Raw genomic sequence first — 288,358 nt, 5'->3', positions numbered from 1 at the left:
CTCTTGATTAAAGTAAACAATTATACAAAAGTAGGATTTTTTTAAAAAGATTTTGTTTATTTATTCATGAAAGACACAGGGAGAAAGGCAGAGACACAGGCAGAGGGAGAAGCTCCCTCCATGCAGGAAGCCCGATGTGGGACTCGATCCCAGGTCTCCAGGATCACGCCCTGGGCTGAAGGTGGCGCTAAACTGCTGAGCCACCCCGGGCTGCCACCAAAAGTAGGATTTTTAGCATCATCATTTTTAATGACTGGTTCAAATAGCAAAATTTTGACATTTTGAAAATAAAATTTACATATAAAAATACGTTTAAAAGTTTACTTCTAGTGTGTCTCTCCCAGAGATCTCTCATACATTATAACCATACAACCCTACCAATCTGAAAATCCACACTGATACAGGACTACCATTAAATTCACAGACCCTATTCACATTCAAATCTTCCAGCTTTCCCAACAACGGATCTTTCTTACACCATGCAGGAATCTATCCAGAAACATGTGTTGCTTTAGATTGTCATGTTGCATCAGTAAGTATAAGACGCACACCAAATTTTAAAGTCTTAGAATGAAACCAAGAGTGAAAAATATCTCACTAATAAATTTTATATTGGGTTAAATAAAACACAGTATTAAAATTTAAATAACTTCTAATTATTTTTTAATAATAATCATATTCAAATTTATTAAACAGATACACATATATATCAGAAGAAGAAAAAATATATATATGTCAAAAAATTTTCATTGGTTGTGTCCTAAACCGGTATGTACTTAAACTGCATCACATACAATTTAAATTCTGAGATAGATCAGATTATTCTTCATTAACATGCATTCCCACTTCCTATCTTTTTGGGGAAGTAATACTTCAAAGCCATTTTAGTTAGGCTTTGGCTAAAAAGTGAGCAGATTGTTTATCCTGAGAGCTTGCCTATGGGCTAGACTATATGACTTGCTTTGACAAATGAGATATTATCCAGTGTGATAAATGCAGATGTTTCTATTGTGCTTTGATGGTTAAACTCATCCACATGTGCTTCTCCTGTCACTGAAAATAGGTTTTCTTGGGTAGCTGCTGTTCCTCCAGCCTGGGTCCCTATTGTTCCACACTGATAACTAGCCTGGAATAAAGAATCAAACTGGGCCCCTGGCTAGAAGCAGAGTCCCCAAACAGCTTTATTTAGATTAATTCATCTGAAGTAGATCTGAAGATTCATGAGTATGAGAAGAAAGAAGTTATTTTTGAAAGCCATTTCCTTTAGTTCAGTCGTTGATCAGCACTTTTTCCTCTCAATGCCTATTGATGTAAGATGCCCTGACTATTTGTGCATCTGTAGTAATCCATTATCTTACAATAGTTTTAGATATAGAAAATAATGACAAGTTAGTTCCGGCTATGAATATGAACTGTGGACTTGCCTCTGTATGGCCTGTCCTCTAAATCAATACGAAACACATTGAACAATACAGGATATAGACCACAAATTTTATCAGCTACTTTATCTAAACATCCTTAAATAGACTACATAAAAACTATCCTGGATGTCGACATTTATTTTGTCTTTATTTTATTTTTTTTTAATTCTTTTTTTTTTTTTATTGGTGTTCAATTTACTAACATACAGAATAACCCCCAGTGCCCGTCACCCATTCACTCCCACCCCCCGCCCTCCTCCCCTTCCAACACCCCTAGTTCGTTTCCCAGAGTTAGCAGTCTTTACGTTCTGTCTCCCTTTCTGATATTTCCCACACATATTTTGCCTTTATAATAAAATCTGTAATTTGTAAAAATAAAAACAAAAAAGAACAAACAAAAAGAACAAGCCCCACTATCACTAATTCTTTAAAACTTGGGATAAGAAACTTATGTGATAATTTGACCTGACTCATGCCAACATGATGGCATGGCATGATAACAAAGAAACTACATAATAGGCAGAGACTACAGAAAGTAAATTGGCTCTCACTGTGTAATTTGAGAACTTCTGGTAAATTCTTCAGTGGGATAGATTAGCCCATAATTAGTCATATCTTGAGGACTCTGCTTATCTACACAAAAACATTGTAATAGAACAAATTAAAGTAAGATACTGTACAAATTTACTGACCATGGGAGATGTAGTTTGAAAAGTCTGCATTTCCATCCTCATCTGCTTAAATAATTAAAGGTCTTACTAAAAAGCAATGCCCCACATAGTGCAAAAAGGCTGGCTCTCTCAACTAATTATTAGAAGGATATAGAAATAAGTCAGAGAAAGACAAATACCATGTGATTTTACTCGTATGTGGAATTTAAGAAACAAGACAAATAGAAGAAAGGGGAAAAAAAGGAGGGAGGGAGGCAAACCTTAAGAGACTCTAATATCCAGAACAAACTGAGAGTAGCTGGCTGGAGTGGAGGGGAAGGGGGAATGGGCCAGATGGTGGTGGGTATTAAGGAGAGCACTGGTTGTGTTGAGCACTGAGTGCTATATGTGAATAATGACTCACTAAATTCTACTCTTGAAACTAATATTACACTAATTATGTTAACTAAAATTTAAGCAAAAACTTGAAACAAAAAAGATAAAAAGAAGTGCACAGCAAATTAGAGGAGGGAGATGGAATTGCTTAAATTTGGAAGGTCAATGCTTCCAATCTCCTCTGACTTCTGTCCAAATGAATTGTCCTCTTAACCTTTGGATATACCCATTGTTTGCAAATATAACTAGCAAATAAAGCATTTACTTAGTTAACCAGCAAAACAGAAGCAATAGGAAAGAGAATGAGAATAAGATTGAGATAAAGTTAGGACGTTTTTAAATGTGAAAGAGAAAGGAGCTATTTTATTTTAGCATATATGTAAATTTCAAATACTAAAAAATAAAAAGACATATTTTGAATGATTAGTAGTAAATTGTTCCTTACATAATATTTTTAGCACATAGAAAAAAATGAAATACAGGAATCAGAAGCTACAGTTCTAAAAAATGAATTTTTGTGTGAATACGGTCCTTCTAAGAATATATGGAGGTATGTACATCTGTGTGTGTGCCAAATTTAGAGGTGCTATTATAATCCTGAGGTAGGTTGTTAAGCCAACACAGAGATATTGCCTCCTTCAAAACTAGATTGTTTAATTTGTAAGGTCAGTATTTAAGATGGAGCTCAGGGGATATGTCCAAGGACTAGAAATAAAACTGCTCTGTAATCATTCCAATCACCTCTTAGATGTGAGCATGGCTTTCTAAGAAGAGCAGACAGCTAAGGGGAACATGTTTCCTGAAGATCCATCTGTGTTTCAGTCTTCGCCTTGGCTTTGGGTATAATTTTTTTTTATATTTTGTTTATTCATGAGAGACACAGAGAGAGAGAGAGAGAGAGAGAGGCAGAGACACAGGCAGAGGGAGAAGCAGGCTCCATGCAGGGAGCCGGACGCAGGACTCGATCCTGGGTCTCCAGGATCATGCACTGGGCTGAAGGCGGCACTAAAATGCTGAGCCACCCGGGCTGCCCTGGGTACAAATTTTAGCTCAAGATATCAACACCTCGGGTATAGAGTATATTGTCTTATTTTTAGAAAAAAGTAGCTCTTCAGTAATATGAAGAGAAGATTTGCTTTCTCTCAGAACCATCGGTATTCTTTAGGAATATTGTACAAATGGTTTTTGTGTTTAATTGGGCATTACATGTATTGCATTTATGTATGTGTATGTTTAATTTAAAAATATCTGTTTGATGAAGTGCCTGGGTGGTGCAGTTGGTTGTGTTGGACTCTTGGTTTTGGCTCAGGTCATGATCTCAGGGTCCTGGGATCCAGTCCTGTGTCAGACTCCCCACTCAGTGTGGAGTCTGCTTGAGATTCTCTCTCCCTCTGCCCTTTCCACTTATGCTCTCTCTTTCTCTAAAATAAATAAATAAATCTTAAAAATATATATCTGCTTGATGGTAGGAATTAATAAGAACTTTGATCTTCATTTTACACCAAAGTCCAGATACCAGATTATGGGTTGCTGAAGCCCCATATTAGCTGCTTTCTGAAGGCTTCTGGGATATTATATAGCTGTTTCCTTTCTGTCACCCTTGTTTCTTCAACCTTGGGGTTAGAACTGTACTGTTGTGAAGAGCCCAGTGGTTCTGTGCTCTCCTTTGTGGCTTCCTGCCCCAGCCCACATGACTGTGTGGAATTGATTTGTTAAGCTTTCCTGAAATTACCTAATTAAAATGTGGACCTAGATTGATAAAGAATTCCACCTGGAATGAGTATTTAGTGTGTTTTTACTTCTTTTATATATGAAGCTCAGATATCATTTAAACCAAAGCAAAAAAAAAAAGAGCTTTGTGTAGTTATAGACATCTCAAAAGTTTGAAAAGGATTTAAATATTCACTAAGAAAAACACTTTAATTTTTTATATAAATAAATAAGTAAAATATATAGTTACTTATTGTATGTATATATATTTTACATTTGTTAAATATGTTCAAATATGTTAAATTTTATATATAATACAAGTTAAATTTATATATGTGTATATATATATGTATATATGTATATATCTGTAGTGATGAAATTGTTTTATACCTATACTTCCCAGTATGATAGCTGCTAGCCACATAAAGCTATTGAGCACATGAAATGTGGCTAGTATGATATAGGAAACTGAAGTTTTACTTAATCCAATATTAACTTAAATTTAAACTAAAAAAATGTGTCTCATAGCTAATGGCTACTTTTTTGGACAGTGAAGCTTTAAAATCTTTCTGACTTAACAGTGTTTTCTGGATGGGTACCTAAAAAACTCCACCCTTTTTAACAGTTGATATTATTGGAGTTGTTGTGCTAGGTGGATTTTCTTGTATTATTAATTGAATAATACCATTTCATAATCTGTATAACAAATCAGCATGGCAAAGTGCATCATGAGTGTTAAATACATATGTATATAAATAAATGCATGCATACATATATATGTATAGACATATATAATATATATAGCTATATAAATTTTTTTAAAATTATCAGAAAATACCATTTTTACAAGTAGAAATCTATACATGAAAATGATTAAAAATATATAAATCAGCACAAATAGCTTTCTAATTATTTTTTGTAATTGAGATACACTTGCCTACAACATTAAATTAGTTTCAATTGTATAATATTACGATTTTACATTTGTATATATTGCACAATGAACACCAGAATAAGTCTAGTTAACATCCATCACCACACAGGTTCATTTTGTTTTCTTGTGATGAGAACTTTTAAGGTCTATTCCCTTAGCAACTCTCAAAAATGTGAGATGATATTGTCATCTGTAGTCATCATGTTGTACATTATTATCCCAAACTTATTTATTTTACAACTATAAATTTGTACCTTTAGATCACCTTCACCTGTTTTGTCTCCCACCCCCAACCACTTTTAAAAATTAAAAACATAGAAAATATCATTACTGGGGAAGAATTAATATATTCTTTCATGAAAGTATACAATATGTATCATAGAATTTTTAAACATTATTTATTTTAGAGAGAGAGAGCATGAACAAGAGGGGCAGAGGTAGAGGAAGAGAGAATCTTATGCAGACTCTACACTGAGCATGAGCCCTCTGCAGGCTCAGTCTCACTACCCTGAGATCACGACCTGAGCTGAAAGTAAGAGTCAGACATTTAACAGACTGTGCCACATAGGTATCTGTATTAGAGTTTTAGAATGGCTATGGGATAATATAGAATATATCTATAATTTAATAATAAATAAAAGAAAGACAAAATAAAACCACCATCTTAAACAAATGTACTTAGAAAATGCCAAAATGCTATTACTCAATTCATGCATGCATGCACCAATTCATTCATTCTTTGACTCATCTAACAAATATCTATTTACTGCCTACTATACATCAAGAAGATGAGTTAGAATTTTGCAATTCAGGGGGAAAAGATCACCTTAGTTTAAAATTCTGAGGTAAATACAAGGTATAATACTGAAATATACACATATATGCACATATAAATATATAATTTAGTGATACGATGGAGACTCTATAATAGCCGGTTATTCACAGGAGGTAGTAAAAGTATGAAAAAAACAGATATGATAGATTTTACTGTTGTTCATTAGTGTTTATTATTATTCAGACATTTTCTTCCTTCTGTACTGGGCTGGGCAAACAGGCATCTGGCTGAATTTGATGACCCTTGTGATAAATAAATAAACTTCTATCTTATTTAAGTTGCTGTGATGATTTTTCCCTTATTTTTAAGGAAAGCCTTAGTATATATGCTATTTGATAAAACATACAGTAAAGATAGGAATGAGGGGAAAAAGGAAAGTGAGGTCAAAGGCAGCCAGTGGTTTTAGGGGAAAAAAGTAAATATGAAATAATATTTTCATAAGACCAATAACAAATGTAGAAGAAGCATGCACATGGAAAGCTAGGTTTATTGAAAATGCACTCATGGTTCATTATTACTGATTACAACATTTGATTTAAAGACTTTAGTAGGCCAGTTAGTGTTTTAACAAGGTTTATACTAAGACTATTGCTATAAATATTTGACTTTTATGAAAAAGTCGGAGTTGTGAAGGAAGTGAATGTATTTAATGATTCAGAATTAATTCATATATACATTAAATCTAGAGTGTTGAAAAACCAAGAATGGAGAATAAGACTGCGAGCAACATAACGTCACTTGATGATGTAGGGGGAAAATTATATGACAACAGAAAAATATTATTTGGGAAAGTTTCTGCATTCTTAGAAAATGTATTATCTCCCATTTTAATGAAATGGTTCATTGGATTGTACAATACAGAAATTCTCTGCTGGGATAGCCTCAGAGGAAGTTGAGTCCTCAGGGAACCTATGTGAGCATTCATGATAATTATCAAGTTTTTCCCTTGAGCAAAGGAGAGAATTGTACCATGAACAAAGAGAGAAAGATAATAGGAGAAACAGAATTGTGGTCAACGGATATCATGAGTTCTTCATTAGCCATACTAATTTTGAGATACTTTTTGGTATTCAAATAAACTCATCAATTAGTGAAATATATGGTTTAAAAGAAGCAAACTGGTATTCATTCAGCCATAGGCAGGATGTCAGGAATTCTACAAAAAAAAAAAAAAAAAAAAAAAAAAAAAGAAGGAAAGAAAAAATAAATAAATAAAATGATGGTTATATGTTAAATGAAACATATAACCATTTGCTTGATATCTGTTGACAATATGATGTCCATGATTTTTGGGGGGAGAGGGGCTTGGAACTCAGGACCCTGAGATCAAGACCTAAGCTGAGATTAAGAGTGGGACACTTAATCAACTGAACCATGCAGGCACCCTGCCTGGTTTTTCTTTAAAATGCTCGAGTGGAGAAAGGAAGGTGGAGATACAGAATATTGACAGTTTGGGCAGACCCGGGTGGCTCAGCGGTTTAGTGCCGCCTTCAGCTCAGTGCATGATCCTGGAGACCCAGGATCCAGTCCCATGTCCGGCTCCCTGCATGGAGCCTGCTTCTCCCTCTGTCTGTGTCTCTGCCTCTGTGTGTGTGTGTCTCTCATGAATAAAAAAAAAAAAAAAAAATCTATTAAAATATTGACGGTTTATATAAAGATGTGTTACGGAACCATATAGGTTTCTTATATTGTTCTCTCTACCTTTGTGTACACCTAAAATGTTTCAAATGAAGTTAAAATTTATGTGCAAATAAATATTTCTAATAATGAGAATCTTTAAATGGTTTCACAGGACCTATTTCTATTATATTTGCTCATGATGTTATATACTACACTGACACATCAAATGCTTAAAATTTCCTGAATGATAATACTCTTCTGATCAAAATCAGACGTATAAATACTTTTGTTGTTAATGTTGTTCCAATATGAGCCTAACTTCCCAAAACTTTCTTCTGGATTGCTTGATCTCTAAAATTACATGATTGATTAAAACAGCACAAATATACTTCAAAACTGGATAAACAGCTATTAAACATAAAAGGGTTTTAAAATGAAGTTCTTAATGAGCTAAGATTGTATTTTTCATAATTAATACACATTTGGATAAATTCCATGTGTTGCGATGAGAGAATTTAGCAACAATTGTATTTCTACTTTTTTAAATGTTTCTATCGATCTAAAAGCTTAGTGATTTTGTTAACTTAAATAAGGACACAGGGAGTATCCTTTAGATATTGGAATTACTCATAAGTAAAAAAAAAAATACAGTGTTCTTTTATCTACAACTATTTATAACGATCCATTAGCTGACAATGGATTTGATTTGTTCTTTAAATGTGTAGAAAACAAAGAATAGAAATCTAACTAAAAAGTTGAATTGCGATGGAGTCTTTAGGATTATTTTAACATCATAGGACCAGGATCAATCTCAGTCTCCTCCTAGAATAGTTAGTTATCCTAGAGGGGATCAGGTCGGTTTTGTTTGTTTTGATTGAATCCCAGGACCCTGTATGATAACAGCATTAAGGATTTGTGAGAGGTTTGCCTTTTTTATGTAAAACTAGAATGTGATCGTTTTGAAAGGAAAAAATGGGAATGGAAAATCTGCATCTTCTCAAAAAGACCATCTCATGCAGATTGATTTTAAGAGAAGCTTTCATTTCTGAAGTTGAAGTTATTAAAACTGCCCACACCCAGATTCCTCTTGAAGGCTTTTTGAATAAGCCGCATGAGCCATTTGACTTGTTTTGAAACCACTTCTCCAAAAGGTCTAGGGAATAGACATGAGAGGCAGTATACTCCATGCAGCAGCCCTGGAATTCTTTAATACCCCTCGTTGTCTATCATCACCTCGATTCTGTTCCACACACTTACTCATCTATCCTAATTCTCTACCTTCCCCAACCTCTAAGACCTTCTGTTGTGTTGTGTGCTGCCTATAACTGACAAGCTGTTATCAGCAATGCCCCTTCATATATTCTCACCTGTTCCCTGGACATTCCTCCTTCCCACCTCCTCTAACTGAAATCTGACAGTTCCCCGAGGACACCGTCTTCAGGGCAGATTTCCCAATGGGAAGCTGTTTATATTCTCTCACACTTCACCTGTGTTATGGGCTCTGTTAAAGTGTGGTAGATGCTCTCCTTTCTTCCTATTTTAGTGTCCAAACAGTTCCCCACTATTTTGTTAAAAAGTCTAACTCTCGTATCTTGTACCAACTATTCATTGCCTCGCTCTATGGTTTTTGTATTAGCATGTGGCATGTGTCAGGAAAATCACCTCTAGAGTGGAAATTCTGGCTGGGTTTTGTGCAATCAGGAGCTCTGCCATAGACTTTGCTTAAAGGCAGCAGGAGATATTGGCAGGCACCACAGCTCCAACCTCCAGCATACTCTCTTCTCTCCCAAAATTGTAAGCCAATCTCTGGCCTTGCCTCTGTGGCTTGGAATAGAAAAAGGTACTAGTCATACAACTTTTATAAAACTAGCTCCACTGATGGCTTCCTGGAGCTGATCAAACTGACCTTGGCTTCCACATCACTAGCAGTGGTCTTTTTCCTGATTTGAATATGGAGATCCATGTCTTAATCCAAAACATGGTTTATGCAAATATGCCTCAAGCCACTTTTGGCCTGAGTTGCCTCAGAAATTTTGCTTCCTTCTTTCAAATATATATAATCTGACATGAGTTATAAGCTCCCGCCTACAAACATTCTCCCTCACATAAAACACTAGTCTGTCATTTAACAAATTAAAACATATATATTAATGATAGCTATTACTAAGAAGGAGAGAGGTAACAACAAAGTTTTTAGCTCCTATAAATGTAGGTAAAATATCCCACCTAAAGAAGATTGCAGACCATTGGGTGGGAAGTACCTAAATTTAGGAGATTATTGCCGGTTTAGTATGCTGTGCTTACGACATAGAAAGGAATTGTGGGAGGAGTTATGGGAACCTATAGCAAGGGAATTTTACCTAGTTTAAGAAATCAAGGATCATTGAAATGATTTATAAAATTAGGTGTGAAAAATGAATGGGAGAAAGATTAGGGGATGAAAGGAAGTGGTTCTGAGCAAAGAACAATATATAAAAACATTCTGAATTGATTGACAGCTTGGCAGTTCACTGACCTTTAAAAAATTTCTATATTCTGGGAAAGCTAGTGACAGAAATTTCTTTGGGAGACTTTATGTATCTAATAATGCATTTTATAGAACTAATAAATATGAGAAATTGATAAAATAAAGGTTTTTTTTTTTAATTTATTTATTCTTAGAGACACAGAGAGAGAGAGGCAGAGACACAGGCAGAGGGAGAAGCAGGCCCCATGCAGAGAGCCTCATGTTGGACTTGACCCAGGTCTTCAGGATCATGCCCTGGGCTGCAGGCAGCGCTAAACCACTGTGCCACCAGGGCTACCCCAATAAAGGTTATTTTAATCATTAGCAACAGTTAGGCATTCTTTTTTTTTTTTTTTTTTTTTTTTAACATGTGTTGATTCATTTGAGAGAGAGAGAGAGAGAATGAGGAGAAGGAGAGGGAAACAAGCAGACTCCCTACTGAGTGGGGAGTCCAACATGGGACTTGATCTCAAGACCCTGAGATCACGACCTGAACCTAAATCAAGGGCTGGATGCTTAACCAACTGAGCCACCCAAGCACCCCAACAGTTAAACATTCTTAAAGATGGCTTTTTATCTCAGGGCACCTGGGTGGCTCAGTCGGTTAAACATCTGCCTTCAGCTCAGGTCATGATCCCAGGGTCCTGCGATGCAGCCCCATAGAGGGCTCTCTGCTTGATGGGGAGTCGACTTCTCCTCTGCCCATCTCCCTGATAGTGCTCTCCCTCACTGATGCGCTCTCTCTCTCAAATAAATAAATAAAAATCTATTTAAAAATGGCTTTTTATCTCAAAACTAAGCACATAGGAGTCCAGAACAGTGAACGTAAACAAAACAGAGGGCAAGATCCGCATCCTGGTAAACAACTGGAAGCAACAACTCTATTGATTATATTGTTGAAGTCATCTTCTTTAATCATGACTTTTAAGAATCTTACTCAGTTTCTACTTGAATATGAACACATAAGCATAATGTTATGAGGGTAAATTATAAATTGTGAAAATTACTGCATTCTTATTCTGGAACAGAAAGGCAAAAAATGCACTTAGTGAAGAGAAAATTAAACAAAAGAAACTTGTCTTTCAAAACATAGGCAAAATTCAAATGCACAAGTGCAAAGAAATAGTCCTGAGTTATCAGAAACAGGATGAATAGAGAGGGAAAAGTTCCATCAAAACACATTTCGAAGTGATATTCCTTTTTTTGTAAGATTTTCTACAAAATTGGCAATTAGCAACCCTTGTTTATTGTGCAACTGCAAGTCTATTTTAGTCTTGTTTGGAAGCCAGCCCAAAACTGGAATTGCATAGTTAAGATCCTTTAAAAGAAAAGTAAGATATTTTGATAACCTTGGAAAAGCATATGTTATGCTTCAGATGACTAGATTAAATGGCTTTTTATTTAAAGGGTTTATGAAAACAAAAATAAATGTTCCACAAAGTAACAGCCAAAAGGCAGATAGGGAACATTGGCATCTCGAGAAAGGATAGGCAAAATTATGGAGCACGTTTACATCTTGCAGTCGGCATGGAGCATTTTCTTAGTTTTCACATGCAAACTCAATGTTTCCCCAAACAGTGAGAGCACATCTAAATGAATAATACGTGAATGAATGTTTCTTAATTGCTAAAAGACTTTTTTGTTGTTGTTGTTCTCTAAAGTACAGGCTTAAGTTGAATAACACTTAGGCCCTTTCATGCTTGTTTTGCCTTCCCAGGTTGTTCTTCCAAAATTTCCCTACTCTTAAAATCTACTAGAGTCAGAAAAAAAGATAATCTCAAATGTATGTACTTTTAATTTTGGTAAAGGAAAACTGTTTCGTAACTTATGATCACATTTGCCTTCAGCCCGGTCTTCTTCATATTGCTTTTGAAATATTTTTATTGGGGATCCCTGGGTGGCGCAGCAGTTTGGCGCCTGCCTTTGGCCCAGGGCGCGATCCTGGAGACCCGGGATCGAATCCCACATCGGGCTCCCGGTGCATGGAGCTTGCTTCTCCCTCTGCCTATGTCTCTGCCCCTCTCTCTCTCTCTCTCTCTGTGACTATCATAAATAAATAAAAATTAAAAAAAATATTTTTATTGTCATTAAACCTAAATAAATAAATAAATAAATAAATAAATAAATAAATAAATAAATAAATAAAGTAACTTGGGACCATAGAATATATACATGACTCTGTCTGGTATTTTTAGTCATGTCTGGAGGAACCAATTATATTTGTTCCTCAAATTAAAAAATGTAAATGGTGCTGAAGACAATATTACCAAAATATAGTAGGCTGCACTTTGCTTAAGCCTAAAAGCAAGGAGAAAATGGTTTTAAAAGTAACTGCATATGGGACGCTTGGGTGACTCAGTGGTTGAGCATCTGCCTTTGGCTCAGGGCATGACCTCGGGGTCCCGGGGTCAAGTCCCACGTCAGGCTCCCTGCAGGGAGCCTGCTTCTCCCTCTGCCTCTGTCTCTGCCTCTCTCTCTCTCTCTGTCTCTAATGAATAAATATTTTTTAAAAAAGTAACTGCATATGTATGTTTTTAGCTAGTATTATGATTTGGGGACATAGCCAGCTTTATTTCACATGTGGTCATTGAAGTAGATGTCCTTTTACTCTAGCAACATCTATGCTGTTCTTCCTCTGCTTCACCTCATTTTTGTTTCTCATGCTCCAGTTTCATTATTAAGTATAAAGTTTTAATTTCAAAGTAATAATAACTCATTCTCTTCATTGAAATTTTGAAAAAATCCAAAAACTATTAAAAGGGGAAAAAAAGTGAGGTACTTCACTGATAGATAAATATACATCCTAATTTTGGTAGACTTTTTTCAAATTAAGAAAAGAATGTGAACAAATCTTAAATGTACAGCTCCATGAAGTTTTCCAAAGTAAACTTGTCCTTGAAATCACATCTTCATTAAGACACACATTACCAACATTCACATCCTCACTTGAGACTGTTCTAATCATTACTGCATCTGAGAAGAGCCAATATTTTTACTTTGAAATCTAAATTTTCCTACTTTTGAACTTTATTTAAATGGAATCATGCTCCAGGTTCATTTCTGTGCCTGGCATCTGGCTTCTTTCAATATCATTATCTTTATTGTTATTATTATCTGAATGCCATGCAATCAATAAATATTCAAGTCACTTTACCATTTGCCTTTTATAAATTATGCTACTCTAAACATGCTTGAGTAAGTTGGTAATGTGTACTCATTTCTTTTGGAGAAATATGTGGATGAATCATAGCTATTTCCATGTTTGTTTTTTAAAATACTGCCAAATGATTTTCCAAAGCAGATGTCCCAACTCAGACTCTAACCACCTGTGAAAGGAGGATTTCAGTGGCTTTATACCTTGATCAGTACTCGGTAATACCTATTGTCGATATGTCAGTATTTGCCTCTTCCAATTTAGCCATTTTGGTAGTATGGTAATTATGTGTAGTATGTAAGTTTTCAACCCTATATAGTTTTGTTTTTTTGAGGACTAATTATGTAACTATGTTGTTACATGGTATTTACCCAGTACCATTTATTAAAAATGTCTTAATCTACCCAGTGTCCTGTAAAGTCGCTTTGTCAAATTCAGAGTCCTTAGACCTGTTTTGAATTTAATATATCATTTTTTTGTTCTATAGTCAGTCTTGAACCACTACCAAAATGTCTTAATTATTGGAGCTTTATAGTAATTTTTGGCATCTTGTAGTTTAGGTCCTAAACTACTGAAAATTGTTTCAACTACATTTTGGTCCTTTGCATTTCTATGAATTTTTAATAAGTTGCTCGATTGTTTTTAAAGAAAAAAAAATAAACTTCTGTTTTTTAACTGGATGCCAGACATTTTGTATGAAAAAAATTTGGAAGCTATAAATGCTGTTACACCATACAGGAAGTATTCACTTCATCTCTGATAATCAGCATGGGAACAGATCACTTATAAATAATCAGCATCTGTACCTAATCAAGGCAGATTTGTAGACTAAAGACACATTACTTAATCTGGTTTACTCCAGTCTTTAGATGTAGCTGTCATCTCAACTTGGAGCCTTGTTTTGACTTTCTAGCTTATCCTTGACTGACACAGAACTTAGATTTTGCATTACCTTGGTGCTAGAATACTTAAAAAAAAAAAAAATCACTGAGTTAAAACCATTAATTGGAAAAAGAGAGTGTTCTGTGGAGGTCTCTGTATGTCATGTCCTTTCTCTCTGGCACTTTGGTCCCTAATATTCTGACTGTTTTTATAATCCTAAAATGCAGTTTTTGTGGCCACAAGTCCATGAGATAGTCTAAAGCACTTGTTCACCCTTATGCCACACTTCTTAGACTTTTTGCCCTGAGCCAAGCACCACCAAATACTCCGGTAGGAAAGCAGGTGCAGAAAGTTGAACTTGACTAACATAAATGAATAATCCTTTCCACATCTAGTTCTTCAAATCCTGGCTGGCTCAGCAGATCTCATGTATCTTCAAATAGGAGACTGTTGTTTGCTCTTGTTGTTCATGTTTAATCTGCTTTTGTAATTCTCATTGGTACTATTTTTTGGCTACAAGCTATTTGATAACAGTGAAAATGACAAATGTCTCATCTTTTCAAACGGAATATATAATTTGCAAAATTTGGAGGACAGTATAATATATGGCAAGTGAGTTTTGCAGATTTCACCAATAAAAATTCAGCCTGTATGATACTGAACTTCTTAGATATTTCCTTCACTCTTAAATTTTTTTAAAGTACAATATATATTTTTGAATCCTACTCTGCTCTAAGAATATACATCTTCCAGACTTGTTTTCTGATTTGTTTTAGGTTTAAGAATCCTGGTTTTATTTTACCAATATTTTTACTGCTTCATTTGTAGCTCTTCACTTCTGGGGTTCTGGTTATTTGTAAATTCGTGTCTGCTCTGAATTATGTGTGCTTATCACTGTCTCTCATACCATCTTTATCCTTTTCTTTTCTCTACATTTTAAAAGTATATTTCTCATTTGGTTTATACATTAGCTATATCTAATTTTTCCAAGATGGAAATTTTGTCATTGATTGTACCTAGTCAGTGTCATTTTTATAACATTTTAGATGTTCATGTGTATGTGTATTTTTCTCATGACTCACTAGTTTTTCTTTCTCAAAACACACTAGTTGTGTTTTGTTTTTTAGGATACATTTAATTTTCAAAACAGATCCCTTTTTAACAAGTTCTTCAAATTTCTGCAATACATATGTCCTGTAGATTTTCCTTGTATGTTTATGTCACTATTTTTTATGATACTGAACGTTCAAATGACATGATATTTAAGGTTTATTTTCTATTTACTATTCTTGTAACACAAGTATATGCATATATATTTTTCTTTGATTTTTTTTACTGTCAATCTGAGTGCACGCAGTCTTTTGACATTTTAAACTGAAGTAGATGCATATAATCCAAAATTATTTTCTAGCCATTGTAAAACTCTATGTGTGTGTGAGAGAGAGAATGATCTAAACATGTTAAAATTCATCAATAGATGGATAGTGCAGAAACAACCACAATAATTTAATTTTTAAACCACTTTATTGAGATGTTTGACATGTAAAAACCATGTATTTAATGTGTACAGCTAGATGAGTTAGATCGACAGAATTATTTATCTCACATTACTGTAACTGTATCCTTTGACCATCAGCTCCCCATTTCCCATTTGGCAACATCTTTCTACTCTTTACTTCTATGAGTTTGATTATATTAGATTACACACATAAGTGGAATATATTATTTTGTCGTTCTGTGTCTGGCTTATTTCACTTGGCATAATGACCTCCAGATGTATCCATATGATTGCAATGACAGGATTTCCTTCTTTTTTGAAGCTGAATAATATTCCATTGTATTTATACACTGTATTTTATTTATATATTCATCTGTCAAGGTACATTTAGATTGTTTCCATAGCTTAGATATTGTGAATAAAGCTGAAATGAATCTGAGAGTGTAGGTATATCTTTGAGATCCTGATTTTAATTGCTGTGTGATTATTAATATGTTGAAATATAAGAAAATATAACTGGTAAAATTGTACATTTTTTCTCTTTTTATAGTTCAATAGCATTATGTTAGTACTATGGTTATTTTAGCTATACATTTTTTTTAGCTATAGTAAATATCTTTAAAAATATGGAGTTAAATCAACTGCAAATATTATTTAATGAGGGACCTCTGTATATTATTATACATATACTTTTAATATTTAGAATATTTAAATTTAAAAAAATTATAGTCACTGCAAAGTGTACTTCCATTTTCCTATGATTAGATGATTGTTTAAATTAGTCATATAAATTTCAAAACTAAGGTGATACAGTGAAATTATATCTTTTTACTACCAGATAAAATTCCAGCATTTATAGAACAAATATTTGGAAGAAATGGAAATAAATAGCACATCTGTAAACATGTAATTTTTATTTTATTTTAAAAATTACAAGGATAATATTAGACTACTTAAATGCCAGTGAAAGATAAATGTTGAGGAAAGTGGCTAAGGTCCTGGAGCAAAATGCTGGTCAGCCTTAAATTACAACATTAGCTCTTACTAAATCAAGACTACCTGCCTCAACTCCTTTAATTCCTCTTTTTTTTTTGTTCCTTCTTCATTACAGGCATTCATTCCTCTTTCATACTCTGTAAGCCTACATCCAAAGATCCTAGATTACAGATAAGCCTTCAAGAACTGAAGACTTATCTTGTCACCCTAATGGTGCCTAGTTTACTCTGAACAGTGGTGTGTCTCATTTATAAATTCAACTTATCAGACTCCTTTAGCCCCCAAAACATACATTGTTGATTGGAAACATGGTAATAATTGATGATTTAATTGTTTTATATTCGGTATACAGAATAGCAGCAGTTCTAAGAAATAATTTACTTCTCTATCTCTGGAGATTAAAAAAAATCATTTAGAAGCTATTAGCTTAAATTGAGAGAGACTGAGAGAAAGAGAGAGAGAAAGGAAAAGAAGGGGAATATAGGCAATAAGTGCAGAATAAAGAAAGGAGAAAAGCAGAAGGAAATTGAAAGACAGACAAGTCTCAAATGAAAATATAGTGGTACAAGCAGAAATTTAAGATTGAATCTTGAGTCTCTTGAAGAATGAAAAGAGGAAGTATTTTCATATATCTTTATGTTAATTTTATAAAGTATTTTTAATTTTTAGCTCTCTTATCAGTGAAGGCTATTTAGAAAAATATGTCATTCCCATGGCCAACCTCAGCGTAGCATGTAAGAGCATTACCAAAGGTCCAGTATATAAAGAAAGGAATGACTTCTGGCCATATTTGCATTTTACCAAACCCGCTCTATCTTACTTGGAAGTCCTTCATGTCCCCACAGCCCTTAATTTGAACAAAAATGTGTTCCTCCAGGAGGGCATCTGAGTCTGCTTTCCAAAATTTTACTCAGGTTCTGACCAACAATGACATCAATCTTAGATTATACTTAACCTCTCCAAATAGTGGTCATGTGTAATACTAAATGTGAAGGAACATACAATTTACCATATTTGTTTTTTTTTAATTTTTAAAGATTTTATTTATTTATTCATGAGAGATGCAGAGAGAGAGGCAGAGACACAGGCAGGGGGAGAAGCAGGTTCCATGCAGGGAGCCCGATGTGGGACTCGATCCCTGGACCCCAGGATCATGCCCCGGAGTCAAAGGCAGACGCTCAACCGCTGAGCCACCCAGGCGTCCCATTACTATATTTATTATACAGTATTTCAAACTGATTAAAGTCACTGGGAATATTGTAGTTATTGTTGTTTAATTTTTTTTTTTTCATTTAAGACAGGAAATACTTTATTCAAAGCCCCCAGGGAAATGGACAGCTTGGGTCTGTAACAAAGTGGTGTGTTTTAAAGCACAGGATAGTGACTGTATATGAGCATGTATATACACTGCTACATACAAATTAACTGATCAGAACATAATTTTTCAATGTTTAACACAGAATAAGCTTCCTTGTAAAAGCAGGACCTTTGTGGCGTTTTTAACTTTAGCATACCTCTTCTTCTTCACCCGCTCCTTTGACAGAATCCACATTAACTTCCTCATAATCCTCAAGGGCGGCCATTTCCTCACGGGCCTCAGAAACCTTTCCTCCTCCATGACTTCACCCACATACCAGTGAGCAAAGGCATGCTTGGCGTGCATCAGGGCAAACTTGTGGTTCAGGCAAGCCCAGGCCTCAGCAGTGGCAGCAGTGTTGCTCACCATGCACACAACTGTACTTTGCCCAGGTCTCCACCAGATACCACGGTGGGAGGTTGGTAATTAACGCCAATTTCGAAGCCTGTAGAGCACCAGTCCACAAACTATATGGCCTTGATGGTAGCCACAGCAGCACTGACATCTTTGGGAACCACATCACCACAGCACAAGCAGCAAGCCATGTGTTTGCCATGTTGAGGGTCACATTTCACCATCTGATTGGCTTGCTTAAAGCATCCATTGGTGATCTCTGCTACAGAGAGCTATTCATGGTAGGCTTTCTCAGCAGAGATAACAGGTGCATATGTGGCCAGAGGGAAGGATAGGCCACCAGGTTGGTCTGGAGTTCTGTCAGACAAATATTCATGGCTCCATCAAATCTGAGGAAAGCAGTGATGGAGGACATAATCTGACCTATCAACCTATTTAGGTTAGGGTAGGTTGGGCATTCAATATTGTGGTTCCTATGACAGATGTCATAGATGACCTCATTGTTTACCAAGAAGGCACAATAACAGTGCTCCAGGGTGGTGTGAGTAGTAAGGATGGAGTTGTAGAGCTCAACTACAGATGTGGGAACCCGGGGGCCTGGGTAAATGAAGAATTCCAGTCTGGACTTGCTCCATGATTGACAGGGGGGTGAACCCAGAACTAGTTCCCCCTGTAAAGTTATGGAAAACCAAGAAGCCCTGAAAACCCGTGCACTGGTTGGCTAGTTTCTGAATTCAGTCCAAGACAAAGTCAAAGATCTCCTTGTTGATTGTGTAGTGCCCTCTGGCATAGTTATTGGCAGTATCTTCCTTGCCCATGATGAGCTGCCCAGGGTGGAAAAGCTGGGGGTAGGTGTCAGTGCGAACTTCATCAGTGACCGTGGATTCCAGATCTATAAACACTGCCCTGGGCACGTGTGTGCCAGCACCTGTCTCACTGAAGAGGATATTGAAGGAGTGTTCTCCTTCCCCAGTGGTCTTGTCACTTGACATCTGACCATTAATTAGGCTGAATGCCATGTTCCAGGCACTAAAGCTTCCAACTGGCATTGCCAATCTGGACACCAGCCTGGAGATGGAGATGCATTCACACATGGTTGTTGTTTTGCCCCTGCCAAGGAGTTGGTGGTGAGGAAAAGGAGAGGTTGTTGCTTCTTACAGCATGACTCTCAGACAGTCGATGTAAGAGAACCTGCTAGAGAATATTTCCATGGAAAACTATCTTTCTTCTAGCTTAAGGAATAAATATTACAAATAAAATAAATCTCTTTGTCTTGATGGACACATTTCTTCCCTATGAAGATATATGATCACTATACTGATTTTGAGATTTATCATTCCCATACAAGTTTTATATAGTTCATATATATCCTATCTTTGTATTTTTACTGACACAAAATTGTTCTGTCAATATATATTAATTGCAAAACACTCTAAGTATATTTTTACAGGTCTCTTTATTCCCTAACCTCTGTGATTGTTGTGTTAATCCATATTGATAATGTATATGTGGTGCATTGATCACTAGATGATTGCTATCGTATTCTATTTTATATGAATACACCATGCTTTGCGGAATGCTCTGTGGATGGATATTGTTGTGCAATGATTATACATGGTGTGTATCTATAATTTTAAAAACAAATGAACAGTTTATACTTGTTGAATTAATTAGAACTAGATAATCTGTTATTGTTAATGTGTTAGGCATCATCTTTTCAAATAAAACCTGCCTCTTATATAACCATAGATTAGGATAATGAATACATATCTAGAAACTCATTGCAAAACCCAAGGTCACACAGATTTTCTCCAGATATTTTATAGTTTTACATTTTATTTTAAAGTTTATGATCTATTTTGAATTAATTTTCATTTTTTAAAATTCATTTTTGTATAAGGTGTGAGATGAGGCCTGAAACATTTTGCATTCAGAAAACCACTACCATTCCACTACCATTAGTTGAGAGATTCAGATTCTTCATTGAATTACCTTTGCATTTTTATAATGAATCAAGTCACTCTGTTGGTGTGGATTATTTTGGGTCTTATTCTGTTCCATTGATCTATGTATTTATTCTTTCACTAATACAGCCCTGTCTTCATAGAGTAGTTTATAGTAAACATAGTAAAATATGGTAGTATGGGTTTTCCAACTTTGTTCTTTTTCAGAATTGTTTGGAGGTATTATAGTTCCTTTTTCTTCTGAATAAAATTTGAATCCACCTTGCAATGTCTTTGATTTTTCCGGGGGTATTTCTCCTTCAGGAGCAACAATTACCTTCTCATAGCATCTTTACATAGTCTTTATGTACATATCCTGTCTCTCCTTTTAAGATCTGAAGTCCCGTTGAATTAGGACACCACTTTTATTACCTCATCTACCTTTCTACTTAAAGACCCTGTTCCCAAATGTAATCATATTAGAGGTTAGGGTTTCAATGTATGAATTTTGGGGAGACATAGTTTAGTCCATAATAGTGAGAGACTATTCAGTCTCCCACCAATAAGTAAGAAGTTAGCTATACATTTTTAAGAAATCCACTTTATTAGGTAGAACAAGGAAAACATTCTTATTTTCCTAAGAGACTTTTATCAGGAGTGGTTGCTGAATATAGTTGAATAACTTTTCTTCATCTATTGGAATGATCAAACAGTGTTTCTTATTTTTCTGTTAATGTGATGAATTTTACAGGTTGATTTTTGCATGTTGAACAACTTTTGTATTTCTAGGATGAACTCTATTCAGAATGTATTATCATTTTATAAATTACTGGATTCAATTGGATAATATATCTTGAGGATACTTACAGCTTTGTTCATGAAGGATGTTGGTCCTCAGATTCCCTTTTTCCAATGTTTTTATTTGGTTTTGATGTTTCATACTCCCCTTGTACAGTAGTTCTAAGAATCTCCACGTAATAGTATCCAATGACTAGAGCAGACCTCTCTCTTAGTAACTTGCTGCTAACTAAGAGAACAGATCAGCACTGAAGGATGCCATCTGTGTTTGGGTTACAGAAGATTATGGCGTCCATGATGCTAATAGACTCACTTATTCCTTATTTGGTGAAGCAGACTGTCATGTGGAAGAGTCACATTTCACAAGCACTAAGAGTGGCCTCTAATAATTCTTCTTTTTTTTTTTTTTTGGCCTCTAATAATTCTAATGAAAATCTTATTGTCAATTTTACAAGTTGACAATAAAGGGGAAAATAAATAGGGAAGGAAAAGTTAATAAAATCCCGAAGAATCATGATGGGGTGCCTGGGTGACTCTGTGAGTTAAGCAGGCCGACTCTTGATTTCAGCTTAGATCATGATCTCAGGGTCCTGGGATCAGCAGGCCCTGTGCTCAGTGGGAAGTCTACTTGAGGATTCTCTCTCTCCCTCACCCTCTGCCCCTTCCACCACTTTCGCACACGTACATGCACACTCGCTCTCTCTCTAAAATAAATAAATCTTTAAAAATATATATTCATGGCAGTCACATTTTGAAAAATATGAGAGATACACATTTATGAATATATAAATTTAACATATAATAAATTTAGCTTTTTGAATCACTCATTGGACAGTAGCGATAAGCAGTGCTTTTTATTTAACCCATTGCCTAAACAATTTAAGCAATTTCAAAAGCTTCATATAACAGTAACATACTTATAGACCAAACCTAAAAAATGTATTAAAAAGAGGAATGGTGGTGTCTTGGGAAAGTTTTCTTGGTGTGACACCAAGCAAAAATTGTCAGATTATAAACTCTCACTAGAGAATAGTTTCCATTTAAAAAGAAAGAAGAAGATGAAGAAGAAGAAGAAGAAGAAGAAGAAGAAGAAGAAGAAGAAGAAGAAAAAGAAGAAGGAGCTACATGTCAAATTTACTTGATTATTTTCATACGTTAAAAGAAAATAATGTTCATAGCCAACAAATCAATAACAAAAAGCAGAATATGTCTGCAAAGATATGAAAAGGCAATTTAAAGCAGAAGAAAAAATGGTAAATAAACATGGGTAAAGAAGTGAACTGTGATGAAAAATAGAGACATTAAAATGATAGCATTCATTTTATATATGTTTGAGTATCATTTAGAAAATATTAAAAAATATATTGCTAAATATCAATAATGAGTGGAAAATACACTAACAAACTACACTAACAAATGATGAGATTTCTCATTGCTATCATATGCTTTATGGGGAATTTGGCAATATCTATCTATTTATGGAATGCACATAAACTGCAATTTCATGATTAAAATGTGTCCTATGTAAGTACAAGTATTTCTCCTGAGTCACACAGATTAATATAGATCATACTCTGAATGAATAATTAATGTCATAATTTTTAATAATAAACTCTAATAATCTAGTTGATTTAATTAATTGTATTTTCACATATTGGAATACTATGTAGTAAAAATACTAGTTGTAAAATCACATGCCCTTGCATGTGTGTGTATATAATAGGAAATATTGTAGAAACATACCATGAACGTTATTGAGAACTTATTTTGGGAGTAGTGTTTTTGCTGGGGAATTCCACTTTATATTATACCTTTTATATTTTATTAAATATTGGTAAAATTTTTTAAAGTTTTATTTTGTGGTAATTGTGTTTTATATCTTATATTATGAGAATATGGAAAGTGTTTATGATGCAGTATTTACTGACTATAGAGAGGTGGCCATATTTCCACTGTGGGTTTGTAAAATACGTATATCGTGTATAAGTATAAAAACAGTTAGTTTAATCTTACACGTTGCCCTAATTCCGTAGATCACTAAAGCAGGTACTTCTAATATATAGAAGTGTCTATTTCTGAAAATAGCAATTTAACCCAGTTCCTTTCATATATAGTATCCCCTTCTTTCTTTCTTTCTATTCAATTCCTTTTGGGTCCCATTGAATTCTCAGAATATTTATGCAAATATAACTCCATTTATTACCACATCTTTTATCTAAAATTACTGGATGTTCCTTTGGAAGCCATCACTTACACATTTGCTCAATTACCCATAGTACCAGGGCCACTATTATGTAATGAATACTTGCCTAATATTTGCTTAAAACAACTTTTATTTTCTAGTGGCTTAATTAGTGATTTCTTGTAAACCCTACTGATGGTTATCCAGCTAAGCACTAAAAATACAATAAAGTTGGTTAATGCACAGAATTATTGGAGAAAAATAATCAAATTCAGGGTTAGGAATTTAGATAAAGTATAAAAGTCAGATCTCTACTTTATCAATTACTAATTAATAAGTAAGCTTATTAATAATTAATAAGTAAGGAAAATACAAGTCACAATCTATCAGAATAATTCACAGAAATGTGACTATGTATATACAAAATATTACTATATTAAAAATTTTTTGTAGAAAAGGACAAAGCTAAATTTACAGTTATTTTCATAACAGAACTTTTCCTTTGAGTCCTCTCATCAATTAGGACAAACATATATTGTTAAACCAGTTTTATAAACCAATGGCTTAGAGTTCATGTAGTTTTAATTTCCAGCTCCTTCATTTATTTCTGAAATAATTCTCTTTTTCCTATCTTAATCCTCTTCTCTCTTACATCTATTTTCTATGGCCTCTTATACTAACTATTATAAATAAAGAGAAGGAGACTGAAACAGTTATGTGCCTTATCGAAGGTCATAGACTTCAGTATGTGACAGAAATAAAGTGTAAATCCAAGGATGGCTAACTATGAAATTAGCAACTCATCTGATATTCAGGAAAGACTGATTATGGACAATATTCATCTACTTATTTGGTAAATAATTAGGCCATTGGAGAAATATTAGGCTATTTTTCATGCAAAATTTTTATATTTACTGTTTGTTTGAAATAATTGGAATATAGCAGTGGCTACACAGATCCAAAAATACATACATTTGATATGTTTTTAGTTCTCATATTTAGGAATTATTTCATCACATTATGTTTAACATATTAGAAGCACTGTTGTTAAATGTCTCAAATAGGAATCTTAAAAAAAAATGTTATAATACCTGGAGTATCTAAGATACTTGCTAGTAACACTTTGTAAATTATTGCACTTATTCATTAAGTAGTTTTAAAGTGCTTTTCCTTTTTTTCCTATAAAGCCCATTTACAAATCCATTTTATAAAAATAAGGTTTTATGACTATTAAATCACTCTACTCTTATAACAGATTTAAAGGGTAGTCAGTAAAAGCATTATTTTCTAATAAAATTATCATTTAGTGCTCTTAAATTTCCATTTTTAATACCTGTTGGTCCTGGCACCAAAATGCCAGTCATTGGATGCCCCATCCTCTTCTTTAACATCCCTGCTACAACTGTTAGCCAATCAGAACTTAAAAGAGTACCCAAGACAAAAGAAAGAAACACACAAAGCCTTTACATCTCACAAACAATGATTCAAATCTTTATTTCATAGATTCTGTGGCTCATAATTTCTTTTTGATTTCTGAAATTATCCAGGGGCAATAGTGTAGGTAGATGTATTTCCAACTTGCACGAGATGTGGTCTCTTATTCTAACTTTGGCCTGTTGATGATTTGCAAGATTGTTTTATGCTGTATGCTATTAATAAACAAATAAAATTATAGTTGTATGAAGGGCTATGATGAAAGTAAAAAAAAATTGCATTATATTTTTAGGTATTTGAAAACATTCCCTGGGAGTAATTCTCTGTTTAGTCAAGCTGGAAAGATCTTTTTCACTCCACAGTATTTTTTACCATAAGATACTGTGTGGCCAGGAATCATTTCCCTAATACCTATCTTACTAAAAATCAAATGCATAGGCAAACCTTAAAGGAAGATGCATATTATAAATAAAAAATAATAATAATAAAACAAAAATAGAACATTTCTAGGGTGTTTAAAATACCAGAAGTAAAATGATATACCTGTCTAGTTAACTTAATTCTACTCCATATCTTTAGATAGCATTTTCAAACTATTTCTAGGTTTATGTTTTGCACCTGCATGTAAATCACACTGTTATTCACCTGAACAGCTTCTTTTGGATGGCTTCCCAGATTGGAGCCATTTATACACAAAATGTTTGTTTGGCAGGAGAAGTTCTACGTGAAGTAAATAGTCTTGATTGGTCGGTACATAAAACCCACAAATATACAGTTAGAAGGGAAGAGTTGGTACTGTAATTGTCCAAAAAGCAGTGCTTGGCATTTGCAGAATGAAGTATTTTTATTGGATCTCTCTATACTAAGAAGAAGACAACATTGTAGTTTTCATTTGGTAAATGGAATAAATCCAACCTTGTAATTTTCCATTCACTTGGAGATTCTTGCTGCCATTAGAGTGATACTCCAAATTGATTTGTATGACTACAGCTGAACCTTACCAGGCTTTAGAAAAAAAAAAAAAAAAGTACTTATCGGTTCTGCTCTATATTTATATATTTATGAATATACTGAGGGTTTTGTTTTTTTCAGTATAAGTTAGAAAGGTCATAGAAATGATTAAGCTACTAATAAAGAATCTTCATATATGTTACACATTACAGTTAAGGATAAAGATTTCAAACCGCATGCATTTAAATTCTTGCTCAAAAGGTAGAGTTTGGTGTTCAAGAGCAACTTATATGATCTCAATAGAATTCATATTCATCCTTTGTAACAAGCAAAAATACAGAACATGCCTAAATGTATGTATGAGAAGAAAATGAGGCAATTAATGGAAAGTCCTAATAAATTATCAACAATGTGTGTTGCTGATTGTAGTAGTAGTTGCATGTTAAAATTATTTTTTAATATTTTTATATTCACATAAATCTTTTGAAGTTATCTTTATAATTTTATATATTTAATTGTATAGATAAAGAAACTACAATTCAGGAACATTTAGTGACTCCTTACTTGTCAAGTAGAAGAAGCAAACCCAAAAAACTACAAGTTCTTTTTTCTCCTATACCTTAGGATATGGATAAATGTTCAACATTTCATCCATTGCCCATCTTTCTTCAAAAAACCCCCCCCCCCAAAAAAAAAAAACAGTAACAGAAAAACAAAACCCCCAAACCCACCACACATTTTTTCAGGATCTTGCCATTCCTTAGTTTATCACTGTGAGCATCAGTTATGATTCTTTAGTCTTACAGTAGGACTGAACTTTTTTATGTGTCCTATATTTTGTTGGTATGTTTTTCAAGTTTCATGTCATATAATATGCTTAAGCTTAAATATGTTATTTAATCACATCTTTTCCATGAATTTAACATTTGTATATTTTATTTATATAAGAATTTATTTTAATAACCAACAAATTTGTGGTTATTTGAACTGGACAGAGTAATAGGTAAAGGTGAGAAACTTGGACAAGTTTAACTTATTGAGACATTGATAGTATACAATACTGAAAAGAAAGGAGTCTCTCATATAGTAAGTCACAAATAAAGAAAATAATACTAAAATTGGCTTTTTTCTACAAACATATCTATTAGTTTTTATCATAAAAAGCAAGTTAGTAAGCCTTAAGAAAATGGAGACATATTGTCAGTAGAAAGATTTTTTGAATATTAATTTGAAAGGAATTTTTCTAAAACCTATTTGTGCCCACTGAAAATTTTGCTCACTAAAAGTAAGCTTATTTTCAATATTTTCCAGTATTGGATATATATTATTAAGTTGCCAAGCTTAATTTAAACTACTCATTTACTTATTCAACACATATTTAAGTTCATGCTATGGTTATGACAAAATAAACACAGCTGTGGCCAAGAGCTTACAGTTTACTTGAGAAGATATCTATCATGATGGTTATTACTGTGTGTGTTAACATGATTGAGCTGAAAGATGCCCAGATAGCTGGTAAACAAGTTATTTCTGGGCATATTTGTGAGGGTATCTCTAGAAGAGATTAGCATTTGAATCAGTAAACTGAGCAAAGGTTTCCTTCACCAATGCCTATAGGCATCATCCAGTTCATGTAGAGTCTGAATTGAATGAAAAGGTAGAGGAAGGAGAAATGTGCTCCTTGTGCTTGAGCTTAGTATTTAATGAAAAATGCTAAGCTGCAAATACAAGGGGTTCAACAGACCCCAAGTTGGTAAACTCAAAAGACACTCTTAATTAGTCACATTATACTCAAACTATTGAGAGATTAAGGGACATTCTTGAAAATAAGAGAAAGATGATTGATTCCTCAGATTCAAAATATACTCAATAAAATTAAAGGAGACTTACCAGAACTAATGAAGGCCAAAAGTGATAGATGGCATACAATAACTGAAGGAAACAGACTGCCAGTCAAGAATTTTATGTCCAGCAAAATTGTATGTCATACCTGAAGGAGACTTTTAAGTAATTCCTAGATACACTATTGAACAATACGATAAACCTCTTAGACCTAACATGTCTATAGAACACTCTTCCCAGCAATGGCACAAGACACATTTTTTGCAAGTACATATGAAACATTCTCTGGATCATAGTTTAGGCCATGAGACAAGCCTTGGTAAATTAAAAAAAAAAGTGAAAACACAAAATATTTTTTCCAAACATAGCATAATTAAACAAAAATAAATAGCAGAAGTTAAGTTGAGAAATACACAAATATATGGAAATTAGAGAACAAGTTCCTAAATAAGAATGAATCAAGGAAGAAATAACAAGATATTCAGAAAATAGTACTTTTTTTTAGATGAGAAAGAACCGCTTGTGTGCATTCTCTCTCTCTCTCTCTCTCTCTCTGTCTTGTTTTTTTCTTTCAAATAAATTATTTAAAAGAAGAAAATATTTGGGATGCTTGGGTGGTTCACCAGTTCAGTGTCTGCCTTCAGTTCAAGGTGTGATGCCAAGATCTGAGATTAGGTCCAGCATTGGGCTCCTGGCAGGGAGCCTGCTTCTTCCTCTGCCTATGTCTCTGCCTCTCTCTCTCTCTCTCTGTCTCTCATGACTAAATGTAAACTTTAAAAAATATATTTAAGGCTCCCAGTGCTTCCCCACTGAGAATGATATTTGCTGTGGGCTTTTCATAGATGGCTTTTAAGATGTTGAGGAATGTTCCCTCATTCCCTAAACTCTGAAGAGTTTTGATCAGGATTGGAGGCTGTATTTTGTCAAATGCTTTCTCTGCATCTATTGAGAGGATCATATGATTCTTGATTTTTCTCTTGCTGATATGATGAATCACATTGATTATTTTATGAGTGTTGAACCAACCTTGCATCCTGGGAATAAATCCTACTTGGTCATGGAGCCTTTCCCCTAAGATAAGGAACAAGACAGGGATGTCCACTCTCACCACTGCTATTCAACATAGTACTGGAAGTCCTAGCCTCAGCAATCAGACAACAGAAAGACATTAAAGGCATGCAAATTGGCAAAGAAGAAGTCAAACTCTCCCTCTTCGCCAATGACTTGATACTCTACATAGGAAACCCAAAAGACTCCAACCCAAGATTGTTAGAACTCATACAGCAATTTGGCAGTGTGGCAGGATACAATCAATGCCCAGAAGTCAGTGGCATTTCTATACACTAACAATGAGACTGAAGAAAGAGAAATTAAGAGGTCAATCCCATTTACAATTGCACCCAAAAGCATAAGATACCTAGGAATAAACCTCACCAAAGAGGTAAAGGATCTATACCCTCAAAACTATAGAACACTTCTGAAAGAAATTGAGGAAGACACAAAGAGATGGAAAAATATTCCATGCTCATAGATTGGCAGAATTAATATTGTGAAAATGTCAATGTTACCCAGGGCAATTTACATGTTCAATGCAATCCCTATCAAAATACCATGGACTTTCTTCAGAGAGTTAGAACAAATTATTTTAAGATTTGTGTGGAATCAGAAAAGTCTCCGAATAGCCAGGGGAATTTTAAAAAAGAAAACCATAGCTGGGGGCATCACAATGCCAGATTTCAGGTTGTACTACAAAGCTGTGGTCATCAAGACAGTGTGGTACTGGCACAAAAACAGACACATAGATCAATGGAACAGAATAGAGAATCCAGAAGTGGACCCTCAAATTTATGGTCAACTAACATTCGACAAAGGAGGAAAGACTATCCACTGGAAGAAAGACAGTCTCTTCAATAAATGGTGCTGGGAAAATTGGACATCCACATGCAGAAGAATGAAGCTAGACCACTCTCTTTCACCATACACAAAGATAAACTCAAAATGGATGAAAGATCTAAATGTGAGACAAGATTCCATCAAAATCCTAGAGGAGAACACAGGCAACGCCCTTTTTGAACTCGGCCACAGTAACTTCTTGCAAGATACATCCATGAAGGCAAAAGAAACAAAAGCAAAAATAAACTATTGGGACTTCATCAAGATAAGAAGCTTTTGCACAGCAAAAGATACAGTCAAAAAAACTAAAAGACAACCTGCAGAATGGGAGAAGATATTTGCAAATGACCTATCAGATAAAGGGCTAGTTTCCAAGATCTATAAAGAACTTATTAAACTCAGCAGCAAAGAAACAAACAATCCAATCATGAAATGGGCAAAAGACATGAACAGAAATCTCACAGAGGAAGACATAGACATGGCCAACATGCACATGAGAAAATGCTCTGCATCACTTGCCATCAGGGAAATACAAATCAAAACCACAATGAGATACCACCTCACACCAGTGAGAATGGGGAAAATTAACAAGGCAGGAAACCACAAATGTTGGAGAGGATGTGGAGAAAGGGGAACCCTCTTACACTGTTGGTGGGAATGTGAACTGGCGCAGCCACTCTGGAAAATTGTGTGGAGGTTCCTCAAAGAGTTAAAAATAGACCTGCCCTACAACCCAGCAATTGCACTGCTGGGGATTTACCCCAAAGATACAGATGCAATGAATGCCGGGACACCTGCACCCTGATGTTTATAGCAGCAATGTCCATAATAGCCAAACTGTGGAAGAAGCCTCGGTGTCCATCGAATGATGATGGATAAAGAAGATGTGGTTTATGTATACAGTGGAATATTACTCAGCCATTAGAAATGACAAATATCCACCATTTGCTTCGACGTGGATGGAGCTGGAGGGTATTATGCTGAGTGAAATAAGTCAATCGAAGAAGGACAAACATTATATGGTCTCATTCATTTGGGGAATATAAATAATAGTGAAAGGGAATAGAGGGGAAGGGAGAAGAAATTTGTAGGAAATAGCAGAAAGGGAGACAGAACATGGAAGACTCCTAACTCTGGGAAACGAACTAGGGGTGGTGGAAGGGGAGGAGGGTGGGGGGTGGGGGTGACTGGGTGGCAGGCACTGAGGGGGGCACTTGACTGGATGAGTACTGGGTGTTATTCTGTATGTTGGCAAATTGAACACCAATAAAAAATAAATTTATTATTAAAAAAAAATATATATATATATACATTTAAGAATAAGATAATAAAGTCAAGACTTTTTAAAGATGTTATATATTTATTTGTTTGTTTATTTATTATTTATGAGAGAAAGAAAACAAACAGGGAGAAAGAAAGGGCAGAGGGAAAAGGAGAAGTAGACTCCCCACTGACAGGGAGCCTGATGCGGGGCTCAATACCAGGACCCTGGGATCATGACCTGATCCTAAGGAAGACACTTCACCAACTGATCCACTCAGGAGCCCAAAATCAAGATTTTTAAACTAAAAACTATGAAACCTTGTTAAAAAATGAAGGAAGTTCTAAATAGAGCATACCTGGTTTTATTATATTTCATTCTATTTTATTTCACAGATGTTGCTGTTTTTACAAATTGAAGGTTCAACAATTCTATGAAGGAAGGAAGTGCAGATGTAGTGGAAATAGTAGGAAAACTAGAATTAGAAGTGGAGCTTGAAGATGTGAATGTCTTGCTGCAATCTCATGATAAAACTTTAATGGATGAAGAGTTTTTAGTGGTTGAGAAAAGAAAGTGGTTTCTTGAGATGAAATCTATGGTAAAGATGTAATATTGAGATGATGACAAGGCATTTGGAGCACTACACAAACTTACTTGATAAAACAAGGGCAGCATTTGAGAGGATTGTCTCCTATTTTGAGTTTTACTGTGGGTCACAATATTTACCAAACAGCATCACATGCTATAGAGAGATCTTTTGTGCAAGGTAGAGTCAATTATGCAGTGAGGTTTATTGTCTAATTTTAAGAAATTGTCACAAGATGATTCCTAGACACATGTAACCTACCAAAAAAGCAGGAAGAAATAAAAAATTTGAACAGAAAAAGTACCAGCAATGATATTGAATTAATAATTTTAAAACTCCTAAAAATCTGAAGTCCAGGACCAGAGGGCTTCACAGGTGAATTCTTCCAAACATTTAAAGAAGAACTAATACGTATTCTTCTCAAGCCATTCCAAAAAAAAATACAAGAGGAAGGAAAACTTCCAAATTCTTTCTATAAAGCTAGCATTTCCCTGATACCAGAATCAGATAAAAGACACTACAAAAAAAGAGAACTACGGGCCACTATCTGTCATGAATATAGATGCAAAAATCCCCAACAAATTATTAGCAAACCAAATCCAACAACATATTAAAAATATAAAATGCCATGATCAAGTGGGATTTATTCCCAGGATACAAGGGTGGGTTCAATAATAGTAAAACAGTCAAGATGATACGTCACATCAGTAAGAGAGGGTATAATAACCATATGGTCATTTCAACAGATTCAGAAAAAGTATTTGACAAATCACAATATCCATTCATGATAAAAAAAAAAAATCCTCTATAAAGTGGATCTAGAGGGAACGTACCACAATATATGAAGGCCTTTGATGAAAAGCCAACAGTGAACATCATACTCAATGATGAAAAACAGAGCTTTTTGCCTCAGGTAGGAAACAGGACAAGATTTTTCACTCTCACCACTGTCATTCAGCACTGTAGTGAAAGTCCTAGCCATAGCAATAAGACAAGAGAAAGGAATAAAATCATCCAAATTGGTAAAGAAGAAGTCAAGTTTCACTATTGGCAGATGACATGATGCTATATGTAAAATCCCTAAAGACTCCATTTAGTGTTCTCCACTAGAACACATAAATGAGTTCAATAAAGTATCAAGATACAAAATCAATGCACAGAAATCTGTTGCATTCCTCTGTTTCTCTTTCCAGAAGAAAGGGAAATTATGAAATCCCATTTATAGTTGCACCAAAAAAAAATCTAGGAATAAACATAACCAAAGATATGAAAGACTTTTACTCTGAAAACGTAAAAACTCTGATGAAAGAAATAGAAGAGGACAAAAAGAAGTGGAAAAACATCCCATGCTCATGGATTGGAAGAACAAATATTGTTAAAATATCTATACTACCCAAAGCAATCTACACATTTAAAACAATTCTTATCAAAATGCCACAAGTATTATTCACAGAGCTAGAGTAAACGTCCTGAAAATTTGTATGGAACCACAAAAGACCCTGAATAGCCAGAGCAATCCTATATTAAAAATAAGTGTTAGAGGCATCACAATTCTGACTTCAAGTTATATTACAAAGCTGTAGTGATCAAGACAGTAAGGTTTCTGGCACAAAAACAGAAATAAGATCAATGGAGCAGAATAGAAAATGCAGAAATGAATGTACAACTGTATGGTCAATAAATCTTTGACAAAGCAGGAAAGACTATCCAATGGATAAAAGACAGTCTCTTCAATAAATTGTATTAGGAAAACTGGGCAGCCACATGCAAAAGAATGGAACTGGACCACTTTCTAGTGCCATACACAAAACTAAATTCAAAATGGATGAAAGATCTAAATGTGAGACAGGAAACCATCAAAATCCTAGAGGAGAACACAGGCAGGAACCTCTTTGATATAGGCCTTAGCAACTTCTTACTAATTATGTCTCCTGAGGCAAAGGAAACAAAAGGAAAAATAAGATATTGGGACTTCACTGAACTAAAAAGCTTCTGCCCTATAAAGGAAACAATCAGCAAAAGTAAAAGGCAAATTTCAGAAAGGGAGAATATAATTGTAATGATATATCTGATAAAATATTTTTATTCCAAAATATATAAAGAACTCAAACTCAAAACCCAAAAAGAAATAATCCAGTTTAAAAATGGATAAAAGACATGAATAGACATTTTTCCAAAGAAGAGATCCAGATGGCTAACAGACATTTGAACAGTTGCTTCACATCAGTCATCATCAGGGAAAAAGAAATCAAAACTACAATGGGATATCACCTCACATCTGTCAGAATGCCTAAGATCAACAACACAGGAAACAGAGGGTGTTGGCCAGGCTGTGGAGAAAGGGGAACCCTCTTGTACTGTTGGTGGGAATGCAAACTGGTACAGCTACTCTGGAAAAGAGTGTGGAGTTAAGAAGTTCAAAATATGCCAACGTACCCAAAAAATACAAAAATATTAATTCAAAGGCATACATGCACCCTGATGTTTAGAGCAGCATTATCTACAATAGCCAAATTATGGAAAGAGCCCAAATGCCCATTAGCTGATGAATGGATAAGGAAGTGGTATATATATACACAATGGAATATCTTGTCATTTGCAACGACATGGAAGAAACTAGAGTATATTATGCTAAGCAAAATGAGTCAGAGAAAGACAAATGCCATGACTTCACTCATATGTAAAATTTAAGAAAGAAAACAAATGAACATGGGGGGAAAAGAGACATACCAAAAAACAGATTCTTAAACTATAGAGAACACACTGAGAGTTACTGCAGGGGAGATGGGCAGCGGGATGAGTTAAATGGGTGATGGGTATTAAGGAGGGCACTTGTTGTGACGACCACTGGGTGTTGTATATAAGTGATGAATCACTAGGTTCTGCACCTGAAACTAATATTGCAATGTTTATTAACTAACTGGAATTTAAATAAAAACTTGAGGAAAAAAAAGTCCCCATATTGCAGGGTTCCATTTACCTGAAATATCCCAAAGAGGCAAATTCATTGACACAGGGGTAGGTCAGTGGTTACCAGTGGCTGCAGGTAATGGCACTGGAGAGTCCATGATAATGGGCAAGGAGTTTCTTTTGGTCGTGATGAAAACTTTTTAAAATTAGATGCTGGTGGTGGTTGAACAACATTGTGAATATAGTAAAAACTACTGAATTGTACATTTCAAAATTTGAATCTTTGAAATAGGAATTATACCTCACATATTCTTCTCAACTTTTAGTTTGCCAACACAATTTATTAATGAATGTTTTGATGAGTCAGGATTCTTCATATTAATATAATTCAATTTAGTGTTTTTTATCATCATGGTTATTTTACTGTTTTGTGTACCATTTAAGAAACTGTTACCTATAGCATGATCAAATAGAGATGCTCCCATATTTTCTCCTAGAATCTTTAGAGATTCAGATTTTTAATTTAGGTCTACGACCCATTTTGAATTAATTTTATTTGAGACATGATGTAGGGTCAAGATGCCACATTTTTACAGAGACTTCTAATTATTTATTGATAAGATCACTTTTTACCTATAATATCATGTTTGTCACAAATGCAGTGATACATATGTGCAGATCTATTTGAATATTTTTTTTCTATACCACTGATATATTTGTACATTCTCATGTCAATATCATGGTACCTTACTTATAATCACTTTATAGTATTTCTTAAATATAATATTGTAAGTTCTCCAATTCTGCTATTTTCATTCAAGATGATCTCATCTTAAGTATATCACTTAACAAGTTCTTGCCATTTCAAAAAAGTTATGATTCATCTGCTTAAATCCACATTGCTTCTAATCTATAGATTAACTTGAAGAAACTTACATCTTAAAAGTATTGGGCTATCTAATTTTGTCTTCATAAAAGGCCAGAAAAATCCTAGCTTCATGAAATCACTAGGCAGATCTTTCCTATTTTCTGAGTTTTTCTCTTTATATTTGGTGTGAGTGTTGTTTGTTTTAATCTGGTCTGATGCTTTTTATCTTTTATTTCACATTTAGACCGTTTACATAAAAAGAAGTTATCATTTTGATTGGGTGTAAGTCTGCCATTTAGTTATTTATCTTATTTGTTAATTTCATAGTTTTTCTGTTTTCCTACATTCTTTTGATCTAGAGCATTCTTGAAATTCCTTTTTAACTCCTTGATGCCTTATTAACTACACTTCTTTGTTTTAATTTTTAATGATTATTTAAGGTTTTACCATATGTATCTTTAACTTATCATAGCCTACTTTAAATATTAAGCACTTCATGTATGCTATTGCACCACCTAGGCTTTCTACTACTATCTTAAATATACATGGTGAGATTGACCATCCTTGGCTTGTTCTTAACTTCAGTAAGAAATAATTTAATAATTCACTATTGAATATTATATTTAATGTAGATTATTTTTGTATATGTTCTTCATCACAAAATATGTCACTTTAATTTCTAATTTGAGTCATTTTTTTAAATCCAGAAAAAATGTTGAATTTTATCAAACATTTTGATATCCTGCATCAGAATAAATGATTGTATTTTTATCCCCTGTACAGTTTTGTGGAGAGTTATACTCAGTGATTTCTAAGTGTCAAATTAGCCTTGCAATTCACAAATAAACTTCAGTTATGATGTAGTATCCCTTTTTATATATTGATGGGTTTTATTGGTAATGTTGTTACTTAAAATTATTTACTGTATGTTTGCAATTATCCTCTCTTGTAGCACTCTTAAAATTTTGGTGTTCAGTTTATTCTCGATTAATAAAAGCAGTTTGGAAATATTTTCATATTGTGTATTTTTCGAAATTTTTTTTTTAAAGATTTTTATTTATTTATTCATGAGAGGCACACAGAGTGGGGGGGGGACTGGGGGGCAGAGACACAGGCAGAGGGAGAAACAGGCTCCATGCAGGGAGCCCAACACGGGTCTCGATCCTGGGTGTCCAGGATCAGGCCCTGGGCTGAAGGCAGCACTCAACCACTAAGCCACTGGGGCTGACCTTGAAAGGTTTTTTTATGAATTGTTGGTATACAACCTTATTTAAGCAAGACCATCTATAGCTGGGGATTTCTTGTGCACAAGTATTTTAAATTATGAATTCAAGTTTTTTTTAATATTCATAGATCCCTTCCAGTACTGTAGTTCTGTTTCTGATAGTACTTGCAAATTTTATCAGGGAACTTATGATTAATTTAATCTTTAAAATTTAATTAGGATAAACCTTTCAGAATATCCTATTATTATTATTCTGGTATCTGTATTGTGTTAGTGATATCTATTTTTAAAAGAATATTGAAAAAAAAAGAATATTGATATTGGTTACATGGGTTTTGCATTTTTATTTCTTTTAAGGGTTTATCTAATTTATTAATTTATTTGGGGATACAATCTTAGCTTTCTTTGTTTTGTATGGTTTCTAGTTTACTTATTCCTGCTCTTATCTTTACTATTAAATTTCTTATATGTTTTGTGATCTAGTTTAGTGCTCTTCACTTATGTCAATGCTTACATATTTTGAAGATATGTTATTAGTGTAGGGGACATGATATGTTTTCATTAAGTGACTTCAGTCTTGATTTTTTGTAGTATCTCTTGTTTTTAAATATACTTGCTTGCTATTAATATAGTTAAGCTATCCTTCTTTGGTTAGTTGTTTTTTTTTTTATTAAAGATTTTATTTATTTACTCATGAGAGACACAGAGAGAGAGAGAGAAGCAGAGACACAGGCAGAGGGAGAAGCAGGCTCCATGCAGGGAGCTCGTCGTGGGACTCGATCCTGGGTCTCCAGGATTACATCCTGGGCTAAAGGTGGCACTAAACCTCTGAGCCACCCAGGCTGCCCTAGTTTTTAGATGGCATATCTATCTTTTCCATATTCTCTTTTCATCTTGTCTATGATTGGTTGATTATTTCTTTAAATTTTAGAGTTGTCTTGTAAGCAGCACTGAATTGAGTCCTTCATCCAGTCTTTTAATCTCGGTCTTTTAACTAGACTATTTATTTTGATGCAATTATTATCATAATTAGGTTTAAGTCCAACAGTTTTCTTTTGGTTTTCTCTTTGTTGAATCTGTAATTTTTTAATTTAATCTATCTCTTGGCATTTTTACATTAATCAACAATTTTTATTTCCCATTTTAGCATCTTATTATCATCTAAGAGAGAGTAATGGCAAAAAGATGAAATTTATAGAGAGATACAGTGTCTTATGATCTCCAAGTGACCAGAGTATACCATCGACAATAAAATTAAATTTGCTCTATGGTTAAAAGTACATAGTGTCACTTTCAACAAGTTTAACAATTAGTTATTAAGTGTAATCTGTGTTTCCATATTCTACTTGAATTGCATTATCTCTGCATATTGGAATCAAATAAATGGTTAAATATAATGATAAAGAATTATAAATATTTTAAATTATGATCCTTATAAGAAAGCCATTTGTCATGATAAGCACAAAAACACACAAAGATTTAGCATTTGGCTATTTAAATGTCAAAATTTGAGCTTGGAAAGCTAAGTTATAGTTAAATATAGCACCACATTTTTAGTATTGACATACATTTTATAGATGATCTAGTTAAATCTGTAACATTTGTAGAGAAATTTGAGATCTGTGGGGGAACTTTTTTTTTGTTTCCAAGGATACATAGTTAGAAGCAAACTTTGGCCTAAAATTCAAATCTTGTATTGGCCTAATTTTAGCCCATAGAAAATTTTCAGGTGGCATAACTCAGATATTGCTTTAAAAATATTTTGTTTTTTAATACACAAACTTCTGATCCAGGACAAAGTTACACAGTTTTTAAAAAATGTCTTTTGAATCTTTCATGAAGTGCTGGGGATAGTTTTATATAAAAGCAAAACTTTAAAAATTTATTTTCATGATTCTTTGTTATGAGAAAATTAAAATATACCATATTTGTACTTCTAACTTTATACAAACATCAGAATACAGGCTAATTTTAAAGTTAAGAGGATCTGTTTTTAAGTTATTTGTTTTAAATTTAGTTATTAAAAAAGAAATTGAAGTATATTTCTGGTTATTTCCTAGGAGGTGTAGGAATTATCATATCTTTAAAAGATTATAAGGATTTTTTTTTCATTCTTGAAATTCACATTTGCATTAGGTAAAAATGAAAAGTATGTTTGAGGGACACTTAGGTGGCTCAGTGGTTTGGTGTCTGCCTTAAGCTCAGGGCATGATCCCAGGGTCTTGGGATCGAGTCCCACATCAGACTCCTTACATGGAAACTGCTTCTCCTTCTGCCTAAGTCTCTGCCTCTCCGTCTGTGTCTCTCATGAATAAATAAATAAAATCTTTAAAAAAAAGTATATTTGGGAATGTAGTGGGGAAAGATTCTATAAAAAATGTCTAATTTGTTTTGTGGTGAATATAAAACTCTAAATAAAACCAATGCATATGGTGACTTGGACAAGAAAATTCCTTGTGATTTTTATTGCTGTGGTGATTACTAAAACTTGACCAGTTTTTTTTTTTTTTAAGATTTTATTTATTTATTCATCACACACACACACACACACACACACACACACACACACACACAGAGGCAGAGAAACAGGCAGAGGGAGAAGCAGACTCCATGCAGGGAGCCTGATGTGGGACCCGATCCCGGGACTCCAGGATCACGCCCTGGGCCGAAGGCAGGCACTAAACCACTGAGCCACCCAAGGATCCCTTTGACCAGTCAATATTAATTAATACTATCCTAAATCTAAACTGATCTATCCATAGGTTGGATTTTTCTATTAATATTATTGTGATACTATTTATGCTCTTTGATTACATTCTGTTTTCTTTTTTTTTTTTTTCTTTTCTGTTTTCTTATCTAGGGGAAAAATACATAACATAAGCATATAGTGCTCTAAATGGTTATTTCTAAATTAACATATTTTATTACACTTATGAAAATTTTTAACTTGTGGATTTAAAGAATTTTATGAAATTACTGCAAACAACGATATTCTTCAAAAATTTACATATTTTTTTTAAATAACATATAGATCTAAGCTTAATAATGTGCTGAGTTTGTGTTTTGCTTCTACACGCCTCCCAATTACAAACTGTTATATATGGATATAGGCATAAATATAGATGTAAATGTAGACAAAGTTGATAATATAGACTTAAATAGAGTTGTATGTATAAGTATAGATTTATATGAGATGGAAAATGTAAATAGAATTTGTTGGGTATTGATAGTTTACATGCCATTTGCTAAGAACTTCATATTCTTTTCTTCTTCTTTTTTTTCTTTTTAGAGAGAGAGAGCATGAGCAGAGGGGCAGGGACAGAAGGAGATGGAGAGAGATAATCTTAAGCAGACTCCATGCCCAGCACAGAGCCAGGTGGGGGTTTGATCTCATGACCCTGTGGTCATGACCTTAGCCAAAATCAATAGTCAGATGCTTAACCAGCTGAGCCACTCAGGCACCCCTAATTTTTAAATATTTCTGAGAGGTATGTAGTATTATTCTTATTTCCTCTAAGCAGACACTGAGTATCTCCAAGGGTTTAGAATGTCCAGTTCTAGCAAGAAAATGCTGGATCCAAGATTTATTTATTTATTTTTTTAAAGATTTTATTTATTCATGAGAGACAGAGAGAGAGGCAGAGACACAGGCAGAGGGAGAAGCAGGCTCCACATTTTAATGTTCTTAATATTTTAACATTAAGAACTAATATATGATTTTTTATATTCATAAAGAGTAGGAATGTATATATATATATAATTATACAAATATAATGGCATATATGGTATAAAGATGGTAAACCTCAAAATTATGGTGAAGACTCAAAGGGCAAATACCTCCATCTTCTAATATTTGAAGAGTTTAAAAGAAAGCCATATTCATGTAATTTGTTATGTCAGAAGCAAAATTTGGACTAAGAAGTAGAATTTTAGGATCATTACATAGAAATTTTTCTAAAATTAAGGTATATCCAAAAATGGAATAAAATATCTTGGAAATAAATAAGCCTTCAAAAGTGAAATAATATGGGCAGCCCGGGTGGCTCAGCGGTTTAGTGCCGCCTTCAGCCCAGGGCGTGATCCTGACACCCGGGATTGAGTCCCATGTGGGGCTTCCTGCAGGGAGCCTGCTTCTCCCTCTACCTGTGTCTCTGTCTCTGTCTCTGTCTCTCTCTCTCTCTCTCTCTGTGTCTCTCATGAATAAATAAATAAAATCTTTTTTAAAAAGTGGAATAATATAATTATAGATTAAATATACAATATTTAGGGATATTATGTAGCAGTTTAATATAGCAGTAAGGAGATTAGATTAGATGATCTATAAAGAATGTATTTAAAGATTTAGCTGCTTGCTTAAAAGATTCTAATTTTTTACAAGTAATATTAAGGTTTTTGTTTAATATGGCATTATTGAGGAAATAAAATATTTTAATTTTTATTATTCATAACATTTGCTTTACTGTTCTTTAAATGTCTTTTGGAGCCAAATACTATGTGCTTTCATGAATTTCATTGTCCAGACAGGACTATAATGTATGTGTGTGTGTGCGTGCATGTGTGTGTGTGTGTGTGTGTGTGTGTCTGTAGAGCCTTGAATCAAAATCTCCTGTAATATTGCTACAGACATTCAACTAAGGAATGAAAAATTTTGTAAACCCTACTCCCTTGATTGAATCAGTTCTTCAAAATTCTCATTACCACTACCTTTCAAAAACACCTCTTTGTACTTTTTTTTTTTAAGATTTATTTAGTTATTTATTTTAGAGAGAGAGCATGTATGAGTTAGTCGGGGGAGGGCTGAGGGAGAGAATCTTTAATTCCCACTGAGCTGGATTCCACAATCCATGAGATCATGACCCCAGCCAAACCCAAGAGTCAGATGCTTAAGTGACTGAGCCACACACTCACACTTACAGATGGAACTAGCCATCTGCCTGGCTGAGATGAATAATGTGTTCACATATGACTTTGAAAAAAATGCTTAAAGGAATTACTTTTTACTGAATAGAGAACACTCTCGTTTTTTTTTGTTTGTTTTTGTTTTGTTTTGTTTTTGTTTTGTTTTCATTTCATAAATAGGTTGACAGCTATGTCACTTTAGGAGCAGTCTTGTATCATGCTTTGGCATTCCCCTTCAATGACATCTTACCACAAATGAGGCACAGAACTGATTGGTTTGATCCTTTTCAGCTTTAAGCAAGGACCCACATGAATAGCTGGAGTTTTATCACCTCTAAACATTTTTAGGCCTGAAATTTTTACTTCCTAACTAAATATAATTGTCTCAGTTTTTATTGTTTTTACTTCATATTATTCTAAGGCTGATAACTTCTTGAACTTCTTACAGTCATTATTATTTGGAAGATAAAATGAGCATTCAGTTTAGTGTATGGTACATAGACCCACTGAGAATGTATGTGATATCAATTGATCCTACTTTCTTCCAAACATATTTGAGAGAGTAAATGGAGTTTCTACTTGACTCCAATAAATTCTAAATAGATGGCACTGTTTTCATTTTTACAGAGTACTTTACATTAACAAAATTATGGGGCAGCATTCTTCCTTCTAACACCCAGTAGTACTTGTATCAATCCCCATTTAGTCTTTTGTGTGGTCTGAAGAGAAAACTATTTACATTCCTGGACTGTTTATTTATTTTTTTTATTTTTTAAAGATTTTATTTATTCATGAGAAACAGAGAGAGGTAGAGACACAGGCAGAGGGAGGGCAGGCTCCATGCAGGGAGCCTAACGTGGGACTCCATCCGGGGTCTCCAGGATCAGCCCTGGGCCAAAGGCAGGCGCTAAACCACAGAGCCACCCAGGCTGCCCTCCTGGACCATTTAGTGAAATACTTTATGTTACTCCTTGGACTCTATAAAGAAGTTATAACAGGTCCAATCTGAGGCTCTTCTGTATAATACTTTTAACCTTAATCTTCCACTTGCAGAACAGTCATTTATTATGGGAAGAAAAAGGCTATAGTATATGAAGGGGCTTGTTTATTGAAGTTCCTCATAGCTGTGCTTTTATTAGTCTCCCAACTGAGGTGAGTGGTGCCGAGAAAGCAAAGATGACTGCCAACTCGCAAAAGAGAAAAGACAGATCTGCAGATTTAGACTCAAGGAAAATGTAAACAACATATCAAGAGACTAGCAAAACTGTAGTAAATCACATACGTGTAAATATGCAATATTCAGGCCTTAGGGAGTGGCTTTAATAATAGGTAAGATAATCCTCCCCTCTCCTGTCTCAATCCCTTTGGGGATTTGTTATCTGGAAAGTGATCTTGTCTAAAACTGAAAGTTCTGTTACACAAGGCAGCGCCAAGAAAATCACATCATAAAACTTTTTTGAGGTGTATTGCCACAAAGGTTAGCACAGGACAAGCTCAGAGTTGTATAGAGAAAAAAATTAATCTTATTTCTGTTCACTGGCCTGTACTGCCTGAGAATACTGATTACATTTGAAAAATAAAATATAATCTTGTAACACAGCGTAAACTGTGCTAAGGACATACACAGATTTGAATTTTTCATATGGATTTTAAAAATAATTTTAATACATTTCAGGCTTTGATCCAGGAATAATCTAATCCTCACATGTGAAGCTTGGCAGTATTTAATATATAAGCACCTGGAAAATTATCTGTTTTCAGAAAAAATTAATTTCTAGCACCTCTAAATGAAAAGATCCTTTGAAGCAGAAAATAGGAAAAGATTGTGTGTGTGTGTGTGTGTGTGTGTGTGTTTAGAGAGGCTAAAAATTAATGTATATAATCATGGGGAGACACTTTATTTTCTAACAAGCTATTACCAAAATTTCTTGAACTAGAGACTAGCTTTATGGAGAAAATCTTTTAAGGATTTCAAACTCTAGAACTTGGTTCCTAACTCAAAAGAAGAATGAAGAAACTGACTAATAGCATGGGGAGAAGAATATGTTGTTTTGGATGATGAGCAAGCAGTTTGCTATGGTGCTCAAGGCACATAATAATTAAGACATCTAATGCTTAATACAACTTAGAATCACTTTCTGGGGATATGTGATGAAATCTATTTTGTTGAAGTCAAGTGCTTTACAAAATCGTATAGTAAACTCAACATTGCACAGTAATGTTGTCTTGCATTGGTCTTTCCATCTAAACTGAAAAAGACCTTCTAATTCTACACATAGATACATCTCGCATAAGTAAAGAGGAAGTGTATTTGGCCAGAGAAAACAGAATTTGAGAAGTCTGCTCATTTTGTCCTTATATAAAATTTATAAAGTTTTCTCCACTTAATGTCTGATTCTGGTATGATAAAACTGTGCTCTAATAATTGTGTTCTCCTGTTCATAATAGAGGCCCAAACAAGGTACCCTCTTTATAAAAATTCTGAGGTAAATAAATAAATAAATATTCTGAGGTATAATTTTATAACCTTTTTACCTGAAAGGGTGGAGGGTGCTTCATCTAAATATAATTATTGGTTTCTCTTTTGTCCAATTGTTATTATTATTTTTTTTATTTTTAAAAATTTATTTATTCATAGAGAGACACACAGAGAGTGGCAGAGACACAGGCAGAGGGAGAAGCAGCTCCCTGCAGGGAGCCTGATGTGGGACTCAATCCCGGGACCCCAGGATCACGCCCTGAGTCAGAGGCAGGCACTCAACCACTGAGCCACCCTGGCGTCCCTGTCCAATTCTTTTTATTATGTATAGGACTTTATCAATATCTTTAAGTGATAAAAATAAAGTTTAATTTGTTTTTCTTTTCTTTTCTTTCTCTTCTTTTCTTTTCTTTTCTTTTCTTTTCTTTTCTTTTCTTTTCTTTTTTTCTTTTCTTTTCTCTTTTCTTTTTTTTTCCTTGAAAGATAGAGTGGGTGGGCAAGGACAGAAGGAGAGGGAGAGAGAAATCCTAAGCAGTCTCCACTCAGCGCCCAGCCACAGTCAGGAGTTAGGACTTGATCTGAGAACCTTGAGGTCATGACCTGAGCTGAAATCAAGAGTAGGGTAGCTTAACCAGGTGAGTCATTAGGCACCCCCAAAATAAAGTTTTATTTTAAATCCCTAAAAAATTAAAATTAAGTTAATCATATGCCTGAACTCTGCTATTGTAGTATGAAGAAAACTATTAACAAGAAAACAAATGCCAATTAATTCCTTTTAAAAAGAACTATTGTAGGGACGCCTGGGTGGCTCAGCAGTTGAGCATCTGCCTTTGGCCCAGGTCGTGATCCCTGGGGGTCCCGGAATCGAGTTCTGCATCGTGCTTCCTTCAAAGAGCCTGTTTCTCCCTCTGTCTGTGTCTCTGCCTCTCTCTGTGTCTCTTATGGATGAATAAATACAATCTTTAAAAAAAATTGTACATGATATTGTTTACTGTACGTGGTTGATTTCAGTGCTAATTCACAAAATTTGATTAAAGTTGTCAGGATAAAATGTCAACAGAAAAGAGTTTCATTTTTATAATGTGAATGTTTTAAAAAAGTGCAAAGTGCACATAATTATTTTCTAATAGAAAATCTAATGATATAATTATCTAAGATAATCCCCTCTTTAAAAATTAGGAATGCTAAATTATACTCAGAGTGTCATATTTAAGTAAAAGATTAACTGAGATTTTTAAACCCTTATTATAACTTATATACTTAATAATTTCAACTTTATTTATTTACATATCTAATAAGGGCCTGAAAAGAAATTGAGTTTTATCAGCAAATGCTTGCTTTTTTACTAATTATGGTCTCATTGCTGTCATTTCACATATTTCTTTTTGTCCAGAAGATGCTGCTGCTGCTGCATAGATGCTGATACAACTTTAGCTACTAACTGTTCTGTAGTCTCACTGTCACATTCATCCTTGACTAAAAAAGAGATTGATGCCTTTTTTTCTTACTGATTTTGTTTTTCATTCCATCCTCTGATTACTGCAATCTTAGAAAACAAGGTATTATAAAATGTAAAGGGGATTCTAAGAAATCTATTTATGCTATCTGATCGAAGAGAAGCAAAAATGAAGATTGGATTAAGATGGGATCAGGCACTAAAGATTTAGGATATGAAGGGTGAAAGTGATAACTGATGTGCATTTGCAAACAGTAGCAAACCTAAAGAAGTCATTTTAACTGAAAAGTTAGTGGTCTACAATAGAATACACTGTAATAAATCAGATTGACTTATTCCAAGAAAGAAAAGAGGGAAGAACGGAAGGGCATATAATGGTTTAATTAGGAATAAATGAAATCAAAAAATAACTTTTCTATTTTTGTTTATGTTAAGGCATGCAAACCTAATAAAAATATGTATCTCTTACCCCAAATTCCACATATATTTTAAAGAGCTACTGCACAATGCTGCTCATGTATATGTTCTATTGTCTTCCAATTACAGAATTAATTAACTTTAAAAAAACTAAAGATGAATTCTAAAACAGTATAGCTATACTCCTGCTCTGGGATGATGAAAGGATCCTTGTAGTATTGCACTTGTTCAATCTCCTGACCTCCTTGTTTGTAAAATTGCTAAACAAATCACAGTGTCTCTAAGTCTCTTCCACAGATACACATACTCGTGCATGTGCACACACACACACACATACACATTTAGGTAGATGTTTTTGATTAGTTGTTATATACTGCATTTTAGGGAAAATTTATATGTATTTATATGTGTTAATAGGATGGGTATTAGAAAAATGTGCAAGTATGGGTTATGAATATTAAAGATGCTGACCTAGCATTTGTGTCTGTATATATATATATATATATATATATACACACACACACACACACACATATGTACATAAGCACAGACACATATTTAGAGATTCTGATATGGCAAAAAGTTTAATAAGTAGTATGAAATCTCTTTCTCATACACATAAGCTTATCTGGAAAATACTCATTTCTTTCAAGCACGTGAACACATGAAGTGGAAGTTGGCTGCGTTCTCTTCTACCAAAAGAAGCCCCAGGAAATGCTAAATAAAAAAAATCATACATGTCTCCTTTTTAGCCATGATAAAAAAAGAATAAGATAGCCAAAATAACATAATTTGGGAACTACACATACTTCAGAAATGTACATATGTAGAGTAATAAATCATTAAGAAAATTTTGATTTATTTAGAACTGAAACAAGAAGAAAAGATAAAAAATACTTTGAATAAGGATGGAAATATTTATCTCAGTATATACACTCCTGTACAGCATATCTAGTATTGAACAACAAGCAAAAAAGCTATAAGGCATAGAAAAAGACAACAAAAAGCAATCAAGAGAACTAGTTTCAGACATATCATCATGTAGCATGGACAGAGTACTTAAATAACTATAAATAATATGATAAAATCTTTAATGGATTAAAATATTTTAAAAAAAAAAGTGACGCCTGGGTGACTTAGTGGTTGAGTGTCTGCCTTCGGCTCAGAGTGTAATCCTGGGATCTGGGATCGAGTTCTGCATGGTTCTCCGTGCAGGGAGCCTGCTTCTCCCTCTGCCTATGTCTTTGCCTTTCTCTGTGTGTCTCTCATGAATAAATAAATACAAGCTTTAAAACAAACAAAAAAACCCTTCAATGAAAAAGATAGATGAAGAGTCAAAAACAGATGGATATTTTCAGCAGTGGAATGGAAATTATAAAAAAGGAATACATGGAAATGATAGATTTAAAACGGTGGAGATGAAGAATGCCATTAATGAGCTCATCAGTAGATTTAGCACAGCTGAGGGAAGAATCAATAACAGGGTGATTAATTTACTGAAAAAGAAATGCAAAGAGAAAGATTCAAAAACAAAACAGAACTAAAATCCAAGATCTGTGGTACAATGTCAAATGTTCAAATATGTGTATAATTGGAATCCCTGAAGAAGAAACGTTTGAAGAAATAATGGCTGATATGTTTCCAAAAATAACATGACAGACAGAAAATCGTTGTTTAGGAAGGTCATATAGCACAACCTAGATAGATAAATACCGAAAACACATGCTTGCATATATGCATGTGCACATGTACACGCATACACCTAAGCATAGTATATAGTCAAATTGCTGAAGAGCACAAACTAAAAGAATACATTTTAGACAGCCTGAGAAAAGGTATTTTACAATCTGAGAAACAATGCTGAAAAATACAACAGACTCATCATCAAAAACAATGCAAACAAGGCAAGAGTGAAATATTTAAATGTGCTAAAGAAAACCTTTTCAACTCTAAATTCAATATTGGCAAAAAATGCCCTTCCAAATTACAAGAAATAAAAAGACTTGGTAAGACAAACACAACCTGAAGGAATTCATTGTTAGCAGAATCTCCTTTACAGAAAATGTTAGAGGAATTTCTGAAGAAGACAAAATATTATACAGTCAGAAACTTGGATGTGCTCAGAGAAAGGAAGAGAATCAGCTTTGGAATAAATGATAATTTACTCATTATAAACCAAAACTGGTAATACACATATGTATTTAAGCATACAGGGCAGTATACGTACATAAAAATAAAATGTGTGACAATAATAGTCTATGGAATGGGAAGACGATCTCAAGACTGTAATTCATACATTACGTGTCAGCGCTGTAATAAATATATTAATATAAGCTCTATTATTTACAAATATGTACTGTAAATCCTTGGGAAACTGCTGGAAAAGTCAAACAAATAACAAAAGATAAATAAATAATTTGAAAATAAAGGAGATGCAAAAGCTATAAAGCCATAAAATGCTGAATTAAAACCAGAGAACAAAGCGGTGAGAAAATAAAGAGCAAAAGAAACAAATAGGATACTGCTAAGAAGATGACAGGTTTTAATCCGAATATATTTATAATCAGCTTAAATAAAAGTGCTCTAAACCCAATTGCTAGAATAAATAGATGGTTGAGTTGAATTTTTCTAAACAGCATATATAAGATATATCCTGCCTTTAAAAACCTCCATAAACAAATAAACAAACAAACAAAAAAAATGGAATCAGACCGATAAATACTGAGAACAGACTGATGGTTGCCAGAGGGGACAGGGGCTTGGGGATGGGAGAGGAGTGAAGGAGAGTGGGAGCCACAAATTTTTAGTTATGGAATAAGTCACAGGAACAAAAGGCACAGCATAAGAAATAGAGCCAATGATATGGGAATAGCATTGTATACCGACAGATGGTAGCTACATTTGTGGTGAGCATAGCATAATGTATAAATTTGTCAAATCACTATGTTGTACATCTGAAACTAGTGTAACATGATGTGTCGACTTACTCAAATTATATATATATATATATATATATATATATATATATATATATGGCTTATAAACCAATGGAAAAAAATTTCCCAATTTAAATATAAATATATAAGCTGATTTTTTAGAAAGATAAAAAAAGATAGACCATGTAAAGACAAAATCAAAATGAAACTAAGCTGCCTATATTGATTTCAGACCAAGTAGACTTCAAAACAAGGACATTAAAACAAAACAAAACAAAACAAGGACATTTATCAGGGACACAGATTGTAAGGGGATCAATATTCTAAGAAGATATACCAAGCCTAAATGAATATGTTTAATGACTTCAGAATATATGAAGTTGAACATGATAAATCTGAAAGAAAAAATAGACATATCCACAATTATAATTTAAGATTTCTTTTTTTTATTTAAAGATTTTATTTATTTATTTGACAGAGAGAGAGAGAGACTCAATCAGGGGAAGCTACACAGGGAGAGAGGGTAGCAGACTCTGCCAAACAGGGAGCCCAACACAGGGCTCCTCAATCCCAGGACCCTGAGATCATGACCTGAGCCAAAGGCAGCTGTTTAACTGACTGAGCCACCCCAGCACCCCATAATTTAAGTTTTCACCCAGTTCTCAGGATACAATAGATCAGAGAAGCAGAAAATAAGTAATAATAAAGCCTGATAAACCAACTTGATCTAATTACCATTTTAGAACATTCTATCCAATAAGAATAGAATACACATTCTTCTCAGGTGGACGTTGACCATTTACCAAGATAGATTACATTTGGGGCCATTACATAAGCCTAATACAAATACAAGAATTGAAATCCTCAGAGTGTGCTCTAAGACCAAAAGGAAAATAAAATACACATGAATAACAGAAAGAGATCTGGAAACCCTAAATGATTGGAGGTTAGACATACTTGTAAATAACACAGAGATCCAAGAGAAAGTCTTAAGAGAAAGACTAAAATATTCAAACTAAATGAAAATTTAAAAAATCAAAAATTTGTAGTTTGAACTGAAACCCACAGCACTCAGTGTTTATATTAGAAAACAGTTTTACTAGCTTTCACGTGAAGAAACAAAAGAAATGAAAATTAACCCAATGCAAGAAGAAGGGAGAAAATCATCGTGATTAGTGCAAAAAACCAACGAATCTAAAATTAGAATAATAAAATCAATTAGCTGAAAGGATGATTTTTTGCTAAATTTAATAGAACTGGTAAACCTTTAATAAAGCCAATGAAGAAACTAATCATCTGCCATGGGTTTCAAAACAGTCCCTCAAAAGATATCCACGTCCTACTCCCTGGAACTGGTAAACATTAATTCATATGGAAACAACGATTTACTTCTGTGATTAAGAGTCTTGAGATGCTGAGCATATCGTAGATGATAAGGGTAGGTCCTCACTGCAATCACATGTATCATGATAGGAGGGAGATTTGAAACAGACAGAAGAGGAGAAGGTGATATGACCTTGGGGAAAGACATTGCAGTGATAGGAACACCGGTCAAGGAATTTGGGGAGCCACCACCACCAGCCAGAAGAGGAGGGAAGACTTCTCTGGAGCCTCCAGAGGGAGGACAGCCCTGCTGACACTGTGACTTTGGCCTGGTGATCCAATTTCAGAGTTTTGACCTCTATTAGAGAATCTCACTAGTTTTTCTCTCATTCTAATTTTTATTTCTTGCCTGTTTAATAAATATGAGAAGACATTTCTATTGCTGTATGTCACCGAGTTTGTGGTAATTTGTTATAGTAACACAAGAAATTAATACATTCCCAATATCGAGAATAGAAGAAGGCACATTCCTACGGTCCCAGTGATATTAAAGGAATAGATAGTTATATGGACAACTACCGTATACCTACAAATATCACAATTTACAAGAAAGAGACTATTTTTTTAAATTGGCACATTACACAAAAATTAAGCTTTAGGTAAAGTAGATATAAATGAAAATATAAGACTGAGATTTAGATATAAATGTTATATGTACAATGTAATATTCTGGAACAAAATCTGGAGCATAAATAAGACAGTAAACACTTGAAATGCAAGTAATATTTGTTACTAAGTTAATGGTATTATACACAATTTAGTTTCTTAGTTTAGACAAATATATCATGTTTATAAGATGCTATTATGAGAGGAAGCCTGGTGACAGATATATAGTTGCTTTCTATACTGTTTAATTTTTTTAGTCTATAACTATTCCAGAAGAAAGTTTATAAGTTTATAAAGTTTATACACATTAGTTATTAGATGGTCAGGAAGTATCTAGCAGGCAGAAGGAGTATATTTACACCCATTTGCCATCACAGATGTGGTAAGAAAATTTAGAACTATTGTCTTTTTAAACAAACATACAAAAAACCTACACAGCTCATCTTTAACTTTTTAAAATGTATTTTTTGCTAGATAAATAGTAGTTCTTTTCTTTTTGTAGCTTCTTTGTAGTTTTTATTTAAATTCCAGTTAGTTGGCATACATATTGCTTCGGGTATAGAATTTAATGATTTAATGATTCGTCACTTACATACAACACCCAGTGCTCATCACAAGTGCTCTCCTTAACACCCGTCACCCATTTAACCCATCAGCCCACCCACCACCCCTCCACCAACCCTCAGCTATAAACTATAAGTGGTTCTTCAAATATAAATATCTACAACTTTTGTTTCATTTTTTTTTACAAAATAAACAGCATCAATAATGGCAGAAAAGAATTCGTAATCTATGGTATTTTCATTTTCTACAATTATTATTATTTTTTTATTGTTGGTACTCCATCCCCCCCTTTTCCCCAATCCTACCGCCCACGTCCCCTCTGGTAAACATCAGTTTATTTTCTATGGTTAACAGTCTGTTTCTTGGTTTGTTTATCTCTCATCTACTTCCCCTTGGCTTGTTTGTTTTCTTTCTTAAATTCCAAATAAGGGTGAGATTATATGGTATTTGTCTTTCTCTAATTTATTTCCCAGAGCATTATACTCTCTAGCTCTATCCATGTTGTAGCAAATGACAAGATTTCATTATTTTTATGGCTGAATAATATTCCATTATGTATATATACCACATCTGCTTTATCAATTCATCACTTGAACAGTTGTGCTGCTTCCATAGTTTGGCTATTGTAAACAATGCTGCAGTAGTCATAGGGGTGCATGTATCCTTTTGTATTAGTATTTTTGAATTTTTACTTTGTATTTTGTATTTTTACACAATTGTGTAATTCTTGGATTATAGGGTCATTATTTTTAATTGTTTGAGGAATCTCCATACTGTTTCCACAGTGACTGCACCAGTTAGCATTTCTACTGAAAGTGCAAAAGGATCCCCTTTTCTTCACCCACACTTGTTTCTTCAGTTTTTTATTTTAGCCATTCTGACAGGTGTGAGGTGACATTTCATTGTGGTTTTGATTTGCCTTTCCCTGATGATGAATGATATTCCCATGTCTGTTGGCCATCTGTGTGTCTTTTTTGGAGAAATGTCTATTTTTGTCTTCTGCCCATTTTCAATTGGATTATTTGGCTTTGGGGTATTGAGTTGTATTAGTTCATTATATATTTTGAATACTAACCCTTTACTGGATATGTCATTTACAAATACCTTTTCTGATTCAGTAGGTTTCCTTTCAGTTCTGTTAATCATTTCCTTCATTGTGCAGAAGCTTTTTATTTTGATGTAGTCCCAATAGTTTATTTTTGCTTTTATTTCTTTTGCTTCAGGAGACATATCTAGAAAAATGTTGCTACAGCCAATGTCAGACAGATTACTGACTGTGTTCTCTTCAAGGATTTTTATGGTTTCAGGTCTCATTTAGGTATTTAATCTATTTTGAGTTTATTTTTGCAATAGTGTGTGAAAGTGGTCCAGTTTTATTCTTTTGCACTTGGCTGTTCAGTTTTGCCAGTTGGTGAAAAGACTGCCTTTTTTCCCATTGTATATTTACTCCTCTTTTGTGAAAGATTAACTGACCATACAATTGTGGGTTTATTTTGGGGGTTTCTGTTCTATTCCATTCATTTATAGGTCTGTACTATACCATAGTTTTAATTACTACTATATTATTACTACAATATTATACCATAATGACTTAAAAGCTGGAATTGTGATACCTCCAGTTTTATTCTTCTTTTTCAAGATTGCTTCGGCTATTCAAGGTCTTTTGTGGTTCCAAACAAATTTTAGGATTGTTTGCTTGTCTTTTTATTTTGTCATTTTGAATTTCTTTCATCAGTGTTTTTTAGTTTTATCTATCTTTCACTTCCTTAGATAAGTTTATTCCTGGATAACTTACTGTTTTGGGTGCAATTATAAATGGGATTATTTTTTCTTAATTTCATGTTCTGCCTATTCATTATTACTATATATTTATTACTATATATATTATATTACAATTTCTGTACATCGATTTTGTATCTTGAGACATTACTGAATTCATTTCTGTTCTAGTTTTTTTTTTTTTTTTTCTGTTCTAGTTTTTTAGTGGGGTCTTTAGGGTTTTTTATATATAGTGTTATGTCATCTGCACATCGAGAGAGTTTTACTTCTTCCTTACCAATCTGGATGCCTTTGTTGCTTTATGTTGTCTAATTGCTGTGGCTAGACCTCCAGTACTTCCAGTACTCTATTTTGAATAAGAGTGGTGGGAATGAACATCCTTGTCTTATTCCTGACCTTAGGGAAAAACTCTCAGTTTTACACCATTTAGTGTGATATCCACCGTTGGCTTTTCATAGAAGAAAAGGCCTTTATTATGAGGTATGGTATGTTCCCTCTAGACCCACATTGTGGAGGGCTCTTATCATGCATGGATATTGTACTTTGTCAGGTGCTTCTTCTGAATCTGTTGAAATGACCATATGGTTTTTATACTCTCTCTTACTGATGTGACATACACACTGATTATTTTACAAACATTGAACCGCCTTGCATCCTGAGAATAAATCCCACTTGATCTAGGTATTTGATATATTTAATATGCTGTTGGACTCGGTTTGCTAATCATTTGTTGGGGATTTTCACATCTTTATTCATGAGAGAGAGTGGCCTGTAGTTCTCTTTTATTGTGGTGTCTTCATGCGATTCTGGTATCAAGGAAATGATAACCTCATAGAATGAATTTGAGAGTTTTCCTTCATAATCCAAACTACAAAAATAGTTTAATTATTTTTATGTTTCAATGTGTTTACTATTTAATCAAATATAATTATTCATAATTTGTGTACATATCAATAAATAATTTCATACAGAAGCATTCATCAGGTATCTTTTTATGCACAATTTTCTAATGGTGCAAAATTAACTGCACAATGAAATTTTCCCAGTAAGCCTTGAAATAGAAAATGTATTCGGTATATTTCTCAGAATTTTCAATCTGATGCATTGTAATACCAAAAATAATCAAAGTACTATATAGGATTATAGCACAACAGCTTATGAAAACATAAAGCCAACTAATGAAAATACTCTCATTTCTCTAGATTTCCTTCAGGAATCTTTCTGATATCACAAATCATGTTTCACCCTGTTTTCTGTTTCATGGAACTTCAAAGTATAACTTCAAAGATTCTGCTTATTTGTCCTTCAGTTCACAGTGATAGATTTCTACTGTGCCCTTGTTCAGGTTGATCTTTGTCATTTTGAACAATAAAAACCCAAAGATAAAAGGAAAATAAAGCTAGGAAATGTAAAATAATCAGTGAGATAGTCTGTGGATCATTTATTGCCACTGAGCATTTGCTAATGGTTATTTGTAAGCTACAGTTACAAAATAATTTGAGTATTGAGGACACTAAATAATTTTACACACAGGTGTAAAATGTAGTAAGTTTTTACAATTGCCTGTAAAAATATTTTAAACCATCATAACATCAACAGTGACATTGATATTTTACGTAAAATATACTAGATCCTTCAAATCTCAAGTGAAAGTGATTGAATTAAATACTTACAGATGAATTTTAATGGGTCAACTTTTCACTAAACATTTTGTGTACTCATCCTATTGAATCGACATGATAATCTTGAGAAGTAAATGCTTTTACCTATACTTTATAGAGAAAGTGTCATAGTGAGATTATTCATATATATAATATATACACATAAGACATGTTTGCATATATACATTAGTTTTGAAGTTTTCTCTTGAAGATAATAAAATTATAAAGAAAAAGTGTCTTAGAGATTCTTTATCATGATATTAGGATAAAAGTTGTATGTGTCCTTCTACATTTAATGACAAAATTTGAGTAGAAATTGTGACAAAGGAAACAAAGAGAAGTAGATTTGAATAGATATTGCATATTGTAAGGATGAAGAGGGAGAAGACAGGATATGGGACATGTCTTCTTCTCTACCTCCTCCTCCTCCTTTTCCTTCTTCTGTTGGTTGCTAGTTGCTACCCTATCATTAGATGAAAGCAAAGGAAGAATGATTAGGTTTGGGGAGAAAATATAAAGAATTCTACTTTTTTAGCATTCAATTGGGATATTTATAAAACATGAATTTGAAAATATTAAAAAGGTATTTGGGGTTTTGAATAATCTGAAACTCAGAGAATATTAGAATACAAAAGCTAACCCAGGGTGTCTACAGTCATTAGATAGGATAAGACTCCCAAGATGAGAAGATAGTGAAAAGTTATTCTTTTGAGAAATTCTAGGAGCTGACTTTTATAAGGGTGAGGAGCCAAATAAGGATAATGAAACATATTAACTTGTAAGAAGCAGCAACGTGGAGACGGTAATAGAAACAGGAATATTAGTGTTATGAGAATGAGATCAAACTGAATAAGATGAAAAAGAAAAATGGAATTGATGGAGAAGTCTGAAAAGTGAAAGTTCCATCAAGTGGTGAGAAGACAGTTAAAATGGTTTGATTATAATGAAAAAATAAGACAGTGTACACATTGCTTTGTAAAGCAGGACATAAAAACAAATTGCTCATTTAGTGGGATAGTGAGGATGGAATGGTATTTAAATACAACTTGGGTTGGTTGGTGTTCATGTTGTTTTCCAGTAATGTGACTTTGTGGAGCATTGCTAATTAATACAGATATGTAAGTCATTTTGAAGTAGGACTATTAGGGTGTCTGTTTTAAGATGTGAGATATCAAAAAAAAAAGATGTGAGATATCAGAAGGTGTGTGGGGAGGGAATGACAAAAAGGTAAACTAATGAAATAGGCAAGAAAATACCTTGGGATTGCAGATAGCTTTGGATTCCAGTCTACAAGAGACTGATCCTAGGCAAGAGAAGTAAAATTCCTTCTAACACAATAGGATTAAACAATAACGAGAGACATGCAGTTAGAATTTCATATTGGTTGTTGGGAAGATTAATTGAATACATTCAAATGGATATTTTCCTGACAAAGTATAAGGCAAGGTATTAGTTAACAACTTCAGGAGTTCCTGAGTGAAATTTGAAACTGGCCCCTGTACATGGAAGACATAGGAAAGACTGTAGAAAGAGGCAGAGCAGTCCAGATTGGTAGGTGACAGTTTTAACCAGGAAGGAGATTTACAAGGAGGATGTTTTGGATGGCCTCAAGACAAGCAGACCTCCATACTGGCCTGCCAGTATCTTAAGAGTTTATTAGAGAACTTAACAGGGTTCAGCCAGATATATAGTACAGATGATCTCAACCACACATAACTTTCTCAAAGCTGCATGCTTCTAGTATGGGAATGAACAGTGGGCAGAAAGTACACTCCGAAAGTAGAGGAGGATGCTAGAAGCCTCCGATTGCCCAGGTCTATTTATTTTATGAGGTCAACCAGTGGTTAGGTTCTTTCAATAACCTCCTCCAACACAGGACCATTTACTGATATGGGAATGGAGAGAAAAGATGCCATGTGGGAATTGTGGAAAAGGATAGAGATGAAGTAATCATTTCAGAATGTAATATATTAACATAATCACTTCATTAGTGTCCATTTGAAGTTTGCAGTCATGAATTTTAAGTGAATGAATTTCAAAATTACTTTGTTTTAAGCATGTATGAATGGGAGCAGGTAACACAGCTATATTTAGTTTTTCTGTATCATTTCTAATAATGTTTTTTAAATTATTTATTTATTCATGAGAGACACAGAGAGAGAGACAGAGGCAGAGACACAGACAGAGGGAGAAGCTGGCTCCCTGTCATGTGCCTGATACAGGACTCAATCCCAGGACCCCAGGATCACAGCCTGAGCCAAAGGCAGACACTCAACCATTGAGCCACCCAGGTGCCCCAATTTCTAATCATTTTTTAAAAGTACACTGGTATCTTAGCTCCAGCAGATATCTTATTATTCTATAATTTTCTATGAAAATATTTATACTTATACATTTAGAAGGAACCATCTCTTTGTTATTAACTTTTTTGCAGGTTTTATCATCAATACCCATTAATAATATTAATTATAATAATAATATCCCACAATGCATCCTTACTATTGGCCAAGCAGTATTATAAATATCTTAGTATCTTAATGTCTTATTTTTTTATTTTTTTATTTTTTATTTATTTGAGAGAGTGAGAGACCATGACTGAGAGAGAGAGAGAGAGAACGAGTAGGTTAGAGGGGTAGAGGGAGAAGCAGACTCCCCATCAAGCAGGGAGCCTGATGTTGGACTGGATCCTTGGATCATGCCCTGAACCAAAGGCAAAATGCTTAACCAACTGAGCCACCAGGCACCCAGTATCTTAATATTTTAATTCTCACTAAATAATAAAAAGTGGAATAATATGAATAAAAGTAATGCTACAAGGATAAGGAAATAATATCAGAAAGATTTAGTGATACAGTGTTGGATTTAAAGAAAGAGGAAATAATGCTTATTTAAGTAATATAAAACTTTAGTTATGGTAAAAAATATAGTGTGAAGTATACCAGTAGAAAACTTATTGGAACAGTTTTCAAAAAATATTGGTGTTTTCCTGATCTGCTTATTCTTGATATCAAATTCGTAGCCAAAATTAGTATTTTTGGATTTTCTAACTGCAGAGTCTTATTAAAGTAGCTAAATGTACTTCCATTAAAATGGATAAAATTACAAAAATATGTTGAGAAATCATACACTACAATGCAAATTATGAAATATATTTAATGTACCTTTAGAATTAAACATATTACATACATAGCAGATACATTCTATTGAACATTTTTCGAATATTGATTTGAACATTTCTTCTCTACAAATGAATGATAGAAAAAAATAAATTCAAAATAGATTAAAGACCTAAATGTGAAAATGAAATCATCAAAATCTTAGAGAAGAACATAGGCAGTAACTTCATTAACATGGACCATAGCAACTTCTTACTAGATATGTCTCCAGAGGCAAGGAAATCAAAACCTAAAATGGACTATTGAGATGTCATCAAAATAAAAAGCTTCTGCTCAGTGAAAGAAACCAGCAACAAAGTCAGAAGGCAACCTTCAGAATGGGAGAAGATATTTGCATATGACATTATCTATCTGATAAAGGGTTAGTATTCAAAATATGTAGTTTATAAAACTGAACAGCCAAAAAACAAATAATCCAGTTGAGAAGTGTTGATAATGGAGGAGATATGCATATGCATGTGTAGGTATCACTGATATATGGGAAACCTCTGTACCTTCCTCTTGAACTTGCTGTGAACCTAAAACTACTCCTAAAAGTCTTTAAAAAAAAAACTAAAAAAAAAAAAAAAATGAGTGATAGAAATGAATAAGGACATTTTCTTTGTTGTGATTATCATTTCCTTTTTGGTTTCAACATTTTACCAGAAGTCTTTTTCCCAGGTCAATGTACTTTTGAGTAGCTTCCCCCTAGAATCAAGGTCTTCACTGACCACCCAATATAATTCCATTTATTTTACTTGGCAATTGCCTGAAATCTTTAGTGGTCTTCAATAAATATATGTAAGCACAAAACCATGTCTTCCATTGCTTCCTACTCAAAAGCAGAGTGTATCTTAGCAAGAGAACAAGGGCAAGAGGCCTGAAGCTGAAACTAAACTATCTGGATAACCTTGGATAATTTGGATAATTTGGATAATTGTTGGATAATTTGTTCCTTCATAAACCTAAGATATTATTATTTGTAAGCTGTGTCCTCCAGAAATTATTAAACTTGGAAAAATGTACATCAGCAAATATAGCTTGTAATATTACCTAATTTTGTCCACTACTAAAAAAAAAAAAAAAAAAAAAAAAGAAAGAAAGAAAGAAAGAAAGAAAGAAAGAAAGAAAGAAAGAAAGAAAAAGATAACTAATGGACCTTACTCTAAGGTTGATTGGGAGGATTTCTGAGTTAAATTTGTAAAGTGCTTAGAAAACTACCTAGCATATAATAAATAATTAGTAACTAATAGTCATTTTATCATTATTAAGATATTTTCGTTAGTGCCATGTTTGGCTCTAAGCTTCTATCCCACTTTCTGCTATAGATCAGTCTTGCAAATCTCTTTAGATGTGTGATAGAAATATTCTTTCCAGTGGTTTACAAAGTCCTGGCAAACGCTATTAACAATAGGCTGAATCTAAATTGAAAAAGGTCAGATTCCATCTCCTAGAAATATAGACTTTGTTAATTCCCACTAAAAAAAAAAAAAAAAAAATTCCCTTTCCTCGGAAGGTTTTATTGCTTATATCATAGCTTCTACATAATTATTTACAAAACAATTGGCTTAGGAAATTACAAGAAAATTATATATTGCTTGAGGATTTTCCTGGAAATTCAATTGTGATTCTGTTAAAATATTTGATTATATCTGTACTGGTTTTAAAAAAAGAATTCTATGAATCAACATGTGTTTTAAAATTAGACAAATTGTTAATACATAATAATATTATGTATTCATAATAATTAAATATTATGTATTTACAACACTTCAATGTTGATATATAGCGGGGCACTTCATGATATTTTTTAATTGAAAAATCTATTCAACTATTCAACTTAGAAAATCAAGCTTAGACTCTATTTTTGTTTACTATCCACTCAAGTTCAGAAATTTTAAATACATACATAATTCTCAAAGTTGTCTAAATTTTATCAAGTTATTTTGAATTTAAGTAATAAATTTGTTTTAATTAATTTACTATTCATTTAAGACGTCTAGACCCACTTTCTTTTTCTTTTTTTTCATCTTTATTTTTTTTATTGGTGTTCAATTTACCAACATACAGAATAACCCCCAGTGCCCGTCACACATTCATTCCCACCCCCCCGCCCTCCTCCCCTTCTACCACCCCTACTTCGTTTCCCAGAGTTAGCAGTCTTTACGTTCTGTCTCCCTTTCTGATATTTCCCACACATTTCTTCTCCCTTCCCTTATATTCCCTTTCACTATTATTTATATTCCCACATGAATCAGAACATATAATGTTTGTCCTTCTCCGACTGACTTACTTCACTCAGCATAATACCCTCCAGTTCCATCCACGTTGAAGCAAATGGTGGGTATTTGTCATTTCTAATAGCTGAGTAATATTCCATTGTATACATAAACCACATCTTCTTTATCCATTCATCTTTCGTTGGACACCGAGGCTCCTTCCACAGTTTGGCTATTGTGGTCATTGCTGCTATAAACATCGGGGTGCAGGTGTCCCGGCGTTTCATTGCATCTGTATCTTTGGGGTAAATCCCCAACAGTGCAATTGCTGGGTCATAGGGCAGGTCTATTTTTAACTCTTTGAGGAACCTCCACACAGTTTTCCAGAGTGGCTGCACCAGGTCACATTCCCACCAACAGTGTAAGAGGGTTCCCTTTTCTCTGCATCCTCTCCAACATTTGTGGTTTCCTGCCTTGTTAATTTTCCCCATTCTCACTGGTGTGAGGTGGTATCTCATTGTGGTTTTGATTTGTATTTCCCTTATGGCAAGTGATGCAGAGCATTTTCTCATATGCATGTTGGCCATGTCTATGTCTTCCTCTGTGAGATTTCTGTTCATGTCTTTTGCCCATTTCATGATTAGATTGTTGTTTTCTTTGGTGTTGAGTGTGGAATCAGAAAAGACCCCGAATAGCCAGGGGAATTTTAAAAAAGAAAACCATAGCTGGGGGCATCACAATGCCAGATTTCAGGTTGTACTACAAAGCTGTGGTCATCAAGACAGTGTGGTACTGGCACAAAAATAGACACATAGATCAATGGAACAGAAGAGAGAACCCAGAAGTGGACCCTGAACTTTATGGTCAACTAATATTCGATAAAGGAGGAAAAACTATCCGTTGGAAGAAAGACAGTCTCTTCAATAAATGGTGCTGGGAAAATTGGACATCCACATGCAGAAGAATGAAACTAGACCACTCTCTTGCACCATACACAAAGATAAACTCAAAATGGATGAAAGATCTAAATGTGAGACAAGATTCCATCAAAATCCTAGAGAAGAACACAGGCAACACCCTTTTTGAACTCGGCCACAGTAACTTCTTGCAAGATACATCCACAAAGGCAAAAGAAATAAAAGCAAAAATGAACTATTGGGACTTCATCAAGATAAGAAGCTTTTGCACAGCAAAGGATACAGTCAACAAAACTAAAAGACAACCTACAGAATGGGAGAAGATATTTGCAAATGACATATCAGATAAGGGCTAGTTTCCAAGATCCACTTTATTTTTCGAAGTTGATTCAATAACACATACACATGAAATGTCACAATTTTATTTTTAAGGACATCATATTTTATATTGAAAATGTGCAATATAAATCAGTTCAACTTGAAATTTGAGTCATGCTTTTAAAAATATCATAGGCTTAAATAAAAGAGGGATTTCTCAATCTTTAGAATATCTATAGCAATTGAATTAAATTGGCCTAACTACAGTTTACATGATGAAATGGTAGACAGTAATATTGCTATTTTACAGTGAATATTGTGGGTCAGAATGAGATAACAATTCAGTTTAATATTTTATCAGTCAAATATTAACCAATACTAAGCAGAAAGCAAAAATTTATCAAATTCTATAGTATGAAATTTAAATTAAATGAGTTGTTATACATCTGATTTAAATGAAGAATTAAGATTCAGGTATCATAAATGCTGTATAATTTGCATATATTTTGAAGAAAATAAAATGAAGCAGATACCAAAAATCAAACTAAAATCAGACATGTGCAAAGTATGTTAGGTGGTGCCAATTTTCATGTAGAATTTTTAAAAGTGTCTTTAAACATTTTGTAATTTAGTTTTTTTGCTTTTTGTATCTTTCATATGTGCAAGAATTTTAATGTAAAGTTAACATTAAGTTTAAGACCCACATACATGAAACGTAGCAGGTGCCTTAGAGAATTGGTTCCTGTTTTATATTCTGTTGAACAATAAACTTATAAAATCAACTTCTTGATTTAATGGTAAAATCATAGCAAATGTAAGACAAAGAAAAATAAACGCAGCAACCCAAACAAAAGCACTGTTTACTCTCACCATGTTTCATAAAAAGGATATTGTAGAAACTGAGCTTTTAAAATAATATCATCTAATGATAAAAGACTATCTTTCAGTCAAAACTCATATTGGAAACTTTACAAGATTTGTAATATAAATGTTTGTTAAAAGCAACAAAGCATAAGCAGCAAAATTTATTTTAACACATTATACTGTTTCATTAATACATTTTTGTTAATTTAGTAGCTATATAATACTTTGCAATAGATTTGAATTTCAAGTTTTTTTGTTTATTTTATAAGATTATTTTTTTAAAAGCCACAATCCCTATAGAAAACCAGGTTTAACTTGGCATATTAGCGAAAATGAAAGCAAATTCAATATCATGTCAAAATTTAATTATTTTTGTAAACCAAATTTAATTGTTTTCATGAAGCAAAAAATTCTGAGAGATAATATCTTCCAAGACTCCATCATCCCATGCCTTTCCTTCATCAGGACCAAAAATAAATTGGCTTTGACAGGTCAGGAGTCTGAAAAAAGTGATGTCAGACAGACGTTCCCCCACTAGACTCTCAACCAATTTATATATTTCAGGATCCCCTCAAAATAAGTTGAACAACAGAGCATGTATTTAAATTCTAAAGGAAGTGCCTCAAACCAATAAAAGCTCTGTGAAAGTTTCCACATAGGCTTATGTTTGGAAAGTATTGTCAGACATATAAAATCAATAGATTTTTAAATAAATTGTAGCCACCTTCTTCTCTCCCTTTGTGTTTGTCTTTAGGATTTCATGCAAGTTTTACATAAGGACTAGTTCAAAGTTGTATGCAGTTAATCCTTCCTAGATCTTTTTTCTAAGCATTACTGCTAGGACTCGATTTAAGTCTGGGATGTTATGCAAAGAAATATATAAATTCTAGTTTCATTCACCAACCCATAGAAAGTGTATCACACTTCCTTAAAAATTGAGGTTTCTCTGAATGTGTGAGACTTGCCAGTTTTGTCGTATTCTGTGAACTAGTGATGTATAAAATCTGACATAAAATATACTGAAAGTTTTAAAAAATGTACACTATATAGAAAATATAGTCACAAAAGGTCTTAGAAAGTGTACTTCCAATATCAAGGATAATAATGTAAATTTGAAAAGAAAAACATTAACCATATTTACCTCTGGATAGATTTTAAGCAAAATTTATTAAACATAATGTTTTTCAAGAATTCTGTTTGGTGCAGTTGGTTAAATATGCGACTCTTGGTTTCAACTCAGGTCATGATCTCAGGGTTGTGAGATATCCCCTGAGTTGCTCCCTTTGTTTCAGTGGGAGTCTGCCTAAGACTCTCTCTACTTCTCCCTCTGTCCTTCCCCACCATGCTCTCTCTTTCTTGCTCTCTCTCTCTCTCTCAAAAAAAAAAAAAAAATTTAAATAATAATCATGTTTTTCATATGATAATACCATACACAAAATATACTAGTATCTAACACCTGTATGAATAAATAATTATCTACTTGATAAATGAGTGACTGAATGAATTGGAAAAGTATATCTTTTATCTCTATAAAAGTAAATTCTCATGGAAAATGGGAAAAAATAATCTATTATAGATCCAATCTTGCTTCTTGGTCCTTCTCTATCTTTGCGCCTAAAATGAATTCCTTTTATTTATTTATTTTTGGTTTAAGCTAATAATTTCAAAGTACATTATATGGAACATTTATTCTTTATTATGCTAAATAATCTTTGTTTGAAAAAAAGTCATTTTTTAAAACATCATTTTTATCAAATAAGTTCGTAGTATTTAGGATTTGATTCTTAAAATATATTGCTTGTGGTGTGCCTGGTTGGGTCAGTCAGAAGAGCAGGTAGCTCTTTATTTCGGGGTTGTAAATTGGAGTCTCATGTTGGGTGTAGAGATCACTTAAATAAATAAACTTTAAAATGTACATATATATATATATACACACACATAGGTACATATGCACAGTTACTGTTTACATTGAAAATAAAATATATGCAGTTTTATAACTACAGAGACATTAAGAAAAGTAATAAAATATCAATAGTCCCCAATTATAATCACTCCTAATAGATTTTATCTTATTGTTTATTCATTCTTTCATTTGTTTGTTCATAATGTACTTAACTTATAAATTATTTAGGGTGATTTCAAGATTAAAGGAAATATTATATGAGAAATAAATATAGAAATTAAAATATTAATTAAGGAAAGGCTAGTACATGGAATGTATACTTGTTTGGCCATGTATAATTAGTAGACTTGTTTTCTAAAGTCGGCTATAAGAATCACTCAGGCAAAGAAAAAAGAAATCAGAATGAGTTACAATAATCACAATATGCAGAGGATAACAATTAACTTGGAGAAACTGTCCCATGACATTGGGAATTGGGAATAAAATTTCTCTTATAAAATCTAATAAAATATATAGAAGACATTGATATTCTATTGATTGTCTCAATAATATTCTTCTAAACTGTGACATAGAAAGCCTAACAAAACTTATGACATATTTTCCAACATATGAATTTAATTTTAATAATTTCAATAGTAAGTTGCATAAAAAGCAAAAAAAAAAAAAATTAAAGTACCCTTCAGATTTATTTTATTTCACTTTATTTTTTGATTTTCTGATGGTTCTATGGTTATTAAATCAGAGTGTTATAATGAAAAACAATAGTCATCACCCTTATGTGTCAACTAGAAATTGATACTAATTTGGTATTAAGAGTAAAAGAATGATAGCTACTGGAGCAGCAACATCCTACACATTGATCTGTGGTCTCCTAAAGACTTTTACATCAGGTCTTGATCAGTAGTTGGCATTTTCAAAGGTCATTCAGTTCTCAGTACTAGCCAATTACTAAAACCAGGCACTGCTGACAAGCACTGCAGAATTAGCAAAGGCACTACAGAGACACCGAGAACTTCCAATAGGAACATTCTACATGGGTTTTGGAACACTTCTCTGGTACTTTCATATTAGCTTATCCTTACTTGGATGTAAACTCTTCCATTTTTGCCTCCTAGGAAATTCTTAAATTATAGGCTCTAGAAAATGGTCAAAATTTCAATCATCATTTCTATTTTGAGAACCTGACTTGAAATTCTCTTTTTTAGTGATTTTTTTTAAAGATTTTATTTACTTATTCATGATAGAGAGACAGAGAGAGGCACAGACATGGGCAGAGGGAGAAGCAGACTCCATGCAGGGAACCTGACATGGGACTCAATCCCGGGTCTCCAGGATCACCTGGAGGTGGTGCAAAACCGCTGAGCCCCCCAGGCTGCCCTTTTGTAGTGGTTTCTTACAATAGTATTAAAACGATCTCTTTACAAACAAGCTAAATCCTATGACAAGAGTATTATGAAAATATATTCATCCTTAAATTCATACTTGTATGCATATACATAAACATGCATGTGCATATATAAGTTAATTTGTATAATGATGGAGCCTACACCAGAATAGTAGCCCATTACTAGATGATGTGCCTGGTTTTGAGCAATACTCAGTAAATAGCCTTTGAAACAAAGAGTGAAAAGCAAAGAGAAAAGTGGCATCAATTAACTTTTCAATATTCTAGTTATTGAGAATCCAGAATAAACATGGAGCAATATACACCTGGATAATTTGTAAGTGATTCTGATGAAATGAATGCAACAAAGAAAACACAAATTATGGGGTAAAAAGAATTTCACATGCTTGTTTGTGACATCTCATGGGAGTATTACTTAAATTTTCTGCATGGTTAAGATTTTGAGCTGTGAAGTAAAGCTGCCTGGATCAGAATCCCAATCCACCTTCAACTTACTGAACAGTCCATGTATAAGATTTATATTTCTAGGCTGTAGGATTTTCATATAAAATGTAGAGCGAATATTAGTACTTACCTCATTGTATTACTCTGAGGATTAAATTAGGTAACTATTGAAAAGTATTTAGCATCTTTATGGGTTGAATTGTGTCTCACGAAAAAATACGTTCAAGTTCTAACCCCCTAGTCCCTGTGAACGTGACCTTATTTTAAATAGGGTCTTGCAGAGTAATTAAGTTGAAATCATTCCAGATGAGGCTGGGCCCTAACTCCAAAGATTTGTCCTTAAAATAAGATGAGAGGACACAGAGACACAGGAAGGAAGGCCATGTGAAGATGGAGGTAGAGATTGGGTATACATCTACAAACCAAGGAATTGGTATAAGATGCTGGGAGCCATCCTTGGCCAGCAAGAGACCAGGAAAGATACAGCTTTACAAGGCAGTGTGGCCCTGCTCATACCCTGATTTTTGACTCTTGGCATCCAGAACTCTGAGAAATCATTTTATCTTGTTTTAAACCACCTATGTTGTAGTAATTTATTATGACAGCCTTAGGAAATTAGCACAACACATTTAATGTTTAATAACTAATATTTTAAAAAAAATATTATCACTCTACGCACAAATTTTCAACAAATTGAATCCAAAAGTACATAAAAAATTCACCATGATCAAGTGGTATTTATTCCTGGGTTGCAAGAGTGGTTCAATATTCACAAATCAATCCATGTGATACACCACACAATAAAATAAAGGATAAGAACCATATCATTGCAGAAAAGCGTTTGACAATGTACAACATCCGTTCATGACAAAAATCTTCAACACAGTAGGGATAGTGGAAACATACCTCAACATCATAAAGGCCATAAGTTAAAAACCTACAGTTAAATCATCCTCAATGGGGAAAAACAGAACTTTTCTTTTATGGTCAGGAATAAGAAGGATGTCCACTCTCACTACTATTATTTAACATAGTACTGGAGTCCTAGCCTCAGAAATCAAACAACAAAAAGAAATAAAAGGCATCCAAATCAGCAAAGAAGAAGTCAAATTTTCACTATTTGCAGATGACATCATATTCCATATAGAAAACCCAAAGGACTCCATCCCAAAATTGCTAGAACTGATACATGAATTCAGTAAAGTCACAGGATACAATATCAATATACAGAAATCTATTGCATTTCTACAATTTCAACAATACAGAGGCAGCAGAAAGACATATCAAGGGATTAATGCCATTTATAATGCACCAAAAACCATAAGATACATAGGAAGAAGTAAAAGGTCCCTACTCTGAAAATTAAAAAACGTGAAAGAAATTGAAGATGACACCAAAAAATGGAAAAACATCCCATGCTCATGGATTGGAAGAACAAATATTATTAAAATGTCTATACTACCCAAAGCAATCTACATATTGAATGCAATCTCTATCAAAACACCAAGAGCATTTTTGACAAAGCTGGAAGAAACAATCCTTAAACTTACGTGGAACCACAAAACATCCTGCATAGCCAAAGAAACCTTGAAAAGGAGAAACAGAGATGGAAGCATCACAATTCTGTACTTCAAATTATTTTACAAAGCTGTAGTCATCAAAACAGCATGGTACTGGCACAAAAACACAATGAGACAGCATAAAAAACCCAGAAATGGACCCACAGCTATATGGCAAACTAATCTTCCACAAAGCAGGAAAGATTATCCAATGGGAGAAAAGTCTCTTCAACAAATGATATTCGGGAAAACTGGACAGCAGCTTGCAAAAGAATGAAACTGGACCACTTTCTTATACCATATACGAAAATAAATTCAAAATGGATGAAAGAGGGATCCCAGGGTGGCACAGCAGTTTGGCGCCTGCCTTTGGCCCAGGGCGCGATCCTGGAGACCCGGGATCGAATCCCACATCGGGCTCCCGGTACATGGAGCCTGCTTCTCCCTCTGCCTATGTCTCTGCCTCTCTCTCTCTCTCTCTCTCTGTGACCATCATAAATAAATAAAAATTTTTAAAAAAATTAAAAAAAATGGATGAAAGAGACCTAAATGTTAAACAAGAAACCATCAAAATGTTAGAAGGAGAACACAGGCAGTAAACTCTTTAACATTGACCATAGCAACTTTTTACTAGGTATATCTCCTGAGGCAAGGGAAACAAAAGCAAAAACAATAAACAAAAACTATTGTGGCTTCATCAAAATAAATGCTCTGTGCAGCAAAGGAAACAATCAACAAAATTAAAAAGAACTTTCAAAATAGGTGAAGACATTTGCAAGTGCAGTTATCTGATAAAGGGTTATTATCCAAAATATGTAAAGCACTTATAAAGCTTAACATCCAAAAACAATCAGTTAAGAAATGGGAAGAAAACATGAACAGACATTTTTCCAAGGAGACATCCAGATGGCTAATGGACACATGAAAACATGCTTAACGTCACTCATTATCAGGGAAATAGAAATCAAAACCATGATGAGATATCACCTCACACCTTTCAGAATGACTAAAATTAAAAACACAAGAAATAACAGGTATCAGGATGTGGAGAAAGGGGACCCCTCTTGCACTGTTGGTAGGAATGCAAACTGGTGCAGCCATTCTGGAAAACAATGTAGAGGTTCCTCAAAAAACTAAAAATAGAACTACCCTACGACATACCAATTGCACTACTAGGTAGTAACCCAAAGTATACAAAAATACTGATTCAAAGGGATACATGCACCCTAATGTTTAGAGCAGCATTATCTACAATAACCAAATTATGGAAAGAGCCCAAATGTCCATGACTGAAGAATGGATAAGAAGAGGTGGTGTATAATTTCACTTATATGTGAAAACAGAACAGATGAGCCTGGAGGGGAAAAAAAGAGGCAAACCAGAAAACAGACTCCAGAGAACAAGCTGATGGTTACTGTTGGGGAGGTACATGGGGGATGGAGTAAATGAGTGATGAGGATTAAGGAGAGCACTTGTGATGAGGACTGGGTGTTGTATGTAAGTGATGAATCGCTAGGTTCTGCCTGAAACTGATATTGCATTGTTTGTTAACTAACTGGAATTTAAATAAAAATATGCTGTGTATAAACCTTAGGAAAAAAAAAAAAAAAAAGACGTGATACACACACATGCACAGGAATGTTACCCAGCCATAAAAAAAAAAAAAAAAAAAAAAAAAAAAAAGAGATCTTGCCATTTGTGATAATATGGATAGACCTAGAGAATATTGTTAAGCAAAATAAATCAGAAAGATAAATACCATATGATTTCATTTATATGCAGAATCCAAACAACATCAACAGTAAAAAACTTAACAGAAACAGATTCATGAATACAGAGAACAAACAAGTGCTTGCCCAGAGGGAGAGAGGATGGGGTTTAAAAAAAATACTATCGCTCTGTTTTGATTTCCTCATGAACAAAAAAAAAAAAAAAAAAAAATGAAGCACAATAATACCCAGATCTCTGTATTACTTTCAGGTTTTTTTCTAAAGCATTTTTAAAAATATGTGTATGTTTGCATGTGAGTATACAGATATAAATTTTATATGTGGGCAGCCTGGGTGGCTCCATGATTTAGCACCGCCTTCAGCCCAGGGCGTGATCCTGGAGCCCAGGGATGGAGTCCCATGTCGGGCTCCCTGCATGGAGCCTGCTTCTCCCTCTGCCTGTGTCTCTGCCTCTGTCTCTCTGTGTCTCTCATGAATAAACAAATAAAATCTTCCCCCCCAAAAATTTATAGGTATTTAAAAAATATCAAATGTTCCTTCAAATTATCTCTGATGCATGTTTTGATGTAAATACCTTTTAGGAGTAGATTTGGGGGAGCATATATCCATGTACAATGGATGAAGGCATTTAGCTAGGTGTAATCAAAAGTATGTATTTTAATCAGCCCTGTAGAATTTGGTGTTCTTTCTATTTTGTGTATGATTCCCTTAATAAATATTTCTTGATATTTCTCACTGATTTCATTGGTACCATTACACTCACACAGAACATTTCTATTTTAATTGATAACTTTTGACACTCATAGAACATGAGAGATTTTGGAAGAAAAACAACTTAAAGCAAATAAAAACATTCAAAATTATGTAAACTTTAAAGTGAAGCATGTAATATATTTTCCTCTCTACTTTTGATATGTAAGAGAAAAAAAAACAAAAACAAAAAAAACCACCCTGAATCATGGAAGGCAATCCAGGTAGATGGCTGTCCGTTTGGCCCCAGACAGCCCTGACACATAACTCATCCCTTCCACTGGCTTCCAGAAGGCATCTAATCACACTGGCATAATTTGTTTTCTGTAATTTTATTCAAGATTTCTGGGGTTATAAGAAGGGTCACATTGCCCAGAGCACTTAATACAGCATTTCATTTCAAAAATTCCTGTCCTACTCATTTCTTGTGTAAGTTCCCCGCTTTTTCTGGCCTCTTTTCTCCTGTATAATAATTAGGCCCCTAGTTTTTCTTTCTTTCTCTCAGGAAACTTCCACTTACTGTGTCTCTTTCTTATGTGCCTATGAATTATCTAGGAATGTCGTTCAAATGAATCAGATTGTTTCAGTAGGTCAGGACAGACCTTAAGGTTCTATATTTCTAACAATCGTACCCATGTTAATAGATGCAGCTGGTCCATGAACCACATTTCACTAGTCAGGACCTCACAGATGAATTCTTGTGCCCCATAAAGATTTCACTCTTCCCGGTACCCCTCTAATTCAGGGCATCAAATTATTCCTCAGTAATAGATCAATCCCATCTCTAAAGAAACCAAATCTAGTCTTTCTTTCATTAAAGATAATACTCCTCCACCAAATTTACAATGTTCTTGGCACATTTGTGCTCTCTTAATTTGTAAACACAAAAAGCTATTTTCTTCCTTGAGGCCTTTATTCATATTGTTGACTACAATCCGAATGATACTCTCTGGCCAACTCCCCATTCTGTCTTTAAATGTCTAATCCTTCTGATTTTTACCTCTCAATTTAAGTGTAACCTCTTCTAAGATTCCTTAAGCATATCTTAAGAAGAACAGTGCAAAATGTCTGATGATGTTCTTTCTCCGGCAACACTATGAATCTTTGCCTTCCTTGGTGGTGTATTGGACTCACTTATCCTATTTTATAGCTTCCATTTATCCACCTTTCAGATTAGTACTTAGCTAAATGAAACATTTTAATCAATTTAAATTAGTATCCTATTGCTGCTTTTAAAACACTACAAACTTACTGTTTTAAAACGAGACAAATTTATCGTACGGTTTTTAATGTCCAAAACCCAAAATGGATTGTGAGAACTCTAGGACTCACCAAACCCACTCTCACTGTCCAGTATTCTTTGGAAAAATGGTGAAGTCTACTTGTTTGTAAAGATGAGCTTTGGAGGGATGAGCTAAGCACCATTCATCGGCCACATTCACTAGTGGTATCTGCATAAGCCAGCACAATGTGGCAGAAATTTCTCTTGTTTTCAGTGTATAAGAGGGGGTGTATCTGTAGATAGACATGGGCAGGGTTATATGAATAAGAAAGATTTCCAGGCTTTAAAGGGATTTAAATGAGATCTTGCTCTGTTAGATTTGTGGGTTTGTTTTGAATTATTTTACTTACATTTTCTAGATCTGCTGTGTATTTTCAAAGCACATTTTAAAAATGTTTCCACCTGTTCCATCAGAGGGTGTGTAATTTTAGGGCATCTGGAGTAAATTTAGTAACATCAGTGTTAACATTTATACAAGGACTTAAGTCACGGAACCCTAATGGGATCCAGAAAGACAGGTTTGAGAAAATATATTTGGCAAAGAGATCCTGAACCAAGACAATCCAGCTCTGATGCCCTTGATTTTTCTCACCCACAGAAATTGTGAGATAAAATACATTTATTGTTTTAAGCCACTAAATTGTGAGGTGATTTTTTATACAGCAATAGGTAATTAAGAACTCTCTTTTCTTATTTTTTCTCTATTTTTTGTTCTTAATCCTAAACTTCAAAATAATATATTTTCTCACCACGATTGACCTGGATCATAATATCCATAACACCTCACACTTGCATTTAAATGATAAGCTCAGTAGAACACCCATATTTTGAAGTACGCATGAGGGAACTTTTGCGATTATAGTTAGGCTTCCATAGGAAAAAAAAATAGAAATAGAAAAAAATAGCTACAAATATGTAATTGGACCTTGAAGATAAACTTTAGCTCAACAGGCTATCTTTTAGTTCTGTTAGCTGCTATTCTTCCTATTTTCTGTTTTTAGCTATGACTTAATGATTTGTTTTCTGTTTTTTTTCTAAAGATTTATTTATTTATTCATGAGACACACACACACACACACACACACAGAGACAGAGAGAGAATGAGAGAGAGAGGCAGAGACATAGGCAGAGGGAGAAGGAGCCTGGAGTCTTGCAGGAGCCTGGTGCGGGACTTGACCCCGGATCCCAGGATCACAACCTGAGCTGACGGCAGCCGCCCAACCGCTGAGCCACCCTGGCATCCCTGTTTTCTGTTTTAGAAACTCAAAATGTTTATAGTAAGAAAGCAATAACTGTATCCAATATATAATTTTATACATAGCTACTGAGGCTTTTCTTTGACTTTTACATTAAGCACTGACATTTTCAGTTTTGACAGTTTATTTACCACATAATTAGGATAAGTTTCCCATTAAGATAAAATGAACAGAAAAATAATACTAAAAACAACAAATGGAAAATAGAATGTGCTATAATATAACCTTAGATGTAACACAAAATGTAGTATATTAAATGTTACTGACAAATTTATGTGAAGTGTTGACATTTTTTTTGAAACATTGAAATCTTCTAAAAAAAGAATCACACCCTTCATTCAAACTCAGTGAAAATAACTTAAAACTCTGGTCTATTTCTTATTTATCTCTTAAGTCTGTGCTGATTTTCAGATTGATATAATAACATTAATTTGCGTCATAAATATTTTGGAAGTTTAGTTTTACTTCATGGCTGTTTGTAAAGTTTCAATTTGTGGTCTATTATTGTTTTATTAATATTACTAATCTTGTTATTAATTATAATGTATGTTTTTGAAACTTCCTTGCTTAGCTGCTCACACTTTGTAAAAAAATAAAATCATCTCTACACACTTTGTAAATAAAGAATCATCTCTTTACCTGGTTATATTTTCATTCCTCTGGTTATATTTTATTTCCTCTGCTTCTAGTGGAACAGAATATTAACAAATTAGTATATTATGAAAGCTTTCTTTTCTTCAAATGTTTTCTAATTTTCAATTACTTATTTATATTTGTTCTGTCTAGAAGTCTTTTGTAGACTGCTTTTTAATAGACTATTCATAAATAGTATATCAAGAAATAATAATGGCAATTTTTGAAGGAATTATTATGGCACTACAAATTTAGATTATCTTTTTAATTCTAGTATATTTTCTTGTTTTATAGGTTTCTTTCTACGTTCCTTTAAAAAGTTCTCTGGAAGTAGATATTAGATTTTGTTTCCTTGAAAATATGTTACTTTTATTTATTTATTATTCATGAAAGACACACCGGGAGGGGGTGGTCAGAGACAGACAGGGAGAAGCAGGCTCCATGCAGGGAGCCCAACGTGGGACTCCATCCCGGGTCTCCAGGATCACACCCTGGGCTGCAGAGGGCGCTAAACCGCTGAGCCACCTGGGCTGCTGGAAAATATGTTTTTTAGATGTGATTTTGTTATTTTGGCTTAGTGGTATGTATGTGTGTATGTATTTATGGTATTTGATGTTTATCGTATTTGCAGTGCGGTCATATGTTTGCTGAGGAGTTTGTGGATAAAATAGCTTGAGAATTTAGAGATTTTTAAAATATTTCATATTTGGTAAGCATATCAACTTCTCATCAGATTCAGATGAATGATGTTAGGAAAGGGGAGTAAGCAAATACCCTTTAAACACTGAGATAATTAAAATGTAGGGAAACTCTTGGAAGGTACCTAATGTGTCCTTTCCTGAGAGTACCTGTTTGCTTTAGAAATTTTGAAATCCTAAATACTAAAGAAAATAAACTTGTTATATGCAGTTACATATTTTAATTGTAAGAACTTTTCCTTGAAATGAGAATATTTTTAATTTAACTAAAATTACATTTATGAATAACTAATATGGATCTTAGAATTAATTATAACCAGTAATTAAAAGCATTGTGGCCCTTAGGTAATAATGATATTGCAAAGCATGCATCCAAAAGATCATTATATGAATTTTAGTTAAAATAAGTTTTCTTAGCAATAAGTATAAAATACTAGTTAAGCTGGGCAAAATACAGAAATAAGGTATATGATGGTTACCAGACAAGGAGGAATGAGGGAATGGCTGAAAGAGGTGATGGGAATTTTTTTCATCGAAATGAAAAAATAATTAACAAGATAAAATAAATAAGGTATAAACTTCCAATTAATTTTTTGTATATACATATATATGTCTGTGGGTTTCCTGGATGATATTTTTTACATGCTAAGAATTAATGCTAAAATTACAGCATTTCCAGCATATGTTAAAAAAATGATGATTCCAAAACTCTTCCCCCAAATTTTATGATTTTAACCAAATCTTCTCTGATAGATGCTTGCATCTCTGACTTGAGTAACCTAGAGGTTTACACATTTTAAAGATGAATCAAGTTAGCTTTAATTTTACATTTGTCAGTTAAAACCCATAGCAATAGCCAAAAAATCATAAAGACTGTATAATATACCAGTGTCCCTGTGGATTTCACATACCTTACAATCTTTTTAGTCTTCTCCAAACCTAACCCTTTAACCATGGCTACCCCTACATCCCTTATTTAGCCAAGTATTCTGTAAATGAAACACAGCATTGCTCAAGACAAAGATGTCATTTTTTGTTTCATGATAGATGAATAGAGACTAGAGTTACCAGGGGCCCGGGTAAGGTAGCTAGCCCCCTCTTTGTCCAAGACTGAAAGGTATAGCATACGTGGGACTTTTGATGCTAAAACTGGTAAGAGTATTAGGCAAACAGGGAAGGTGGGAGAGTTCGTCTTTCTGAAAGTCTTGGTATATGTAACATCAATGAAATAACTTGAGTAAATGTGTGATTGGTCAGTTTGGTAGACAGAATAATTAGTCCTTCCAAAGGTATTCATCTTTTAATTCCCAGAACACATAAGTATGTAACGTCCAATGGAAAAAGGGATTTTGTCAATGAGATTAAGTTAATGATATTGAGATGCAGAGATTATATTGGATTTTCCAGATGGATTCAATGTAATTTCAAGACTCTTCATAAAAAAGGCAGCAGAAAGATCAGAGCTAAGGAAATCAATGTGACAGTGGAAGCAGAGAGAGATTTTTAAATCTTTTTTTTTTTTAATTTTTATTTATTTATGATAGTCACACAGAGAGAGAGAGGCAGAGACATAGGCAGAGGGAGAAGCAGGCTCCATGCACCGGGAGCCCGATGTGGGATTCGATCCCGGGTCTCCAGGATTGCGCCCTGGGCCAAAGGCAGGCGCTAAACCGCTGCGCCACCCAGGGATCCCCCAGAGAGAGATTTTGAAGATGCAACATTGATGGTGGTGGAAAAAGAAATGACAATATAGCCCCTAGAAGCTAGGAAAAAGAGGAAATAGATAGTACTATAGAGACTCTAGGACTAAGTCTGATGATGCAATGCCTTTAGCCCCATGTGACTTTGATTTTGTAGTTTTGACCTCAAAATAATAAGATAAAAAATTTGGTTTGTTTTAAGCCACTCTATATGTAATAATTTGTTATTTCAGCAATAGGAAATTAATAAACAAATTCCTGAGTTGGTGCTTATTTTTCGACAGTTTTTATGGGTTTATTTAATCACTATTTTCATCTTTTATCCATTTGATTAAAAACATATATTTGCTATCAGTTATTAACATCTTACTTTGTGCCAGGAATTGAAGTAAGCTTTTTCTGTCCTTCATTTTGATACTCTTTCTTTTGGACATGGAATCTTGTGTAAATGTGCATTTCCTCTCTTTTTCTCTTTTTATATTTTTAGCTTCCATAAATTATTGGAGCACCTGGGCAGCTCAGTCAGTTAAGTGTCTGACTCTTGATTTTGGCTCAGGTCATGATTTCAGGGTTGTGAGATAGAGCCCCATGTTGAGCTCTACACACTGGGCATGGAGCCTGCTTAAGATTTCTGTCTCTCTCTCTCTCTCTCTCTCTCCTCCTACCCCACCTCTCTCTCCTTCTCTTAAAAAAAAAAAAAAAAAAGGAAAAGAAAAAGAAAAAATGTTTAACTTTCATAAATTACCAACAATATTAACTTAGTATCTTTTAATAATTTATTAATTAGAAAACACTATAAATATGTAGATGCACTGATATATACACACAGTTTCAACCAGAATCCCTTCATGATTAACAAAATGTATCTGTGGAAATTCTAACCATGGTAAAAGAGGTCCCTCATAGATATAGAGCACGATGATGTTTTCTTGGCACAAGTGTAATTCCCAACCTTTTTTTCCTGTTTCCCATTATGTTCTGACTTTTTTATTCAACCTATAAAATACACAAGGAATACTGCTTAGACAACAGTAGCATACAGCACCTTGGATTAAGAGATCTGCATTTAAATTTTAGTTCTAACACTAAAGCTTAGGCAATTTACTTAATGCATCAAATAATAATTTTTCTATCTAAATATAGATATATCTATAGATAGACATTTAAAATGAACACTTTTCATTACTGAAAACAAAATGATAGTGCTAATATTTTCAGTATTTCTACTAAAGCAGTATTAAAACTAATATAAGGGCACACGTTAATGTTAGCATTTTAAAAATATTATCTGATAAGATGATGATAGGTCATCAATGAGAGATTCTTTCTAAAACTTCTTCATCTTATTAAGAGAACCCTTTCACACTGAAATGTGGAGCTTTTGCCTAATGGATATTGAAGTTTAAGATGATTTATGTGTGATATTTGGAAGTTGACTAGGGTCTCTCTAGGGTACAAAAGATGGTAAAGTTTCTTGAGGGGTCCATTCTCTAACACTTTCCCAAAGTATTCATTATATAAGATAAATGGTGTCAATCTAAAAGTTTCAAACCATTCTGAAGTTCCCTATAATGCCTGAGAAGTCTTTTTATACTAATATAAAGAAATAGTGTCTTGACAACTACTGTATTATGATGTGCTAAAGTCTTTTTTTTTAAGCCTTAAATAATTTCATGTTTTCTCAAATTCTATCCAGAGAAGGTTTTTTTTTTTTTTTTTTTTTTTTTTCTCTTCATTTGTAGAAAATAGTTGAAACATCTGGCTACCCATAGTTCTGTAAGTCATTTGCTTCTTCTGATTTGTCCTCAACACAGCAGGATTCTCTAAAAAAATAAGACAAAACTAATTTCAAGCTTATGGTGTAATGATGCTGTGATGCTGTGAATATGATTCCTTTGAAAATCTTGGAAAGCTACTTAAGAAATCAATTCCAAATGGGAAATGCATTAAGACTAGGATGAATAAGACAATTTTCTTTGGTTTCATGGAATTACCAACTGGGAATTTTAGCTTATTTTCTTCAGTTGTGACAAAAATATACCAAAATATCTGTGCATGTAAACTAAATGATCATAAACAGCCATGGCATTTTATAACAGGTAGAAAGTTGTATTAGAAAAATAAATATCAGGGGTGCCTGGGTGGCATAGTGGTTGAGCCTTTGGCTCGGATCATGGTCCCAGGATCCTGGGATCGAGTCCCTCATCAGGCTCCGCACAGGGAGCTTGCTTTTCCCTCTACCTATGTCTCTGTGTCTCTCATGAGTAAATAAATAAAATATTTTTTAAGAAAATAGAAAAATAAGGATATTAAGGATTTTTTAAAATAGTTTTGTTAATGATCTACATATGAAAGAAATGATATTAGAAAGGATAAAATATATAGTGTCATCAAGACCAAATTTACTTTATTCTCATATTTGAATCTTCAGCATGATTCTCTGTTTGCATATATATTGTTTTCTTTTTTTAAAAAAGATTTGATTTATTTATTTTAGAGAGAGAGAGAGAGAGAGAGAGAACTCAAGTGGCAGGAAAAGGAAGTGGGGCAGAGGGAAAGGGAGTGAGAGAATCCCAAGCAGACTTTCATTGAGTGGATTCCAGGACCCTGAGTACATGACCTCAGTCAAGAGTTGGATGCCTAACCCAGTTGAGCCACCTAGGTGCCGCATTACTTTTGTTAACATTCATGTAAAACTCACTCTTTTTTTTTTTTTAAAGCATTTTCCTTGCTTTTTATTTTTATTTTTATTTTTTTTAATTTTTTTAATTTATTTATGATAGTCACACAGAGAGAGAAAGAGAGGCAGAGACAGGCAGAGGGAGAAGCAGGCTCCATGCACCGGGAGCCCGACGTGGGATTCGATCCCGGGTCTCCAGGATCGCGCCCTGGGCCAAAGGCAGGCGCCAAACCGCTGCGCCGCCCAGGGATCCCCAAAACTCACTCTTAAATAACTGAAAATTATATGTTGCCTCGTGTGTTTTAATTCAAATAATGGAGGGGTCATAAATGCATAACCCCAAATTATCATGATAACTGATCATTTTTAAGGCCTTTAATCTATTTAGGTGGTTTGGCTGAAATATAGTATGGTTCATTAAAAAGTCTTAAATGCCAATAAATTGAATAGTAATGGATTTCTGTTTATCTTAATTTCTTAATAATGTTAGCATTTTTCAGAGTCACCTTCTATATTGTTTCCTGGCCCTTCTTTTTGATGACAAGAGTGACTTTCAGCCTCTAGTACAACCAAAATAATGCCCCATCAGAGGAAGAGTAGGGCTAGACTCTACTTAATTCATCCTGTAGTTTATCAGAACTTGTAGAAGCCCCCAGCATATTTCATTTCAGATTCAATTAGCAAGAATAAGGCCTGGTGGCTGACACTAGGTTACAGTAGAAGTGAGGAGTGTAGTCACTGGCCTTCTCAACCTGTAGAGGGGTGGGCTGGGCACTGCAGCAAGGAAGACTCAGTTGGGAATTGTCAATGTTTAGATAACTGAAGGAGTCTGCCATTTGCTTGATACCTGAGGCCACAAGAGAAAGACAAGTGGTGATTAATTTTGATGAGATTAGTGACTAGCAAATGACATTTGCAGTAAACAAAACATAAGCAAATCATGAAAGCCCAAGAAATAAATACAAAAGGAGATATAGCAAAATGTTGCTAAATTTTTCTTGTATAGGATCATAAAAAATGGGCAGTGCTATAAGGTGGACATGATTCCTGCTGTGTACTTTACAAATGTCAGTGCTATTACCTTTTAGTCACATTGAATAATGATGAATACTTGCAGTCAATTTCCCAGAACCTTCAAGGTGTGATGTATGTGATGTATGTGATATATGGGCTAAGGTCAAATTTTATTTCATAAATCAAGAGAATGTACCTTTCAATGACACTAAAGTTTAAAGATTAAATAAGTACTTTGTCTTCTAGATTATCAGGTCATAACTGTATATTTAGAAAGATATCTCTAAATATGTCTCTATTTCCATATTTTATTCCAACTAATAATATCTTATTTCTCTTCAAATCCCTTAAGTATGCAGAATAAATACATATAATAATCAACATACAGTATATGCATCAGATTAGATTTTTGAAATCTGAAATTTCTTAATTTAAATCACATTTGCCCTTATGAGTTTCTAACTACGCACTGTGGACCAGAACCGACTAAATTTCACAGTCTTCTTTATTTTATTTGCAAGTATAATTATGACTTTTAAATTTCTCCTGGTTAATTATCTCTAATGTGGAGGTCAGAGTGAGAGCTAGGTTAATAATACCCTATTTTGAAAAGAAAATGATCTACATCTTAAAATGTAATAGGAGTACAGGTATTAGCCCTTCTTTGCAAATATGGAGGCGGAAAAATTAAAAATGGAATAGTTTGCCTACTGTCATATCACTAGGTCACCACTGAATCAGAGCTCAACACATTCCCCAGTGATCATTTTATTGCTTTCATCTCTGTCTTCTCTCATCCCTGTGGTATTCTGCTTAGACACAGGATTCTTAATCTCAGAAATGAATTCAAGCGGAGATGTTTGCAGGTGACAATGGCTTTTGAAAACATCAATATTTTATCATCAGCTTTCACTTGCCTATGATACAGCAACATGACAAGGCCCAAGGAAGAGATCTATTTTTTTAAAATGTGATTCCAACATTGGCACTTAACAGAAGACCAGCATGAGCCCCAAATGTGATTTGTCTGTCTAGGCAACTCAATGCTAGAGAATTTCACAAAGAACTCTTTACATTTAAAAAGAAAGTGATTAATTGACCAATTACTAAAGAGGAGTCTTGTATTTTTATATTTGTATTTGTCTATTCAGTAAGATTTCCATACAAAAGTATTTTCAACAAGTTGAAGGACTGTGAGTTTAAAGATAATGTCATATCAGTACAAATTAATGGTAAATACAAGTTACAGGGATGATAATTATAACATTATTCACACAAACTTAAGATCAAAGATATTTTCTTGCTTACAACATCACCTGTAAATTTTCAAGTATATTTTAGTCAAATAAAAGAAAAGTGATGAGATACAATATTTAAGCAACTTGTCAAATACTCATGTATTATGTATAGTGAGGTACCATGATCAATGGAAACCTGCCATAGATTGCATAGATATTTCTATTCACATGGTTTGTTGTTGTGTTCTGCATTATTGATGTTTTGGATTGTTCTTTACCGTTCTTTATGTTATAAATATAACGAAATACTATGTTATCTTTTATGTTTCAAATATAACTAAACACAGTCATATTAATCATTTTAAAAATCGGCCATTACAACCACATAAATAAATTTCAAACCGTTATACCAAAAACATTTAAGCTTCATGTTTATCTATAAGAGATAAAAGTATTTTTTAAAAGGTTTATTTATTTATTTTAGAGGAAGAGTGTGTGAGTGAGGGCAGAAGAGAAAGAGAGGGAGAGAAGCAGACTCCATCCTGAGTGTGTGGAGCCTGAACGATAGGACTCAAGGTGGGACTTGATCTCACCACTGTGAGATCATGACCTGAGCTAAAATCAAGGCTCTCCATATTTAAGCGATGGAGCCACCCAAGTGTCCCCAAATAAAATTATTTTTAAGGTGTTTTGTAAAAAAAAAAAAAAGAAAAAAAAAGTGTTTTGTAATTTCTTATGTGGCTTCAATTTATAAAGTGAGCTCATTATTTAAATAGTGTTTTAGATATATGGAAAATAAAGCATCATTCAATATACTTGAATGATTATTTAATAAATGTTTGCTTGTTTTATCATTTGTTTTTATTTGCTTTGTTTTGTTTTTACACAAAGAGATTTAAGACTTTTAATATGTTGAGTTTTAAAAAGCACACAGTTTCCCTAGAGACTGGCTTTGAAGTGACTCCCCAAAAGAAGTGCTTTAAAATGTTCCAGAGGGAGTGCTTTCCCAGTAGGAAAAGAGTTGGAATGCTGGCGGGGCTGCTATTAATACAGTTGGCTTTTGTTTCACAGAAATACCAAGTAGCCCCTGTCATCAAGGTTCAGTTCTGAATAGAGAAACCACACTTCTTAGAATAGAGAATGCCTCCATTCCCAGTGACCAAATGTTCTCAATTGTCCATTTCTCTCTCTTTTTTTTTTAATGTTTTTTGTTTGGACATAATTGATACGCAATGTTGCTTTAGTTTCAGTTGTACAACAGTGATTCACCAAATGTATAGATAATGCTATGCTCCATGAGTATGGCTACCATTTGTCACTATTACAATGTCACTGATATTTTTTTACCCTATGCTTTGTCTGGACCAACAGTTTGTCAGTGTTCTTTCCTGCTTACAGGTCCCAAGCCTAATGCTCCCGAGTTTGAGCAAGAACTAAAAAAGTGGAACATGCCCTCTTATCCACTTATTCTAGGAATCCACTGATTGCAGCAAGACACTCTTCCTGTCAGACTATAATGATCATTTTCCCTTACTTGTCCAACTTTCTCATATAAGTTTTTGCTGATCTTTGTTACTCGTCCTCACCACATAAAGAAAAGCCTTTTTCCTTTTGATTTTGGGACACTTGTAGATTTCTAAGATCGAGGCATTCTCCCTTTATAATAAACTTTGTTCTGAGTAAAGTATTTCCCCATCTAGGTCCAGATTTATATTTATTTGACAGCACCCTGTGGCTTGAATTAGGATGAAAAGAGAGGGGCAGAATAAGGCCAACTGTTTGTTCTGACAAGAAATCCCAGCAGATTTCCACTGATGTGGCCACTTCTGCTTTTATCAAGCACCTATCCTTGATACTTTTTTTTTTGGGGGGGGGGCTACAGAGCTAGGACAGATGGGGAATTGCTTGGATTCCTGTCCATGTTAGCACTCAGAGTAAAGATGTCTGAAGCAGTGAAAAGTTGTGGAAAAGTCTCGCCAAAACTGTGATGTTCTTTTATTGCGGCCTGCCTTATCATGGAGTGAGAGGTAAACATGTCATCTCTGTCTATCTGCCTATTGATCTCCACAAATAGAAGTGTTGAAGAGTAACAGAAAAACCTACCACAACCAAATAGTTTGTATCAAGGCTGAATTTATTAATTTGGCAGGAAAGAGAGATTCATATCACTCTGGAGAGAGTTCAGTAGTTCACTCGGGTAGTGCGAGGGCTAGATTATAGGGCTAAAATGAGCGAAGTTACTTCAAACTATGACAGGCTTTTGAGGACATTTTTGATTGGTTACTAAAGGTAATCTAAAAATCTCTCTTTTGACTGGTCACTTTTCATCATGACAATTTTTGGGTGGATATGAAACTGGGGCTCAGTTCTTAATAAGCTCTGGAATGGTTTAAGGCTCAAGAAAACTGTGAACTTGTGAAAACTTCGAGAATTCCTTTACAGAAGCCAATGATATGCTTCTGAGATACTAATCTTTAACAGTAGGTGAAACATGTAATGCTATCGAATATGTGTCAAATAATGGTAAAATGTGTCTTAGGAAAGTATTATGTTCTTAAAGTCCAGACATTTCAGAATCATACATTGTCAACGTTTCCCACTCGCATGAAAAATTACAGGGAAATGTGTGTTTAGGATAAAACAGGCAAAGTTGTAATAGAAGTTTAAAAACCTAGAATTTTTTTCTCCAGTCCTTAAGCTCAAACCATAGCCTCACTATGTGATTAGTTTGTTAAGGCTACCATAACAAAGGGTTACCGTTTGAACAACAGAGATTACCGTTTCAAGATTCTAGAGGGACAGAATACAAAATCAAGGTGTTGTCAATGTTTCATTCCTTCTGAGAGCTAGAAGTTATTTCGGAAATATAATTAAAAACAAAATTCTGTTCTATCTTAGAGATCTTCCCCATGAATATCATAGAGAAAGAAAATAATTTTATTATTGAATGATCATTAAAGTAGAATGTGATGCTCTAATAGGCAAATCACTAAGAGGTTGCAAAGACAGAAAGGAGTCTCAGCCTTTTATATAGTCAAGCAGATAAGCAGATACTTATTCTCAAGATGAACAATAATCAGTCTTGAAGTCAGAGTAGGTGACAGCACCATTTTTCACATATAGTTTATACCAGATTCACCTGGTAACTGGGGTGACCACCTCTGTTAGCTAATTGGCTTTATGGGAGGAAAAACAAACTTCTCATGTCTTTATGACACAGGAGGGAGTTCAGCAATTTGGAGCAAGTGCTCATAGAAATTGGGCTCCTATCCTTCCACAAACACTGGGAGATGGGGATTCTATCTCTCTTGCTATTTTGATTTCAAAGAAATAACAGATCTTTGAAAAAAAGATATTCGTAGGTCATAAGATAGACAGAAAGCTCATTTATTTTCTAAAAATATTTGTCTACATGTCAAAGAAGCAGAGGGAGACTTTAGTCTCTTAGGTTTTCTAAAGTAAATGATTTAAGAGAAGGGAAGTGGATGAGATGTCTCTAATTTATAAGAGGGAGAATTAAAACTCAATTTTTAAATTTTTATTTATTCTTATAAAGGGAAGGATGTGTTCCAGGCATCTTCCTGGACTGTAGATGACCATCTTCTTGTGTTTCTTCACATCATCTTTATTTATGCTTATCGGTCTCTATGTTCAAATTCCCACTTTTTATAAGGATATCAGTTATATAGGATTAGGGCCCACTCTAAGGCCCTCACTTTAAATATTTGATTACTATTTAAGTACTTAATTACCAATCTCCAAAAAGTTCATAATTTGAGTTCCTGAGTGTTAGTTAGAACTACCATATAAATATTTGTAGGGGGTAGAGTTCATTCCATAACAGCATCATATTACCACCTGCAAGGATAAGAGACTGAAGAAATTGGCAATGCCCAGAGAAAAAGCCACACAGGTGGCTGGCTGGAGGTTCTGATCCAGTAGGAAAAAGATATATTTCTTTAGCTCACTTTAGTCATAGTAAATTCAGGAAGGCAGAAACAGTGAAAAGGAAAAATACCACTGTTTTATAAGGGATTTATCACTTTGCACACTCCTGCTGCTTGAAAGGAGGAAGAAAAAACTTCTTGACCTTTTAATTCATTATGATTCTATCAATCAGTAAAAGTAGCACAATTAGAGAAATTTGAAATTTGCACCTGAAGCCTGGGAAGATTTACGATTCTTTTTATGGATTGTCTCAAAACTATAGACACTTTGCTGGTGAAATGCAGATTGAGAATCTTTTTTTTCACTTTTTTAGAATATATATTTTTTATTGAAGTTTTATTTGCCAACATATATTAAGAATCTTAAAGCAGTTTCCTCCCAGGGTCTATGAAAACCACTCTACCCTGAGGCAAGTAACCACTTATAATGGACGAATCCATTTTTTGTAATCCTCTAAGACAAGGATTTTTACTCATTACAGGAGTATAAATGTCCGCCTTGTTTGATATTAGAAAATTTATCCACTCTTTACCAACCACAAGCCAGAAGTCTCGAATATTTGTGCAGATCTTTATGTGGAGAAATTTGAGAAACATTATTGAAATTTACTATCCTAGCCCAGTCTCTGGTGACTGAAAGAGTACCAGAATGGAAAGTTTTAAACGTACTGGAAGCATATTACATCACCTGAATTTTGAATTAAACCATCACTTACAGACCATTTGAGTCCGAGTTTTGGGCTAGCTGCAGAGAGTGAGAATGGAGAAAAGCCAAGTCTCCATTCTTTGCAGCCAATTGGGTGTTTGCATCAATAAGAACCATGACAAATGGTCGCATTAATTCCCCCTCTTGTGTGGCCTGGGGTCTTTGCTAGCCTTTACATTAGCCCAAAACCTTGAATAGTAAGAATCCCACTGAAAACTGTAGAGGAATGTCAAAATCAGGGATTGCATAAAGCTATGATTACAGTGGTAGACCAAAGTAAGCCAGAAAAATTGGCCAGAAAAATTGATAAATTAGAGGAAACAGAAGCATTAAGTTCAAATGTTGAAATATGAAAACCATTGAATAAGAGCAGAAACTATGGATCAAGGGCAAACCAAAAAATATTCTCAGGTGAAGTTATTTTGGTCTAAGTTCAAATGAAAAGAAATGCATATTCTTGAGGTGTGCATGTATGTATGTATGTGTGCATGTATGTATGTATGTATGTATTTTTAAATCAATATGTGCCAGATGTTCTGTTGTAAATGGGTGGATGACAAAATTTAAAGAATTTATAGTAGAACATTAAAATAAAATATTTTATTTTCGATTGAAATAAATACATTAAAATTATATACTAGTTTTATCGAAAAATACTTTTGTCACCAGTGAGAGAGTCTGTGTTGTGTGAATGGAGGTCTTGGGCTCCCCATGGGAAGACTGACGTGGGGATTCATGCTCGAAGAAACACAGCAAGAAGGAAAGTAGCCAGCACAAAGCAGTTTATTAAAGTAAAAGTACACTCTCAAGGTGGGAGAGGGGGCAGGTTGTCTGGTTGATAGAACCGGCCCTGTTGGTTGTTTTGTGATTGGGTGTTCTCAGGCCTTTCTGAGCTGGGAGGATTTGTGATGTAGGGTGGGGTGGTCTCTAGTAAAGGCTGCTTCCAGTCATTTGCAGGATTCCTCCCACAGGCAAGGAGGGGATGTTTTGGAACCTACAAGATTAGTACTGGAACTATCAAAGCAGCCTTTCTCCATGGGGTGCTGTACCCGAAATGCAAATGAATTAAAATGAGTCTAGGGGTTTCTTAGGGGCAGAGGTGGAAGAGGAGAGCTCATGCTCCGCACCTGTGGCCCTTTGGTCTGTCAGCCTCCAAGGTGTTGGAAGCCGCAAGATCAGGGTGTTGTGCCCCCAGCTTTTAAAGTGTAGCTTATTTATCACCATCCTTGCCTCCTGCTTAGGTCTCTATCATTCCCCTTCAAGGATTTGGAGGGCATTCCTTCCACAGCTCATCTAGCTTCTACCTAACACTTCGAATCTAAATTAATTAACTGTAAGTTTTGTGGTGTCTCACATAGAGAACAGAATTAATATTACCATAACGCAGTGTATATCTTACATATGTTATTGTATAAAAGGTAAATATTATACTAAAGCATCTGTTTGTTCTGTTTCAGATTTTGTATTCTGGTATATACCCCAGGTATAGCTTGGCACAATATATGAGGAAAACACAATTCAGCAAAATGTAATAAATGTCAAGGCATAACAAGTTTCATCATAGTGGTTAATTTTGACAAAATGGTGAATCAGCAGAACTCAGCAATTCCATTACATGTAGTATACAAAAATCTGTTGAATACTAAAATATGTTACTTAATTTTGACTGTTCCAAGTGTGTAAAAAAATTGCATAAAGAATAATTAACTATTTTTAAAAAGAGTAAGTTAGATCATGATTAATATACTTTAATGGGTATCTATGATCCATTTTAAGCTAGCAAAGTTATGTCAGAGGAAAATTTTACTAAGCGATACATGCTCTGATTTAATAAAATAAGAGATGTGTGCGAATGTACAAATATGTGTACATACATATATACACATAACATGTAAATTATTTGTTGCATGCAATTTATTTATTGCAATATAAAATTGATTTATTTTTTAAATCAAAATTTAATTTATAAATAAATCTAATACATTGAAAAATGGAACATGTTCTAGTTTTAAAAAGATGAGATGGTAATTTTTGTTGGCCTTCACTTCCCTGCAGAGAATTTTCTTTTAATGGTCTCTAAGGAAAGATAATGATGCAGTATCCCTGAGTGAGTATCTCATCTTGAGAGAGCACAAGATTATAGTTTTTAAATGATAATGAGTTTGAATTAAAATTTGGCACAGTAATGAGTTTACACCATTTCATTCTTTGTCCTTGCTTCAAACTCTGTTTTGAAAAGGAAGTGTAAGACTGTTAATGGCTGATATTGTCAGAGCAAATAATGGTAATAGAGACCTCTTTTCCAAGGGATTTTGACAGAATCTGTACCATGGAAACAATCTCTCAGCAACAAAATTGTCCAAATTGGGAAATAATCCCCAGATTTTTGCTTATACTTTTGTGATTTTCTTTAAACTAATTTCCCTATCAAAAAAAGCCTCCCAGGATAAAAATCTAGGACTACATTAATACTGTATTCTCTCTGAATTAGAAAATCACACCGTAGAATCACGTCTTTGAATGTTCCTTTAGACATAATCAAGAATAGCACATTCATTTGAGATAGGGAGGGAACGAAATCCAGGATGCCAACCTGCATTGCCCAAGGCCAAGTAGCTAGTGAGTAGCAGAGCCTCTAGGGAGATAGACTTCTTCCTTCCTATTCCTTTTCAGGGACTCTTTTACTTAAGTTGTTAACAAATACAAAATATAAATTGAAGGAGTTATCCATAAAATTAGAAATGAAGTATACTTTTACACAGTTTTATTTATTTATTTATTTATTTATTTATTTATTTATTTAAATTTAACTTTTAAAATTTGAGTTAGTTGACAATGTTACATTAGTTTCAGGTGTACAACATAGTGATTCAACTTCTGTATATATTATGCTGTGCGCACCACAAGTGTAGCTGCCATCTGTCACCTTACAAGGCTATTATAATATCATTGACTATATTCCCTGTGCTGTGCTTTTTATTCCTGTAACTTATTCATTCCATACCTGGAAGCCTGAATCTCCCACTCCCCTTCCTCCATTTGCCTATCCTCTAACCCACCTCCCCTCTGGCATGCATTATTTTTTTAAAAGGACTTGATTCTAGAAAATAATGCCCTTATGAAACTTTCCATTAATGTCATATTTAAAATTCATGTTGATTAGAACTATGATACTTGCTTTTAAAATTCTAGTGAATAAATTTTAATATGGATTAAATTGGGCGCATTAAATCATTTATATATTATTTCTTATAAAACAAAACCCCCAAAATATAAGAAATTCCTCATCTTGTTACCAACTGAAAAAGGAACTCAATTCACATTAGACCAAGAAAATGAAAAATTTGAGTAATGATTTATAAGCAATCATTAGAAGAATAAATGTTTTCTCTACAGGTAGATATATCATCTACCTAAATATGTTTTGTTATTTAACTTTAATTAATTTCTTTTTTTTTACATGTATTTTTTTATATGAGCGACTGCCATCTGTTCAAACCAAGAAACAAAAATGTTTCCAGAATCCTCTTTTAGCTTATGCATTTCTGAACAATTGGTTCCAGAATTGCCTCTGGCACCTTGCTTCTAAAAAGGAAAATACAAAACAAAACAAAACAAAAAAAAACATGATTAAGTTAGTTTAAAACCAGAATGCTTCCAGTAAGCCTATAATGGCTCTATCTTTGGGAAATTATTATATATTCTATGGAGCACTATTGTTCTACATTAGGGTTTCTCTGTATTTTTATTCAGTTTTTCCTTCAACAAGTATTTAATGGGGACATTCTGGGTGCTCAGTTCAAAGAGGACATTAGTGGAATAATTGTGAGCAAAGCACACAGATTCTTAACATTGTAGAGTCTCAATCTAATGAAATAGTTTGTAATCAAGCAAATAATCACAAAAATATACAAATATATGTAAACTACCATAACGCTGGTGAAACTGCACATGTTGTAACCTTGAATAAATATAAAATAAATAACTTTGAAATAGTGTAAGAGGAGGGGTTAATCATTTGATAGACCAGAAAAATCTCTGAAGATGTGATCTTTAAGTTAAAATTGGAAGGAAGAGTACAATTTCACAAAGTGGGAGGATGTATGAGGTAGAGTTAATACTGTCCCAAGCGATGGAAGCAAAAACTGAAAGTGACTTTGAGCAGAAGCATGTCATTTTTGCAGAAATATAAAAAGAATAAAATGGCTATTATCCAAAAAAAGTGGGGAGTGTATTTGAGGCAAAGCTGAAGAGCCAGACTTTTGATGGTGTTAAAGAATTTAAGAGTAGTGGAAGTGCACTGATTATTGTGTTTACATTAATTTCTTTTTAATTTTATTTTTAAGGACAGGGAGTAACATAAATAAAATGTTAACTTCATACAAATATTCCTGAGTACAGCATAAATAGAATGGTTTGTAAGTGCTTAAGGCACTTGAAGTCAAATTAAAAGACTTGCTGACTCCAGGAGGGATATGAAAGTGTCTGGGAGTAAGAAGTAGTTTTGCATGTGGAAAGAAATAGAAACAGTGTTTGCGGTGTTTAGGAGGGGAAAAAATGGACAGGAATATGACAACAGATTAGAGATAATGAAGACTGTGGGAGAGTGTGATACTGTGTTTCCTGGCTTCTATAGCTGGGTGGAATCAGTTGTCATGTAGGCAAAGCTGGAAAATAATCACTTCTGATATTGGAGAGGATGTGCAGAAAGGGGAACCCTCTTGACTGTTGGTGGGAATGTGAATTGGTGCAGCCACTCTGGAAAACTGTTTGGAGGTTCCTCAAAGAGTTAGAAAAAGAGCTGCCCTACGACCCAGCAATTGCACTGCTGGGGATTTACCCCAAAGATACAGATGCAATGAAACGCCGGGACACCTGCACCCCGATTGTTCTAACAGCAATGTCCACAATAGCCCAACTGTGGAAGGAGCCTCGGTGTCCATCTACAGATGATGGATAGAGAAGCTGTGGTCTATGTATACAATGGAATATTCCTCAGCCATTAGAAACGACAAATACCCACTATTTGCTTCAACGTGGATGGAACTGGAGGGGATTATGCTGAGTGAAGTAAGTCAATAGGAGAAAAGACAAACATTATATGGTCTCATTCTTTTGGGGAATATAAAAAATAGTGAAAGGGAATAAAGGGGAAAGGAGAGAAAATGAGTGGGAAATATCAGTGAAGGAGACAGAACATGAGAGACTCCTAACTCTAGGAAACAAAAAAGCGGTAGTGGAAAGGGAGATTGGGGTGACTGGGTGTCGGGCATTGAACAGAGCACTTGGTGGGATGAGCACTAGGTGATATGCTATATGTTGGCAAATTGAACTCCAATAAATTTTTTTTTTAAAAGATAATCACTTCTGAGGGTAGAAAGATCTTGACTTTGGTTCGGTCTTGTTGAGTTTAATTTGCCTTTGAGTCATCCAGGGAGTGATTCAAGCAAGCAAGTGGGTTGTAGGTCTAGAGCTAAGAGTATTTTAGGAGAAAGTGTTTTATATGTGGAAGCAGATCTGCCTAGAAGTAACTTTTATTAAAAAAAAAAAAAGTACTTTTGTCTGATAATATAGAATAGTTATTAAAACTGTGTTCATCCCAAACCAACTTAATGTCATCACATTTGAAATCCACCCTCAAATATGGCTGTTATGCAAATGAGTAAATACCTCTTCTATTCTATTCTGAAATTAATGCTGATCTTTAAATTACTATTTAGGAACATATTGAAATTTTAAGTAAGAATTACAATCTAATTGAAGCAAAACAAATGGTGATATCTGAATGGAATACTCCTATCATGCTTACAGATTCAAATATATGCCAAAATAAAGTTCATCACCCAAGACAAGGACATTTAATTGTTTTATTAGTGAAGATTTAGGTTTCAGAGGCACCAAGACATTTTACTTACTCCGAGTGGACTGTCAAAGACATTGGTGTTTGTACCCTAGATTTCTGGGACCGTGTAAATAGCTCAATTTGAAACATTCCTTAGTTATGAGGGTGTGGGAATTGTATATAAAGCTTATAATGGGGGCTTCAAATTAAATCTCTTAACTAAGACTTCATTGCATGAAATATCATCTGTTCCTTTAATAAAACATATAGTAAGACAATATTATGTAAAAAGCCCTTGGAATGCCCCGAACCATAAGACAAGAGTTCTTACTTTTGTGGCACTTAACAGTCTATCCGAGTGAGACCACTATAAAGCTAAAGTGCCCGAGAATATTATCAGAGAACAGTATTCAGGGTCAAGTAGTAACCCAAAGGGAAGTGTGGTCCATTGTACCCGGAGGTGAGGGTTAGAGTCTTAAAGGGGTGAAAAGGAGTAAGTGCTCTTGCTTCACATAGAATTAAATTTAAGTGCAGTTGATGGCGGAGATGCACTCTCCTAGATGCCTGTGTCACCTTTCTCTCTCTTAAATCACTTAAGACTTCCTTTTCCTGCCTTGATCCAAGAGAACTTTAGCACTCTCTTCACAGAGAAAACAGAAGCAATTAGGAGAGAATGTCTGCATGTATCTACCACCACATTTATCAAATCTACCTGAATCTGTGTTTTTGTCTTTCTTTTCTATCACAGTCGATATGCTGCTTGAATTCCTTTATGTCAGAAATATCCTCCTGTGATTTTCTATGTCTCCCTTTCCCTGTCATCACTTCAGAAATTGTTCCCTCTTTCTACCTCTACCAGCATGTTTTCTTTCTGTTAAATCATTGCACTAACATACATCTTGGCTTTCGTATCTCACAATCTCAAAAACTCTCTTTTGACTCTGAACCCCTTCCAAGTAACATAAACTTTTTAATTTAAATCTTCTGGCTTACTCCTCTCTTTTTCCTTTGGAGACACTTCAGTCATGATTCATTTCTCATGACTCCACTGACACAGCTCTTCTCAGGATAACTAATAGCCGTTGGATGCCAAGTTCAATGGACAGTTTGAAAACTTCATCTTTCTCAACTATCAGCAGCATTTGACAAAACTGATACTTATCTAAGTGAGCTTTTATGCAGTCTCTTAACTTTTTAAATGCTCTTTATATAGATCAGCTGCAAATTCATATCTTGAGCCCACACCTTACTCCTTAACTCCAGAAAAGCATTTGTACTTGGTTGATCTGCAAGGCACTTCAAGCTTAATATATACAAAATGAAACTATAATTCCTCTATCAAACCTACAATTCCAGTCGTACTCCAATCTCAAAAAAGGGATATCTTCACTTTTCTTCTTGCTCAGACCAAAACTATGGAATGATCCTCGAACCTTGTCCCTATTTCATACTCAGTACCTCAACAATGCTATAGACTATTCCACTGACATTTCTCCCTTTTCTGACCAATTCTCACTACCTTACTTCAGCCATTGTTGTCCATGACACCAAATTTGATGATTTTAAAGTCTCACCATATTGCTCAAACTCTTCAGGGTTTTCCTACTCCAATAATCCAAATTCTGAGAGAAGGTCTGGGTCACTGTTTTATCTAAAATCTATCCCTAAAAAATAAAAAATAAAAATAAAAATAAAAATAAATAAAACATATCCCTTACCTCTTTCCTTCATTCACATTCTTATTTTCTCACTCTGATTGTGTTTTTCTATTGTCCCAGAGATTGTGCCAAGGAAATTCCTGTCTTGATGACTTAGTTTTGTGTTTTGTAGTTTTGTTGTTGTTTTCTCTTTCTGCCTGGGAAATGTTCTCCCAGAATTTACAAGCACTTTTGTCCTTTCCTCAAATATTACCATATCAAGGAACCTTTACTAAACACCCTTGCATAAAGCACTACATACCTACTTAAGAATCTTTGTCTTTTAGGGCACCTGGGGTTGCTTAGTCATTTGAGCATCTGACTACGTGTTTCAGCTTAGGTTATGATCTCAGAAGTCATGAGATTGAGACCCACATTGGACTCCACACTCAGTGGGGAGTCTGCTTGAAGAGTCTCTCCCTCTGCCCCTCCCTGCCCCTCTCTCAAATCAATAAATGAGTCTTTTTTTTTTTTTTTTTTTTTAATAAATGAGTCTTTAAAAAAAAGGAAACTTTGTCTTTCTTAAGCTGTTTTGTTTTCTTTCTGCCACTTACTCAGCCTTTACACTCTTATATTTATGTATTTGTTTTGTATATTTTTTCCACCAGAATACAAACTATATCCACCAAAATATGACTACAGTGAAGTCTGTTTTACTCACAACTACATTAATGATGCAGAAGTCTGCATGTAGCACATATTAATTTCATAATAACTTTTGCTAAACAATTGACTGAATAAATAAATAAAAGATACAATGTGAATAATGTTTCAAGTGTTATGGGAAAGTATGCCTAGAAATATAAAATATGACTTTAGAATGCGGTTACATTTTTTGTATGAAAGAAAATTTAACATGGCTAATTATTTTATCAGATAAACAATTATTATTTTCTATGTTAATCTATAAAAACTTATAATTCCATTTCATTTAGGATTTCCTGATATAAACAAATAATTTTGAGTGTCTATCATGTCCTTGGCATCACATTAAATAATTGGTACACAAAATGGATGAAGAAGACTTGATATCATTGACCGAAGAAAAGAACCATCATGCAATTTCTGTACAGAAAAGTAAGTGCTCTCATTGGAAAATACAGTTTTATTGTTTTTTTTTTTTTAATTTATTTATTTATGATAGTCATACAGAGAGAGAGAGAGGCAGAGACACAGGCAGAGGGAGAAGCAGGCTCCATGCACTGGGAGCCTCACGTGGGATTCGATCCCGGGTCTCCAGGATCGTGCCCTGGGCCAAAGGCAGGCACCAAACCGCTGCGCCACCCAGGGATCCCAAGGAAAATACAGTTTTAGAGTATGCTTAGCAGTGGGGTACCTGAGTGGACCCATTGGTTAAGCAGTTGACTCTTGATTTCAACTCAGTTCATGATCTCAGGGTCCTGGGAGCAGTCCTCATGTCAGGCTCCCCTGCTCAGTGGGGAGTCCACTTGTCTCCCTCTCCCTTTGCCCCTCCCCCTACTCACACACACTCTCTCTCCCCCTTTCTCTAAAATAAGTAAATAAATCTTTAAAAAATAAAGTACGCTAAGCAGAAGTATTTCACATGGTCTTTATTCTAGGCTCTACAGATTTAACTGTTAGAAAAATTGAACACTTGCTTGATGCACCAGCTGGACAAAGATGCCACCTAAAAAAAAATAAATGTATTATTTTTTTTGATGCTTAGGCCTTCAAGAAGTTTTAAAAGTGCCTCTATTGTCATGTTTCTCAAAGTGCCACAATCGCAAAAGGCTTTAACCATATTTTTCTAAGGATAACCTTACATCTTTAATTTTATTACCATACATTCAGTATAAGAAAGAGCCTTTTGTTTAATGCTTATGACTACATTTATCTAAAAACTGGAAAGAACAGTACTGAATGCTGATGGGTAGAGACATCTGCCAATGCAGATCTGAGATTATGTTGTACCACTTAAATCTACACATGGTAGGCCATAAAAACTTAAAAGTGAAAGTGTTCTGAATCCATTTCCTACTTTCTCTGACTCTAATGGCTCCTTTGATCTTGCTCAGAAGCTATAATTGGGACACTTTGGAGTGAGATAACCAGAGTTTCATTGACAGGGGGGTAATTTTGTTTCCTGAGGGTATGATCATCCTTTTGGTATTTTGCCAAGAATCATTTTTAAAATTCAAATATGATTAGTGAATCCTTAAGAAAATATATATATATAATGTTCTTACTGTGCAAAAAGAAGTAAAATAGCTATCCTTCAAATGTAAAGTTAAAGGGATCACATTACATGATGGAATATCTATTTCGCACTGATGTTAGTATTACAAGAAGTGAAATGGAGGTGCAAGAAGAGAAGAGACATGATAAGTGGCAAAACAGAATCTTCAAAGAACAAAATAAAAACATTAAAAAACGGGAGGAGCAAAGGATATAGAAAGCTTATAAATTTTCTCAGTTAGTACAATGGAAATTTAATGGAATTAATCCTTTTTACACATTGGATCATTTCAGAGAGAGGCATTGCAGAGAGACTTTCCAGAGCAAACAGAAATGTGGCAAAAGACAACAGAGGAACAGAAGACAATTTGAATGAACATGGGTCAGAAAGAAGAAAGAGATTTAAAAAATTCATCCCTAAAGAGACCCTTACCAAATATCTAGTTTGACACAAAATTGAATGACTACACTTTTAATATATTGCCAGGATAAGCATAGGTTTTGTTTTGTTTGGGGTTTTTTTTTGGTCTTGTGATGAGCACTTTTAAGATCTATACTCTTAACAATTTTCAAATATGAAGCACGATATTATGAAACATAGTCACTAAGTTATACATTACATCCTCATAACTCACTTATTTTGTAACTGGAAGTTTATACTTTTTGACTTCCCAGTCTTTTTTTATTTATACAAAATGCATAATATTTAATGTAATGACTATAAATGTAATTACAATTTTTATCGTAAACTAAGTTCTTTGTTCTACATTTTATGTTGGGTATATGATACAACATATTTTGGTTGGCTTAAAATGAGGAAAATTGTCATGTCAATGGAATTGAGGTAAACTGAGCAAATCACCTTAAATGTTACTATTTCTGCTGCTCATAGTTATCATGGAACCATGATGAATAACAACTTAGCTTGGTGTTTAAAGCATTTTTTGATCCTGGAATTGTTGATTAGTTAGGATGATATGCAATTTTCCTATTCGTCCTATACAATATAAGGTATTATTTTTTATATAATTATTTTATATGCACAAATTTTCAGGTTGGCATCTCGAATGACAAATGTGGAATTTTATTGTAAACTTGTATTTGGAACATAATGAATTGTACAGTATCAATTGATATGTCAAAATGAGAATTTTAAATTATAATACCCAAAGAAATAGATTCACAATCACTTTTGGGAGGATAATTGCCTTAAAATAATTTGTGGGCTTACACAAAAAGGCTGAATTTACATGAGATTGGAAATGATGCTATTAAGTTGACTTTAGGTCAACTTTTGCATCCTTTGGGGAAAAAAAATTTTCTTTCACTTGGTCTTGAAGAATTCCTTTGTCTTCTTAAATGAATACATTAGGAACCTTTACTTCAATAAATAACCATAAAATCCTGTAACCTCAGGGGATCCTACCTTTAGTCCCCTTTTTTCTTACTCTGAAATGTAATGGGCCAATCTTTTCACCATGGGCCTCTGATAAACTAACCTTATGGGAAAATAGTAAATTTATTCCAGTCAGATCCAGGAAAAATATGACTATGAATTTAGTGTTCAGAAGTAAACATCTATCTCCTAGATGCTGGAAAACAAGCTTGCACTTAACATAACCTCTATGTATTTTTCCTTCTTGCCAGTGTGTTCTCACCTAGTGACTCACTAGTCAGTCCACAATCATCCACAGATCCATTCAGCTCAACCATTTTAGGCTTGAGATAATTGCTGTGTTTGATGCTTATATGCATAGAGAAAGAACAAATTGGATGCACATAATCTATTTTTTCTCTTTTTGAGAATGTCATAATAATTACTAGCCCTTAAGAAAATATGTTAAGAAGACTATTTTCTCATGTGGTTTATATAAAATGCTAAGTTCGATGGTATTTAAATAGATACTCAGTTGACGCCTGAACAACACAGGGATTAGGAGTGCTGACCTCCTATGTAGTCAAAAATTCCTGTATAACTTTTTATTCCCCTGAAACTTAACTACTAAGAGCCTACTGTTGGATGCAAACCTTACCAATAACGTAAATAATCGATTAACCACTTTTTGTTACATATTTTATATAACGTATTCTTACAATAAACTAAGCCAAAGAAAATAAAATATTATTAAGAAAGTCATAAAGAAGGGCCAATACATTTACAGTACTGTATGGTAAAAAACAAAACAAAACAAAACAAAAAAAAATGCAGTTCAAATCAATGTCGTTCAAGGATCAACTGTGATCAAAGAAAGTTATAGTTTTAAATGTTTTTGATGAATCACTACATTAAACATTCGGTGACATGTCCCTTCTCAGCACCAAAATCTGGACCCTATTGTATGTTAATGTAGTGTGAGAATGTTCATTGAATATGTAGATAATGCTTTTTACATTTAACCACAGAAATCTTTTTTATAGTGCATTTAGCAAGATAGTTATTCCATGAAATATACTTTGATATATTCTATAGTCAGCTCTTTCAAAGTCTTTCCATTTTCTCCAAATTTCTCATTTTTAAGAAGAATTTATGTATTTATTTATTTGAGACAGAGAGCAGAAGTGAGGAGGAAGGTCAAAGGGAGAGGGAGAAACAGGCTCCTCGCCCATCAGGGAGCCCAAATTGGGGTTTGATCTCAGGACCCTGGCATCCTGACCTGAGCCCAAGGCAGACACTTTACCTACTGAGCGACACAGGTGCCCCAAAAGTTCCCATTTCTTTTTTTTTTAAGATTATTTATTCATGAGAGACACAGAGATATAGACAGAGATATAGGCAGAGGGAGAGCAGGCTCCTCGCGGGGACCCTGATGCAGGACTCCATCCCACGACTTCGGGATCATGTCCAAAGCCAAAGGCAGATGCTCAACCGCTGAGCCACCCAGGCACCCCAAATTTCCCATTTCTAACACTTCCTAATATTCAGTAGAGAACAGATGTCAATAAGTGGAAACTCACCCAAGTTCCTATCAGAAATCCGCAAAATTACTTGTACGTGCATCAATTTATTTCATTCTTCTCCTATCTAAAGAAATACCTCCAACTATGCTGTGAGCTCATTGACTTTCATCTTCTCAGAAATTTCCCCCACTTTAGATTTTTTCCTGTTTTCAGCCTTTCCTTATTTAATTCACAGTGGCATGATTCTATTGACACTATTTTAACTCATATCATACTCATAAAAACAAAGTAAAAATATCTTGCTTCCAGCTCATGTTCCATTGAGTTTTTGTGTTATTAACTATAATGAGTACAGTTGTCACGAGTGACAAAGATAAACACAAGCCACAAACTTATTTTTGGCTAGTTGATGTGTGTTGGGAGAAAATCCAGTTAGTGTTCTACGTCAGGTAGATGATCCATATAGTTTCCAATTTTGCGGTAAACCTAAAATTGCTCTAAAAGTTGTCTTTAATAAAATAAATAGAAAAACCAAAAACTAAAAAAAAAATCTTTATATTCTCAAGAAATAAAGCATATCTACACACAAAAACGTGTATGCCAATGCACATAGCAGGATATTCCTAATAGTCAAAAGTAGAAACAAATTAATTAATGAATGGATGAACACATTTTTATATATCCAAACAATGAAATAATATTTGGCAATAAAAGAAATGAATGCTGATGACATGCTATGGCATGGATAAACCTCGAAAACATTTTGCTAAATGAAGTAAGTCATAAGAGGCCACATATTGTATGGTTTTATTTATGCGGAATATGCAGAATTGGCAAATCTGTAGAGGCAGAATTTTTTTACTGTTTGCCTGGAGCTACTTATTACCTTTGCATCTATGTGCAAGATAGAGGTTTATTTCTTTGTCATATAAAGGTCTTAGCTAGTATATTGGCTCTGCTCCATCTATTTCCTACATCATCATCCCTAGTAATTTACCTTTATACCTATATTTCCACATTTACTACATTAGAGGGTGGAATAGGCAAGGAATATCGTGTTCATGGTTAAACACATGATAAAAGTGTAATGGCTAAGGGGAATGGAGTTTTGGAGAGGATAATAAAATAAATGTCTTATAATTTCTTGGACTTGTGGTAATAGAAGCAAAATGTGGTAATGGATGCACAATCTTGTGAAAATACTAAAAATTGTTAAGTCATACAATAATACTAAAGATTATTTAGTAATTGTTAAGTAAGTAATTACCCATTAAGTAATACTAAATGGTTAAATTTTATGGTTATGAAATATATGTTTGTTTCAAAATGTAAAATAAAATTTTAATTATTTTACAGAGGAAGGGACGCACAAAGGCAAAACTTCCTATGGTTCACAAAAGCTATGATGCAGCCCTGACTCTATGTTAGCAGAGGCTTGGAGTAAGTGTGCATTACAGGCTGCTTTTGCCACTACTTTTTTTTTTTTTTCTTTTCTTTTGAGAGAGAGAAAAAGTGTGTGTATATGGGGGTGGGGAGGCGGGCAGAGGGAGAGAGAGAATCTTAAGTCGGCTCAACCCCCAGCACAGAGCCAAGCATGGGCCTCCAATCTCACAATCCTGAGATCGTGACCTGAGCCAAAATCAAGAGTTGATGCTGAACTGATTGAATCAGCCAGGCACCCCTTTGCCCTTACTTCTATTTCTGACCTTAAAATTTGAAGCAGAAGCAAGCCAGTACTAATAAAGCTTACTTTTCAGATCCTTCAGTCTCATTTTATGTAATATTGAAAACATACCAATAGTTCACGAGATACTTAAGGTTAAAAATACCTTTGGTATTGAAAATTACACAAGATCTGACTGTAGATAGCATGTAGACAACTGAACTCAGCCTTTTTTTTCTGGCATGGCAAATTAACTGAATGACCTCAATCTGGATAAAAAATCAGAACAGAATTAGTGCCCTTTAGTTTTCATAAATGCAGCATGTATTAAGAGAAAAAAATATCCTAAGAAAAATTCAGTAGAAATATAGGCCCCTATTCTGATATTTAAATGAATAATACAGGCTGGGAAATAGCAAAATGAATAGGATACTGAAGCCTTGGCTGGATTTCCAGATAGAATTTACTAAGTATGGGGTGTTTCATCTAAATGGCATTAGGATTCCAGTTCCCCTAAGGATAACATTTGGTAAATGTTCACAAATCTAAAATTGCTCCTATTCTATATTTGGAGAACGGCTAATACATAAGCTAGATTCAGTTTTTTTCTTCCAAATACATGGTTTCTTTGGTAGTTAATTATACCCTTTTATAATGAGAAGACTTGAATTAAATTATTTAATAATCATCTTTTTTTGGTCGTGGTAAAGTTAGGCTGTAATAGAGATACAACAATAATTTAGCTACTTAAAAAGGATAGGGATTTTTTTCTTTTTCACGCACTAAATCACGGTCAGTATTACAGTTGGCAGGCAGCTCTGCTCCATGAAACATGGCTCAGTTCTCCATGATCTCCAGCTCCACAAATTCGGGTTGATATTTGAGGCTGGTTTATCTTCCCATTATAGACTATTTAACTTATTCAGGAACTTTCTTCTTTCATCTTTAGAGTCCATTATTTAATCCATCCTGAAGGGAGGAGACTTTGGGGTTGACTAAAATAAGTGGTTTAGAAGCTGTGAAAGCCCTCTGATGAAATACTCCTGGATTATTATATAATAGTCACATCTGCAGAATCTAGACGCAGACTGCCTGGGGGATATTTTCAGCTTTGTTATTTATTAACTGTGAGAACTTAAGCAAGCTATTTAATGTCTCCTTTTCCGTTTACTCATATAAAAAATGCATGTAATAATAGTCATACCTCAGGGGAGCCTGGGTGGCTCTGCCAGGGAAGGGCCAGACTCTTGGTTTCAGCTTAGGTCATGATCTCAATCGTGAGATTGAGCCCTGTGTAGGACTCCATGCTCAGCACACAGTCTCCTTGAGTTGCCTCTCCCTCTTCCTGCTTGCTCTCTCTCTCAATTTCTCAAATAATAATAATAATAATAATAATAATAATAATAATAAATTTAAAAAATAGTGATACCTCAATGATATATCGAATCAACTAATAGATTTAAGGAGCCTAGATAGTAGCAAAGCCATACTAAATGATCAATAAATAATCCTGAGTACTGTCCACTAAAATGTTAAATGACTTAAGGTAACATGAGATATTGTTGTCTTTTTTGTTTATGGTTTTATATCTAATACCCAAAGGACCTGGTCAATAGTAAGCACTGAAATGTTTGAGTTAATGAATATTGAGGCATTCCACAAAATATTCTTACGTTCATCTATTTGTTAATACAAAGAACCTAATACCCAAAATATGGTCTAATGTAATTGATACAGCGTAATGTTTGTGAACTAACATATTGGGATGGTTCTGATTCAAATGCTAGATCTTCCACACCTTAAAGGTTTATTTAACTTCTGAGTCACATTTGCCTCCTCAATAAAGTAGGATTACTAAATGCATACCTCTCAAAAGTTATTTTAACATCAGGTAATATGATATACCTAAAGTGCTTAAGAGGATAATTAGAAAAGTGATGAATGTATTACTGGTATTATTATTACTACTATTATCACTTCCCATTTGGATAATCATTTAAAGTGTAGGGGTTCTCTTTATGTTGTAATTACATTAACATTCACTAAGCCTACTTTATACCCTTGTTATTTTGTCTTTCATTAACTTTTAAAATGCTTGTTTTCTCAGTAGACATGTTTCATACCATTTTATATTCCATCTGCTCTCACTGGTATATGACTGCAATGAATGCCAACTGGTGATTCATCCCAGTGATTTAGAGAAAGTGTTCTTTAGATATAAAATCCAGTAAGCCAGTTTCTCTGTGATCAATTACTCATGTCTTTCCTTCTGAAAAGAGATATTATTTAACAGGGCTGTCACTCAGTAAACCTCTCAGAGACATGGTTTCCTCTAGATACCGTCTTCATTTAAATGAAGTTTGTTTTTTTTTTTGTTTTGTTTTGTTTTGTTTTGTTTTGCCATCATGTCTCAGAAGAGCAGTGCTTCTCTCCGGCATAGGTTCACTGATCCTAGAGGCCTTGCTGCTAAGAAAGATCTTCACAGATTCTTTGACACTTATTGTCCTTTTGTTATTTTTCTCACTGACAAAGGACAAGAAAATGAGCTCTGACCTTATCATTATTATTCTGTAAGTCTTTTCAGCGGAGACAGTCCCTTTGGAGAAATTGTTGTCACTCATTTAATTTTCTTCCTGTAGTATCATTTTGAATACCCTCTGACTTTTATGAGATAAGGTTCTCCTAGTCTCCTCTCCTCTTTGAAGACAAGGAATATCCATCCCAAATATTTTCATTGAGGTAACCAACAAATACATATATTACCCATTCCATAGTATTGGCATAGGCTATGTGCTAAGGATAAGTAGAATTTACTCCGTTCTCCTGGAGCCACCAAGTAGTATGAAAGATGGCTGAAGATTTAAAAAAAAAAAAAAAAAAAGTAAGGCCTGTAATCTAGTGCATTAAAAGGATCTAATTTTTTAGATTTTTGAAAAACAAAAGAAAAAAAAGAAAATATATATATTCATCCAACATATTGTTTGGGTTGACTTTTAAACTTCGAATGCCCCTTATTTTACTTTCAGTCTGTATTTTAAAAGACAGTCTGTACCAAGAAATAGAAATAATTTATTTTAGACATAAAGGATCCTTCTTTCTCGTATTTTCTACTGAAATAGTGCCAAGATTAATAAAGTACAAAAGCCTGATAGATCATCATTGATCATCATGGTCCTATTTTATGATAATTTATTAACTTTCAGACTTTAGGAATCCAAAAGTCATTACATGTCTACAGGTTTATTAACATTAGGGAGTTAATGTCATAAGGCTAAATTCCCACAATTATCTTCTGTTTTTGGTATAGTACATATTTTTTGGGTTGTGGAATAATTACATAATTGTGGTTTGACCGTCAGAATGTTTTCTAATAATAGACATCTATCCATGTAAGTTAGTTGCTTTCCTACATATGTTTGATTAGTCAGAATGTTCTTATAACTTATGTAGGAGTTCATAACTCCATCCCAGACATTTAGAATTGGGAATATATTAAATTTCCACATTTCTCATGAAAATTGAAATCATAAGAATTTATATAGATTGGCTATTTTGGTAATATCTTCCTGAAATAATTTGAAATAGGGGCACTTGGGTGGCTCAGTCAGTTAAGCTCAGGTCAGCTCAGGTCATGATCCCAGGGTCCTGGGATGAAGCCCTACAGTGGGCTCCCTGCTCAGCCAGGGTTCTGCTTCTCCCTCTTGTTGTACTCCTCCCCCTGCCCGTGCGCTCTCTCTCAAATAAAATCTTTAAGTAAGAATTATTTTATTTTATTTTAAATAAAATACAATAATTTGAAATAGTTTTCTCTTGAAGATATTCTTTGATTTATGGACAATATGGCAATTTCTTTTAAAGTTTTCTGAAGCAAACCATAATCCTATAATATTATCTTCAGGTTGATAAGAGATACTATCTGCCTTGACTTGAAAGAATGCTTACCAGAGTTGGATCCTTCCGAAAGAGTTGACACATACAGTTGTTCATCTTGATCGGAATCCCCTTAGGAGAGACACCTGGGTGGCTCAAGTCAGTTCAGAGTCTTCCTTTGGCTCAGGTCATGACCTCAGGGTCTTGGGCCTGAGCCCTGCATCAGGCTGTCTGCTCATCAGGGAGTCTGCTTCTTCCTCTCCCTCTGTGTGCACTGGATCTCTCTCTCAAATGAAAAAAAGACTCCTCTTAGGAGATTGTTAGGAGACATGCTTAGGTCAATTGAGTGATCTGCTGACCGAACAGCTACAAAGTATATATTAAACAAGTTTTAGTACAAAACGCTGTGTTAGAGTTTGCTTCTGGATATTAGGGGATAATTTGTGTGGGGTAAAGGGGAGTGAGCATGACCATCTCTTCCAATCTGATGGAGCATGTGTGTAAAGTGAGCTCCCAGCTGAGTCTGCTCAATCTGGGAAATGATAGGGAGGCAGTACATGTACCTGTAAAATTTGTGTTCCTTTTGAAAAACGTCATTTAATTTCCACCCATTAATTTCAGTAGTGCTTCTTAGCTCTGTTTCCAGGGCTGTCACTATTACTTAATTCACCAGTAGTTGAACACTTCAGAGAAGTGAGCAAAATCATCTATTCTGAAGCCGGAGTATCTTTTGTTTGGATCTTCCTTTTAGCTGTATGACCTTGGGAAAATAACTCTCTGTGCTTTGGTGTCCTCAACAGGGAAATAGGGACAACACTGCTACTACTAACCTCATACTGTTTTCAAGAGGGATAAGTGCATAAAACACTTCGGTTGATACCTGGCACATAAGTTTGCTCAGGAAACATTAGCTTTATATGTGCAGAGTGTTATGGATGTTGAAAGGGACTTAGACTAAGGTCTCATAATAGACAACCTGATGGTTCATTTCTGTTGCCGCTCCAGATCAATTTGCCAAGCTTTTTTGCTGTGCTTTGTATTGATCTGCTTTGTGCTACACGATGCTAACATCTATATGCCGCATCACTGAGCTTCCTTGTCTTTTAGCTTTTCCATTGGGTTTAGCCAATGGAAAGCACCAGAACTAGATAAGAGAGTAAGAAGACAGGTCAAAATGTTGATGTCCTTCTCTGTTTGCCATGGGTATGGTATCTTAGATTTCTTTACCCACAGGAACTGGATTCCAAACTTTGTTCCTATCACACTACTTGTCTCCTTCTTCTTTTTAAACTATGGGTGAAAAGTCCTATTTTCATCCAGTCCCCCTTTTAGGTTCTCCTGACTCTGTCCTCTCTTTTGCACATAATCCTTTTTCTTGAGTTAAGCACATTGAACATGTTGAATATGACATCTCTCTTTTCTGATGAATTAAATATGAGGACAAAAATGTATCATGAAGAACTTCTTTGAGGCTTGCAAAAAGGCCCTTGAAATATCTCTGCCCTCCAATCACCAAACACCTACTCTTCACCTAATTTTATGTTCTTAACATTACAGGGAAGTGGAGAGATGGTCTTGAGGTGTCAAAAGTACAAGAAATCTTGTTCATGGAAAACTGAACAATTTTGATTCCCTTCCTCAATGTGCAGGGTAGGTAATGATTCTTTCCCAGTGCTTCTGCTACCTGTGGCTATATAACAAGCTACCCCCAAAACTTGTGACTGTAAAACAAAAGCATTTCACGTACCACACTATTCCATGGATTGGCAGTTTGGTCAAGGCTCAGGTCCTTCTCAGATAGGCCTGGCTGTTATTTTCTGGGCTTGATCAGAGTTCCGGGTGATTAGCTAGAGTAACTAGAAACACTTTTTGTACAAGAATTAACTCTTATCCTCCAGGAGGGCAGCTGAGCTTGTTTGTGCCAGGGAGGACTATTTCTTAGAGCAAGGGTAAAACTGCAAGTCTTTTCGAAGGATAAGCTCCGAATTTGTACAAGTCACTCCTGCCATATGCTATTAGATTAAAGTAGAAATGCCAGCAGCCTTAATTCATGGCATGAGGAAATAGATTGCAATTCTTGATGGGAGAAATTATAAGCAATCTATGTGCAATTTTTCAAAGTACCATAGTCATACCTCCCAGAGTCAGGGAAAATATTGCTTCATGAGAATAAAACAAAATTCGCATGAACGGATCAGAGATATATTAGCAAACATACAATCTGGCTCCCTTTCTCTTCTTAACTAGATGTTGACTAAATTCCTGAATAGGAAAGTTACTATATGGTTCTCATCAAAGCAGAACAGAAAGGAGAGAACAGAATGCTTTTGGCGAGGTCTATCATGTGTCTCCTAATTTTGAGTGGTGGGCCAAATTCTGGAAGTCCTTTCCATTACTGATTAGATGCTTAAAGCTTTGGTAATGAAATAGCCCATGATAGGGGGCTAAGGACAAAGTATAGATCAATAGAGTACTTCCAGAAAAGACAGAGGCTATCTCCCAGCAACTCAATTCCGACTCCTTGCTCCACATTCTCCATGACAAATATTTATTTTTATTTATTTAATTTTTATTTTTATTTATGATAGTCACAGAGAGAGAGAGAGAGGCAGAGACATAGGCAGAAGGAGAAGCAGGCTCCATGCACCGGGAGCCCGACGTGGGATTCGATCCCGGGTCTCCAGGATCGCGCCCTGGGCCAAAGGCAGGCGCTAAACCGCTGCGCCACCCAGGGATCCCCTCCATGACAAATAGAGGACAAAGCATATCTTAGAACTTCTGAAATATCATGTGAATGAAGACATAAAGCAAAGAAAATTTGCCTGAAGTAAAAAGATTAATGATATCTAGAAAACTGGAAAATTCTGATTTGTGAGTAAGAAGTCAGTTGGTCAAATCAGTAAACAGTACTATGCAAAAACTGACCCAGTGCCTAAAGGCAAGGAGATAATACTTCCATAGTAAACTAAGTAAACTAGTGATGATGGACACTTGGCAACTCCCAAGTGGAAATGGTAAAAAATATCTATATAATTTATTTATTTTAAAATATTTTTATTTACTTATTCATGAAAGACGCAGAGAGAAAGGCAGAGACAGAAGCAGGCTCCATGCAGGGAGCCTTGATCAGGGACTCTAGGATCATGCCCTGGGCCAAAGGCAGGTGCTAAACCACTGAGCCACCCAGGGTTCTCAAAAAACATAATTTAAATAAGACAGGCAAGATAAACCAGGGAAAGGTGTGTGTTCTTTCTTGTTTACTGTCCCTCTGGCTACTTCTTTTTTCTCCTTCAAGATGCATTGCTAGGTCTTGTATTGATAAAGGACATTTATACAATGAAAGATAATGAATGCTGTAAGAGCACATAAGAACTTTCATATGAGCATATTATTCCTGAAATCGTTGTGATCTTTGTTCTCAGTGAATTAGAACTTAACGCATTTCTATGGTTGATTTTGTTTTAAATTAAGTTTTAATGAGGTAATTTCCTTTTCCTCACAAATTGAAGAATAAGGATGAACTTTCTTCGTGTTTCCTCAGAATAGAATTCTACTTTTAAAACAATCTTGAAAATGCAACTACCCTGTGAGATTTGTAGCACATTTTTTTAGCGTGGGGATTTTCTTTTTGATCACTTATATTTACTGTTTTTCCTCTTGGACCTTCCATAGGAATCTATAAAAAGAACTTTTCTCTCAAAGATTAGCAGAATTTCCCCTTTATCTTAAATTCACTTCCTTGATCCCAATTCACAAAAGTGTTTTTGCTGCATATGCAGAAATTTACCAAAAATATATGCCTAAAATTGTGAAATCCACATTAGTTTTTCTTCTGAAGTATTATTTATAGATTTCTGTTGCCTGGTGACATGTATATTTATTCTTAAAAGGAAGATGAATATACTATTTAGAGAATAAATAAAACATATTTTTGTTATACTGCTGAATATAAAAACAAATCATGTTAATTAATTTGTCATATATGATCTAACAGCAAGCAGTTTAGCTCTATTAGTTTCAACTGAATTAGAGTAGATTTTTAAATAATTTTTTTTAGGAATTCAGATCACTCTTTCATTTAACAGAGAACTGCATTTAAATATCTTTTAACATTGTTTATAAATTGTTATTCAGTGAGTAAAACTGATGGTTATTGCATTAAAGCTTTAATGAATAAAGGTTGGGAATATTTAATATAATTTCATGATAATAAGTAAGTATGAGAGTAGATTAATAATGAAAAAATGCAAAATACGATCTTTCATTATAGCTGGAAGGTTAAGGAATTAATTTTACAGACCATGAAATGGAAATAACTTCCCCAGTATTTTATTAACTGATGCTCAGATCGGTATAATCAACTCTCCTATTCAGAGCATGTCTGTTCTCTGATCTAGTAGCACCAGATCGACATTTCCAGCAGTTCATTAGGTTAACATAATTCAATAAATAAATACCCAAGTAAGAACTACATCATATTACATGATTATTTCTTGATAAGATGCCTTATTTCATTAAGCAAATACATCAACAGTTCTCAAACTGAAACAAGTGTGAATTTGTTATCAACATTTTTGTAAGTCAGGCAATGTATTAGCACGGTGCCATCAATACAGGAATCTACCCTTCAGCAAGAAAACAGGAATGTTTAGAATACTGTCAGCCTCACAAACAGTTCTTTCTCACTGATAGGGTGAGCTGTAATTCAAAGTATGGGATTTTTTCTATAAAAATTCGAGTATGACTGTATAAACACTCTCAGATGACACCTTTGGAAGATATATATATATGTATATATATATACAAATATATAGGTTCTTGAATATATTATAGATATATATTATGTCTGTCTATATGACTATCTCTCTATCTATAGATTATATATATTCTAGTTTTGCCCTTGGGTAATTTAATTTTTTTTTTTTTTTTATGATAGTCACAGAGAGAGAGAGAGAGAGAGAGAGAGAGAGAGGCAGAGACACAGGCAGAGGGAGAAGCAGGCTCCATGCACCGGGAGCCCGACGTGGGATTCGATCCCGGGTCTCCAGGATCGCGCCCTGGGCCAAAGGCAGGCGCCAAACCGCTGCGCCACCCAGGGATCCCAGCCCTTGGGTATATATGACGTTGCTCATCATTGAGGAGATACAAGCTAGTTATGGAATGAAAAAGTCACAGGAATAAAAAGCACAGCACAGATAATGTAGTCGGTGGTATTGTAATAGCATTGTATGGAGTGAACAAGCATAACATATAGAGAAGTTGAATCACTATGTTGTACACCTGAAAAGCATGTAACATTGTATGTGAACTATACTCAAATAACAAAAATATTAAAAATAAAAATAATCATGTTTGGGAAATAGGCGGATATTTGTGTGGAGAGCCATCAAAATGTTTCCCTGGCTCACCTCTGTGATTTGCTTTAATTGAAGACATATGGGAAAAGAAACCATATATTTTATTTAGTGGCCAGAGGAAAAAGTAATGAGATTAGTGTCACCATTGCCCGTTCCTCTGTTCTTTCATTCTAGTAAGATGTTCCTAAATTCCAAATTGGCCTCTTTAGAATGAATGTGGCTAATGATAAGTGTGATGTTCAATGTTCCTTCTTGGAATTAAACTTAATTGCTGCCAGGCACCATTTTTATTTGCTTGCTCTACAGATTAATTTAGAAGTGGTCTTTCAAAGGTTTTAAAGCATAATATCCAAATGCAGGACATAATTCTCACTTCTGATCTGTTTTCTAGTGCTTCCTCTGCCCCAGTCCTATGCAAGAGAACAGGGCAAGTTTCCCAGTATTGCCTGGCTTCACGTATAGGATTGTATTAAAAGTGTGAATACAAATTTACCTATTATTATTAGTGTTAACAGAAGATTAAAAATAAACCCAAATATATTTTAGTTTTTTTTTTAAAGATTGTATTTATTTATTCCCCAGAGAGAGAGAGAGAGAGAGAGAGGCAGAGACACAGGCAGAGGAAGAAGCAGGCTCCATGCAGGGAGCCCGACGTGGGAGTCCTGCAGGACTCCAGGATCACACCCTGGGCCAAAGGCAGGCCCTAAACCGCTGAGCCACCCAGGGATCCCCTATATTTTAGTTTTTAAAGAAAAGTAGACATATCTAATCTACACATACTCCATATGACTTATTTTCCAAGGCATAGTAATAATATACAAAATTCTGTGGGAGTTTCCCCCAATCAAAGGTTTATTTTCTCATCTGAGGAAAAAAAAAATAGAAATCTCTTCTGTACTGTGTCACTTAGGTTTTACTGTTGGTGATATTTTTTCGACACTATCCTAACATTTTGCCATGTTTGTGTAATTAGTAAAACTATTTACTGACTCATTGGATTTTTTTTTTTATAAAGCAGAGATTATTATTCATGTTGTTATTTAATAGTAAGCATTTCAATGACTGAAGTCCCATTGCTTCATTCAGCCTATTTTTGTAGTTCATGTCATTAACGAATAATAATGTAGACTCAGTCCCTCACTCACTATAAGTACACAATAAATCTTGTTGTATGTACTATTTGGAACCACTTATTTAATACTATGATGGAATATCAATTTTATTTTATTTTTATTTTTATTTTATTTTTATTTTTTTATTTATTTATGATAGTCATACACACATAGGGAGAGAGAGAGGCAGAGACACAGGCAGAGGGAGAAGCAGGCTCCATGCACCGGGAGCCCAACGTGGGATTCGATCCCGGGTCTCCAGGATCGCGCCCTGGGCCAAAGGCAGGCGCCAAACCTCTGCGCCACCCAGAGATCCCCGGAATATCAATTTTAATACATTATTTTATATAACTGCAGTTTTGTTAGCTTTTTCTATTATAATTTGATATTCTGTGCCTTCAGATTCAGGTATTATCCTTATCTAGAATTTGCTTTTATAATTTTAGATCCTTTCATTTGCAAAAAAATATTTTAGGGCTACCTGGGTAGCTCAGTCAGTTAAGTGTCTACCTTCAACTCAGATCAGGATCCCAGGGTTTTGGGATCCAGCTCCACATCAGGCTCCCTGCTCGGTGTGGAGTCTGTTTCTCTCTCTCTTCCTCTCTCTCTGCCTCTGTCCCTCTCTCCCTGCTCATATTCTCTCTCTCTGTATCTTAAATAAAATCTTTAAAAAATATTTTAAATTTGTTCTTTATGTTTATTATAGGTTTTAGTTCCCTGTTTTAATATAATGAAGACAAGGGTAATACCTAAATAAAGACATTTGAGAGTAAAGTGAATAGTCATTGTAAAATGCTGAGTACAATGCCTAGCACATAGAAGCATCAATCCATGTTAAGGTAGCTATTCTCCTCCTCTATTTACCACTTCCTTAGTCTATCAATGACCAAATGCACATCACACTATAATTAAAATCGCAAATATGCTCTATACTAAATGATTGAATTTAATAAATGACTACAATGATAATTTGAGCAATGTTATGACATCTCAAAAACGTCATTTTTAGATATCTCCTAGATATTTCTAAACTACCATGAAGATGGGGATAAAAAGGCAGTGATAAATATTTTCTTAAATGTTTATAAAAACACAGTTTGGGGTACCTGGGTGGCTCATCTGGTTAAGTGTTTGACCTTGATTTCAGCTCAGATCATGATCTCAGGGTCATGAGACTGAGCCTCACCTTGGGCTCCATGCTCAGGATGAGTGGGCTTGAGATTCTCTCTCTCTCTCCTGCCCAACCCCCATCCCCGCTCACACTCAAATAAATAAATAAATAAATAAATAAATAAATAAATAATAAAATATTTAAAATTTATGTTTTTAGCCTTACAAAATTACTTTTAGATATCAAAAACTTAATTGTAATTTGTGTATTGTGTTCTCTTGCACAGGTGAATGGACTCCATTCAACATGTAGTTTGGATGTGGAGACCAAAGATGCCATGCACACACCAATGAGGTATGAAAAGCTTTATTATTTATATATTTGACAACTCTGGAGAGAACACCAAAAGCTAAGTCCAATATGGCTAAGTTTTCATTATGGTTAGATAGTAGGGCTGGATAAAAGTTTGCTCCAATGGACAGGATGTATGTGAATTGAATTTCCTGCCTGTGCCCAAGGAAGGGACAGCCAGGCTTTCTTATCAGCTTGTGTAGATGTGGGACTCAAGAAGATGGAAGGGTGAGACTTTAAAACAGTTAGTAGTCAAAAGTCAAAAAAAGGGTGTTAGTGTCTTCATTATGCTGTGACCTTAAATTTCAGTATCAAAATTGACTGAGTTCAATAGAGTCAAAACAGTTTCTCACCACATTCTATTCAGAGATTCCTTTGACTTTTTACTAAATATATGGTAATTCTCATTTACTTATTTTTAAAAGATATAATCGTGAAACACATTTGAAGCCAAAAATTATAATTTTATTCTTTATCTTTATACCATTTCTAAGACCTAATCAGGTACCACTTTACATTTTAGTTACTTGTGTTTATGTTTTGTCTATTGGGTTGAGTTTTAAAGTTTTAAAAGGAATGGGTTCTGCATTGTACTATTTTTGTTTTAATTTCTCATCTAGCCTCACATAATGCTAGCATTTAATAAAGAATTACAAAATTAATAAATTAATTAACTTCTTAATATCTTATCAATGAAGTTTCTTGGTTGATATACCATCCTGCAAAAAAGGAAATTATAATTCTTTCAAATACTTTTTATTAAAAGCATTACTTTTCTCAGTATACTATTCCTATAGTTAATAGAAAAAGGCACCAATATGTTTCCTATGAAAAAAATAAACTTGGAACTAACATATCACATAACTGAGCCATTCTTTAAAAGTTGGTATTAGAGAGAGTTTATAAATGTGATATACTCTGATGATTATAACTTTTAATTCTAATAAATATATAGAGTTGAATGCTTTATTTGGCTGCAATTGCTGTTTATATGCATATTGTTCTAGAGCATGTTGTACTTGATTATTAAGTGAATGTGAGCATACCGAATTTCCAAATATATGAAAGGTTTTAAGTGAATTTTGTAGGATAATATACACTGAAAAGTAGTATTGAATGGGCATATAGACAAAATCAGAGCTGAATCTCTATATTCATCTCAAGAATATAATTATCTAAAATATATGTCCTTGTTATATATATATGTGAGGTTATTATTTATTAGTGTAATGATTATATACTAAATTTATAATAATTAATAAATAAATAATATTTATTCATCACAGCATTCATAAATATTTTAGAATTCTGGTCAATGTTACATAATAGGCATTACAAACTCAAATGCCTAAATCTTATGATAACAGGCAGGCCATAAAAATTTAATGAAGCAGTTGTGTAAATGTCCATTGAGAAATTTCTGGTGACTAAAGAGTTGAAATACTTCCTTCCAACTAGTGTAACTTCAGGGTACCAAATACAGTTAGAACAAAAAAAAACTAGCTTACTAAACAATTTCTGTTTCTCTTGAACCTAATAAAACTCTAATATTAGACACAACTATACAGTACCATCATTGAAGAGAGAAATAGACCAAATTATACTAAACATGACGAGGAGAAGGAACAAGAAAAGCAAACTGAAAGTACTTGACATAGGATATAAGGCTCAAGACTCCGTCTATGTAGGAGAGATCCAGAGACTGCCCAGGTGAATGGCAAGAGGAAGTACCAGGGGGCACGTGGCATGGAAGGCAATTAGTCCCTCTCACTGAGCAGTTCGGTGACTGAGGAAAGATTTCTTCAAGGAGATCACATTAGCTCTCTACCTTTTTGTGCTTCTGAATATGAGAGAAAATTTAGACATTTGACAGAGTTTGGAGCTAAATTAGTAATAAGAATACATAGAAAACCAAGCCAAAACTAGCAGGGAAACCACAAACCATAGTCTATATAATTTTGGTTACATGGAAATGAATTATAGTAACAACACAAACCACATATTTGTGAAAGATATTTATAGTATATGTTGTTGAAAAATGACCAGTGTCGAAATTACATAATTAGGTGTTTAGAAACAATAAGAAAATACCAGTCATGAACAGGCAATTTGTGAAATTTACTGGGTGACATATAAATATAATGGAAACTGCCTAATTTTCACGAGTAGATTCCATAAGAAAATCCAGAGGGAATTATTTATGGATGAAATATCTTGACTTATAAATGCTAGTAATACTGTGGTGATTTTTGCTTCATTTCTTAAGAGTAGTTAGATAACATATTCTGTCAAACAACAACAATGGTAACAAAGATTGCAGGTAAGAGAAGGTCCAATATCTGTACATCGCTAGTTTAAATGTAATGGCTAATCAGCTGGTGTTTCTATTCCATATAAATTGTTATTAAGCAATATTTATTTTTACAAAACACATACTATTACTGAAATCTGTAATGTAACTAAATATATTTAAGTAAGAAAACATTTTCATAGCGTTGTTCAGCTTGCCTTTACTCACAAACCATTACCCAACTGTGAGAAAAGAGGAGCAAGAACAGCCCAATAATTAGGTGATTACAAAGATAATTAAACATGCAGAGAGAAGGCTATGTATTTGATTCCTTCTTTGTGTTGGCTTGTGTTCTGCTTCTGACATTTGGGGTTGATGGCCTGCAATCCTGTAAAATCTCATTACCATATTCGTTTAGAAGCACAGATCTCTGAATACAATTTTAGTGAGGTTTTAGTTTAGTGAGGTTTGTTTGTTTGTTTGTTTTAAACAACTGGAAAAAAATAGTCATGCTCTTCTGTAATTTTGGAAAGATCTTTTTAAATAGTGACCTGATTATGACTAATCAGAATTCCACATACAGTCCTTAAGTTTAGCAGTTTAGGCTCGAATCAATACTGTGTTGAAAGCATTCACGTTGTTATGAATTTGAGTATAATTATTTTACATTTATTTTATTTTAATCTACTATGTGTTCATAATATTTTACCAAATTAAGAAAAGTATAACTAAATTTTGAGCCTGTCACTTAATATTTAACAAATCTTTGCTTCATGTCGACAAGGTATGATTTGGGACCAATCGGTTTCGGAGGAGGTCGTTGAGGGGGTGTGACCTCAGGTTGACTCAAACACTGGACCCCAGGCAATGGGAAGCTCCTCACAGCCCTCTCCTGTCCTTGGAATGCACAGTCTGCCCACCATTCCTGTGCTAGGAGCTGTTTCGGTGACGCAGCCTGGAGACAGTAAGGAGCTGTTGAGACTATCTAGACTGGGTATGACTAAATTCAGTTAAATCCTCTCTATAAACTTTTAAGATTCTGGGAGGCGAGCGCAGCGATCCTCTTGCCCTGTTGCTGCCCAAGACAAGCTTTGTATATAAGTCCCCTGGCTTATCACACCTACCTGCTGGGCTCATCTCCCCTTGCCCTTCCTATAGAGGAGCCAGTGGTGAACCAGCAATCATTCTAGTGGAAGTAGGCAGATGAAAGGGTAAAATGATAAGCACACCGTGTCTCATGCTCCATGGCGATATTCACTGTGGAAATATTTATTTTAAAATAAATTAGGAAAGGAGAAATGGGTTTGAGGAGGTGTAGTTTTAAAAGTGGCATTTAAACTGGACTTGAAGGAAGTTCTGTGGCTAACTTCCTGGATTTCTGGGCAAAAGTAATTGCAAGGATGGTGATCAGTCAGTGCAAAGGGAAAATGCTTAAGGAACAGCAAGGAGCCCAGAATAACTAAAATGGAATGAGTTAAGGAAACAGAGGAGAATAAGATCAAAGAGATAATGGGTACTTGATCTGTGATCTGATAGATCCTTGTGAGGACTGACTTTCACTTTGAAGAACAATAGAGATAAATTTTGAATAGAGAAATGAGATGCTCACACTTAATTGAAAGGAAGTAGAAAAAAAAGAGAAAGAAAAAGAAATGCAATACATTCGGTATTCTGTGTTCAAAATTGGTGGTAGGGCAAAGGTTAGTTAGAACACTTGGAAGCACACTGCAAATAATACAGGTAAGATTTTTAGACCAGGATTTTATCAGGGGATGTGATGAAAAAAAAAATCATTCTATATCAGGCAAATTTTGAAAATTCTATATCTTATAATCAATAAGATTTCCTGATATTTAGGATATGGATTATGGAACAGTAGGAATGAAAGATGACTGCAAGATTTTTGGCCTGGACGAGTAGTAAGATGTTATTGCCTTTTTGTTTGTTTGTTTGTTTGTTTGTTTTTTAATGTCAGTTTGGGCCAAGTTGAGAATAGAACAAATTTAGGGGTGAAAATTGGATGTTAAACTTTGGGCATATCCCACTTAATTAGACATCCAAGTGGAAACTTAGAAGAGTTTGTTGGAAATATTTTTGGACTATAAGAATGAGGCAAAGACCAAGGTCTAAGTTTAAGAATTTCCAGTTTATCTTTGTATTTATATATTTGTATGTCTACATATTGATTCAGATATGCATAGTAACTGAGAGAATGGATAGATCATCAAGAGCCAGAACTTAAATAAAAGAAAGAAGAAAGAAAGAAGAAAGAAAGAAAGAAAGAAAGAAAGAAAGAAAGAAAGAAAGAAAGAAAGAAAGAAAAAGAAAGAAAGAAAGAAAGGAGGGAGGGAGGGAGGGAGGAAGGAAGGAAGGAAGGTAGGTGTGGACCACTCTAAAATATAGAGTTAGAGAGAAGAAACCAGTCAGGGAAAGTGGAGTAAACTCAAAGAATAACCAACATAATATAATAAAGGGTCCTGGAAGCTAGCTCTGGTGCTTGTATACCAAAGTGGAAGGAATCATCAACTGTGGTCAGTTCAACCACTGGCTATGGCAGGGTTAATTTTACTTATTTGTTTGCTTGCTTTTGTTGTTTTTGTTTGTTTGTTTTTTTGCTTTTGTTGTTAATGCTGTTTTGTTTTCTTTACTAACTTGATTTTTAAGTCATTGCAATCTATTTTTTATGCCTGAGAGGAGTATTGAAGGTAATACTATCCAGACCATATATTAAAGTTCAAATAATGTAGATTCCTCTCTCTGAAAAAAATCTTCAGACATAAGTATAGACATATATTATTCTGACATTTTTGAATATACAAAATAAAAAGAGTGATTATGTTTTAATTGTATCTGGAAAATATGGTGACTCAACTAGCTTCAATTCTGTCTTAAGATTAAACAGTCAAAACTAACGGATTTATTTTGTTTGGAAACTAAGCACATTAAGAATTAATCCCCCCCCCAAAAAAGAATTAATTTCCCTCAAATTTTACCAATGACACAGTCCATGAGGAAAAGAAAAAAAAAAAAAAAAAAAAAAGCTGATCAGACTTCTAAATGCATTTTTTCCCACCAGAGGAACTTCATAGATTATTTAGAAGTTATAGAAAGTATTAATATTTCACAGATCTGGTGATTTCTTTGATCAAATTGTACCCTTTGATTTATAGCAAAAACAATCATATACCTACTAAGTATGAAATCTGTTAGTTCTATCCTCATAAACACTTTATCAGTCATTCTCAGATCAATGGAAGGGAGAACTCAAACCAATTTTATTAAAGTGCTGAAAAATGGTAGTCAAATGAACATTTCTTTATAAACAAGCTTAAAAATTTAATGTGTCTTATTCTATGTAGTCTCAATGTATTTTCTCCTAGGAGGTGCAGGTTCATAACTTACAGGTGGCTGGGTTTGTTGTGATGCACTGAGTGTTTAAAGCACGGGTAACAAGACATGTGATGTAACTACCAATTCCCCTCTCCTGACTCAACATAATTTTTCTTTTCTAAGCAGGCATTGCACATGCCATAATTATTGGCTGCTTTTAATTTCCTTATTTATTGCCACTTATTCTTCTAGTGATTATAATGTGATTATAAGAAATATGAATAGATATTTAACTCATTTTTTCTGACTACTTCAAACCACTCAGTGTCATCTTCCTCAAATATTTGATTCATGCTGAAATAGCGCTAGGAACGGAAAAACTAGTTACTTCCTAAACTGAAAACTAAAATGTTCTGAACGAAAATGCAAACTAAAAACTTTGTTTTCTGGGAAATTCCAAAGATTAGAAAAATTTCAAATATTAAGTGCAAAGTATGTGTTATTTTCTCAGCATCAAATTGAATCTTTAATATGTATTAGCTCCTGGTAGTAAATCTGTTGAAATAGTCTTCAAAAATTTTATAATCTAGTAACAGAACATGTAAGTTTGTTCATAACATTCAGTGTTTGCTATTTAAAAAAGTTTGGTAACAGACTAGTCCTGTCAGTGCTAAATTTCTATATAAATTCCACTGTAGGAATCACCCTGGGCATGATATTTACTCCTTACAGGATGAATAATAAAAGAGAAAGAGAAAAGATAAAACATGGCACAGAAAAGGAATCATATGCAATCTTCCTGTGAAGTTTCTATCTTTTGTTTAGGTCTTATTCTCCAGATTAAACCAAGGCAAGTTTTCTGGCAGTTTTACAGATTTGCAAATAATTATTATATACAATTCTCCTTCTCTCTCTTCTCCTTTCCCATGTCTTAAATTGTCTATATTCTGTTTTCTGGACAATCCCCATTGTTAGTAAAACTTTACATTCCCTAAGGGTTCTTATCTCCAGTCTACATGTTTTTAGTTCTTTTAAGATTTCCTCAAGTATACGGTGACTTGCAATCTCCTTGATAAAATTTTCAATGAAAAAAAACCCCAAAACTCCTCTAGTCTATTTGTACACATTTTAAATGTCATCCAGTTTATATTCCATGAGTTAACTGATCATGAAGAAACAGAATCAGAACTATTACCTTTTATTCTGAAAACTATTCTATTCATGAAGGAAGAGTGTTTTAGATTTTCTTGTCATCTACATAGCATTCCTTACATGTATTTCATATATTCTCAAATAAAATTCACTGATTGATTCCATAGAAAAAATTGTACAAAAGACTTAATCATTCACAAGCATATTTATAATAGTTCATATTTCAAAGGTCTCACATCCTATCGATGGGTAGATAACGAGGGTTCAATAACACTTGTCCATATTTAAGTGGCAGAGGCAAAACAGCATAACTTGTACTAAAAGCTCTTTTACAGTCTTGCTGCATTCTAGTTCCAAATTATATGCAGTAACTCAGCTGTTCTTAATTCCCTGAGTGAATCATGTTTTGCCTATAAAGATGTAAAAAATTTGTTATAAGTGAGATCAGAACTGCTTCTAGGAATTAAATAAAATGATATTCATTTTTATAAATACTAGTTTATTTCATAAAAATACAAAAATATAAATATACATTTATAAAAATATGAATGAATTAACACAAAGACATTCTTCAACTAAATAAATATGGCAGTAATAGTCATTCCTATTTCTTTAGGGATATATATATTTTCATATTAATTTACAAAGCCGTTGCACAATGTTTAATAGTAAAGGTGACTGTAAGTCAGTTAAGAAAACATTTATAAAGTCTTTATATTTAAGTAAAGGCACAAAAAGCCTTTTATGTAATTTTTATTGATTATTGATGTGATATACTTTCCTTCAGAGATTGTTAGGCAAAGAGAGTGAACTGGTTATTATTACTTTTTTTTTTTTTAATCTATATCATTCGTATTCATTCACGGAAACTTACTGATTAAGCAAACCCTTACTAAGACAACACCTACGTATTGTTTGTGATTTTGATTTTTTAAAAAATTTCCTCCAAGGAAGAGAATGCAGGCCACTCAATCTAGGAACAGGAGAGTACTTCCAAAAACATGGGTCAACTCATACAATACTCTTAATCTCGGTCACTGTCATCACCCCCATACATATCAGCAAGCTTTTTAAAACGAGGCCCCCAGTCGCTGAGGTAATCATAATCTTGGTTACAATCTGCTGTGAGAGACTCCAAAGAACTGAGTGAATCTGCGATGGAATCATTCCCTTCGTAGGCATATGTTGCCAGTGAATCGTAAGGTGGTGCACTTGGGTCTGAGTCATTTTCTTTTAATCTTCGGTGGATGAAATCTTGTACATCAATATTTTCCCACAGAGGCACAGTCCTCCTTATCTGGAAAATAGTTTCAGGCATTACATCCCTTCTAAGTTTACTGTCTTCTCTTGCTTCTGGATTCCTTAGTGTGCCAATGTCAAAAGCTTGGGTATCTTCTTCCCCTCCACCTTCATCATTGTAGGTCACAATGTTGTCCCGGACATCATCTTTTGAAATAATCAGGGGTTCCTTTTTCCTCTGCCTCTTCAGTGCAGCAAACAGTACAACTAAAACTATTCACAACAACAAAGAGAAAATAGTGAGATTTCATGAATCAGGTGTAAAGTCACTGTAAGAAGACTTTGGCGAGGGGAGTTTGTGTGGTTACGAGAGATGCTAAGATTTGTTTGGACAGAGGAACCATCTTACACAAATACAAAGTGCCTCGGCCAATGAGTGGATGTCCTGTATTGGTAAAGGAGCAGTGACTAGAGTCCATTTATTTACTCTCAAGACTCCACTCTCCTATAGAGCTCTGGCCTTGAAAAAGCCTTACTCAGTTATGGCTAATTCATTTAGCCAACTGTTAATTATGTGATACCTCCTTCCTCTCAACAGTGTGCTTGCTTAAAAATACTAAAATTCTAAAGCTACAGTCATTATTATCCCGAGAGAAATTAAAACCAATTTAAAGTTTTCTTAATGACTCAAGGGAATATATGCAATCATAAATATGCATGTATAATATGTATTATATATGAATGTATTACACTTATGAATATATGTGTGTGCATATATACATAAATACATACGTGCTACTGATCTAATTCCTTCCAGTAGCTCATATTAATTTAAATTCCTTTACGGACGTAGTTTTGAAAGCCTACTTAAATTCTGAAATATAACTATAAACAGCAATATACAATTCAAAGTCTAACTTATCTTTAACTTGTACTTATCTTACAGAGTAGCTCAGACTAATTATCTTGTTACTGAGGACTCCCTGGACTTAGACAGTTGCATTGGAAGCTTCTGGCTAAAATGTTAATTGTAATCTATTTGCTATATTGTTTTTATTATTTACATACCCGTGTTATAAAGTTAACTATGAACCTCCCTACGTAGTACATACTTTCTTGTTTTTCGTTATATTACTAAAATTTAACATATGCATGTATGTGACAATGAATCTCTGCAAAATAAATGTTTTGCAATTTACACATACATTTTTAAAAAGAAAAAAATACATGATTAACAAAATAAAAATTTTCCATTGCAAATGACCGAGTCCCTAATTTTATATATAAGAAAAGTTAAGAGGGACGTCTGGGTGACTCAGTGGTAGAGCATCTGCTTTTGGCTCAGGGCATGATCCTGGGGTCCTGGGATCGAATTCCACATTGGGCTTCCTACATGGAGCCTGCTTCTCCCTCTGCCTATGTCTCTGCCTCTCTCTGTGAGTGTTTCATGAATAAATAAATAAGTAAAATCTAAACTAAAAAAGTCAAGAAATGAAGATAGTCTCCCTAAAGCACACTTTCACATTGTATGGGATAAATAAAAAACAGCTTTCCCTTACTTCAGGTAGCTAAATGTTTTATCAATACCCCTTATGTTTTATTAAAAAACAGGAAAATATTAGCTCAAAAATCTGTCATTTCTTTTCTCAATTATCGTATTGAGATTACACAAAGCAAACTCATTTACATCGAGACCAAATTCACCATGGCCCTTGAGTTCCCTATAACGCCATTAAAAGCCTATTTAATGCTATTTTCATATTTGCCCCACACACATTCCTTTGCTCCTACTAATTGGTAGCAATAATGAAAAAAAATTCATTAGAAGCATCTTCAGTTAACCTCCAAGGGATAGGCTATGGGTCCTGAGCTATATTCAAAATCATCTTGGAGACAATTAAAAAATATATTTTCAGTAAAAATAGATCATATATATCCTCTCCCCTATTAAAGGATGAAAATAAGTTATTTAACGCCAACACAGATCTGAAATCCACCAATCTAGTGAATTGTGCAGTAAAAAGAAGTTTCCTTCTAAATTTAATATTGAATTAATTTATAAATTCTCTACTTTCCTCAACATTTTTATAAATTCTGACTATAAAAGAACAACAATATAGTCAAATTATTTTCAGGGCTTCAGGGCTAATATAATATTTAACTCCCACAAATGAACCTTAGAACCTGTTCTGAGTTTTTTCTCCTCTGTTAGGTCAAAATCATTTGCATCATTTCCCTAGGCTGAGGTTATTAATTGAGTAGAATTCAGAGAGATTAAGATAAGTATCAGAAAAAAGTTTTCATTATCTTTATTAATCTATAACTGGAATTTAGTATTTCTATTTTGAGCATCAGAATATCAGTTACAATAGTCATAGTAAGAGTGTGTATGATTATTAGACCCATAGAAATCACAGATATTTTATATTGCATTTTAGTTATGATATATCTCAAATGATCATTAAACTTGCACTAGAACAAGGCACATATGACAATAATTAAGCACAATTTGCTTTTATTTTTTGTTTAATTTGGACAAATGTATTTCTTTCGTCTAATATATCCTATTTTTATTAATTTAAATTATTATTCTAAATAGTTTCCATAAGCTTCATCTGACTTCCAAGGTGTCTAAGAAACCCAAAAGCTTAAAGGGTCCCTTCTCAGGTTTTAATGCTTGACTTTGCCTTGTAACATAGACAAACTTAAAAGCCACATTTCTTCAAACTGTAACAGATATGTCTAAAATATCATTGTTCTGTATCACTACCTTGCAAAGAGCAGCCTTTCTTTACTATATAAGTTTAGTTAACTGTGTGAACAACAGGTGTTGGAGAGGATGTGGAGAAAAGGGAACCCTCTTGCACTGTTGGTGGGAATGCAAGCGCGTGCAGCTACTCTGGAAAACAGTATGGAAGTTCCTCAAAAAGTTAAAAATAGAGCTACTCTAGGGACCAGCAATTGCACCACTATGTATTTACCTAAAGGATACAAAAATACTAATTCAAAGGGATATATGCACCCAGATGTCTATAGCAGCATTATCAACAATAGCCAAATTATGGAAAGAGCCCTAGTATCCATCAACTGGTGAATGGATAAAGAAGTGGTGTGTGTATATGTATACATGTATTACTCAACCATAAACAAGAATGAAATCTTGCCATTTGCGACAACATGGACAGAGCTAGAGTGTATTATGCTAAGTGAAATAAGTCAGATAAAGACAAATAACATATGATTTCACTCCTGTGTAATTTAAGAAACAAGACAGATGAACATAAGAAAGGAAAAAAGAGCAGGAAACCATAAGACAGATTCTTAACTATAGAGAACAAACAGAGATGCCAGGAGGCGGGTGGGAAGGGGGATGGGTTAAAAGGGTGATGGGTATTAAGCAGTGCAGTTGCTGTGAGGAACACCGGGTGTTGTTTGGAAGTGTTGAATCACTGTGTTGCACACCTGAAACTAATATTACACTGTATGTTAACTGAGATTTAAATAAAAACTTAAAAAAAGATGAAATTACAGCAAAAAAGCTTTATGAGCTTTGATAATGAAACCTTCTAAATTAGAATCAAGTTTAACTAAAATAATAGAAAAGCACCCCATATGTAGGCAACCAGTTGGGAAGGAGGAAAACAAGAAATGTGTGCCTTCTGTATTGCATAGGACAGAAACGTGGCACACTTTTCAAAATAATGAAGCAGCCCTCTAGGATTTCTGTATAGAAAAAAATACTATACAATTTAGTTTCATAATATTATTGATCTAAGCTTATTTGGAGAGTGTTTTTGTTCCCCCACATATGCATGCATGTCTTCATGTCTGTGTGTATCATCTTAATATGGAAATTTTAAAAATAAAATTTGAAATATACACGTCCATGTTGTTCAAAATAAGGAAAGTAGAACTATTTGAGCACATAGAACAATATAATATCAGTAGCACTTAGATGAAAGGTAAGCCAAAATTTATTCTTCGTGAGGATACCAAAATATTTTACAGGAGAGTTGACCTTTCTAGCAGCAATTCTGAGATGTGGCTTGGTGATATGTATGTTCGGAAGCACCCTGAGAAAATGTTTTTCTAAATAGTTGGATCATTTTAGCTGAGACAAGTGTTTTCCCCTCACTTTCATCAATCCCCCACTGAAGTCCTGCAAGGATATCTGGCCAGAGGGATTTCATCCAGATAGCTTGAAAGGATTTGCAGTGAAAAGGAGCCAGCACATATGAGCGTTGGAACATAAATTTGGCTGGCTCTCATGCCCTCAGCATAAGCATTTTGGATGAATATTTGACGGAAACAATTTTGAGGGAAATGTTTTACAGTGGAATGACTGTTTAATTGAATTAAATTGCTGTCCTGTTAGGGCATGTTCCAATAAAAGATTTGCTATTGGAAGCATGACTTTAGAAGACATTGCAGGACTAGGTATGACCACAATGTCATAGTGATATATTTTTTTAATGAACTTAAACTTTTAATTTGCACCTATGTATAACATGCTGTATGAATAAAAAGCTTATGTTATCTTGACAATTTAAATGTACTTGTGAATTAGGTGTCAAATATGTATAACTTAGTATTTGTTAGTAATATTACTTATAAAGATAGTCTTTGGTTTTGAGAATAGTGGTTCAAAGGGGAAATTCTGAAATAAACTTATCTGGGTTTGAATGCTAGTAAAAACTTTCTAAATGAGTGAATCTGTATAGGTTATTTAGTCTTTCTTTTTAAAATATTTTTATGTATTTTTTTATATTTAGTCTTTCTTGAGAAGAATCAAAGTATTTATCTTAATGGAGAGATTAAATCAGTTACAAAATTAAATGTCCTTAGAACAGTGACCATGATTAGTTAGCACTGAGCGGTAATAATATAAAATAGATTTAAAAATATGTCTATACCTATGTGTATAGAGCATTAGCCATTATCTCTGTCATCTCTAGAAAGCTGAACCTAGAGCCAAGTGAATTTGTTTTTTCTAATCGAAAGAACAATTTTAATAAATAGTTAAAAGTTTCAACCTTTAGCTCTAGAGAAGAATGCTCTTCAGTTGCATCATCACTGAACAATATGGGAGAGGCTTATTGAAGTGAAATGAGCATTCGGAGGTACGACTTACCAAGTAGAATGATGACACAAAGAAGGATAGCAATGAGAGCCCCCGTGCTCAGGCCAGCAGATAGGACCAAGGCCTCTGCATTGCAGGACTGCATGTTTCCTTGATTGTCGCAGGCGCACACACGGATAGTGAGCGTGCCAGTGCTGCTCTGAATTGGATAATCATTGTCAAAGATCAAAATCGGCAGTAGATAGGTGCTCATTTTGTTGCGGCTATACCCATCTTTTCGAGTCATGATCCCTGCTGTGTTATCTAGGGAAAAAAAAAAGGTGGGGGAAACAAAATACTTAGGGCAGTTATTCATTTTGCATCTGAAGGTCTCAATTTTAGCTTTAAAAATGTTCTATACCTTTATTGTCTACAATGGTGAAGTTCGGATTGAGAGGAAATTCTGGTACTGGTTCAAAGAAAAATTTGTGGCCTCGGGGAGGATCATCTTTGTCCATGACACTGACAGTCTGAATCAACTGAAACCAAATCAATAAATTAAATAAAGCACAACAAAAAGCAACTCTCCTTGTTATATGACATTTTAAGTCAGTGTTTATGCTTTACATGTGTCATTGACATTAAAGAAACAAAAAACAGGCCATTTTCAGAAATTTTTATAGTTCTGCATAATATAACAATTAGTTAAAGGTAAAAAAAAAAAAAACCTCCATCAGGTATTACTGTGCAAAGTATCACTATGAATATTCAACCACTGGAATATCCAACCTTAAAGAAAAATTTAATCACTCCAACATCTATCCTCTTTTAATATTCATTAGAAAGCACTGGTCTGTTTTATTAGTAATTGGTTACCAATCTGTTGCCCAAACTAAATGATCGTCTCAAAGACAGAGAACATAACAGATGCATTTTTAAAAAACAAAAGTGCTTAGCACAACCACTCCCACAGATCAAGAATGCTCTGAATATAGTTTTGGATAAATAAGCAATATGCCACATACCAGAAAAGCAAAAGATTTTAAAGCTATGGGCCACCCCAACTACAATCAAATTGCATATTTTACTCAAATTACTTGCTTTTCTTTTAATGATATTTGCAAAGTTTAGCAAGATATATAAACAAATGCTTTTATAGTTCCAAAAAAAAAAAAAATCAGTGTCAACGTTGAGAAATCACAACACCTCTTAGCTGTGTTCACTCTAAGTCAGACGTGTGCCATAGTGTGAAGAGGGAGCAACAAATAGCAGGTCAGGCAGAAAAAATTCCATTGAGTGTTTTATAGTGGAAAAAGCACATTGAGGTTTTGTTTTTTTTAGTCATGGGCCTGCCATCTGTATGACTTGAAATCACAGCCATCTAATCACTCTTATTTTCAAATTTCTTTTCCACAAAAAACAAACATTTGCACCACTTCCAGGTATAATAGTCCAGCTCTTGTGATAAACAGTTATTGGACTTTCACAGTAGTTTGACATATCCATTGTTTGGTTGTTGTGTACCTTCTAGAGCTACACTAACCAGTACACTCACTAGTCAGTATTTTTTCCCCTTTAATATTAACTATGATTCCATTCATTATATTGACAGACTGGCATGGAACTATATATATATATATAGTTATAGTTATAGTTATATATGGAACCATATATATATATATATATATATATATATATATATAGTTTTTCTAAAGTGCATAATTATTAATACAAGCTTAATGCATCTTTTCTCCTTAGGAGATCGGATCATGACAAAGTATTTTTAGTACATTAATACTTTTGTTCAACCTCCTGCTCCAGATTGGCAATGATATATCTAATTTTTAGTAATATTTTAAATCATGAACAGCATTGGTCCTCTGGTGATACAGCTGAGTTCTTGAAATGATGAGATGGGCCACTGTTTAAGCATATTTTAACATATGCATAACTTAAAATATATCTTTAACCTTGTTAATTTCAACAAGCAAGTTGTTTTCTGCCAAGCATATGAACAAGACAAATTTTAGTAGTAGTAGTATCTATTAAAATAATTATTAATTAATATCAATTATACTTTATTGTCATCAAACATTACTTTGTAATATGTATCAATTGCTCACATGAATCAATAAAAGCTATTAACAGACAAGTAAAGACTATATATATGCTATTGTCAGTTGTCTCATGTCTCTCCAAAATATATGTTCGAATTCTAATTTCCAGTACCTGCGAATGTGATCTCATTTGGAAATAGGCTCTTTGTAGGTGTAATCAAGTTGAGATGAAGCCATAGTAGAGTAGTGTGGGCCCTAAACCAATGAATGGATTCTCATAAGAAGAGAGAAATGCGGATACAGAGAGATAGAATAAGGATGTCATGGGACAGTGTACACAGAGACTGGAGCTATTCTTATAAACCAAGGAATGCCAGTGATTGCTGGCAATTATACAGAGCATAGGAAATGGCAAGAGTCCTCTCCCGGAGTCTTTACAGAGAAGATGGCCTGCAGACACATTGAGTTCAGACTTCTGGCCTCCAGAACTGCTTGAAAGCACATCCCTATTGTTTTAAGCTCTCTAGTTTGTGATTATTTCTCATGGTAGCCTTAGGAAACTAATACATCCGTGAAGATTATTTTAAAATGGCTTACATTTATGAAAAAATGTTCATATTTTACGCAAATGAGTAATTTGTGAAGGATCCATGTTAAAATTATTATGAAATATACTGTTTGGTGGACATTTAAAATCTAGTATTCCAATAAATAGGCAATCATCCACTAGCTATATGACCTATTTGGGCAGCTGTTTGGAGGCATTGATAAGTATTTATATATAAAATTTATATATAAAATTATGCCCACTTCAAAGGTAGAAAAAGAATACCAGGGAGTGTATAAATACAAATGTACTATAATGCTCACTATAGTGTTGTCTGCTAGAGTTATATTTTGCTTGTAAACCAAATTTCCATTATTAAGTGGATAGTTGACTAAGCTCATTAATATATAGCAATGCTATAAGAATTCAGCATCGAATTAAAAATAATCATTACTAAATTGAGAATATGTCTATTACATGTTACAAAGTAAAAAAAAAAGAAAAACAATTTTTAATCCAGATAACTGCATAATGATTCTTTATTTTGGAAAGTAATAATAATACCTTATTTTTACTTTTGTGTATGTAAGTGGAATATGGTATGTATCTCTGTCTTAGTCTGCTCGTTCGGGCCGCCATAAAAATTACTACAGCCTGGATGGTTTCAGTACCAGAAATTTATTTTCTTCCAGTTCCGAAGAGTGAAAGTCTGAGATCAAGGTACCAGCTTGGTGAGCTTCTGGTGAGAGCTGTCTTTCTGGCTTGCAGACAGCTGCCTTCTCACTACATCCTCAGCTTGCTTTCTTCTGAATGTGTGTATGTAGAGAGAGAGAGAGAGAGAGATCTCTAGTGTCTCTCCTTTAAAGGACACGAATCCTCTCAGATCAGAGCCCCAACCTTACGATCACATTTATTTAATTTTCATTGATTCCTTAGAAGCTCCATCTCCAGATATAGCCAAACTGGGAGTTAGGGCTTTAAATGAACATTCGGTCCATTGCAATCTTTATTGGAATAAAAGGAAGACAGTATTTCACTTTTATTTTCTATATTTAAATAGACATGATGGAATTACATATGATTCTTAACATCTATCTACTTTTTCTTCAAAGAAATGGCTAACTTGTTAACATTTATTTCAGTAAAATTTGTGCAGTCATTTGTAAAATATTATATTAGTGTCAAAAATGAACACATTCTGCATTTGCTTAAAATTACGTTAGAGATCTTTTATATTTTGGAGGACTTTACAAGAGGACTTTGTATGTCTTGTACAATCTTTTTATCTCAATAATATTAAAGTTAAAAAATCACAAAGTATAATTTATCAAACCAAAATATCCTGCCTGGGAGATTAAGAGGAAAATGTAATCAACGAGACAACTACTACTATTCCCTCTATACTAACACAGAACAATTTCATTTTCATACTTCATGTTTTAGTTAGTAATATATTCCATTGTATTCTTTAATATAATTCAGTATAAGCATACTTAGGAATCCAGGTAGGAATTTTCACATAGATATAGTTATAGATATTCATTAGATACCCTGTATATAAATTAAAGCATATCTTATAACTTTTCCTATCACATCATGGGTTCCATAATAAAAACAACTTTAGAAATCATCTGTTTAGATCACTGTGAATGTTTTGGTAAAGGGAGATGAACAGGTGACAAAGAGGATTGACAAGAGTTTGCATCAAAAAATTTTGTGCAAGTGAATTATTTTAATGTTATCTGTCTTTGTGAAGAGGAAATATTTCTTTAAAGTTTATAATAGTTTTATTTACCTGCCCAGGTTTTGCATTTTCACAAACAAATGTTTCATAGTACATGGCAAATTCCGGAGCATGGTCATTTATATCTAGAATTCTGATGAAGACAGGGATGTGGCTACTTTGTTTTGAGTTATCTGCAACGAGAACATGTGTAAGACTTCAGTCTCATTTACAGAGAAGCAGTAATACCACTCACCCCATTTGTAACTTAGCAACAGATCATTTCGGTGGTATGCACTTTCTCAATTGGATGCTGATGAATATCTCAGCTTTCTTACATGGTCCATATGGAAAGCATGATCAAAAAGAGGAGAATATGATTGAGAATGAAGTATTATTTGTAAGACATAATTTTCTTAGACAGATTAATTATTTTTATGAGGTCAGATCCTATTTCTATCCTAGAGTAGGTGTAAAAGAAAATCAAGTTTAAAAAATGGATATTTGGTAATCATTAAAATAATGAAAAAATCCAACACATTCTGATGTTACTAACGATAAGATTATTTCACTCAAGAAATAGAGTCTACTTAATGCTATCATTTTACCACTTTGGTGTTCAAGTGATGTATCTCCCACTCACTTATTTCTGTGGCTGTAATGGTGATGTTGTGCCAAGGAGATGATTCCCGGTCAAGGGGTTTCAGAGTGAAAATAGAGCCATTTTCGGAGTGAATGCTAAAAATCCGGTCCATATCAGTATGTCGATCAATAGAGTATCTGGCAGAAAAGAGATTCATGAATCTAGGCATGAAGATTATTAGCTCATCTACTATTTCATAATGTTATAGGCAGTTCAAGCAATGTTCTCATGAGGCATGACCAGTAAAATGCCAATAACTTTCTTGAATTTTTATTTAATGTAATTGTCATTTAGAAGATTTGATATATTCGGCTTTTTCCATCATTACTGTTCTATAATTATGTGTAGTTTAGAGTTATTATTTATATTCATGAATCCTTGTGTCAGTCTTTAAGAGAGTTTTTAATTGTCACTTGATTTATTTGACCTATCTTAGACCTATGGCAATGCTTGAGACACATTAAGCAGTCATATTAAATTTGATAGAGTCAATTGCATTAGATAAATTGAAATTATGTCAAAAAACATAAGAACATGCATCCACAGAGTCCTTATGACTATAAGTGAATAGAGAGAAGCTGTGGCAAAATGCATTGCTCTTGAATGGCTTTCTATTCAAGGAACATCTCGGCTGAATCAAAGGTTATCCTCCAATCGATTCCTCTGACCTATTCCAGCTAAAATGAAATGACATATTACACAGAGTTCCATGACTCTTTTTTTTTTTTTTTTTCATCAAGGCTGAATATGGAAGATGTCATCATAAACTTTGTGTCAGTCTGTGGTAGAAAATAATGCCTCCCCGCCTCCCCCAAAGATGCCTACCCACCTCCAAATCCCTGAAACCTGTGACTGTATTACTTTACATGGTAAAAGTAACTTTGCCAATGTGATTAAAGTTAAAAGTCATTGAGGAGAGATTATTCTTGATTTTCTAGATAGGCCTACACCAATCATATGAACCATTTAAAGTGGAAGAAGAAGGCAGAGTTGGGCTCTAGAGAACTGAGACAGGAGAAAAAAAAAGATTTAAAGTATGAGAGGGACTTCTCATTACTGGCTTTGAGGCTGGCGGAAAGGGGCCACATGCCAAAGACTGCAGGCAGCCTCTAGAAACTCAGAACGAAATTTGGGCTGACAGCAAGAAAATAAGAATTTCAATCCTACGACTGCAAAGAATCAGAATCTACTAATAAACTAAGTGAGCAAGGAAACCATCTCTCTCCTACAGTCTCCAGACAGGAATGTGGCCCTGTCCAGATGAGCACTTTGACTTTTGTCCAATAAGACTCATCCCAGATCTCTGACCTATGAAACTGTAAGATAAGACACTTGAGTTTCTTTAAGCACTAAGTTTATGGTAATTTGTTATGACAGCAACGGAAGGCTATAATATAAGGGATATCTTTTAAAAGACTAACTTATAATAATAGAATCATTTAGTGATGTCAGGCCATAGTAGGCTACCCAATACTTTACATCTGTTTGAGGTTTCTGCTGCTGAGTATTTAATTAAGCCATATAGGGAAATAAGTATTTCTCAAACATTAATGTTCATATGAATTACATTGGAATCTCATTAAAGACAGATTATGATTCAGTTGATGTGGTGTCGGAGCTGGGATTTTTATTTCTATCAAACATCCTAGGCAAACCACATGTCATAAGTCTATGGACAAGGCTTCATATAGCAAGGTTATATACAATGGAATAAACTGATTAGAATAAAGATAGAAAGGAGGAAAAAGAGAGACAACAAAAAGACTAATCAGCATCTGGTGTAGTTCTCATTTTCCTAGGTATCTTATTAAAGTCACTTAGCAAAAGAACTCCTTTTTGATCTGGTGAATCAAGGAATTACAGCCCCCACTATGAATTTGTAATATATTCGCTATCAGGTACTGACTTTGACAAACATAAGTAATAGATATTGAGCAGCCTATGTTCTAAACATTGTGGAACATTTGTAATTTAAAAAATATTAGATGAAAATCTTATTTACCTAATTCTATGATTTTTTTGTTTGCTTTGGCTGTTTTAGTAAAGAACCCATGATTTAGTCTACTGCTATAAGAACTATATTGAACATAAGAGATTCATTCATAAACTCAGATTTCCAAAATAATTGTTAATACTTTAACATCATGGGGCTTGCCTAATTTATTTTCTGCTAAACTTTATCAAGTGATTTTATTAGAATGACAGACACTATTTCAGAGTATTTGGGCATGTAGAAAAAAATGTATATATATATATATATATATATATATATATATATATATATATAGGATTTCATCTCAAAGATGGAATAAGTAAAAATTTACTTAATTGGGTTCAGGTTCTTTTATGTATCTAGTGTCAAAATATAAAACCAGCCCGGTGGCCTTCTTGTCCTTTAGAAGGTTTGTGTAATGGACATTAGAGCCACATGGAAATGGTAGTATCATCTCACTTTTTCAATAATCATAATTATAACTTTCCTATATGATGTTATGAAAAAAATTAGGGAGATTTAAAGAAACTTTATATGGTATATGGTCACTGCCTAAGAGCTGCACTTCTGGTGGGGGAACTCCTAAAGAGATAGAGGATAACTAGAAACCAGATATAAATATAAATACTTAAAATAAATAATGGTATATACATATATCTTCTAGGAGCAAAAGTTATCAAGTTTTAACTAGCAATTCATTGTCACACAAGTATCTGAGATAGATCTCACTTTTAAAATAATTGCTAATGTACTAAAATTGAGGATGGCAGTCATATTAAATTTTCTTTTTAATCACTATTGCTTAATAAATGCTAAAATGGAAAAAAAAAAGTGTTTCTTATCTCTAGGCTTCAAGACTCCTACAGTTTAGTTCCTAATGTGTAAGCTAAAAAAGTCACTAGAACATTTTTAAAAATGTTCTATTTTACTTAAATATTTACAGCAAATCCTGCTTATGAATAAAACAAACCTAAAATGAACACAAAGAAAGCACAGTAAAAGAATATAACTCAACCACATCTATGTGTATTGAATGGAATTCAATTTATAATATTTGCCTGAATATATTTCTTTCCATTATTGGAAAAATCAATAGCTAGCCATTATCTGCTTATGGCTAAACAGACATTGGATTTCTTCCTACTGTTTGCATTGAAGATCAAAATAAAAAGTTAAAATCCCTTTGTGCTCATTGCTACTTGCCCTAGAGATTAGCATGAGGGTTTCTATGATTGAGGAATAGCTAACAATTCTAACATTATGCAAGTCCAGCTTTGACTCATTTGGAGCTTATGTGGGATCAGAATAAGTTTCTGACTGTCCTACTCATAGATTCTATCTTGAAAGGTACCACTTTTCACTTTAAGAATTCATGGGGGAGAACCACTTTGACAATTTAAAAATAGCTCTCTTTAACACTGCAAAGTTCCAGGTCTATATTCAGAAATTTGCTCTGGTGCAAATGATATCTTACAATTTGTCAAAGCCCAGAGATAATTTTCTATTAATCAACAGCCAATATTCTATTGTCAGTGCAGAATGGGACATGCTGGTTTACCTATTAATAATAAATACACTGGATTACCACAGCTGACCAGAAAGAGCCTGATAAACAACACAGGACAATGCTATCTCTATGTTCCAGCAGATGGCCTATTAAAGCAACACTATTTTATTCATCTCCTTATATTTAATTTTGAGCAATAAGATAAAAAAAAGCCTACTGGTATAATTTTTTAAATGAACACCTTCTGCAGAAACAGGATCTGCACAAACAGCAAATAAGTGAAAAAGAGCACAAGCGATCTGAGCCTGTGGAAGATGAACTCTGCTTCTACCTTGTTTGCTTTTCAAATTTAATGCTTTACCTTTAAGAATCCAACACATATGAGATCCCTGTATTTTCATCTATCACAATAAAACACATAAATTAAATTACAAACACAAGAACAAATGAGTTGTGTGCAGAAATATGTCAAAGGTAGTACTCGTCTTCCTTTACTGAATTCCAGGTACATCTTCCACTAAGTCAATATAATTAGGCTGTATGTTTGCTCTTTCCTTTCCAGCTACTGCATTCCAGAAATGTATTTTCTATCTATGAACTACAAAACTTTCATTGTCCTTTAGAAAGAGAATGTGGCTATACAGTGCTTGGGCAAATAGTTCAAATCTTTTTTCCCCCAAATATTAGTGTCATGATTTTTAAATAATCATAGTTTTAAAATAAACAAACATTATTGTTTTACTCTCTATAATAAAATCAAGTTCTGGGAAGCACTGGCACATGCGTGCACACACACACACACACATCCACTTGTTCACTCATTTCAATTTAGGGTGGACTCATGCACACAGACTAGCTTTTATTAATGCATAACTAAAAAAGCATTTCTTTCCAGCAAGTTTGTTGTGTACTTCCTTCTCAATTTGACCACAGTAGAAAAGATCTCTTCTAAAATTTGTTTAACTTTAAATATGTTGAGCATAAAATAGGTGTGAAATGAGACAACATGTTCTTTCAGAACCTGTAAAGCTATAATCAACCCTATAACTTGGGAAATCCATGATTACTAATGAGGTGAAGCAAAGCTGACAACAGCTGCTAATTGTAATCATAATCTCATGTTGCAAGTGGCAGATGTATTTCAGAAAATATGTTTGATGAACAGATTTGCTGGTGGGTGAGAAATAGTTCCTAAGATTTCCCTGGAAAATATCTCTCCATGATGCTTATCATAGCCCATTGCTGCTCTGGGGATCAGTCATCCTTCTAGATTCTATAGCAGCAAAAATACATATTACAATATTGTCTCCTTGTTGAATTATTGCTAGTTTCTCATGCTGTTAAAAGTTTTTGTGGGAAAAAAAAAAGTTTTTGTGGGTTTTTTGCGTATATCTTTATGCAAACAAGAATCAGCCTATATTCTATATTTCATACATGGCCTTTCATGTTGACAGAGTTGGCAGTATAATTTTAGCACCATAATTTGGGATAAATTTTTTTCTTTCAGTATTTTTATTCTCTTTGTCATAATTTATGAGATTTTATAGGTAAAAACCACTATCCATTGTTTCTTTATTCTTGAGGGCCCTATTAAACACAAATACTTTTTGGAGAACTTAAAAATTTATCAGTCACTTTTATATTCTATGAAGCAAGGTTGCAAAATTTACTATCAGTATTTGACCTAGAAATTTTACTTCTAAAATTGTACCTGAGGAAACTGCAGATAAAGGAAAGGATATATTTATATAGATTGGGTGGATTATGTATCTATATCTATCTCTATATTTGTATCTCTGTCAATCTACATCTATATCTAATCCATGTATATATGGGACATATATAATGATAGACTCTTTGCAACTAAATTTCCAGGAATCATGTATCACCTACATGATAGTGTGTTATTTAAACAACAGAAGTTTATTGAGTTTAATGGCATTATCAAATATTCACAATTAATAAAGATACATAAGCTTATGTGTATATTTTAATGATCTCTACTTACTAAAATTAGGTAATTGATAAATTGAAAATTTCAATACTTGATAAAAGTAGAATAAAATACCACAGAAGTATCTATTGAGAGGACAATTATAGGAGTTTTCTTTACTACAAAATTTCCTGTGCAAGAATGACTAAAAGAGAATTAAAAACATGTTTGTTTGTTTGTTTTTAATTTTCTTTATTTATTCATGAGACAGAGAGAGAGAGGCAGAGACCCAAGCAGAGGGAGAAGCAGGCTCCATGCAGGGAGCCCGACGCGGGACTCCATCCCAGGACTCCAGGATCAGGCCCTGGAGTGAAGGTGGTGCTAAACCGCTGAGCCACCCAAGCTGCCCTAAAAACATGTTTAAAATGATATTTTGAATGTCCTTTTTTAGCAACCTTAGAATAGCAAGGGATGGATTTACCAATCCCCACCACATGTATACACATACATACACACAAACACACAAAACCCCCACTAACACTAAATGAAATATGTGAAACTAAATGAAAATTAGTTTGGAGGATTATACACCAGAGAACAATGACAATAATCCTAGAGCAAAGAGAAAGATATGATATGACCAATAAAATCTCCCTGGTTTCCTGCCAGGGAGAGGTTCCAGACAAGAATACAGGAAGTAGGATCCCAGATGGAGTTTGTCAATTCCCTTAGTTCAAGAGATGATGCTCATAGTCGGTGTCGAGACCAAAGTGTCTAGAATTTGAAAGGCAGAATAATGCATGGGCGAGAGCTTCACAAAGAGGGAACTAATGAAATCTGAAGAAAATATTACTGAAGTTTTCATCTGAGTACCGATCAGAATGTGTTGGGAATAGATAAAGTGTAGCGATAGAAAAAATCAGTCACAAGGATTAGGAGGGAGTGAAACTGAACCGGCATGTTACTGGGACTAGTTCTCACTTCCACTAGGCAAAGAGGAAAAATTCATAACTCATGGGGCTTTTGTAGACTACTCAGGAACGTCTTACTTGATTTATGGGGCAAAATTAAGTCTAGAAAAAGAGCAAATAATAAAGCACAAAAGTAAGGTCCAAAAAAGATTAAGATGTTTTGAGTAATTTAAACACGTATCTGAATGCAGCTCAAAAGTATTTATGGAAATGCAAAGCTAAAAGAAAAAAAAAGAAAGAAAATGCAAAGTTACCTAATACTAAATACAGTAAGAGCATGGTATCTGTCATCCAATAAAAAATTACAGGCATGAAAAAAAAAACAAGAAAATATGACTGCTCTGAAAAAAATTTGCCAATTGAAAACAACACAGAAACACTTCCAGAGAATGAATTATAATCTATGAAATGAAAAATACTCTAAATGGAATTAAAGCAGGTTAGATACTGGGGAAAAATTGATTAGTAAACTTAAAGATGAATATAAACGGGAACTATTTAAAATGGCTAAGACAGAAAAAAAGAACACTAAACAAATAGCATCAGTGCACTGTATTGCACTTTTTTTTTTAAAGATTTATTTATTTATTTATGATAGACATAGAGAGAGAGAGAGAGAGGCAGAGACAAAGGAGGAGGGGGAAGCAGGCTCCATGCCAGGAGCCTGAGGTGGGACTCGATCCCGGGACTCCAGGATCGCGCCCTGGGCCAAAGGCAGGCGCCAAACCGCTGAGCCACCCAGGGATCCCCCTGTATTGCACTTTTAAGAGACCTAATATAATTATAATTAAATGTCCTTAAAGAGAATATAGGGCAATAAAAATATTAAAGAGACTGGCTGAAAATTTCCCCAAGTTTGAGGAAAGCTATAAAGTCATATATTCAGAAAGCATTACAAACATCAAGTAAAAATAAATGAAGCATATTTATAGAAAGGTACATCATAATGTGATTGCTTTCAACTAGTGACACAATTTAGAAGCATCCTAAGGAACAACTTGCAAGGTATGAAGAGAAAAATAAAGACAACATAAAATTTTTACTGTATTGGTAGAAAAAGCAACAACACATCTAAAGATGTACCTAGAGGGAAATTTATTTATCACTAAAATACACATATGAGAATAATAGTACGTCTCGAATCAATGACCTCAGCTTCTGATTCAAGGACATAGACAAGAAGAGCAAATGAAACTTGATTTAAGCAGAAAAAAGGAATGAAGATCAGAGCAAAAGAAAGAAAGAAAGAAAAAACAAAAGAAAAACAATTCAAAAAAATCAATGAGACTCGTCCGTTCTTTGAGAAGATCAATCAACTAAAAAAGTCTAGTTACACTGGTCAAGAAGAAAAGACACTAGATACAAATTAACAATATCATCGGTGGCTATCACTACTAGAGTATCTAACGGACAATATAAATATTATGAACAACTTTTTTCAACTTTTATAAAATTCAAAAACTCCCTGAAAGATGAAAAAAAAGAAAAAAAAAAAAGCCAAACAACTCATGCAAGAATTAAGAAAATCTGAAGAGCCTTACAACTATTAAGGAAATAAAATTTGTGATTATAATTCATATAAAAAAGATTATACAGTCCCTTGCTTTTAAATTCTACCAAACATTTAAGGAAAAATGTCAATTCTACGCAAACTCTTCCAAAAAATTAAAAGAGGATCTTATACTTCTGACTACATTCTATGAGACAGTTTTATCATGATACCAAATGCAAACAGACATTACATGAAAACAAAACTGTAAAATAATGTCCCAATAAAAATAGGTGCAAATTTATTTTTCAACTTTTCTAAATTGAATTTTATATAATAATTATAGCATAATGTGACTAGGTGGTATTTATCCCAATAGTGCAGAGCTTGTTCAGTACTTGAAAAATAAATTTAAAAAATCATCGCTTTACTATATGGCCATTTCAATAGACATAGAAAATACCATTTGGCAAAATCCAAACTCTATGCCTGATAAAAATGCTCAAAACAAAAGGAATAGAACAAAATTTTCCCTGCAGATGGCATAAAACTAAACGATGAAAGACTATATGATTTCATCATAATACAAGAAAGAAGTCAAGGATTTCTGCTCTTATTTCTTCTTTTTAACATTGTTTTGGAGGTTCTTGCAGTGCAATAAAGCAATAAAAAGAAATGTAAAAGATGTTTTTTTGTAGACATAAATACCTGAAAACACAGCTGAAAAATATCCCTATAAAAGCAAAGAAGAATACATTATTTTGGGTTAATAGATTCAGTATCATTATGATGTTCTCAATTCTGTTTATATTAATCTACACACAAAACAATTCAAATCAAAATTCTAACAGACTCTTTTGTAGCAGTTGACATTTGAAAATACAAACGGCCTAGAATTACCAAGCAAATTTAGGAGAGAAAAAAAATTAAATGACAAATAGTATTTAATTTCAAGATTTTTTATAAAAGTACAGAAAATTGTGATTTTGTGAACATGGATAAATACATAACTGGAATAGAAGGGAGAGTCCAGTGTTGGATACATATATACGTGGACAATTGAATTTTGACAATGGTATGAAGGCCATTCAGTGACAAGAATAGTATTTGCAACTTGTGATGTTGGAAAATCAGAGTTCCATCTACCAAAAAGCCATTGATCCATACCTTACACAATATAAAAAATAACTTAAAATGAATCATAGATGTAAATATAATACTAAAAACAATAAATCTTCTAGAAGAAAACATAGAATAAGAATTTTGGGACCAGGAAGATGTTTTCAATATAAGTCACTAAAAGCTCAATCTACAAATTTAAAAGTTAATAAATTAGATTTCATCAAACTTGAAACCCTTTGCCTTTTGAAGGTCATGTTATGGGAATGTACATACAAGCCATTAAGTAGGAGAAATGATTTGTAAATCACAAGTCATAAAGGGCTTGTATCTTCTGTGTGATGTGAGTGTGTGTGTGTGTGTGTGTGTTGTGTATCTCCAAATTAATAATAAAGAGATAACACAGTAAAATCTAAGCAAATATTGTCTAAACACTTCATCAAAGAACAGGTATGGGTGGCACATTAAGCACATGAAAAAGTGCTCAATATCGTTGGCCCTAGGGGCAAGAAGGATACTCTTACACACTTATCAGAATGGCTACAGTTAAAAAAAAAAAAAAGCTGACTGTGCCAAGTATTGGTGAGGTTGTAGAGAAATTGGATCCATCATAAATGCTGTTAAAAATGTGAAATTGTATAGCCACTTTAAAAAATACGGTAATTTCTTAAGCATTAAACACATATCTACCTTATAGTCCAGTCATAACTCTTCTAGGTATTTACTCAAGAAAAGTGAAAACATATAAAAGTGTGTGTGTGTGTGTATACACACAAAGTGTATATATAAAAACTATAACAAATTCTGATGCACAAAGTTTGTGTACATACTTATACACAAATGTGTTTAAAGGTATCACAATATCCAAGTATTTGAAACAACTCACAATGTCAACGGATAAGTGAACAAATAAGCAAATCGTGGTATTTCTGTCTGTTGAAATACTTTTCATCGACTGGAGAGGTAAACTATTAATGCACGTAACAACATTGAAAAATCTCAATATTAAGTAACTCACTGAGTTACTCTTAGTGAAACAAGTTAGACAAAAGAGAACAAACGCTGTATGACTGCATTTGTATGAATTCAAGAAAGCCCAACCTCATCTGATCTGTATTGACAGAAACCTGATCAGTGTTGGCCTGGAGATTGTGCGGCAGGGGGTGGGGAGGTGGTGGCGGGAGGTGGCGGGTGTTAGGTAGTTGGGGAGGGAGGTATTAAAAAGGTATATGAGCAAATTTTTGGGGTAAGATATATATATGTTCATTATCTTGATTTTGATGATGTTTTAGTGGGTGTAGGAATACACAAAAGTTTATCATACAAGTTAAGTTGTACAGTTTATTGTTGGTTAGTAACCTCAATACATTTGTTATAAAGGAAGAGTAAAAAGGCTGTAATTTTCTAAGCTAACATGTCTATATTTGGAGCTTATGAAATTCCCTATTGTGGGCAATGGGAAAATGAAGGGAAACTAGACTAAATACAAGGGACAAAAGCCATATTTCGCCCTTTGCATAATTTTGTCTCTGAGGAATCTGCCTTGTGTAACTGAAATCAATCAAATTAGCCTACAAATGAGGAATATTATATTAATTATCTCTAATTAGTAAACAGGTCATTAGGAAGGCAGGATATGTTTGCTCAAGAACTGGCTGTGCATTCAGATCAACAATAGTTTGGGTCTTTAGTCTGCTAATTATCTGTACTGTGTCCTTTAAAGTCTTTGCATCTCAATTTATTCTTCTATAATTTTTTTAAGGTTTTATTATTTATTCATGAGAGAGAGAGAGAGAGAGAGAGAGAGAGATAGACAGGCAGAGGGAGAAGCAGGCTCCATGCAGGGAGCCCGATGCGGGACTCAATCCCAGGACTCCAGGATCACGCCCTGGGCCCAAGGCAGGCGCTAAACCGCTGAGCCACCCAGGGATCCCCTAGTCTTCTATAAAATTTGGGTGACAACAATTGTACCTGCCTAATAAAGTTGTGGTGAGGCTTAACTGAGCTAATACATATAAATCTCTTTAGACTCTCTGGTTTATAGCAATTGCTCAATAAATGGTAACAATTATTTTACAGAAGAAAGGATAGGCAAAATGTGTGACAGTCTCATGTCATGGAGTTAGGGCCACAGTTGGACATGGCTACCCATCTTTCTCCACCCATCCTACCCATTCACTTATGTCACAACCATATTTGCATTCCCCTTAAGATCCACGTGTAGCCATCACTTAAGGTTCTGGCATATTTGAAAGCTTTGAAAGGGCTAATACAATATTCAAACTTCGGCAAAGTGTTACACCAAACTTCCAAATACCACGTTAATTTAAATACGTTGTCATTCTCAAATGCCATTACTAAGTCTCTGCTATTATTAGAATATAACTGACATACTGTGTTTTCCCCCGAATTTTGATAGATGGTGTGCCGAGTGACTATTTTAAAAGGAAAAAGCAGTATTACACTGTACGGTAACACTTTAAAGAAAAAGTTGAAAAAATAATGTAAAAATGAATAAAAAGTATTTCAACATTTTCAAATTACCTCTTAATAGTATTTCTAGAACAATTTTTTTCTAACTTATTGGTTTAGATCACTTATTATTTGAACCATGATTTCTCCAAGAACGACGGTGAGATAAGATTTCACAGTCTTTAAAGGATTAAGATCGCAGACTCTGAAGCCAGATGGCCTGATTCTCAAATCCAGCTCTGCCACTCACTAATTGGCAAGTTATTTAAACGCTCCGTGCCTTAATCTTATCATCCGCAGACAGGTATAATATAATAGGACCTACCTTGTAAAGTGATGAGTCAAATGCAATGACATATTGAGATCACGTAGAAGGCGGTCCAGCTAAGGGTTTCTGCTATGGAAGTCTTATTACTATACTTGATTATACTTATTACTATACTTGATCATACATAGAACTATGTAAGGTTTTTCACACATGCTTGTAAATAGTGAGAAGACGATCATCTTTCTGCAAATGTAAAGTTTCGTGAACTACTTACTTTATTAAATTGTTCATGGCATCTGGGTCATATGCTGTAACCTGTCCAATGATGCTGCCCTCCTTCACATCTTCATCTACTTCTATCAGGTAAAAAAGTTTACTGAACACAGGAGGCTCATCGACATCTTCCACAGATATTTTGACCACGGCTGTGTCTTTGAAAGGTCCCAGGTGTAAGAATCGTGGGTCAGGGTGAGTGTTACTTGCATCCACTCTTAAAGTGTATAGCATTTTGTTTTCAAAATCTAAATTCTGAAGTTAAATAAGAAAAATTAGTATAATATACCAGGCAGGACAATGGAAGACAAGATTAAAATTTAACAACCAACTCTGTTAATGGTACCGTCGTTGTGGTTGAAAAACTTTCCCAATTATTCCTTTTAGGTATATCAAATAAATTATAAATTATTCATAGAGGGTAACTGGGTATAATGGTATGGACATTAAAATTGATTCCCACTTAGTAATGAATTTCACATTTTGATGGTCACAGGCAAATGTATTATCTAATGGATATATAGATTATTTATTATTATTAAACTTATACAAAGTTAAAATCAAAGAAAATATAGAATAAAGTAAAGATTTCGCTAAAACTACGCATATAAGTTGCTTTCTTAGGCCCAACATTTCTAAAACTGGTAATTTTAAAAAGAATAAAAAAACATTTTTCATTAATCTGAACACTATGGAAAGCAAGATGTGAATGAAAACAAGAATCAGGAAAGCAGAACATAATCCATATTTAGCTAGATTATAGTATGTAAAGTTTCATAATTTTCTCCCACACTGCATTAAAAATCAAGAAATCCAACGTACAAACATGCAGCATCTTCAGGTTTCATCTACTTGAAGAGACTAATTTAAATGTCTTGAAATAAAGTTATGGCTGCATGCCTACCTTTTTGGCCTGAGAAGATATAAAACAAGTACTTTTGAGGCTATCGAATCCTAGTTTGTCTACTCTTAGCACAAGCAGGTAAGGATTTGTATCACTTTTTGTAAGTGTCAGTGGTGAAGATGGTTAACTTATTTGAGATGAAACCGCAACTGTACCCACTTCTGTGAAGGCTGGACAGTGTGTAAAGGATGGGGAATAATAACCCCTTGGCTTTTCTTCCCTCAACTGAAAAGCAAAAATAAACTAGAGGTGCTCAATGAAGAAATGAAGACAGCGTAAAGAAACCTGTTTGACAGTTATAATCCCTTCCTGTGTATTCTTGTCAGTGATGACATCAAACATGTCTGCTCCATCTCCTTCAGCAATGCTGTATTCCATCTCAGCATTTTCCCCCACATCGGGGTCATTGGCTTTTATCCTTCCAAGATGGGTTCCAAGAGGTACAGACTCGGGAGAATGAAATTGATACGTACCTGAAAATTAAATCAGAGCTGTTTTGACAATTCATCTTTAGATAACAATCTTTCGCTTCCTCTGCCTTTGTTACTTCAATAAATCAATTTTAAATTGGGAGAGTTTTTCATCATATTGGATTGTAATTGGAAGCTGTCAAAAATTATAGATTTATTAAGTTGGAAAAATAATTTATAAAGGCAGAACACTCTCATTTTGGAATTATAAATTCCAGGAAGATTAAGCGAATGTTCCAAGGTTATTTAGATAATAGATGGTAGACATGATATTAGAATCTAGAACTTTTACTCAGGAGGGCAAGAAAGGTGATTATTTACTGCGTGTCTGGAGCTTTCAATAATGTCATTATACATTTTTACCTATTTTAAATTATTTCAAAGATATGGATTTATTCTTATATCCTAAGTCAGAGATAGAAAAATAAATCCATACACAGGAACTTTCTCTTCCTTCCCTTCTTTCTTTTCTTTCTTCCCTTCTTGCTTGTTAATTAACGCCTGTAAGTGGAATATGAATGTTTCTATTTCCTACAGTTCCAGCCAGTCATTATATTGCATTGTGCTCCCCTTGAAAGGATTTCAGTTTGTGACTATTCAAGAGACAATAGGAAAAAGTTACAACAAGTTAATGAAAGTTAGGAGTGTTTTTAAACATTTAATATGTGCTGAACTCTGTTTAAGGCCAAAGGCCCTCTATATTATTAATTAATTTAATTCTAACATTAGTCTTCATAAGACTAAGGTAGGTACATGATCTTCAGGGACAGGGCTCAAGGAAATCATCCTATAAAATTGAGAAATGCAGGGTGCATAAGTCTCTCTGACTTCAAAGTCTATATTCTTTCCAATTTGCTTGGTGATTATGAAGGACTTCTATATCCAGCTGCCTGGATTGGGATTCTCATCACTGTGCAAGTTAAATTCTCTAACCCTTGATTTCTACATTATAAGAATAAGGTGATAATGACAGGAATTAACTCATAGTTTTGTTTTGTTTTTAATGAGAATTACATGAAACTATGTCTTTAATATGTTTTCTCCGTGACTAGTTCTTAAACATTTTTATTACTGTTATAATAGTTAAAAACTTTTTAGCTAAGACTATAATAGATCATGGAATTAAAGAGTGGCAGATCATTTGAGAATTCAAGTCATACTCTTTCAGTTTATATTTAAGGAAACTGAATGCAAAGTTTAGATTTATGCTAATTAGGCTTGTTATTCATATTCTCAGCAAACTTTTTAAAAACATTTATCAGATGCATCTGTCAACCACCCAAAATTGAATCATCAAATATTTTAAATTTGACTAGTTTGGCAAATGCTCTATGTATTGGATTCAATATCATAAATTTAATTTTGAGACCTCTTAATTGAACATTTCAAAATAGGGCCCTTTATATATTTATTCACTGCAAAAAGGAAACATTTGCAGCAAAGGATTGGAATCCATTTTTGTAGTAACTCATGGCATGCAAAACATCCATCGTTTAACATACAGGCCTAAGATGGGGATGACTACAAGGTTAGTGAGTGATTTAATCTTTACCAGGAGGTAACAGATACTAGCAAACTTTAACACATCTCAGATGCCATCAGAACTAAGATATACTATAACTCTACAGGCCATTAGGAAAAACAAATGCTATCAGTGAAACCCAACTTGCACGGATTTTGATACAGTATCTGATTTCAGAGACTTCAAAACATCGAGTGTGTTTTAGAACCAGTTAAATAAGAGAGTCTTATTCTTAGATACAGACCAGATAACTAAGGTCAGACAAGTGACAGACATGGATTTGAAACCAGGCAGTCAGAATTGAGAGTCCACACCGTGAACCATGAAAGAGAGAAGAAAAAGAGTGAGATGATCATAGCAAATATTGGGAAATCAATTTGTGGAAATTGTGATGTTTGTCGGGGCGACAGGCTGTGGATTTGCTTTTATTCATAAACTAATAGTGAAAATATTAGTACAAATATTAGCCTCTGTTTGTTGTGTGTTGGAGGAGGCTTTGGACATGAGGTAAATAAAATCTTCCTTACTCTGGGGAAATCGAGGAGGATTGTTGTTGACATCCGTCAGAGTGATGTTTACTGTGGTGGTTCCAGAAAGGCCTCCCATCTGGCCGCCCATGTCTTTGGCTTGTATAACCACTTGGTACTGCTCTCTATTTTCTCTGCTCATGTCTGGTAGTGCAGTTTTTATTATGCCTTTTAGAAAAAGTAGACAAATATTTTACAATTTAATCACTGAGTTTTAAGATTAACCTATGCAAGATCTATTTTACAGAAGTTCATCATAACAAACAGATAAAAAGTTGGTGAACCTAAACATTTAGTGTTTAGTTTAATGATCCATAAACATTAAATTGTAATGGACAGAACAGAAAGAATTTTTCCACTGGCTATTGTACAGGGGATGAGTTTTGCTAAATCAATTTAATTATTAAAAAAATTAATTATCTTTTTGATTAAAAAAAACATTAACTTCATTCAAAAATCTTCAGATTAACAAGCTTACTTGATTTCGATGATTGCCACATTCTTTAGGTTTTGAGTATTTCCTGACACGTGAAGTGCTAAATCTCTGAAATTTTGTATTCTGTGTCATAAATTTAGACTCAATAAGTAATAGTCCCAAAAGATAACAACAGTTCAAGTAATCTATTTAAATACTATGCAATTTGCTTTTATTTCCATGGAATAACTATAGAGGACAAGTGGAACCTTGATGCTGGATAGCTGTTAAAATATAGAAAAATCTATATTTGTGCATTCAGATGTATTACATCTTGAGAAAGAGAGCAGCAAGTCTTAAATGTTATTACCTGATTCTGGATCCACTGAAAAATAGGGCTGTCCTTGCAATATGCTGTAGACCACTTTGGCACTGTTTCCGTAGTTGGCGTCATCTGCATCTGTCGCAGTCACTTGTATAACAGATGTACCTACACGAGTCCCCACCCAAACACAGATGCTTAAATACTTCTAACTTTGAAAACTTTCTGAAAAATTACTGCTGTTCATGTGGTGTGTTAGACAACGGTATATGTTTAAAGAAATTTGTTTAAATGACACTGCTTCAAAAAAAATGGACACCCCTTTTCTTTTTCATTCTTTTTTTTTAATTTAAACATACTTCAATTTTATGGTTTGAGCTATCTGAAAAAAAAAGTGAGCAACTTGTTTTATCACAAAAATTAACATACCGAGACAAATACACTGCCCTTTTATTTGATCAAAAATATTGTAAAGAACAATTTTTCTCTGGATACAGTGCACATGCAATTTTCAATTAATGTGTTTATTGCTAACTGGGAATGTGTATCCAAAGATAAAACCAGTATTGGTAACACCTGGGCTGCTTTTTTTTTACTCTGGTAGATTAGTTGTACATTGTAAATAGAATAAAAAAAAAAAAACAGGTGGACCCTGTTTTTATAAAAAACAAAAACATAAAATTGACCTGTAATGTTGTATCTGGGTGAGATATAAATGATTATTAAGCATCAATGTCTCCTTTTAAATCGTAGTTAACAAAATCACATGATTATTGCTATGCCTCCTATTATTTGCTGCACATAATTAACCAGTAAATATTTCCCCACAAAGTTGAGAAAGTATATAGTTCTGTCACATGCAATACTGAATTATACACGACTCTCGGTTTAATTTTATTTTATAAGACTTGAACCATTTTCTTTTTATTTTATCACAAATTATGATCTTTAAAAGATAAATAGATTTTAAAGTTGCAAATTTCAGGAGCTTAGCATCATGAAATATCTTAGTGGGCTTTTCTGATATTTCACTAATCACTCTAAAGATTCAAAGCATGGTTGTAAAACTACTATTAACTAACACCTACTATGGATCCCTTGGGCAACATGAGTTGGTATGACGTTTTCTAGTACACTACATATGATTTTCCAAAATTTACTTCTGCTTCTTACATAAAGTTTAAAATTACTTAGGACAGCACAAGGTCCATCTGGGCCCTGTCACCTACTTTAACACCCCAAGTAGGTTACATCCTCAGAACTTGTCTCATAGACTTGTAGTGAAAGTTCTTCAAAATTTGCATGTATATGCTTATGCAAATTCTAAAAATTAATTAATTGTACACTCCGATTAGATTAACAGCTCATTTCCTATCAATGTATCTGAATACTAAAGCATGAATTTAGCAGCATGCTTCTTTGTTTTTTCAAAATTAAATAAGAGAAGTTGAGCTCTCCCTCTTGAGGCCACAGAATGGGTAGTCCTGTGAGAGGTCACCCTGTGACTCACTAGGAGGATCCCAGGTTTTCTCCTTTGTCATTTAAAAACACCCACTCACGTCCCAGCCAGACCAATGCAGAGAAAATAAAGTGCTCTCCACCTCCCCACAATAATGTTTAGAAGTTCAACTAAAATGGTTTTCTGATTTATACTGAATTTTTTATGCAAACCTATGTGAACATATATTAGTTAGAATAAGAATTATTTTCATACTTGAGGGTTATTTGAAATATGAATTATTCAGTGTAATCAATATGCTAAATGCAAGTAGTTAATTCATCAATTCCATGACATGTATTTTGCTATGTTTTCATTTTTCTTTTACTGTGGGTGTCATTTCATAGTGAAAAGAGGTAAAAATACTCTTCCTTACCTTTTGACATTTTTAATAATATATTTTGTCGTTAAATTTGTTTTCTGTTGTTTGCTTTTTATTGTGGGTATGTGATCTTTGAACATATTCAAAACACTTGACCCAAAAAAGGCAAATAGTTTAATCTAAAGAATAAAAAATCAATCTTGTAATGTGACTAAAATGTTATAAGCACTCATATAAAGTACTATCCCTTTTCTTAGAATCGTGGTAATGATTAGGAATGCTTTTTAACACTGATGAACACTGACAGCATATTATTATGACATTTATAAGAGTAGAATGAAAACTACTGTGTTGAACTTAAGGGAATGGATAGTTGTATTTTTTTAATAAATGTAATGATTTATTGCACAGTTAATTTTATTTAGTAATAAAATTAGAAAGTAGTTTCTGGGCAGCCTGGGTGGCTCAGTGGTTTAGCGCTGCCTTCAGCCCAGGGCCTGATCCTGGGGACCCGGGATCGAGTCTCACGTCAGGCTCCCTGCATGGGGCCTGCTTCTCTCTCTAGCTGTGTCTCTGCCTTTCTCTCTCTCTCTCTCTGTGTGTGTGTCTCTCATGAATAAATAAATAAAATCTTTTAAAAAAATTAGAAAGTAGTTTCTATGTTTATTGTACTTATTTTATAATTATGTGTTCATAAAGATGGATTAAAAGATTTTGATTTTTATATCCCTGAGAATTTTCTGAAATAATTTATAATTTTCATTTGTTCTCACATACTTTGAAATAAATATTTTACTTCTGTATTAAACAAAGATTGAAAAATTAAATTTAGTGAAGTCTGAATGATAAATTTATCATATTTATTATTTGTAGACTTTGTCCCTTTGTCCTGTGTGATGTAAACTCTCCAAAGGCGGGGGCTAAGTCTGGTTTTATTCAACATTTTATCTTTGAAGCCCAGCAGAGTTCTAGCAGAAAGTCATAATGGGAATGAACATTTACAGAATGCTTAAGATAGGCTTGGCAAATAGCCCTTAATTTATATGATTATTCTTGTGATAAGCATAAGATGAAGGCCTTGAGACATGGAGAGGTTGGTCATGGCCACACATCTAGTAGGTGAGAGAGATGGAATTCAACTGAGCCCGTCTGAGGAAAGAAGCACCATTCTCAACACTTCAATCCATGGCTCGTCAGGGCATCATGGCTTTTATGAAACACATTATTGAATCCACAGGCAGTGAACCAAGAAAAGGCTTGGAATGAGTCATAAATGATTCCTTGGGTGAGTTAAATGTGTGATCTGTGAAAACTACAGAAGAATTTCTTCTTGAGGAGATAGATGGTATGGGAGGGGAACTGGATAAGAGTTTGAGAGACCAGTTGGGGGAAATACCCAGTCCAGGAGAAGGTATGCATCAAACCCTACAAATACACACAGTGGGATTTTGCCTGGATGAAGATGAATGCATGCAAATATAGATAGGAGACAGATAATCTTTAATCAAAGTATAATGATCACAAAAAATGCAAAAAAATAAAAATTGGGATCTGCCATAAAATCACTGCATTCCATTTTCCTTCATTATATATCCTTATACATTATCCAGATGATGTGTTCTGATGAAAAGATGCTAATGCACTTCAGATTTCAACAATTGGAGTCATTTGATTTTAACTTTTGAAAGGGAGAGAAGTGTGTGATTCTGAGAAACACTGTGGAATATGGCATATGGTTTTGACAGAAAGAATCAGAGGCAGGGGGCTAAAGCAAGGAAAGGAGTTGGTGAGAGAGAAAAAGAAGAGACAATTAGGGCAAAAATAAACTGAAAAAGGTGACAGTATGGAGGAGAGCACTGAAGGATATTATTGAGGAGAAGGGTAGGATACTAATAAAGAAATTTCATTTTATTTTATGACTCTATTTACCTCCAAAGTCAATAATAGTAGTTCTTTCTTTTTCTTTTTCTTTTTCTTTTTTTAAGCTCTGGTTTAAGTAAAAATCACTAATATAATGAAACTAATATTAGAATTAAATAATTTATAAAAGCAGTCTATTATTATTTATTATTTATTATTATTTATTTTTTGTCTATGTATGGGCTTTAACTCTTAGTATAGAGATTACACACAGCCTGAAAAAGTTCTTAAGTATCATCCTTTAGTATTTCTTTGCAATTGATTATTTGTATAGGTAAAAATAGTGACAATCACATCTACAAAATTATTCTGAGTTAATATTAATTTTCCCTTAATTACAACAAAAGACAATATAATTTCAAAATATAAAAAGCATTAACTATTAATTTATATATTAATAGATCTAAAATCTTAAGGTACATTGCAGTCCTTCCCCTTCCTCTTATTTGGATTTAACTTTGTTGAGAAGGGCATTTGAATTAAAGAATAAAATAAGAAAAATGCTACTTTTGAAAAGTTACTAAGAATGTAACAAAATTAGAAGTTTTTCAAATTATGTTTTGCATAATAAGCATAACTATCTTACAGTGGGGGAAATACTAAGGCATTAAAATTATACAGCTTTCTCTGCTTTTATTTTTTTTTTCTTTTTGCAAATAGTATAGTAACAAATTGTGTGTTTGGGGGCTAACTCTTTGGGGCTTTTTTTACTTATTTATTAGAAAAGGTATAATGTGATGTCTTCTGTGTGTGTGTGTGTGTGTATAATATCTACATTTATATTTAAAAATAGTCACACATATATTAAAGTCTACCTGTGGGCCAAATATGAAGAAATTAATGCAGTGATATCAAGCTTAGTATTAATAATAAATATCATCCATAAATAAGATAAAGATTTACCTGTAGTGTAATTTTTTTAAAGATTTTATTTATTTATTTATTTATTTATTTATTTATTTGAGAAAGAGAGAGAGAGAAAAAAAAAAAATTATGAGCAGACTCCGAGCTAAATGCAGAGCCAGTCACAGGGCTCCATCCCAGGACCCTGAGGTTCTGACCTGGGCCACAACCAAGAGTCAACACTTAACAAACTAGTCTCCCCAGGTGTCCCAAGATGTAACTGTAGTTTTAAAATCTTCTTATATTAATATGAAAAGCTACAACCAGAGAAATATAGCTACCTGCTATATGGTGGTTGTTGTGGTTTGTTTGTTTGTTTGTTTTCAGTTTTGTTGGAATTGTAGGCACAGAGGCAATGCAATTGACAATGATTTGAATTTTTAATTAAGTTCTGCTATAATCAGAAATTGTACTGCCCACAATTTAAAATATATATAAATGAAATATAGATTGTCTTACAGGGAAGGGCTTTTTTGACAACATAATCTGCAAGCCTTCTTCCATGTATAAACTTATATATTCTGTATTTTATTATGGGTATTAAACAAGTGAAGTATTTTTTTAATAAAATATTCAAGTGCTTATTCTAGACCTGCTCTTATTATATACTTAATAAATATTAATAAAACAGTGATATAGAATATATTTGAATTAGGTAGTTGGGGGTGCCTGAGTGGCTCAGTCGGTTGAGCATCTGTCTTTGGCTCAGGTCATGATCCCAGGGTCCTGGGATTGAGTCCCACATGGGGCTCCCTGCTCAGCAGAAGAGTCTGCTTCTCTCTCTCTTTCTGCCCCTACTCACGTGCTCTCCCTCTCACTCACTCTATCTCTCAAAAGGAAAAAAAAAAAAGGAATTAGGTAGACAATAGGAATACACAGAGTAGAGAGATAATATTCCATTAAACAGCACATAATAATATGGGGAAATATAGGTTAGTTGAGTTTCAATATCAGTAGTCTCTGATAGATAAATATTCTGGTTTTTAAAATGAGGTAATTTGAAAATTTTTAGAGTTATTCAAATATAAATCAGTTATTATCAAAATGTGTCATATTCAAATATCTGTTGTCCAAATTACACACTTTATTCCTGTAGATCAAACTATTTCCAGAAGGATAAATGAATTTTTTTTATTATTAACTGTCAAAATATCTGGAAAAATAGGGGCACCTGAGTGGCTTAGTCAGTTAAGCATCTGACTCTTGGTTTTGGCTCAGGTCATGATCTCAGAGTTGTGAGATCAAGCCCAACCCCAGTGCAGGGTCTGCTTAGGGTTCTTTCCATCATCTTCTCCTTCCCCCTCTGCCTCTCCCCCTGCTCACACTCTCTCTCCTCCTCTCTCTCCAATAAATAAGTAAATAATTTATTTTTTTTTATCTGGCAAAATAACATACATGCAGGATAAACAGTAATATTTTATAAAGGTTAAAGTGTGTTACCCAAAAAACCAAACTACTTTTTTTTTTTTCAAAACTACTTTAGAATACTCATCAATAGGAAGTTGAAATGGAGAGCATAATTTTAGATGTATCTTTAACTCAATAATACGCCTGTAGGAGATCATGATGTTTATCTACATTAGCCCGCTAGTCATTGTATATGGACCAATCAAGTACTTTCCACGAGACTACACTGGGCCAGCAGATATTTTAAAATGTTAAAGAAAACACAACCATTCATATTTCATCCTAGGCTTTCTGGTTTCATAGCACTCCTGTCTAATTTGCTAACCTCCTTTCATATCATTGGAATGGATACCTGAAAAGGCAGTAGAACTGCACTTTTCTCAGAGGTATGAGATTTCAATTGAGGTGAGAAGAAATAACTTCTTTACAAACCTTGGTTCTTCTGGCTAGATGACACACATAGTTAAGAAACATTTTTTTTTTTTAATTTTTATTTATTTATGATAGTCACAGAGAGAGAGAGAGGCAGAGACACAGTCAGAGGGAGAAGCAGGCTCCATGCACCGGGAGCCCGATGTGGGATTCGATCCCGAATCTCCAGGATCGCGCCCTGGGCCAAAGGCAGGCGCCAAACCGCTGCACCACCCAGGGATCCCAAGAAACATTTTATATCATTCAGTCGGTAAAGATGGATAGAAGTTTGTTTTTCCTTGGAAAGAAATCGTTTTAGACTGAAGCATGTATTGATTGTAAGAATTTCAAAGTTAATCACCGAAAAGTGACTTTGAAATAATACTCAACTAATTTAGTATGAAACTTTGAAAATTAGTTGTATATTTTAGATATTACAGTAAGTTTATATCACTTTTTTTAAATATGTTTTATTTAATAATAGCTCTTATCTCATTAACAAATCTTAACTTACACATACAGATAAAAAATTGCATTATAACAGATGGTATTTAAAATTGTGAGCAGCCTTAAAAGTGAAACAATTATTTTCTGTTTGCATAATAAACTATTATTCGGGAGTGAAACACAGCTAAAATAGCATTAAAAGACTTGGAATATTGTTATTATGGTACCAGGTTATTTGATCTTATTTCAGTTGCTTAATCTTTCAGAATCCTGGGTTTCTAATTAACAGAATGAGGATTTAAAGTTCTATTTCCCATGCCTCCACGTGAAGTTGTTTCAGTGATCAAATGAGATGATCAAAAGAAATTTGTCAAATGCAAGCATTAGTTGTTATGCAAAATAATGCAAACAAAACTGTCCAAAACTGTGCAAAACTGCTGACACTCTCTGATATGTCTTTTCTGTTTCAGGCGAAAATACATTCAGCTTGACTGCCATTTGAATAGCAGTTGAGTAGAGGTGAAGATGTTGATTGAAATGCAATGGAATAACTGTTCTCAGTAATCATATTTTTAGATCACATACTTAGATATCATTTTAAGTATAAGTTACAACATAGTAGGATTCATTAAAATATATAAAATTGAAAATAATTAGAAGTGAGATAGTTAAGACTAAATAGTAGTTTTCAGTTATAGTTCTTATCTTGAAAGGGGCCACATATGGTAACTGTATGCCCGTAATAATTATCTTAGCAAGCAAACAAATAAAAATGTTAGTTTACATGGATTAGCATATACCTACCGACTCCAGACATTTCAGGAACACTGGCAGTGTATAAGTCTTTTGTGAATTTTGGTTCATTGTCATTGATATCATGGATTTTAATAATAAATTCAGATTCAGGTTCCACCTGCCGCCCGGTCTTTCTGTCTATAGCCTTGGCACGAAGAATGTATAGGGATTTTTCTTCTCTGTCTAATTTCTTTGCAGCATGAATATCTCCTGTATTTTCATCTATAACGAATAGACTGCCAGCTCCATCTCCTGTTAATATGTATTTTAAATTTCCATCTCCTTTATCTTGGTCAGTGTGAAGCTTCAGAAAGGCAAAAAAGAGAAGTTCTATAAATACATGCATTGCTATTACAGAAAAAAAATAATTTTGGCACATATCAATTCGTCTCCACATAACATCACGGAAACAATGGTTATAACAGCTATCTTAATTTTCACTGTAAGAATACTAAACATTTCAGCTTTATCATTCTCCAAAACTTTAAATAATTATATTTACATATAAGGGACTATATTTAAAGTAAGATAAAAATGAATATATTTTTTGAAACACAGTTTTGAATGATTCAAAGATTTAAACCTGTAGCACATTAACAAATAAAAAAAAGATCAATAAATCTAATTTGGGTGTAAAATATTGACATACTCCTGATTACATTTTAATATCATTCAACTCAAAGAGATGATATAAGACATTTTGAACTTTTGATGATAAGTTTATGATATATTCCATAATTATAAACTGATTTTACATCCCTTCAGTATGATATTGTTTGTATATTCAGAGGCTCTGTCTTCAGAGAGACCAAACAGAGAGAGAGAATTTTAATTTTAGTTTTAACTTCAAAAATTCTTCTCTATATGACTTTGGGAAAGTACACTCTCAACCGTGATGTTCTCTCTCTCTCTCTCTCTCTTTTGAGATTGACATATTTTCTGGGCTTATATAAAATCCAAGTGATATAAAAAAACATAAGGCTTTTCCATTGGTCATATAAATATTTTTTCATAAGTTGCCTTTCTTCTTTTGATATATAACCATCTTAAAAATAAACTACTTAATGTATGAGGCTGTCCAAGGAGTATAAAACAAACAAATAGATCATCTATTCATAGAAATGTAACAATTGGAAAAAATCTTAACATTTTTTTCAATCCAACACTATTCTGAAACTTGAGCCTTAACTAGCCTATTCCTCCCATGTTGTCTTCCGCATATACTCCCATTACATCCTGGCTCCACCTATTTTTTTGGTGTCCCCTTCCAGCTTTGAATTATTTGACTATTTAAATAATGTTTCTATTTTTTATGTTAGCCAAAATAACAAAGTTGGGATTCATATTTTATTCCTCTTTACTTTTAATCCCAATGCTAAACTAATCATATACAGTCTTTTCTTCTCTGAAATCTCTTCACTCATCCATATGTCTCCATCTCTATGGCTATCACCCTGGTTTTGTCCTCCATCAGAACTTTTCCGGACCACTGTAGTAATTTCCTAACTGACCTCTGTCTCCCCTATCGCTCTACTCCAAACAATTTTCCATTCTATAGAAAGTGATTTTTCTATATCAAAAGTATGGTCATGTTATTTCTTAGCTTAAAGATCTTCAGCAAGGTACAGTGCAACAGAAACATGAATATAAATTCTTACAATTGGGTTAGTCTCATGCAAATTTGTGTTACATTGGGCAAATTATGTGTGTGTTTAATCTAAAGCTATTCTATTAAAAGGAAATAGTATTCTTTTAAAAATAGTCTTTATTTTTATTATTGTTCTAATTGTTTGGACTCTATCACTTTACTTATGCATTTTCTGTAATCTCGTCCTTGTCTCCAGATATATCTCTGTCACCTTTACCCACTTTATTATCATTCTGTACAGACCGATAGTATTGTTTTGCCTTGTTCTATTTTCTTCATTTCCAGAGGGCCTGTTCTAATTTCATATTTCATGTTTGTGTATTTTTCTCTTACCCTTTAACATCCTTCCCTTCTCTGCATTGTATCTTAACTAAATATTTATCATAACTCATTTAAAATAAGGATGATTTCTCTGAGTCTCTAGATTAGAATGGATATGCCAGTTATGTAATTAAAAAGCACATTTCAGTGCCCTATCATGATATTCATCACATTTGGTGAAATTGTTTACTGAGCTCACTAAGATGTCAATCTAAAAGAGAAAGCTTTATTTTTCTTTTAAATTGCTAGGATTTCATTGAAGATGACATAAAAATAGAAAGACATTCCATGATCATGGATTAGAAGAACAAATTCTGTTAACATGACTATACTACCCAAAGCAATCTACACATCTAATGTTATCAAAATACCAACAACATTTTTCACAGACCTTAAGCAAACAATTCTAAACTCTGTATAGAACCACAGAAGACCCCAAATAGCTGAAGCACCCTGGAAAAGAAAAGGAGAGCTGGAGGCATCACAATTCCAGACTTCAAGCTTTATTTATTACAAAGCTGTAGTAGTCAGAATGGTATGGTACTGGCACAAAAATAAACACATAGATCAATGGAAGAGAATAGAAAAACCAGAAATGAACCCACAACTACATGGTCCAATTAATCTTCAACTAAGTGGTAAAAGATATTCAATGGGAAAAGAGTCTCCAAAAAATGGTGTTGAGATAATTGGACAACAATATGCAAAATAATTACACTGGACCACTTTCTTAGACAAAACTAAATTTGAAATGGGTGAAAACTCTAAAACCATAAAAATCTTAGAGGAGGTCACAGACAGTAACTCTTATGACACTGGCCAAAGGAACTTATTTGCTAAATAGATCTCCTGAGGCAAGGGAAACAAAAGTAAAAGTAAACTATTGGGACTTCATCAAACTAAAAAGCTTCTGCACAGTGAAGGAAAGAATAAAACTAAAAGGCAACCTTTGGAATGGGAGAAAAGATATTTGCAAATGTCATATCTGATAAAGGGTTAATATCAAAAATACATAAAGAACTTATAAAACTCAACACCCCAAAACCAAATAATCCAATTTGAAAATAGGCAGAAGACATGAATAGACATTTTCCAAAAGATGACATCCAGATGGCTAATAGACACATGAAAAGATGCTTAACCTCACTCACCATCAGGGAAATACAAAGTGACAGTGAAATATCACCTCACACCTGTCAGAATGGATAAAATCAACAACAGGAAACAACAGGTGTTGGGGAGGATGTGAAGAAAGGGGAAAACTCTCGCACTGTTGATGACAATGTAAAGTGGCACAGCCACTGTGGAAAACAGTATGGAGGTCCCTCAAAAAGTTAAAAATAAAACTAACTATGATCTGCCAATTCCACTACTAGGTATTTACCCAAAGGATACAAAAATACTGATTTGAAGGGGCACATGCACCCCAATGTTTATAGCAGTGTCATCACCAATACCAAAATTATGGGAGGAACCTAAAGTCCATTGACTGCTGAATGGATACAGATGATGTGGGGTGTGTGTACATGTGCGCACATGTGTGTGTGATGGAATATTATTCAGCCACAAAAAAAGAATGAAATCTTGTCATTTGCAACAATGTGGGATGGAGCTAAGGAGTATTTATGCTAAGCAGTATAAGTCAGCCTGACTCATATGTGGAATTTAAGGAATAAAACAAAAGAATACAGTGGGGCGGGGGGGGGGGGGGAGAGGAAAGCCAAGAAACAGACTCTTTAACTATAAAGAACTAATTGATGGTCACCAGAGGGGAGGATAGGGTAAAATAGGTGGTGAGTATTAAGGAGGGTGTTTGTTGTGATAAGCATCTGGTGCTGTATGTAAATGTTGAATTGATAAGTTTTAAACCTGAAACTAATTTTAAACTATATGTCAACTAACTCGAATTTAAATAAAAACTTGGGAAAAAAAAAGTCAATAGAAATTTTACATACATACACATAACAAAATTATTTTTAATTTTCTCTATATCCTTCCTCATCAGTTTTCCATGTATTTAGCATAATTATAATATGCTTTAAAAAGCCAGTTATTTTATTAGCAAAATGAATGTATTTGGGAATAGCAGAAGAACTCTAATTCAGGGCAAACAAACTATGGCAAGCCATAGGCACATCTGAGGAGACAAAGGGAAAGTTAGCTTTTATTAAGTTTGAGGGGGAAAATGGAGGAAATTTGTTTTAAACCAAAGTTCATTGAGGAAGAGCAAGACTTTGAGATGTGGCAGTTTCTCATTGGCTGCGAGTGGTGAAGAGTGTGTTGTTGCTGGAGCCGGAAGAGATCTTCCTTCTCCCTGCAGGTTATATAGGCGCAACCAGTGGTATGTGTGGGAGGTATGTTTTTATATTTTACTGAGATGCAAATTCCTATGGAAACCATTCACTTTTCAAGCTTTCTCTCCTTATTTAAAGTATTTTGAAGTCTAGAAGAATATTTAGCCAATATGGTAACCATAATCACTACACTTTTCTCTGAATGATTTTTATATTTGATTTTAAAAATTTCAAGGAAAATTCAAAATTAAAATTTTGCCACTGGGATTGAATATGAGGTCCAGAGAGAAATTAAAATAGTTACAGATTTTCAGAATAAATACATTATGTGAATATATTGGATTTTACAAGATTTTCAAAAGAAGCTTATTGTCTGAAAATACTGAATTTTAATTGAAAAATAAAATATTTGCAACAAAATATTATTTTAGTCATTCATATATTGAAATCATTATAATTTAGATTTATAACTTTGTCCTACCTATTCTAATTCCTGCCATGATATTTTATATACACGCTTTATTCTGGTCATTTAAAATGCCATATTAAAAGAATTATCTTACATAAAAATACATATTTTAAAGCAGTGTCTTTAAATCCACAATTTCATTTGAAAGAATAAAAACTCACAATACTTATTTTCTGGTGCAAGCTAAGGGAAAAAATACTATCTTAAAATATTGGATTTTTTTTTTATCATATATACTATTAATTTTAAATTATACATTTAGAGTTGATAGAAATCAATAGTAAAACCTATTATACTATAACCTAAATATAAATAACAAACATGAATCCAAAACTCAACAATTTCATAGGATCGATGAAAACAAAATAAAGTAGAAATCTTATGAATATTGTTCATCTATTATAGAACAAAGGCCACATAAAATTCCTGAAGAAATATGAGAAACCAAATATAGTTATTTTCTTTAGATCTCAATGTACCAAGTAGTCTTTCCTCCCTGGAAGTAGCTTACTTGCCTCTCTTCTAAATTTGAATAAAACCCTGGTAGCACAATAAAACCTAGATAGAGTTTTGAAATGCTATTATTTTTCAACAGATCATTTTTGTATGGTATCAACTGTATCATAGTTTTGCCAGCTACATTTATTTATTTTTTTAATTTATTCATGAGAGACATGATGAGGAACTCCTTCCCAGGACCCTGGGATCACAACCTGAGCCAAAAGCAGACGCTCAACCACTGAGCCACCCGGTGGGGCCCCTGTTTATTTGTTTTTAAGAAATTTGAAAAAAGTAAATATGTATATGCAAAATAAGCTAAAAATTTTAAATTATGTCTGTTTAAGACATACATACCCACACTGAAAGGGTCCAGAGGATAAACCTTTCACCACTACTAGGAGAAATAAATTTGTGTGGGAGCTCAGCGTCATTTAAGAGCTTTGGGATCACTCCTCTCTGTAGGCTACAGCTTACCACGGAAACTGCAATCACTGAATTGGGGTACCTAAATGCAGTGGGAGTAATTGGATCCCAGAGTGGCTGGGGCCAAGTAGAAGCACTCAACTGCCCAAAGGAAGGTAGCAGGATTACCATAAAGGACAGCAGAGTCAAAGCAGTGGTCAGGATAGTCTGACTCACTCAGACCTAGGACGTTGGCTAGTTGATCATGGTGTTCCTTGAAGGGCAATAGATAAGCAGTCTACTAAATTCTCATTTGATCTGTAAAAGCAGAAAAGTTTAAGGTCAAGAAAACAAAAGACTAACTTGAGCCATAATACAGAGAGTCAGGACTCCTCAGTTCATTCCCAGACTTGAGCCAGTTTGCTGACCCAGATCCTTTGAATGAAGGTAATGTTGAAGCCCCCCTTGAGAACATTCCCTGTACATGCCCAAATATTCATACTGTTAGTCTTTTTCCCAATCTTCCCCAAATGGACCTATGCCTTTGGCCAAAGTAATTGTGCACAGTAAGGGGAGGAGGTAGGAAATAATCAGACATTCGAGGATTAGTGGACACTAGCTCTGAATTCTCATTGATTCCAGGAGACCAAAAACCTCAGTGTGATTTGCCAACCAGGGTAGAGGTATGTGGAGGTCAGGTGATTGACTGGAATTTTACCTGAGGTGTGTCTAGGGGGCCCAGTGGATCCTAAACCCATCCTGTTGTAAAAGATAAATTTTACATCTGTCCCATCCTACAATCAAAAAAGAGGCACAATATATAGTGGTCCTCTTTGGATTCTTGAGGTAGCATATCTTTCGTTTGGATATGTTATTTCCATCCATTTACGGAAACACCTGAAAAGCTGCTAGTTTTGAGTGAGACCCAGGACTTGAGAAGCCTCTGCAATATGTCTGGCCTGCGGTAGGCACTATTCCACCACTTGGGCCATAAAATTTAGCAGATGCAATAGTGCTTGAAGTGTCAGTGGCAGATGGAGATGATGCTCTGAGCCTTTGACAGGCTCTTATAGGTGATCAGCAGTGCAGACCCTTAGGATTCCGGGATGGAGACCTGCTATCCTCTGTGGATACAATCTCCTTTTGAGAAAGAGCTTTGGTCTGCTACTGGGCCTTAGAAACTGGATATTTAACCATGAGCCACCAACTTACCATGAAGCCTGTGCTACCAGTCACGAACTGCATGTTAACTGATCCAACAAGCCATAAAGTTGAGTATGTACACCAGCACTCCATCATCAAATGGCAGTAATACAGATGCCATCAGGTCTGCACATGTCCTGAAAGTGTAAGTTAAGTTACAGGAAAAAGTGGCCCAAATGCCTCTGGTCGCCACTCACGTTACACTGCCTTCTCCTTCCCAGCCTGTACTTATGGCCTCATGAGGAGTTCTTCCAATTGGTTGACACAAAAGGAAAAGTCTGAGCCTGGTTTACAGATAATTCTGCATGATACTCAGGCCTCAAAGAAAAGTGAACAGCTGTAGCACTACAGTCCCTTTCTGGGACATTTTTGAAGGGCAATGGTGAAGAATAAACCTCTCAGTGGTCAGAACTTCAATCAGTGCACCTGGTTGTTCACTTATTTGGAAAGAAAAATGGCCAGATTTGTGATTATATACCAATTCATGAGCTGTCACTAATGGTTTGGCTGGATGTCCCAGAACTTGAAAGAAACGTTATTGGAAAATTGTTGACAAAGCCATTTGGGAAAGAGGGATCTGGGCACACCTCTTCAAATGTGCAAAAAACATGAAAGTATTTACATCCCATGTGAATGTTCACCAATGGGTGACCTCAACAGATTGGAATCTTAATCAAGTGGATGGGATGACTTGTTATGTGTCTCCCGGTCAGCCTCTTTTCCTAGCCAATCCTGACATTTCCTAATGGGTTCATGAACAAAGTGGCCATGGTGACAGGAATGGAAGTTATGCAAAGGCTCAGCAACATGGACATTCACTCACTAAGGACTATCTGGCGATATAGTCACTGCTGCATGCCCAATGTACCAGCAGTAAAAACCAACATTTAGCTTCCAATATGGTATCATTCCCTCAGGTGATCGTCTAGCTTCCTGGTGGCTGGTCCATTACACTGAACTGCTTCCATCCTGGAAGGGACAATGTTTTTATTTTGTTTTTTTTTTATATTATACCTAAAATAGATGCTTACTCTGGATATAAGTTTGCCATCCCTGGACTGTGATTCTGCCAAAATTACCATCGATAGACTTACAGAATGCCTTATCCATCATCACGCCATTCTGCACAGCGTTAGTTCTGATAAAGGAAATCGCTTCACAACAAAACAAGTGTGACAATAAGTAAAAACATGAAATTCACTGGTCTTACCATGATCCACACCATCCTGCAGCAGCTGATTTGACAGAATGATGGAATGACCTTTTGAAGACTCCGTTACAACGGCAGCTAGGTGCTGATACGTTGTAGGAGTGGGGTGAGTTTCTTTTGAAGGCTTCATATGCTCTGAATCAGCATCCAATAAATGGTGCTATTTCAGGATTCACAGGTCCAAGAATTAAGAAGTGGAAATGGGAGAGGTTTCTCTCACTATTACCCCTAGTGACACACCAGCATAACTTGCTCCCTGTTCCTGAGGCCTTATGTTAGGTGGCCTAGAATTCTTAGTTCTACAGGAAAGAATGTTTCCATCAGGAGACACAACGGTAATTTCATTAAGCTGTAAACTGAGATTGTTGGATTCCTCACTCTTCTAAATTAATAGGCAAACAGGAGAGTTTCTATATTGCCTAAGGTGATTGAGTATACAGGTGAAATGGAGGCAAGGAAGAGTATGCTTGGAATCCCTTAGAGTGTCTCTTAGTATTAATATGCCATGTGATTCAGATGAGTGAAAAACTACAACAACCCAGTCCATAAAAGTCGTCCAGACCCTTCAGGAATGAAGGTTTGAGTTGCCTAATGGGTAAAGAACCACAACCAGATTAGATGCTTGCTGAAGGTAAAGGGAAAATAGAATGTGTAGTGGAGGTAAATAATTACAAATATGATCATGTGTTTAGTGATAGAAATGACTCTTTGTCATGAGCATGTTCATGTGTAAACAAAGCAAATATCTTTTTATCCCTCTCTTTTTCCCTTATCATATAACATAAGATACATAAACTTTATAGTATTTAAGTATTATTAATCTTAAATTATTGTATTTAACTCACAGGATATCAAGGAGAAGAATATCCATCATTAAAGGACCTTACCTCTTCTGGGGAAGGGGTTAGCACAATTTCAGTTGTATGCAGAATAGTTGTATCCTGTTAGGCAGAATTATGACCTCATGATTGTCTTTATTTGAGATTACGCATGGTTTAAGGAAATGTTTATGGGTGCCAGGTTAAGAAGGAGTGGACTTATCATGGTTAATTTTATGTGTTAGATTGACTGGGCCATACAGTTTCCAGATCCCTGGTTAAACATTATTCTGGGTGTGTCTGTGAAAATGTTTCTTGATGAGATTAATATTTGAATCAATGGGTCAGGCAAAGCAGATTGCTCTTCCACTGTGGGTATGAATCAGCCAATCCACTGAAAACCTAAATACAAAAAAGGCTGAAAAAGTGAATTTGCTTTCTTTGGCCAACTGTGTTTGAGCTGGGACATTGATCTTCTCCTGCCTCTAGACTCAGATCAAACTGGAATGCAACATTTCCAGCCATTCAGACTCAGTATAAAGCCTATATAATTGGTTCTCCTGAGTCTCTACCTTGCCAACTGCAGGTTTTGGGGCTTCTGCAATCATGCAAAACCAATTTCTCATAAGAAATACATATAAGTAGACATATAAATATGTTCTGTATATCTGTATCTATGGACAACCCAGAGTAATCCAATAATCTTAAAATAATCAAAGGAATAATTATAAGTTTAGGGTAAAAAAAAAAAAAAAAACAAGAAGCTGATTTCATGTAGAAATAAAGGAAACCAGAATCGTTCAGTAAAAATAACTTCCAATAATTAAGAAATAATATTTTGAGAGAAAAAAATGCAGAGAGAATTCACTGTAATAAGACTTTTACTTTAAGCAATACTAAAGAAATGTCTTTAGATTGAAAGGAAATAATCCTAAATTGAATCCTTGATGTAAAGAAAGAAATGAGCCTTCAAAAGGGCAAAAGAGCCAGTAAATGTAAGAGATTGTTTAAAAATATTCCTTAAAGAAAATCAACTCTATAAATCTTGGAAAAAATCAATATATTTTAAGATTTATATAACACAGTAAACATAAAATATATAACAATAATAGAAAAGTGGAATATAAATGGAATTATATTTTTACAAAGTTTTAACATTATGTGGTAATGATATCATATTCCAGTTCAACTTCAGTAAGTTAAGGATGCATATTATCCTTTTCCTTATTATTCTTTTATAATCCTTAGAGCAACTGCTAAATAATACAAGGAGATAAAGCTGAAATGGTAAGGATATCAATAAAATGGAACAGTAATTAGTAGGAAAAAAAAAAGATGAGACAGAGAGAGAGATTTTTTTATAAACAAAGGCAGGAAACAAGAGATAAACAAAGAATAATTAGAACAAATGTAAAACAAGAAGACCAGTAATAGATATAAGCACAAACATATTAGTGATTACATTCATATTAGTGGGCTAAAACCTCAAGTAAGAAGAGGATTATCAGAATCCACTAAAACAAGTACTTCATTATATGTAGATTATGAGTCATGTCTGCAATATGATGATACAAATAAATTTAAAGACATAAAAACTGTAAATATTAACTATAAGGAAGTGTGTGAGGCTATGTTAGTATTTGACAAAATGAACTTTAAGAAATGATACAGAGGAAACTTCATAATGATAAACTTCGTAAATGATGTATCTCATGACGATATAACAATAATTATTGTTCATGGAGCTAATAATAAATTTCAAAGTGAAACGCTTCTCATAAAACTAAGACAAGTAGTAGACAAATCCAAATCACAGTTGGATTTTGTTATGAAAATGATTAGCTTTTAGTTTCTTATAAGAAACTATATATATGTAATTATACATATAATTGAAATTATGAGATTTTCATACAGACGATCATAGTAAGTCATTATACTCTTTTTACATCATTAAAGCAGCAAATGACAATAAACATGCAAACAATAGACATGTTCTTCTAGTGCTATACATATATACTAATCATATTTTTAGAATATTCTTTATTTGTAGAAAAATTACAAAGATAATCAGTTCCCACATACCTCACACCCAGTTTCCCTTCTTAACCTCATCTTACTGTGGTATATTTGTTACACTAATGAACCAACACTGACAAATGATTATTAATTAAAGTCTATATCTTATTCAGAGTCCCTTACTTTTTATCTAATATCTATTGTTACCTGATCCACATTACATGTAGTCTTCGTGCTCCTTTGACTTCTCAGTGCTGTGACCGTTTTTCAGACTTTCTATGTTTTTTGATATGCCCACGGTTTTAATGAGTCTACGGCATGTGTTTAGTAATATGTACCTTTACTGGGATTTATCTCATGGTCTTTCTCATGATTATATTAGGATTATGTGCTTTGGGGAGAAAGACCACAGTAGTAAAGTGCCATTTTTTTTATCCCCTCATATCAAGTGTATGACACATCATTGTCGATGTTCACTTAGTTGACTTGGTGGTTTTCCAGTGTCTCTACCACAAAGTCACTCTATTGCCCCTCTTTCTTACTGTGTTCTTTAGAAGGAAATCATTATGTTTTACCAACATTTAAGGTCTAGGGAGTTACACCCCTTTGAAGGGGAAATGTCTTCATATATCATTTGGAATTGCTCTACAATGGGACACTTATTTATTCTCTCCTTTTTACTTATTTGTGATTATTAATATCAGTCTGGACTCTTGGATTTTTTTAAATTTCGGGTTATGGTCTAATATCGCTGTATTTCTTCGCTCCAATTTTTTCAGTCTTGCCCATTGGGAGCCCTTACAGTTAGTTCTTACGTTCTTTTGACATATCCCTATTTTTGTTGTGTGTTTTTTGCATGTGTGCATTTCCTTAATTTCTGGCAACACAAGATACTCCATGATCATCTTGTGGATTTCTTGGTCTAGTCCTAGAGTCAGCCAATTTTTCAAGAAGCTATGGTTCTTTTTATTGGAAAATGACATTAGAAATCAAGATCTGAACACAAGATATGTTTATTGCTACTGGGGTGTCATTGCTTTTAGAACCTCTCAGTTGATAAAACAATGAAATATACTGAATGCTAATCTCTCTCTCTATATATATATATCTGATACCAGCTGTATCAATATAAAATTCATTCAGATACCTGTGTTTAGATATTTTAACTTGCTAATTTCAGTAATTAGAGACCAAAATGACAAATAGTAAAAAATGGTAAAGATACAGAATATCTGGGCAAAGCTATTAACTAAATCAATCCCAATAATATTTCTATAGCACAAAACCCAACATCTAGATTATATACATTCATTTCAAGTACACATGTAACATTCATCAAATTATACTATATCTTAAACTGGGTTGTCGTTGCTAGCCCTTTCAAAATAACAGCAACTTATTTTTTGTAACAAATTAATAACCTAAAAATAAAATTAACATGCAAATGCAAATGGCCTAGAGAAGCCTAGACAACTTTGAAGAAGAAATAAGTAGGAGAATTTATGTTGTTAAATTTCAAAATTCATTCTATAATTTCAATAATGAAGGCAGTCAAGTATTAGACAAATGAGAACAAAATAGAAAATCTAGAAATAAACTCACAGATACACAGTCATTTGAGTTTGGAAACAGGTGCCAATGCAATTTTGTGGATGAATTCTCAGCAAATTCTTTAGCAACTCAGTTGATCATCAGTATTTAAAAAATGAAGAAACTTCATCCATACCTCACATGACCCACAAAAATGAATTTGAGATGTATTACACTTAAATATAATGGCTGAAACAAGAAAAACATCTTGGAAAAAAACATGACTCTGACTTCACGATACTGCGATCGGTAAATATTTCTTATGCAAAATCAATAGGTGCTAACAATAAAGATAATAAAGACAATATGTTTATTTAATAAAAATTAAAATCTATTCATCAAAAGATAGTGTATTTTGATGCTCTGCTGTTAGGTGCATACACATTAAGGATTGTTGTCTTTTTGGAGGACTGACCTTTTTGCCATTATGTAATGTTTCTATTTATCCCTGATTAGTGGTTCTGTTCTGATATTGGCTGCATCTGATTTTCATATGGCTACTCCAACTTTCTTTACCGTTAGCTTGGGATACATTTCTCCATCTCTTTACTTTTAATCTGTGTCTTTATGTTTAAAAAGATGTTCATTTTAGACAGCATATAGTGGAGTTTAATATTTTTTTTACCCACTCTCTCTACCATTGGTGTATTTAGATCGTTTGCATTTAAAAAGTTTGATTGATATAGCTGATTTGATATCTACCCTATTTGTAATTATTTTATTTTAATAGCTGGTTCTTTATTTCTTTTTTTTGTTTGTTTATTTGTCTGTTCTTTTCTGCCTTTTCTGGTTTATTTAGCATTCCTTATATTCCATTTTCTCTCTACTCTTAGCGAACCATTTAAAAGTCTTTTTAAAAAACACACATGCAGGAACCTTAAATATATATTACTAAGTGAAATAAGCTAATATGAAAAGACTACATACACACTGTATGATTCCAACTTTGTGATTTCTGGAAAAGACAAAACTTTAGAGGTAATAAAGATACCGCCAGTTGCCACGGATTTAGGAGAGTGAGGGAGGGGTGAATAGATAGGACACTGGGGATTTTTAGGGCAAACTACTCTGTAAGACACTATAATGATGGATACAGGTTAACATTCACTTGTCAAAACCCATAGAACTCTACAACACAAAGAGTGAAGTCTACTGTAAATTATGGACATTAGTTATAAGGTAACAATATTGCTAACAACATCAATTATAACAAATGTACCACACTATTCCATGATGTTAATGGAGAGGAAACTCCACTCATACTATATATACTGGAATATCCGTTATTTTTCAGTAAACCCAAAACTGCTTTAAAAACAAAGTCTAAAAAAAGTCTATTAATTCAAAACAAAATGAAAAGTACAAAATCATACAAAAGTCCATGTAAAGATAAAAATCAAGCCATTAGACTGCAGAATATATGATAGCAAAAGACTCATCTCCATGAATATGAAAATACTACGAATCAGTAAACAAAAGACAAAGAATCCAACCAATACAAAGTAGGTCAAAGGAAAACAGTCATTTCATAAAAGCAGGTACTTGAATAGTCAGTAAACATATAGAAATGTTCTCTTTGGCAAATTACTCTTCATCAAAATGCTATTTATAATAGTCTGACATCCAACAGTAGAAATGATAAGCAAATTATGCACATCGATAAAATTCAGTAGCTCAGCATTAAAAAACAAAATGCAGATGCATCCAGCAACATGTATGAATCTCAAGTACTTTAACGTGACTAAAAAAGGTTTTAAATATGAGTTTATTTATGTGAAGCTCAAAAACAAGCAAAATTTAGTTATGGTGATGTAAATCAGAATATTGTACACCAATACATATGATATGTATTTATATCATACATATTGATATGAAGGTCAAAATGACACGTTCAGAAACGATGGATATTCTTTATACTTTGGCCTGAGAAAGAGTCATGTGTATGCGTGAGTGTGTGTGTATGAGTACGCATAAACATGATGTCATCAAGCTCTTAAGAATGGCTTTACTTTTTTTATATGCAAATTATGACTTAAAATTACTGTAAAATGGTGTATCTTAACAATAAAAGCAGATAACAGCTCATAAAGGCAATGGGATGCTATTTGGGTTTATAAGATGAAAGGATATGTTGGGGCTCAGCCAGTCGCTGATGTGCTGGGAGATAACAAATGCCCTTGGCATCCAACGTGCTAATGTGTCTAGAAATCCATCCAATATCAATAGAAAAAAAGTTGCTTGAAATGGCTGTGGCGAAAGTGCCGAAGCACTGGGGCATGACATCATGCATGCCCCACCACCTCTATATGCAGCTCTAGGGAATACAAGTATGTGTAATCTGGCCTGACACTGATTCTTAGTTCAGTTTTGTTAATCATGTAACAGATAAAGCATCAAGGGTTACATTTAAATGATTAGAACAGCAAATTCTGTCAAGGTGGACTACTTGGGTATGTTTCTTCTACTGAAGGTACATGATTTTATATTGTTATTACCATATAGATAGAATCAAGGAAACAGGGATGTCTGGGTGGCTCAGTGGTTGAGTGTCTGCCTTTGGTTCAGGTTTTGATCCTGGGGTGTCGGGGCTAAGTCCTGCATCGCAAGGAGCTTGCTTCTCCCTCTGCCTATATCTCTGCCTCTCTCTCTGTGTGTCTCCCATGTATAAATAAAATCTTTAAAAAAAAATCAAGGAAACAAGTTTTGTAAGCACATCACAGTACTTATTACACACAGAGAAGTGCTCTATTCAATAGACAGTTGAAACACTTGTCATTCAGAACTGGTGACTGAAAAGTCTCTGGGTTGTCTTAATACTCTAAGTGAACATGTGCTTAAGTTTGAGTATGACAGTAAGTAAAGTGAGATCTTCACTTTTGTAGACTCTTGAGATAGGAACGGATGCATGGGGGAATGAGATTACAAAACACTTCATCATCCCATCTAAGAAATTTTTTCTTCCATTTTTCCTTATCAGTGATGCCAGATCTATTTAAAAATTTTGTATATGGAAAGAGGCTTAAGATCTTATTTTAATGTCACTGAATTTGCCAGTGCATATTTTTAAAGTATTTTAAGGTATTTTGGGATTGAGTCATAAAATCAACCCTGTGGCCAAATTGGGCTACCTATAATGCAATTTCATTATCAAGCAGCAGGGGTTGTCCAATATTCTCTACCGATCACATCCCAAATCTGCCTAGAGACGGGGGCCGGGATGGGTGATAGGAGTTAATAAAGCAGCTTTTATTGTCAGCTCTGTAGGTAAATAACATGCCTGCTAAGTTGAAAAGTCAATCTTAGGTGGAAAAGTAATAAATAGAAATGGGAGACATACCAAATTGAAAAGGTATCCGTAAAAAAGATTAATATACCAGAAGTAATATTACTGTGCAATTTCCAAGTGGGCTTTTCAGAGCAAGGGAATAATACTTTTAGTTATCCTTCTCAAAGCAAATGATGGCCATTTGTGGGTGGAGGGGGAAACCTCAGGACTTGTTATTCCCACAGAAGTAATATTGAACTCCTGCTCATTACGCTCTGGCAAAAACACACATGCTGACTTGTAAACACTGGCCCCATTGTTTTAAATGTCCTATGGGTATGTTAGGAGCTCACCTGCACATTCTGAGTAGGATTGAAATAACATTCCTAGAAGGTTGTCAGCATGATGAAAACCTCTTGCGTATCCAAATAGGGTCATTGGAAAATGCTCTTTTCCAGGAGATTGTCAAAGGCTAGGAATTGGTCTTAAGAGAAGACAAAGCTCTAATTATATGGATTAATTTAATAATAACTTTAGCAAAGCTGTCAACAGTGAGAAAGCTTATTCATTACAGAAAACTTATTCATTATAAGAAAAGACTACCAGATATCATCATCTCTGATGCTTTTAAAGGTCAATGACTTTGTGCCTTAAAGAGAGGCAAGCAAAGGAAGTTAAATTGTATGAGTACTATATTAAATCTAAGTAAGTGTTGGGTCATCACAAAGAAATGTGTTTTTTATCATTGTTTTCTAATGGTCTGAATATTACAAAAGAGTCTTCACTATGGTGCAACTCACTGAGTTTGAATAGAGCAGTAAAATTTAATCATCTTTACCGGGTTTGGGGTGGGGGTGGGGGATAGTTGGCATAGTGTACTGTGCTGACAACTGAAAGCCAGTGTCTCAAACTTTTTCCTATGGTAACTGGAATATTTTTATGTCCACAAGTCCAAACGTAACCCAGAATTCACAAAATAATGTTCTTTGGTCACCATCTCAGTCGGTGGGAAGGTATGATACATAGGGAAATTACTAGATTAATCTCTTTGACAAAGCTACATAATGAACACATGATTTAGAGGATTACATTAGAGCCAGACTTGTGTAAATAGTAATTCTCCAAAATATTTTATGTTCTAATTGAAGCCAGCGCTTGATGAAAGGACAGTGAAAATGGTTTTCCAGAAAAGGAAGTAAAGCTGGCTTTATAAAAATTACACATTCAATAAATGCTTACGTCAATGTATAAAAAGTTCAAATGACTGTTGTCACTAGGGAAATAAGAGTAATTACACTGACAAAAGAATATTAAAACCACTCAAAGGGGATATCATCATGTTTAACAAGCTTTGCAAAGGAAATTCTTATTTAAAATTGCATGAGTCAAATCCCATCCATTGTCATGTTGTTAGTAAGATTAATCTTTGTAGAAAATATAGCACAAGCTATAAAACAGATAATAAAAATGTATCTTAGAAATATGGAGATATTGACTGAGGACAGAGACTAGTCTAGGAATTTAAACTGCTTACCTTGATTGTGTCTCCTTTGCATTATTAGAGACCCTCTTCAGGTTGAGAGAAGCCATGTGAACATGACCTAACGTCAGTGTAAATATGCTAAGAATAGATGTCCTAAAAACTAATGGTATTTGGTAGAAGAAGAATACTTCTCTTTTAAATGCTTTAGGAGACCATCTCTGGTTTAGATTTGCCTATATTAAGTCAATAACCAAAAGAAAAAATCCATGATTCTTTCTGGAAAAGGTCACATGTGAGTATCTGTAAGCTATTTGAGTACAAAATGGAGATGCTTATAAACTAAATACACCCAGTTTTCAAAAGCAGGTGACTGTTGATTTCACTTAGGACCAAGTCTTTGACATGGGCTAGAGATGCGTCCTATGGGGATCTGGGGAGCTGCACCAAATCCCCCCACCTGTCTCTCTCCTCCATCTATTTTTATAGACTGCATGTATCCTTGAAATTATTAGTAGGGCTTGATATTGGGTAATATGCCTGACTAATGCAATCTAATCTGAAGATTCCCAATCCTTTGTTTTAGCTCAGAAGGAAAGAACAACTACTTATAATTCCTTAATCAGAGACATCCCAATGCTATTCTCACAGTTATCTTTTTCCTTGGTTCAAAAGTCCTCTCAAAACTTTCATCTTGAACATGTAGGTTCAGTTAAGAATAAAATAAAAGAAAAATCCTAGGAATTTTGTTGTTCTAATTCTCATTGTACTAAACCACAATGTCTCCATTTCCCAAAGAACACACAGATTAAAGAGAGAACGAAGTTGAATAGTGAGGTTTTAAAAACAGTAAGGAAAATTAAAATAAATATGTAGCTAAGAAGCGTGTTATAGAATTGATATTCTATGCAATTTCAGCATGAAGCATACTGGCTGTGGTGGATTCTTCACATTGACCCCAGCGTAATCTCAATGTTTATTGAATTTTATGATTCTGCAATGTATTTCCTCATTTTTATGGAAAGATTAAAGTTCATGCTTATATCAAACATTCTTTTTTTTAGAAAATCTCATAGGTCAGGGCACCTGGGTGGCTGCCTTCAGCTCAGGGTGTGATCCTGGGGTCCCGGGATCAAGTCCCACATCCGGCTCCCTGCATGGAGCCTGCTTCTCCCTCTGCCTGTGTCTCTCCTTTCTCTGTGTCTCTCATGAATAAATAAAATAATATAAAATAAATAAAATAAAATAAAATAAAATAAAATAAAATAAAATAAAATAAAATAAAATAAAATAAAATAAAATAAAAAAGAAAAGAAAACCTCATAGGTTAGTAACTTGACATATATACAGACATTATATAATTTGGGTTAAATTATTACAGAGTAAATTTGAAATTTTCCTATTATTCTATTAAATTTTCTCTATTATACTTCAAAAATTTTATTAAGAGTAAAACATATGCACCAGTGCTGCCAGTGCACCCACAAAGCATTCTTTCCTAGACATTGCCATGGATACCACCTTAATGAATTTATCATTATACAGTAGGAATCCTTATCCCTGTCTTCTATTTATACTTTCTTCCTAAGTAGTTTACTTAGCAAAATGACTTTATTGGCAAATTATATGTGTCTTCCTCCCTAATTTTTCCACTGGCTTTTGAAAAAAAAATATTTATTCGTGAGAGACACACAGAGAGAGAGGCAGAGACACAGGCAGAGGGAGAAGCAGGCTCCATGCAGGAAGCCCAATGCGGGACTTGACCCGGGGACTCCAGGATCATGTCCTGGGCTGAAGGCAGATGCTCAACTGCTGAGCCACCCAGGCATCCCTGGCTTTTCAGATCTAATATTTAAATGCCTGCCTTTTATATCCATCAATGTGTCAGATAAGCCATTTAAACCTTTATCTGGCCGAACAAGATTCTCTATTTCTCCCCGAGCTATCCACTACTCATCCCAACACTTTGCTTTTTCCATGGTGGTGAATAGAGCCACCTTTTGCATAATTCCTCACACTGAGATTATTTTCTCTCTTTCTTATGGTCTCAGCTCTTCTGTTAACATCTTATTTCAACTTAGTTTATCTTTGCCAGGACTGTTGACCACCTTAATTATTTCAATGGCCTCCTACTCAGCCTCCTAGAGTCCCATTTTCCTTTAGAATCCTTTTTTAAGACTGATCCTTTTCAACTAGAGTAAGTTTATATGAATTGCCTGCTTAAAACATATTCATGGCTTTTCATTGTACTAGATCACACACACACACACACACACACAGTAATCAATAAAACAAAACAGAACAAACAAATTAAAAACAGAGAGAAAACCAATGGAACACCATGGCTTTCAGGAACCTACCTCACCTTGCCTCTTTCCACTTCCTCTAAATTTATCTATCTAGTCATTGCTTCCCCCCCTCACTCACTGAATCACACCTGCATTCGCTTTCTTTTTTCACCACAGATTTCAATATAATTGGTCACAAACACTTCAATTTAGAATGACAGATTAATTACCTTGCATAAGGTCATGTTAGAATTTTATTGTGGGAAGATGACTTATGATTGTTCGTTCTTTTCTATAAATACCTAAATTCCAATTAATAGCATTCACACAGCTTCTTTCATTTGTGATTAACTATCAATTATGAATATTAATTTTCTAAATTTCTGGAAAATCTCGAGCTTTATCTTTTGGGTGACCAACGAGTTTTTTCACATTCTTGAAAAACTAAACCATTACTCCTTGGATTTTAAAAAAAAACCCTCCTGTGGCGAAGATAAAAAAAAATGAGTTGTAAAAAAAGAAAAATAAATGACAGTTTTTAAATTATAAAAACAGTGACAAAGCTTCATAAAATCAAATGCTGGCTATATCATGTATGTCATCATAAAATTAGATTTAAATAACAATTCATATTGGACTGTTAGAATATGTTCATAACAAGCTGTAAACTACTCATTGTAAACTAAAACTAAACATCAATAATCTCTCAATCCTCAACTATTCTTTTTCTTTCTAGCTGTTGGCTTCATTAGCTCTCACTATCTGAAATGTCTCCTCATGCCTTTGCAGTATTAATTTCTGATTGCTGTTAAAGGTTCAGGCTAAATGTTACAATAATCAAAAGCCCTTAGATATACGCTGTATTAACTTCCTGTCACTGCTGTAACAATTTACCACAATCTCAATGGTCTAAACTAATACAAATTTATTATCTTTAGCTTTTACAATTCTCCAGGTCAAAAGTCTGACGGGTCTAATCAGGCTCAAATCAAGATATCAGCAGGGTCACATTCCCTTCTGGAAGTTCTAAAGGAGAATCTATTTCCTCACCTTTTTAAGTTTCTAGAGGCTGTCTGGTTTCTAGGCTGATAGACCCCTCCTCTATATCAAAACCAGTGAGAGCAGGTCGAGTGATTTTCACATGGTAGCTCTCTGAAACTTTTGTGCTTCTCTCTCTCTCTCTTTTTCTCTCTCTCTCTCTGTCTCCTTCCATACCTATCCTCTCAACCATCTCAAGATCAGGTCCTTATCAACCTCAATTCTCTTTTGTCACATAAATGTACCAAAGTCACAGATTCTAGGTATTGAAAAACATACTTATACATAAATATTCATAGCAGCACTATTCACAATAGCAAAAAGATGGAACCAAAGATCCATTAATGCATGAAGGATAAACAAAATGTGGTATATTCATACCATGGAATATTACTCAACTATAAAAAGAAAGAAAATAAAGAAACAAAATTCTAATATGTGCTATAGTATAATTGAACCTCAAAAATATTAATAGTGAAAGAATCCAGAGATAAAAAAAATGGCATAATATATTATTACATTTATATGAAATACTCAGAAGAGGTAAATTTCTGGAGATGGAAGTAGGGCATTGGTTGACAGGGGCTGGAGGCAGGCAACTAGTGAGTGCTTAATGGGTATGGGTTTTCTTTTGGGGGTAATGAAAATGTTTTGGGACTAGATAGAAGTAATATTTGCACATTGAAAATGTATGATGTTCCACTGAATTATATACATCAAAATGCTTAATTTCATGCATTAAAGATTATTAATTATAATTAATTATAAATTATAAATTAAAGAAAGACAAATTGATGAAACAATAATTTGGATCCTTTTCAATTTGATTTTCTTTCTCTTCTGTTATCATGAACTTTTACAACAGTACATAAAGAAAAGGCATCCTAAATGCTTCCATTGAGATCGCTTGCCTGGGGATATGCATTATGTAAACAGTAGACTTGTCATGAACGGTCTTGGACACTAAAAGATAAATGAATGATCATTGTTGGGCATGTTTATGTTCATGTTAAATTTATTATTATTATTTTTAAGATTTTATTTATTTATTTGAGAAAGAGAAAGTGAGAGACAAAGCAAGAGCAGAAGGGGAGGGACAGAGGGAGAAGCAGACTCCCCACTGGGCAGGGAGCCCTACATGGGGCTCGATCCCAGGACCCTGAGATCATGACTTGAGCTGAAGGCAGATGCCCAACCGACTGAGCCACCCTGGCACCCGTGTTCAAATTTTTTTGAACCTCAATTCCATGCTCAATAAAATTATTGATTAAATATAAGGATAAAATCAAGATAACTCATGCATAAACACACAGATGTTATCATCCATGTCTCATTCATAAAACAACTGAAAAGTTTAGACATCATATTAGACTTTCAATTAATAATATAATTAATGATACACTTATATTAATACATTACTTCAATGGACATTGTGAAGTTACAGAGACTGGATAACTCAATGAATGTTAATTAAAACATAAAATAAGAATGTGGAAAAATGTGCTTTAACCTTGAACTTAAAGATTATTAGTAAGAAGGAGCACTGATTAGGAGTTTGAAAATCTTTCTAAGTAAATACTAATATGATTTTGGAAAAGACATTTAATCCATCTCACTAAATTGAAGAGCTTTTACCAAATTATATTCTAAGTTTGTGGCAGCATTAATATTATAGTTTTCCATTAAAAGAGAAAAAAATGGAATGAGTACTTATGCTAAATGTAATCAAGAAATTGTGAATAGTCCTTTCACAAGCTTTGTAATAGAGCTGTCATTGTGTTTTGTTTTATTGTTTTGTTCAAGGAAAAATTCTCTTCATAAAACTTATGTTCAATATAAGGCAAGCCTTTATGATGATTCATACCCACAGACATACACACACATTTTGGAACAAGAGGATTGAGAAATATTTTTTAATTCTATATTTTACTAAAGGCAAACTTCCAAGAGCACAAGAAAACAGTTGTTTCTACTCTCTAGGAATTTGGTCTCGAGAGTTATGGCATATCCTTTCTCAATGAATACACTGGAATCAAAGTCATAAAATATATAAAACTATAAATTGTGGGCTTTTTTTTCTTTAGTAATCTTTCTCTCTTCCCAGAAAAAGTGTGTTGACTGAATAAAAGAATTTTGCCTTCATGAATCAAAGAGATTTTCTCAATGCCATTATATTGAGGCCTTGTAATTTTTTGGTAAGAGATAAATAGAACAGCATCTGATCTAGGAAAATTCTAATCACTTATTCCCTTGGCAAGAATTTCCAGCTAATAACTTTAATTCTTATTGGTCTCCTAGTGATTTTACTGGGACAGACAATAAAGAGATTAATCAATTACTAGAGACTGTTCTAATATCCTTTACCCATGATAGTCCTTTTCTAACAGAATAGTTGTAAATCTATCAAAAAATGGAATATCTTATAATTTAAACATCCAGGAAACGTTGACTTTAACTAGTCTATATCAGTAAAATAGTTTTCCTGTTATATCATTTAAAAAAAACTTTCTTTTGTAGTCCGTACAAATGGGAAACAGTAATTGGACAGCAAGAAACGGAATCATTATTTTAGTCTAATTGCATGAACATTTCTGGATTGGTCTCAAAAAATGTGGAATCTGTAGTGACAGAAAGAGCCAGAATACTAGATTTTTTGGTTAGTTTTCTCTCACATTCTATGTAGAACTGATTCAAAAGCATTGCAGCAGCAGTAACAACATAATTAAAGAATTTGACAATAAAAAAAACAAAACATTTTATATTTTCATAAGCATTTAAAGTGTTAAATAACTGTATAAATCATTTTGGTGTGTTTAAACCTGCATGCTCTACTATTAATCATAATACTATATAGTATTTTTGCCAGCTGAGTTTAGTGCTATGAATCTTTACGTTCTAATTAACCTGTTCTCCCCTTCAGAACTAGGGCATCTTCCCAGCTCACTGATGAGGTTCCATTATTCTTGCAAGCGCAGAGAAAGGGACCAGACCTGGGTTAAACCCTTTCCCTGGGGCTCCCCACAGCCAGGGCTTAAGTCACAGTACCAGGTCCTATGTTCATCGTTTCAGTTTGGGGGAGCTCTGAAGGGCAATTCCAGATCCAGAGCTCTTCATGGGGTTGGCTTTTGTACTATGTCCTGGCTTAACTCCTCTGTCCAATCCTGTATCTTTACTTCCTTATGGTTCTAGTTCAGAGCGTTTCCGGAAAGATCTTTATAAAGATCTTCACAAAACTCTGTCTCAGGACCTGCTGTTGTAGGATACCATCTAAGATGCAATCTATAGCACACGTCACCTGATTTCTTCCACTTACCCATCCAAAGAACAAAATTTTTAATTTCTGTAAACCTACCACTTGCTTTTCCTTTTATTTTTTTTTCCTGCAGTAAATGAGAGAGTCTCTACTAACTTTCTCCACTTAACTCTTCTAATATTCCCAAGAGAGTGCTTCACAATTTGGCTTCTTCCCACAAACTTGAAATGTTCTTTTTACGTTTATCACACCCAGGATTTGTTAGTCCAGTTAAATGCATCACTGTGACATCATTTACTAAATGATCATTGCAAATTAACCTTGCTTAAGCTTTGCAATGTTGAATTTTTCTGGTTCTCCCAGAGCCTGTCGTTATCTGTATTTTTCTGACATTTTCTGGCTTTGAAAATATATGCATTCCTTAGTTTCTGTCTTAGAGTCCTCTTTTGTTGTCTTTTTTTGTGTTATTTTCTCCTGTCATCTCTCCCTATACTTGTTGCCCTGCAATTTAAATCTTGTCAGTGTCATCAAACACTATAGTTACCTGAGTCTCTCTAAAGGAGCAGCCTACTCATAAGATTTAAGACCAAATAAAAAATAAATTAAAAAAAAAAAAAGATTCAAGACCACGTCCTGTTGGACTATTTCTCTGGAAATTAAAACTGTATCTCTCCAAATTTAAATTGATTATAAATTAAAATCCTTGAGAAGAATAATTACTTGAATTATGTTTCCTCAGAAAGAGTAATTATGAATGTGCTCATTTATTTTGTATGAAGTATATTCCAGGCACTTTTTTAGGCACTGTGCATATAGCAGTGAACCACATGTGTGCCGATGCCTGCTAAACTCCACTAGGGAGAAACAGCAAGAGGTACACACATCCTATTTTACATTACATCCATACTTTTCAAATGCTATTTTTTAAATTTCATATGGCCTTCATTTTACTTTCCATTGGATACAAATTATAGACCCACTGTGAACCATGAACTAGGCAATACATTATATCTGAGAGATAAAAATAGCATTAATTTAATAGATTTACATTTGAATGGAACGCTGGGAGTTCACACAAAGGAAATACAAAATGATATCATTAGCATATGTACAGAAGTATGTTCAGGAAAGAGAAGAAACCTGGAGAAATTTGAAGGAAATTTTTCTGGAATTGAGGTATGAGGTGAGTTTTGATAGATGAATATGTGTTATATTAAGTACACAACAAATCACAGAGGTAGGAGGTGGTTTAGGACACTTAAAAAAAGGGGCACCTGGGTGGCTCAGTGGTTGAGCGTCTGCTTTGGCTCCAGTTATGATCCTGGGGTCTTGGTGTAGAGTTCCCCATCGGGGTCCTCGCAGGGAGCCTGCTTCTCCCTCTCCTATGTCTCTGCCTCTCTTTTATCTCTCATGAATCATAAATAAAATCTTTAAAAAAAGAGATAACACTTAAAAAAGAATAAACCATTTATAAAATGCCAGGGGTATCAGAACATGACATGATCTGAAGACAGTAACCGTTTCCATGGTCAAGGCCATAACCTTTGGCAGGGGTAGTGGCTAAAATTTAAAGAGAGTGATGGGGCCAAGTCTGGACAGGTTTTCACGCCACGTGAATTAGAAGTGTTAGTACTTTGTCTTACTATAATAGCAAAACATGAAGAAGATAAAGAATTGAGATACTAGACAAGTATGTAAACCAAAGTAAATACAAAGATCACATCTGTCCTCAACTCATTGACCTGAAACACAGTCTAATATGTCAGAGGTATCCATATGCAACTATTAACTGATGTTGTTTATCTTCCTTAAACTTAAAATCTCTTGCACCTAAATATTTTTTTTTTTTTTGCTTACAAATTTATCTCAGATAGCTTCTCTTATCATTATATATAGTTTCATGTTCTCATTTTTCACAGTGAAGGAATTGTTTATTCTCGGTTAAGTAATCTTCAACAGATGGATATTTAGTTTGGTTCCTTTGTTGTTGTCACTGGTTATTATATCAAGTGCTATAATGAATACTCTGGTCCATATATATCTTCATATATCTCTAAGAAGATTATCTCCTGGGCAAATTTGTAGTGGGGCAATTGCTGTATCAACTATTTACTATTATTTTATTTTTATGTTGGTTTTGGATACTTGTAGCTACAACGTACTTCAAAACCCCTTGCCAGGTATCAGGCTTTTTCATTTTTTTAAGGCTCTTTGAAGAAGAACTGCATTTCATTATTTTGATATTATTTCTACTATCGTGGGTGAAGAATCTGTTTTAACGTTATTGGCCAGAAAAAGATTTTCAGAATGACAATTATTTAAAATTTTTGAAATATCATTTTCATGATTCAACATATATTTTCATGTAACAATGCCAATTTTTCATATGCAATTTGACAACTTTGGATATAAAACCTCATCTTTCTTTTTTTTAAATAAATTTATTTTTTATTGGTGTTCAATTTACCAACGTACAGAATAACACCCAGTGCTCATCCCGTCAAGTGCCCCCTCAGTGCCCGTCACCCACTCACCACCACCCCCCGCCCTCCTCCCCTTCCACCACCCCTAGTTCGTTTCCCAGAGTTAGGAGTCTTTATGTTCTGTCTCCCTTTCTGATATTTCCTACCCATTTCTTCTCCCTTCCCTTCTATTCCCTTTCACTATTACTTATATTCCCCAAATGAATGAGAACATATAATGTTTGTCCTTCTCCTATTGACTTACTTCACTCAGCATAATCCCCTCCAGTTCCATCCACGTTGAAGCAAATGGTGAGTATTTGTCATTTCTAATGGCTGAGGAATATTCCATTGTATACGTAGACCACATCTTCTTTATTCATTCATCTTTCGATGGACACCGAGGCTCCTTCCACAGTTGGGCTATTGTGGCCATTGCTGCTAGAAACATCGGGGGGCAGGTGTCCCGGCGTTTCACTGCATTTGTATCTTTGGGGTAAATCCCCAACAGTGCAATTGCTGGGTCGTAGGGCAGGTATATTTTTAACTCTTTGAGGAACCTCCACACAGTTTTCCAGAGTGGCTGCACCAGTTCCCATTCCCACCAACAGTATAAGAGGGTTCTCTTTTCTCCACATCCTAACCTCATCTTTCTAAACCTCCTTTTACTCATGTAACATCAGAGTTGAAGGTGGTTAAAATCTCTTTTCTAAAGTTCTAGAATTTTATTTAAACACCTAAAGAAGATAATGCCATGGGTATCAAGAAACTTTTTTGGAATATATTTTAAGACACAACTGATTTTTGAAAACAAATATGCAAGAGACAATGAACAAAATTGTGTCCTCTTGGGAAACATGTCATGTTCTACAATGAAAATGGTTATAAATTAGCATCAGGTAAAGACAAAGCTAATGAAAACCAATGTCTTTTTGGTCTATTTCACATGCTGTCTTCTTCTTAAGAGAGCTTAAGTAAAATTTTATGCTGAAATATCAGTGTAATAAATTTGTGTGAAAAAATAGCTTTTTCTTTTGTATGTATGTTCCTACTCCCGTGGCTGCTGGACTATGTGATTCTTTTTTTTTATTTATTTATTTATTTATTTATTTATTTATTTATTTATTTTTGGACTATGTGATTCTTGTAAACATTCACTGTAAGCCTGAGATGTCCTAGCATAGTGTCTAAAACTAACAGATATCAATACATAGTTGTAGAGTTCAATCGGGTTGTATTGATACTTTAAAAATTCAAAATCTCCTTTGCTTGATATCTATAGTTATTTCTTTTAATTCTATTTTCCTTGTTTTATTTTTGATATCAAGAACCCTAGACTTTTATTTTTCTCTGTCTGTTGATTTCACTAGTAGATTGAAAAAGAAATTATATACATGTAAGTTGTATGTATGCATGTATATGTATATACTTTTTTCAAAGTATGTCATATGAGTTTCAAAATTTCTTCATAAAAAACAATTTTAAATTATGGAAAATTTCTAATGATACTTTTTGCATTTTTTAATTAAAATAAATTTTAAAATGTAGTAAATTTTGAATTCTAGTAATTCAAGTGATGTTAGGTTTTTGTTTTTGTGCAGAAGTCACAAAGCTAAATAGTCATTGTCTTTTTTCTTTATACTATAAACAGTTTAAATTATAGTTACTGACCATTTAAGTTTTTAATTGATTAATTAAAGGTTTTCAAATAGCTGAGTGAAGAAATGATCGTGAAACACACTGCTTTAACAGTAAAACAAATCCTTATCAATTTATTTATTGTTTTTCTAACAACTCACCTAACCTTATAAATATGTGAAGAGAAATAACCTCAACTACCTTAATATATGTACACACACATGATGTATGTAGTTCCATATTCATATATATTGTTTTCTCAATATTGCATTGCTTGGATATTCATTACCAAGCTTTGTTCTTCAAGTTACATCATACTTACCATGCTTGTTAATCTAACATAAATATAATAAATAACTAAATCATTGTAACAACTCCAAAGAGGTGTGATAGAATAATTGAGTGCATCCTGAAATTTTTTGCATTAGTATCGAGAACCTTCATTTCTTTGCCTTCACTCAATTTTCTTTCCCTTGATTTACATAGACTAGATCTTATTTATTTGAGAAAAAACTCATTTTGCAAATTTGACCTTGTCTTGTATACATGTAAATAAGATGATTTTTCTCATAAATGTTGCAAGTCCCACAGCGATTCAAATGTCTAGTGTGAATATAATAAAAACAGTCCTGAGATCTTTACATATAATTCAAACTGAATACCAACATAAACTTTCATTTCCTTTAAACTTTCTGATCCATAGCGGGGGGGAAAAGAATGTTAGCAGTAAAAGCCTCAGAAATGCTTCTGACATAGAAGAGGCCATTCTTATCACAATTCACACATTTCAGCTACCTTTTATTCTACTGAAGTTCCTTTTGACATAAATGCAAACTCTGCTTCTTTTCAGCTTTATGCAAAGCTAAAATGGGAGCCTCTATTTCTAGCCTTGACCACAAAGTCAGAAAAGAGAATGTGTACTGTATGATTCCGGCATTATTCACCATGAAAATGGTCAAGCTGAAGCACATATTACCAGGAGTGAAATGACATGAGAGAAAATTAGGATTCACTCATTGGTCATATTATATCTCATAGAATACAAATGAAGGTTATTGCCTTGAACACATCATTTTCAAGAGGCAATTATTATACTGTGGGGAGTGCTAACTACAGCAATGCATTATCACTCCCACTATTTCATTCCAACTTCAGAGAAATACCTGTTCAGTAGGAACAACTTTAAATGGTACTTTCCAGTGTGCTCTCAATGTACACAATTTATTAAATATAAGTCAAAAAGAAGGGAGTTTAGAGTGAATCATTTTCATGCAACTTATTATTATTTGTATATGTTGCTAAAATAAACTAATGCCTGAAATACACATTGACAACAGGATTTTCCTTAGGATATTTGCTCAAGAAGTTTAAAGTTTAGTCTCTTTACAGGGAAAGCTGTTCTTATTTCTCCAACTAATGTGTGTGTATGTGCGTGCATGCATGTGCACACGCACACCTGCATGCATCTGCCTAGGCTGAGCCAGGGCATTGGACTGCAATGGATTAAATAATTTTTCTTTTCATAGCCTGCACAAAAATCACTCAGAACATACTCGAGCACAAGCACTCATGTGCACACATGTGTGTGTACGCACACGGGGACACAACTGTGTGATTAGAAGACATAAAAACACTATAAAATATTGTGTAACAGGACAGAGAATAACAACCACTGGCTGGCAGATGGATAAACAGCTCATAAGAATGATCTCAACTGTAAACCTTTTAAATTTGAACAGGATTTTAATATGCAGAGAATAAAATGGAAGGTATATATAAACTGTGGAGATGTGGGGATTAAATGGTAAATATTGATTATGCAATGAAAAATGGCGAATGCCCTATTGTTAACAGTTTTAAAATAACAGTACTCTCAACATATTTGAGTTTTTCCCTAGGCAAGCACCATTAAAAATGTTTGAAGAGGATAACGTGATTTAGAAGAAGTATTCTCATAGAGTATATAAAGGTAATTTGAAAGACAAAATGAAAATCAGAGGAAATAGGACCAGTTAGAGATGTACTATAAGAAAGCTGATGAGAGACACTGAGAGACTACTTGGAGCAGAAACAGATACATCACCACACTTAGGAGTTGGGAAGATAAATTAATAGAACCAGATCAATCACAGAAGAAGAATAAACTCACGGATTTGTTTTTCTTGAATATGTTTTGTATTTTAGATGCTTTTTTGAGGCCGTGGCAGGCTAAATACTAAAAGCATCTTTATCAGGACTTACAACATATGGTCACACATTTAAAAATGTCTCCTGGTTCTGCACTTTTGTTGCAGGTTGTAGGCAGGAGGAAGAAAGTAAGGAGTGAGAATGATGATTCTTAATCTTAGGATTGCTAACTGCAGCAAGGTAATAGTCACCTTATATTTTTATCCAACTTCAAAATGACACCTGGTCATGAGATGGGCTTTAAATTGATTACTGGGGGATCCCTAGGTGGCGCAGAGGTTTAGCGCCTGCCTTTGGCCCAGGGCGCGATCCTGGAGACCCGGGATCGAATCCCTACATCGGGCTCCCGGTGCATGGAGCCTGCTTCTCCCTCTGCCTATGTCTCTGCCTCTCTCTCTCTCTCACTGTGTGGCTATCACTAAGAAAAAAAAAAAAAAATGATTACTGAATGTGCTCTCTATATTAGCTCTACACTGTGGTTTCGGGTAATGGCTTAAGAATTTGGAAAACCTAAGCTACCCATGTTCTGTAACCTATAAAATGTTGTGCTAGGTATCTGATTACATCAATTTATCATTTGCTTTTGTTCTTTAGCTCGCAATCACTTTTTTTTGTTTGTTTCGCAATCACATTTATGGCAACTATTTTATATCATATTCTTTTACTGAAGAAAGTTCCTAAAGATTAGCAGTGCAAGCCATTTTAACTGTTGACATCCAGCTCAGAGTGAATTTAAATTTATCACAAGTATATAATTATAGAGCATTATCCATCAATTTCAACCTCTTCCATAATTGAAGCTTTTCAAGTGACCCTAACAAGAAGTTTCACCAATTTGAGTATCTGTCTCTTTACCCTAATAGGATAGAGGAAACATATGTTAATGAATATTTCTTTGAATGGGTTTTGTTTCATTTTATATTGTGATCTAATTTTTTACTATAATATCATTAATGAATTTAAGGTCCAAAACAATGTTTATAATGCATTTTCACGATTTAAAATATATTGAAAAATCAACCAAATAATATATAATGTTTATATTATTTAATATGGCTCAATTTTACCTCATTACCTTACATAATATATTTTAAAACCTAATTCATTCTCTCTTTTGCTTCATTTTGCTAAGATCATGTCTTCATGTTAAGGTCATATTTAGTGAGCAAAATGATGATTTTTGTACTTAGGAAGACAAATAAATAGGCATGAGTTATAACTTGCCCCTTTTGCAAATTTCCACCAAAAACAGTTCAGTGAGTTTGGAAAATATCTGCCTATTTAGTTTAGTTCTGTCTTGTGCTTAATGAGTGAAATGATAACAATAGTGATAATAATATCATAGTCTTGTGCTCAAAAACCTGGATTAAAATCAACATTGAATCGAGTGTTAATATGTTCCAGGCACTGAACTGTAAAAATAAATAAATAAATAAATAAATAAATAAATAAATAAATAAATAAATCTGTATTTTCAAAGAATTGTCTGAATAGATATAATAGAAGTGTTTTTATAAAATGCAGTAAAAACAAAGGATGATGTTTATTTCACATAATTCCGTTATATATACAGTGGAGTAAAAGATTAGATAGGTCAAAGATAAAGACTAGTTAGTGACAGCTGAGTTCTTGCCTTCACACTCTCACTGATATATTGATGAAATAAGTGGGAATGTTCAACTGCGCCAGGGGGGAAGGGGTACTAATCACTGATTTCACAGGATGTTTGAGATGCTGTAACTGGAAGAGCAGAAGTAAAACAAACTTGCTGGTCCAGACAATAAATGAATAGAAAATGTGTACAAATGGCCACTGCAGTGTTTTATATAAGTGATGAATCACTAAATTCTACTCCTGGAACTAATATTACACTATATGTTAATTAAAATTCAGACAAAAACTTGAAATACATACTAAAAAGAAAAAAAACAAACAAACCCCAAAACCAAAAAAATAATGGCCACTGCAGATGTTCATTTGAAGGTCGGGGTTTTTTTTGGGCAAGAAGCAAATACTGGACCACCGTATTTCTTATTAAGCTAGAAAATCTCCACATACCAATGATTTATCCTTTAGAGTGACGTATCACAGAAAGGAATAAATTCATACTATTACCTATGATAAAACATAATCTGAAAGTTGTACCTAATATTATAAAACAAGAAATAGAAAAAATAGGTATATCTTCTTTTGAATAGACACATTGGGAAAATATTATCTTACAATATTACGAGCCTTAGTGGTACATGAATCCTGCATTCACATTATGGAGTGTTTCTCAAAAGCAATCTTGATATTTAGCGGCATTGGACAAATATGCCCACTAGAATAATCATGAAAACATGATCAAAACAGGTATGCAGGCAGACAGCCAAAAGTGATGACCAATCATAAGAGAAGTACTGCAAAGGATATGACCTTGGGTTACGCTTTTTGTGGCCTATTCCATTATCAGACTCTTCCTCTGACGGTACTTTCCAGTTATGGGGTTTGTGACCATATATTTAGAGCCCAGGCAGAGAAGCAGTATTATTTGGATGAGAAGACAGTGGGCAAAGTTTGGGTTTGCCAGAAGAGCTAAAAATTGGAGAGCACAATCTTACTGAGGGATCAGAGAGTGGAGCCCTAGGTCTCTCTGCTAACATCTCCAATTTGATGTTTAACTTTATAGGCTCAAGATCCAACTCCAAAATACTTAGTAAAACATGTCAGCAAGAGGGCCAAGAAACTGAACAGATCCCATCAGTAGGAAACAGAAATTATCTTTCAGTTATTGCCAACTTACTGTGTGTTTGCAAATACTTGAAACCTTCTGTAGAGCTCATGAAGGGACAAGTCCTGAAAGTAATGACAGTGCTGAAATAGTTCTGCTATACATGAAATCTGTACAAGCAGAAAGTAACAAAACAAAGCGGCAATATTGCTCATTAGGAAATCCTGCTGAATGGTGTATTGAAGTTCTTTGAACAGGGATGCCTGGGTGGCTCAACGGTTGACCATCTGCCTTCAGCTCAGGCCATCATCTCCGGGTCCAGGATTGAGTCCCGCATCGGGGTCCCTGAGAGGAGACTGCTTCTCCCTCTGCCTATGTCTCTGCGTCTTTCTCTGTCTCTCACGAATAAGTAAATAAAATCTTTAAAGTAGGATGCTCTTTGAACAATTTGAGTGACCCTCTGAAAGTTTAAAATTATTTCAAAATAGACTTAAATACACAAGGATGTAGATTGGGATGGTATTTAATCTTTAGATGAATTTTTAGTCTTATAACCCCAAGGCATGTTATATTTTTCCAGGTAAGTCTCCTTCAGTGTTTCTAGCATTCGTAGTTCATCCTCAATCTGTGAGAGTTCCAGTCTGTTCACGTCATCACTTCCCCTTGGGACTTTATTTTTACTCCTAGACATTCTGATGTTTAAGTGGTTTAAATCCGCATTTCCTAGTGACTTGAGCACCTTGTTATACATACACTTATTGGCCACTTCAGTATCAATAGTGAAATAACTATTCAATCTTTATGCTCATTTTTATATTTGCCTACTCATCTTTTCCTTATTGGTTTACATACTTCTATAGGTATATAATATTCATCATACCAATTATGGCATGTGGTATATGTATTAAAATTACCTTTCTTAATATGTAGACATTTTATCAAGTCATACATCCAAATAAATATTTCAGCGTCTATAACCTAAGAACATGACAATTGTCTAAATAATTATAATTATAAAATTAAAGAAATTTAATCATATATTTAACATTAAAATAAATAGTCCCTCTTCAAAAATGCCTATAGTTCTAATAACTAATTTATGATAATAGTGCTACCAATATTCAGCATTCAATCCCAGGTCACACATTTCCTCAAACAGATATGTCATGTTTGTCTCTTAATTCTGAAACAGTTCATGAGTCTAGTGGAAATTGAAAAGCTAAGTTTAAAGGTTTATGAAAATGCAAAGGACCTCTTAAGAGGAACATGGTTTAAATGACTGATTAAAAGATAAAACAGTCATGCTTCATAATTACCATAACCTGGTATTAACATAAGGATAAACAAAAAGATCAACAAACACATGCATATACAAATAGCCACATGAATGACACAATAAGTGGCCATTAGAATTAGATACAGAAATGATCTTTAAAAACACAATGCTGGAGCAAATCTAGGTCTCTATGTGTTCTGTGATCTCTACTTTACATCTAGTCCATAAAGGAATTAAATTGGCTTACATAGTAGATAAAACAATGATGTTTCCAGAAAAAAGCAAAAGATATTATCTTAATGATAGGCAAATGTCTCTTCAATCTCTTCAATAAGACACCAAAACTAACAAACTCAAAGGAAGAAATTGATAAATTGAACCAAATTAAAAGTAAGAAACTTTCTTCATTTGGGGACACCTGGGTGGCTCAGTAGTTGAGCGTCTGCCTCTGGCTCAGGGAGTGATCCTGGAGTCCTGAGATAGAGTCCCATACTGGACTCCCATAGGGAGCCTGCTTTTCTCTCTGCCTGTGTCTCTGCCTCTCTCTCTGTGTGTCTTTCATGAATAAATAAATAAAATCTTAAGGATGAAAGGAACTTTCTTTATTAAAAGACACTATGATGGTAGTGAAGTTAGCTGAAATTAGAAAATAATTTCAGTATCTCCTGAAAAAATGACTTGTATATATACAAACTTTTATAAAGTGGCAAGGCAAAGTTAGATAGCAATAAAAGCATAAGTAAATATATGGAATAAATGGAACATTCACAAATTTCTGAGGAAGTATATGTTCATTCAATATTTTGAAAACATTTTATGAGCATCTACTAAAGATAAATCTATGCCCACTCTGGGATTCAGGAATCTCACTCTTAAAAATATACCCAAAGAAAATGAATCCACATGTAACAATAAAAATGTGTAAAAATCTTTATAGATTCTTATATAGATTCTTATATATATCTATATAAATCACATCTAGTTAGAAGCTCATCAATCATTTATCAATAGAATAAATTAATTTTGGCATATTTAAACAATGGCATACTGTACAGCCATTAAAAGTTAATCCTACATATAATGTCATACTTGAACCTGTCCTGCATAAAGTTGAAATATAGAAGCCAGGCATCCTGTGTAATCCCATACATATAAAATTCAACTACTTGCAAACTTATCAATAGGAATTGGAGTCAGCAAAGCAGTAATCTTTGAGAAAGCATTGATTAGAAAAAAATGAATGAAAAAGTGTCTTCTCACACGCCCCAGATTTTTTTATATTGTGATTTTGGTCATATTAACATATATAAATAGAAATGGTAAATAGGTAAATAAAAATTTCACTGACCTGTATATTTACACACGTTAGTTTGTACCTGTATACTTAAACAAACCAAGTTGGCAACACATACCCATACAAACACACATGCATTCATTAAAATCCTTATCTATTGTTGCAGAATTATTTGTTTACAGTCATTATTTATTACTTGTAACGGGGTTCTTAATAATGTTATTTTCTATTTGACACAATATTACATAGCAATTAAGAACTATTTCTAGAAAATCATTTTAGGACATCAAAATATGCTCACATTTTAATCTTAGGAATGCTCCACTATCTGCATACATTTATCCTCTCCGTGTACACTTTTTGCTTTAGAAAGGAGACCATTTTATCATTGATCAACTCTAGTTTTAAAATTATTCACAATTTTCTAACTACACTTTTTGCACTGTCATTCCAAATCTTAACATTCTGTATTACTGCTTTTTGACTTAGGACTTACAGAGAATAGCAAAGGACATGGTGATAATGGCTGAGTGATCTAAGGCAAAGAAAGTAAAATTAGCAGGCAAGAGCTGGAGAACAAATACGTAACAGCAATTTCCTGGTATCTCTGAGTTATTTTTAAATGTATGTTTAAACCTCACTGACTTTCTTTCAATTTCTCTAAAGCTTCAAATAAGTGGTCAAAAAATAATCTCTATGAAATTAATTCTAAATGTTGTTAGTTTTCATAATCGATCACCCTGTCACTGTTTTCTTGAACTTGATGGAACTGTGAATGTCACAACGTTTCAGTACATTAAAAAATATTATTGAAGTATAGTTAACATACAATGCCATATTAGTTTCAGATGCACAATATGGTGATTTGACAATTCTGCACGTCACTCAGTACTCACCATGATAAGTGTAGTCAGCATCTGTCACCATAAAACTTTATTATGTTATTGACTACATTCCCTATGCTGTATTTGTTATCTCTACGACTTACTTGTTTTGTGACTAGAAAATTGTACTTCAACCATTTTGTTCATTCCTTCCCTCTTCCCCTCTGTATTTAAGAACCTATTGTTTGTTTCTTAGATTTCACATGTAAGTGAAGTCATATAGTATTTGCCTTTCTCTATTTTACTTAACATAATACCACCTAGGTCTATCTTTGTTGTTACAAATGGCAATATTTCATTTTTTATGGCTGAATAATATTTCATTGTGTATATAGACCACATCTTCTTTATCCATTCATCCTTCAGTGGATACTTTTAGAACTAATGAATTCAGTAAAGTTGCAGGACACAGACTTAAAATACAGAAATCTGTTGCATTTCTATATATCAATAACAAAGTAGCAGAGAGAGAAATTAAGAAAATGATCCCATTTACACTTGCACCACAAAAAAAAAAACACAAAAAACAACTACCTAAGAATAAATTTAACCAGGGAGTGAAAACCTATAGTCTGAAAACTAAGACACCAATGAAAGAAATTGAAGATGACACAAATAAATGAGAAGATGTGTGATGCTCATGGATTGAAAGAATTAATATTATTAAGTTGGCCATACTACCCAAAGCAATCTACATATTCAGTGCAATCCCTATCAAAATACCAATAGCATTTTTTTTCACAGAAGTAAAACAAATAATCCTAAAATTTTAAGAAACCACCAAAGACTTTAAGTAGCCAAAGCAGTCTTGAGAAAGAAGGATGAAGCTGGAGGCGTAAGAATCCCAGATTTCAAGATATGCTAAAAAGTTATAGTTATCAGAACAGTATGGAAAAGTACAAAAATATACACATAGATCAGCATAACAGGATAGAGAACCCAGAAATAAATCCATGCTTAACTGGTCAATTAATCCACAACAAAGGAGGCAAGAATATACAATGGGTAAAAGACAAATCTTTTCAATAAATGATGTTGGGAAACTGGACAGCTAAATGCAAAAGAATGAAACTGGGCCATTTTCTTATAGCATACACACACAAAAAAAGCCCTAAAAATGGATTAAAGACCTAAATGTGGGACCTAAAAACATAAGTCTCCTAAAACAAAACCGGGCAGTAATCACTTGACTACTGGCCTTAGATGTTTCTCTTGAAGCAAGGGAAACAAAAGCAAAAATAAACTATTGGGGCATCACTTAAAAAAATAATACTTTTTTGACTAGAGCATTTTTTGTTAGTTCTTCCCAAAACCAGTGACCAGACAAGGTACTTTGTGGACATAAAGGCTAGGCAGTGTCTAGGAGCATATTTACCCTTCTCAGCTGTCTTTCTTCTCTGGGCTGGGGATGGTTGAAGATTTTAACTTCCAATTTGATCTTCCAATTTATCATGAGCAACACAAATTGTTATTTGCTAATATTAGATTAACAGAAGTAGGAAAAAAATGAAAATTTTCTGGTACTTCCAGTCTATAAAATTTGAAGATAGATACTGAAGTTTCTTGACTTAATTCAGAGCTGCCATTATAATGGATTTATGGGAAATACTGACATAACTTTGTATTTATGATTTTTCATTATATTCCTCTTAATGACTTCCCTAATATCATTATATAATAAAATTTCATGATTCCTTTGTTTACATTTTTGAAGCAATACATGTATATTCATTTGTATAAAAATATATTTAGCCCATCGTAAATTAGAATTTTAAATTTATTTTAAAAATTAGTGTTTTTTAGGACAAATGGAGTATAGTTTATCTTATTTTGTTGTATATAAACAAGTTGGGTTTAATGCTCATTGTAGGTAAATGTGTCTGGTAAACTCTGAGATTTCCAATAATGCACCAGAAAAGGATAACTTAGGAGCTAGGATGATATACTAAAATTTAGGGTTACACCACAGGACTAAGAGAATAAACAAAATAGTCTGCCTTGAAAATTCTAAAAGCCTACAGAGAATCAAAGTAGAATCTCATAATTTCACTTCCTGCTGGGACGAAAATCAACAATCTTCAGGGAAGAAAACAAAATCCAGAACATTCACAATGTGTTACCCATAATACCCAGTATGTAATCTAAATTTTATAGAGTTTTAAAAAGCAGAAAAATATAGCAAGACGATAATCAATAGAAATAGATAAAAAATAACTCAGATGTTATATTTAATAGGCAAAGGCTTTAAAGATTACTATCATAAGTATATTAAAGAATTTATAGGGCATACTAAAAAAAATGGTTGCATATATAAGGGATTCCATAAATTATATGAAAAATCTAACATGCAGAAATGGAAACCTAGGACTGGAAATCATAACTTCTATAAAAAATATATATAACAGTGAATTGGACACAGAAACAATAAAAACAATAAATGTGATGACACTAAAAGCAAATTATCCAAATTAAAGCACAGATATAAAGATACAGTGAAAAAATATATAGAAAGTCTCATTGATGTATAAGGTGATTTGTAGTGCCCTAATATATTTGTCTTTGGAGTTCGTCCTCCCGCCAAGAAATAGAGCAGGCCATAAAAATAAAAATGAGTAGACAATTAAAAATTTTGATGCAAAAAGATCAACTAATCTAAAAACGCCCCTGAATTCCAAGCTGGTTAAACAAAGTACATCTAGAGGTATCTGGATAGCTTAATCAGCTAAGTGTCTGACTCTTGGTTGTGGCTCAGGTAATGATCTCAGGGTTGTGAGATCAAGCCCCATATCAGGCTTGTGCTCAGCACGGAGTCTACTTGAGATTCTCTCTCTCTCTTCTCCCTTGCCCTTCCCCCTGCTTACAGTAAATAAATAAATAAAAACATAAATAAATAAATAAATAAATAAATAAATAAATAAATAAATCTTTAAAAACAAAACAAAACCTACATCTATATATCAAAGTACAACTGATGTTGAAATGGACTGTCAGTGAGCAAAAGACACTGACAGAACCATAAAGGCAACCAGAGACAAATACACATGACATAAAGGGCAACGGTGATAAGAATAATGACTGACTTCCTACTAAGAGTAATAAAATCCATAATGTAAAGCAGAAAAAAATTTTAAGTGCGAAGAGATTAAAAAGCAAAACAAAACTCTCAAGTCAATCTATATTCCTGTATCCAATTAAAATATTTTTTTCAAAAATTGAAGTAAAATAATATTTTCTGATAAAAAGAAAAGCTGAAAATATTTGTTTCCATCAGATCCACACTACAGGTTCTGCTAACAGAAGTATTCAGGTTCAAAGGAAATGACAGCAAATAGAAATTCAGATCGATATGAAAGAATAAAAAGCACTGACTAGAAATAGTAATTACATAATAAAACATAAGATTGTATTTTCTTATTAAGTTTTTAATAAATAATGAAATGCTTAATTAAATATTAGCAACACCTGGTGCAGTTTATAATATATACAGAGGTAAAATATATGACAAATATAGAATAAAGGCTGACAGAGCAAATAAAATTGTAAGATTATTGCATTGCATGCTATAGTATATTTATTTCATTTGTATTATAATAAATTAAAGATGAATTATAAAGAACAAATTCAGATACCTAATAAAAACACTCAATTGACCCAAAACCCAGTAGGAAAGGAAAAACCAATAAACCACCTCTGTTTACAAGACTTGTGTTTAAAATAGAATTGCACAAAAAGGCTGAAAGCAAAAGAATGTAAATGATAAAATGTACAAACATACTCCTATATGAAGTGTGCCTAAGTTTGTATCAGGCAAAATAAGACCTCAAGGAAGTAGTATTATCAAAGATCATACATGATGTTTCATAAAAATAGAGCATCAATTGATCAGAAACAAATATAATGGCCATGTCTCTAATAACTGTGTAAAAATAAAGAAAGAAAACTTGATAGGGGTAAAGAGAGAAATTAAAAATGGAGCACTTTAATATTCTTCTCACAGTAAGAATTGGAATAAGGTGAATCAAACCTGTAACCATAGGAAATCGAATAATAACATCATCAAGTTTACATAAGATTGAAAAATACTATAGCTAGTGAGTATGCAAAACACATTTTGCAAAATATTTTTTTAAATTGCATTTTTTCTAAACCCATTAACATGCAATAGCAATGGATCTTATTGTATTTATAGAGTAAAATCAATAAAACATAAAGAATGGGAGAATCTTTTAATTTTTCAAGAAAAGCGTTTGTTGTAGAAACCATTGAAGAAGCTGAAACTTTCACGAAATAGCCACCTACAAATATATCCCTCCCCATTTTAGGGGGAAAAAAGGCCTCTTTTCCTTTAGATTTGCCAAGTCACTTATTCATTGATCTTGAACTCATTTTTGTGCCTCTATTAGCAGAGTTCTCAGTATGATGATTTATTGTAATCACATCCCTAAAAAATTCTGACTTTAAAATAAGTTATTTACTGAAGGAATTCCTCGAAGTGTGTATTCAATAGCATATCCAGAATGACCTCAATTACTGTACGAAATCAGTGTAAAAAAGCTTGAACATCCTTTAGAATATTGTCCTAAGTCCTTTTCCATTAACAATACCAGCATAGCTATAAAACAATTAATATGAGTTATTAGAGTTTACTGTGGACAAATTACAAAATGTTTGTGTGATCCTAGTGCTAAATTAGGCTAAATAGAATTTAGATATCAGGAATTCAGTCTGTTGGGTAACAAAAAAGTATCATCCTTCATCTAAATTGAGACTTCTATCAGGTCCTTCTCCAGCAGGTCAGCAATAATAGCGTTTTGCTTCTTATAGATAGAGACTTTTCTGCCTACAATAAGTTATTTTTATCTATTTCTAAGATAGAGACCAGTTCATCTTATATATTCTTATTTTTAAGACTCAGCCTTGGTGTCCCACATTGTAGTTGTTCAATTTTTAAAATTAATTGAATAATAATACATAGGGCTAAAATCCACATAACATAGTCATAATTTTACAAATAAATATCCAATTTACTAATAGTGTCCTATATTGGCATATTTTGAAAGATAAGTGTTACAAATTTTCTGAAATGCAATTGGCTAATGCATACCCAGACCTTTAAAATCATTCATAGGGATCCCTGGGTAGCGCAGCGGTTTGGCGCCTGCCTTTGGCCCAGGGCGTGATCCTGGAGACCCGGAATCGAATCCCACATCGCGCTCACGGTGCATGGAGCCTGCTTCTCCCTCTGCCTGTGTCTCTGCCTCTCTCTCTCTCTCTGTGACTATCATAAATAATAAAATAAAATCATTCATATTTTTGAATTTTGTAATTCCTCTTCTAGTAACAAAATAGTCTAGGAAGTGTAATTTAAAAGACACTGAAAGTTAGCAGGTACCAGTTTTTCATCACAAAAGGGTGTGTGTGTGTGTGTGTGTGTGTGTGTGCATAAAACCAGAAATTTTGGAAAAGATATAAAATTAATTTAATTAAAAATTATATATATGAGAGAAGCCTGGTGGCTCAGCGGTTGAGCATCAGCCTTTGGCTCAGGTCATGACCCTAGGGTCCGGGGATCAAGTCCCACATTGGACTCCTGCTTCTCCCTCTGCCTATGTCTTGCCTCTCTCTGTCTCTCTTCCTGTGTCTCTCATGAATAAATAAAATCTTATTAAAAATTATATATATATATATATAATACTATATGGCTAATACTGAAATTTCAACATGTACAGAAACAGAATTAAATGAGAAAGACAAATTAAAAATTATATAATTAATGTAAAATTAGCAATATTAAAATATATAATGAGGAAATAAACAGAAATATGTAAGCATTTTAACCTTATGTTGGTAGTGTAATAGTTATCTTTGATTTTTTTCCAATTAATTTAAATTTTTTGGACCAAATTTTTTTGTAAGGAGTACAAATTACTTTTACAATAATAATAGTAATAATAATAATAATAATAATAATAGATGATGCTTATGCTTAATATTTTTCACAATCCAAAAAAAAATATTTTTCACAATCCTCTCTCTAGACCCTCCTGGAGATTTCATTCTTTTTAAATTTCTTTCTTTTTTTTTTCTTCAAAAACTGATGAATATGTAAGTATGGATATGATCTTCTGCAAGTTTGGAAGGAGAAGAAATAAGTTGATAAGTGGTATAATTTTGATAGGAAATTCTAGCTGGGGAGACTGACAATGGGCTTTTTTTTTTTTTTTTTTTTTTTTTGGTATGAGGACGCACTTGAGATAGGAATGAAAGGAAGAAGAGGTGAAATGATGGGAAAGGGTTTAGAAATACTTTCTGAAAAAGCCCCATGACCCTGATAAAATAGAATTCAAGTATATGGAAAAGAAAAGCTTGCTTAGAGCTAAAGCTACATAGTTGTGGGGACACAGAAGACAGGCTGGAACAGGCAACGAATGATATTGAACACTTAGAAAATTCTACTTAAGAGAATCTGGGTTATTTTTCTAGAGATATTTTGTCCAAGAGGTTGAGATCATTCAAGAAACAGCGCGTAATACTTTTTTTAAGAATTAAAAAAATAACGAAGTCAAGTAAAAAGTCTATTTAGTGCGCTAATGCCGTGGCGCAGTGAAGTGGTGACATAGTGCTAGCAACGGAGGAATTGGCAGTCAGAATTAAATGATAGCACTCTATTATAAAAGCGGAGTTTTAGAGCTCTCAGTGTGAAATAAGCCTTTGTAGACTGTCCAGAGAACCTAGCCTTAACGCTTAATATTTTTCTCATGTGTTTTTAGTTTTAAACAACTAACCTATAAAGAGAATTTTGGGATACAATGTGCCCATAAATCTGAAACAGCTGCCACATGTACTGCAGCACAAGTAAAGCTTTATAAAGATAATTTATTTAGATTCTGAAATACACTATAATATACTATAAAAATCTATCAAACATCCTTCAGGAACTTTGAGACTTTATTTCTGTTTCTGTACACATCAAACTGCCATTTTCTGAAAGCCTAAGAGAACATTGCCTATCCGAGTACATTATTTTATGTATGCTTTGGGGAAATATCAATATTTAGTGCATATGTCAATATCCGTAAGTACAAAAGAGTCATCAGACAGTTTCATCACTCAATCCGATATAAACCAGACTCCTATTCGATTTCCAGTTGGTACCTGTGCTTCCCATTGTTTTAGTTAACACCTAAATCAGTTTTACAACCGTTGTAACCGAGAGTTTGATAAATGCTAAAAATCCTCTTCCATTCTGGGATTCTATAATTATACTCATGATGATTTCAGCTATGGAATAGTAAAAGTTTTTGAATTAAAACTGTAAAAAATTTAGAGCTAACCCTGTAAAAAATACATTGTATTTAAATGGTGCCTAGTTATAGGCAGTTCCACAGTGAGGTGTTGATGGCTCTGAGCAAAGCAAATGCTTTGAATTAAAATATAAGGATCCCTGGGTGGCTCAGCGGTTTAGCGCCTGCCTTTGGCCCAGGGCATGATCCTGAAGTCCTGGGATCAAGTCCAAAGTCAGGCTACCTGCATGGAGCTGGCTTCTACCTCTGTCTGTGTCTCTGCCTCTCTCTCTGTGTCTCTCATGAATAAATAAATAAAATCTTCAAAAAAAATAAAATATAATGGTCAATTATGTTGATAGTTCAAATTATTTTATGGATACTAATGTTTTCCTTCTGAAGGAGTAAATGCTATACCTGTAAGTTTGGTATTTCTCTGTGTAATAAATATATTTTAATCATTCTATATTAAGTATCAATTCTCAGTAATAGGCACACAAACAATTAATTCTTAATCCACAACACCTCTGGATTGTCCTTAGGACAATTCCTCAGTATCTAGATCTAATGTGTAAGAAATCAAATGCAAAACAAAAAAAAAAAAAAAAAAAGAAATCAAATGCATATGAAGTTTCTCTAATAGAATAGTTGGAGCCTTTGCTATGCTTCTTGTTAAATTTATTTAAATTCTACTCTTAAGCAGTTTTACTCTTTTGCCTAAGTAATTCAGCCATATATGTCTATTCAAATTACAGGCAAACTACATGGCAATTGTCATAACCTTGTAATCCTCTTAAATAAGATCCAAAGACTTCCCTCAGTACAGGAAACAGAATGAATAAATCTCTGATAGCTTCCATCAAAAACGAGCAACCAAACTTCAGATGTCATTATTGTGGAAAACAAAAATTACTTTTAATTTTTTAAAACATTTAAATCCAGTATAAAATACAGAAATCACTCTTAATTTTGGCATTCCTCACTTTCCTGTCCTGTATTGCAAAAGTCTGAAGTGACATACAAAAATATTTTCTAGTTTTCGCTTATAAAAACATTATCATAATTCATTTTATTGCTCCTCTAGTCCATCCTGACAATGAAAGCAAACTGATCATCCCACACTTGTGCAACATTGATAATGAATTAGTACAAAATCTTTCAACAGGATTCACTTTCCTTGCTGTATGTAAAAACAGCTCATCATGGAATTCTGGGCCTTTTACAGTAGTGGCCTAACTTCATCCTATTAGGCTAGTCTGTGTGTGTGTGTGTGTGTGTGTGTGTGTGTTTTATATGCATAGGGCGCCATATGCAATCCCACTTCCTTAGATTTATCCACATGCAAATTTTATTAAATTCTTACTAGCTCTTCTTACCCACAAATGCAGCCCCATCGACAATCCTATAGAATACATCAGAATTTTGGAGTTAAAGAAATCTTAGTGACAATTTAACCTAACAAGAATTTGAGATTTGGAAAGTTTAATTAACTTGTAAGTTCTGCACAACCAGGAGTGACCCTTGTAAGTTTCATGTTTATGTGCACGTACAAGTATATTTAATTAAATTTTTGCTACTACTTTATTTGTTTTAAAACCACTTACTTTAAATTCAGAATCAAACTCTAAATTTTACATCAAGGATTATATATTCTTAAAACTTTATACAATTTTACATCACCTATGAATTAAAAGAGGACTTAAAATTGCCTGCCATCCCAACCTCCTGTAAAACTAAGAAAAAATATGAAAATCCTTTTATATTAGATGCTACCTAATCTCTTTGAATCATGGTGCATGGTAAATATGGTAGGTCTTTACATCACATGAAGGTCGCCAAGGGAGTGGCTCCGACAAGACTAGGCAAACAGAACAATGTGGTCAAAAAACCGCAATCTGTGTGGCATTCGAAAAGTTGAGTACTCAGGAGAACTCAAGTAATTTGATCAAGTTGAGTTGTAAAGGTCTAGTTAGTCTCTACATATGTAAATAAATAATGATTTCAAAAGCCGGAGAATAGGTTAGGAGAGTTTGTAGAGCTTTAAGAACTTAATGAGCACTAAGTATTTGGAAGCCCACTTTTAGAGTAAACTAAATATATGATGCATGGTACATCTAAGACAAGGCCCTATTACAAAACAGAGATAACATTTTTTCCCCCAAAAGCAGTACAGGTGTTTTATTTTGTTGAAGTTTCTCTTTCATACATGTGTTGCCTTCCAAGTATAATATGAAAACAGTTGACATATATTTTGATTTTCTTCATTTGACAAAAATTCTTCTTATTATAATGTGTTTACACCTTTGGCTCATAATCCGGTTGTCAAGGATAAATGGGCACAAAAAACTGAACACCTTAATTTATGTCCATGAGTTAAAAAAAAAAAGGGGGTTATTTTCCGAAGACAAGTGATAAAATATTTTATGAAAACTAATTAAATAAAACTATGCACACATTTAGTTCCTTTTTTTTGGTGGATTACTGAACTAGTTAAAAATAAGCAGGGTGGTACAAAAAGATCTAATGTATAGTGTATATTTTAAAATGTCATGCAGTAACAGTGTCTGTTAATCATTGCATAATCAGCTCTTAGAAGGAACCTTTTTTTTTTTTTTTTTTGGAAGCTTTTTTGTTTACAGCTAAAAATAACTGATTGTAGTAGAGCCTTGATCGCGTGGCAATTGAGTATCTCTCTTTATCTGTGGCTATTCTTCTGCATCTGTGAATCTCCAAGGATGAAACCCTCTATGTGAGACCTCGTGAACTGGATGTGTCCTTTATTCACTGTCTTAGAAAAAGAATCATGAGGCAATTTCAAGTCCTTAGACACAAACATTTGTCAGTTGAACTTGAAATATCCTGATGTTAGTTATTAACTATACTTTGGAAAGTGATGTTAAATGAGGGATGCAGGGTGATGCCCTATGACTAACCTGAGGAAAAATAAGAGGGAAAAAGGAATCAGCAAGTGTACTATATGGGGCAAAATGAGTATGACCCATGGAACCAGAGGAGAGAGATATCAAAAGAAGAGGAAATAATAGGCTTCCGATAAAAGAAGCTACATTTGAAAAAAATACACTGTCACACACACAAAATGAAAAATTAGATCAAGATTTTGGCAATTTTACAGAATAAATGTATTTCTGGTTTAAAAGCAATTGGCATGACTTTTGTGATATCAGGTACTTTTTATAGTTTTATTTTTGTCCTATTCTATCTTACCTGCCTTGTGTTACCAGCAAGTCAAAGAATATTCAGACCATCGCAGTCACTTCTAGTATCATGTGCAGAGAATCAAGAAAACAATACATATGATTTATGGGCAATATGAGTAGCCATCATTGTTTATTTTGTTCTAAGAATTTGAAAGTATCTCAGCATTAGGCACATACCTGGGACAATGCAGTGAATAAAGGAATTGTCCTGTATATAGAATGATATGAGTGAGACTGGTATGGGGAAGATAGAATAATAGAATAGAAATAGAATAATAAAATAATATTAATAATATTATTGATAATAAATAATAATAGAAAATTCTGGACATCAGATCATGTCATATATTTTGAGACAGAGAAGAAACAGGAAGAGAAAAGTTATGAATGTGTTTTCTCAAAGTGGGATATAAGAAGGGAAAGTTACATATTCTCTATTTCATTTGTTCCAGAGTGCTAATGAGCACCTGATGCTGCTGCTGCTAGGATGGTTTTAACTTTCCTAAAGGTTAAAAAGGTACTGCCTTCTTCTTCTGTTTTCTTTCTCCTTCTAGAATCCTTTGGTCTAGATTATAGGCAGGAAGTGGTTCAGCTTGATATTAAGAAGCAGAGCATCTAGATAGAAGTAATTGTTACTTGTCCTTATACACAGTATACTATTCAGATTATAAATTGTTTATTAGTACAGACCAATATAATTTTCAATATATTATTGTATCTTTTTGCCTGACGTAGCACCCTAGGTTATTATTTATCCATAAATTTCAAAGACAAGTTTTAAAATCTTGTAATGCACACACATAAACTTAAATCATATAGAGCTGATTAATAATGACTCAAGTCCACATATGACATTTTATTTTGAGGCTTGCTATGGATACTGACCGACATTTAGCTACCTGAAGAAATCACATTCCCCATTCTAGCCTCCTGCAAACGCATACAGTGTTATGCCTTCGGCACATCATGATTAGTTAAAATTTTTAAATAATCATTCTTTTAAATATTCAGCATGGGAGGTTGCTAAAAAAAATAAATAAGTTGCTATGATTTTCAGCTCCTAGATTTATCATTAAACAACTCTTACCTTGCCAACATATTGTGTATCTGTACCTGTGTACTCTTCCAACAAGAAGAACTGATTCCACATCCAGCCACGCTTGGTGCGATGTAACATTTTACCGTCATCTTTTGTCAGATCCACCACACTTTTGCTTGGTAAATCACTATTAGCTTTCTCTTGTAGTGGGATAGCATCCACTGTATGAAACATATAGGTCCAGATGAATACTGATAGGCAATAGTAAGTCCTCATTATAAGCAGGTTCAGCAGGATCTCAAAGTCTATGTACGATCTGATTCCCCTGAGGAGTAGAGGGAGAAAAATGCTTTATGGGTTGTGTTTCATTTTCATATAACCTGTAAACTATAAAACTTATCTAAATGTTATTAAAATTTTATGAATAATAGAGGTGCCTGAATGGCTTCATTGGTTAAGAGTCTACCTTTGGCTCAGGTCATGATCCCAGGGTCCTGGGATTGAGCCCCATGTCATCAGGCTCTCATGGGGAGTCTGCTTCTCCCTCTGCCCCTCCTCCCACTCAATCTCTCTCTGTTGTTCTCTCTCCCTCAAATAAAATCTTTAACATATACAATTTTGCAGACAATATAGTATATGTACATTATTTTTCCATGTTACATCAGTGAACTATCATTAAAACCTCACATATCACATGGCTAGGTAAGGAGACATGTAGCACAAATAAATTAAACAAAATTAACAGTTGACTTTAACATCACTATATTGAAGCCTATAAATAAGAACATATTTATAATTTAAAATACTAAGTATTTGAAAAAAATTAAATCCTACAATATACCAAAGATTATATTGAGTGTTCCTAAAGTCTTTAAGATTAGTATATTTGTTAATTATACATATATATGAGCTTATATATTTTAAATTACATTGTTCTTTCTGCACATTTTATTAACGTTTACAATATTTCTTCTCTTCCTCCAAATCTTCCTCCTCCCTCATTCCTCCTCTTCCTCTCTTCCTCTTCCGTGTTCTTCTGTAACATGATAAGATTTTCCCTCATGGCAAATTAAATTATACCAAATGTACTTTGGATTGTGTCTTACAATACCTAGCACCATACTATGTTGATCCTTTATGATTGATAGCTATATTTTTTTCTAACAGTTTAGTAAGTTAATCAAATTTGTTGGAGTCTGAAGAAAGTATGCTCCAAATGGAAACATTTTTACCCTATAATTTAAAAAAACCCAAACATTTATTTCCTAAAATAATAGGAAAAATGAGAACATAAATTTGGTATGAGTTTAAAATTACATATGGGGTCTCAGCTATGGGATAACTTGATGCAGAATTTTGCTGCAAATAATGTCTCTCAGTCAAGATGGTAAGTTGATTTTTCTTGAAGTAAAAAAAGCAAATATGGTAATTCATTTGGTATTCCAGAATTAATTTAATAATTAAAAAATTGGTTTTATTTGTGAAACATTTCATTCAGAAGATGTAAAATTATAATAATGCTGCTGGTGACGATAATGATTTTGGTAAGCAATAGAAACCCATCTCAAACTAGTATAGGCAAAAAAAGAATTCATTGGATTATAAAATCAAGTGACATGTAGAAAGAAAGGAATGAAAGGCACAAAGAGGCAACTGGGCCTTTCCTGCTCATAAAAACAAGAATTAGGGGCTCGGCTGTTTAGTACTATTCTCTCTCGCTCACTCCTCTCTCTTCTCTTGCTCTCAACTAAGCCTCCTCAACCTGGTGGGATATAGAAATATATAAAGTTCAGGTTTAACATCTTCCGATCCAGAAAACTACTGATAGTATTTTCTAATCTGAGTTTGAAAAATTCTGGGAATGGACTTTAATTTACCTGGCTTAGGCCAGATGCCCAACACTGGACCGACCACACATCTCTGGAGTCTGTTGTTATCAAGGCATAAAGGTCAAACACATGCTTCTAGCTTGGCTTTATCCCTTATTACCTGTGAGATTTGGGGATATTTACTTGGTCTCAAACTACTTTTTCCTATAAAAGGAGAATAATTAATACCTGACTCACAAAGTAGTTATTAATTTTATGTTGAACTTTAATCAATACAAAGTAATAGCTATTTGTATCACAAGGACTTTATTTTATTTATACAAGAACATATACCTACAAGAAAATTGAGGTGGGATGAATTTTAAGTCATCTGACCAATGTACAAGTAGTAAGTATTTAGGAACTAATTTTTAGACACACAGCCTTAAACAATATGTCTTACAAAAGATAATATAAGTAGTCAGTGTAGTCCTAACATTCAAATTTTCCAAATGTTAATGTCATCATCATCATCAACCATTGCTGTTTCCACTATAGCCATATATAAATATATCAGATAGAGAATGGTGGTTGGCAGATAATAGTGTGGATGCTTGCTATGGTCCAGAGCTATTGGCTCTGTCAGCATGTATGTAATCTAATTTTTATACCTATTATTTAAAAAAATTCTTACTTAACCAAATACACATAAATGGTCCCAAATCCACACGTTCCAAAATGAGAGAAATCAAAATCATATTAGTTTTTGACTCTGAAATCTCAGGTGAATCTTACCTTTTATCAAATTTTATGTGGCTATTTATAATCCTGTAAATCGAACCACAAACAAATGTAAGGCTCTGAAATAAGTATCAGAAAACTACAATGCCAAAAAGTGCTTAGAAAAAGTGCAAAAGCAACGAACCCTCTAGAGCCGTGAGCACAGAACATGCCCTGCATTTTGGTGAAACAGTGACGGTGTAGTGTGGGAAAATAGGCAACTGGAGAATCTCAAGAACTGCTGGTATCTCACTTTGATAAAATGCAACCAACTCCTTAGTAGACCACCCTGGTCACCTGTTTCTTTCCCCCCACTGGGAGATGTCTTCTGATCATTATCCTTACTGACCACTCTTGCAAGAGAAATTGGAGAGCGTTCTTTATTTCCTGTGGTCTGTTCTAATTCCAATGCCCACTCTGGGTGGAAGCCTTTAAGCAGAAAAATCCACTTGTAGTAGATGAAGCCAGGATCCTGTAGGTCTTTATAAGCTAGAGGAAAAAAATCTGCATTCATTTTCAGTGCAATGGATATCAGTTGGAAAATATGGACACTAAATAGTTAGAAAAGATCAATTTGACTGCAGAGTGGAAAATAAGCTGGAGGGTAGACAAGAGATCTGGTTAAGGAGGGAGGTCAGTTAGAGTCTATCTCTCTAATCAAGAGACAGATGGCAATGGCCTATAGAGAAGTGGTCCGCAGTGGACATTGATACTGGGCTCAGGGTCTCTTTCATTCTTTAATATGCGCGCACACATTACATGCGCTATAAGTTTTGCATGCTTTCGCCTCTAATGGCCTACACCTGCAACTCTCTTTGGAGGACTTCCCTGGGCTACTGGAGCCAGTTTGCTCACATGCACAGGGGGCTTAAAGTGCCTACAAGTTTACAGTCATCTCCCATGAAATCCCTGAGCCATTGTCTAACAGGTGCAGAAGTATGGAAATCCACACTTTATTTACATTCCAGAGTTCCCCCACAGAATCATGCTGAGGCTGCAACCTCAAAAAATCATAACCTGTTTGGATTCTTGCTTCTATACTGCTTTCCCATGCTCCCTCTCACTTCCTGACCTGCGAGCAACTTATTAACCAATAACTTGTACACAAATACTCGCCTCAGGATCCACTCTTGGGAAATGGACCTAGGATGTGAATACAATCCACATATGAATATGTCAAGAAAAGTATATACTACTGTCTCATGTGTTAATTATGGAAGGTGGAAAAAAAAAAGACAAATAAAATGTAACTTCTGGATTATTAGTTTGTGACCTGAGTAGACTATTGTGCCATTTTGGGGAGTGTTGCTTATAGCAGAGAAAAGATGATCTATTAGAAAAATGAAGAATCAAAAAAATAAAAAATTAAAAAAAAAAGAAAAATGAAGAATCAATTTTTTTCTTATTTGTGGTCATTTTTATTCTACTTACTAATGACATTTCAGCATATTAATCATAGGAAGCAAAATGACTCACTGTCCTACTAATATAATTTAGTTTAATTTATATATTTATGACAACTCTTTAAGACGGGTTTTTCTATAGTGCCTCTTATGATGATAAGAAAACTGAGGCACAGAGAGGTTAAATGACTTGCCCAAGTTTATGTAAGTAGAGACAGAATAATTGAGAAATAAATCAAGGTATGCTCTTGAATTGGGCTCCACTGCTCCAGAAATGGCCTAACATCTGTGATACTGGCAACCAACACTTATTCTAACGTACGTTCTGTGTTCTAGACACTATCCTGAACTCCCATCACAGAAATACTACAAGGGGGGATCCCTGGGTGGCTCAGCGGTTTAGCGCCTGCATTTGGCCCAGGGCGTGATCCTGGAGACCCGGGATCAAGTCCCGCATCGGGCTCCCTGCATGGAGCCTGCTTCTCCCTCTGCCTGTGTCTCTGTCTCTGTCTGTCTGTCTCTGTCTGTCTGTCTCTCTTTCTCTGTGTCTTTCATGAATAAATAAAATCTTAAAAAAAAGAAATACTGCAAGGAAGGTATGAAAACATTAGACAAAAGAGTAAACTAAGGCTTTGCTTGTTGAAGTAATCTGTTAATATCACAAGGTGGTAGTCATCTGTGGGAAAGATGGGAGACATCCGGGATTTGAACTCTGTTGGACTGATGTCAATGTTCCTGATATTAATTATACTGCTACTAAGTAATATCACTCCATATGCACCCACCTGGGCCTTCCTTCACGTGCTTTAACCAAGACCCAATTCAGGGTCTTTAGTCACAATCTGACCTGGAATGGTCTTATTGTTTTCAGTCTCTCTATCATATTCTGCTTTCTTGAAGAGTCTTCTTTAACAACTTTTTCAAAAATAGCTTATCCTATTTTGGTCTCTATTGATTTCTTTTATACTATCCATTTATTTCCTACATATTATCCACCATGATTTTAATGATGTCTTTCATTTAGTGAATTACATGTTTATTGACTGCTTCCTTCAGTTATGGTGTGACTTATACGGTATTGAGATATTTTGTAAATCACTGTGTTCTGCATAAAATAGTTATTGATATACAGTAGGTACTTAGTATGTATTTATGAAATTAGTTAATCGACTCATGCTTAAATGGATAATCCTTAGTTTGAGTCTGGGATCACCAATGAGATTGCCTTAATGGCCCATTGCATAAACAAGCGAATAGAGATACAGAAAGAGCTGAACTGGGAGGAAATGTGCCTTTGAAAGAACTCTAGTGTGTTTTTTCCTAACAAATGAACTACAATCTGTATTTCCAAAATAAGAGTAATATGCATAAAAATGTGCATAACGTGGGCTTAAGTATGAGCTTCAGTACATGATTGGTATAAATTATAGACTGTTTAAACTTGAATCCCTTTCACTAAATATATTCTTTATTTTCCTCATAATTTTTGGCATAATTCTTTCACATTTAGAAAATATTAGTGTACCCCTCCAGTGGCCAATTTAACACCAGTACAGTCCTCTGCTTTTAGACAAAAGTACACATTATAAAAGGTTTTTTATTGCATTTTGTTTTAAAGTTAGTAATTCTTATCTCATGGGGTTTATTAAAAATTCTTCCCATTCCTTTATTTATTCAATAGCAACAAGCTGATTACTAAATTTTCTATGCTTAATTATCTCTATCAGCCTTAAATGTTCTGCATTTTAATCATATTTTTGTTGATAAATAAATACCATCAGATGCATTTTAGTACAATATTTTAAATTCGCTTTAATTTTGATTTTGTAATCAGGGAATTCACTTGAATCTTGTTAACTTTAAAAACTGAAAATTGTTTTATTATTATTCTCTTGTTCCTATAATTATATTTCAATTGAATTTGAGAAAAATGACTGCTGGCTATTTGTGAAACCAAAAAAATGTGCGTTATTGTAATTAAGTAGGATGTTCAGCATATAAAATCCACATATGAACTTAAGATTATATCATTATTTCTTATCCCTATAGTATAAACTCAGATAAAGTATTTTCATAATTCCAACCTTGTTTTTTAAGCAGTTTCTCAGATGAAATGTACATATAATACAAGTATATATGATAATTTTAGTATTTTATTACTATTTGTAATCAACAAAGTACTTCCATATACATTAACCTATTTATCTTTTTAAAAAATGTGGATGTGGTCATATAATTTACATCTTTTTCCAGGTAAGATATATGAAGATTGGAGAGATGAAAAAAGCTGATTCTGATTACCCAGTTACTTAATGGTGTGGGCAAAAGTCATCTTCATATTGTTTGATTCCTTGGCCAGTGATCATTACATAATACTATTGTGGGTTTTTTTATTTTTTTAATATCATTTGGAGAGACAAATCTGACAGCTTAGTTAGGGAAACATATAGAACAAATTCTATGAATTTGAATAGACATTAAAATTATGAGTCTTACATAATCAAGGAACTATTTAGGGATATACATTTTAAAATAACTATTTTTCATAGTAATTGATTCTTACACTGATTATAAATATGAATTTCTTTATAATATGAATCATATGCATATATAATTGGATTATTGGTTTGTTTTATTTATTCAATATATGTTTATTTATTTTTTAAAGATTTTATTTATTTATTCATGATAGAGAGAGAGAGAGAGAGAGAGAGGCAGAGACACAGGCAGAGGGAGATGCAGACTCCACTCCGGGAGCCCGATGCGGGACTCGATCCGGAGACCCCAGGATTGGGCCCTGGGCCAAAGGCAGGTGCTAAACTGCTGAGCCACCCAGGGATCCCCTCAATATATATTTAAGGTCTCTAAAATCATTTATTGATTTTTTCAACAAACCTCATATTCAATTATTGTCACATTGCAATTTAGGATTTTACCCTTACCTAATAAATTTATATAATGATCTCAAGAAAAACAGAAATTAATGGAAGAAATATGAACTGCAGGTTTGCATAAGGATTTCTGAATAGTTGACATTAAGTAAACTCTCAGCTTTTAATATTTAGCTTTAGGTTGTTAAAAAATTTGCCGTATAGACTGGTATCAGAAGAGAAACTCTTGAATCAGGCTTTGCCAGTGTCCTATCAAAATAAAAATAATAAAATTGTACATAATAGAATATGAAGACAAATATAAAATATATAGAATTATATAAGGAGATGTAAACAACCTATTTCCAGAATCTGAGAAAAGTAATCACAATCTATAACGAGAGTGAAACTAGAGTAGGAACATTAGTAATGAATGACGATTCTCTATATGTGAAAAATCCATCAAATTTCAATGAAAAAGAAATTGACAAGCAAGTTTTACCCAGTATTGGTCCCCTGAATGGGGATCCAGAGGTTCAAAACTTTTGAATAATCTTCTTCTACAAAGATAAACCTTTGGAGTTTGCCCCAATCCTATTATATCTATTCAGCATATGCACCCCTGTAATCTAATAGGATGGGGGAGGAAATGAAACAATTTAGGGAGTATTATCTTGTGTATATATTTTAATTTGGAGATCTGCCTTACAAGTAAATCATTTTAGTTAGTGTCAGAGAGGGAAAAAATGGCTGTTAAGTGAGAGCTGTCCACATTCAAGACTTGTTTAAAAATGTTGGCTAATGAGGTATTATTGGTGTGGGAGAGACAGGTAGAATTTGATAGTATCATAAACAATAGTGACATTTTTAGTCAATGTGTTCTTAAATATTAGCAACTCGATTAAAAATTTAAAAGTTGATATGGGAAAATGACACACAGCATGAAATTGGGCTATAATAAAGCCTATGGGAATGCACACCATCTTATCACACATAACACTTTCACCTGAAGGCAAAACACACACACAAACAAAATAATAACACCTCACAGAGCACAATACAGAGTCCATGAAAATGTAGGAAATCAGATGAAGAAAGGACTTTATATGGGAAAGAGCAATTAAGCTAGTATAGGATATAGAGGAGAACTCAAGTCTCATGCTTCTCACAGTCTGGTGAATTTCTTAAATACATGACAAAAGGAGAAAAAAAGACAATTTTTATGGAGAATAAGTGAATAACACTAATATATAAGAAATTTTCTTCAAGACCAGTAACAATATAGAGAACTTATAGAAGTATCTAAAAAGAAGTACAAATGAATTATGGACATGTATCCATTCATTGTCCAAACAAAATTGATAAAAATCATGCCATTTACAAAGATTGTTCTAGGCACTGAGGACACAGCAATGAGTTAAACAAAGTACTTTACCTTATAGAAATGATAGAGGAGACAAATCATCACCATCAACAACAAACCAATAAACTGGCAAATGATTTCAAAACTTACTATAATTGATATTGATCAAGACCGCATGGTTTTGGCAAAAGGATAGACACTGATATCAATTGAATAGAATAGAGAGTACAGAATTCAATCCATGAAAATTTAGCGAACTAATATTTGATAACAGGGCAAAAGTCAATTCAATGGAGAAAAGGTGGGGATCCCTGGATGGCTGCCTTTAGCTCAGGGCCTGATCCTGGAGACCCAGGATCGAGTCCCACATCGGGCTCCCTGCATGGAGCCTGCTCCTCCCTCTGCCTGTGTCTCTGCCTCTCTCTCTCTCTCTCCGTGTGTCTCTCATGAATAAATAAATAAAATCTTTTTAAAAAATGGAGAAAATATAACTTTCTCAACCAATTTTGCCAGAAGGCTGGACATCCAACTGGAAAAATTTTTAAATGAATCTAGATACAGAACATATACTTTATACACAGATTTACTCAGAATGGATCATCAGCACATATGTAAAAAATTGCAAAATTTCTTGAATGGAGAAGAAACTCTTAGTGACTTCAGATTTAGCAATGAGTTTTAGGTACAGCATGAAAAGTATAACTGATGAAAGAAAAGCCCGCTAAGATGGGCTTTATTCAAATGAATATACTTGCTCTGTGAAAAACACCATTAAGAGAAAAAAAAAAAAAAAAAAAAAAGACATGGCATCATCTGAAACAAAATCTGCACCAAATACATATCTGTGAAAGAATTTATACTTAATATATACAGAAAATCATGCAAAACTCAATAATACAAATACAAACAAATCAATTAAAATGAGCAAAAAGTCTGAAAAGACACCTCACCAAAGGGTTATACCAATTTTAAATGAGCATAACACAACACAAGAAAAAAGAAAAACAAAGCCTCTCAAAATCCTTTATCATTAGAAAACCGCAAAATGAAACAACCAGAGGCTCTTACAAAACTCTTAATGGAAAAGTGATATGGATGTGGAGCAAAAGGACTCCCTTCATTGCTAGTAGCAATGCACTAGGATACAGGCACTGGGAAAAAGTCTTTTGTGGAGCTAAACATATTTTTACTATATATTCCAGGAATCATGCTTCCAGGCATATACCTAATTGACTGAAAAATAATGTCTGTACCAAAACTGTCACATCAATGTTTATAAAAATTTTATTCATAATCTCTAAAAACCAGGGGAGTGGGAGGGTGGAGATGAATAAATTGTAGTGTAAGCCCTGACAGTTTTCCTTTTTTTCTTCCTTCCTTCCTTCCTTCCTTCCTTCCTTCCTTCCTTCCTTCCTTCCTTCCTTCCTTCCTTCCTTCCTTCCTTCTCTCTGTCTCTTCCTATTTTTTTTTCTTTCTTTCTTTTGGTAAGGAAATATGTGAATATCCATCGCAACTATGGTTATCTCAAATAATGACATTGCCAGTCACATGACTAGATAAGGAACAGGATGAACCCTGACACTCCTCTGAGGATCCTTTGTTTTAGAGATGATGTTTGATTTAGATAACTGATCATTTAGGCTGCTTGTTTTCTCTTGAAGAGCTTTAAATTCCTGATATTATATTTTAAATTCACCAATAAACTGTGACCCTGAGAAACCCTGGGCCCTCGCTGTCAACCACAATAAATGCAGAACCTCAGTGGCTCTACTTTCTTCCACCCCATCCACCTTTTCCTCCTCCCCACCAGGTGTGTGCCCAGGTATCCCTTGTGCATTACAGGAGTGGCAAGGACTAAACCTTTTCTCCTCTCTTTCTTTTTCTTTCTTTCTTTCTTTCTTTCTTTCTTTCTTTCTTTCTTTCTTTCTTTCTTTCTTTCTTTCTTTCTTTCTCTTTCTTCTTTTAAGAGTTTCCAGATGGTTACTGCTTAGGGCGCCTTTTTATCATAAGAATCACAGGGCCTGGTCCATTTACAATATTGGTTATGGGCAGGTTGAGAGTGGTACAATACATAGGGGAGTGGATAAACAAATTGTGCTATATTTGCTAGCTAGAAAATTGATCAGAGATAAAATGAACTATCAAGCACCAAAAAAAGGGGGGGGGGGAAGGAAACTTAAATAAATAGTGCTAAGTGAGAGAATCGAGCCGGAAAAGGCTATATACAGATCAATTCAAACTACGTATAAGATATTTTGGAATAGGCAAAGTTGTGAGTGAGTTAGGGACAAATGCGGCTAGGCAGGGATAGGCAGGGGGCCAAGAAATCAGGATCACAAAAATCCCAAAAATGTGAAGATGAAAGAAAACCAGAGATAAACCAAAATTCATCTGTTCCAGGTGCCAGATGTGGGATCTTGTTATAACAGCTACTTGTAACCAACAAAGAATTACCTGACCCTAAAAGGGAGGTAAGCCATTGAAGGTGTTATCACTAGTCCTTACTCAATGGTGATGTCAATAGATAATGTTAAAAGGATTTAGGTTCCTGGTTAGATTTCAAGAAAAGACCCTACAAGCCCTGAGTGGCAACCCTGTCGGGATCCCTCTCAGTCCTGTGAGCTTTCTCCGTATCCTCACTTAATAAACTTCGATTCTTTTACTCACTCTCTTTTGTCCACAAGACTCATTCTTTGACCTTGTGAGCCAAGAACCCAGAGTTCCTGTATCATGAGGACAGCAAAACGATGAGCAGTTGCCAGTGGTTTGGGTTGGGAGGAGGGGTAGTGGGGTGGGGATGAATTGGTGAGCAGAGGAACTTCTGAGCAGTGAATTCTGTAAGATATTACACATTTGTCAAAAACCCACACAGCTTCACAACATAGAGTGAACTGTAATGCATGCAAATAGGAGGAAATCACTTTGAAGTTGGGGGCTGGAGCCCCAAGATGGAATGCAGACTGTGACAAGAGAATTTAACTTATTACAAATGTTTGAAATGACTTCAGTGAATGGAAGGGGAGGAAAAGGTGTTGACTTCAATAAAGTGACTGGATCTCTGGGTGGCTCAGTGGTTTAGTGCCTGCCTTCAGCCCAGGGCGTGATCCTGGAGACCCGGGATCAAGTCCCGCATCAGGCTCCCTGCATGGAGCCTGCTTCTCCCTCTGCCTGTGTCTCTGCCTCTCTCTCTCTCTCTCTCTCTCTCTGTGTGTGTGTGTGTCTCTCATGAATAAATAAATCAAATCTTAAAAAAAAAAAAAAGAAGTGACCGGAGTCTCTAAGATTAAACGGAAGGTGGTTGCACACATGCACTGCATTCCAGTTAATAAAGCTATTTCTCCCTAAGATACAGTTAACAATTCTCATGCTGCTCGACATGGGTATTGAGACTGAATAATTAGATAAATCGATGGAGATATTGGGAGTCAGGTTTCTTATTGTTGTTATGGGAATTTACAGATGAGCAAAAGGAGGAGAACGGCATAATTCATGTGATGATGGATTACAGTTGGAGGCATTAATGAAAACTCATATACTTTGATATATTTATGGATGGCTATATCATAAAGCCTGGATTCATTCCTACCTCTTCCACTCCCATTAATTTAATCCCAATGAAATTCATCCTTGTTCTATCAGCTGAGATGGCCAAGCAGCAATGCCACTCACTACCAGTCAGCTCACCTACCGCCCAGATCTTGGTTTCTAATATAATTTTCCAATTAAAGAAACTAGGGCTCCTTGGAGGAAATAGCTGATTTTAGCACTGGAGCAGGAAACACACAAGATGATCCAGGAGCATCTTGCAAGGCCTGAAAGTAAAGGAGTGCTTAAGAAACACACAAAAAACAAGCATCACATTAACAGAGATATGTCAAAGGCTCACAGAACAAAAAAAGCTCTCAGTGGGCAAAACTGGATTAACATGAGCAAGAAACTAAAGTACTTTATAACAGTATGGGTAAAAATAGATTATGGTGGCATTTGAGCAGAAAGCCGATATATGAGGATTTCAGTGGGGAAGGGACTAATAAAATGCAAACTTAGCATGCAAGGGGCAGGAGAGGAAAGCATATTCATGCCAAGAAGCCTTCAGGTCATAGAAAGGATGTGAGTATCTAAAGCTGAGTGAACAAGGGGATAGTTATAAACTATGAGGTTCTAGAAGCAGACTTCTAGAGTCTTACAGGGAGTCTTAACCATCATGATATTAAATTCCCATAAGGGTGTGTGGCAGAGGAGGATCCTGACATAGCATTAAATGGGTAACTCGGACTCGCATATGAAAAATGGACTTTATAAGGCAAGAAAGGGGACAGAGAAAATGGTGACGTGATTAAAATAATACTGATAAGAGAATGTTGTCATTGGGATGAAGTTAATGGACGTGGAGGAGGTAGGAATGAATCCAAGACTTTGGTTTGAACATCAGATTAGAGGTGCCATTTGCTAATGAGAGGCACTGGAGAAATTCAGGTGGTATGTGGGAGTAGGGAATCAGGTTTTGATTTAGAACATGCCTTACTCACTATTCAAGTGGCAATAACCCAAATGCATTTGGACATTTAAGTCTAGAATTTAAGGAATTGTCAGAACTGACAGAAGATTGAATTTCATCAGTCTGTTCTATGGTTATTAAAGATATGAGAGTGGTTAAAATTCCACAAGAAGTGCAAAAATAAGAATGCGGATTTGGGGTGCCTGGCTGGCCCAGTTGGTGGAGCGTACAAGTCTTGATCTCAGGGTTGTGAGTTTGAGCCCCACATTGGGTGTAGAGATTACTTAAAAATAAAAAGAGTCTTAAAAAAAAAAAAAAAAGAATGCAGTTTCAATTTCAATGGAAAATAAGAAAATGCAGATTTTGTAATTAAGGTTATAATTATAAACCTTATGATTAAGGTTTAAGGTTACATGGCTTAATACTTAACAATGAAAGCTACAATTCTGAACACACAAAAAAAAACAAAACAAGAATAGTATTCAGCGCTGTTAAGGGGCTGCAGCATGGGCATATTTCTTGGTATAAAAAAAGAATGTTATTAGTGGGAAAAGTAAAACGCATAACATTTTGTTGAAAGTACTTTGTCAAAAAGCATCAAAGCCTTACAATGGTTCAGTGTTTGACTAAGTAATTCAGATTCTAGGAAAGTTTCTTAAGAAATTAGGCATTTGAAAGAGAGGTTTGGGTTTAAGCATGTTTATCAAAATATTATTTATTATTAGATGTTCTGGACATTTTGTTTGCACCTTCGGATCTATTCTCAGTTCTTATCTTGCTCAGTACAGCAGGAGATACATTTCTAGGAACTATACCAGTGCGCTCACTGGTCCTTGTTTGAATTTAGCTGACGTGAGACATAGACAGGAGATGAAGGGGAGAAGGAGGGGGAAGTAAGCTCCTCCACATGCACCCCTGAGAGCGGGTTACTTTTCTCTAACAAGGAGCCATAGCCCCTTCCAGACAGCTGGTGCTTTGTCAGAATAACGGGTACTCCCTCTGAAGTAGTGTCTACTCCAGCACCATGCCCCTTTAGGTCCAGGAGGGGTAACAGGATTATGCTGTTGTGAATTATGGCAATACCCCTGGTTCGTTCCTTTAACCCTGCCCACACCCTCTATTAAACCCTTTCCCATCACCGAGTACATCATCTGTTTCCTGAAAGTGTCTTGACAGTAACACTGCAAAAAAGTTGGAAATGAACTAAACGTCTAAGAGTAGGGAAAGGAGAAGTAAATCATGCAGCTTACATGGAATAGAATGACATGAAGGCATCAGAAAATCTACATACTAATTTTTTTTACCAAATATATACAAAATGCCAACTCTTCTAGGCATTTTTCTAGAGGAACAGAATAGCAGATTCCTTGAGGAGTTTACATTCTGGGACTATACATATATCACAGGAGTTTATTTATGACACACCTCTGGAGAGATTACTGAAAACATTTTTTTTTTTTTTCTTCTCTGTATCTATGAGTCTCTTCTTACTGGCTTTGGTTGTTGCTGTTGTTGTTGTTTGTTTTGTTTCTTACATTCCACATATAAGTGAAATCACACAGCAAGAAATCACACAGAAAATTGTCTTTCAGACTTATTTCACTTAGTATGATACTCTCCAGGTACATCCATGTCATATATATCTGTACCATATATATCATATAATTCATATATTTATGTCTCATATAAATCTATGTGTAAATATCATATATATCTCACATCTAGAATTTTTATAATTATATTTAATCTATCAGGAAAATGAAAGAAAAACTTAAATTTATATCTCAAATTTTTAATTAGTAGAGAAAGGTATAAGTGAATTTCCTGCCTGTGGTTTCACATCAGCTTCCAGTGATAGAAATGAACATTAGAGTCTGTTAGATACAAGTTAATGAGTGCTTCACATGCCTTCAGCCTACACCAAGTATTTCTCATTTAAGAAAGAGTGCATAGTACTAAAAACTGTCCATATTTCAAAATGTATTTGATTTGACAGAGCTTTCTTGACATAGGTCCAGAATCCAATAATTCAGGCAAAACTGTTGGCCTGCTTAGGTCTTAGAGTGGATAGGGGGAAAATGAAGACCATGTGTTTGGTGGTAGGATATGCTTGATGTGCTTGACAGTACTATTGAGAGGAAGGGAAATTAAATAGCTCTGGATTGGCAATTACAACACGAATATCCAAACATTTATAATGATTTCCACAGTGGAGATATAGATAAGTTAATATTTTAAATATTCAATATCTTAAAATTTTTAAATTAAATATTTTAAATATTTCAAACCGTCAACAGAGTCTCATAGATTTTTAAAAGGAGTTTTAGTCTTTTTGTTTCATGAACATCTTGTCAATCTGACAGAATAATGTTTTTAAAGCATGAATTATGATACAGGATGTAAGTATTAAAAAAAGGAAATCAACTCTATTGAAATAGAGCTATGAAATTATTCTTACAAACTGATTTTGGTAAAATAATATATAGTCTTCTTAATTAATGCAATGAATAACAAGACCCAGCAGCAGATCTGACTAGTGCCATAGTGTCAAGGAAAGACAATGAACGTACAGGGTACTTAGTATTATATTTAATTTCTGCTGATGACTAAGTCACAGATACCTCGCTAAATTTCAGCTAGAAACTAGTACAACTGTTGGTGTAATATTTCTCAGTTTAAATATATAAATTCTATGTTAAGATTCTTTAAGACTAGTTTCAAAATAAAAGGGACTTAAATTTTGAAAAAATACATAATTTTACAATGACATAGATGTAGGCAGAAGAGCAAATGAACACTAAACCTAGAGGGAGGACATATAGATTAATATTCTGAGTTTGTCACTCTCTTAATGAGCTCAGGCACATTTACCTAAGTTTTATTTTCATTGTATCTGGGATGGGAATCATAGGCTTACCTTATAAGGAGATAAAATGATTAAATTTATGAGTATAAAAAGAATCTGAAATACAGTAGGTTCATAATATATAATTAATATAATTATAGTCTTCCTTTCCTTCAGACTGAAACTATTGATTCAGTCATTAAATAATTATACTCTATTAATGTGCAATAAAACAATATGCATTTGCCTAGGAAACTATAAATGAGATTGGAGAGGGTCATTGTAAACTATTACATTCAGCATTTTTAAGGCATAAATACAGCCACAGTTTATTCTAAGTGTTAATCTAGATTCTGTGGTAGACACTATTGTGTTCCACAGAGATTCCATTTACTGGGCCAGTCTACTCACCAGTTGTTGGGTTTGGTTCCTAACTGGTTATACCTAACCTCTTCTAAGACATTTTCTGGACTGCTAAGGAGCACCAATCTAGGGAAGTGACTCCGCTCACTGCTGTGATCAATGACAATGAGGTACAAATAGGCAGATCCTTTGCCTCAAAGTGGGTCAACTCTCTAATCTATTTTAGGCCCAGAGCCTTCTCTCTGTGGATCAGGCAAGAGTACACTCCATCTGAGACTATGTCAGTGTGTTTTCTCTTTCTGTCTCCTGTTTTATTCCCTTTGTGTTATAGTTTTCTCCTTAGAAGCGCAATATTAAGTCAATCACCAAATCTCAGACTGGTTCTAGGGAAACACGTAAGATTATATATACGGTCTGAATCAACTTTTTACTCTGTTAGAAGTGAGCCATCCAGTTTTTTTGTTTTTTTTTAAATATCTATTTAATGCCTGCTGTTGCCAGACACAAACTTTAGATGTTTGAGATACAAACAAAACATGTGAAGACTCTTGCCCTTATGTAACTTATATTCAAGCAGGAAAAGATGAACACTACCTAATAAACATAATAAATGTGAAAACAGTAGAGAGAAGATACTCCCTACCATTGAGAAATAATAGAGCAATATGGTGGGGTCTGAACATAGGAGCTAGGAAAGGGGAGGAAAGTGAAATTCCACATTGGCCTCTCCGGGGAGGTGTTAATTTGAGTAAAAATTTAAAATAAGGGGAGCTATACAAGTAGTTATGTGGGCAAAATATTTTCCGCCAGAGTAAAAGCAAAGAAAGGTACCATGGCAAAGGAGTGCCTGGCTTGCTTTAGTTGTGTCTGAGGAGGGTAAGAGAGGGGCAGATATGAGGAGAAGACAGACTGGGGGTGAGAGGTTCTTATAGGCCAGAAAGGAAAGAAGAGTAAAATATAGTAACATCAAGCCAAGTGATCAAAAATATGAGGGCTGGACATTTCCCACTGGACCGAAACTATAATCTTCTCTATGTAATGAGTATATTGCAATGCTTTTATGAGTAACAATCTTCCTTTACCTGAATTATTCAAATAATCTCTAAATATTCAAATGGCCAAATCGTCTAACTTTTTCATTCCTAGAACACACTACAAGCTTCCTCAGTGACAAATTAATTTGCAAATGTTCTTAGCCGTGTCTTTATTTCTCTCTTCCATGAAGGTGCCCTGGAAAACTGTTCAAATTTTAAGATTCAAACTACTGCAGCTTGTTGTTTGAGCATATGAACTCTGGAACTTGGAGGAGCTCAAGTTTCAAATCACAGCTCCACAAGTCCTAGCCAGATGATCTTGATCCTGTTAGTTTACCATGGGTTCTCCAGTTTCCTGGCTGTGCGGGCTGTATTATTGTGGTTTCTATGGTGTACGGATTTAAATTAGTTGATACACATAAACTAAATAGAATACTCTGGACACGCTAGTTTGAATGGGGTAGTTAATGCAATGATAACAGTATATTAAAATACTATGCTTCCTACACTTAGCATGATTATCAGAAGTCAGCTGGTAAAAATGTTCTACTTCATCTTTTTTTTAAGATTCCATTAGCAACTCAGTCATTTAAGACAGAAATTCTTTTTTTTTTTTAATTTTAATTCTAGCATCATTAACATACAGTGTTAAATTAGTTTCAGGTATACATTGTAGTGATCCAACAATTCTATATATTACTCAATGCTCATCAAAATAAGTTGACTCTTAATCCTCTTCACCCATTTAACTCATTTCCCCACCCACATCCCCTCTCACAACTATGTTTTGTTTTGTTTTGTTTTGTTTTTTCTCTCTCTATAGTTAAGAGTCTGGCTTTTCTTGTCTCTCTCTGTCTTTATTTTTTTTTATTTTTCTGGGCTCATTTGTTCTGTTTTTTAAATTCCACATATGAGTGAAGTGGCATGATATTTGTCTTTCTCTGACTGGTTTATTTCACCTAGTATACTCTCTAGGTCCATCATGTTGTTGCAAATGACAAGATTTCTTTCTTTTTCTTTATGGCCAAATAATATTCCATTGTGTTTATATACCACGGCTTCTGTATTCCTTCATCTATCCATGGACACTCGGGCTGTTTCCATAATTTGGCTATCGTAAATAAAGATGCAATAAACATAAGTGTGCACACGTCCCTTCAAATCAGTTTTTGCATTTGAGTAAATACTCAGTAATATGATTACTGGATCATAGGGTAGCTTTATTTTTAATTTTTTGAGAAACCACCACACTGTTTTCCACAGTGGCTGCACTAGTTTGCATTCCCACCAACAGTGTACAAGAATTCTATTTTTTTTTCCGCATCCATACCAATACTTGCTTCTTGTTTTTTTTGTTTGTTTTGTTTTGTTTTTTGTTTTTTTGCATGTTTTTTTTTTGCCATTCTGACAGGTGTGAGGTGGTATCTCATTGTGGTTTTTATTTGCATTTCCCTGATGATGACTCATGTTGAGCATCTTTTCATGCATCTGTTGGTCATCTATAGGTCTTCTTTGGAGAAAAGTCTATTCATGTCTTCTGAGCATTTTTAACTGGGTTATTTGGGGTTATTTCGGTGTTCAGTTGTGCAAGTTCTTTATAGATTTTGGATACTAGCTGTTTGTCAGCTTTGTCATCTGCAAATATCCTCTCCCATTCCATAGGCCAACTTTTAGTTTTGTTGATTTTTCTACGTCATTTTTATCAGAATTTTCAGGCCAAAGGAGGCAGGAAAAAAATAACTTTGCAATTGGCATTCAGTCTTTTAACATCTCCACCCAGAATTTGCACATATCCATTACACTCCCTTTTCATGGACCAAATAGGTCACTTTGTCTAACGCCAAAGGAACTGATGAGGTACCTTCCTACCAGACAGTTAGACGTTAGAAATATTTAGAATATAGGGACTCCTGGGTGGGTCAGTGGTTGAGTGTCTGCCTTTGGCTCAGGGCGTGATCCCAGGATCTGGGATCGAGTCCCACATCGGGCTCCCTGCATGGAGCCTGCTTCTCCTTCTGCCTGTGTCTCTGCCTCTCTCTCTCTCTCTCTCTCTCTCTCTCTATTTGTCTCTCTTGAACAAATAAATAAAATCTTTAAAAAAAGGAATATTTAGAAAATAACAAAGGTGATTATGACAATTCCAGCCTCCATTATGAAATACAAGGCCAGTTCTTCCTCTTGGAGAAAAATGTGCAGCTACAACTCACAAGTCACATCGGACATGTCATCAAGTTACAACTGAGGGAGTCCGGAAGAAATACAACATGCAGTAGTTTCTATATCAAATCTACATGAGGCCTTTCATGACCAGAAACCTATGAACCAAAAAATGGTGTGTGACCCAGAGGCAGCATAAGCACGGCAGAGTTTCTTCAGAAAGTTATGGCAATTTTGAAATCCTGCTTGCATGTCCTGCTATCCTGGCAGTGCAGAATTAAGCTATACTTAGACTTTATTCTTCAATTTTACTCCTTACGAAGGGTGTCCTCATCTATTATTCTTTGTGCCCCTTCACCTTCTGGAATTACTTCACATTTGTTGACCTCCTTGACCACTGCTGAAGAACGCAGTGGATAGATAGTATCACTCTTTGCAAGTTAAACACATTTTGTTGTTGTTGTTGTTGTTGAACACATTTTTTAGCCAGCTTACGTCCATGCAAGTTGATGGTCCCAGAATCATCTTAATGTTAATGAGACCCAGAATTTTTTGGTCTCAACTGGGATGGCTTCTTTGGCGGGACAGTTCTTAAAGACTAAATCTTTTTCTATTCGGCTCTAGTCTGTTTCATTTGTCAAGAGTCACTCCATGGAAATATTAAACACACTTTTTTGATTTGCTGTATTTAATGTTTTTTATACCACTCTACCACAGATCTTGCTATACCTACTTGATTATAGGTTTCTTGCTCTTATTTGGCTTTACTGGGTGAATTTTAGCTTCAATGTCTTTGATATGAGACCAATTATCCAAGTATAAGGATTTACTGAGAACCAAACACTTAACTAGATCCTTAATCTTGCTGATATAATCCATTCAGAAATTTTAAAATAGCCACAGTGGCCATTTTCTTGATATGCTTTTTGCTACAAAAGTTTCAATCATCCATTTTCACACCAAACTATTATTTCTCTTTTAATAATGAGCACTGAAAAAGTCGTCTCTTCCTCTCAGTCTCTCAGTCACCTATTCATGTCATTTGCATTTCATTACATTTTTTTTTGCCAACAAACTGACAATAGTTCTATGAATTTATCTCTTTTTTAGTAGTATTTGACAATACAGCCATACTGACAAATACGTTCTTCCATTACTCTGATTTCACACATTTTCCCTTAGGGCTACAAGTTCACTGGGCCCAGGACCTGCCATCCGAGTTATCACAAATATTATACTCTTGTAGGAAATGGATTTCCACCTTTTGAACTTCTGATTAGGCTTTCTTTACAGTTGGATAGTCAGGCCTTAAGTCAGTGTTACAAATTTTATAATCCGTTGTTTTTAGGACAGCATATCACTTCTAGTAGATATTTATGCACCTGTCATACTATGCCATAGTAACAGAAAACTTTCAGAATCACAGTGGCTTTAGAAACAAATGCTTATTCTTGCTCAGGATATATAACCACTGTTGTTGTCCTGGGAGGTTGTGATAAATCTTATTATTAGGAATCCAAGGCAAGGGACATTCTATTGCCATGATTGCCAAGAGAAGAGAGAGGAAACATGGACTATCTCATGTTGGCCCTTAGGTCTTCCACACAAAAGAGAAACACACCCACATTTCAGTGGGCAAAGCAAATCCCACAGTTATGTCTAAATTCAGAGGTAGGGGAGAAGGGCAATCTTATGAGGTATTTGGAAAGAGAAAGAAATTTTTGGACAAGAGTTATTTTTTTAAGGTTTTATTTATTTATTAAGTATTTGACAGAGAGAGAGAGAGAGAGAGAATAATACAAGCAGGGCGGGAGCAGCAGAGGGAGAGGGAGAACAGGCTCCCCGCTGAGCAGAGAGCCCAATGTGGAGGTGTATCCCAGGACCCGAGAATCTGAAGGTCGATGTTTAACCCACTGAGCCACCCAGGTGCCCTTAGACAAGGGTTCTGATAATTGCTTCAATAACATATGAGAATGCTTGCTCCAGGTTTGTTTTTGCCAAAAGGATATATTCAACTCCTCACACCTAGTACCTATGAATATGAACTTAATTGGAAATGAGGTCTTTGAAGATGTTATCAAGTTAAGATGACATCATCCTGAATTAATGGATCTTTATCCAATGGTGTCCTTATAAGAAGAGATGCAAATATAGAGAGAAGAGGACCATGCAAAGGAGGAGGTAGAGACTGGAGTTAGGCTAGCATAAACGAAGCTATCAGAGGCTGGAAAAAATAAAGAAGTATCCTCTACTAGACTCAGTGGACGAGGTATAGGCCTGCCAACACCTTGATTCATATGTATAGCCTCCATTGCTGTAAGAGAATACATTTCATTTGTTTGAACCCATCCAGTTTGCTGTATTCTGTGACAGCAGCCCTAGGAAACTCACACAGTGCCTATTAAATATAAAGGTTTATTATCAATTTTGTAATATTTTCTTGACTTTATCTGGTAAAAGTAAATGATTTTTTTCTGTGCTTCAGCATCACTGAGTCCTTAATATTAAGGACACAGGGTTAACAGGAAGCATTTTTGAGATCATAGACTTGGAATTGTTTTCGAAGGTTGTTATATAACTTTTGGTAAGACACTACACCTCTCTATATCTATTACTTACTTTAAAACAGAGTTATAATACTAATAATAATGCTCATGGAATTGCTGCTAATTCTCTTAAAAGTTTAGAAACATGCTCAATTAAAGTTAGATATCTTTAAATTACTTATGACTATCTCCTTTGTGATTTTTGACTTCTGAATAGGATTCAAAATAAGAATATTTTTTTCATCCATATAGTTTATAATCTTTCACAGTGAAGAGCAGAAGATTGAAAAATATGTTGACTAAATAATTTAATTAAGTTAAATACTGAATAATCAGTATACTGAGTTACATATAGTACATTTCTTTAGAATTCAATCTTGAAAAATAATGTAATGTGAAAGAAAATTATATGAGCTACGTGGGTATTAAAATATAAAATCATATATAAATCATGACCATTTGCATTTAAGCATTCTCTAAAAGTCTATTTTTTATTTTAAAACATATATATTTATTTTTAAAAGATGTATATGTTTTATTTTTAAATATATATTTTTATTTTTAAAACACACAATTTTTTTCCTCAGCCTATATGAAAAAACACCAGCAAAATTCCATTTATGTTCCTGAAATGTACTGTGAAATGAGCTCTATCAGATCGATAGTAAAGATTTCTTGGCGCTGATGCCAATTTAAATGTTACTATAGCAATCACCATGGTAATGTTTTCAATTAGTGATACACAGTCACAGCATAACATGAGTCTGTTGTACCATTTGGCAACTTCAAAATGGATCTACAGATTATTTAATTTTACCAGTCAAATAAAATCTAAACAGACCAAAAAAGAAAAATAAAAAGTGAAACCAGCAACAACCATGAAGTATTCCTAGGTTTCAGATTTCAAATACTCTCTAACTAAAGTTTAAAAATATTTTAGTGTAAAAATCTATAAGCATGTTTACCTTTGCCAATCACCTATTCAAGCACAACACAGCTACAAAACTTTTCCTTAATGTGTTATTGTCAGATACTGTTATTAAAAATCCAGCATTTAGTGAGAGAGAGGGTGTGCGAGCAGGGGTAGGGTGCATACGGGTGGGGGGCAGGCAAGCAGAGGGAAAGGAAGAGAATCTTAAGCAGGCTTCATGCCCAGAGCAGAACCCGAGGCAAAGCTCCATCTCACCATCCTGAGATCATGACCTGATCTGAAATCAAGAATTGGACACTAAACCAATTAAGCCACCCAGGCACCCCAAAAATCCAGTGTTTATATCATCTAGAAAATTCATCTGAAAATAAATGAACATATAATAAAAAAATTATCATTAAATCTTATGGCAGGAAGGAAACTGGACATGATAATAACATAACAGTCGTTCACTATTGTCCCAGCTAGTGTGTGTTAAGTATCTGTTATGGACCAGGCACTGTTCTAGGTGCCTCACAGCCTTGGCAATCATTCATTATTTTGAGACAGCCTAAGTCTTTCTCTTCCTAGCCCACTGGAATTGTTTCACCTTCATCTTTAAGCTTCCTGTGGCTATTTGGCCAGTGGAGTTTGGGTGGGTGTTATGTATGCTCTAAGAAGGTTTATAAAGTGCTGCATGATCCTGCCATGATCTTTGCCATACCCAATATGGTAAGACTTCCCAGCCTACGACCCAAAATAAAGACAGAAGGGGCTTCCCCACATCCCCTCAAGCCAACCTGTGATGGATATATCACGGGAGAGAAAAAGAAATTTTTTTTTATTGGAAACTTCCTGCACACCCTAGGCCTTTACGTCTCATGCATATATCTTAAATCACATGAATCACTTAAATCACACTCAGAATCTACTTGATGAAGGCACTAGCATTCCCATTTTATACATAAAAAAATATAAAAGTTCACAGTGTTTACATAAATTGTCCAAGGTAAACATCCATTAGGTGATGGGAGAGAAAATAAAAATCAGCTGTGAGAGCTGACTGCTGGGACCTGGCCTGGTGACTAAGAACTAAGCTATGGTTTCCCCTGCTGAACACCAACAATTTAACAGAATATCATCACCAAATGAACTCACTCAATAGCTATGAAAGAATAAGGCAAAAGCAGAGGCACTAGGTATCCCCACAAAAACCAAATATCCTTCTTTCTTGGTTACTACTTTATCAAAGACAACTTCAAACTATTTTTCCAGGTTCTTATATAAAAATCCATAGACTTGTCCTGATTTCCCAATATTACCCAATCAAGTGCTGATCTCTGCTTTTATAAGTATTTCCCAGATGCCCCAGCATATTCCCAAATTCTATAGTAAGCCTATCCTAACTTTCTCTGACCAAATACTTCCAATTTCCCCATGATGGGCCATATGCCTTATTACAGGAAGTTAACTAACTTAACTTTGACAGCAACTGTGTTCTCTGTGATCCTTTGGGCATTGAGCTTTTCCTTTTTTGGGGTGAGAGATTGGGCTTTTCCAGTGGTAGTTGATATTATACATGGGGAGTCTGGCTCTAGTACCCATGATATACTACTGTGGAGTAATCCAAATAAGGCAGTATGAATATTGATAATAAAGTAATTAACATCATCTATTTCTTTTACTGAACAAATCAAGAGATTGGAATTAAAACAATATATCAAAACAGTGGTGATATTGGCACTGATAGAATTTATCAGAATGTGTGTGTATATATATGTGTGTATATATAATACATATATTATACATATAAACTTTTAAGGAAAATTTTTGAAGAATGGGCTTATTTCCCACCCCACTGCCCCAACTTCACATGCAAGGTGTTGAATCAATTATACTCCGATCTTATGGGACATAATTATTGTTTGTTCATACAAAGACCTTTGCTTTATTTCATTGATTTATTTTTATTTTATTTCCATATGCTACTCTCAGCTATCCCAACTTTCCTGAGATTTTTCAACAAATAAGAACTTGTGAGTCAAAAGTGTTTTACAGTAAAAATTAACCAGGCTTATAATGTACCAGAGGTTTGCATATTACTATGATCTGATTTGGCGGAGGAATAATGGACCAAGTGTTAAAAGATTCAATGCATTCAGTCTATGCCTATGAGATGGTGTCTAATGGACTACCAACTGGAGCTCTCGGTGTTACCTGTAAGTGATGAATCACTAAATTCTACTCCCGAAACACTATATGTTAACTGGAATTTAAATAAAAATTTGAAATAAATAAATAGATAAATAAGCAAAGTACAAAAAAAGAAAAAAGAGGAATACCTAACTGTAGCCACTATTTCAATAATTTGAACATGACATCTTTCACTTTACACATATTGCACATAATTGAATCTAATTTTTTAAGGACTGTAAAGTTAAAAATGCTTAAAATTTACTGAGAAATCCTGCACAACCAAAGAGGTTAATAAAGAACTGAATTATCTCTATAACCCACTGCATTCCCAAGGGAGAGTATTATTTTCACATTAAATAATCATGCTCTCACTGCTAATCTTCATTAGGACGTATTTTCTTTGCTGTAACAGAAAACTAATGAGCAAAAGTGCATCAAAGTCAACCTCCTAAAATTAGGCTTTATTGAAGTTCCTTACACCTCATGCTATGCATCCTTCTCTGTAGAAAAACCATTTAAATTTGTGACATGATAAGACTACTTTATTTTTATTTTTTTCTATATATTTGTGAAAGGAACATATGTTTGCTGCTTAAATAGCAACATTAAGCATCAGAAATATGAAATGCATTCACCAAAACCAAAAACAGATCTTCAAATATTGCCTCCTAGGAAGGTGTCTATTACTAAATATAAATTCTAAATTGTAAGATCTGGTTACATGGACATTAATGATTCATAGAATTATTTAATTAATGTTTTCGTTGCATAACATTATAACCGTATTATCTGCCAAACACTTGACACAGCTATCTTTTGCTAATAGGATTCTGTGTATTAAGCATATAAGGGTCACCTGTGTCAACAACACTGTGACTCAGACTATTCGATATGTCATAATCTCCTGGTAATAATTCAATGAATAATCATTTTTTGTTCATGGTTTTGTCATCCTGATGTAATGAGACCACTACCAGCACCACCACCACCATCATCATCACTATCACCATCAGATCTAATGTAGATAAATAGGCAGAGATAGATAATGACAGATACAATGTATTACTAACACTTTATGTAAATTTTATTAGGTAATCTGCCCTTTAATATTTCTACATTTTACAGATTTCAAGCAGTTTACTTTTTTTCCTCAACTGCATCTATCCTCAGAAATTAATATAGTAACATCTCAATAAATCTCTAGTAGACAGTACCAGCATGAGTACCTACTACTAGTAAACTTCATCTTGTTTTTTCCAGAACATTGATGCAGTATCAAGTGTGGGTTTCGGCCATACATTCACAAATCATTTCTATGACGCACTACTGGAATCAATGGACAGTACTAGTAGTTGAGCAGAGGGAGGAAGGTGAGAGAGATTGTCATTTGATGAAAAAATACATCACTCATCACAAAATGCCACAATGTGAACGCAATTATAAGATTTACATTTTAAAAAATTCAAACATTGTGAATTTTACAGTTGGCCATTAATTCAGGAGAGCCCATTTGGCCAATATACTTAAAAACCTATATGCTATTCATCTTACAAGAATGCTTACTTAAAGTTTATCTTATTTGTGAACTTTTAATTCGTCAATGGTTTATTTTAAATCTGAGGATTTGGTTCCATCCGTTTGGGGAAGAAATTTAGTGTAATTGGCCACATAATTTTCTCCTAAGTAGTAATTTTATATTCAAGAGTAACTTAAATCCAATGTGGAAATTATCCAGGAAATGAAATTGTTTTCTTCAGCCAACTGTTAAAAATCCTTTTAAGAACCTAAAACTTAGGGTATTATAACTTTTTATGTATGAAATTTTGGTGAGATTGAGAGAAAAAGTAAGGAAGCAGACAGAAAGTTTCAAAGAACACCTTGTGTCTTAATTAGCAGACAGAAAAGATACACTTATTCACTTAAAAATAACCCTGGGAGGTTTTTAAAGGTTTGTATTCACATCACTTGGAGTTTCAGGCGCCAGCGTGTTCTCAAGTTTTATCATTAATGTTTCTCTTTCGTCTTTTCTTTTCCAATATGACAAGCTTCAAGTTGACTAATATATACTTTTCAAGTATATTTCATTGAGCTTCACAAATGGACATACAGGGAAAACTATCATGGGTTGCTCATACAGATAAAGAAACTCAGGCTCGGTAGAATCAAACTACCTCTTTAGGATGAGAGAATGTGACAGCATTGGAATAGGAAACCAGATGACCTAATTTCAGAGCCCAAGATTGTGATTCAGGTTTATATTGTTAAAGGAGCCTCTGATGCTGCTACCTACATCAGGCTCAAATCCCTCTCTGATTTTTCCCGAGATTCATTATTGAACCCATGCCACCTTTTCGACTTCAGGCCTATTTCCTAACACAGCTGCTCTTTTCCAATTATGGTTTGTGTATGTGAGAGAGAGGGATTATATTATCTTTGATTTTCATCATAGAGGCCGGAATTGGTTCTAGTAAAAGCTAAAAGATATTAATTCTAATTTCTATTCATTTTTAAAAGAAAGTTTAAGACCCATTATATTTCTCCAAAAATCATTGGATCAATCTATATGCTGCAAATGGTATTTTTTATAAGTAAGGGGAACCTCCAAATAGAAAGCCATTCTAACAGATTTAAGTTTCTATTTACTTAATGGAAGAGCTAAAACTGAGTGTCATATGTAAGTGATGAATCACTAAATTCTACTCTTGAAACAAATATTATGCTGTATGTTAACTAACTAGAATTTAAGTAAAAACTTAAAAAAAATAAAGGAAGAACTAAATACATTTAGTTTTCACATATTATGAATAAGACATTTCTCAGATGTATATAGGTTTTCCTTAACCACACTTTAAATATACAGAAATTAAATATTTTTATATCTACCTAAAGTTAAGAGAGAAAAATAGTGCAAAATAGTTCTAACCCATGGGTCGTTATTAACGACAAAATATTGACAAAATTAATAGCATTTTTTGGATTCTTTTAGAAGTTATGATTTGTCTTTATGAAAGCACTTTCTGTCCTCAGGGAATCCTTTAAATCATATAAGTATGGGTTAAGCGATGGCCCTGTGCTTTCTGGTGGAAAAATCCAAACGCTCACATATCATAGAGGGATATTAATCTTTCTCTTTCATATTGCAAAATTTTGTTTAAAAGTTGGCATCTCTGAGATATGTTATCAGTAAATTATCCTACTTTTTAAAAATACTTTCTCATAGCCTGGGAAGGATTGAGGATTCTGAATTCCCATATAACAATTACTGTCAAAGTAATACATGCCGGTTAGAGAAATGTTCCCCAGCTACATGGCAGCCACCTGACAGCAAAGGATGGAAATGGCCAGTAGGCAAGTCCTGGGAAACTACATGGACTGTGGAATTTAGATTTAGCAGTGATGTGCTGCATGTAATTTATTTCTTTCCAGATTTATTTCTTCTGGTTCCCTAACAATATCTTCATTCCCTTTACCCTTCTGTCAAGGGTGCTGCATTATATTATCATTATTCTTTGCTATTCTGTGCTAGTATTAGTAGAACCAAGGGAAACAAGAAGCCTAGTGAGGGTTAGGCTTTGACATGGGCTGAGAACCTTGAAGACCAATCCTAAACAAATGGTAATAGGTGAAATCCAGAATTTTAAAAGACTCCTAGGTATTTTAAAGAAATAATTGGTAGATTAGGTTTGCTTTTATCATGCAACTAAAATTAGGTATTTGGAAATGAAAGAAAGAACAGCTTTAAAGGCCAGAGAAATTAGGTACACATCTGGTATTTCAGATGAGAATATAGATTTGGAAAGGCTCATATTGATAGACTGAGAAATTGATATATGTGATACATATGAAATTTTGCATGTTTTTAATAAGATTTTTACTCTGTTTTTTTATTCTTTGATTTTTCTAAGATGCTCAATTCATCTTACTATTTATATGTTACTATTTATATGTAACATTAGAAAAATAACATATTAACATTTCATAACTCAGAATTAGTTTCAACCTCTTTGTCTAAATATTTCACTCTTAAAAAAGTAAATAAATATTTCACTCTTTCTGTCTCTATAACTAGAAAATATTAGTAAACGTGCTGGTTTTATATTTGTATGATATTGGTGCCATTTTGTGTGTAGGTTGAGGAGATGTAATTGCCATATGTAGCATTTATACATGTTGAAATCAAGCTTCTAGTAAAGCTTCTGCATATTTGGTATTTAATTTATACTTCAACAGAACAGAAAAATTAGTACAAAGATGGCAGCCAACTCACATTTAGCTGGGAAAAATATGGCCATTTAATCAAGAAGCATGAAAATAATACATAAATCAGTGCAGATGAAGTAGATTATTAAATTCTTTCATTGGAAACGATTTAAAATATCCTTCTATTTTAAAGGATATTTAATGGGACACCTAGGTGTCTCAGCAGTTGAGCATCTGCCTTTGGCTCAGGGCATGATCCTGGAGTCCTGGGATTGAGTCCTACATCAGGCTCCCTGCATGGAGCCTGCTTCTCCCTCTGCCTGTGTCTCTGCCTCTCTCTCTCCAAGTCTCTCATGAATAAAAAAATAAAATCTTAAAAAAAAAAAAAAAGGTATTTAAGAGAAGAGTGAGTTATTTCCCTACATACAAAGATTTCTAGTGTTCTTACACTGTATGTGGACTTTGGAAAATATATAATTTTTTAACATTAATAGAATTTTTGTTTTGTTTTTATTTTTGTTTTGAGAGAGAAAGAGACAGAGGGAGAGAGAGAGAAAGAGCTGGGGGAGAAGCAGAGGGAGAGAAAGAGTCTCAAGCAGACTCCAAGCCTAGTGCAGAGCCCAGTGCAGGACTCTTGATCTCACAACCCTGAGATCATGACCTGAGTGGAAATCATGAGTCAGACCCTTAAGTGACTGAGCCATCCATGCACCCCAGAAGATATATTCATATTTTTGAGTTGTTCAAAAACAATTGTAATTTAAAGTAGCAATAAATTTAAATGCATTAGAAGAAGTGCTGTTCTGAGAGATCAGGCTTAGGAAGTAGATACAACTGGAATAGATGGGATAAAATTCTATTCCTTTTGGACTCTCCTGTGATGACATACCCATGATAATTTATTTTGCATAATTATATGATAGCATTAGTATTTCAAAATTAATTTTCAAAAATGTAATTTTAAAAAATATTTTAATCTGGAAGTTTGTCTTAATTTTCTACTATATTGAGCATAATAATGACGTTAAAAAATTAATTCTCTTAAAATGTGTTCTATTTCCAAAATAGAAAGTTAGCAAAACATTTCTTAAAAGATTTTATTTTATTTATTCATGAGAGACAGAGAGAGAGTCAGAGACCAGGTAGAGGGAGAAGCAGGCTCCTCATGGGGAACCCCATGCAGAACTCGATCGCGGAACCCTGGGATCACGACCTGAGCCAAAGACAGATGCTCAACCACTGAGCCACCCAGGCATCCCAGCAAATAAATTTCAATTGCAAAAAAAAAAAAAAAAAAAAAAAAAACTACAGAAAGATATAAACCTTCGTTTATAATTTCAGATGTGTAAAATATAACTTCTTTTTTGCTGGAAGGCAAAAATTCCATCAACTATAGTATAAATATATAATTATATTTAGGCTATTCAATAGTAAATGTTTTAATACATAGAGTTCAATCACTGCAAGAAATATAATAGCTTAAAACAAAATATCATTTCAAGTGTTTGAATTATTTTAGTGTTAGCATTAAACTATTTTCAGTGATAATATTATAGCATAAGATATATATACATACATATATATAAACTATTTTAAGTATTTATTACATACAATTAACCCTTGAACCATATGGGGATAAGGGACAACAAACTTCCACCCAGTTGAAACTTCACATGTAAATATGATTTCTCAAAAACTTAACTACTAATAATTACTGCTGACCAGAAGCCTGACCAATAACATAAACAGTTAACAAATATTTAGTATATGTACTATATAGTGTATTATTAAGGTAAGCTAGAGAAAAAAATTGGTATTAAGAAAACCATAAGAGAATATACATTTTATTGAAAGAATTCTTTTATTGAAAGAATTCCATGTGTAGGTGAAATCGTGCAGTTCAAATCTGTGTTCTTCAAGTAATAAGTGTATGTATAAGATATATTATAAACACAAGCAGCACATACAGGCTTGCATAACATACATATGTCTATCTAAGATGTTACATAAATTGCTTGTTTCATACATCTCGGTGTGTTATTGTTTATGTCATTACTGAAAGTAGTTTAAGAATCTTTAAAGTTAAGAATTCACCAAATTTATAGTATCTTGCGTTCAATACTTTTAAAAGTCTTTCTTGGTTATTACACGTTTTAAGGATAACTTGTCCATGGTTTATGAGACAACTGAGCTCAAATATTTTATTTGGAGAAATAGTACTGAAAAAATCATTTTAAAATTAACTAAACATTAATTCATTTTAAATAATACATATTAAAACACTGTCAAAATACATCTTTAAAATGAAGTGTGCAATACCTTAGTATTCAACCAGAAAATAAAGAAATTCCGGAAGTAGATTTGACTTATTTTCACTAGAAAACAGATTAAAATGATTAATTTTATGCAGTTTAATAATAGAATAAAGATGATCTCCAATATAAAATGACAGTTGAAAAGAGAACATATTAGGGCATTCTCTCATATTTTTATATTGCAGTTGGGCCATCCAAAAGAGGGAGCTAAAGTATTGTGCTAAATAGCTTGATTTTATGACTGAGATTTTTGGATCATATGAATTGCACACTGTGTTTAGATGATTTAAATGGGTCTGATATTGACTTTTTAACATTGACATATTGTGTGTTAAACTTATGGTCCTAAGATTGTATATTCTCCTAGAAGAAAATTATTTTTTCAACTATCATATAATTACAAAAATAAATTACAAAAATGGAAGGGACACTAAGTAAAATCTCTTAATATTGACTCTATAGGAAGGGGAGGAATCAATAAGCCTCAGGTAACTTGAATCACATGATTTTGTTCTACATTTGTATAAATAGGACTAATAATATTGAAATTGTTTCCACGTACATGAAAACACCTAAAAGGGGATCCCTGGGTGGCGCAGCGGTTTGGCGCCTGCCTTTGGCCCAGGGCGCGATCCTGGAGACCCGGGATCGAATCCCACATCGGGCTCCCGGTGCATGGAGCCTGCTTCTCCCTCTGCCTGTGTCTCTGCCTCTCTCTCTCTCTCTGTAACTATCATAAATAAATAAAAAAAAAAAAAATTAAAAAAAAAAAAAAAAAAAAGAAAACACCTAAAAGTAATATATAACATGATGCATCTATAAAACTTAAACCAGGAATATGTAATATTTTACATAACTTTAGCAATATCATGGGCAAAGAGATTCTGTATGCTAATTGTGTATGTGGTTTATCTAACACAGCTGCTATCCATTTTCCCCATAGACTGGGACACGATAACATTATAAATAATGGTTCCTTGCCAAAGAAAAACAGAATCTGTGCTTCCTTATTACAAAATGTTATTTTACAGTGAAATTAATTTAATTAATTAATAGATTAATTTCCTTCTTCAGAACATCAGAAAGAAATCTAACTCCAGTAGGAAATCACAAAGAGAAGAGATAATTTTCCTATAAATAATTAATTTTCATGTAAATAGATTGTGAAGGCAAAATGTTTAATTGACTATCAGATATTTGTATTGTTTTGTTTTCTCAAGACATTACATTGAAACAGAGGGTGTTGTTGCTCTTTTGTGATTTGGGAGAACTTATCTTACACACTCATGCTTTTCTTATTTGTCTCATAACACTATAGATAAAACATAGCTAAGGGTAGTAATTTCTTATAGATTTAACTGAGGAGTCTAAAACTTTAAGTTGCCGATGGACTATTTGTTGACCTAAATCAATGAAATGGTATTCAAGGACAGATTTATTAAAATATGCTAATATATAATGTCTCAAAGAAATAACCTTTAATCCCTTTTTTCAAAAAATCTGGTCTTTTATAAATTGAATGTTTTTTGGGAATTCATTTGGCATTAGGATCGTTTGTCCTTTAAATGAATCCAATTTTATCTTTAAAACTGATGAACTGGGGGATCCCTGGGTGGCTCAGCAGTTTAGTGCCTGCCTTCAGCTCAGGAGACCAGGGATCAAGACCCACATCAGACTCCCTGCGTGGAGCCTGTTTCTCTCTCTCCCTGTGTCTCTGCCTCTCATTCTGTGTCTCTCATGAATAAATAAATAAAATCTTTAAAAAAAATAAATAAAATAAAACTGATGAACTGATGTATTTGTTTTTGTCAATGATTGAGTGGTTATATTAAGAAACTGTTCCATATCATGCAATCTTTGCTTTAATATAGAAATAATTTGTATATATAAATAATGCAAAAATAGCATAATTTTATAACTGCAGAAATATATAGAAAGAAGTTCAACTAGATGAGCAGATCACACTATTTGAATTATCTACACACAAAAAATGATTTAAAACACATGACTGAAAAAAAATAAAACACATGACTGAAACTTGAATTTCTAAAATTTCTTTTAGGTGGTTGCTAATTTGAATCCATTATCATAGTTATGAAAAGAATGTTTCAAACAGAGTGATCCTATAGAGATGATCAACAGATACATTTCTGAGTACTTTTGGACAACAATGAAATTTCAAATCATATTTTTATACATGGAAATTCTGATATGAGTGGAGGACATTTAGGCATACGGAGAAGCTCAACTGAAGAGATGCAATTAGAACTAACACAGAAATCTCCACATCTCAGAAAATATCTTCAATAGGACAGGCATTAAAAAAAAAAAAGAAAAGAAAAAGAAAAAGAAAAACAACAACAGACATAAGAACATGATATCCCAGTCAAAGGAATGCTTAGGCATTCCTAAGCATCTCCATTATTCTATTGTTACGTTTTTTACCAACAAGATGGAAGCTTGTTTGAGAAACAACTGAAAGTTTAATGTACTTATTTTAAGCAAAGATCCATGGACTTTGGAACTGATAAAGCCCTTAGATGTTTTCTAGTCTATAATTTTGTGAATGAAGAAATTGAATTCCAGTTTGACAAATGATGCACACCCCTTATTCTGGCCTTTTTATTTCCCATCCACTGTTCTCTTTACCAGATTGGAGTGTCATTCCACCATGTAAAATTTGGGAAAAAAATTAGTCAACTGCACTTTAGTTCTTGCAGACAGCATATGACTTGGCATAAATAAATCTGTTTTTCTTCTCTACTTGCAGAGTTCAGCAGGTTCATCTTATTCTTTCAGCAAAGTTTGTGGAGACATCTAGGCCCAACCACAGAGGTGTATCAAATGGCAATCATTATTTACCTCTAGCTACCCATGTTTACTAGCATGCCATATTTTACATGTGAAAGGTTATGAATTAACAACAACTTTGTAAAAATATAAGGATTTACATTGATAAAATAATATTAATCAGATAATCTGTTCCTGGAGATCTGGATTCTACTCTTGGTTTATCTCCTCTAGCATCACTTTGAACAAGTTTCCTGGTGTCTTGCTATCCTAATCTGTAAAATCAGTCAATTAAACAAAATGTCAGTTCTTGCTGTAATAATCCTTGATTATATTGAATCATTCTTTTCTCAATTTAAAATTTCTTCCAAGAAAGAGATCACATTTTATAGAATATATGTTTTTTTTTTAATTTTAAAATAGCCTGTAATATCATTAGAAGCCATTATGATAACTTGGCTCTATTTTTATTACTAATGAAAATTAACAAATATTTTCCAGGATTCAAATTTTTCATACATTTTCAAACATATTTTTCATGCTTTTATAATTGGGAGTGTTTTTTTAGTGTCCTGTGCCTTTTGAAAGTGTGATTGCTTACATAATTTTTAACATTTCTTCAATTTTTCCAATATGTTCATATTGTTACTCCCACTCTCTGCATTCATGATTGATAATATGATATTTTTAAAAGCCAGTGTATATTTCTTTGGAAAAAATATGTTGCCTAATCAAGTCAAAAGTATCTTTCCATCAATTATTTGGAGCTATAATTATTTCTCACTTTTTAATTTCTTTTAGGAGTTTAGACAAGGAAACCCCTGAAAATTTACACAATATTATACTTTTCCCAAGTACAATGGTAAAATTATCTAAAAACAGTATTAGAAACTGACAGTTTGAGTATACTGTAAATATACTACTACTACTAGTAATAATAGTAAGCAAAATTAATAACTATTAAGTGGCTACTATGATAACCACTTTGATCCATGTATTATCATAATCATTCTAGACAACAATCCCAATGAATACAATTATCCACATTCTCATATGAGGAAGGAAATTTAAGAAGATAAAGTAAATTAATTGAGACCACGCTGGAGGCAAGAGGAGGAGCTGATGTTTTTAGTTGAAGAATCTGAGCTCTTAACCATTACAGGTAACATTTAAGTCAACATCTTTGCCTACTCTGTGGGGATTTGTTCTGTACTCGGTAGCTCAAGAAAAGGGCAGGCAGATTTTGGTTACCAAAAGGAGAAGCAGGGACTTCGGAGATACAGAATTAGGATCAGACCAAAAGTTATAAAAACTCTACTTTCCAATGTGGTATAGGAGTCCATTTCATAATTAAGCAATATAAAACTTGCTTAAGGAATAATTTAGCTAAACATGATTCACCCAAAACATATTGTTGTATTTCCTCATTGAAAACAAACCAATAAATTTTCGTAATACAATCTTAAAACTCCAAATTGCCATATTTCCATTTTTGTTTTATAACTATAAAATACATCTTAGTCACATGAACACTATTATGTAGGATGAGAAGCATATTATCTGTACATTATTTAGGGAGAGAATGTTATCATTATAATTGTTTACTTTGGCAAATGGTGTAGACCTCTCAATAAACATTGAGTACCATGCCCATAGGTCTTTTTATTTATTTTTTTCAGAGATTTATTTATTTACTTTAGAAAAAGAAAGCACGTGAGGAGGGAGAGGGTAGAGGGAGAGAGAGAGAGAATCTTAAGTGGACTCTGCACTGAGTTCACAGCCCATCATGGGGCTAATTCCCTGACCCTGAGATCACACCCTGAGCAGAAACCAAGAGTCGGACTCTGAACTGACTGTGTCACCCAGGTGCCCCCATGGTCCTTTTAAAGATGGATGTCTAACCAGTCTTTGTGAGGATAAAGGTCACTTTTTCAATAGATACATTGTATATCCAGAACCCAAGAGAAGATGACAGAGTCATCTAATTTAGACATGGTTAGGAAAATATTGAATACAAACCAAAAGACCGTCTGGGGTTCTGGTACAAAGAAATAAGAGTTAGTTTAATATAGTTATCTCAGAAAATTTAACTGGAGATCATTGAACAGGGAAAATCAGTATAAAAAGAAGAAAAGCCAGAAAAGTACCAGAAAACAAAGATAGGCATGACCTAACAAAGTGATGGAAATGGAACCTACAGAAAGCAGACCCTCAGAAGTGGAAAAGAATTTCAGTCACTTAATTAGATTCCTTCTTTTGGAAACTATATTAGAAGTATGAAAATCATGTCCAAGATAAAATCACACAGGGAATCCACATTTAAAGACTTTTGAAAAAATTCTAGGACAGATTTTGCTATTTCTAGTGCCTTCAAAAAGAATAGAATCTCCCCAAAATTCAAGATAAAGGAGGATCAATCCTATTATGGATTTATTTTGGGTGTGGGGGAAGAAAGAGTTGTAAGGCTAACTGTCCCTTCTCATTATAGATAATGATACAGAGATATACACAAGCAGATTAGTTTCCTCACAATTAGATATTCTTCTCTGCCTCAGCTTGAGTGAATCTCAAGGAGAAACTAGAGAATCTCAAAGAGAAACTAGAGAACTTAATAATTTGAACACTCCTAGTTAATAATTTAAATATTTTACTGTAGCTGTCTGAAATTCCCACTACTATTAAGTAGTTAACACTTAATGCAAGTCTTTGTATACATAAAAAATAAATATATTATTTTAAGACTATGTATTTAATTGAAGCAAAAGGAAATGAGTGCAGATTATTGTTAAAACATTACTATGAAAACCAGAAAATGTTCAGTTCACATTCTTATTATTAAGTTTATAAATATCTAAATAGGCATCATAGAACATCATAGTGTTTGTATATTAGAATTAAAATTGTTATTTTGAATATATTATAAAATAGCAGAATTCGTTAACATTCCAGGTTTTTGAGTCTGCCATTTCTTCCACCTAAAATAGTGTTTCTCATATTTCCTTCTCTTCATTTAGAATCAATTAAGATTTTACCTTCTCAGAAAAACTTCCCTCATATACCCTGTTCCACCTACCCCTTCAATAACTCTCCATCACACTACCTATTTTCTCAGCATTTATCAATACCACATTTATCTTATTTATTATTTGTATCACTCCTTTAGAGAGTACCTTCTTGTGATTAGAATCTCCTTGTGTCATATTTACTGCTATAACCTCAGCACCTAGAGAAATGCTGAATGCACAATAAAGGTCGAATAAACATTTGGCATCCATACCTGATTGTGGAACAAATTTACTAAAAAATACAGCTTAAAATAATTTCTATGCTTCATAAATAACATTAACTCTGTTTTACACAGATTATGGATAAACTATCAAATTGTTAACATTCAACACAAATATAACTTTCAAGTTAATTTTTATAAGTGCTATTCATAAGCATGAAACCATTAACACTATTTTTATTTGAACTATTTTTTTTAAAAACAGAGTAAAATTCTTACACAAATAAACCACCTTTATAAGCTCTATTCATTTGAAGGTCAAGAATGCCATTCACTTTATACTCAATAAATTCAACAAGTAAAAGGGAGAAGCCATAAAATGCTAGAAGGGGAAAGTTAAATACCTGGCATTAAAATATGTGATGAAAAAAAAATATGTGATGACATGAGACACTATGAAATTTTATTACCATTGAAAATTTACCAAATGCTACTTATATTTAAAAGACTTTTGTAACTCACTCATGTCTCCAAGATCCAGGTGTAATATACTCATTCCAACTTCAAGCAATAAACCTTATATATCCTATTTATAAGAATAAATATTCTATATTAATTTTAATATGTATAGATTTACAACACAAAATATTTTATTGCATGTTATGTCAACTTAAGGAACCATATGACATATATGAATATGTACATTCGTTCTGTTGTAACTAACTTCTAGGTTTATCCTACCTAATTTCAAGAACAAAGAAATTAGACATCAAATTAAACTCAGTTTCTCACGCTTTTTTATATGGAGAGTCCCAACAATCTTTACCTGAATATAATGAACCTGACCAATAACATTCTTAATAATATAAAAGTAATAACAGAAGCTGCTCTAGGAACAATCATGTTTTCTCATATTATGCTATAATATAAATATGGCTAATATCTTAACACCGGAAGCTCCTAGAGCTCTAAGGCATTAAAAGACTTTCTCAAACTCATATAGTTTGGATGTCTGACCCCAGGACTCTGCTTGCTCCTTCCAGCCATAAAATATTACCTATTTAAACTTTTTGTTTATTGCATTTTGTTTATGAAACAATTTGCACCCAAAAATGAAGGTAACCTACCAACAAAACAGAACAAGTAAATGGAGGTGGGAAGAAGCTGCGTGTCTACTGACATCACCAGCCTCCTGCATTTTTACTCTTATTCCAGAAAAGTAGTATTGTTAAATATTGATATTTTAATTCATGTACTCAAGCACTCAATATCTTTTTGGGGGTGATATGTAAATTCCATGAATATCATGAAAGCTTTAGACTTTTTTTTTTTTTTTTTCCAAAGAACTCACATTAAATAAAAAACATAGGGCAACCTGTGTGGCTCAGCGGTTTAGCACCGCCTTCAGGCCCAGGGTGTGTGATCCTGGGGACCCAGGATGGAGTCCCAAGTCCGGCTCCCTGCATGGAGCCTGCTTCTCCCTCCACCTGTGTCTCTGCCTCTCTCTCTCTCTCTCTCTGTTTCTCATGAATGAATAAATAAAATCTTTTAAAAATTCATAAACATAATGTTCCTATAAAGATTCAGGATAGTTTAAGTCATTTGAGACCTAAACTTTGGGCACCTTTAGGCTAGTGACCATATTTTTAAGACTAAATTTAGCAGAAAAAGTTAAATTGTAAGGTAAACCAGCTGCTGAAGAACTTGGATTCAAGGCTGAAGGAGTATTGATTTTTTTCTAGATGTGATGAGGTATGGGCTAGGGGTAACGGGCTGGGGGTGGGGTTACTTGAGCATATTCTTAATTTACACAATTATCCTTTGTGGAATGCATCAATTGTTAAATTGTTGGCTAAGTGAACAATTAAAAGGTTATTATAAAAATACAGCAAAGAGATACTAAGGTTTTTACAAGAAAAGTACGCCAGGGACTAGACAGGAATAAACCAATGCAGAATATGACAAGGGTTATGTCCTCAGGATTTGGAAACACCTTATAAGAAATAACTACAAATCACATTTTTTTTTTCCTCTGTATGTCTTATGGAATCAGTGAGGAGGTATGATAAAAACATGGTCTTTGATTAATTTGAAAAGTAGCTTTTATTTTATTTTATTATTTTATTTTATTATTTTATTTTAAAAGATTTTATTTATTCATGAGAGAGGCAGAGACACAGGGCAGACAGAGAAGCAGGCTGCATGCAAGGAGCCTGATGTGGGACTTGAACCTGGGAATCCAGGATCACACCTTGAGCCAAAGGCAGGCACTCAACCACGGAGCCACCCCGATGTCCCGAAAAGTAGCTTTTAAAAGGGAGTTTTGTCCCAGCTACTCTGTGCTCCCTTTTTCACATTAGGATTTTCTATTTCAACTTTAGAGACAGTATCAAATGAGTTCATTTCACACAGCGTAACGGGAATGGTAGAGCAGTCTATAAAATGTTACGTATTTTAAAATTGAAGTAATGAGGAACATTTATACTTGAATAGCAAGGATGGGATTGACAGAGGGTTTTTTTGGATGAGTTTAATGCTATCAGATAGGGATGGATTAAAGATTCCAAGCTATGTGGACAAGGCTAAGACAAAATAAAAAGTGAAATTACAAGCAGATACATTTGGTCACATATGGCAAGAAGAGAATCTCTAACGAGTGAAGTTATTTGGAAACAACAGTGGTTTGGCTGAGAGGGTCTCCCCAGCACATGTTTTACCAGCACAGAGCCTGGGGACTGAGCAGGTATTCAATAATGAGTACATTTGAGGGTAAGAAAATGAAACAGTCATCCAGTGGATGGATTGATTATTGCAAATAATCTGAAGGCCTTTTTCCTGGTAGTGATGTTTAAAAGACAAGAGCAAAGGTGCATAGAGGACTGTCCATACTTAGGATACTACATTACTGTACTAACGTTATGAGAAGCATTGCTTCCACCTACGCCTGCAAACTATACGATGGACTGTCACTTCTATTACAGGGAAACGGGGCAAAGATCAGCTTCTTAATGTGAAAAGTTTTATATGCATCAATTTTGAGACTTCTGAGGCCAAGCAGTCAATACCAAAACGATCTGCCAATTAGTCTCTTCACACACATGCCTTATGAAACTTCAGTATGTAAGGATAGCCTTAGGTTTTCAAGCCCCAATTTGTCTCAATAATTTTCCAAAATCCTTATGCAGGGCTGTATTCCCGGACTTACAGTCAAACCTTCTTGTCAGAAGCAGTTAAGTCTCCTTGTTCTATTCATCTCTTCTTAATGAATTGTGATCTTGGTAATACTTCATTCCTTGCAAGACCCACTTCCAGTCAATTAGAAAAGTGAAAGTAAGGAAGAGGTGGAATGGTGAAGAGTGTCTAAAATCATCCATGAATATGTGGACCGATTTTTATTAGCTCCACATCTAAGGAGTTTCTCATGTTGGAAAAGCTACCTTTCTGTTACAGTTCACTGAAGCACCTCCCCAAAAGGCAAGCCACGTTAAGGAAGGTAGGCACTGTACTTAAATAATATATTGTCTTTTGAAGTGGAGGAGGAGTGGGGGTGGGGAATAATGAATGATAAGGGGAAAGAAGCAAAGCAGTAAATGCAGAAACAGAAGCTAAAGTTGCAATAAAGGTAAGAAAACACATGTTAGTTAAAACCAGCAAGAGAAATAAATCATCACAGTTCATTGCGTGGAAAAAAAAAACTGTTTTTTGCAAATCACCATAAATTTGTACTCAGTTTGGTAGAAGGCAGTGGACAATGCACGCTTAAGTTAAAGTGTAAGAGAAAAGATAAAAAGATGGGTGTAAAATCTTTTCCCACATATTATAATTATATTTGAAGGAGAAGATGCATGTTACACTTTGAGCATATAACATGTCAATGAGCTTTTACAAAGAGTAACATATTGGGGTATCATATATGCACATGTAGAGTTATATACGTATTAATATATCATTAGATATATTTCATTAATACATATGCTTAGAACTTCTAAATCACATCCTGGCTACTAAAAATCCCTTCTGTAATCTTAACATATGCTTACTTTCCTATATGCTGAATTGGTTGAAAATATACTTGTAGCAGATTGATTTGTTAATACTTTTAAATTTTTCTTGTAATAGAGAGAATTGAAGAGCAGTTGTCATATGAGTTCTAGATGGGAGAAGCCAAAATGCAAGGAATAAAAGATAATAAAAACATCAAGTAATTACATCTAGAAGAATTATCTAAAATTCCAGTTTTAATAAATTATATATATATCACTGCTAGCTGATAAGACATCTCTTATGGGGAGAAAGCTGTTGTATTGAATATGAATTGAGTTTTATAATTTAAAGTTACTTATATTCTAAAATCTTCTTTCAGACCCATATTTTATACAACAAAATATTGTTTATAAATAGGGATGTGTTTGTACAAACCCATAATCTGGATAAAGTTTTCATTCCAGATAGAATTTCCTCACATTCTTTTCTATGGGTTGTTTACTTAAATTTTTTTTTTTTTTTTTTTTTTTTTTTTACAATTTGAGAAGAGTACAATTTATAAATATGGTGAATGGAATAAATGCAAGACATACACATACTGGTAACAATTTTATTCTGAAGTAACATTTTGTTCCTCCCTGAATACACTTAAAACTCAATGTCAGTGTAAGACTTCCATAAACACAATTTAGTCTTGGGTATAATGGAGAAGAATCTCCATGCCCATGTTTAAATAAAGGTTGTGGTCATCCCAAAGGCAATGCTTCATTGGTCAAGCAGCAAGCCCTAAAAGTAGCATAGATCTGGGGAGATGTCAGATATCCATGATGGCATCACCATTAGTAAATTCAGATTGTTGTGTGACTCTACTACTGAGTCTGTGATGGGATCCCACCACTTCCTAGTCTCCATGCTATCATTTGATCTCTATCAGTTTCGGTATTCATCTTTGGATATAACCAATTACAGCTTCAAGTAGTTTCCTGATATAGCTTTAGGTTTTTTTAGCTCTGTCAGAACAATTCTCCTCTTAATTTCTAAACTCACAAAATATTTCCAAAGTTGGAAATTTCTTCTTATTTAAATAGCAATGCATATTTAGCTATTGAAAATGAAATTTGACATGGGTTTCAAGTCCAAAGTAGTGCAGTTGAGACATGTCATACATATCTATATCTCTATGTAACTATAGAGATAAATCTGTAGATATAGACAGTACTGATAGGTCTTCACTTTAATGTGTAAACTAACAGTACAATATTAAAAAAGGATGTTGATTATGGACATTCAGTTTGTATTTACTTATAATAAAACTAGCTATTTCAAACTGGCCAAATTAATTTTAATCATAAAGAAAAATATATTTATTGCAGGTATGATAACATTCTTCATTGTTAATGATTGTATCAGAGATTGCAATTCTAGCTAAGCATAAAAGTCAAATACAATTTGCATACATAATTATACATATTATTATAATAGTGCCTTAATTATGTAATATTTGGAAGAGTAAGTATTGTCAGAAATACAAATCTGAATCTTATGTTAAAAAACATGACAGAATTGAATCTATGTAAAATATCACATCATCTTGATAAACCGGCAAGATTTAGAGGAGAAGAAAAAATATTATCTCTTTTAATAGTTAAACCTAATCTAATCCCTGTTCAGTACATGCATACAGTTGATTTATAATGAGCTAATAGGTTATAACATTAATCTAGAAGGAGTGACCGTAATACAAACATTTATCCTTGACTGTTGTGGTAAGTATTGCATATATCTTATTAGATACAAAGAAATGATATTTAATCTTAGTATTACATTCTTAATATAAAGCAATTTTGCAATTAAGCAAGCAGTTTACCCAATAATACATATTATTATACACATTATTTTTACATAATAAGTATAACATGCTTATTGATCTAATCTTCAGCTAGGGAAAATTGGCCAAGTAAATACCTTAAAAATCTACCATGTAACTGTGCTTTCTTTGTTTTATATAAAAAAAAAATGAAAAATAAGACTTTATTTTCCCATAGTAATAATAATCTAGTTTTTACCAATATGATTTGAGATAGCATTATAATTCCGACTTTGCAATACTTTTCCTCACATCATGAGAGTGGGTAGAGGTTATATTTTATGAGGTCTTCAAAAGTTATGGACATTCAATGGAGAACAATTATTTCTGGTTATAGTTTTAAAAAATGATATTCCCTATTCAAAAACTTATCCAAATCAACCATAACACATGGACTATAATTGATTTAACTTTTTCTAAAATTAAAAAAATATATAATTGCTATTTTATCACTTCTTCATTATATCAGATCTCTTATGGCTTGACAAAAGAGCTTTTTAGTGTATGATGTCACACCATTTTCACAACTTAAAACTATAATTGATTTATACATTGAAATAATTGTTTCTCCTTTCTGTTTTCCATACATTTTTAAGTCTACACACACATAAACATATAAGCATACCTGCCCATGGAGATACCTAATATACAGGTACACAGAATTATGGAAGGGAACACAGAGATAGATGCAGATATATATAAAGACAAGAAGATACAGATGTATAGATGTTACTTTGTAATTTGACCTGTGAGTTTGTGTCCTCAGGTGTTTCACCTGTGAATTAATTACCATTACAATGAAAAAGAGATCTGAATTTCTTGAATTTATGATACAGTCTTTGCTTTGAGGTACTTATAACACACAGAAGTGAATATTTCTTAAATATTCCTGGCGATTACATTAAATTTTTACAGTAACCTGCTTTAGTAGAAAAAAATAGATGATGAAGAAGTTACTTGAGTGTCTGGAAGAAAACTCCCTTTGCAAACTTTCAGGTTCGATGTCCCAGTTTTAAAAGTGGAATATTTCACATGCTGTCTTTTGTCCCAAGAAGTGATTATTGGTGTTTATTTGCTCAGCCTACACATCGTTATATATGTTGTCATCTCCCTTGTTATACTGGCTTCTGGTGAATATTGTTTCTTGTTTATTATGACTTTCCTAAGATTGGGTTTCAGTAACTATGGGAAAAAGTTCATCATGCATTGGATACTTAATTAGTAATAAAGTATAGTAAGCTTAGCATATTCTAATATAAACTCTGTCAGGTGTATATATTTCTTAAATACATTTAGGAACACATTCATCTTTCAACTCAAAAATCAAATAATAGCTATTAGTCACTGCTGTTTCCACTAGAAGCTGAATAAGTGTTTAAGGTTAAAAAAACATAATGAAAAAACCCATGTTCTTCACAACTATAAGGCTAATCTCAAAAAGTGATATGAAAAGCAAGCTTTTACATTTGTACTTATGAAACAATCATACACTCTGGTGTTTCATTGATTAATTCGAAAGACCAAGACTTATCTTGTTCCTGAAGAGACGTAGGGAATACAAGAGCACTCATTTCTCCTGCAATTGATTTATAATTTGGCAAAGTAATGCAAAAGCTCAGAAAAGGAACAAAAAGATAAAGCCCTAAATGTCATTTTAAGAAATTAACAGGTCTTTTCCTTTTCTCCACCTTTCCTCTTAAAAATAAATCTCTTTTTCCCTCTGTGTGTGTGTCTCCCCCCTTCTCTCTGTCTCTGTCTCTCTGTCTCTTTTTTCTTCTACACATGCGCACATAAACACAGCAACAAAAACAACACTTTATGAGGTTTCAATTTTCCCTTCATAAGCAGTAGGATCCATTATCATGACTTTTATGTTTTGGGAGGTGTTTCTTGGTAGTGCTAATATAAAATGTCTTGGGTAGGCTCCAGAGACCGTGCTTTTATTCAGGCACTTTGCATTCTTAATGTGGCTATAAGACCATCTCTTACTAGTGCTAAATTTAGGGATAAGTGCATTAACATATTAGGACTGCTATGGAAATGTATAAGTGTATAAAGACACTCTACTCACTGTGCATTTCCTACTATATTTTAATGATAAGCATAATGGTGGTTCCAGGATGAGGAATTCGAAAAGACTTATAAGAGAAAAAACTTTTTCAGAATGTTTAAAACAATCCAGGAGACATTTTCAGTTAACCACTGTGTGTGTGTGTGTGTGTGTGTGTGTGTGTGTTTGTACACCTAATATGATTTTCATGATTCAACATTGTATATTTTCATGTAACGTTGCCAATTTTTCATATGCAATTTGACGGCTTTGGATATATAACCTCATCTTTCTAAACCTCCATTTACTCACGTAACATCAGAGTTGAAGGTGGTTAAAATCCCTTTTCTAAAGTTCTAGAATTTTATTTAAGCACCTAAATAAGATAATGCCATGAGTATTAAGAAACTTTTCTTGAATATATTTTAAGACACAACTGATTTTTGAAAACAAATATGCAAGAGACAATGAACAAAATTGCGTACTCTTGGGAAACAGGTCTTATGTTCTTCAATGAAAATGATTATAAATTAGCATCAGGTAAAGACAAAGCTAATGAAAACCAATGTCTTTTTGGTCTATTTTACATGCTGTCTTCTTTCTTAAGAAAGCTTAAGTAAAAACTTTAAAAAAGAAAGCTTAATTTCAATTAGGTAGATAATTTAAGAAGTAAAATACCCAATATGATAATAAAACACCTCACAATAAGCCAAACTACTCTACAGTTAATATTGCCATTGATTTGGTATTATATGTAATGGAATATAAATATAATAGGATATATATATATATATATATATATATATATATATACTTTAAGTCATGAGTATAAATATTTAAAATATCACATTGGACATTTTGTAAAGTATCACACTCTGTTTTTTCAAATGTTAGATTTATTTATACTTTATATTTAAATTTTCATTTGAGGGAACAAAACTAGTCTTAAAGAATATACCAAACTAATGATCCATTACATTGAGGCATCTGTATTAATGCTAAGTAATTATCTGTCTAGGCTGTTCACTTTCATAAGAACAAATTACAGCCAATGTTTATTCATGACACAGTCACATGTATTCTTTAAATTAACTTTCACCTAAATTTATACTTTCTTGCATACAAGAAATTGCCATATTGTTCCTATATTTTATGCTATATAATTTGAAGCATTGTCCAAAGCATTCTGATTAACTCTACCTATACGTTGTGCAAATATTGTAGAAAATGCGTATCTGCTTCAAAGCACTACTACTATCTAAAGAGAGGTAAACCAGTGGGGAAAAAAAATCTCGAGTTATTGCTTTTTAAATACCATTTGGCAAATGCACCATAGAAGGGACACTCTACTGGCTAAACTTTGTATATACAGTGGTTGCAGGAAAATACCAAATGAAATCTTTCCGTGGAAGGTGACATTCAGAAGGGCTTCTGATCCAACTACAGTTTATCAAGTCAAACAACACAACATTTCAAAACCTAATTGCAAAGGTAACTTTGATATTGTGATCTTGTTACACATAAGCAGTGGCATTAGACATTCTTACTTCAAATATGCAATGAATACAATAATGGTGAATAATTATGCAGAGCATTTCAAAATTGTTTAAAAGCTATCACTTTTAAATGATGGAATAAAGGGAAAAATCATATTTTTAATCTCAGAAAATATGACCTTACACAACTTGCTTTACACAGTCTTACCAAATCTATCTGACTTGAAGTTAGTGAATTACTTTTAAATTGGTACTACTACCTGCTTCCTCTAAAGCATTTTTCTAATCATTATTTCCAGAATTAGATTTGCTCATACCATGCACTTTACCTTACATTTTCTAATTTTTCAAAACAAACAAATACAGATCCGACAGTAGTTTAGCACCTCAGCATACATCTATTGAGGGCATATAATTATTTTGTACTCTTTCTTTGAGAAAACTTCAGGTGAATTCATAATCTGAGGACAAGACCACAAATGTGTGCTTCATGCTATGTCTAAGTTCTCTGCTGTTATATGCTGAAATAGCATGTTATTTCATTTTCTTGATCTCTTAAAAGATTTACCATTCAAACCTGGATTGACCAGATTCATAGTTACACAAATGTATTCTACATGTGGCATAGCATTGCCTAGGCAATGAAGCAGTGTCTGACACTGAAAATAGGATTTGTCCTCCATTGAATGCAGTAGATGTTAAACACATTTCAAGTTGAGAGGAGCAAATGATCAAATTCATTCTTAGTTAGCTAGGACTGAAGATGGGTAACTCTTCTAATTCCATAGATCAAGAGCCAAATGAAGATTTCCTCCTGTCATGCAAAAGTTACCACTTTTTGCTGTCACAAAATCATTTTCTTTTTGCTGCACAGATTACAAAAACATTGTGAAAAAAAAATCTGTATTAGTAATCTCCTAGATCTATAACACAAAATATTAAGTGACATCAAATCCTCAGAAAAGAAAAAAAATTAAAAAAAAAAAGAAAAAAAAATCCTCAGAAAAGACCTCCAGTGTCTCCTCAAATCTATAGTCCCCTCCATTCTCATCAAAAGTTGATCACACAAATAAATGAGAACTTAGCTACTACAGGTAATCACTTTTCCTTTAGTGCACCTTTGGTATTCAAACTAGGTTCCCAGAACACACGCTGTTAACAGTATCTAAATGTAAATACTACAGCACACTGACAATCTTGTAGTTCAAATTCATCATGCCTTTTTTGAGCTTAGTGTGCTTAAAAATGTAATTGATGTGAATGGCTACATTGAGTAGGCAAAGAAAAATAAAACAGTGCTCCATGAAATCATTGCTTTTTCCATATCATTTCAAAAAAAAAAATGTCAGTTTTGCCTTTGAAGCTCTCCCTCCTGTGGTTTTCATCCAGTCTTTACGACATTAAGATACCTTTGCCTGTGATAATGGAGAGCAATTATAGCCAACAGAGGTACACAGTCAGAATGTTGACTTGAGTAAGAATCACAAATATGTGAAGAAATCTTTGCTGGGTAGCGTGAGCACCCTAACCTTGACAGCCTATGTCCATCTGTACATGTGTTATTCATACTCTTTGTAGATTGTCTTATTTTAATATTAAAAATAAAGAAATCACTTCTTATGAAATTATGAATAAAAATGCCTTTATTTTTGACAGTTCCGACTCAAATTTTGTAAACAAAAGTTATGAGAAAACCAGGCATCCATTTGAATTAATGTAATAATAGTATGCAGGGACACATTAATATGTAATTCAACAGCCCCCAAATCAACTAACACAATGCAAAGTTGTTGGGTTTGTTTGTTTGTTTGTTTTTAGATAAAAATGCTCCAGATGCCAATTTGAGCACTATGAAAAGAGCTCTGGTGAAAGTAAAATATGAAGCAAACACTGCAAGTTTTCTCACCGAGCATCTTACTATCTCATTCAAATACTACAAAATGTATTCTTACCTGCCTCCAAACAGATGATGAGGGAAGGAGCGAGAGGGACAGACACAGAGACAGAGACAGAGAGCGCAAAATAAAGCAAACCGGGAGAAAAGCAGGACTGGCACTGCTTCATTACAAGAAAGCAAACCCTGAATAGCTTCTCCTGTCAGGTGAAGTGAGGAGCATTTACCTTGTTTGGCAGCGGAACTGAGTTGAGCCCAGCTCAGCTCTGGCAATTCCGGTGTCGCTTCTGTCTCATTCCTACTCTTCTCTTTTTATAGCATCTTCACAGCTGAAGCTCCGTGCATCTCAGGGTGCCTCCCTCCCCAGCATCACTTTTAACTCAGGCAGGCAGGAAGCTGGAGCCAGGAAAGTCTCCGTCTGATTGGTTTGCATTCAGCGTTTCTGATTAATAAGAGGCGCCCTGTGGTAGGAAGAGGCGCTGGGGCGCTGCGGGCCCCGGGGCTGGGGGTGCTGGGGGGCTGGGGCCTGGGGGCCTGGGGGTCGGGGGGTCAGGAGTTTGGAGGGGCCGGGGGCTGGGGGTGCTGGGGGGCTGGGGGTGCTAGGGGGCTGGGGGGCCGGGGGGTTGGAGGTGCTGGGATGCTGGGATGCTGGGGGTGCTGGGGGGCGGGGGGCTGGGGAGCGGGGGGGTCAGGAGGTTGGAGGGGCCGCGAGCTGGGGGTGCTAAGGGACTGGGGGGCCGGGGAGTTGGAGGTGCTGGGATGCTGAGGATGCTGGGGGGCCGTGGGGGTTGGAGGGGCTGGGGGGTGGGGGGTCGGGGGACTGGGGATGCTAGGGGGCTGGGATGCTGGGGGTGCTGGGGGACCGGGGGTTTGGAGGGGCTGGGGATATTAGGGGGGTGGGGGTGCTGGGGGGCCGGGGGTTTGGAGGGGCTGGGATGCTGGGGGGCTGGGGGTTTGGAGGGGCTGGGATGCTGGGGGTGCTAGGGGTGCTGGGGGGCAGGACGCGGTGATTTGCAAGCGAATGAGGTGGGAGGGATGGGAGAGGCGGGCTCGGTCAAAGACCCCCCACGGGGGAGGACAACCCAGGGCTTTGGGGTCGGTGCAGCCGCCCGGCTCATCCTTTTGCCCCTGGAGGCGGTCACCGCAGAGAGTATGCACCACATGCACACGCTGTGGCTCCAAGGAAATCTGGGGGCCGTCCCCGCAGAATTCACCACTGCCCATTTCAATTCAGTACCAACATTCCGACTCGAAGAAAATGAAGAGACAGAGTCCAGATCCCATGCAGCCCTGGTAATGAGGAATTTGTACCCGAGTTTATAAACTGAAATAATCTTTCCAAAGCAGTCGTTTAGAATTATCTAGGGAGTGACGAACTGCCACGTGCTGTGTAAGAAAGGGAATGATTTCGAGCATAATCTCCTGTGTCTGCAGCACTGCTTTTTATTTGATTATATGCAGTCGAGGGGTTTTCACCTCCCCCGGGGAAGGCCCCCAGGTAATTGGGCCCATGGCCACATCACAAGAGCTACTAGGTGGTGCACCTGTTAGATCCGCTGCTGTGCACTGAACAACTGTGGGAGGCAGAGTAAAGCACAAGGGAGGCAAACCCTGTTTCAGGAGAGAAGTCTCTTTAGTACTTCTGGAAATGGCACAATAAGAAGGGTATTGATTAGTAGATAAATCCTTCTGAAAAGAAGTTCTAGTAATAGTTGTATGAAATGCACGGTGGGACTATGGCTCACTTTATAACGGCTCGTTAAGTCGCAGTAAGTAAATAGCTTAAGTGCCAAAAAAAAATATCAATATCCTATTTGATGCTTCAAAGGAAAACTGACAATAGAAAATCAAAATAAAATTGCCACCTCCCCCCTTCCCCCAGTGGTGACATTTATCCTGAAGTATAGATAATAGAGCTGCCTGTGTGTGGCATGAGAAACATGGAAGTTCATTTCTTAAAAGAGAAAGCAAATAGTTAGAAAATCCAGTTTTACAAACCCCCAAATAAAATATGGCACTACTGATGTGTGGTAACTGAACTCAGAGTATGTGGTTTTTAAATAATTGTGAATTCCAAGTGTAGGAAATGGGCAACAAAAGGGACTTCATTTAGCTCATCTACAAATGAAGGGACAGGAAGCAGAGTGAAAGCTTTATGCATATTGTCCAAGTCTAGATGGATCCAACTGGTTGAGAACAGCTTAGTGAATTCTTCATGGAGGCCAAGTGTGTTTTCCGGAGGCCAAGAAATTTAATATAAAATTTACACGCCCTTTTCTACTCATTTCTTGCAAGTCTGCCTGTTCAGTTAAATGAAAGTGTATATTCTGGAAGTCTTCTTGCTAATGCTGAGATAAAGCACAATATGTAAAGTGGGAAAAGAAACCAAACAAAATACTTTATCATAGTGTAAGGTAAATATTCACAAGTAAAACCTTTACATCCCTAAAGTTGAATACATTTCATTTCCCACTGAAACCCAACTGTAAGGGGGGGAAAAAAACTACTTTGTGTAAAATCTACAACCCCATGAGGCATTCTATTATTACCTGGTTGGAAGTTACTTTTACTACACCTAGAAAAAGAGCAGGGGAGAGTGTCACCACATAAAAAATGGTTATTCTGTCAAGAATGTTTCAGCCGCCTCTTTGTCCTAGTGATTATGGAGCATTTGAAAACAGGAGGCCAGGGGATCCCTGGGTGGTTCAGTGGTTTAGCGCCTGCCTTTGGCCCAGGACATGATCCTGGAGTCCCAGGATCCAGTCCCAGGATCCAGTCTCACGTCGGGCTCCCTGCATGGAGCCTGCTTCTCCCTCTGCCTGTGTCTTTGCCTCTCTCTTTCTCTCATGAATAAATAAATAAAATCTTAAAAGAAAAAAATGAAAACAGGAGACCTAAACCTTGGGATTTTTGAAAATCCTTTTATATCGTATTTATAACCACTTGTATGTTTTCATATGTAAGTAGAATTCTATATTGTATAAAGCAGGTTTTAATTCTTAGAATAATGTTTACGAATATTTAGCCAACAGGTCTACCCAAAAATATTAATCATCCTTATTATTTACAGTGGCAGGAGTGTATTTTCTCGTCTGGTGTATTCAGACACCAAAGTCATTAATAGTGAATGTAAAGTATTATTTGAACTATTCTTCCTAAAATTCTTTTAGCATGAGTTAACTTTTCTTCATCACGTGGTACCCTGAATGTGTGAGGGCAGGCAGCTAAAGAGACCAGCAAAGAGCAAGTCCTGGCCAGCTCTCGGGAACGTCACAGGCCTGTCCCCACAGCACTCAAAGCGATGCCACGATGACAGGAGAAGTGGCATCAAACCAGACAGGCCCAGGAAACAGACTGGAGACCCCTGACCAAACAAGGAAGCAAAAGTATGGCACCCCTGCTTCCAAGGAATCCTGATCTCTAGTAATGAATATTCAACCCCTTGTTCCCAACTATGGTTAAAAGAAAGCTGAAAAGCTAGTTTTCAGGTGTGCAGCTCTCTCTGTGTCTCTGTGTCTCTGTCTCTCTCAAGCTCACAAGCTCTCACGTCTGAAGAGTGTACTTTTGTTTTAATAAACTTTCCTGCACGTGGTGTTCATCCTCTGTGTGGTGTCTGCCCTTGAATTTTTTCTCTTGATGACAGCAAGAGTCCCTGGTGACATCCTGGGGATGGGCTGGTTTGAGAACTCAGGGCCCAGAGTCTCCCCAGTTCACCCAGCAGCAAAAGGAGCACCGCATCATAAACCAAACAAAACACAGGTCTTTGAATTTTTCTCTTTTCTTTTTCTTTGACTATAATGCATCTCCATACTTGAGGATGCCGTCTATTTAATAATGTTCAAAATAACTACTTATCCTTGTGAGTCATGATAAAAAATAAGCATTTAGTCTTCATTCGGGTAAATGGCACTGAGCTCCTAAAACCTTTTTGAAAATTCCTAACTGATGAGAGCATTAAGTTGCCTTTTGTCATGTTAAAGAAGTGACTTTTGGATGGAGGCTGGTTGCCAGGAGAACAACCTTGTGATTAGAAGGTGAGAACTTTTAGTCCCACAGCCCTGATTTCTGGGGAGAGGAAAAGGGATGGAGATTGAACCAATCGCCAAAGAGCAATGATTTAATCAATCATGCCGATGTAAATAAGGCAAAATCGAAAAAGACAGGGTTCAGAGAGCTTCTGGGTTAGTGAACATCTGGGGATTTGGGAGAGTGGCACTTTGGGACAGGTCATGGGTTCTGTGCCTTACGCATCTCTTCCATATGGCTCTTCCTGAATTATATCCTTTTATAATAAACTGGTGATCTAGTAAGTAAGATGCTTGTCCGAGTTCTATGAGCCCCTCTGGCAAATTTAATTGAACCTAAGGCGGGACCTGTGGGAACCTCTGATTTGTAGCCACTTGGTCAGCATTAAAAGTCACAATCTGAACTTGTAATTTACATCTGAAAGGAGTAGGGGAGGAGGGAGGCAGTCTCGTGGAACTGAATCCTTGACTTGTGGACTATGATGCAAGCCTCAGATGGATCATGTCAGAATTAAGTCAGAATTTTAGGACAACCAACTGGTGTCCCCAAAATTACGTGTCCGTGTGGTGAACCTCCCTGATTCCACCTGAGAATTGGTACCAGATCTATTTACCCTGCCCCAGACACCACTCCAATTGTTTTCTTTTGGTATTTTAATGACTTAACACGTTGTTGAGAAACATTGAAAAAAAAATAAAGTAGTCACAATGCTAGTTTATCTGGCACTGAGGTGGAAACTAAAAAGGCTGAATCAATGAATAAAGTAGACTTTATACTCAAGTGAGTTGTTGAGCATACAGTTGGCCCTACAGTGTGCAGAGAGGACCATAAAGACATGGTTTTGCACTGAGACAACTGCGAGAAGATCTTTGTGCTGGGACACCACTCATAGGACCACCCTTGAATTTAAAATGAACATCTGCTCCCTGATAAGAGCTGCTCATCCCTTCCTGGTTCACGTCTTTGTACAACATCTTTTGCATACCACTATTATGAATAATAACCCCTCCAGACCTCTAAACCAAGAATTTGCTTCTACAACTTGAAGATTAAGCTATAATCAGGAATGGAGCAAAATTGATAAATTATTCCCTCTTCCCCTAACAAGCCATCAATAGTACTCCAGTCATTGCTCACATTGCCACTCATGGCACGCCCCAGCCGTTTCTCATCAACATGATTCTCGTCATTCTGTACTTTGAGATCTCCCCGCAACTCATCAGAATTCCTCCGACCAGTTATGCCCACTAGTGAATCTGTTTAACGTCAGAAAATACTTTGTATCTTCAGCCTTGTGTTTGAACATTCCTTCCAATTCCCAACTCTGACTCAAAGACAGCTGTTGAAGGGAGGTTCTTTTCCATTTCATATTTCTCACGTGAAAGATAATCTCACTCCCACAGCCCGTGCACAACAGGACCCGGAGTGGGAATGAATGAGCTCCTTGCTCGTCATTGCTAGACCCTTTTTCCTTACTTACGCCTTTACCCAAGCTTGCCATAGATTTCATCAGGCCTAAGTCTCCTTATTGACATCATGGAAGAATGAGATGATGATTCCTCATTCGTTGAAGCTGGCTATAGTACTTGGCTTCGTTTCTCCTTCTTCTACTTTTTCTTCTCCTACTCTTCTTCCTCTTCTTCTCCTTTTCCTTCATCTCTTCCTTCTCTTCCCTCTTCTTCTTCCCTTTCTCTCTCTCCTTCTCCTTCCCAGCCTTCTTCTTACTCCTCCTCCTTCATTATTACGTTATTACTGTCGTGGTTGTTGTTATTTTGCTTTTTAACCACTACTGTCATCAATCTCAAATTCAACAATCACTTACATGATTTACACGACACTTCTCTTCCTTTGATTTTTCATTTACAATGAGTATGTCCTCCTCTCCCCTTCAGCTATAATCTCATGGTCATACTCTAACTAGGAAAGAACCCCCGCACCTCTTTCTGGACAACCATGATAGCTCCCCTCCATTTTCTGTCTCAGGATAGAATAGCAATGTGTTAACTCAGCAAGACAAAAATCGATCAACATGAAGGCTACTGGATTTCTACTTGCCTTTTATAATTGGTAAATGGATGTCTCTACTGGACAATGTCAGAGGAGGGAGAATGATCTTTTTATGCATGTCGCCTTATCTCAAACCAAAAGATCAAAGGATCTGGTGCCCACAGACCCCTCCAAGGACAAGGATTCTCTTTTGAATAATTACATAGGGTTCCCAGATCAAGTAACCCTCCCAGTAAAATGAAGAAATTGAGGCAATAGAAAGATTTTTCTACCTTTTTCAGTTGTTATAACAAAATATATTGACTGGATGGCTTATAAACAACATACATTTATTTCTCACAGTTCTGGAGGCTGGAAGTTCACGACCAAAGTGCCAGTAGATTTGGTGTCTGGAGAGAGCTTACTTTACATCTTTTTTTCTATATCCTCCTGTGGTAGAAGAGTTGAGGGATTACTCTGTGTTCTTCTTATAAGGGCACTAATCTTATTCATTAGAGCTCCATCTTCATGACCTAATCACTGCCCCAAAGCCCCACATCTTAACAGCAACATCTTGGCCTTTAGAATTTCAACATATGAATTATGGGGCAACACAAACATTCAGACTATAGCAATATTATTTTGATTTTTCTATTTCCTGTAAGATTTGTTTTTCCTGGGTAAACCTTACCTTGCACTTATGTACATATCAACTACTGGTGTTTGCTCCTAACCTATAGCTTAATACTTAGCCTTGTAACTATCAAAAAGCAGTATGAATATGTTTTTTCAAGAATCCCAATTTTGCTATTCTGATTCCTACTTCCAAATCACTCCCTCCATTACTTTGATGTCAGCAATTCAACTTTCCTATCAGGATCTCTCATCCATAGACCCTGAATCATTTTTAATGTTTGTCACTCCTCTGAGGTTCTCATGTCTGTGCTCAAGGGCCATTATTAGACTATTCCATTGCATACTCTCTTGTTCTGTTCTCTCTCCATGTCTGCATACACACTCCTCCTCCAAAGAGTAACCTTTTTTTTTTTTTTTTTTTTTTTTTTTAGAGAATGGTGGAAAAAAGATAAAGAAAGAGAACTTTATGTTGTGTCTGTGGCAATGAAATATGGAGCAGGGATTCTGGGGTCATGGCATGATCCATACACCAAATAATGCAGCTAGAGTAGAAATTTGGAGTCAGAGTTACTGTCTTAGCTGTTCTTTTGTTTTTTCTTCATAGTTCAGAGAGCTTTGACATATTCTAGGCTTCATACAGAAGATGAAAGTTTACGAATTTCACAGAATCCTTGAAGTCTTTCCTTGGATATTTATAAATGGTGCAGAACATGGATGGTTGATACAAGTCCTCCACCACTTAAAAAAAAATTCTGCTTATCATTATACTTATTGCATGAATACTACTGTGCCCATTAGTATATTAGCTCCTGCTATCACTAGTCATGATAACAGCACTAATTTTAACAATAGCAACTGCTATGATTTATTGTACACTTGCATTAACTGCAGCCATTTTATAAATATCTTAAAACAACTCTACAAGATAGATTTTGATTTTTTTCTTAATATCATGCAAGGAAACTCATGGTCAGTGAAGTTATTCATCAAAATCTACTTAGCTAGGCAGTTGATAGAACCTAAAGTAGAAACCAGTTCCTTTTAAGTGTAATGGCCATCCTTTTAAGCACTATACTTATTGTACAGCCTCCTTTAATTGCCCACTGGCCACACAGTGCATCACAACTCTGGCATTAATGGGCAAAGGTAGCTGGAATATTGTTTATCCCTTAGACAGATTTCTCATCTCCAAAGTTTCTACACTCTATAGAATCCTATCTACAATGCTTATCTTTGGGGCACCCAGGGGACTCAGTTGGCTGGGTGACCAACTCTTGATTTCAGCTCAGATCATGATCTCAGCATTGTGGGATTGAGCCCCCGGTTGGGCTCTACCCTGGGGGTGGAGCCTGCTTGGGATTCTCTCTCTCCTTCTGCCCTTTCCACCTCTCCTTTTCTCCCTAAAAAAAGTAAATAAATAAAATAATGTTGATCCTTGTCAAAGAAATTTTTAAAATATGATAAATAAGAAACATGTATTTAGATTTAGCATAAGTTCTAGCAAGGAACTAGGTTAGAAAAACATGCCAATTTATGAATGATTTATAAGTATTAAACATATTTTAAAGCTTTTTTTCCCCTGGCTCTTGGGTAAATCTTTGGAAATACTTACAAATGCTTGTCCAGATTATGTTAGTCAGATAAGTATTCTAAAAAGAACTTGTTATAACAAAAATTACACTGACACCTACATTACAGAATGATATATTTTTAAAAACCCTAGAGTTTTATTCATCTTTGCATCTTTTTAGCACACGGGCAAGCACAAGAGTAGTTAGCCAGTAAATGGTATGTTACATGATTTATGTAAGTTTCAAACAAAATTTAAATTTAATAAAAAGTCATTTATCTTATTTTTAATTGAAATATTTTGTTATAAACTAGTGCACAAGCACTATGTTTATCCTAAAAGTCTGAAAATAAAATCACTCAATAACACACAAATAAAATTTCTATTGATGTATTTGACATGTAACTTAAATCACATACACAATTTTAAATAAATGGGATCATATTCTGTGTATTATTTTTATTATGGATATATTAACATTTTTGTTTTCACACTTTTTTTTTCTTGTCTTTTTTACTCACATCCATGCTTCCTTTTACAACCCCTTATTTCTGTGTAGGTACTGACATTAACAGATTCTCGTATAATTTTTCGTACTTCATGTAATCGTATTTAAAAATCTATTATCCTTTTCTATATCTATATTTGCATCTATGTGTCTTTGTCTCTGTCAGTCTATTATCTATGTTGTTTATATGTTATACTAGTGTTTTTATTAAAAATAAACAGCATATTTTATTATCTTCCCTTCATCTTGCTTTTCTACTTAGTAATGTATTATGGATGCTTCTACAAGTCTACTGGTAAACATTGTTTCAAAGGCTGCTAAACATGCTATTCTATTTAATATTTATAGATATTTTCTTTTTGTAAAGTTTGTATCAGCTTTTAAAATAGAAAATTTGGGATTTGTTTTTCTTGGTAAATACTTCATCTACTTTCAAGCTTCTAAAATTTATTTAACGTCTCCTCCTTGTCTGCTATTTCCTCCTTAGGAGTATTTTTTGGTTTCTTTTGTTTATTGCTTTGAGTTGTTGTTAGGAAGGAGAGGAATTACATATCTGTATTAAGTTTTCAGAGTAATATAGATTCTACGTTTAGGTTTTAGTTGATTAATGAATGCAAGAACAAAAAATAATGGCATTTGCTCCACAAAATTTCATAAGAAAAATATAAATTAAGAAGCTCTAATATTGAGAAGGCTTGGTATTTATAACTTAGATCCTAAAGAGCTTTGTAAAAATCTGCCCATGCAAATAGCAGAAATTGTAGAATATTGAAGGAAGAAAAATGTTTCTCAATAAATGAGCTAATGCTTATTTCTCTGTGTGTATTATGTTTTGATTTAGTAAACAAAAATTTTTAATAGGTGGCTTATAAAGACACTTTCATCCGTGCCTTTATTTATTTTATTTTATTTTATTTTATTTTATTTTATTTTATTATTATTTTATTATTTTCCATCCATGCCTTAATTTTAAATGCCTTGCAAACTTCCAGCTAACAATAATCCTTTTGTTTTTTCCCCAAGTCTTTTAAAGATAAAAATCTATTTGACATGATGAATCCCTTATTTTTTTCATTTTATTTTAAATTGATTATTTTATTTTAAAATATTGTTAAGTTGCTATTTATGCCATCATAGCAAATTTTTATATTGTGTTTTACAATGCATAATCACCAACACATTGTATTATACTATGATTGTAATGTAAATATGCTATATAAATTGTACAAAAATTATAATTAATGTATTACAAAAATATATGTATTTGTTTTAAGTGTATAGCCAAGATCCAAGAAAAGATTAAAAGGTCTGAGTGAACAGTGACAAAAATGTTATCTTCATAAATAAGCAAATCTTTAAAGAATACTTTCACATACACAGTACTTTGCTAGAAGCACTGAAATACAAAAGTAGAAAGAATTTCTTCTTTAAGAAACCAAAGGAATAGTTTACAACCCTGCAGAGTGGAAATAACCTTGAGACATATTCTTTCTAAATTCTTTTGATTCTAACCTACTTGTGTTTTAGCACCTAACCCTGGTTGGAAGAACTAGACCAGTGGTTCTTGGCCCTGGTCACACGCAAGAATCATGTGAATGTAGGATCCTCATTCTGAGATTCTGACTCAGTTCCTCTAGGGTAAAGCACAAACCCTGGCATTTTCAATAGCTCCTCCTGGCGATTCCAATGAACCGACTGGTCCAATAACAATCACAGACTTGGGAGTTGATCTGAGAGTGGGCTTACAAATTCAGCCCCTAGTTATGTTCCAGGAGAAGGTCTAAGCATGTGATTTCTAGAGATCTCCTAAGATTTCAGGTTCCAGGACTTCCAATCCCAACATGCAGTGCTCAAGGTAAATGGAGTTTTTCATACTTCTTGAATATACCACGTTTTGTTTGGTTTGCATACTTCTCATAGTTCCTTTTGCCAGGAAAATCTTTCTGTTCTCTGTATTTTTTTTTTTTTAATTTCATCTCTGTGAAGGTGTCCTTCCTTCAGCAAAGATGTTGCTTATACAAGGGTAATAGTTTACTACCCCTCTTCAGATATCACTAATGGACACACATTTCTTTCTGTGCTTTGTATTTGTTGTTGATAGGTCCGTCTCTTTCCATCAGATTATAAATTCCTCAGAAGCTAAAATCTTGGGACCCCTGGGTGACTCAGTGGTTGAGTGTCTGCCTTAGGCGTAGGACGTGATCCCAGAGTTCCAAGACCAAGTCCCACATCAGGCTCTCTGCATGGAGCCTGCTTCTCCCTCTGCCCATATCTCTGCCTCTTTCTCTCTGTGTCTGTCATGAATAAATAAATAGAATCTTAAAAAAAAAAAAAAGAAAAAAAAAAGAAAAGAAAAAGAAAAGAAGCTAAAATCCTTCCTTATTTACACATTGTGACATCACCAGCATGCATATTATTACCTACTGGTATATAGTAGGGCTCATAAAAGGTGCTGTAAAAATTTTAAATTAGCCAATTGGCTAATATATAAGACCTCACATCTTTTTTCTAAAAGAAAGAGCTGTCTGCAATCACCTCATTATCTGTAAAGTATGGCTAACTTTATGCAGCAGAATAATTTAACAAGCAAAAGTAGATTAACAACTATTACAAACACTGCTCAAAAGGAAATGTAACATTAGTTAACACTGTTGTGTATGGAGATCATTATCTTAATACCTCTATATTAATTTCAGGTTTTAAACCAAAAAATGTACACAGAAGAACTAGACTGTACTTAGGTTTTGTTGAAATATAGTCAATCTTATTGTTTCATAATAAAAACTACCATAGTTTGAAAACCAACTATGATGGTTATTTCACTTGGTATCTCTTAAATTTACCTCATTGGAACTTCACAATAATAAAAAGATGCATGAATTTTCTCACAACAAATAAATGTAGGCTCAGAAATGGTCAAATTTAATGGCCAAATTACCCAACCAGCAGGTGGTACAGTTGTTTTCTTTTCTCAACACTTGTTATTTCTGGTGTGTTATACTATGAGAACACCAGATTACATATTCCAAGCACATTTGGCTGATTTTCTCTGTGTTGTTTATCCTCTAGGGGAATGGGCTTAATAATTTAGATAACAATTCCAAGTTTTCCATATAGTAAATGTGTGAATCTGAGCAAGTTAGTCTGTGGCTCACAGCCTGTTTTCACACAACAAAAAAGCATATCCTGTGGTGGAGGTATATTTGAAAACAAACTATCTCAGCTTTTGTTTTTCTGAGACTGTTTTTATTTCATCTTCATTATTGAAGGATATTTTTGCTGGATATAGAATTCTTTGTTAACTGCTCTGTTTTCTTTAGTCACTTGAAAAATAACACTTCTTTGTCTTCTGCTAAGACAAAGTTTCTGTTGAGGACTTAGTTTTCTTTCTTACTGATTATAAAAGACAATATTTCTATTTCTCTGGCGGATACAATTCACTCTGTATTTTATTCTCTGAGGTTTGATTATGACCTTCCTAGCTGTAGTTTTCTCTGTGTTTTTTCTTGTGGTTTATTTATTCACTTTTTAAAAACATGTGATTTGATGTATCCTTTTATATTTGGAAAATTAATGCCCAATATTTCTTCTAAAAATTCCTTCTGTTCCCTTCTCCCACTCTCTTCTTCTATGACCTCTATTACATGATTATTCATTTTTTTATCATATGCTACATTTCTCTTATGCTTTGTCTTTTCTATTATTTTTTCTCTCTCTATGCTTCAGATAGGATATTTTATAATGAACTATTCTCAATTTTTCTAACCCCATTTTCTGTTTGCTAATACCAGCCTTGTGTTACCTCATCTTATTGAATCGTTTTGTCAACTATTTTCCCTTTAAACAAGTCAATCCTCTCTCTCGGTACTGTGCTTACTCTAATATCTAGATTATTTTCAAGTATACTTTTATGCTTTTAATGACAGTTTTACCTCCTGAATATTGCTGGACTATTTTATCTCCTAACATGTCTAGAGATTTTTAGTTTGTACTAAACATTGTGGAAAACATGTCCTGAGAATGTGGATTGTAATGCCTTCTTCTGAAGGATAATGATGTTTGCTTTATTGTGCAGTCTAACCCTGTTGAAACTGGCTCATAGGCCCATTAGGGCAGATTTATTACTGTTTGATCTTTCTCCTAGTGCCTTTCACAGTTTCAACTGAATAGTAAGAAACTTCAGTGTTCTCACTGGCTGGGTTCATACACCAAAATATTTCAGCACTGTGAAAACACTGACATTTCCATTTGGCTCTTTAGATTCCCAGCATCTGTTCCATCCTAGGCATCCCAAAGTTTTGCCTTGAATATGTATAGCCAAGGACACCAGGGAAATTTTTATATAGATTTTGGAGAATCCTTGTATGTAATCTCTACCTTTCTCATATCCTGTCTCCAAAATTGAGTTGCCCTGGTTTCCAATCTCTGTTTCATTTGTCCAACAATATAGTCATTTCAACTTGTACTCGATTTTCCTGTGCACCTTTGGAAAACACACCCAGAGAAAAAGCTAAGATAAATGTGGATCTCACTTTTTATGCTTTCCTTATCTCAAGTTATCATGGCACTGAATTGGTTATTGCCCTAGAGAAAAATTGGTGTCTCAATTAAATTAACCTCAAGTGAGGAAGGGGTGACTCACAGATCTGCTACTGTTATCTCTTTTCTTTACAGATGGCTTCTGTGACTCCTTATGGTATAAAATTTCATCTCTTGCACACATGGCTGAATCTGAGCCATGTGCTCTTATTTTCAGGTAGCTGTATATGTCAGTTTATTTTTTGCTTCCATATGCTTATCCCTCTGCCTAGAAAGTTTCCAGTTCATTTTAATCTCTTCCTCTCCAGTTTACCTTTAAACTCAATTTACCTGAAGAATAAACACATACTCACCCTTCAAGACATAGCTCACATACTACCTTCTCTTTAACTCTTTCTCCTCACTCCCTGTGCAAACAGAATAAGGAGCCCCCTGCTTTATGCTAAAAAAAAAAAATATTGAACATAATTCTACATTAGCATTTTTCTGTTTTAACATATGGCAAACTAAACTATATGCTTTTCAAGCAAAACTTATTTATTCTCCTATTAATTATGTTACTTTCTCTCCCAGTATAACAAGTACATGGGAGGGGGGTAATAATTAATACTTATTAAGTAAAAAAAAATAAATGACCGTCTGAATAAAAAGTATAATGCACTTGATTTCTTATGCAATATTGGGATAATATACTTAGTGATTTACATGAAATATCTCTAATTATCCTAACCACCTTCTGATTCAAGATTAAAAAAATGAACAAAACTGAAGCAGAGAAAGTTCTTGTATTAGGTAACCATGAATTCAGTACTGAGAAAGTGTTTTTCTAAGGCCCTAGAATCCATATTCTTTCCACAAACCTAAACTGACTATATAATTCTCCATTTGAATGGAAATTTTAGCAAAATTATTATTATTTTAAATCTTGCAGAAGATGTATTAAGACAATGCAGCATAAGAGAAAAGCTTTTAATTCTATTGCATAATCCAGAAAAACAGAATTATATATATATGTGTATATATATATATATGTATATATATATATAATTATATAATATACACACATACACATCATAATTTTTTAGAAAATTATGGATTTTGGAACTTCTATAATATTTTTAAAATAGAATTCATAAACTCAAGGAAAACATACCACTCTGAAAAAGTAAGAAATATATTTGGAATTTCCCAGAATTTGAAGGCACATATATACAATGTATGCGATTTAAAGAAGTATGTTACTAATTTAACTGTTACCACTTAGAATTTAGAAAATTATAAACTATGTAACCAAGCAAATGTCTTATTAACTTTTACAAATGTATACACATAATTTTAATCAAAATTTTAGAGACAAGTTAAGTATGGATGATTTATGTGTACCGATATAAAGGAATTATTCCATTTGAACAGCAATTCGTACTATTTAGGTGAAATCATTCTTTTATTAATCACTAATGTAAAGTAGAAAAAGCACTTGTGACAAAGTGTTTAATTATGAACTGAACAGTGAGACAAATTTAGGCAGAATTATATATCTTCTATTGTTCTACCATAGAACAATAGAAGATATATACTGATATATCTGCACTGATACTGCATTTGACAATAGAATTAAGTTTCCTGTTTCAGACAGGTTTTATCAATCACATAGGAAGTCAAAATGGTTTCAGATTTCAGCACCCTGAGACTTTTCTCCTGCCCTTACATAATATTACTGATTAAACCAAAGCTGCAGAGATACATTTTATAAATAGTTATCTAAACTCTAGTCACAAAACACACTGAGATTGGCTTACTATTAAATTGATTTTTCAAGTAATTGACACAGTTTCAATTTTTTTGTGTGTGTGTACAGAAATGTCATTGCCTTTCTCTCTGTTTCTCTTTTCTTCTATTCTTTCCCCCTCTCTTCACTTGGACTGATTTCTAGTTCGGGACACATTATTGGCAAATAGCAACTAACCTGGAAATCATTGCATCTATGTTGGCAGTTTAATTTCAATGTGCAAATAAAACAGGTTTCCCCAATTCCTTGGATATACCAATATAAGTACTAAAGTACAAATGTCACAAAATTAGATTTTATAATCAACTACTAGTATGACTAGAAAAATAAAATTTAATATCTTGATTTATCTATATCTTTCTGAGAAGCTGTAGTCTATATAGAAACAGACAGAAACACTGTCTAAAATTATACAGAGATAAGTGTTCTATAGTTTTTCAAGTGCAGATCTTTTACCTCTTTGGGTAGGTTTATTCCGAGGCATCCTATGTTTTTGGTGGAATTGTAAATGCAATCAATTACTTAATTTCTCTTTCTGCTACTTCATTATTGTTGTATAGAAATGCAGCAGATTTCTGCATGTTGATTTCACGTTCTGAAACTTTATTGGATTAGTGTTATCAGTTCCAGCAATTTTTTTGGTGGAGTTATTTGGGCTTTCTACATAGACTATCATGTCATTTGCAAATAGTGAAAGTTTGACTTCTTCCTTGCTAATTTGGATGTCTTTTATTTCTTTTTGTTGTCTTATTGCCTAGGCTAGGGCTTCCGATACAATGTCAAATAACAATGGTGAGAGTGGACATCTCTCTTGTTCCTGACCAGAGAGGAAAAGCTCTCAGTTTTTCCCCCTTGAGAATGATTTTAGCTGCGGGTCTTTCATATATGGCCTTTATGATATTGAGGCATTTTCCCTTTATTTCTACTGTGTGGAGGGTTTTCATTAAGGGTAGATGCTATCCTTTACCACGTTTTCTTCTGTGTCCATTGAGAGGCTCATTTGGCACTTATCCTTTCTCTTATTAATGTTATCATCATGCAATCATGTTGATTGATTTGCCAATAATGAACCATACTGGCAACTAGAAATAAATCTCATTTGATCATGGTGTATTATTCTTTTAATGTACTCTTGGATTCAATTTCCTAGTATTTTGTTGATAATTTTTTAATTCAGTTCATTAGGGATATGGCCTGTCAGTCTCCTTTTAGGTGGGGTTTTTGTCTAGCTTTGGAATCAAGGTAATGCTAGCCTCATAGAATGAGTATAGAAGTTTTTCTTCCATTGCTATTCTTTGAAAGAGTTTGAGAAGAATAGATACCAACTCTTCTTTAAATGTTTGCTAGAATTCTCCTGTGAAGCATCTGGCCTAGAGATAACACAAAGAAATGGAAAAACATTCCATGCTCATGGATTGGAAGAACATTGTTAAAATGTGTACTACCCAAAGCAATCTACACATTCAATGCAATTCCTATCAAAATACCAACATCATTTTTCACAGAGCTAGAACAAATAATCCTAATATTTTTAAGGAACCACAAAAAACCCCCAGCAAAAACAACCTTGAAAAAGAAAAGTAAAGCTGGAAGCATCACAATTCTGGACTTTAAATTATATTACAAAGCTTTGGTGATCAAGAGAGCATAGCACTGGCACAAAAACAGACTCATAACTCAGTGAAACAGAATAAAAACCTAGAAATTTACCCACAACTATATGGTCAACTAATCTTTGGCAAAGCAGGAATGAATATCCAGTGGAAAAAAGTCTGTAAAACAAATGGTGTTGGGAAAACTGGGCAGCACATGCAGAAGAATAAAACTGGACCACTTTCTTATGCTATACACAAAAATAAATTCAAAATGGATGAAAGAGCTAAATGTGAAACAATAGACCATCAAAATCTTAGAGGGGAACATAGGCAGTAACCTCTTTGAACATTGGCTATAGCAACTTCTTACAAGATATGTCTCTTGAGGTGGAGAAACAAAAGCAAAAATAAACTATTGGGGATCCATCAAGATAAAAATCTTATGCACAATGAAGGAAACAATCAACAAAACCAAAAGGCAACATTCAGAATGGGAGAAGATATTTGCAAATGACATATCTGATAAAGGGTTAGTGCCCAAAATATATAAGGACTTATCAAACTCAATGCCCAAAAAAGAAATAATCCAGATAAAAAATGGACTGGAGACATGAATAGACATTTTTCCAAAGAAGACATCCAGAAGCTTACAGACACATGATAAGATGCTCAACATCACTCAACACTCATCATCATCTCAACACCTTTAGGAATAGCTAAAATTAACAACACAAGGAACAAGTGTTGGCAAAGATGTGGAGAAAGGGAAACCCTCTTGTGCTGTTGGTAGGAACAGAGACTGATGCAGCCACTCTGGAAACCAGTATGGTGGTTCTTCAAAAAGTTGAAAATAGAGTTACCTACGATCTAGCAATTGCACTTGTATTTACCCAAAGGATATAAACATACTGATGTGAAGGAATACATGCACCCTGATATTTATAGCAGAATTATTAAACAATAGCCAAGTTATGGAAATTACTCAAATGTCCATTGACAGGTGAATGGATAAAGAAGATGTGTATGTACAATATGTACAGAAGATGTGTATGTACAATATATGTATTGTACATATGTATATGTACAACATGTATATCTAGTTGTAAACCATATATACACATATATATGTAACTATATAGAATACTCAATGGAATGTTACTTAGGTATAAAAAAGAATGAAATCCTGCCATTTGTAATGACATGGAAGGAGCTAGAGTGTATTATGCTAAGTGAAACAAATCAGTCAGAGAAAGACAAATACCATATGATTTCACTCATATGTAGAATTTAAGATGTAAAACAGGTGAACATAGTGGAGAGAAAAGAGAGAGGTCAACCATAAAACAGACTGTTAATTCTAGAGAACAAACAGAGATGCAAGAGGGGTTGGGATTGGGGGGATGCCTTAAATGGTAAATAGGTGTTGGGTATTAAAGAGGGCACTTGTGATGAGTACCAGGTATTTTATGTCAGTGATGAATCACTAAATTCTACTCCTGAAATTAATATTACATTGTATGTCAACTAGCTGAAATTTAAATAAAGACTTGAAGCTATAAGAAAAAATAAAAAGATACAGAGAAAGAAGGAATGAAAATCCAATGAACATTAGTAGAAATGAAAAGATGAGGTTGTATTAACTCTGTTTAGTCTCTTAAATAGCAAAATACCCAAGGAAGTATTTGCACATATGCTTATCTGCGGGCTTTCTTGCCTTAAATAAACAGACAAAACTTTTCTTCTGCATTATGTTAAATTATTACTTTCCAAAGCTGTGTCTATTAAATCAGATCAATTTTTGTATGATATTATTCCTCTTGATTGTCTTAAAATAGTCTTCAAGTCAAGCATTGAACTGTGTCAGCTACCAAAAAAAAATTTTTTTTTTAGTTTGAGTTTCCTTCTAGCAGAAATGAATATTGAACATCAAGATGCTAAAAGCCTGTCAGCAATTGCATTATAAACCTAACTTTGTAATGACTATGAAAATTCAGTTGGAAAACATTTTCATCTGTTGCAACTGTTTTCAACAGTCAAAATTTGACTTTATAATGCTGTAAATTAAAAATGAATAAAAGAATCTAGGAAATGTTTCTTACTCTTGATCAAGTAAATTTTCAAAGTGCAATTTAAATGTGAGATTAGTTTTGAGTATAAACTTCTATGTTCATTGAAATCACTAATTTTCCCATGATCTTTTTAAGTAATAGTATTGAATGATCTGGTAACCATGTAAGTATTTAAGGAAGAAAAATTGTTTTTTTATTTCATGGCCAATGTGTATTTTATAAAAATGGTTCTACAATGGTTTGAGTTCACAAAGACTTTTTTTTTTTTTGAGCACAAGTCATTTATGTCTATCTAACATATTTAAGAGGAAAACATAGACAAAACCCTTTCCTAATTTATTAAGGTGAATAATATATTTTTCTGGACCATTAAAAAAAAACAAAAAAACATGACTGGTGAATTTTCAGAGGTTGAACATGCTCAATGTTGACTATGCGCATAATTGTGTATTTAAGGGGTACAGGAAGAGGTTTGGTTGCTTCTGTTTATCAAATTATGTATTTAAATGAAGTTTTTAATACTTGCATTAAGAAATCTATGTGTATGTTTAATTTACTATCCTGTTTTTGCTTATTTTTGTTTATTTATTAAAGATATTATTTATTCATTCATGAGAGACACACAGAGAGAGGCAGAGACACAGGCAGAGGGAAAAGCAGGCTCCATGCAGGGAACCCAACGTGGGACTCGATGTGGGACTGGTTCCTTGGATCCCAAGATCACGCCCTGAGCTGAAGGCAGACCCTCAACCGCTGAGCCACCAGGTTTCCCTGCTTATTTATTTTTTTAGATTTTAAGTCTGGTTATGGTGTTGATTTTTTTTTTTTTTTAAGAGTCTCTATCTGCCTCTCAGCCCCCTTGGTATGTTTGGTATCTATCTTTTTCTTTTTCTTTGTCATTTTTTTCCACTGTCTCACCTTCTTTCTCCTCCTGTTCCTTTCTTCTTATGTATTTAATTGTGCAGCATGCTTTCATACTTCGTTTTGATGGCTTGACATGGGTATACGGTATTTCAATTTCACTGAATGGCTATAGAAAAGGTCAACAACTCCCCACTGATGGACATTTAATTTATTTCTCATGTTTCCTTGCTACAGTTTTACAAGGTATATGCATAGTGTGATCATTTCTTTTGGAATTCTAAAATTTGACTTGATATGTCAAAGGTAATGTACATGTTTAATGTTAATTTGTGCTGCCACTTATTTCCTTAAAAGTTTGGTACAGGCGGGACCCCTGGGTGGCTCAGCGGTTCAGCATCTGCCTTTGGCTCAGGGCATGACCCTGCGGTCCTGGGATCGAGTCCCACGTTGGGCTCCCTGCATGGAGCCTGTTTCTCCCTCTGCCTGTGTCTCTGCCTCTTTCTGTGTCTCTCATGAATAAATAAATAAAATCTTAAAAAAAAAAAAAAAGTTTTTCACAGTCTATATTCCCACTGTCTGTGGCCAAGTTTCTTTCCAATGTCATTCTGGGTACTAGAAATTATCATGTGAATGTGTGTATGTGTATGTGTGCAAATCTTATGAGCAATGTGATCTGCTTCTTAACAGTATGATGCAATCTCCATGCATGTCTTTATAAGCAACTTTAAAAAGGAAAGGCCAGAAGGATGAGTCCTAAAATTTGATTTTCATTTGCCATAATCTTAAATATTTTGGATATAATGCCTAGATTCAAAGGGCTACTTTTATTAACTATAATAGGAGAGAATAAACCTGACTGTTTTAATTATCCATAATATTAAAAAAAGAGAGATGCCATTTAGTTGTTTTTTTTTTAAAGTAACTTTAGATTTATTTATCTCCTTGGTTTACTACTTATAATTAGTAAACTAATGAATTTTCCTGTGTTATCAAGATAGTAAGCCAGTTCAGTTCAAAAGAGAATCTTTTTTCTCAGGTTTTTAACTTAAGAAACTCCATGAAACCCATAGTTATTTATCTTTTATCACATCAAACTGAAATGTGTTGTTATCAGTCAAGTCACTATTAGTTTTACTTGAAGCCTAATGACATGTGGGAAGTCCAGGAAACAGAATAAAACATGTATCTAGGAATTATTTCATCAAAAAAGTAAGTGAGCTGGAGGATGCATATTCTCTCCCCCTTCAGTCTTTGAGCTCTGCTCCTGAGGAATGATGCCAATTCTCATCCTGTTGAATATGTAGCCAACTGTTCCCAGGATAGCAGTAGAAACTTGGTTAGGTGTGCAGTGAAGATTAGACTAGAACATTGATTAGAACTGGTAATTAAGAATTAGTGAATATCTTTTATGCCTTGTTTAAAAGTAGGCATGAAAAAGAGTGAGAAACAACTTAAAACATCAAAAGCATATTAGTTCAGTAATGTCTCTATGGTTTCTATGTTTCCAATGGACCAGTATATGTTGAGATATCCCCTACAATAGTAAGAACATGCTGGAACTGGCATTTCTTACCACCAAAAGAATTAGTATGCTTAGGAGTTTCTTTATATTCTTGATGAAGCTTATATATTATTTGGACATGTCACTGGATCTCAATAACCAAATACCCAGAAGTTTGCTAGATTTTTAATGGCCTTTTCCAAAAAAAGGAAGTCTGTGTAAAAATTCCAAGCCTCACCAGGGCATATCTGGCCACTGCTTGGTTCCAAGCTATTAATAGGGGAGAATAATAACACTGGCTTCCCCATATTCCAATATTCTACAAAGGGATCATCTAGTCATGAGGTTGCATGTTGTTTATATTGGATCTTTTCATTATAGAGAAGATATTGATTTGTCCTCATTAGAATAAATGCATTTTCTGGATATGGATTTATTGTCAAAATCACTATCAATGGATTTAAATAATAATTGGTTCGTCATCACTTTTGACCAAGAAACACATTTTAGAGCAAGTAAAGTGAGACAGTGAGTTAAGATCAGAAAGTTTATAAGCCTTCTACATAAGACTTGCCCCAGATCGGTTCACCAGTAGAATGGTGACTCAGTTGTTGACTCAGTTTTAGTGCCAGTGGGTGCAGACAGCATTTAGAGTTGAATCATGTCTTATGATGTAGCATGTGATTTTTACCAGCAAAAAATACAATGGTTTCCCACCACCCCCCAAGCCAGAATTTCAGAATATATCCTGAACAAAGACGTGGAAGTGGGAGTGACTGCTTTCTATTACTCCAATTATTTGCCAGAGAAAACAAAAACAAAAACAAAAAACTGCTCCCCATCTCCAAGCCCTAGGATCTACTGGATTAGGGAACCCCAATAAGTTTTTCATTGACCTGAAAGCTGAGATCACCATCTGAATATTTTGGACTATTCTTGTTACTGAAATTGTAGATAAAGAAGTTACTACATTCAGTGGGTTGATCATGAGTCAGGGGAGAATAGAATAAAATCTTTCCTCTACAATGGGAGCAAGAAGAGATATATCTGGAATCCAGAAGCTTCTTTGGGACTTCTCTTTTTATCTCATTTCTACAGATAAAAATTAATGAAAATGTAGTCATTCAATAAAAGTAAGATTGTTGATAGTAAAATCCCTTCAAAATGAAAGTTTTAGCTACCTCTCTGAATAAGAAATAACAATCAATGAGGTGCCAACAAAGGGAAAGGAAATAAGGAATACACAATGTATAAAGAAATGATAAAAATAAGGACACTTATTTTGTGGCTCAGTTGGTTAATTGTCTGACTCTTTTTTTTTTTTTAAGATTTTATTTATTTATTCATGAGAGACACACAGAGAGGCAGAGACCTAGGCAAAGGGAGAAGCAGGCTTCCTGTGAAGAGCTTGATGCAGACTCAATCCCAGAACCCCAGGATCAGGACCTGAGCTGAAGGTAGATGCTCAACCACTGAGCCACTGGGGTGTCCCACTTGTCTGACTCTTGATTTCAGTTCAGGTCATGATCTTAGGGTCATGACGTAGAGCCCTGCATGGGGCTCTACACTCAGCATGGAACCTGCTTAAAAATCTCTCTCTCCTCCTCTCTTTGCCCTTCACCCCACACTGTCTCTCTCAAAATAAATAAATAAAATCTTTTAAAAAGGAAAATATAAATACAAATTCTGTACATATGGCCAGTTGCAGAAATGAATATGGTGGTAGCTAAGCATATTTTCTTTTTCATTTTGTTTTTCATAGATTATATATAACCAGTTGTCTCTTTACATAGTCACCTTGAATTAATACAGAATGATTATTTATTTTCAGTTGCATAATTTAATATTTAACTCACAATATGTCTAAGAATGGTTGTGACTGAGCTGCCAAATATATGATCAGCACCCAGAGATGGATAAAACTAAATATAGGACTTAGTGTCTCTATTTTTAGGAAAAATGCAAGTACATTTTTAGTATACAAAGAATAGTCACATCAAGTTTAGAAGAATAATTTGCTTTAACTTTATTCTGACATTTAAAATGGTTAAAAGGAGTATGTTAACAGCAGAATGGATGACAGGTTGATTTGTACCGTATCTGTCTTTAATTTGGCCTCACTATGCCCTCCTTCTATGATCTGTGACCTCCGTACCTTATAAGAGATTCCAGGAATTATATTTCCTATATTCCTCATCCATGTGTGATTCCAGATCACAGGTAACAGTGAGAAATATCCCCATAAGATTTGGAAAGCAGAAAGGAAGGAAAATCCATTATTCTCTGGAAGCTTTTGCAGTGAAGAACAAGGGTAGACAAGATTCACTGATTCCCCGTAAGAACTTAACTAAGGAAACCCAGGATCTATCTCATGGTCTCCAGCTACCTTCAAGATCTACTGTAGCTTAAAAACTGTGTCCACTTTGCCCCCAGGTAGTGCTCAGACAAGTGGTTATGGTGAGAATACTGGTTTCTGACAATTCTTGCCCCCAACAAGACTCCTCTAATGGGTCATCTTTGTTCTTAAATCCCTATTAGGCTGACTCAAACTTTCTTCTTCTTTTTTTAAAAATTTTATTTATTCATTTGCCCCCCGTCCCCCGACCACACACACACAAGAAAGAGAGCACAAGCAGGGGGAGCAGCAGTCAGAGGGAGAGGAAGAAGCAGACTCCCTGCAGAGCAGGGAGTTGGACATGGGACTCAATCCCAGGACCCTGAGATCATGACTTGAGCCAGGTCTCAATCCCAGGACCCCGGGATCATAACACTTAAGTCCCTGAGTCACCCAGGCACCCTGACTCAAACTTTCTAAGACCTTTACTAAATCTTAGTCTTTCCTATTCATTCCTATCATGTGTAGGAGTGACATCTCAGCCTGTAGTCTTTCCAGCCTGCTCTTTGCCCTATCCTCTTTATCTTTCCCAGGTGTTGCTACCAATAAATCTTTGCATTTCTTGTAGGACCCAAAATAATAAACATTCACAAACACACAAATGAGTGCATATGCACACACACACCCATAAAGCAGAGTGCTAAGAGGAATAAAATAATATTTAAATTAAGATAACATAGACTAGGATAAAGACTGTGTCATTTGTCAGAATAAAATCCAGAATGTTTTCATTGAATTTTTAATTTTATTTAATTTTAATTCATTTTATTTCCTCCATCTCACTAGCCAAATTTAATAGTCACAAGTGACTACTGGCTACCATATTAGAGCAGAAAATCCTGATGGACTATTCTGATATAGAAGAGTTGAAATGACCAAAATAATTAATCTGTATAGGGGGAACATTGTCAAGAACATAATTACAATCCTAAAATTCATGCAAATTCTTACGTAGTAGGAAAGTAATTATATTAAATAATCAGAGAAAATCAGGTGAATTCAAGTTGACCAGTTTTGAAAAAAAATAAATAAATGAAAAGAGAATTGCCCTATATTCTTGAGCATTAATAGCATTAATATTTAATTATCAGTATTGGATAATATTGCTCAACTGGCATATGCAATAGCTCACTATCTTTTCCTCTATTCTCTCAATTGTGTAATTTAGTATCTCACACAGACACTCCTTCTACTTTTTCTCCCTAAATATCTGCTGTTTTTCTCGTAGAGCCTCTCACAGTTCTATCAGCACTGCAATTTTGAGGAAGCTGGCAAATCTCTCTAAACCTCAGTTTTTACATCAATCAAGTGTAGTTAATATCAACCCTTCTGATATTTTGAGGATTATAATTAATGTTGTTTTTCACTGGATGCCTTCTTTATGAAGAGACAATATTTCAATGCAGATCATAGGGCAGGTTAAATTTTTGAAGCATCTATAATTGTTGTTTGGGCTTGCCCTAGAGGAAAACTTAACCTTTCTAGATTTATTTATTAGGAGATAGGAATGTCGAGAGAGAAAGAAAAAAAATATGATGTCAGTTTTTAAACCATGCACTTTGAGGCAAGGACAGCACATGCAAGTGGAAATGCCTGATAGATCCCTCAAGAGACAAAATTAGGGTTCATATGTAAGGTCAGTGTCAGAGAGCTGGCCTGAAGTGCCACAGTACTGAATCTCATGACATGTGGCTGTGCATCATGGGAAATTTTTTGTTAGAACATAAGAAACTTATGGTTTAATAAACTATATTAAATCTTTATTTTTACTCTTAAACATATCTTGTCCTTGTTTGTTATCAATATAAGATATAAAGAAAGCCTTTATTTATCATGATTCTAAATATGCTACTATGGAAACAAATTCAGAAAACATAATGGCTGATATTAGACATGACCAATTAGCCCACTGTGCTTGAAGAATTTGCTTAAAATAGTGGATCCCTGTTCACACTAAATAAATCTACTAAGATATTTGCTTGGGTATTCTATGGCTATTGCAGAGAATTTGTCCTAAGAATTTTTATCATTGGCCATTTGTATTCATTTCTTGTGGTCAAAACTAACACCAATACACATGATAGCTTTACAATCCCCCCAAAAGATGTTATATTAATATTCACATAACTCTTAGGGATTCTTTGAGCTTAATCATTGTGCAATAGTACAAATATTAAAGATTTTATGGTGTAAATTTTAATTATACAGTGAAATCTTTGCTAAGAAAAATTTCCAATTTCTGAGAGGTAATAATTTATTGAGGTTGATTTTATTAAAAGAAAAGCTCATACACAATTTTCTTATAGACTGATGTTTCTCATGCATAATCATGTTAATATGTAAAATATTATTCCATAAATATAATTTTTTTCTGAGTCAAAAGAAAATATTCTTTTAGATCATTTCCTCTTTCTAATTACCTACCAAACCAGGATGCCTCTTGGACTCCACAAGGAAAAAAAAGCCCTATTTCAGATTGCACTCATAATGTGCTAAAGAACATTTTTTCCCGTGTGATTTGTTAATGGATATTAACAGTGAATAATAACAAAAGTTTGCATATTCTGATTAGAATAAGGAATATTAGCAGGCTAGAATTAAATATGAATATTAATACTACAAATGACTACTAAAATAGGCTGTAATTTACAGAAGTAAATGTGCTTCCAAATAAGGTTTTACAGACATTTCGAAATGCTAAATTAAAACATGAAATAAATACTTTTCAGAAGAAACTTCTCTTATACAGCCAAATTTACTGGAAAATATTATCATATCTCATTGTATTTGACTGAGAGTATCTACTTCAGGGCCATGAGAAATTTGTATATACAATACATACTTTAGTTAATTAATATTTTTCCATTACAAATACATAGAGTAATCAGTATTAAACATAGATATTAAGTTTACCTAATGGGAATATTATCTATTATTCTTATTTGATAAACTCCTTATCAAGTTGTGCATACTATTACCTGTGGATGTGGATGATTCTATACATTATACATAGAGTAATATGCAATAATACTCTTTTTACTGAGGGATAGACATTAATTATTAGCTTCTTGTAACCAGAATCCTTTTAATGGAATTTAAGCTTTGCTGAAAATCAGATATACACTACTGAATTATAAGTAAAACAGTAAGAGCTTTCCCTCTATGGTCAGGAACAGGACAGCGATGTCCAATCTCACTGTTATATAACATGTAATGGAAGCCCTCACCTTAGCAATGAAACAACAAAAAGAAATAAAAGACATCCGAACCAGCAAAGAAGAAGTTCAACTTTCACTATTTGCAGATGATAAGATACTCAATGAAAAAAAACTTGAAAGAACACCAAAAAAACTGCTAGAACTAATACACAAATTCAGTAATATTGCAGGATACAAAACCAACATACAGAAATCTGTTGCATTTCTATATATCAATAATGAAGTAGCAGAAAGAGAAATCAAGGAGTCAATCCCATTTATAAGTGTACCAAAAGCAATGTTACCTGGGAGTAAACCTAACCAAAGAAGTGAAAAGCCTATACTCTGAAAACTATAAGATACCAATGAAAGAAATTGAAGAAGAGGACACAAATGGGAAAAGATTCCATACTTATGGATTGGAGAAGAAATATTGTTAAAATAGCTATACTACCCAAATCAATCTACACATTTAATGCAATTCGTATCAAAATACCAACAGCATTTCTAAAAGAGCTGAAAGAAACAATCCTAATATTTGTAGAGAACCACAAAAGACCTCAAAAAGCAAAGCTGGAGGCATCACAATTCTGGACTTCAAATTATATTACAAAGCTGTGGTGATCAAGAGAGCATGGTATTGGCACAAAACCAGACTCGTAGTTCAGTGAAACAGAATAGAAAACCTAGAAATTGAAGCATGACTAGATGGTCAACTAATCTTTGCCAAAACAGAAAAGAATATCCAGTAGAAAAAAGATAGTCCATTAAACAAGTGGTGTTGGGAAAATTGGACAGCCACGTACAGAAGAATGAAACTGGACCAGTTTCTTACACCATACACACACACACACACACACACACACACACACACACAAAATCAAAATGGATTTAGGACTTAAATCTAAGACTTGCAACTATAAAAATCCTAGAGGAGAACACAGGCAGTAATCTCTTTGACATTGGCCATAACGATTTCTTACTAGATGTGTTTCTAGAGGCAAGGGGAAAAATAGCAAAAATAATCCTCATCAGAATAAAAAGCTTCTGCACAGCAAAGGAAACATCAACAAAACTAAAAGGCAAACTTTGGAACGGGAGAAGATATTTGTCAAAGACATATCTGGTAAAGGATTAGTATCCAAAGTAAAGAACTTATCAAGCTCAACAGCCAAATAACAAATAATCCAGTTAAAAAAAATGGACAGAGGACATGAATGAAAGTTTTTCCAAAGAAGACATACAGATGGCCAATAGACACATGCAGAGATACTCAATGTCAATCGTCATCAGGGAACTACAAACCAAAACTCAATGAGATATTACCTCAACACTTTTCAGAATGGCTAAAATCAACAACACAAAAACAACAGGTGTTGGGACGATGTGGAGAAAGGGGAATTCTTTTTCACTGTTGGTGGGGATACAAATTTGTGCAGTTACTCTAGAAACCTATGGTGGTTCCTCAAAAAGTTAAAAATAGAGCTACCTACCCTACAATCCAGCAGTTGCACTACTGGGTATTTACCCAAAGGATATAAAATCCTGATTCAAAGGGATACATGCACCCTGCTGTTTATAGCAGCATTGTCTAAAGCAGCCAAATTATGGAAACAGCTCAAGTGTCCATTGGCTGATGAATGAATAAAGAAGTCATACACACACACACACACACACACACACACACACAAGTATTACTCAGCCATCAAAAAGAGTGAAATCTTGCCATTTGCAGCAACATGGATAGAGTTAGAGAGTATTATGCTAAGCAAAATAAGTCAGAGAAAGACAAATACTATATGATTTCACTCATATGTGGAATTTAAGAAACACAACAAAGGAGCAAGTGGGAAAAAAAGAGAGAGGGAGGCAAACCAAGAAAAGGACCCTTCACTATAGAGAACAAACTGATGGTTACAGTTGGGTGGGGTGGGGTGGGGAGGTAGTTGGGAGGATGAGTTAAATAGACGACAGAGATTAAGAAGTGCATTTGCGGGCAGCCTGGGTGGCTCAGCGGTTTAGCACTGTCTTTGACCCAGGGCCTGATCCTGGAGACCTGGGATTGAGTCCCATGTCGGGCTCCCTGCATGGAGCCTGCTTCTCCCTCTGTCTGTCTGTCTCTTTCTCTTTCTGTGTCTCTCATGAGTATATAGTAATAAATAAAATCTTAAAAAGAAGTGCACTTGCTGTGGTGAGTACCAGGTATTGTATGGAAGTGTTGAATCACTGTATTATAAACCTGAAGCTAATATTACACTGTACTAACTGGAATTTAAATAACAAACTTTTAAAAATAAAAATATTCATAGCTGCTTCCAATGAGAAAATATTCCTTGATTTCCTCATCATATACTTATTAAATCTGTAGTATATGCCAATAACTTTGATACAAATTATAAGGTGGTAAACAAAATGGATTAGGTTTTCCATAAATGTTTCCATAAATGTTTTTCCATAAATGTTTCTGCTGTGGGAAAGATACCTCTAAAATAGGGTTCAGCAAACTATGATCCAGCATCTGTTCTTGCAAATCAAAATTTATTGTAATGTAATCAAGACAATTACATTCTTTAAGGGTGTTTTACTTGAAATAGGAGAGTTGAATAGTTCAGACAGAGACAATGTTGTGTACAAGCCTATTATGTATACTGTGTCTTTTATGAAAAAGTTTGTCAATTGTTGTTTTAGAATATGAAGTATACTTGCAAAACAATTTTCTGTCTAGATTTTATTAAATTATTTTTTCCAACATAAGGAAGAAGAAAAAAGTCAAAAACCTGACACTACTCAAATTCAAGACTTACTTAAAACTACGGTATTGGAGACAGTATTACTGGTAAAGGAATAGACAAATAGATCAATGGCTCATAATAGAGAGAACCAGAAATAGACCCACATAAATAGTCAACTTATCTTTGACAAAGGAGAAAATGCAATACAATGGAGAAAAGATAGTGTTTTCAACAAATGGTCTTGGAACAACTGGGCATCCACAAGCACAAACATGAATTTAGATACAGACCTTACACCCCTCACAAAAATTAACTCAAAGTGGATCACAGACCTGAATATGAAATGCAAAGCTAGAAGATACCCTGGGAGAAAATCTAGGTGACCTTGGGTATGGTGATGACTCCTAAGATACTACATCATGAAAGGAGAAATTAATAAGCTGTATTTCCTTAAAAAAAATTTACTCTGTGAAAGGTGATTGTCAAGAGAAGGTGAAGACAGGCCACATGCTAGGACAAGATATTTGCAAAAAAGACATAGTTATATATTTTGGTTAACAGTCCTTTATCAAGAGAATGGCAAAGTACTCAGATAAACCCCACACCAAAGAGATATACAGATGACAAATAAGTATATTAAAAAATATCCAGATCATATGTCTTTAGGGTACTGCATATTAAAACACTAATGAATGGCACTGCACACCTATGAGGATAGTGAAAATCCAATACAGTGGACAACATGAAATGCTGGCAAGGATGAGGATCAACAAAACTCTCATTCATTGTTGGTGGAAATGCAAAATGGTACAGCTTCTTTGGAAGACAGTTTGGCAGTTTCTTATTAAGCTAAACATAATCTTACCATACGATCCAGCCATTGTGTACCTTGGTGTTTACCCATAGGAGATGAAAACATATATCCATACAAAAAATGTGCACATGTGTTTTCATTGCAGCTTTATTCATAATTGCCAAAGCTTGGAAGCAAACAAGATGGCCCTCCATAGATGAATGGATAAACTCTGGTATACGCAGACAATGGAATATTACACAGTGCTAAAGATAAATGTGCTATCAAGATATGAAAAGACATGGGGGGAATCTTAAATGCATATTGCTAAATGAAAGAAGTCAATCTGAAAAGGCTACATACTATATGATCCCAATTATATGACAGTTTGGAAGAAGCAAAGTAACAGACACGGTAAAAAGAGCAGTGGTTGCCAAGGGTTCTGGGGGAGAGAAGGATGAATAGAGCACAGAGGATTGTATGATTCTATAATAGTGGACACATGTCATTACATATTTGTCAAAATTATGGAATGTACAATGCCCAGAGTGAACCCTAATGTAGATTAGGGATTTTGAAGAATTAAACAAGATTACTTGGAAAAAGGTAGTGGAATTTATGTGAAACCCCATATAACAATGACCTCACTACAGGGAAGAAGAAATTTCTTTGAATTTGATTGAATTATTAATAGTATACTACCAGTATACTTGTAAAAAATAAAAATAAATTATGTTTTTCCGTTGCATTCATTTGAGAAACTGTCAGGTATCATTTTAAGCAAGATCACTTAGATTATATTAAATTAGCAGAAAAACCCTAGTATAGCCAGAACCACACAAAGAAAAAAAAAAAAAAAAAACTATGGTGTTGCAGGACACATTTTTCAATAGTTACTATTAACGTGCTTATTTTGTAAATATGATGTATTTCCTTTTTCTATGTATTTTCACTTGTTGTCTCCTTACTTATTGGATGTTCATACCTAGTGTCTATTTTGATTTGACCATGCCTAATATCTTACTAGTCACAGAACTTTTAATATCACCCTATTTCATGGTGATTTAGTAATTATTGGATTATCATTGAAAGTTAACGCAACACTGGAAATAAGAATATCTTCTGCACTTCAGGAAATAAGTATAAGCAGATGAAAGACAAATACCTCTATGATAAATCTTCATGATTATGAATTAGAAAATGATTTCTCTGGACTAGTCAATTATAATCTCATTAAACACAGATAATTATCTCATATAATCCTCATAACAATTTCATGATATCATTACAATATCATTATTCTAATTTTAGTGATCAAGAAACAAAATAGAAGGACTAAATTACTTGGAAAAACCTGTTTGCTGGTGGTTGATGAGCAGAACTGAAGGTATTAATCCAAGTCTATGTAGTTCAAAAATCTGTGGGTTTATTGGACTATTTTTTTGACCTGCTTTAAAATTTTTTTGCAATCGATATAACAAATTTCTAAAAACATACTCTTATCTTGTCCTTGGTTGGTTATGACCTGAGTATTATAATATCCATTAGAGATCTCAAACAAATTGCATGTTTTTCAAATGGACACAATGAACTGTGACGTAAATACACTAGGAGTAAAGTGAATTGCACATTTCCTCAAATCTGTTTGAATCTTTGTATTGATATCTTGGAATACAAGATGTAAGAGGTAATATAAGACTCTATCTAAAAGGCTAACAATTCGACAAAAATGTATCCATATAGAATGTATTCATTGAAAAAGTCTTCTTAGTTTAAAAATGACTGGTTTCTTTTCTTGGAGCCTTTTGCAGCACCATGTAATGTCCCTAAATCTTTGTATCAACTTTTGTCTAAAAGCAGCAGAATGGGAATGAGAATGATGTGACCTCAAGAGAGTCACCACAACCACCACACTCTACTATTTACCCTCCTCACATAACTATAGAATAAACTGAATTCTCTAACATTTAGAATGACCTCTATATTTTCTTTTTTTTAAAAAAAAATGGTTAGTTTATACATTGGAAAGCCACTTTATTATTTTCTAAAGAAACTCTTTAGAGACCCTTGAATAATATTTCTATATGGAAAATGACTACTAGCACTGTTTATATGTCACCAATTTCATCTTCACATTCCCAGTTCTGATGACATTAACAGTTACCTTTTCACTCCAGCAGCATGGGGATTGGGTTTACTATGTTCATTCAAAAGAGAAAATCCTGAAGCCAATGTGCAATTTTTCACTGAAAAAGTGAATCCAAACAAATAAAAATCTGTAAAAATGACAAGCAGAAAGATTCCTACTCTGAAAATTACTTTGACACAATCCCAAATAGAACCTATATTCATAATTTCTAAATAAAGTGGAGTTTAAAAGTATATAAAAATATACTATTATATTGAAAGTAATCTATATTCTTCATAGTTTCATTATATAGTGCCCTGAAAACTATATCCTTGCTCTTGGCATTTGGACAAAATTTTACATTTGATATCACTAGTGTCTGAAACATTAACAGACTATTTATCTATCTGTAGTTTTATTGCTATTACTTGTTCTAAAATATGATAGCAAGTGATCTCTTTTGATCGACATAGTTAAGCTATCTAGAAGAATACTCCTACTTAAAGAAAAACATAGTGATTATTTTCAAAACATTTAGGAATATAAACCACTAAGACACTTTTTAAAAAATCATTTAAAAATACACCAGGGCTTAATTTATAAAACATGAACAGTTTTGTAGTATATATTTTTAGAGTCATACAAAACAAATTATACTAGAATATGGGCATTAGTAGGCACCCCATTTAGCTACTAATTTCACTAAATGAGCTAAGTAGTGTCCCTTTAGTGCTTGCTCTCTCAAGCGCTGATATAAACACATTAGATTATCACATCAGCCATATTATATATCAGTTATTATCTCCCACTTTTCTAGTTGAGAAATTACTACACAGAAGTTAGCGTCTTTCTCAAGATTATACCATTGATAAATGGCAGAGCAGATATTTGAACTCAGGTAGTCTAACTCCATAATAAACCATAACCACCACTGTATAATCGATGCCTCAGCTACATAGCAAAACCATAGAAAGAGATATGTTTTTTTACCCCCCCCAAAACAAAAGCTTAAAGCATACATCTCAAAGCTAGCAGGACAAAAAAGCTCATCATCTCATTTATTGAATATTTATTGAGCACTTTCTATGTGGTAGGAAATAGAAGTGCCAAGGATATAGCTGTGAGTGAGACAATGCTTCAGTCCTCACAGATCTTAGGTTTGTGAAATGTATTCTTTATGTTGACCTAAACCACTGTCTTGGTTGAACTACTCCGATTCTAATTTTATTCACCATCAGGACAAGATAGAAAGCATGACACGATGGTATTTTTAATAGTCACTATATACAAAGGCAGGGTCACAGTTGTTACAAAATTTGCAAACTAATCAATAGGCATGCCTTGAATATAAAAAAATAGATAACAATTCAAGGTTACATATAGATTCAAATATTGTGTGGCATCCTTTGTATGAAAGGAAATGATTTTCTTTTTCTTCAATTACACTTGACTCTGTCAGGATCCTTTGCTGCAGGAGAAAAATATCAAGGAGAAACTGAATATCAGAGAGAATATATACTGCTTACACTGGAGGATTTTTCCCCTCACCTCTGAGCTCTTTGGAAGTTAAAAAAAAATCTTTTATGATATTTTTGCTTAATTTTTAAGTTCTCAAAATCTGGTTCTTTATAAATACAAGGAATACAATGGGTACATTAGATTTTTTTTTTTTTAAGGCTGCATAGGATAAATATAGATAAAAGGAACCTAAGGAATTTATTAGATTATACTTTACCAAAACAGATCAGTCAAATTCTAACTGTTATAATTGGTCAAAATGGTTACCTTCACTCGTTTAATTTATAACATACCAGTTTGAGAAATTTGTACTGTTCTGTGTTTTAAGTAAGTTTGTTAGTTATGTTTCATTTTTGTTGATTTACCTTACAGATGCTAAATTTTAGGCGATTATGTCTATTTTTCTCTTCACAGGTGGGTAGACCGAGAAGCACACTAGTCCTGATAGATGACCTTTTTCGTGTCCCTTGCCCCTGGGCACAGCCATGTGACTCAACTCTGGCCAAAAGAATATGGGGAAGTTGGTGAATACCATTCCCAGGCCTAGTCATTAAATCATGTCACACTAACTCATATTAAAACCCAAGGGCCTCCGTTTAGAGGACTTGTTGAGTTCATCATGGCAAATTTATACATATCATGTACAATATATTTTATACAATAATACTATTTTTTAAAGATTTTATTTATTTATTCATGAGAGACACACGGAGAGAGAGGCAGAGACACAGGCAGAGGGAGAAGCAAGCTCCATGCAGGGAGCCCAACATGGGCTGGATCCCGGGTCTCCAGGATCACACCCTGGGCCAAAGGCAGGCGCTAAACCGCTGAGCCACCCAGGCTGCCCTGTACAATAATACTATTAATCATAATATACAAGTGAAGGAATGTAGAAGGAGAGATACCAACCCAACATAAAAAGATTGAGATTGTACCATTTCTGCATGTTCTTTTTTTTTGGTATCCATATTTTCTTAAGATGAATTTGCCTTACTTTCACAATAAAAAAAAAAAAGGCATAAAGTTAGAGGAAAAAGAATAAGACAGATTAAGTTTTTGTATTGAAGTATGTGTGATAGGATTTTAATTTAAGGTGTTGATAAGGATTTCATGCAAAATAATAAGAACTACATCAGCATAACTACCAATTTTTATAATTTTTGCTTTCAATGGATATCATTTTTTAAATTTATTTATTCAGGAGACAGAGAGAGAGAGAGAGAAAGAGAGAGAGAGAAGCAGGTTCCACACAGGGAGCCAGACGTGGGACTCCATCCCGGGTCTCCAGGATCACGCCCTGGGCCAAATGCAGGCGCTAAACCACTGAGCCACCCAGGGATCCCCCAATGGATATCATTTTTTAACCAATATTATTCTATCAACAATTTTCCTATTGTCAGAAAGTTTATTTCTGCTTACTTACTGTTATGAGTGTTTTTTTTTTTTAAAACAGAACTACTTAACTGAAAATTAGACCCAATTTTCAAAATTTGAAAAAGGTTACAACCAAGAATGAGAGGGATGATCTTTGATGAATAAACATAAAGGCATCAACTTGCCTAAATTTTGTAATACTATTTTCTAGCTGAATATATGAGGGATACAAATGAAATTGTGGCATTGGGAGAAAAGCTCTCCATAGGACAAATAAAAAAGAATCATAAATCTGATGTTTTAAAACTATAAATTAATGTAACTTTATACTTCTCTTGAGAATGAAGAAAAAAATATAATGATAACATAAGACATATAGAAAAATCTCTTTAAACTCCTCCTATGAAGTGGTGTTCCACATCGAGTTAGCTCTTTTATTCCTATCTCATTTTTCTATAATTTCCCAAATTATAGAAAATAATTATTCCCTCAGTCACTTATTCACTTGTCTCTCCCTTTGCTCTCTGTCCTCTCTTCCTGTATATTTTCTTCTCTCCAAGCACTAGTGATGCAAAGCTTCTACCTTAATTGCTTCTTATTTTCTTCAAATCCGTAACTCTCTGTCTAATACAATGTCAGCTGAAATCTGAAGCAGTACCAAAGAAGAGGAGAGAAATGGGAGGGAGAATTTTGACAATATTTATACACTTAGACTTTTAATGTTTTTAGTGTCATCTCAGATAAAAACTCCTAATTGGAGTTACTCATTTTTGAACAAATTGAAAACAACCAATTTTTAAATCATTGTTTTTGTTCCTGAATTTTTAACCAAAACAATATAGTAAGAAGTATCACCTATCACAAAACAAAGAAATTTTTGAGACCCTAGTAGTTAAAAAAAAGGTGACAAAAGTAATTAACATTAACCACAGGTCAAATAATTCTGTCATAAATGTTCTCTTTCAGGAACTAGTTTATAAAAATTTATTAAAATAGGAAAGTCAAAGGCCCAAAGTGATATATTTACCTAGGCACAACTTATTTGTTCCTAGAGATGAATAAGGATTGATATAAAGGTTTTTTCCCTGTTCTAGAACTTTACAGAGGTGTGATCATACATAATGTTCCTTTATTCCATCTTACCTCTTTAGCATAATGCTTTGTGTAGATCATTAGTCTGTTCTTATTTATGGATATGAAAAAAAAATTGTACTACACCAGACTATAGTGTCCATGTTTATATATTGCTTTTTAAAAAAATCTTTTTTTTTTAAATTTATTTATTCATGAGACACAGAGAGAAAGAGAGAAAGAGAGAGAGAGACAGGCAGAGGGAGAAGCAGGCTCCATGCAGGGAGCCCGACGTGGGACTCGATTCCAGGTCTCCAGGGTCACGCCCTGGGCTGAAGGCGGCGCTAAACCACTGAGCCATCTGGGCTGCCTCATGTTTAAATATTGTTATATGTTCTATATGGAAGTAAATTTTGTGGATGGTGTGAGACATGGGTAGATTTTGTTTTTATCATACGGGTATACAAAAGTTCAACCTCTCCCTATTTTTGGTAAAACAAAACAAAACAAAACAAAACAAAAAACCTTTCCCCAAATGAATTCTATTGGCATCTGTTTATAGAGTATCAAATGATTATGTGTGTGAATATTTCTGTGGGGCTTCCATTATGTTCATTTGATGTTTATGTCTATACCTATGGCAATGTTCTTTTGATTACTGTGGCTTTATAACATATCTTGAAATCAAGTAGGTTAGGTCTTCCGCCCTCATTTTTTATTAATTTTTTTTGTTTTTTTGAATTCTAGGTCCTTTTACTTAAACCTAAATATTTGTGCTTTCTTTTACTTGTTGTATATTGATTTTATATCCTGTGGCCTTGCTAATTAGCTTATTTCTAATAGGTTTTGGTAGACTTCTTAGGATATTCATGTGTGTTTAGTATATATATAATTATGATTCAAGAGAGTTTTACACTTTATAATCTGTGTGCATTTTCTTCCTTTTTCTTGCTTCATTGTACTGGGTGGGCCTGCAATGAAAAATTAAATGAGAGCATGAATGGAAATCATTGTCTTATATTCAATCATTTGGAGAGCATATTATATTTTTCATTAATTATGGTGATTGCTGCTGGATTTTCATACTGTCCTTCATTAGGCAGAAGTTTTCCTTCATTTCTAGGTTTCTGGGTGTTAAAGTTGGTGAAATAATTTCTACATTTCTTGAGATGATTATGGTGTTTTCCTTTCTTACAATATTTTGGTTGAATTTGAAGAATAGTAATTCTGGCCTTAAGTTCTTTAAGTTCTTAAAAGAACTTAAGGTTTCTTTTTCCTCTTCCATTATTGATATAAAGAATTTGAATCATCTACGTTTTCCTAAAGATATATTGATTTTATTGAGGTTTTCAAACAACTATCTTTAATTTAATTGATTTTCTATATTGCTTGTTCATTATATATTTCATTGATTTTTGACTCTTTATTAATGATGCAGAGTTAGGGTTTTATAAATATCTTTTGATTAAGTCTTTCATCATGAGGAAATGTTCAGTTTTATACATAGAAATATTCACTTTTTGTGAATATTTGTCTACTTTTTGTCTGATCTTGTTAAAGACCTTGTTCCTTATAATGAATGCTTGCATGGTATATCTTTATTTTCTCTTTATTTGATGTTATGTCTGTATTTATAAGCAGCAAATCACATAGTATTACCATTTTCCCTTCAAGTATAATGATCTATGCCTTTTAATTGTAATATAGATATCAGATATTGATGTGCCCTGGGTAGAAGTGGACCTGAAGGAAATCTCTTTCTGTTAAACATACAAAATTCCCTGCCCTTTACATGGTTGTATATTCAAGATGAACCATATGGATTATTATTCTCAATCAACTGATAAATTTAATATTTAATATGCAAATGTCTATAATAAATACCAGTTTCATAATGCATAGACAATAGTGGTACAATATCAATTTAAGAATTTTCCCAGTCTAGGTTTCTTTCTCATTTTGTGTAAAGAGATAAATTGTGGAATAATTTAGAGGTATTCAAAATGCCAACCTCTAATAATTCAGCTATACAAACTCAACATTTCTTACTTGCCTTAAATAAATGCTTTATTTACTTAAACTCTAAAACTTGGAGTGCTTGGATGACTCAGTTAGGTAAGCATCTGTCTTTTTGGCTAACTGAGGGTATGATTTCAGGGTCCTAGGATCAGGTTCTTACTCAGTAGCAAGTTTGCTTCTCCCTCTCCCTCTATGATCTCTTTGGCTTTCATCCTCTCTCAAATAAATAAATAAAATATTTTAAAAACACACAGAAAGCTCTAAAACTCATCTCTAAATCATAAATACAGTTTTGACTATACAGTGTAATATTTTATAATTTATTACCTACTTAGAAAATATTGTTTTTAATTGTTATAAGCTAAATATTTGAACCCCACAAGTAGAGACATTAATGAAAATACAATTTTGTATCTCAGTTACAGAAAATAATTACTTTATAATATAGTATTTTTAATCCAATGTACCTTTAAAGAGAGTTTAGGAATTTTGCCTTCCATAATTGATGTAAACTAATAAAATTATTGAATATTTATTTTCACAACTGCTATTGCTTTCTGACTTAAAAATCTAATGATGATTCTTAAATAACTGAAGCATATAAATGGTGTTAATGTGTGTAATGATAATGTATAAAGCTCCCTGGTGCTTAGGGAACAGTCATGGTTTCTTTGGCAAATGGGAGCTTGATGGAGTGAGTTTATTTGAGCAAAAATATACTTATTTGGAGACATTTCATCCACTTTCATTATGTAGAGAACTAACACTTTCAATCTGTGGTGAGGAAATCCATGTTTTCATTCTAAGCATAAAACTTTCTTCCTCACAATATAT

At 34.1% G+C, this 288,358-nt stretch overlaps 1 protein-coding gene and 1 pseudogene across 4 annotated transcripts; both read right to left on the bottom strand.

Moving 5' to 3' along the window:
• Positions 1 to 18,107: 18,107 nt before the first annotated feature.
• LOC144311746 (tubulin alpha-1A chain-like) lies at positions 18,108 to 19,407 on the bottom strand (annotated as a pseudogene).
• Positions 19,408 to 117,706: 98,299 nt separating this feature from the next.
• CDH9 (cadherin 9) lies at positions 117,707 to 249,608 on the bottom strand. 4 transcript variants are annotated; one of them, XM_077896357.1, is made up of 12 exons: positions 249,442 to 249,608; positions 200,668 to 200,944; positions 152,839 to 153,133; positions 145,175 to 145,294; positions 144,390 to 144,557; positions 142,156 to 142,343; positions 140,968 to 141,221; positions 128,942 to 129,078; positions 128,371 to 128,492; positions 124,393 to 124,510; positions 124,044 to 124,295; positions 117,707 to 119,185 (listed from the first exon to the last, which is right to left on the bottom strand). In XM_077896357.1, the coding sequence occupies exons 2-12, from the start codon at positions 200,893 to 200,895 to the stop codon at positions 118,698 to 118,700; spliced, it is 2,370 nt and encodes a 789-aa protein (XP_077752483.1). In that variant the 5' UTR covers positions 200,896 to 200,944; positions 249,442 to 249,608; the 3' UTR covers positions 117,707 to 118,697. The 4 variants fall into 4 exon arrangements, with proteins under 4 accessions (XP_077752483.1, XP_077752484.1, XP_077752485.1 ...); XM_077896358.1 differs by lacking the exon at positions 249,442 to 249,608 and adding an exon at positions 249,273 to 249,407; XM_077896359.1 differs by lacking the exons at positions 142,156 to 142,343; positions 145,175 to 145,294; positions 152,839 to 153,133; positions 200,668 to 200,944; positions 249,442 to 249,608 and having other exon boundaries at positions 144,390 to 144,553.
• Between the last annotated feature and the right edge of the window lie 38,750 nt (positions 249,609 to 288,358).

This window comes from Canis aureus, chromosome 4, assembly GCF_053574225.1.
Source record: "Canis aureus isolate CA01 chromosome 4, VMU_Caureus_v.1.0, whole genome shotgun sequence".
Lineage (NCBI taxonomy): Eukaryota > Metazoa > Chordata > Mammalia > Carnivora > Canidae > Canis > Canis aureus.
The sequence above is the reverse complement of the archived record's forward strand: the minus strand, read 5'-3'. Positions and strand labels throughout refer to the sequence as shown.

Bases quoted from the DNA above. Each gene is read 5' to 3' on its own strand.
- CDH9 (XM_077896357.1), bottom strand. From the start codon at position 200,895: ATGAGGACTTACTATTGCCTATCAGTATTCATCTGGACCTATATGTTT. The intron at 144,558-145,174 runs GTAATAACATTT...TTTTTCTAAAAG, and splicing joins TTCAGTGGATCCAGAATCAG to GCATAATAAAAACTGCACTA. The intron at 141,222-142,155 runs GTTTCTTTACGC...ATTTAACTTCAG, and splicing joins GGATTATAACTGTCAAACAG to AATTTAGATTTTGAAAACAA.